This window comes from Gasterosteus aculeatus, chromosome 9 (genome assembly GCF_964276395.1).
Source record: "Gasterosteus aculeatus chromosome 9, fGasAcu3.hap1.1, whole genome shotgun sequence".
NCBI lineage: Eukaryota > Metazoa > Chordata > Actinopteri > Perciformes > Gasterosteidae > Gasterosteus > Gasterosteus aculeatus.
Window position 1 is genome coordinate 17,115,164 of NC_135696.1, and position 266,072 is coordinate 17,381,235.

Below are 266,072 nucleotides of genomic sequence, written 5' to 3' on the forward strand. Positions count from 1 at the left end.
GGAGAGGGAAAAGGGAGGTTTACGAGAGCGAAGGAAGGGGGTCAAACTAAAAGCTCCAATGTGTTAAATGGCTTTCAGCAACAATGTTGTGATTCCTGCGGATAATATACAGATATCACTGTGAATAACTCCTTGGAGGAATAGATGTTGCCGTTGAATGCACTGCTGCATGTACCAGACATATCTCAAAACCCCAAATATCATGTCTCCTTCTGGAGGAAAGTGCCTTTAAAATTTGCCATTTTGCCATTTGTGCAAAGCTGGATTCGGTGGCAATACTCCCTCGAACGGTGGCATCGCTTGTGATTATGGAAAACCTCATTCAAAATGCGTAAGTTAATATTTCCAACACTAACCCGAAGCTTCCAACAAGGTTTCAGGGCCAAAACTGGGATGGACAGATATATGAAATGAGCAACAGATGGCTTGGATTGATGAGTGAGTGGAGCCGAAGAGGCGTTTGGGCTGATTTCAGTCCTCGTGTCCCCATCACAGCAAACCATTCATTTCGCCAGTCGGAGGAGAGCGCTACTTTAAAAACGCATCCAATATCTTCTGATCGCAGAGAGATTCACTGCAGGTTACATGTTCTTTTACAGAAACATACTGACATCCACTTCAAAGGCATTCAAATCGTCTATTCTATTGACCAGTAGCAGGCTTTAACCTGTCTTTATTGTATTTTCAAACCAGATTTCAACGCTTGAACCAATCACTATTTTGAACATTGAATGAGATGATCATGTCTAATGTCAAAGGTGTCCAGCTTCCATCTCACATCTCATCCTCCTCTTGTTTGTCGACAGGAACCTCATCACAATTAGCGCTGAGGCCGTTTGGAGCTCGGTAAACGAGGCGGCGCTGCGTTGACCTGCGGACATGAAATACATCGCCCACCCCTGACTTTAAATAATGAACCGCTGTACGTTCTTTTTTCATTTAATGTCATAAATGTGGTTGCAGGGATTTATTCAGAGTAACGTGTAGGTTTTCGTCTTACTTTGTTTTGGTTTGACTAAGGGATTCCTTAAGCAAAAGGTCAAGATGAGGAGAAAAAGGGTTTTGTTCAAGCGAACGTTTTGAGGAAATTTCATTAAGGGTGTTTTCATTTCAAGAAAACCTTAACTCTGACTTTACAGAGAACCTTAATTTAACCCGCTCAGCTTTGTATATTCAGTGTTGTTGGAGACCAAAACCGGGATAAAAAGACTTAACTTTTGAATGCTAGGTATGTAAATAGGAAACTGTTTTACTGTTGTTTCATTTAATATGAATTCAAAAGTATGAAAATAACAGGTTTATCTTAAAGGGAGCTGTGACAATAAGCCAACAGGCACAATAGTGGCACCCTGAAAGGAAGCCTTTTACTTTATTATCCATGGACACACACACACATTTCCTACAATACAGTAGGTGTAGGGACTGATTCAGTGAGCAAAGCTCCCCGGTTCCCCGGAAGCTCACAGCAGAGGCCGCGAGGAGACCCGTTACCTAGCAACCACTGTGGTTGTTTCACGGTTCCAGGTGTAACTTGAAGGCGAAGAAGGTAGCCACATGTAGACCAAGCGCTGCTTGAAGACCCAGTTATTGCTCTCATACGAGAAAGCGGCGAGGAACAAAAGGATGCTGAACACACGCTGTGTTTGTGCACAGAAAACCCCCGAAAGAAAAGCAGCTGGTGAGCTCTAAGCTTCCAGGGAGAATAGCATGAGTCCAAACCCGTTTCACCTGGTATCACGTCGAGCTTCACTCTTACTCTCTCCCCACGCTTTCACATTCAGTGATCCGTGTTGTTATTAATCAAACAGAACCACGCAGCTCGCTAATCAATGTTATTGCTTACTGTAAGTTTGAAGCCAGGCATCTTTGCAACAGTCATTCACATGCAGGTAGGTCGACGTTGCAGAAAGGCAGAATACAATATTTAATAGAGGCCTTGAATAACACACACGTCAAAAGACCTTTAATACATGTGACAACGACAAAGATCAATAGAATGCACATACTTATACAATATATATAAAACAATAGTTGAAATTGACTTTTGCTTGTAAGGACCATATTTTGCCAACGTAGCACTCTAAAGTAGTCCAAGCCAACGGCAATGCTGCTTTTCTCTGTAACCTCTGTGAGAAGTAAAACAAACATTAAAAACAGCCTTGGAAACTATTTATTCAAATCAGTCAAAACTCAGTTAATCTCTTTGTCAAGACGTTGTGGCCGCTGAGTGATCCGCTGATTGATCCGCTTTGATTTACGGGCACCTCGAAATATGAACAGACAACCTCCCACTCATCTATTTCTCTATTATTACAAAAAAATATGACTGTCCAGCTTACGTTTGAGGGAATCCAATGATGAGAAGTCTGCCTTATTATCTGCACAGGGAATTCTTGCTTGGTTTACATTCCTCGTGATGCAGATCAGAAATAATGCATAACAGCAGGGCACCACTGCTTTTGTTTTCATATTTTTCTGATGTTGAAAATGAGTTACAACTGTATGTTGTTGAACTATGTCAATAAATTACTATTTATATAAAAGCCAAATTAACGAATGCAAAAATCAAACAAAGATTAAAGCTAAAGCAGTTATGGTTTGGGTTAAGGTATTGTATAGTAAGTAAAGTAATGACGAAAAAAATATCAGTGTATATAACTACGCTATACAGGTGTATATGTTTACATTAATGTCGACGCATGCGTTGAAAGCGGTTTTCATATTTCTTATCCCCGAAATACAAAATCCCACATATAACTGCAGACATACCTGCCGCTGAGCTTGCATTGAGTTCTCGTATTGTGACCAAACCCTCTGTCCCATCACAACAGTTCTCTGCAGCTATATTGTGATACAGTAAGAGCAACTGTGCTGGATTCCCTGGAGAATTGTGCTTCCAAAGGCTCCAGGTACCGAGAGTTACTTCAACATTTCTGTGAAGTGGGATCTAGACAGAACAACCGTAGGCTCCCGGGAGGGAAAGCGAGGAGAGAGAGGGTACTGACTGAAGTAGAGGGCCAAGGCCTGGGAAACAGTGCCATCTATTGATTCTGCTTCTTGCGTGCTGCGTTATTGCAGCGATGCATACGTGTGGGTTTTAACATACACGCATCAGTCGGCAAAGGAAATGTACTTTGCTCTGCATGTTATTCCTCCCAGACACAAGCATTGCTCTACTATAATGCAGGTTTGCTAATCACTGGGGGGATATTGCAGAATAACTAAAGTTAATCATATACAATGTTATGGGAGATTATTGCTGTTTTATTACGGTAGTGGGGGTTTTTTTTACCTTTAAGCTTGCCTTGCTAAACTGCATACAATTTCTAAACCATGTGTACTTTTTTTTCTCTTCCATACAGGCAAAAGGTGTGTAGTGTGTCCATTCCATAGTCGCATGTGGCATGTGTCTGTTAGGGATTAGGGTGGTCGGGTGCTTCTGGTAAAGGGGAAGCTGTTTAGAGAGGTTTTCTTTGCCTTCGTTATGTTTATTTCATAACTACATATATGTATAATTTCTAAAAACGATATAAACACTTTACAATGTATTTATTACACACTTAAGTCTAGGTGTGGTGATATAAACCACATATAGGTGTTCATTCCTGTTGGATCTTATGATTTTGTCATCCATCATCTGAATTACACATCAACCTCCAAAGGTAGTTTCCATTATCTGCTTACAACTGAAATGGAGTGTGTCATAAATTATGTAGTACATGTTTGTATATTTTGTGCACATAAATAAATAGTCTTTAAAGTAAAGTCTTACCATTTATGTATTGAGAGTATGATGTATGGAGGATCATATCAGAAAACCGGCTTCTCCCTTTTAAAAACCTTGACGCACAGATGATGTGGGATCACAGCCACCTCACACCGCTCGCTGACTGGACCTTAAAGATCATCATTGTGACGATTCACCCATCGACAGCTACTACGAGGACTACCGGCAGCCTCTAGTCCAGTGAATTCAACAGCAGACACCAACCACGGGAGCATCAACTCGCAGAGTCTGTAGGAGTTTGTGTCAAGATTAGATGAGAGTGGACGCGTTCGCCAGAGCCGTGGTTGTTATTCACAGTGAAAGACGGCCGTCAATGCCCAACTGCTCACAGCGCTGATTTCTGACACATCTCTGTCAATTTCATGCCAGATCCGTGGTGAACATGCAGTGACCGGTGTAGCTGTGCATCATAGTTCACATTTGGTAGTCGTTGTCTAGAAGGTGGTGAGAACGCAGTTAATATTTGAGTCATCCACATGTGAAAACACAGTCCTCTCCACACGGGCAAATATACAGTGTAGAGGAACACGGGATAGTTTGGTACCTTTCTATTAGCGGTCCATTGCCAACAAAGCTACTTTTTACGCTACATTTGATCTAAATCGGCCTAATTATTCACTTAAATAAATAAAAACAAGTCATTCAAACCATTATTTTAATGATCAGTCACGCTCTAAGCTCACTACACCAATCACATGTTTAGCGTGGATATCGGTACCCCCTCCCATTGGCATAATCATGGGCACTCCTTTACGGTAAGCGGTAAGTGACAGCATGTATGTTACATGTGCCTTTGAGGGGCGGGTGTGCATGTTACTTTTTGGTGCCACGGGGTCGGTGATTTCAAGGTCAGGAGCACGATGTCTCGGATGCCATCGGGCCCGAGGAAATGCCTCGACCCGACGCGCGTCAGCCTCCATTAGCTGTGACCTCTTCAACTGTAGTCGACCAATACCAGCTCTGACGGATTACCAGTGTCTGCTTTTTTTGAAAGGGGGGGAGTGGGGGGTTAGGGGGAGTTGTCTCTGGACATGACTTGCAGATTATACGCGAACATTCATACGAGAGAGGTTTGTTTCCGGGTCGAAAGGTGCACATAGACACATGTGATACATGCCTTGATGTTTTAAATTAATGGCAAAATAAGTCACTGACGTAAATAAAGTGGCCTGTTTTTAATTTGTCATTCAACTTGCTCTTTCCCTGCGGTGGGCTTATCGCCCCCTATTCAAGCTCCACCGCGCTCCATTCTGCTTTTTCCCCTGATGGTGGAGAGATTATTCTTCCCCTCCAGTTGTTCCCCACTTTCCTTCGGAGTCTGAAAACTCATCTCTTCACGAAATACCTCATCGTCGTCCTCGCCTCACGGAATCATCTCTCCCCATCCACCGTCTCCCTGCTGCACTGTCTGAAAACAACAAAAAGCTTCCTCTTCTCCGCTGTTGTTGTTTTTATTTCTATTCCCCTTAGCTCCTCGCCCACATGTATATTATATTGAGGTCAACGAATGGAAAGTATGGCACTAAATAGAGCTCTCGGTGTCGACGGAAAAGAAGGTGCTTTGGGGTTTGCACATCATTACACTCACTGCACCACTTTAAAATCGATTGCAAAAAAAACACAGGAAAAATCTATTGTATATTTCACCTTAAATATATAATAGAATTTTTAAATAACATGGATATTAAAGACACAAAATGAAGCACTACATTTTCTTTTGTGAGCAGTACAGCTGCAGAGAACAGGCGTAAGAGCCCCATCTAGCTGTCAAACATGCAGCGTGCAAAGCTTGTTGTATGATATACCATCTATTTATGCATTAATTCATCAATTGTCAATTTCAGTACACCAAATACTGTTCATTTGAATATTTTTAGAAATATTCAAATGAAAAATTTTATTGGCTCAACTTTTAATGGAGTGTAAATTAGAGCAGTACAATTAATTTATAATTCATATATATTATATAGTGTACCGGTAAATATAAATTATACGGTTATGGCAATAGTGACATTTCGACTGTGTTGCAACAACATACTGCAATCGTATTTCCACAATTGCGTATATATTATCCTAAAAAAATGACATTAAATGAACCTGGTAAAATATGAGCCCCGCATTTAAAAAAAAAGACAATATCACAATAAAATACATATTCTTCAATCGTGACAATCGTGTCAATAGTGAGAAGACTGAGACACATTCTAAAGTCCTAACATTTGCAAAAAGGAATGAGGTAATACTATAAAACTAAATAGGCTACATGATGCTACTTAGGCCAGACAGGGTGTTGCAGCATGTGCCCACATGTAGCATCGTGCCAGCTGACCTGGCAGCAGCAACAGCTACTCCTCCTTTAACAAAGTGTGAGGGAACGAGGTCATTGTGGAAAAACACGCCCGTCAGAGTCGCCGCTGCCAAATGGTGTAAAGCCGGAGGTGACCTGCTGTAATTTGATTTGTCCGGAACGGAGTCGTAGGTTTGTGACCGTCTGAATCCCTGCTGTGTGTGTTTCTTTTGCAGGAGTCAGACTACCTGTTGGATTACAAAGGTAGAAATAATTCCTGTTGTGGAGAACACGTTGCTTTTCAAATGCAGAGAGAATTACTACTACAGTTGCAGTTTTTGACTCATTCTCATAAAAGTTGGACAGGGATTGTATTGTTGTTGTTGTTGTGGCATGCATTGGTACATATAAATATTTATCTACATGTATCTTCATCAAAATGATGATAAACCAGAAACATGTAGCTGAATATGACCTTGTGCAGCATGGGAGCCTGACAACTTTGAAGCCCCAGCGGGATTTTGATTTAATTTTTAATTGCATTTCATGCTTTGGAGTTTTTTTTGTGCTGCTCATACATGCTCGTAGAACAGAAGTATAAATGGTCTGAATTATGTAAAAAATACTTGAAAGTGCTGCTAATTGGCTTTTATCCTCCGGGTTCTTCCCACCCGTATTATAATGATGGATTCCCAGGCCCCCGTGATCCTGGGAGGCAGCAGCTCTTTGGCTATGCAGACAAATTGGTGGCTTTGTTTGGACTAAGAACACCAGAGATACCTCACCGAGGCAGGCGAAGGTGGGAGGGTACTCATGTGGGTGACGAGTTGGTAAAGAACCACCTTTTAATATACGGTTAGAACCTATTTGAGTTTATGAACACTAGAGGGCGCTGGAGTGTATTCTTTTATTTTCCATTCACACTGCAGCTCATCTAGAAGACGCTGGGTGCTCTCGGTCATGAAGTAGGTAAATCCAATGAACACAACGTGCCCTCGAAGCTAAAATAATCATCTGACGACAGAGGGAGGAACTGAAGGCTCATTAACTTCTTTAAGTTAAAAGGCCTTCAGTTCAGGAATCAGGAATCAGAAATCAGGGAACATTTATTGCCATAATATGTCAGACATACAAAGAATTTGACTTGGCGGTCGGTTGTTTAGGTACACAACAAAGAAAGAAAAACAGGACGATGCGGAGCGCTTTTCAACCACAATACACGTTGGCCTTAATTTCTGTGGAATGTTTTAGAAACTCTCCCACTGCTGTCTTGTCTCACTCACGACCTTTGACCCCAAAGCCATAAACTCATCTTCACTGAGACATTGAACATAAGATATGGTCATGTCTCCCATGACCATAATGCACTCGCCACACATGCTGCCTGTTAAAATCTCCATATGCCTTTTATCTACTTTCTATTTCTTATATGTTCTGTCTTTTGTGATGTATCAAATAGTTTTTTTTCACTTAAATATATAATGATATAAACATTGTAAAATGAAGAAGCACTTCATATTTGAGTTACATTGCTGTGAAGTAGCCCAAATCCTCATCATAAGTAGCCTGTAGTACATTCGTAATGTTTGGGATTTTAGCTCTGCACCCAGCGGGGCTTTGAAACTGATCACAGACTTTGCATTGTTCCCTCAAGAGTGGCTTGTTTGGCTAAGTGATTTCCCTATAAATGCCTGAGGATCTTTATTTGCTTAAATCCCTCATAAATTGCATTACATTATGAGCTTACCGATTTAACAGTAGAACCAGTCAGAGGAGGCTTAAGCCCTATCACCAACCTGATTGTTGTTCTTAATTCAGGGAGCAGGGTTCTGAGCACCGAGGGATTTTCTGCTTTGTCATCCTGTACAGGATTTCCCTCTGCCGGGGGAAGAGTATTTCCTATTTTCTTTGCGCTACGCGACGTCCTCCCTTAAAGGCTGCTCAAACAATACATGCAACACAGCTGGCTTTCAGTTTGAAGAATACTGTTGCTCAAGACCCATCAGGGATATTTCTATAGATTTTAATGTAATGTAATCTGCAAAAATATTGATATTAATAAATACTTGACATTGGACAGATGAGGTCTCTTATCTCACCCAATTTTGTTCATCAAATAAAAGATATGTCATAATGTATAAAATACAAGAATGACCTCTTGCGTCTCTCCTACATTGACTCCCCATGTTTAAAGTTTCAAAAGAAATATCTTATTAGTTATTTAGACTCTCGTGTTCTATAGGGGCTTACATTGCTAATTTCCATTATTGTTGGTTTTGATGGACACCGGGAGGAACAACGGACACTTTTTGGAATCAAATTGGGATTCAAATGAAGATTAAACAGATCAAACCGCATCTAGTAAGTCTAAACGTTACAATAGTTTATTTTCTGATGTTGTTCAAGGGGTCTTTGAGTTAGTCATGTTTGTAAAAGAAAGTTTTGCTTTGTCCCAAATGCAATGTGGGTTGACTCCTCCCCAGTGCACCCGGTACTCTTTGGCCTGCTTTTTGACCAGCTGCAGTGACAGCGTGGCTCAGGTGCATGCTGAGCTGCACCAGGTGGCGACGCAGGTAGCTCCATGCAACAACTTGCCAAAAAAATGGGAACGGTGATGAGTTATCAACTTGGAATTGGTATTTTCCTGCATAATCCTGCCTCAGTATTTACACAGCTATAATGAATTAATACTTTATTTTAAGACACAAACATAACTCTCTATGTATGTAGAAATGGTTCTTGTTGTATTCATGTTCCGTGGGTGACGTCTTTGCATACATGTATAGATCAATACATCCTTAAATGTAGCAAATTATCAATCATTGAGCACAAATACAACAAAATACAAAGGAATAAAAATCATTAAAAACCACTGACTGATATAAGCGCCTTCGTTTTTTTCAAAATCCTTGTGATTTATAAAGAACACAAAAAATCGGATGCAATCTCTTAAAGGGCTCGTATGTGGTGATGGTCTGCGGCTAAGAGAAAACTGTTTTGTGAGCCGATGTTTGGTTTGATCCATTTTTGGTTACTGTAGAAACATTGTGGCCGCCAAGGGGACTTTAAATGTAGACACAAAAGGCTCAACAGCGGCTGTACTTCCTGAGGAGGCTGAGGAAGTTTGGGATGTCTCCGAAGATCCTCAGCAACTTCTACAGCTGCATCATCGAGAGCATATTGAGCAGCTGCATCACCGTGTGGTACGGCAGCACATCCACCATGGACCGCAAACGCCTGCAGAGAGCGGTGAGGACAGCAGAAAAGATCACCAAGACCCCACTGCCCTCTCTGCAGAGCATCTACCACCGCAGGGTTCACAGGAGAGCTGCCTCCATTCTCAAAGACCCCACCCACCCCCAACATGGACTGTTCACGCTGTTATAGACTGTGACTGTACTGTTACGGTTGTCTTTCAGTTAAACTCAAAAAGGCCAATTAGTGGATATGAAAAATTCTATAAATGCATTTGGGTGCGTTTGGCTTGCTGTAAATCTTTGGCATTCATTTGTATGTTTAAATAATTTAAATAATGAATAGGAATGATGAGACATTCATTTTGCGCAGCGCTTGGATTCAAGATTCTTCTTCTTCGAGTAAATGTTATAGGCTACTATCATTCCTACAATAGCATTTTTCATTGTAAATTAGTGCACTTGTGATATTTCTAAAATCTGTATTTAGTGGCTGTGTATCATATCGATGTACGTCGATATGATACACAGCCCACTACATTTGGATCATTGCAGATGAGGGTAAACTTTATGTTTCCGTCCTGAATACATCTGACATCTGATAACAACTTCAGAACCCGGAAGAGGGGGCACTAGGACCCGGAGGCGGCGAGGCGTCCCCCGTCTCTGCATCCATTGAGCTCACGCTGTGCGGGACCGAGCCGCCCGTCAGAGGAAGGACGTGAGCTGCAGGAGGAGGAGGCTCCAAGGGGTCTGCTGCAAGTTTTGTAAAAAGGAAAAAAAAGAAGAAAAAAAAAGAAAGGAACTGCTTCGTGGTTTGAAAAGCACCCGGTTGCCCCCATGCAACGTCTGTCAGCTGCTCTTCAACAGTATCCTCCCGAGCTGGAGTGTGAGTGAATGCGCCTGCTGCGTTATTGCGGGTAGACAACCACGAGATTGTTTTCTCGACGTTATCGATTTGTTTATTTTGTTTTTATCTGCGTGGTTTGGACTTTCCACGATCCGGGACTTGGAAGTTGCGACAGGAGACGCACGCGCGGCGTCCTTCATCCCCCCACCGGCACTCTGGATAAAAGTTGCTTGTTTGTTGTTTGTTTGTTTTTTGGGGAATTCCGTTCAAAATAGCAGGAAAAAACAAAATAAGGGAGACGACATGTCGCTGAGCAGAAGTATTGAATTTGAACACTTTGAGGAACGAGAGAAGCCGCACCGGACGCCGAAACCCAGCTCCGGCTCCGGGTCCCAGTCGGGCTCCAGAGGCAACGGGCTGGTGCCGAGCCCCGCGCACAGTGCGCACTGTAGTTTCTACCGCACGCGCACCCTGCAGTCTCTCACCTCCGAGAAGAAAGCCAAAAAAGTGCGGTTCTATCGCAACGGAGACCGGTATTTTAAAGGATTGGTGTACGCGGTGTCCGGCGACCGGTTCAGGTCTCTGGATGCCTTGCTCATGGAGCTCACCAGGTCCCTGTCCGACAACGTCAACCTCCCACAAGGAGTCCGGGCGTTATACGCGTTGGATGGGGGCAGGAGGGTCACCAGCCTGGAGGAGTTGGTGGAAGGTGAGGCTGATCTTTGACGACCACGAATCATTTCACCAGGCTCAATACTTCACGTTGATTCAGTATAAAATGTTCCTTTTTTTTATAATGACGATGTCAACGATGGATGCTGTTTACTTTAAAGGGGAAAGTTATCTTTTGCCAGACAAATTGTTTTAGGTCAGCGCTCCTTCGTGGATGTGCCTAAATCCAATCGTCCCTTGAGGACATAACAGGATAATGGATGCCTTGTCCTGCATCATTTGCATCATTGACATAACCGTTGTGACATGTTTGACCCAGTGCCACGAATGCAGACAGGCCGATCGCTCCTCGGTGCAGCTTTAGCTCTGCTCAGTCTCCATTGATCTCAGCTTGACTCCCCACCGATCATTATTTGTGAGCTGAGTTTATGAGGGCTTCAAAGTGCATTGTGTGGCTCTAAGTGCGATCCTGCCTGGGGATGAATGTGTTATGAATGCGTAAAGGGCGCACGGCTCTTTGAAATTCATCTCACTCTCGGGGGCTTAAGAGAAATGGAAGTGTCCCTCCCCCATCCAGTATCAGTCCATCGGGAACTTAAGTTTTAATATACTTTTTTAAAACACTATGTTAAAGTAAGTCACCCAGTCCTCTACGCAGCCTTTTGGTTTCTGCAGTGTTATTCATCCTAGAAAGAAACCTCCCCATAATAAGGTTAATCTTCTTGTTCAGCCCCTCGTGTGTGCGCGTGTGTGTCTGTGTGCACCAAGACCTGCCTGCGATCCTCTCTTAACACTAAAGGTTATGGTTCCACACAACACACACACACACACACACACACACACGGATCCTGACCTCTTATTGAAGTCAATATTCTCGCACACTGGTCTATTTTCATCTCACACCCTCCTAAACCTTTGCACTGTGTGTCACACTCATTTCCTATGCACCGTCCCCCGAGTGACCGGGAGGATTTAGGCCAACGTCTGATCTGAATCCTGTAGCATCACTAGTTTGGCAAAAGTTGTTTTGGTGCATTGGATGTGAACCGCAGCACTTTAAATGCGAGCCGTTCCGCCGCGTGAACTAGTTTTGCCAAGAGTACCACTGTATTTTTTTTTAATTGTCTAATGATATTGAAGGGACTGAGATATTTTCTTTTTTTATTAATTATCACTACAAACTACTGCTGTTTGATCTAATGATTAACCAGGACAGTTTCTGGAAAGTTCATAATTAATGTTATATCCTTTAGAATTAAATGTGTTTCAACACATCAAGCACCTTAATCACAAATGCATTATGACGGTGACAGAAGTTTCAAAGGCAGAAATCCCCAAAACTTCAACAAATCAGCCAAACTATCTTTGACAAACGTGATGAGTAAGTGAGTAAGTGTTTTCGTGGGTAAGCTCAGACTGCATGTGGGCGAAGCATCACAGGCTCGTCCTTGTTTACTCACCGGTGTGACGGGCAGAGAGAGGGAACATCGCTGCAGAGCTCAGCAGCTCTGCCTCCATTGATTGAGGCCTGCCGGGGCTCTTTTGTGTGGAAATCCAATAAGCACCACTCGCATGTGTGTCCCTTATGGTTGGATGGGATTACTTGGCCAACCAGTCAACGCGTAGGGTTTTTTCCAATTGGGGGAGGTGGTAGCGCCGAGCTGACGGCCGTAAGGTGCAAGACCAGTGCCGTTCCAGTGCACAGCAGGAGGATGTTGTTTACCCAGTTCGCTAGTCCCAAAATACAGTTAGAGGAAATGCATATCATGGACTCGTGGAATAATTGAACTCCTGTAGTAGTGGAAACAACCCGGTGTTAAGAGATACTGAACTGGGCTTTGAGAAAGAGCTTTGTAGTTGTCCATGTGGACATGTGGGATTACGTGACGTGCTGACACAGAGACTCTAGTTGGACAATGTGTGCCAATGTCGTGTAATTTATCGTTGAGTTCATGAACTTATTCCAAAAAAATGTGAGACTTAAAAACCGCAAAACAAATGTGTCTGTGCACTAAACTCCAATCAGGGGAGAACAATCTAAACTAATGCATTGCCTTAATATTGAGACAGATGTACAGATGTGCGTCGGCTGCAGTAAAAGCCGCTGGACCGGTCAGACGGCCCCGTGGAAGGCTGTCCTCGCCTGTCGTCCACACGAAGACAGCAGCTGGTGGCGGCTGGTTGGGCCTCACCTCGCGTCACCGAGGGATGCGGCACCTGAGCTCCCTGCACCTCGGGGGGATACACTTGTCACCAGTCGCCATCTGGGGGTCTTTTTAGTATTCTGTCAGTACCGGTTGTATTTTGTTTGAGTTTTCAGCTATAACTCAGTCCCCCCCAGCTGTGGCCTCGTCTCTCATTTAGACTTTGGTTAATTGCAAGCTTAATAAAACCCGGTATCATGGGACGCTCCGTTTCATCTGGCCTTCTTTCACTGCAGCACAGGTCGTTCTTCACACATATCGGACAGCTGCTATTTTAGAGATTGTATTCAAATTCAGTGTTTAACAAAATATACTGAAACTTTACTGTATATTTAGTTGTACTATTGAACTAGAGATGCAGACGTCCAAGCTTTGCATGCCATATGTCCACGCACTTGTCCTATAAATAGAGGAAAAAGTTGATTCTGAGAGACAGCCAGTTGTTGGTGGACACGAATCCTTTCGTGAAGGGAACGAACAGAAAGTATCTGTCCCTTTTATCTCTCTTTCTCTGCACCGAGTTCCTCACTCGGCCTCCACAACGATCACCAGACATTCCTGCCGTGGTTTCCGTTTATCGGCCGAGCCCCTGCACATGACTTCATTCCTCCGGGAACGGAATGCCGTCGGATAAAACCAAACGCTCCGCTTCGGAGGAGGGCCGACGCAGCAGCTGGACAGCTGAAAGGGGGGCGAGAGGACGGCGTGTCACTGGCCTTGCCTCTCAATGTGCCTTTTTGTTTCCGACGGAGGAATGTTAACTCTTTGTTGTTCCGCTGATTCGCCTAAATCCGAGGGGACTGATCTATTTCCCTTCTTTAAAGTATTCTTTCAGAGTGCTGTTCGGGGACGTGGATGCCGTTTGCTGATGGTGGTCCGGTTGCATTGACCTGCAGCCACGCCCAACTTATTTGTCTCCCCCCCCCCCCCTCCCCCGCCAGGCGAGAGTTACGTGTGCGCCTCCAACGAGCCGTTCCGCCGCGTGGACTACGCCAAGAACGTCAACCCCAACTGGTCGGTGGGCTGCAAGACCGGCACGTCCCGCTCCCTGTCCTCTCTCAACCCGCTGAAGGGTGAGCTGCAGCACGAGGCCAAGGACTTCATCAAGCCCAAGCTGGTCACCGTCATCCGCAGCGGCGTCAAACCGCGCAAGGCCGTGCGCATCCTGCTCAACAAGAAGACGGCACACTCCTTCGAGCAGGTGCTCACCGACATCACCGACGCCATCAAGCTGGACTCCGGAGCCGTGAGGAGGCTGTACACCTTGGAGGGCCGGCAGGTGAGTCCGCTGACTGTTATTACCCGGCATCCTGGTGCAAAACCAGTTGGCTAAAAGTGCAGTTGGAGTGAGGCAGCTGTGTATATAAATTTTTTTTTTTAAAACAGATGGAACTATTGGGCTTGTTAGTCAAAGTTTCAATCCCTTAAAAAAAAAGGCTGTGATTTATAGGCTTCAGCTGTGTTCGCAGTCTAGGTAATTACGCACCATTTAATCATCCATACATAATTACACGCCGAGATTATTTCAACAAGGCACCAATGAATACCATTAAGAGTTCAGGCCATTTGCCATATCCATCAATATAGTTCTCTCCCCGCTCTATACCCCTCTATTAAGCCATTTGAGACTGCTTTTGCTCTAATCCAATCCATCTGGGACACATATAAAGTAATATTTCAATCTGAAACGGCCATTGAGGGTCCCTGGTGCTATGAGATGAGGTGAACACATGGTGCTCCTAATCAAGGAGATTTATAGGACGTCTCATCTGGGATAATTCAGGTGAATCATATTGTTTTAACTCTCGTCTCACATGGTTATATAACTTTAAATGAAGTAACAAGAGTAGTCTCTAAACGTAAGAGAAATATAAAATTATGGTTAAAAAGAATGTTTTTACAAATATTTAAAACGTTTTTTGTGAAATTTGTGAAATGCAGTTCTTTAGGGAAGACAGAATTACGATTTAACTAAGTAAGCTAACTGGGACGCACTTCAAATCATGGGACAATTTCTTGTTGACTGTTATTTGTTCAGTAAACTGTGGCGACTGCACAAATACCGTAGTATTCTTTCATAAAATCAAGAAGAATCTTTTAGAGTGGATACCTTATCAGCATTTTGTTTGTACTTAAGAGCTTCAATATTAGCTTAATGATTTTGAATTAAACTATCAGTAATAACAATTTGGGCTTTAGGAGTCAAATATGTTTCAAACCACTAGATGATCATACTACATTAAAGTTGAAATGAGGCTTAAACCACAAGATGCCAGAAAGCGTAACTCACCTGCATCCAAATATCTGGCAACCAGACCAGCTGGTGTTTGCTTCCTGTGAGCCGACAGGAACCTTTGTCAGCCCGAACCTTTTGACCTCTGACGGGCCCAGGCGGCCATCCTTTCTATCCAGCCGCCACTGTATAGGAACACGGCGTCTCGTGACTTGTTGTTACCACTGTTTTATGATAGTCTTTATTTACAGGGTTGTGGTGTGAGCTCTTTGTGTCCGGTCATGAGGTGTGATGTGAAGGGGAGGTCAGATGAGCTTCCATGAGCCTTTTGCCTTTAGCGTCAGGGATTGATGTGTTCAAAAATACGGTCTTTAAATATGATACCTGCTGCACAGGTTAATGCTTCTGATGAGAAGCAGGCTAGATTCTCTTGTGTGATTAATTCAGGCCCATATTGGTCACATAAAGCATTCATGTGTCTCTATTTCCATCTCTTAGTAAATTCCTACTCGGTCAGCTGTGCAGACCAGCTGTTCTATCCAGAGCTTCTCGGCCTGTATTACCATGACGAATGCAACTTACAGCTAGGGACATATTTGTAGGATTCCAGTTTGGAGGGAGGAATGAGAGGATGGCAGGGAGCACGCTTTCTTTGACCTCAGTTTTATTTTGTTTTCTTCGTAATTGAGGAAGAGGAGGTAAGAGTCTGCCAGAGCAAACATGTCAATAACCTGACAGCTTCACTTACATCGGACCCGTGAACGCTGTCAAGCCTCTTTTCTCACACGGAGTGATGCAGCGACGTGCGGTCAGTGGGGGCAGAGGAGGCCACTTGTGTCATCATGACATTCTACGTTCCGCTGTTGTTTTTTTTCTTCACGTACAGACTGATAGCATCGTTAGCATGTGCTAGCCCCGTAATGCTGTTACTATGCAACAGACAAACAACATTGGGAACTTCACGTTTGTTAGCTTAGCACCAGAAGTTAGTTAATGATTAGCAAGGAGATCGGCATTAATTTGTGCGTCTCATTCATTCATTTAGCTCATGACGTCCACCTGAATGTTCCTCTTTGGCTAAAAAGTGCCCTACAAATTGCTACTTCGTTAGATTCATATATTTGTGAATGTGACTTCCACCTCCCAGCCACCAACCTCGCCGCGCGTCACTGGAGAGGCACGGAAACGGCGCATTGTGCTGCATAGATGGGCTAAGATGATAACAACCAATAGCCATAGCTCCTATTGCACCACCTCTATCATCATAATAATAGAAATCCCTCTGCAACTCTTATAATTTAACATTTTTGTACAGTAATTTGTAGTTTATCTAGTCGACTTAGCTAAAGCTAATGCAGTCTACTACAACAGCCCTGTAATAAAGTCTACCTTCATGGAGTCCAGCTGTTGAAGCTCTTCTAGAGAGGCCTTTATTTAGTACATTTGGAAGCTGTAATTCGTAAAGCTATTGTACTGTGTTATATTATGCTAACAGGTGTTTCATTTTTCACAAGGGGGACGGAGTGGATTTTGCAGCAACTAGATGCTGGGCTACTACATGTTCCTATGAGGACTGAAGGAATGAAAAACACATAGTAGCTTTAGTCATAAATGTTCACATATCCTGAAAAAATGCTACACGCTTTACTTTCCTCTCCTAGAAGTCACTAAGTCACACATAGACCAGTAAACACCCACGCACTCGCTGCAAGTGCCTTCCAGCAGGAGTCCACCATCTGCTCCTCCCAAAATCAAATCACAGGACCCGTCCACCAGGTCTGCAGGCGCAGCAACCCCCCTCCCGTTGATGCGCACACACACACACACACACACACACACACACACACACACACACACACAGAGGCCCCCCACTGAGGCCTGGCCACCACCAGATAATTAGACCTAGGAGCTGCAACGGAGGGTTAAAGTGCAGCTGTCAGGTGTCTGTGTGTGTGTGTGTGTATTTGTGCTTCCTCAATACTTCTCTGTCCGCTCTCCTTCCTCGATGAAAAGCTCTCTCTTCAGACTGAATGTTAATTCTAGATCTCGGTTATCGGCGCCAGCTGAATCAGCTGCGTTTTTTGAGAGACACGCCCCGTTTAACATCTCCAAACTGACTGGGCATGCGGGAAATTGGAAGAGATTGGCTATTGTCGTTTATTAAATGGGGGCACAGTTCTGAGGCCACAACTTGCTTAGTTGTCTATTTATTTTGTAGAAATCATGTAGAAGTGATTCTGGCCCAAACTTGACTTGTCATTTTGAATGTAAAAATGATATCTGTTATTCCTGAATAAAGGTTTTTTTTATTCCCCTAAATGAAAAGACGTAATGACAACAATTTCTAACAATCAGATACTTCTCTACTTCTCTTATTTGACCCTGAAATTGGTGCAATTAAAAACATCTGTCACTTATTACTTCATCATTCATGCTGTGTTTAAATACGAGCACTGAATTCATCCATGCGTGCCTTGGATGTATTACAGTTTTGTAACAATCGAGTATTACATCGGCATTGATGAGAGAAGTATTTTCTTTAAATACCTTGAATGTTTGCTGTTCACGGTCTAAAAGTAAACCAAAGTTAAACGTTGGCTTGTTCTCTCAAAAGCATCTGCCTAAAACCCTGAAATCTGTTTTCCTTTCGCAAGCCTTTTATATTGAGTGATATTTAGGATGAAATTCACTTTGCCCATTACTCAGCGGCTGGACGCAAATGATGAAATCATCAGCTCTCTAAAGTCTATGAAAGGCTTTTCAGTTCAGCGAGCTGAGGAATGAAAGAGGAAATGTGACTCGGCTCTGATAATAAGACTCAGATGTAATGAATTTGTCTGTTTACGACTTTGCAGTAGTTTGGGAGGTGCTCTGGATTCTTCATGATAAATTGGAGAAGGTTACAGAGTATTTTAGTTTATGAAAGAAATTCACACTTTTTCAATGATTTATTTTTATATGTTAACTCTTCGTCATGTCAACGTTTTTGTCTGAATTGGTTAGAGGGAAGGGCATTAAGAATTTGGCATGCAGTTTCTTGCATCATGAGAACATCTATAGATGTTTTCAAAGCTCCAACAACCCAATGCCCATTTCTTCCTCACATTTAGTTTATATCAGAGTGGAACTAACAACCTTAAGAAAAGCCCTTTGCTTGAAACATTTAGTACCACCTTCAGGAGAAGGAATCATAGCAGCGGTGGGATCAAATTCCCACCATAGTGAATAGAGTGAAAACGCATCTTTGACCTCCAGCACGTCATAAAGATGACCGATAGCTACTTCACGGTGGGTGGATTTCTGGGTTTCGAGGGCATCTCGTCAGAATAGGACGAAGGAGGATGTTGGTTAGCGCGGCTCTGACACACCGTGGCACAATTTCACATGACACGCTTCTAACGATGACGGCCTCCTGGCCTGGATACTGTACACCAGCACACATCTCACAGTACGCGTGTTAGCGGGGATGCTGCCGACGGTCAATGGATGTGAACCTGTTTGAGGTGTTGAAATCCCACTCACCACATTATGATGTTAAGGAACGTCATTGACAAGGTGGGGAAACACGCTGGAGGTGACAGACGGATTAGTGAGACTGTCTCCCTTTCTGGCTGACCGGGGTCACGGACACACAAGGGTTCCGTCTGATTATCAGGCATGAGCTGTTTTCGGGGGGGGCCGTGTCTGGATTAAACGCCACCATTTAGGTCAGCGGCCGTGGCATCGACACGCCCACCTATTGTCACATGCTGTCATTATCACACAGCACCATCTGACGCCGGTGCAGTGACACGACCCCGATCGTCCCGAGGGGATTCTGTGATGGGCTGCTGTTTATTCTGGACTCATTGATGAATGATTCATGCTTTTAGGTTGCTGGTTCCTGGTGGTGTTAAGCGCTGCTAAATTGAGAAGTATCATCTCACTTGTACCCCAGCGACTTCATCATTTCATCGATCATCAAGCTCATTTAAATCATTTTGGTCTTGCCTCTCAAACAATACAAGTTTCAGGGTTTAGGAATTTCATGTTTTTGTGTTGCCAAGCAACAACGAGCTAAACTGGTGGTTTTGTTTTTTGGTTGCCGTTAAAAAAATATAGAGTTCTAGGTGTTTAATCCGCATTCGTATTAGAATTCATACATTAATATTGTGAAGTTTTTATAGAGAAAATTAAGAGCATCGATGGAGCACCACAAATATTTTCATTAGAAAAATCTAACATCTATTACATTTTCCAAATACATTTGTGCAATGTTTTCCCCCCTTGAATTTCCTTTTTAAAGCAGCCAGTCGGATCCTGAATCAATGCGAGGGAAAAATAAGAAGCCTCGTCTCCAGTCCAGATCGCTTCTGTTTTTTACGCATCTCTTGTCCTGGCAGATGGCTGTCTCACACACACACACACACACACACACACACACACACACACTCTGTCTCAATCAACGCTTCCCCCCTGTCTTGGTGGGCATGTGAACATACTTCATTGTATTTAGCAAAAGTGCCTGACCAACGTTTCACACGCGCTGGCATGATACCCTGCATCAACAAACCGCCGGGAAACAAAAAGCCGGCAGACAACAGGAGAGGGGCGATCGGGGGGGGGGGGTGGATGCCACGGGGCTGTTGGCGGTGCGTGGAGGCCACAGATGGGGGGGCGGCTGGGGTGTATAAGGGGGCGTCCATTGTGTGTGACTCTCGTTTTGTTTTGTTCCTGTTAGCGGCGGCCTTTTCACTCTGCAAACAAGAGCGTCCTCGCCATGATATTCAGACCACGACTCAGTGTTCGTCAACTTGAGTTGAATCAGTCCAGCGAGCCGCGTGTGATGCTTGTTTTGTGTGAACTGTATTTCTAAGTGATCTCGACAACTGCAGCACGTCTCTGACGCCGATTTTAATTGTCTTGAGGTGTAATTCCTGGCAGAGGAGCGTTGAGGTTTATGTTAATAGGGAGTTTTCATTCTTTTATTATTTATTCTTCTCATTAGTGGAAACATTATATGCTAATTACCATTCTAAGATGTATTACTGTGGGCCTTTTGAGACTTCCTGGACTTCAGGATTGTATTTTGGGAATTTACTGCCAAGGAACCGCCTTTTATATGCAACGATATTGTTGTTTTTTAATTGGAAACTATTAAGTTTATTGGCATCAAAAACCAACATCTTATGCATCTCTTGTGCATCTCTTAGCTCCTCGGCAATCATGGAAGTTTCCATAATGAGCAGGCGAATCTACTGAGGCTCATTTTGGGGGCTAAAAGTTGTGTGTGCACGTTAAGATTGGTACTTTCTATCTATTCCTTCCTACTTTATCAGCTGTATTGGAGCATGAAGAGCTCGTCGCTCATCTAAATTGTGACGGCCTGCTGTTGCGTACATCACATGAATAGGACTTTGAGGAGAAGGAGAAAGCTCTTGGCTGTGAAATGGCCAGTGGCTGATGGGAGGGAGAGGAGTGAGTGAGTGAGTGAGTGAGTGAGTGAGTGAGTGAGTGAGTGCACCCCCGTGTCACTCCAAGGTTAATCTCGCATCCAGGTATGTCTGCATGCTTAAGAACCTTTGCAGTGACTTTGCCTGTTTCATACAACCTTTGCCTGCTCGCTGACTCCTCACACACTGACTTTGGCTCATCGGTCAGGCCGTTGAATTATTGAAATTGAAATGTACTCAATTTGTCGATGAATCAAAGCATTTATAGCTTGTGTTTCATGCAGCTAATGTTGTAAATCCAGAGTGAGTTAAGTGAGCTCAGTTTGCTCATTTATGTGCCTTGTCTTTGCTGCTGCACTCGTCTCCGCTCTGATCCAACGGACTCAAGCGGTCTCAGGAGGCAGCCTCTGTCCATTAGTGAGAGTTCAAACCGAGTTAATAACCCGCTTGCCTCCAGCTTAATAGCACCCTGGCAAACTTAATAGGCCGCCTGCATCTTCTCAAGTAAGTTACAGTTGAAGTGAGAGTTAAAGCTTATGTAATAAATGCAAATCTATTTCAGCATGACGGGTTATTCTCCTTCTCTGACTAAAGGAGTCTTTGTCTCCTCTTTCCCGTTTTTAATTCAGGGCCCCACCTTCTTTGCCCAATGAGAGATTTGGCGGTAAATGGTGTTGATGATGCCGCCATTTACCGCCCTAAATTCTTGCCACCTGCTGCTTGTGTGACATTTGTTTTCGGCACGTAGCCCTTATTCAAGAGTAAGACCAGGAATACACACATCTGTATATTTAGAGAATATTTGTTTTGTTTATATGCTTTTAAAATCTAAACCAGCCACTTATTACATTTTGTGAAACCATTATTTGGCGACGCTCATGTTCAATACACACTACGTTGACCTGCATCTCCTCTGTTACTAAGCTCAGCAGGGAAGAAAGCACATGGACATAGACTGGCGGGGAAAGCAGGAGAAGGTCAGGCACACTGGAGCGAAAGGGGGGGTTGTCGCACCTCGGGAGCCCCCCCCCCCCCCCCCCCGCAAACAGATCACTGATTGGCCTAGAGAAGCCCTAGTAGCACGGGGCTGGCCATGCAGCGCCAATGGCTGTTTATGAAGTTGACAAGAGCAACATGGACAATGCAGTCTGACATCCATACACTCCTTTTTTTATTTTTTTATTTCAGACATCTTCAAGGCGGGGGGCTGTTATGTGTCCATGGAGGCACCATTTGTCTCCAAACCTCTAGCTGCAGATGTCACCCTGGTCTGTGGTTTCCCTGCCAGGGGACACTGCTCACCTCAGCAGTCCTCAAACAAATGACGACTGCCCTCAGCCCGCTGAGTGGGTGGAAAAATCACAAGATACGTTTGGGGGCGTCTGCACAGCAGAGGAAGCAGTGTGTGAATATAGGAAAGCGTGGAAGCGTGAGAAGAGTCATCATTATTGAATATCGTTAGTACATTTTTGACACATAAATGGGGGATTCTTACCCGTGTGCCCTGACGTTATGGGGCGGCGACCAGTTGCCCAGTTCCAGAGTGAAAGCTGAGGAGGAGTGAAGTGCAAACATTTGATGATCTGCCACAGCTTAGTATGTACGCTTGCTACATGAACACTTCTCTACGGGGTCAGATCAGTCTCAATAATTGCAAATGCGCACAGAAAATTCACAAATGTATTCCATTTACAAATGCACACAAAAGGATTTGTACATACAGCGGACCACTTAAAGCACTGCTATGCTAAGCTCACTGCTGGGCTGCTTCCATCTCAACATCTAACATCTAAAAAATCGGACTTCGGACCGAGCCGCGGTTGGTGGGCCCCGCGTCGGTCGTAGCGTATGTTTGCACATACGTGGAATTTGTCTCCGGTTACATGTTGCTCTTCAGTCATACATAGATACACAAATGAACAACATAAATATAAAACAAATGGACCACAAAATAGAACACAAAAGCTAAGCACTAAGCACTTCTCTACAAGAGGAGCTGCATGAGCAGCAGGCCAACAACCACCAGTTGGAAGCAGAACACAAAATGCTAAAGATGAAGATAGAGTCTGGCTGAGATTATCAGGGAGAACGAGGGTTTATCTCTGAAGCTCACCGACGCCACAGCAACAACTTTCTGTCAAAAGTGCTGAACTCAAGCCGACCTGGCGGAGCTGTGATTGGTTGAAATGAGGGCGACATCTGATTGGCTACAGACAGGTCCATCTTGAAAAAAAGCGCATCTGTGGATCTGCGACGTCCCCAAAAAACCCCACACACAAATGTGAAGCGATACGAAAATATAAATCGTAATTTATTCATGTGAAAATTTTATTTGTAAATCCGTTTGTGTGCATTTGTAAATCCATACATGGATTTGAATACCTGAATACATTTGTGAATTGTTCAGTGCGCATTTGTGAATCTTCCGCTTTGCACTTGTGAGTCGTGCTGTGCGCATTCGCCAATTATTGAGACTGATCTGACCCCACACTTCTCCACTTTTTATTTGATGCCATGTGAACGGTTTAACGATGCGACAAAAGGGGCATATGAAGGTCCATCAAATGGTGTTATTGATTATTAATGAACATGTTTGGGATAATGCATCCTGCTGCATTGTTAATGGATGCTGTCTGAATGTAAAACACGTGAACAAGTGTCATGTGAAGTGTCTCGTGTATTATTGATCAACTGCGACCTACAGCGCTGATATTCATTCGTGGTTTTAAATACTCCTCCTTAACTATTTTGGTTCTCAGATGCCTCACTCCTACTCCGCTTCTGTCCACCTCTCTCTCAGCCGCCAACTCTTCTTTTTAATGTGCACATTGTTTGTTCTCTTGAGCTTTTCTGGACCACCAGTTCTTCTGATACCCATCTTACACACACACACACACACACACACAGACACACACACTTACCCCAACTGTGTCGGCCCCCAATCTCCCCTAGAGGATCCATCTGTCCACAATCTTATGCCATTTTGTGCTCCTCCCCCTGACTCTTGTTTCAAGAGAGTGTGTGTGTGTGTGTGTGTGTGTGTGTGTGTGAGAGAGGGTACACTGTACATATGCCCGGCTGTGTGTGGGTGCACTTGTGGGTGGTGGGATAATGAATGGATCTTTTGCTGCTTTGTCATCCTACTTGTCCACCTACAGCAATAGAGGGATGCATGTGTGTGTGGGTACAAGAAACCCTGTTTCCGTCTCCACGGGTGGGTGGTGGTGGTGGTGGTGGCGGTGGTGGGTGTAAATGGAAAAGTGCTCTGAGCTGCAGAGAAAATGTCGATCACAGTGTGAGTAAGGAAAGGAGAAGCAAACGCTAATCATACTGCTCTCCTATAACTCTGCAGTATTCCGGGTGTCAGCCGGTTTTGACCTCGTGCTGCTGTACGAGTCTCTCTGTGCTGTTCACTCAAACACGGTCACGATCTAATCTTAGGAAACAATTTTTGCACGTCTAAAAAGACTGCAGTCCACATATATGTGGCTTAAACATGCAAAGTAGAATGACTTAAAAGCTGTGGAATCTAAATATATCTATTATCTAATCTATCTAATCTATTATCTATCTAATGCAATTATTGCTGTTCCTAAAATTGTTGCAGTTTTTGGGAAACCACGGCTATTTACAAAAAGCGAGTGCACGCTTGAGTAGATACTGAAGATGTCTTAAGATGCACTGTGAAATAATAGGCTGCAAGCAACACCCGGGCCAATTTTCTCTTGCAGCACATTTTCCTAAAAATACTTAAAAGGAACCATTATGTAAAGTATCGTTAATTCTTACTAAATGTGATGACTTCACCCACTTCTGCCTCTGAACATCAAAACAAGTTAATTTTGACGTATTCCCTTCTGAATGTCATCATCTTTTTCATTTCTCCTTATTTTCTCCTCCTCCAGATTATCTGCCTGCAGGACTTCTTTGGGGACGACGACGTGTTTATAGCGTGCGGCCCAGAGAAGCACCGCTACGCTCAGGACGACTTTGTGTTGGATCACAGTGGTAAGGCTTCCACAGCCTTTATGACTGGTAGGCCTGACTAAGACTAACTAAACATCCGTGGTGTGTGTGTGTGTGTGTGTGTGTGTGTGTGTGTGGGTGGGTTCACCTCGCCGTCCTTCCGCACCATTCTTTCCTCTCTGGGACTCGCAATGTGCTTTTCCTTTAGGAAGTTGGCCACAGGATAAGTTTGTGTGTGTATACAATAATCTTTTCTTACATGATTCTCTTTCTGAGAATCTGAGATTGTCAGGAAAGAATCAGTGCTACACATTTACACACATTCGCACAGGCGCACACACACTCTGTACGGTGTGCACACGGGCAGGATGTGACCTCCTTAAACCCGCCCATCCATTCGCTGTTAAATCTAAGGGGAATATCGACCAACACCGCGGAAGGAAAAGCTACTTTATTATAGTAACAATCCGATTATTGGCGTCCTGTTTCATGTTTATTGTTGTGTCGGGTAAGATATAGTTTAATGCTCCAGATATAAAGTGGGCAACATTCCACTTCTAGCAATAAGTCCAAAGAAACTATGTTTGCAAAGGTCCCAGTCCGGCCCGCGGCCCCCGGTCACAGCCCACTGTGACATCCGGCACTGCTGGTTTGTCGGCCGCACAACTAGTCTGACGGTTTTCTTCCCGCCTGCCCCCCTTTCAGCAACGTGATCTTTTTGGGAAAATAATTAATACTTTTCTTTTCTGCCAATAAACAAACTATGAGAAGAACCCAGAACAGGCAGTTTCTTCATCCTCTGGACCGAGTGCCGGCTGTCATAAGACAGGCTGGAATGCTCATTTCAGTAGAGACACATCACATATCATCCACTCTAGTCTTCTGTGGACAATGTTAGCTCGTGTTTTGGATGTTGGTATTCCGTCCTATCTCACATATTGCACCTTTACCTGTTGCTGAGGATGAGCGCATAAGCGATAAGGTGCATCAGCCTCATTCAGAGATAGTTTGGAGTCTCCGTCCCACTTAGACTCCCGTGCTCCACTTTTGAGAAATAGGTCTTTTGAAAGAACAAAAAAAGACACACTGTAACTGAAGGTACCAAAGTGTATCCGATACACAGTGTACTGTTCAAAGTTGAATAAAATGGCATCAAGGCACAAAAAATGTATGTGGCAATAATGTATGAAGAAGAAGAAAATGTCTCTTTTAAATAGCTTCATAAAAGCTTTGTACACCGTACTCGTGTAATGTATTGCGCATCCCCCCTTTTAGTCCGTCAGTGAGAACATGTATGTGATTATGAGTGTGCTTCTGTGGCCGTGTTTCTTCTTTCATTACATTAAACCTCTCATCCCCTAAACGATACAATCCTGAGGAGTTAAACACATGCTTCACAACGCCTGCTCTCAGTGCACACGGCACGCAGCAAACACGCCACGCAGCAAACAACATAACAACTCAAGATGGGGGCTTTTTTTTCTTCACGTGTTCTTGGCGTGCAGTTGCGTTTAACCCTGATTGTTGTAAAATAGATCACTGGTGTGTACCAAATCTCTGCGTTACAGTCTCTGTATCCAACCTGTTTTTTTTTCTGACTTGTAGTGAAATGCAGCTGTAGTAATAAAGTGTCAAATTTAAAAAGTTGCCTGGTGATATATTGTTTATGTATCGTTTGTTATTCTGTTTAATAGTTGAGTATATAGCTGCATGGTTAAGACAACATCTCACATTGTAAACTTTGGGTTCTTTTTGTCAAATGAATGGGTCATCCAAGGTTACTTTATTTAATTATAGTGTTCGTATCAGTGCAGATAATTCAGGATACAATATCTAAAAGAGTATTGGTTTAGTCTTGCTGTGAAAACAAAAAAAGCACTAATGACACAGAATATTCCATTCTAAACTCTATATGCGACTACTTCCTTTGCTGCTTCTCTGCCTCCATAATCATGTGTGTGCGTCCATGAAGACGCCGCCTAACAAACGTCTTCGCGCTCGTATCCCCTGTACAGCAGCTTGTTTTAACTCAGACTGATAAGAACAAAACCGGCTGGTTTGTCTGAGAAGGTTAATATGTGCGATGGTGACCGACTAAGCGCGTTGTCCCCCCCCCACTTCCTTCCCCCCAGAATGCAGAGTGCTGAAGACGTCGCAAGCCCGCTCAGCCGCTCCGAAACGGGGCGCCAAGAGCCCCAGACTGTCGCGGCGCAGCAAGTCCCCGGGTGCAAGTAAGACACGTGACCCTCTGTGCTCGCACACACACACACACACACACACACACACACACACAGCGTTTAGCAGCCTCATCCTGACCTCTCATTGGTGACTTGGCAGTTTGTGCGCTGCGTTGAGAGGTGGTGGCACTGTGCTGAGCAATGAGTGTCCTGCAGGCCGTCGCGTCCCTTTACAGAAGAGGCATTTGAGCGGTTGCCAGTTTGCAGAGGCTGCAGTCTGAGTTCAGCCTTTAGAAGTTCTCAATGTTCAATGTTGTGACGTGATGTGATTACGCCCAATGACGTCTGCGTGACTGTTCTCCTTGTCCGCTTGTGGCGCTGCAGCGAGACGACCTGTCCACTACTCCACCAGCCAGTCTCCAATCAAATCCCCAGGTGAGGCTTGTGGTCCCGACACACAGTTTGCCTCACATCAGAAACCGGGCACGTGGTATTTTTTTTCCATTTGTGCAAAAATCGCAAGGTAGTTGCATTTTGATTCATTGGATTATTGTTATGTAACGTTTCACCTTTTCTATCCATCTCATTTGAAAACCAGCTGCTGCAGATCCTACGAATCAAAACCATTAGACTTAATTAAATCTCGCTGTCACCGAACCGCTGGATCGGCGTGACAGTTAAACTGTACTTCTGACACATTAAGAGCTGATGCTTTCTTTCAAATGTTCCCAGATAGTGCTTCAAAAACTTCTTTATAAAAACATGATAAATACCCAAAGGAATGTTACGTGAGAGAAAAAAAACCTCAAAGAATTATGAAACTCGTGTAAAGATGCAGCCTGTAGGCAGCATGAAGTTACTTTCCTCATAAGTGATGAAGAAGAAGACATTTTAAGTTAAAGTTTGAAGCATCATGTCTCTGTTTCGGTGCCAGAAACCAAGATAGATGTTGGCAGAAATAATCTCACTCAAACAAGAGAAGCTCTCATCTTTGCAGCGTGCCGGTGCTCCTTGTGTTCCACACTAAAGTATGCGAGGAATATGTGTTACTTGGTAACACAGAGGAAGCCCGTTAATATCGCCGTACAAACAGAACTAAATCCTTTAAGACATATATTATTTCACCATGTAAATCACACTTATTCAGCACAACAATTCCAAATGGGTCAGCAGTTTAGACCTGAAGTAATAGATCCCCTGGTTTGTTTTTGTGTTGAGCTGTTCCTCTTTTCTGAGGTTTTATATTGTAGTTTTGCAACAGATGGCAAAAAGGTGAATGTGTGAACACGAAGGAAACGTGTGAATCTGTGCTTAGTTAGAACCAGTCACTACACATCTATGTGTCCCTATGATGCATCGGCGACAGCCGTGGGGTCACGTTGTCGGGTTCTTTGTCTCTTCCCAATAATTCCTTCTACGTCCACTTTAAATGGAGGATGAACTCGTTCCATTGCTCTCTCTCTCTCTTGTGTCCTTCCGTTTCTCTCCACGTAGTCAACGGGGCCTCGAGCAGCCAGATCTCAACTCCGAAGTCCACCAAGTCCTCCACTCCGTCTCCCACGAGTCCCCGGACCGTCCCCGGTTTTAAGGTAACTCGCGGCTGAGTTCAAAGATATAATTTGACATGATCTCTTTTGGTGCCTTACCGCCACTTCTTGATCATTAGAAAAGTGTCAAATTCAGGGAAGACATTAATATTGCTTGTGTGCATATGCAAGATATGAACAAAATGTGGACTTTACGGCTGCACCAACATATCTACAGATGAAAGACCAGTCACGTCACAGACTGGCTGCCAGTTATGAGCCACAGGTCCTTGTACAGTGCATATGGCCTACGCTGTAGCTCCGTGGTGCATTTTTGGTGGAGATAGGGACACTAATCCTGTTTTATTGATGGATTCTTCTCTAATCTGCGCGTTAGTCCCAAACTACAGAGGTTCCAACAGCTGCAGCCAGCTGGCAAACCTCCGCCCGGGTGCCACCGTTCCTCCGTGAGCCCGGTCGAGGACTTATCCACCCACATTCATTTTGGCGGGACACTAGGTTTTTACGGTTTACTGACAGCTTTGGAATTCACTGGTAAGAGGCAGAAGAAATTAAAGAAGGGAGCACAAGGACGTCAATAACACAGCTGCTCACTCTCCAAAATGCTAAAAACAACCGTGACAATGTTCCACTTCTACTTTACTTTACCCTTTTAGACTTAATAATAGATCCTTACAGGAAGCTATAGTCCATTATGGTGCAGAACACTACTTTGTATAATGGAAAAGGTCACCGGTGGTATTTTAATGCTGCATTTATGGCCATAAAAGTTTGAAATTGCCACTGCTTTGCTGCAGAAGGAACGCTCTTAAGAAATGAATCATTGATTTGGAGCCATAATGGTTTTATGTGCAGTGATGAGAAAGGGTCAATGGGGGAGGACACTTATACCAGAGGCTCTGACCATGTGCACCTTCTGAAGGGCAGGTTCATGGAAACCTTGTTATAAGCTAATATTATTTTTGCCTATTACTTTGTACAATACCTTACCATACCGTATAGCCACAGTTTTTTCAGTTTAGGAATAAAAATGATGTTGAACCATCTGAAACATAATTATGCAACACAGTAGCATTTGTCAAAGTCACTAAAAAGTGACGCGTCAATGGCAAACCGTCGTTTTGTCCGTGCACAGCGAGTTCTGTGGGTTCTTTTGAATCCTAAGGTCACCACAGTTGACATGTCTCTGGGGTTAGTTTGAGGTCAGGCTCTCATCTCTATTTCCGTTTGTTTTTTTGCATCCTGCAGATCCCTCCGTCACATTGCATCTCGTCCTCCAATGCAAATGGGTCCTCAAACAGCCACCAGGAGCAAAGTGATCGCCTGAGTCCAGAGGGTACGTCCTCTCCTCCGCCCTGAATTCACCTCATCTGCCAACTAAAGCACTGTTACATGGACTCCCTCGCCCCCCCCCAAATGTTGGAAAGACATCGAGTCACGTCATCTCTTTTTTTTCCGGTCGGGACACATTTAACGTTTCGCTTACCCAACAAAAGTGACAAAGAGTCGTCCCAGTGTGGGTGATAAGGGTGGAACATCCTGGTGCTGTGTGAGCAGATACTATAAATGATTTGTGTGTGTGTGCTGACTTAATATTGCTGCGGTTTAATATTGCTGCAGCGCGGGACCGGAGGAGATTGCTGTGCATCTTGGTGCCCGCGTGTTACATTGTTGCGCAACGTGCGGCCCCTTATTTCAGTGTGAGAACTGTCACGGCTCACTTGGTGTTCACGAATAGCAAAGCTCGCCCGGCGCCTGTTGTGACTGCCGTTTTCTCCTCAGCAGTTAACGGAAACTGCTACACGCCCGCCGCAGCCGTCTTGGACAAATACGATATCGGCAAGGTCATCGGAGACGGAAACTTCGCCGTGGTCAAAGAGTGTGTGGATCGGTAGGTAAAACAACACATTCCCTCACGCTGAACAGGTTTAATGATCAGTTGGCAGCTGTGGGCAGTGATTGCATGACACTTGCACCACGTGCAGCAACTGCTCCATCTGGGTTTTTTAATATCCTGATGACAGGTATTGAAGGGACAGAATTATTAAACAGCACTTCGTTTAGCCTTTTTACCTCTGAGTCAACACACTGCCCGGGCAGACAGGGGAGATGATAATGAGAGGAAGTGTGCGTCCTCATAATCCGATGCACCTTCCTCGAAAGGACCAAGAGGGAAAGGTTTGCTTACGCAGGAGGAAGAAACAATACGTTTGTCCACTACTGGTGAAAAACTCCAACTGAGTTTTAGCCTGTTAATTATGGGTTTTTTTTGCAAGTAGAGACATAAGAAACAAAAAGCTCTTAACTTTAAACCCGGAGTTGTTTCTCCTCTCACCTTGCTGCAGTGGCGTAGCAGCACAGCGCCTCTAGAACACGATGACATCACCGTCGGGTGAAATTAAAGGGGCAACGCAGCTCACTTCTGTGACCACACTCAGCGTCCCTCTCCCCCTGACAGCTAAATGAAACGCTGTTCGTCATCCTGGGGGGGGGTTATCTGTATCTCTGCTCCTTGTATAAACATGACCAGCAAAGCTCACAGCTTTCCCAGTCGCTCTGCTGCTGCTCACTGTGACTCTTGTGAATGCAGCATTTGAATTACATTGTCGCAGCATCATTGCTCTTTTATTTTTTTTATTACCGGACCTAATTGCATTGTTTCCTCTTAGGTCCACGGGAAAAGAGTTTGCACTGAAGATTATCGACAAGGCCAAGTGCAGCGGAAAGGTTTCACTCTTTTCTTTTTTTCTTTTTTTTTCTCGTCGCCCTCACCTTCCCCTATTTCCTCAGACCTGTGCACTCTGAAGGAATGGTCGCATGCTCCACAGTTAATAATGTACACACACCAAAGTGTGGCCTCTGATCCCTCACCGTTGGATCTCTCTGCTAACTCTTCACACACATGCAATAACAGCCACTGACTCTCACGCGAGACTGTGTTGATTAGCATGAACGCATCCGTGTGAATTCCTGTGTAGCGGAGCGCACTGTGACCCCGTTCATCCGTCCCGCTGTGTTTCCAGGAGCACCTCATCGAGAATGAGGTCGCTGTGCTGCGGAAGGTGAAACACCCCAACATCATCATGCTGATAGAGGAGGTGGACACTCCCTCTGAGCTCTACCTGGTTATGGAGCTGGTCAAGGTACGGACGTGGCTAATGTGTGGGGGGCAATGAACATTCCTCCATCCGGTTTGATCTGTGACCTGTGACCTTGGGACGCAGGGAGGGGATCTATTTGATGCCATCACCTCCTCGGCCAAGTACACGGAGAGAGACGCCTGCGTCATGGTGTACAACCTCGCCGGAGCGCTGAAGTACCTGCACGGCGCCAGCATCGTCCACCGAGACATCAAACCAGAGAACTTGCTGGTACGCGTCTGCACTCACGCCGGCACCTTTCCTTCGAAGTCGCTCGGCGGGGGGCTTTAAATGAGCTGCGTGATGTTTCAGGTGTTTGAATATCCAGATGGCACCAAGTCGTTGAAACTGGGGGACTTTGGTCTGGCCACGGTGGTGGAAGGACCTCTGTACACCGTGTGTGGGACGCCCACTTACGTGGCTCCAGAAATCATCTCGGAGTCGGGGTAAGCTAGCTTTTGTCCTCTTAGAAAGAAAATACGTGTAATTGAGTGAGTAAGAATGTGGCTTTGCAATACCACTGTGATTATAAAGTGATGAAATGAGTATTTTACAAACGGTGTGTTCTTTATCCGGTCACGTAGCCGTCTGGTTTGCAGTAAGCTCTTTAGCTGGAGTTAATCCCTAACTGGTCCTTTCTGTCTCCATAGTTACGGTCTGAAGGTGGATGTCTGGGCTGCGGGTGTCATCACTTACATCCTTCTGTGTGGATTCCCTCCATTTAGAAGGTACTCATCCTCAGTTGGTTTTGGCCTATAAAGCTGTTAAAACTCACTCAAACCATGTCAGCATCATTAAATTGGACGACCCATGTATTAGATATGTGGATAGTATTGACGAGATCATGTGATAATATCAAAAAGGGTTCACTCACGTTTGTTTTTCATGCCATTTACCAGCTGGTACACAGACACTCGCTGTGATTACTCATCATTTGTCATCCTGCAGTCACAGCGTGGGAAGAATTGGACTTGACTCAATGCGATCCATGTTTAATCTAAAGTACTTCTCGGTTATTATAATAAGCACATAATTAGGATAAGTTACATGTGAGGCCATCTATTATCATTTAAAGTGCAGTGCTGCGGTTTTCTTTCGCACTGCGTGCCAAGTTATACGTTATGAAGTGTTTTTGTGTCTTTTTCTTCAGTGAGAACAACCTGCAGGAGGATCTGTTTGAACAGATCCTCCTCGGGCGACTGGACTTCCCCAGTCCTTACTGGGACAATGTCACTGACTCAGCCAAGGTAGGAACCGCACACACACACACACACACACACACACACACACACAGACACACACACAGATTTCCCTGAAGGATTTTACTAACCTCTATGTAATCGTAACGAGGCCTGAAACAATTCTCCATTTAACTCAATGGAGTTGTTGTAAAAAGTCTGTCAAACCTGTTTATACACACCCAAACCGTGTTTACCATGAAACCGCATGGTTCACTCTGCAGTGATGAATACCGTGTGCTAAACAGAAGCCCCTTCAGCCCCCTAGATTAGTGTCATGCATTAAGGTGACAGCCCACACTCAGCATGCAAACACAACCGCTGGTTAAACCCACTGTTATTACAGAGGCCGCGTCACTTTAAGCCTGCACAGTTATAGACGCCACAGCGTGGAACTGAAGCAGTTTTGTTGCTTTGTGCAGGTGTAAATTCCCAAAAAGTTGAATTTAACTTTGGGTTGGCAGGAAAAGCTGACAGTCGGTGTTAATATGCAGAATAGTGGTCTGAAACTTCACTGTTTTGGTTCTTCTTCACTGTGTTGTTTGGCTGCAGCAGGCGACTGCGTTCTCTAGTGCTTGCCGAAGAAGGAAGAATGCAAATACAGTTAGCAGCTAGCTCGTCTACATAGTGGATCCTCCATCAGCCAATGAGCTTTCTCCCTCAAAAGTTGGCAGAGATCAAAATTGAGCTAAAAGTAGAGAGAATGTCAGACTTATACCCACAGATTACTGAGAAACACGACTGAATGAATAACGTTGCCGCAGCAGCAGCAGCGGTCGTGTAAACGTAACCAGCATGTGGTGCGTTTGGCTGCAGGAGCTGATTGGAAAGATGCTGCAGGTCAACGCTGAGGCTCGATACACTGCACAGGACATCCTCCGCCACCCATGGGTCACGGTACGCCCCCGTCCTGTTTGTCTCTCTCTCTTTCGCATGCGTTTGCGCTCACGCAACTGCAAAGTACACGGAGACCGGGTTCTCTTTGCGATCGCACACACGGCGCCTCATCGCATGTTTGTGTGCGTGCAGGACGACGCGGTCACGGAGAACAACATGAAGATGGAGGTCACAGGTAAACTGAAGACGCACTTTAACACTGCACCTCAGTGCAACAGCACCACGGCTGGAGTGTCCGTCATCATGGTAAGCACCAAAAAAACACATTTCACAATTCAGTAAATAGCGCTGTTATTATTTTAGAGCGATCTTACAGCTTTATTTGGACCTCTTTAATCTGCTGTATTGATGTTTTTGACCTGTGGGTTTGATAGTCATTGAGAAGGTGTCTGAGGCACAGAAAATTGAGCTCCTTCTAATTCATTTTTATATGAATCTTACGCCCACTTAATCACCAGTCTAAGAATATCTGACCTCCATCATCGTCTGTGAGGATATTCAAGACAGCCTTGTAAACAGCTCGTACGACTGTAAACCCGTGAGACATGATTTTAGAGATGGGATGATGGAGAGAACTAGGACAGGGCAGAACGCATCGTCCCCGTGGCACGTCCCTCCTTCCTGCATCACTTGCATCATTTCCTCCTGCTCAGTTTGACCTCCTCCACCCCTCATCTCATCAGTTCACACCACCCATCAGCTGGCTCTCCTCAGCCGGCCCTCCTGATCTGAAAGCAGGAAAGGGGGCGTGAGAGAAAGTGTGTCGTTAGAAACTAGATGTCCTCCTGTCTGCAAAGAGCCTCATTTCTTGTTGTGAATTTCGTTTGACAGTTTGAGGTGTAAATGCAGAACCCGGCCTCGTCCCCCTCCTCCTCCTCCTCCTCCCCCTCCTCCCCCTCCTCCTCCTCCTCCTCCTCCTCCTCCTCCTCCTCTTCATCCTCTTCCTCCTACCGCCTCCTCACCCCTCCCTCACACCCCACCCAGGACCAACGGGGACGCCTGGAGCAGAGAGCTGGGTACACACTTCATACCCTTCCTCCTCCTGCTGCCTTCTTCCTTTCCAGCCATCCGCCCACTTCCCTCCAGCTATAATAACCCCCCCCCCGACCCCCCTCCGCCCACCCGTCGCTCTCCGCCTTCCTTCCTGCCCCCTGCCGCTCCTCCCCGACCGCCAGCTGAAGTCACTGCTCTGAATAACCGGCGGAATAATACTGTCCCAACATGCACTCTGTCCTAACACCCCTCCCCCCCCCTGACTGTTTCATACTTTTCATTCTGCTCCTTCGCTCACTTTAAATTTAATTTATATCAGTCACAAACTGTAGTGGGATGTGAAAATAACTGTCATTGGGATCATTTTAGTATGTTTACAGTGCTGATGCAAGATCCGTTTAATCCGCCTCCCACTCATTCAAAATTGCTCATTCAAATGGACAAATGTAATTGGTTGCTCAGCGGAGCTCAATGTTAGTGGAGCTCCGGCGCCACCTTGTGGAAAGAAATGGCACCATTTTGTAGTTTAAATTTGCAGAGATGGATGCAAACCAGACTGCATTGCTTTGGATACAATATTCATCTGCCAACAGGACGTTATTCTATATTCTTCTAGTTAAAACCTCCCGTCAAAAGAGGAGAACCAACTCGTAGCGGGTTCTGCTCTTTTCACAGGAGTCGTCGGTATCTTCTGTGACTCTCAGCCAAAAAGCCAGTCGGTTCTCGTGGAAGATGAGTTCATCTTTCTGATCTGTTAAAAGTGGGTCGCAAAAATTAAAGTGTTATGGTTAAAATAAGCTGCATTTCTGTGTTTAGTGGACATCCAGTGCAACGATGTGGCGTTATCTTTTTTTAATATCTTTGACAATGTTAGTGCTATATAAGCTTTCTGTGTTATTAACAATGAAGTCAGTCCTCGTGACAACCTTTAGCGCTATTGGTCACTTATAGAAAGTCCTACAGTTTGTTCCAACTCAGTCTTCTTGAGCGCAAAGCGCCATTTGTTCCAAACCAAATTGTGTTTCGATGATCTAAAACAGCAGCGCAGCATTGAGTTGGAAAGAAACTGTGCACAGGCCGTCATGCTTTTTGTGTTGCCTTTGTTTTGTGAAGCCGTGAGTAAGAGCCGTCTCTGTCCCTCTCTGCTTCTCCCCCCCGTCTCCCTGCATTGCGTCCCTCCGAATTAGCTCCACGGCCATGGTATGTACTAACGCCATGCAGCGTGTCCTGCTGGGACAAACCAGGGGCAAATGAGGAACATGCACACTGGTTTTCTGTCCTACACGAGGACACCTCATTGGCTTTGTTCCAGACGAAAGCACAACTTCAGTAAAAGTGAATTTTCTCATTTGCCCTTTCTCTGCACGGAGAATACATTTGTTTTCTCGCTGAAAAAACTACTCACCTTTTTTGATTAATCATCTTTCAGTTTTTTTTTTATGTCCATTTCCATCAGCTTGTTTCATTGTGCGTGTTGTTCAATCATAGAGGTCATTGAAAGGTCAGCAGTTCATGGTTGTAGCTTTACAGAGAAAAGATTAGTCGATTTTAATTCCATTTCCAACTGCTAGAGAAAGTCACACACGGAATAATCCTTTGATCCTAAATAAAAAGTTTCCTTAATTCACCCGCAGTATCTCCCTCTGTTCTGATTGGTGTTTTCATTGATCCAGTGGTTCGTATCGGGTACATCAAGCTGATGGTGTGTCCGTTTGTTTTGCTAGAGCACGGCTCTAGATAAGAAGACCCTCCCGCTTCGTCGTCCACACCCCCAAACAGTGCCGCCTCCCGCTGTGGAACCAGCCTCTCCAAGCGAACAGGCGCGACCCGCCACGCCGGCTTCTCCCCGTCTCAAGGAACCCAAGACTCTCGTAGCTGCTGTGCCTGATGCTGCATCCACCTCCGGCGCTCCCCGCCGCCATCGCCCCGCCGACCTCCCTGCTGCTGCTCCGATGAGTTTGCTTCCTTTCTCCCCTTCGCCGTCTGCTGAAAGTCTCCCAATCACCTCTTTGGCCGTTTCCGCCAGTCCTGAGGTCGGAAGCTCGCCGCTCTCTGCTCCTCGCTCGTCTCCCTCAGCGTCTGAACCTCCTGCTGCTTTCACCCGCAACACTTCCCCTCCATCTCCACCCCGACCCACCCTGACTGCCTCTACACCCACCCAACCTGCTTCTCCTTCTCCCACCCAACCTGCTTCTCCTCCTCCCTCTACATCCACCCAACCTGCTTCTCCTCCTCCCTCTACACCCACCCAACCTGCTTCTCCTTCTCCCACCCAACCTGCTTCTCCTCCTCCCTCTACATCCACCCAACCTGCTTCTCCTCCTCCCTCTACACCCACCCAACCTGCTTCTCCTTCTCCCACCCAACCTGCTTCTCCTCCTCCCTCTACATCCACCCAACCTGCTTCTCCTCCTCCCTCTACATCCACCCAACCTGCTTCTCCTTCTCCCCCTACACCCACCGAACCTGCTTCTCCTCCTCCCTCTACATCCACCCAACCTGCTTCTCCTTCTCCCCCTACACCCACCGAACCTCCTTCTCCCTCCAAACCAGCTTCTCCTTCTCCCTCCAAACCAGCTTCCCCCACCAATCAATACCCTCCCTCCTCTCCTACTGAAGAGGCATCATCCCTGACTTCCACTCCCACATATAAAGCCTCCCCTTGCCCCGTCTCCCCCTGCAAACCCGCCATGTTCTTCTTCCCCTTCTCTTCCCCAACCGAACAAGATCCTCCGTTTCCATCTCCCACTCATCCAGCCCTGTTTCCCTCCCCCCCCTCTACACCTCCCGGATCCAAAACCCCACCCTCTTCCTCTCAGCTGATGGAGAAGATTTCAATGTAGCCAATTTCACCCCCTTCTCTCATCTCTTTACATTTATGTATCAGAAAACGTTAGACGAGGAGGTTAAAAGACCATCTTAAGCTTTTCCTGCAGCTGTAAACTGAGCCAGTGACTCCTGCGTGAATACTTGTATCTCCCCCTCATCCAACTCCATTTCCAGAGACAGAGGACACCAGTCGTTTTCAGGTTGTTGATTGTATATATGCTTGTATTTATTTCTACATGACGTGTGGAAAGGGAGTGAATTGAATGCGGGAGGAGTATTTTGTCCTTAGTGGTCCCGCATTACTGTATCACGTTAATGTGAATTATATTATTTATGAATCCCTTTTTGTAAATACCATTGTGAACTTCTATCGTTTTAGCAGAGACAGAATCCATGAAAGTATTTCAGCACATCAAATATCTAAAGTTGAAAGTCTGGCTGCCTGTATCCAACTGTTACCACCATCCGTGTTAAACAGTGTTACTTCACAGCACAGTGGGTTGACAGAATGAAGGTGATGGATAACAAAGAAGCAAGCAGCTGATAACAAGGAGGACCCGGCTTTGTATGTTATACATTTTCATCCCTAGATTCCATGAGTTTGTTTGCCTTGAAATTATGCCTTTAAATGTAAGAAGCGGATTTTAAGTTACAAATAATGTGTCTTCAGTTACCTGCGCTGCAGCGGTTCCCGACCTCTTTGGCTTGAGTCCCCATAAAAAAAAAAGATGTTTTCCCCTTCAGAGCCCTTGTGAGGCCACTTAGACCAAAGATTCAAGTTGTTTTAGTTATTAAACTTTTAAGGGCCTAAAGATATAAAATTCATTCAGAAGCACAAAGCCATAATCAGGATGGTTTAAACACAATGTAGCAGGAGTTTGTCTTTCCTTCTTCGTTGTCCTGTTAATCATCTCGGATGTATTTATATTATCTTGTGACCCTCGGCCCCGCCAGGCCTGCAACCCCTGCTCTTGTTATTTAGCCAGAAAGCTTCGGGTTACTTTGCTGAGGTCATGAGACATGCAGATCTTTGTCACCACCACAATACAATGGAGAAATTGAGTTTTGTTTTATACAATATTCAAAACAAATTACAGCAGTGTATTTTCAGTTCGCTTCCAATGTATTTTTTGAAATGCATTGTATTTGGGCAGGAAAGGTTATTTCAGATCTCGTAGGTATTTTGGTAGATTTTATTGTGCACTCACTGAATATCCAAATACTGTTTGTATGTTTTCTTTGATGTCAACGCTGTAGTACGAGTGCATACACACACAAAAAACCTGAGGTTTATTTTTACCTTTGTGGGTCTGAGCGGTTTATTGGCCCTCAAGGTCTTACGTGACTGCTGCACCTGATCAATAGAGAAAATAGTTTGGACAGACATGAAAATTGCAGGTTTGTTTCAAAGTTGATATGGTTCCCACTGAAGTGGGACACTGACTACACTGCAAATGAGAGAAACGAATCAACGAAGCAGTATTTTATAGATCTGATGGAATTGTAAGAATGATTGTGTTGTCAAGGTAACGGGTCTGTGCCCGACCACCTCATGACTTAATGACGCCTTCATCAAAACCCACTCGGCTCCAAGTGGGACTCAAAGTTTTGCATCTGGTTAACAAATCAAATTTTTCTTTTTTTGTTTAGTGCAATTTATGTTGCAGACCTGCAGCGTTTTTCCCAACTTATAACTCAACGTAGACTTAGACAGTTTGCAAAGGGAAGTTTGTGTCAACTGGAGCAATGTTCTCTATTATGCATTGAGTGGCTGCTTTTATGTCCTGCTGCTTAGAAACCCAAAAGCAAAAATGCAATAAAGACTTTAAATGCATATTTGTGTGGGATTATTTCTGTCTGACATTGAATTGGCCACTAGAGGACGCTATGCAGTTGATGTGATGGTAAATGCATACATGCAATAGAGAAAAAAAGTATTATTAAAGTATTATAGTCTGGCGAAAGTTGTTTAAAAAGGTGTCGAAATAGAGTACACACTATATTATACTACGGAGAAAAATAGTAAAATAGTTTGTATGAAAAATGTTAGAGACCTATTTTGTCTAAAGTCATAGTTTTGTCTTTTGATTTTGAGACATAAAAGTCCATTGAGTAGACTGTAAACACATCAGTATATTGTGCTCTTCGGTTTTGAAAATATAGTATAGCATTTCACATAACATTAAAATGTATAAATGCAAAAAACAGTATTGAATATAAAAAAATCTCATGTATAAGAATGACGAAGAATGATGAAAGAAATTGTAGAGTTTCAGAGTTTTGAGACAGAATTAAATGTAGAAATACCTGTCTGCTGGCCACTAGAGAACGCTATTGAGTCAGTTATTTCTTAGTATGATATTCACTCATTAAAAAGAGCAATTCAAGTTATAAAATTCCATTTTATTGTCAGACCTCAGCACACAAACACTCAAATGATTGCAAATAAAACACTGGTTGATAGATAGAAACTCAAACCACATTAAAGCACAAACTACAAATGAACATTTACCCCGAAATCAAGAGATACAAGTGGACATTTATTTGAGCGAGTGATAAAAGGAAAAGGTGTCGTTGCACTTGATGACTAAGTCGCACCGGAACATAATCACTCATCCGGTGAGCAAAAGAAGAGACGGGTGGAATCGGGAAAGTCCTTCCTGTCATTGCACATCTCACTTTGCTGCTAGAGAGACAGGACTCAAAGAGGACTTTCGACATAAATTAGGCCGGTTTGGGCACTTGGAACGACGTCACCCTGTTAGCGATGTATGATGTCATACATTCAGTCTTTTCCTCACAGACATCAATAAAGATTTCCCCCTTTGACATCCGACTCGACATGAAGCTCATCTCTAGGATCACTGAGTGGGAGGTTTTGTCTTTATTGATGTTTGAAGCATTAAATCATGAAGCAATACTTCACTGATATGTTTCGTATGAGTCGTGAGCCATGCACAGAAAACTCTTAGCAAGCACAGAAGTACAGAGGGAATGGAAATCTTAAATATGGAAGAGTACAATTTAATAGAATACATAGGTATTTATATATTTATATTCCCTCTGTCGATCCTTCTGTCCAATACACTTTATTATTTTTTCAAATAATTCCTATATACCAACTGTGTTGTCAAAAAGCATGTTAAAAGTGAATGATAGCTTAATAAATCCCCACACACACCTACGGGAAAGAAAAATCACTCACCCTAAAATACACAAATATTTGGATTTTTATGTCGAGAGTAAAGGTTCTCACCAGCTGCTCACAAATCCAGTGTTTCTTTTCCAGAGGAGATGAAAATAGACTCTCACAGCTAAAAATAGATCTGTTTTTAACTGCACAGTAACACAACCCACCCCCTGTGATTTATATGAAAGATTCCTATCTCATCTACAAAATATAGCAAGGCCCTTTTTAAAAATAGTTCAGATTCTTTTACTACAACAGGACAGGAGTTGTTTCTTTCACTGAGATACATTCAGGATATGGACAGAATGGTGCCTTCGCCGAGAGCTCACACACCGCTTGGATCCGGGTCCGCCGGCTCAGTACCGGGTCTGGTACTCGTGGTGCCATCTGTTGAAGTCGTTGTAGAAGAGCACGATACTCCCGGACGCCATGCCGGTTATGATGCACCTTAGTTAGGAGGCAACACGGTGAGGGTTAGTTGGTCTGCACACTTCATTTTGTGATGGCAGCGGCTGTTCGGTGTGTAGTGCGCTGTTACCTTTGGTCATGCGACATGGTCATGGAGCGGATTCCCGCGTCACAGCCCGGGTAGGTGAACAGCTGCTTGAGGTTGTGGACCTGCCAGACGGACACCACCCCTCCATCGCCGCCGGTCAGCAGGTACTGGCCGTCCCGACTGACATACATGGCCTAGCAAAGACAGGGATCGTGTTCACTCTCTGGTTTTGGGATGTTCCAATCTTTCCAGCTTTCACAGTCATATGTCGGGTGAATGGTAATGGCCTCACACACTATACTAGATACGGATGGCAGAAGCTGCACATCAGGATCTCATCCATCGCACATTGAACCACAGCCTTTGGCAGCGCTTTTAGGTTTTCCCCATCTGTTTTCTTCCGAGCAGAAAACCACTCGCTCTCCTTCGGAGGCAGTCGACCCAACCAGATGCAGCATCATTTTCCCAAAACGCACAACGCGAGTGACTCTCCTTTTGATCCTCTTTGAAGCATCCTTCAGCGCTCAAAAAAAAGACAATAGCGACCCCTAGCATTAAAGCTATTCAGGCACTACTACGCGTAAATAATCTGAGTGGGGTTGGTGATCTGGGACCACTTTGTCTCTTACGTCAAGGTCACGTGATCTGACGAAAGATCCCGGGCCAGCAAACGTCATCCTTCGGGGCGTTCTGTCCACGGACCCTGACCGGCTCCCCAAAGTGAAGCCTCCTAGATTTACTCGTCTCATCTGCTTTTCCTGCAAACTGTAGCGGCTGAACGGTCCCCACGGGACTCGGGCGTGCACGAATCAGGTCTCGCGTTGGGGTCTATTGCGGGCTCGGCGCAGAGTGGAAGCTCAAACTGAAACAGTCCGGGAGCATCAATCAGCAGGCAGCCGTAGCCGATGAAATGACGAGGCGGAATTTGAGTTCTAAAAAGGAGCAAATGACACTAATTTAGAGCTTTTCTCTTTTGTGGTTTTAAGACACCGAATCGGTCCGCCGCTCCGCAGTTATTCAGCCAGAGACGCTTTAATCATCGGGCGACATGTGTGTTGAATCATACGCACATTAAATGGAAAATCTTCAAGATCTGAATTTGGAGCAAGTGATTTTTAGGAACTTGACGGGGTAGGGAAAACATAAATAACAAGAGCGGCACAGAGCGGATGAAAGCAGAAAGATTACAGCCTAAATTAGGCAAGTGTTATGTGTAAGAAGCCGTTGTGGAATTTTTTACCACAATGGGAGTTAAATGAGCCCTGTTTCTCATCACACGCGCACTTAAGACCGACACGAGACTCGCATGTGAAGGCGCTCACACACACACAGGCACACGATGACGCCCCTGCGTGCCGCATGCTGGAGGATCCTTCCAGCCCAATTGCCACGTTAGATCATCGTCCAGGATGGCTGGCAAGGGAGCACGGCTGAGTGCGGCGCTGGTTCGATTAGTGTGGTCTGGACCGGTTTTGTGTGGATAGTAATTTTCGGTTGGGTATCAACAGTTTTGAGTTAATCTCACGAGCAACGACAAAGCTTCATTTCTGTGAACCGTCATCGACACACAAAGGGAAAAAATTGTGATCGATGAAGTGAATTTAAAAGCAGCATTGATTACATTTTTTGCCACTTGGGTGCAATAGACAACGAGTGACAACGTGTTCACAAGTGTTCCCACAACCAGCTAACATAAGATTTAGTGGGAGCTGTATATAACTTTTTTTCTAAAAACATTTTCTGACTTAATGTGCTTTGGCTTTTTTTCGAAATATTTCTTTTATAATATTTTTAGACTTCAACATAAATTTATTTTTCTCTTATATTTTCCGTGACATTTTTTGACATTTTGACATATTTTTACTTTCTTTCTAAAAACATTTCCAACACATGGGTGTCTTTTTTCATTTGCTAAAAACATTTTTTTTCAAACATTCTTTGACCTAATATTTGATGTTTTTCTTTTTTTTTTACACTACATATTTTTACCTTTTTTTTTTTCCAAAACTCATTTTGTACTTTTTTTTGTCATGACATTTTCCAACACAATATTTTGACTTTTTTCTTAAAAACATTTTTTTTTTACCTAAATTGTTTCTATTTTCTCTCCATGACATTTTTCGACACTACATATTTTTTGACCCAATATTTTTTTTTACTTTTTTTTGACCTGATAAACTTTTTTTTCCAGAACATTTTTCGACGGAATGTGTTTTTTCAAAACATTTACCTAATTTTTCACTTTCCTTTAGTTTTTTTAAAGACATTTTGACCTAACACATTTAGCCTTTTCTTCTAAACCTAATTTTTTTTAAACTTTTATCTCCGTGACATTGCGTTGCTGGAAAGAAGGTTGATAAGAGCACAGAGTGAACAGAATGAGTAAAGTTAAATAAAACATTAAGCTGAAAGTCATAAAAAAAAATAGAGCTGAGGGGAACTATAGACTCCATCACTTAATAGAAAAAATCTACCAGTTACAGTGCTCCATTAATGTACCTGTGTATCTACTAATGGAGTCCATGACCTTAGTGAAACTCAGCAGGAGGCAGCAGAGCTGGCAGACATGTCAGCCAGGCCAGGTAGGAGGCTGCAGACAGACGTTATAAATCAGTCCTTTGCAACCGGGCGGCCAAACAAGATGGCCGATGGCTCTGTGGGAGCTAAGATGTCTACCCTGGCTCAAATAACTAAAAAATGACTCCAGCAGAAACACATGCACCTTTAATGCCCATATTTCCTACTTCTTTCGAGGGAACAGTGGGCGGCTTTTGAGGCAGGGGAAGGTAAAAAGTTAAATTTATGGTGCTGTTAACCCCCCCCCGTTACACTGAGTTATACTAGTACTTAAGAGACTGTAATCCATTCAGTATGGCCTCTGTCACTCGATTCTGCTATTAGACTAGGATGCCTACTGTTAGCCTGTCATCCAACATTCTCTCTCTTTCTCAGCCTTTCTAAGTGGATACTGCAGGCCAGGACAAACACTTATTTCTCCTGGAGTCACACCGCGCTGAGAAGATTGATTCTGGTATGTAAGCGGACTAAATAATGTTCTCCAACCAGGGGGTGGAGCTACGGGGGAGGTGGGGGGGGGGGGGGGGGGGGTGTTGAGACTCTCGAAGCCTCGCTCCAAGATGTTAGGAATTTGCTAATGCAATCGGACGTGGCTGGAATTTACAGCGGCATAAGAGAGCGGACGAGGCCCGGCAGTGGCCCACGCTGCTCCCCAGCCACAGCTTCACCGCTCTGAGAGGAACTCTGGGAAAGCATTTAAAACCCCATCGCTTTTCCCTCAAAGACACAATTAAGTATTCTGCAATCCAAGCGATTACAACTCTGCCTGTGATTTTAATGCAATCAATCCGCGTTTGTCTGCAGTTGCTCATTAATCACATCTTCTACCAGTTACACTTCTGGCTTTGTGTAGGAGCGAGCTGGTCGGGGGGGGGGGGGAGAGAGAGAGAGAGAGAGAGAGACCCCTTAATGGGAAACAGGCGTGCGGCTGTCTGTCAGAGCTAGCTTACATTTCCCAGGCCAAACCGGAAACAAAGGGTCGGGGAACCAAAGGCAGTAGCCGCTATCTTGTGTCACTCTAACCACCAGGGAGGAAATGTGGGAAACGGGGAATGTGTCGCCTTGCGCCCGGAGGGTAGTTAATGGTGTCGGTGTCCGAAGCCGACCACTCCTCTGGAATGTTCTGTACCGCTGACGCAACTTGACCCGACAACAGGGCCGCGGATCAAAAGGACCATTTCCTCTGCGGCGTTGCGTGCGAAAAGGGAATGAAAAAAGGGGACGCGAAGCCGCGGTTGGCCCCCGAGGCGTGCGGACCCTTACCTTTCTCACATCTCGAGCCCCACAGAAAGCCTTTAATCAGTAAGAGGGCTTTCTAGGCCTGAACTTTCACACGCGCGTCCCACCAGATGTGAAGCGCCCCTCACCTTGATGCTGTCTTCCACCTCCATGTGGCCGAGCAGCTTGCCGTTGACACTGAAGTGGCAGAACTGTCCCTTGTCGTAGTAGATCACGCAGTGGCCCTCGGTGGAGGCCTGGATGAGACGGGGCCGCAGGCATCGTTCGGGGCCCTCCAGGGTCCGCAGCAGGTCCCCATTCATGGAATGGATCAGACAAGGACCCTCTGAACCACACGGAAGGCAACACAAAAAACTCCAGTCAGAAAAGGGAGAGACAATCCTGGAAATGTGGCTCTTTGTTTTAATTCATTTGGATGTAAAAAGGACAGGAATTCCCACCTTTGCAGCCACTGATGACGAGACCGAGCTCTGCACACACACTCGCACACGTCACTTCACAGTCGTGGCCCGTCAAGATGGCCCGAGGTGTAGTGAACTCCGCTGGAACACACAAACAGAACAGCATTACAATAAAATTATAGTAACACTTTTGGTCACTGGATGAAGCAACGTGAAAGTACTATTACCAGTAATAGTACGTTCACTACATGAAAGCCAAGACAAACAACCACGTATAGAACTAAGCTAACTATAAGAACCTAGAGATAATGAATTGTTCCGGCAGACAGCAGATATGTTTTGTATGTGAATGTGGTGTAATTCGTTGCACAGACTTGGAGCCCGTTGTCGTACACACACACACACACACACACACACACACACACTCCCTTTCTAGCACTTGTCACCCGCTGCCTCTCCCCATCTTTTAAACCCTCACTCCCTGACTGCCTTCACTGGATCCAGATGTTTCTGCTCTACTAAGGTGGGGGGGACGGGGAGGGAAATATAGAAATAGATAGAAGATAGATATATTGATATAGAGAGAGACATGTTCTAAGTCACAAAGTATGTGTGATTTGTTTGAGCTTTCAGGAACAAAATAAAAAATTACCTTTTCACCTAATCTGGATTAATTGCGATCAGGTGCTGCATTTTTATTTGGTCATTGCTTTAAAGTTTCCGCGTGTGTGTGTGTGTGTGTGTGTGTGTGTGTGTGTGTGTGTCCACACATAGTGACCAATAAGAGTATTAGGGCAGAAAACCTGAACTTGAGTGAAGAGTTCATGAAGGTTTCATGACTCGGGGGGGGGGGGGGGTCCTCAATATGACCCCATTCACTTTGCTGTCACCAGTCTAGTTCAGCCCATAACAAGGAATACGGTCAGTATAGGATCATGTTTAAATGCTTTGTGACACTATTTTTCATAAAACGTGTGCTCCACAGCGCAACAGTGGTGTACAAAGCTTTAAAATGTAATGTACGTCCTTGCTGACTTGCTGAGCACAAACTGTTTGTTAGCAGGGACATAAAACTCAATACAGGTTCACTAATAAGGCGGATAGGTTCTCTCTCAAAAGCCACAGCTACTGTTAAACTTAATTAGATTAAACTAACGGGAGGAAACGCTAAAATCGCTAAAAAAGTTACTTAAAAGAACGGTTTGATAGAACTATTCAGTATTTATGTTATTCAGCTACTATTGAGGAAAAAATGTCAAATGTATAACAACTAACACCAAACACCACAACTTGGTGACAATAAGTGACCTCCCATTCTTTAACGGCAGTTGATTAATAAACTTTAAACCTTCTGCCCAAATACACATCAGAGGGCTGAACTCTGGCTCAGGTCGAAGCCTAAACATCTACATTTCATTTAGCTGACTGGGCAACATCCTTATCGGCACTGAAAGCAAACGTATGACCTACAAGCCTGTGGATTAAAGCACGATGTTGGATTTTGCTCAGAGTAGATCAATAAAGCTGATATATTGGTGTATCAGTTAACCTTCTCAGCCTCTACCCGCCATTTGTTTTGGATTAGCGCCACATCTGATTACAATCTTATACCTGTAATATTGCTAAAGCTGGGACACTTGAGGTGGGTATCAGATATCTAGACATGTGTGGACAAGGTGTGCGCGTGTGTGTGTGTATTTTTGTCATTCAAAATTGGCCCAAATAGCAGGATATCTCCACTTCTTTTTTTTAGTTAGCAAAGAGAGACGTACAAAGCATTTCGGTATCCTTTGAGCTCCGAAGCAGATGTATTAGAAACAAGACAATTCCATTAAACATATGGCCTATGATGTTGAACAATTCACACGCGCGTTAGGAAATTTGGTGTGTCTGATAATTATTTAGACCAATCCGATAATTTAGTTATTTACAGAACATTGTCATCTTCAGACTGTCCACTTTAAATAAATTCAGTGAAATTATTAAACTGATAAATAAGCGGTTTCCCAGCAGATGGCGCTGGCGTCTGTGGAATCTCTGCCGCTGTGCGCGGTGACAACATCTGTCTGCAGCGGGAACGCAACGTCCGCAACGTGTGCGTGTGCACATTAGCCACTCGGAGGCATTTGTGTGTGCAGCTTATGAAGTGCGTGGGATGTTCACAGGGCTTTACGCGTGACAAGCAATGTGTGCGTATGCGCGTGCTCTCGTTCCCGCGTATAGAGAGACTTTAGCTTGAAAGGGTTTTGTTTTGTTGGAAAAGGAATAAAGAAAAGGGGTCCGTCTACGTATTTTGAGTGAGTGTGTGTGTGTGTGTGTGTGTGTGTGTGTCTGTGCAGTTAAGGCTTCCTGTCTGGGAGAGCCTCCTGCGGTCTGGGCCAATGGAGCATCACATTGTGGTGGCCGGAGGCCGGGATGACGACTGCTTTGTCTGCTCCTCCAGTGTGCTAACTGCAAAGCGCCGACTGAGGTTGTGCCGGAAAATGCTCACAAGAACATGTGGAGCTCATGCCTTTGCATGTACACACAACCCCCATTCATGCATACCAATGACTCCCCAAATCAATTTAAACGCAATCTATTCTGCTAAAATACAAGTTTGATTGTGAAAGGTGACGACAGGAATTACAGTACAGATATCACAATTTGTTAATTAAAATCCTAAAGTAACCTTGCAACAAGCGTTGTGCCACAAAAGGAAATGCAAATGATCTGCTTTTAGGATGAATCCAATATGAAACACCGGCTAGAATAGAATCTAATGTAAGCGGTATGTCCTTTATTTAAAATGACCCAACATTTTATGATGATGTCGTAGCTGTAGAGTTTTCGGTTGAGGGAAATTAAAGTGGGCGCAGAGAAAACAAATTTGAATCGGAATATATTTTCTGGAATAGGAAAATATTTTTCTGGCTTCCAACATCAACGTAACTGAGGTAAGTGACAAACAATCTACGCTGTGCCCCCAAATCTAAAACCAACGTGGCTTATTAACCAAATCACAATTACTCATAAATTTCAGCCCATTTGTAAAGGATCACTTAACAACATGTACGGCAATCCAAGCTGACCAAATTAGCACGGAGCTGACTAAGGCCTGAGCAATGTGTGTGCAATGCTTTGATCATGGCTAATGCCATATGTTATGGTAACATAAGAGAGGCCCATGACATTTTTCACTTTTATCGACTGGCGTGACCCCGCGACCCTCAGATGGTGGTGAACTTTCATCTGCAGGCGGACGACCCCCAACATCACATTTAACGTCTCTAAGTGGCCCACACTTTCACTCACATTAAAGACAGATTCTCTCGCTCTCCCACACACACACACACACACACACGCACGCACACGCACACAATCTCAAGCACATTATCGAAAGCTGTTCCCTCTGCATCAGTGCTGCGAAATCCAATCTGTACGCAGGAGGCCTGGCCCGGTCACACGAAACTAGTTGTTACTTTACAGAGGGAGGCCGTAAATCACACAGTCACAACTGTCTGCGAGAGAGAGAGAGCACTCAGAGAATAGACCAGCGTGTGTGTGTGTGTGTGTGTGTGCGCTCACACATCGCGGTGGGCGTGACTGTGTACTTACTGCCTGGACTTTCTCCAATGCTGTTGAGCTTTCCGTTCCAGTACCACAGCAGCAGGGTGGCATCTCTGGAGCCCGACAGCACATAGCAGTCTCCTCCGATGTAGGACTCGGAGCGAGCGAGGGACGTCACCACGTCGCGATGCCCAAACACGATCTGAGTCAGTTTGCCTGCAGACGAGAATGAGCGTTCAGCCATCGGTCGCTCAAAAACAGAGTGCTACATTTAGAATGGATACAATTTGGAAAATATGAGAGTGGGTTGTCCTGTTTCACATAATTTCATGTTGCACTTAAAAACTGAGGGTGAATTTATTGCTGGTTCTTTGTTTGTTGTTGATCTGTCTGCTTGGATAGTGGATCCACACAAGATATGACATCTACTAATTCCCAGACGAAAATAAATATTTGTTTCACCTCTGTGTGTGTGCGTGTCTGTGTACGTGCAGCGCGCTGCATGTGTGTGTATATATAAAGACGCTAATGGCTGTCAGATTTCCAGACCGCAGCTCCACTGTCTCGCTGTCTAACACTCATTACGCTGCTGATACGATGACCTCTGCGGTCTTCAGGGGACGGTTCGCAACACATGACATTTCTGCCCGGGTGTCAAACATCACCGTGCATCAGATAATGAAGCTGCATGCCGCCGCAAAAGACGAGCGGCGCTGTGAAACTGGGCGTTTTGGACCGAACTTCAGAAGAAGAACGGAGACATCAAAGACGTAAAATGTTTGACGTCTTCATAAACACCGGGAATAAGTAATGATGGCTGCAGCAATAATAGCTGCCATGCAGTTCATAGTGAACACACACTCAAGCCGCTCACACACACACACAGACAAAAGACTGATTCAATTGAATGTGTGTGCATGCAGGCGTATGGGTTTAGTGCACGTGTACCAATCAAGTCTTGTAATTGATAAAATCCCCCAGTTCTTTAACCCGGGGGGCTTCAGAGACCTCGGTGGCAGCTGTTGAGCGTGTGCGATTAAACCGTGTTCACGTTCCAGTCGCACACCTCGCTGGCAGTCACACAATAGAGCCGTCTCTGTGCTCGCGTCCCTCCTTCCCACCCTCCTCTGTTGAAGACAGGGAGGCCCTGGCCTACAGAAATTGAATCAGAGTCTGTTGTATAGACGTGTGTTAGATTCTGAAGGGGTTACGGGGAGAAGAGTCGAGGCGCACGGATGAAGCGTCGGACGGTTTCATTTATTTCCCCTGACCCGATGGCTCCCGTGTGTGTGAAAACGTCTGCATTGCACGTGAGCGTGCGAGTATATGAGCAAGATACAATGAAACAAGATACGCTGGGAGTAACTGCGTGATTACTTGCAAACGCACATGCAATGCATGCATATGTTGGAATGAGGTAAGCATTATTTATGCAATAGATTCAATTCATTTATCATAACTGTGTGAGGGGACTTTACAAAACCAAAACCTTTTTGATGCAGTCCAGATATTAATAGCAATTGACAACAAAAATGCTCTGAACAGGCACGAAAAAAAGGAAAAGTGATACTGCTGCAAATAAATGAGCACATTAGTGGTTATTCCACTGGTACAGCTGCACTACGAGTACAGAAATCAGAGCACACTGTCTGGTCACGGCAAACCGCTGAGACTGTTGTTTACGGCATTGAGACTCTTCAGTCTACTAGTGGCTGCAATGTTTATTGCTCTCCATAATACGAGACAAAAGGAAAAAACACACTGGTGTGGTTTTTTGTGTCTTACAGGAGTAGTGGAGCTAAACCGGTTTGTCCTGAGGAGGGTGCTAGAGGAAAGGCGATGAGGTCCACTACCATCCAGAACTTTGTTCATTCAAAAGATTGAACGTGTTGATCAGATTTCATGGCAGTATTTGCTTGGGAGACAACTTATGTTATGACATCAAAGCTAATTGAATTGTACAAAAATACACCTTTTTTTCAGTTAAATGTATCCGGTTCCAACTAAATTGCAAAATTATTTCCACTCTACGCAGACGTTGAGGCGTTTCGACTTTCGTCTGCTGTGAGACTGAAGCAAAGATCGCATGCCAAGAGTTTGGTGGTAGAGAAAATGTGCATGTTAAGACTCCAAATATGGTTTACCCAAATTATACAAAAGATACATGGTTGACAAAATGGTTTCCTCATGATGACGAATATGTCCAACATGAAGCAACAACGTCACAGCATGTAAATCTCTTTTGAGGCGGATGCACGCGTGATGAGAAATTCCGTGTTCTCACAGAAACCACGCAGAGCTTCGGGCGGAGGGGGAGAAAGGTACCACGCTTATACGTTACCCGAGTCGGTGGAATAAACCCTGAAGCTCTTGTCCCAAAAACCGCACAGAAGGATGAAGCGGTTGTCGGCCGTGATGACGAAACACTGCGAGCTGATCTGAATGCTTTGATCCAGCAGGTCTGAGATCTGACGACGATGGCTGCCCACGTTGCTGGCTGAGGAGGAAGAAAAAACCAAAGGCGCATGTTAAAAATATTCCAACACAGTTAACGGTTTACGTATTTCAGCGACGGGAGCTCGCACTCCGCCGCCACTTGGGCTGCGAGGCGAACAGTGCAAAGACGATTTGTGAGAGAAAACATAAAACATCTCGGATGTTGAGTTTACGGGACTTCACATTCTCCGGGAGAGTCAAACAGTAATGATAGAGGGAGCCCGGCACACACTCAAGCCAGAACACACACAGTAAATTCATCGCCAGTGTGTAATTTAGTCAATGGCAAATTTATCGACGTTCTCTCTTTCGTAAGTGGCATCTTTTTCTTTTTTTTTTCTCTTAGAGGATGTTTCCATTGTTAAGTATTCCTCGTGTGTTGGGGTCACAAGCACTGGAGAACAGGTGTAGCAGAAGGTGGTGGAGCACGGAAACCAGCATAGCTGCTACAAGCGATATTTCAACCCATTTTTAACATTTCCCAAAGCCAACAATCCGCTCAGCACTCATCCTCAATTTACTGTGTTTGGGTCTGACTGCGCCTGGAATGCAAACAGTGTAAATATTTTACTGACAAGCACGAAAACCCCTTCTACCTCCCCCGAAACGCACACGAGCATTATTTATGCTTTAGTATTATAAATGTTGACGTGTAAGATGGGAGAAAACAATGTCAAAGAAAATATTAAAGATGTATTGGATAAAATGAACCGGAAAATAAGTTTAAACACACACACACAAGCTTTCATAGAAATGAGCATTACAGATACTAAGGGACAACTATTGATTGTATTCTGCCTGCACAGAGGGGAAGCCATGCAGAGACTTTATGTACATGCAGAAAAGCTGAACGTGTGACCAAATTGAGACAAAACCTTGTTTGTCAGTACTCGAGTATTTGAAAAAAATTAAATAAAAAAGGACGTGTTTAAATGCTCTGGTGAGACCAACATGTCAATGAAAGAACCGCCGCCCCGCCCGTAGATGTGCGTAAGATTCTGAGGGTCTGCAGCAAAGCGACGGAGGCGGGTGCAGATAGAAGGGGGGCTCGTCTCTCCCTGCTGCGCCTGTGCATCCCATACATCACGGCGGCTCGCCACTCTTCTCCCCGCTCATCAACAAGTCGTGAAGGATGAGAGGCGCCCGTATTGTCCTGACAGCCGTCCGCCGTGCATTCTCAATCACACATTATTACCGCATTCATATTCATTTCCATTGACACGCGTCCTTTCCCTCCGCTCAAATTAAACCAAAGAGGATGCGGGAAAGGGAGGGCGGGCAGGGCCGATGGAGAGGGGAGAAAGAGGGGGAGTTGATGATGAAATGCCGGCCCAGGCCACAGCTCATTGCATTCCAATTTGCATGCAAATGGTTTAGTGAGCGAGCAGGGCCTATATCATGAGGAGTGAACCGGGGCAGGGCTGAGAAACAACTCTAATCTAGCGTCCAGGGACACGCCGCTGCCGACTGCCATGAGTCACCGCGATGCCAGCAGGATTCATACACAGAAAAAAATAATTCCATGCATACATCAGCTCACGTTTTGTAAAGGAGGCGCATGTGCGTGGACTCGTCTACAGTCGAGAATGACAGCGTACCTATCAGAGGGTCAATTTCCACAGGAAGTTGGTACTGCTGGTCCTGCGTCGTTGAGCTCTGATGACCTGACAAGAAGAAGAAGACAGATTGGATTAATATTGTAATCATGTGGCCTTGTGAGGTAGATGTTCATTATTACCTAAGTCTCCGTGTCACCCGAGTTGTCGTGCAAAATAGATATCAATTGTGTCATAGAGCTACCAAGGCCACAGATGTTCTGTATGCTACAATACACATTTATTTGGTCAACCTGATGCCTTTCAACTGATATCTACACATAACCAGAACCTGTAGGCAATGTGACAAGAGTTTGGTTTCTAAAGTGTAGTTAGAAGTCCGTGTAGAAAATGAACGAAATACAAAGGTCGACTAACACTTCTCTATTAACTGCATCTAGTCTTGAGGCCACATACAAAATGGGAATAACGTCTGCAGACGCGCTCATGGACGCATTTCCAGGTTAATCGTTGGCGTGCTTCCTCTACGGGAAAATTAGCATTTGTTATCTGCTTCGACAGCCACGGGAAGACTCCGGTAGATCCACGCAATTTATGAACCACCTCTGACCAGCGCACATCATATTTATTATGCCAGCTCACTAAACCAATTAGGTTAATCAGCCTGGTCTTCGGTGCGCATGGATGAGAGACTACTGAAAACCGATCATGTCTCATATATTCAAAAGACATCAAATGTATCGTTTCTCCCGAGGGCCGGATGGACGGTGAGTAAATAAGGTTCTGCGAAGTGAGAGGCTGATGTATGGAGGTGGACGTGCGACCTAATGCTGGCTGCTGCACGTGTCACATTTGATACTGCTGTTCAGAAGACGCAGTCAGCCGTCTCCCGAATCAACGTCCATCCCGTCGAGACAGGGACGGGTCCATTCTTGACTTGCGTAAATTAGACAAAAGAGGAGAGAGATGAACCGGAGGAAAAGATTGTTTTAACCTACCTGAAATACCCTAGAGGTCAACTCGACGTCACCGAGTCACGCAGTCATTCAATTAAATGCATCTTCTAGGTGGAGCAAGTGGGATGCACTCACCAGTCAAGCCGTGCCACTTGTTGACGGCAAAGATGCGGTTGGCGGTGACGGTGATGATTGCAGGGGACGTTAGACCGGGCTGAGTGTTGGCCGCTATGTGGGTCACGGGAGAGTTGGACGGGAACTTCAGCACCATGATAACATCCTGCTGCATCTGCTCCGTGAACATCAGCGGGGTCTGCAGGAGAAGATACTGTTCAGGCCCCCGGGGACAGACAAACGAGACGCAGGGGAGACGGGGAACAGAGGCGAGAGGCGGCGCGGCAGAGGAAAACACAAACGGCGGGAGAAGCAGCCGGCGTTAGCGGGGGGGGGGGGAGGGGAAAAGAAGAGGGAGGAGAAAGAAGGACAGAGAGAAAGTTAGGAAGCCCCAGCGGGAAAGCAGCAAGCAGAAAGTCCTATAGTCAAAAACAAAGTCCTCGGGAAACTGAAGCAGGAATTAGGAACGGAAAGAACCAGCTGAAATGTTTTTTTTTTTTTTTAAGTACCCCCTTGTTATTCAGAATCACGGCATCAATCTGCAGAATGACGCATGTTTGAGGTTTCACTCTAGAAACTCACCTTTATTCTGGGGGCAAAACATGTTTAGAAGCCAATAGTGGTTCAATATTTTATGTAATACACTGAGAAGACTTTTCTGTGCAGTAGACTCGTTCTTTGGAAGCCCAAAACATTTTCATATACAAAAAATGTGGGGGTTTTTTCAATGCAGGGGAATGAGTAGTTATTAGTTATTTATAGTTATGTTTAGAGGCAATTAAACGTATATAACGTGTCACTGAAGTGCAAGTGATGTCACATGTTTATTGTTCTGTCAGACCAAATAAATGACCCAACTACTTATGAATTATGAATTCTGTGTCAGCTAACTACTATTAATATCAAGTATGTATGAATTACATTTGCATGAGATTCAACGGGTTACGTATAAATATAGAGCAAAAGAGACTGAATACATTGCACTGAAAAAAAAAAAAAAGTAATTTCATTGAATTATCAGACAGTTTGACAGGAGCTCATATTAGAGGCATTTACAAAATGTTTGTACTAAGCGGCTCTTTCAACGAGCCACTTTCCCTCCTCGCGTGTGAAGCAGAAGAGGAACATCAGTGTTAACATGGGGAACAGACCTGAGTAGATCCGGTGTGTCTGACAGCTAACCAGATGCACTGACAGTATCATTACCACTAGCACGGGCCGATGCAGACACACTGACAACACACTCACACGAGAGGCAAAGTAGAGAGAGCGTGTGAAAGCAAAAAAAGGGAACGGGCACGTTTGAAGGAATATGGACGGGTGGGGACTGTAGGTAATGTGTTTGAATAATTGCCCTTATGAAAATACATGTAGTGGAGTAAAAAAACAAAAACATTGACGAGTTTGGGTATGAGGGTTCAAAGCTCCGGTCTGAGTTTGTGTCTGTGGGCGCATGTGTGCGCTGGGTGGTGGTCTACAGCCGGCTGTCAGCGCCACAGGGACACCACACTAATAGGGACTCGTGGGGCCTCGGCCCATCACAGGCAGGCACGCTGACTGCATTCCTTGGCCCTTAAAAAGCCGTCACTTCACTGCCGCTGTTCATTGCTCTCTTCCGTTGATCTCCGCTGCTTTTAGCTCAGGTAGAGAACCTGGCTCGGGCCCAGGTTTCCAGCTCAAAGCCGTGCCTTTCCCCCCGCGTGCCTCCTACTAAACACACATGCGCACAAATGCTTGTGATCTTTTCCTTTCACACACACCTCTCTAATGATGAGAGAGGATATGCTTTCAAACCCGGGGTTTCGTTTTCCCACAGTTGTAGGTGGATAAAGAGAAAAAGTAGGAGGCAAAGCAGAGTTCTGATATCAGAGCACACCAGAAGTCAGAGACGGGATTAAGCGGGAGGCACGATGGTCGACGCCGTAGCTCAGTTGGCTACTGACCCGTGTCACATTGTAGTATTTTCAGACTGAAGGAATGCAGGTTTAGCTGTGTGTGTGTGTGTGTGTGTGTGTGTGTGTGTGTGTGTGTGTGTGTGTGTGTGTGTGTGTGTGTGTGCGCCTTAAAGTTTCTGTTTTTATGGACTGCGTGGGCAGCACTCACCACTTGCATGGCTGAGCTTCTGGGTGGGTGTGGTTCGATGAGCAGCTGGCAGGGGGTCTGTCCAAAACTCCTAATTTGAGACTCCACAGCCTAGAGGGGAAGAAGAAAGAGGAGGGAATGGTAACGAAAATGGAAAAGGGAGTTATTATTGAGTTGTTGTGCCTCAGAATTTCAGAGTCAAAAAAGCAAATTGTATGATGTAACAACAAGGCCTCAGTAAAGGGCCATAAAATGATCATATCGTCTTTCATACTAGGGCTGGGCAATTTGGAGGAGCATTTCTATCACTTAGTCATTGCTAGAGGATGTGACATAACACATGTGAGGATCCATTTACAGTAAAAGATCAACAAATAGAGTCTTTTTGGATAATTAACACATTTCTGTTCCAGAAGAACTAAAGCGCTAAATCACATTGATGAAAAAAACCTGTAAAGAGAGAAAAACTCTGAGATAAATACCTTGCAAACAATCAAATAGAAATATGGTTGATCAATTTCTCCTGTCTCCATGCAGTCAAATCTGTCTATAATATCTTATCATATTATAATACAGCAAAATCTAAGACACCTGAATCACAACAAAACAACAAAGATGAATATAAATGCAAAATGGGAAAAACACATCCACTTGTGTTCAAGAACATATAAACACACTCTCTCACTCTTGACACTCATTCACACATTCACACGCACGCACACACACACACACACACACACACACAGAGCAATTTATCCTCCACAACCACACACAAAATCAGAGGAGGGCCGGGACAGGCGGGCTCGTAGGCTGGTTAGGTGGTGTTAATGAAGAGGTATAGGACCATAAATGTCAGAGCAGACGCCGGGCGAGCGGGCTCTGGACATCATCACACAGCTCACTGTCAGGCCCACTATATGTGTGTAGCTACACCAGCGTATCGCAATATTATCACATACGACTGCTACGAATTATTTCCATTATTGATTCATCGGAAGCTTGACCCATTACGTTTTTTTACTAAACAGATATTGAATTAAATACAGACAAGAAATGTTCTGAACAAAATATTAAAAAAAAGAAGAAAAAAAATATATGAAACATTTAAACAACACAGCGAATTTATATAACATCAAAATAAAGTCAAAAAGATTTTTTGTTTGTTATAAAAAAGTACAGCCAAGGAAAAAAATGGCAAAAAACAAAATGATGACAGAGCTGTCAGTTCGTTGGTGTGCACTTTGACTGGCTGCGTGGGAGTGACCGCTTGTGTGTGTGTGTGTGTGTGTGTGTGTGTGTGTGTGTGTGTGGAGGCTGAAACGTTTGAGTCTGACTTGGCGACGCCTGCCAGAATGAGCTCATGCTCGAGGCCTGCATATGATATTTCCATGAGAAAAAGCTTGGGAAGTTAGTCTGCTCATTCCCATTGTCTGAAACTAACCAGAGAGCAGAGCGAGGCGGAGAGAAGGAGTAAAGTCAACTGTCTATTACTGACGGACGCCAATACTCTACAGCAGATACAAACTTTATACACTTTATTCACTGTGGTGGATTTGCTCGTGGTTCTGTGTTCAAACCCAAAATGAATTCACAGTATGTCGACCCGTGCAAGCGTACAAGTCCATCCATGATCCACGGCGTATTATATTAAGACTGGTGAGCTACATAAATGAAAATGTTCTGAATTAAAGGCCTTTCTGTTTATCTACGGCGTCTAAAGATCAACTTTACCTCATGGTTGATCATGACGGAGCACGTCAACATTTTACATGTCAGCCACACTCAGTCCGTTAGTGAGAGGACATCAGTGCATCACTCAAGGTCAAAGTGCCTCCCCTTCCCTCTGCCTATAGAGCCGAGCATTTTGCTTAAGCTAATGTGAGGAAGAGACTCTGTAAAGCCACTCAACCGATCTTCATTAAGTTCAGCGGTGACATTTATGAGGCGGCGGAACGTTGGAAAGTGGCCGAGTCTAGGTCAGCACGTCCTCTCCCTGTGTGCCAGTGCACTGCTCAGGTGATTATATGGGGGGCCATCCACAAGGCCAATCTCTTTTAGGGGCGTTGGCCCGTGTCTGATGAAGGTTTTCTATATTCTATACATTTAAATGGCTGAGACGCCCTCGGCTCAGATGTCCCAACATGCCCATTGATTTACTCAGCCACTTGAGAAGACGGATCTCCATGTAAAACATAATGCTCTCATGCAAATCGGCTCTATGAATAGAATGAAAAATAATATGTGCAATGGCCTTGTGTTGTTGACGAGCAGCGTGGCGGCAGGATCCTCTGCCTTTGGCTTTAGATATTCGTAACAATGTGAAAAAAAGGGACATTGAGCACGGTTGTTTGGTGAATGTCAAAGCAGGTTCAGGCGAGCGGGTATATTTCTCTGCCGAATTACGCAAATGCCGCACCATCAGACGGGGCTCTGGGTTTTGTCGCTGGAGTGAGTGGCTGCGGGATTTTCCGTAATCACATCTGAAAGAGGGAGGGGAACCCTGCAGAACGACCAGAAGGCAGCACAGGATGTGTTTCTCTTTATACACTGAGAGGCAACACAGATGTGCATGCGTGCCATGCACACGGGTGCACTTACGCACACATGAATGCATCTGCAGACACACAGCAGCTCTCAGAGAGAGGGGGGCGGGCAGGGTGGGGGGGGTACGTTCTGACTTGCGGCGGAGGCAGGACAGGAAGTAATCATGGTTTTGAAAAACACAGCAGTGGTCTCCACACCACATTCCCCAATCTGTGCTGAGATATTCCAAACTCTCTCCCAGTGGGCAGAACAACAGAGTGCATTTATGCTGATGAGCACGGATAAATATACAAAGGTATACACATATCAAATCGGTGCATGTATACATGCATGTCAAGGTATGGTCTATACAAAGCGTGTGTGTGTGTGTGTGTGTGTGTGTGGTTGGGTTGTGTCGGGTTGGATTTAGAGGTTGCCAAACAGCATGACAGGAGTACACAATCTCTCCCCAATCTACTACCTTTTTTGACCCAGAAATAAGCGCACACGTCTGTGAGCCCTCCCCCTGACGATGAACGGCCCCCCGGCGGCCCGTCCGACTGCAGCCCTGTTTCCACAATCCACACGGACACGACACGCCTCCGTCCGTACAAACACAGAACAAAACTAAAGCGCATACATTCAGATGATTGCATATCCCTAAATCTGCATTCCTGCAGTCATTGGGCAGAGGGGCTATTTGGATCGCATGCAGCTGGGCCGAAGGCGTCCTTTTGGTGCCGCATTATCCATCTCATTGTCACTTATCAGAAACAGCGGTCTACAAGGGTTCCTATTTTTGTATGCAGTTTCAAAATAATGGATAATAGGCTTAATGTGTGAAGGACCAGAGCCCGCTGGTAATGAATCTGTATGCAGGTGTGTTGGTGTGTAAGGCCAAAGCACATCTGGATGGGAATTGGGGTGAATGGGATGATAAATCAGGGATGTACCCATGGTGTCCGTGATGCTGCAGTCACTGAGCATGAAGGGCAGCAGAACAGTGGAGAGAAAAGGCTGCTCAGCCGCTTGATATACTGAACTCATCTCCATTTAGACCTCAGTGCTATGAGGACCTCTGCTTAAAGGATAAATCTGGTTTATTATGACTTGCTTTTTATGTTCTGTCCATCATTCCCTATTGGAAGGCCACAAAAGACAAGCAGTGGGACAATCAGACCCCCGTTGATTACTTTCAACTTTGGATAATAAATTGATGAAGATAGCAACGTCAGCTCGTTTCCAGATCTCTGCATCTACCTTGATGCCTCAACTGTTTTCATTACCAATGGAAATTATGGCTAAAACTGGAAGAATAAGAAGGGAGCTGTAATTAAACGGAATAATCCTTTAGGAGAACGCCTTCGTGAAGCCCGGCGACTACTCTGATGCCAGTAAAAATACGCCGTGTGCTACATTGGCAACACAGCCTAAACGTCAAAGAGGCTGATGGGAGCCGGGTCAATTGGCCGACCGCTGGCGCGCCGCCTATTGCAGCAGATCGGCGAAGTTGTCAGGTCGGTGTTTAGCTGTGGGCGAGCTGGCTTTGTTTACCTTCTCAGCGCTGTGTTTTGTGTGGCTTCTTTTCCGGCAGGTCGGTGTAACTCGTGTAGTCAAATTGAGGGGGATGAATAATGAATGAAAGCCAAGCAGGAGGCTTTAAGGCGTTAAAGTGGAACACTCGCTGGAGTGCAGGGGAAATGCTTTGCTCAGCAAGACCTGCCAGTACATTGTTAGCTAACCTCTCCCATGCCAGTCCACAACCAATAACACGGCTGATGGCATCAAAAATCCCTCTGAAATACAGATTGACTGAATGGACGGATGCTTTTGTAATGTAGTTAGATTAAGCTTCCATTTGGTGTACTTACTGTAACCAATATTTCCCCTTACTCAGCATTATCTGTCAAGGGACTTAAGGCAGCCAAGTAGCACACAGTAAATGTGTATTAAAATGTGCGTGCCAAGGCCCGTCTTTGAGACTTCTCAAATTTCACTATTTTAGTTCAGCCTTGTTTGACCACGTTGCATGTCATATTCTTTTAGGAAAAGACTAAAGCTGTTGCTCTTATAGTCTTTTTCATAAACACTCCGTTATTACTGCTTTGTGCATAAGCCTCACCTCTCTGAGCATGGGGTCGTTGATTGAGCTGAGGTTGACTGCGCCCTCGTAGGTCAGATAGTAGAAGACGTTGAGGGCTCTGGTGGCTTCGGGTCCCTGCTGCTTGTAGCCGAAGATGAGATCGATCCACTGGTGCAGTTGGCAGGACACAAACTCGCTCTCCAGAGCCTGCAAGTGAATGAGAGGACAGAGGATTGTAAATGGCAACAGCTGCAGGACATACTTCAACCAAATGCTACATGCTCCTCATCCCATTACTGCGCAGCAGTTACTACTAATGCCCTTCAAAGACGAATTCCTCTGAGAAAGCAGAATATCATTGGAATTGCTCCGGTGACACAATCTGCCAATGATTTCTTTAATGGGCAAAAAGCAGAGTAAATCCATATCTGATCATATGGGAACATCAAAACATTAGAGAACTCTTGCAGTTCATTAGGGATCCATTCCAGCCGCCGTCTTTGTTCTTTTCTCTGCTGCTGCGCGTGAGGATAAGAGCACCATGTTGCTCTTCTGCAGACGTCCGTGCGTTGCCATAACGCTGAGATACCGGCCGTTTCTCTCCTCATTAGCCAAAAGGAAAGGAGGGAAAAAAACATTTATGGTTTCCTCATAAAAACGGGCAATTGTGTTAATTTGTGTAAAGCTGTCGCCTCACAAAAGGCCTCTAAACACGACCAAATTAGAATGAGGCAGCTCTTGATTGTCATTGCTGCCTTGTGTCACATTAATTTGTGACAAAACATTAGCCCTCGCTACACTTAAATGGCAATTTATATCATTTAAATTTTTACTGCAGAGACCGACGCATCCCTCACTTAAATGTGACTTTCTGACAGCTCATTCTGCATCCAATTCCTCCAGACTCGCTTAATTAAGACTCCCAATCAGGGAGGAAACCACGGGTGAAAAGACGAGGAGATGTGATGGCGGTTTTACGGCAACTTGAGAAAGGACGGCATTTTTTTTTGAGGCCTTCACAAATTTCATAATCCGAGAGACTTCACATCAGGTGCTTTGTGCGAATAATGCAATAATGGGATAACATTAGTTCCAACAGACAGATATAAAAAGGTTTTCAGAGATAGATCGGAGACTGAGAGAGATCAGTCTACTCTTTTTACGGTAAAACAGAAAACACCCGTAGAGTCTGAGACAGAGTATAGAAAGAGTGTTGAAAGACTTGTGCTATGAAGAACTCTTTTTTCTTAATGTTACATTATAAGCTAGGAAACAATCCTTATTCAAAGTCATGTTAATAGCAGGCAGAGCAGGGTTCAATTATTTGTGAGTGTGTGTGTGTGTGTGTGAGGGAGAAAGGGCGCTAGATCGGTTCATTATGCGCTAGGATTGACCTTTGACGGGCCCTGCTCCCGTTTCTAAAACCAAAGCTGGGCCTGATGGGCATTTAATGTGCACTGCAATTGACTGTCAATCAGCACGGAGAAACAAAGAGCAGCCATGTTATTGCAGCTCCCTCTCAAGAGGCCTTTATGGAAATCCCTTGCATGCACCATTTGGAGAGGGAGAGGCAGAATAAAAGAGGGCATGCATTGGTAGGTGTGCTGCGGTGGCATTGGAAGGGTATCGCTAGATGTTCTTCTCTCAGACTAAAGCCTCAGCAGTAGCGTACTCTTATACTGAAGGTTACCGGCCTCTGCCTGTGCGGTTACAGTAGACTGACTCCATCTCTCAGACAACAATCAGGTTGGGATGTAAAGAGGAGATATAAACACGGATTCGACGTGTGCTGCTCACTTATTATTCAAGAATAAATCTGGTTAGAGTTTACATATTTAAAATGGTGGACAAATCCAACAAAAACCAACGTGAAAAACCAACAACAAATTGATTCAACAAACTGTGCCTTCTTGTTTCCCTGCTTCATTTGATTCCCATCATGTAAAATGGAAGCATTCAGTTGCTCATAATGCAGCCTCCAACACCACATTTTATCTTGTTTATTAAAAAACTGTGTTTTGGAATGCAGAGAATATGACACTCCCACACCGGGTGTATCATGACGAAAGCTGGTCGACTTTCTTTTACCGAGAAGCCGGCATGAGAGGAACTGATGCTACTTGATGGACAAGCAGAGCGTAAAGCCCAGAGCGACGACCCATTAACAACGCTTCAGGTGAGCAGGTGTGGAAATGTCTCTTTCTGTTGGGCCACACGGTGGAAATAGTGTGGCAGAAGGTCGGGGCAGATAGCAGATTCCTCCGGTGCCACTGCAGGGGAACCAGGCGGGATTATTGATGGGCCAATTAGCGGCCAGTGTACGTGTCATCCTCGTCCACAGGGGACTCTCTGATAATTAATGAATAATTTAGCATTCCTTTATGTAAATGCTGATAGGGGGTAGAAGTTGCTGGAAAGGATTTGACAAAGTACACCTTTGAAGCATATGGGAGGCCCTTTGTTGTGTGCCGTGACCTGTTTCCAATGGCAACAATACATTTGTAATATTTTCCTATGTAACAAATTGTACTCCTCTACCTTGAATCGTTTTCTTTGCTCTTCAAAGAACCCCGCCATATTCAAATGGATCTCCAATTTCTCTTCTAGAATGTAAAGTTTATTTTTACTCGCCCGCCAGTTTGCAGGGCTATGATAATCTAACATGCCTTTAATGTGTGCAAGTCTCGCATTACTGAAGTTCTCCACTTTCTGAAACATCTGTGGCAGAGTGGGGAGTTAAAGCCTAGAAAAAAAACCTCCAACAACAACACACGAGGAACGCCAGTTTGCCCATGTGTCTATCAGCGTTACTCTCCGTAGCGAGACTCGCTTCTGGCCGACGACTTCGGTCATTTGAGACGTCAGACCGGAGACACCAAACGACTGCAATTAACCGGCCACTGGACATTAAACCGGGATTACTTCGGAGTTCCTTTCTGCTGGCAAGTGGCAGCAATTTATTTCCATCCCCTTTTAACTTTTCACTCAGGACTTCTTGCCTTCAAAAGTAAAAGTGTGCACGCCACAGGTCCGCGGGAGGTTCTGCGCCTCGCTGTGGTTTGCGGTGAGCTTTATGGTCTGGATTGAGCCGGGTTTCACTCCGGGCTTTAACGAGGTGACACTGAATGCTCTCCTCCTTCCCTCATTGGCCCTAAAAAACCCTTTTAAGGACTTAAAGAGAGCTGTCCGTAAGGATGTTAAAATGTCACTTAACAAATCAATCCCCTCATTTGCATGCCGACGGGGATCCGAGCGTGCACGCGCTGCACACTCATGCACGTGTGTGTGTGTGTGTGTGTCAGTGATGGTGTGGGGGTGTAATCGAATGCACATGTTGTACGCAGAGTGTTGTCAGCGGCTGACTGTTTTCTTTTGTATCGATTACGGATGAAAAAGGCAAACACTTGTCAGGTTTGTATACAGGAAAATTATTGTTTAGGAACAAGCTGATCAAAACATCCTGAAGACCAGATTCAGTGTGTGTGTGTGACAGTGAAACAAATTCCCCGCAGAACCACAGAATCAGTCCCGTTTATTGAGTTGTATTGCGTTCTTATTTTGCGTGTCATTAAATCCCATCAAATTTGTGTGTTTCCAAGTACAACAAACGGCATCAACCCGAGTGGAAGCGATCTACTCTTCTCACCGGAACACAAGTTTACGACCGCTTGTTTCGACTCTCTTTTCTCCCTCCAAGTTCAACGGCGCCCTTTCATTTCCCCCCTCCTGCTCATTCTTCCACTCTAAGTGCTGCTCCCTTTTTTTTGTTGTTTTTTTCTTCCCTGCGAGCTCTTTCTTCCCGTCATCTGATCCTTTGGATCAACTCCTCTGGAGTTGCTTTGCCCCGAGGTTGACAAGCACTCTGATTAAAGGGCTTATTAGCTTGTTGTAAATGAGAAGCCGATTGTCATTTTGAAGCGGGCAGAGGAAGCCTGTTGCCAGCCAGGGGAGAGGGGGCCCCCACAACATGGAAGAGGTGGGGGGGGGCAATGGGTGACGTAAGGAACGAGAGCCTTGGAGCAGCCGCACAGCCGAAAAAACGTTTCCTTTATTGCCATATTCACACACATCGGAGGACCCCAGATGGGTTGTGTGCGTTACTCTAGTGCCCCCCCCCCACACAACCCCTTTCTGCTCTACTAATTAGATAGGTCGCAACTGTGAGAGTTCTGGCTATGGGTCAACGGAGGCACTCGCTGTCAAGTGGAAACTGAAACTAACTCTCCCTCTCCTCCACCCACGTGAAAAGCAGCAATATCATGTCACGGGGTGACAAGAAGCAGAATGAGCGTGATTGGGGAAGTATCTCCCCAAAACAAACATGTCATGGGGGATTTGGGTTTAGTCAGACAGTCGGTGTAGTGTTTTACAGCGCCGACAAAGGAGTAAACAACACTGATTGGGACATAGATGGATGAAACGGGGCCGAAGGCCACAATAGTGTGGTGGTCTTCTTCACGTGGTAATGCTTGATCGCAAAAAGTAAAAAGCCTATTTAAAAAAAAAAAAAAAAAGGTTTGGTGGATAATGTTTTCACACCTCAACAGCGGCTAACAAGAGCAACCAAATGTCCGCCTCCATACGCAGAGGCTAACAAGCTGGCAAATACACAATAGGGTGAAGCGGATTAAACACGGGGCCCCGGAGGAAGGGTTTCGGAGCGTGCCGGATGAGGGGACGTTTGGACAGCCGCCCGAGAGGAGCGCGTTCGTCTCAGACGATTGAAGAGGACTGGACGGTCTCTCTGCGTCCGTCTGGAGGTGTGGAGGCCTCTCAGAGCAGACTATTAGGACGAATGGCTCGGCTGATCAACTCGAGGGGAGAAACCCTTCAAGGGGAGGTGGTTTGGTTGTTTTGGTGGTTTTGTTGAGTTGCAGTGCGTCTGACCCCGAAAGGCCAATGCATCCCAAATCAATATGCAATATAACAGAAAAGACAACAAGCAATAAATGAAAATGCTCTTGGCCGATTGTCAAATTGAGAAATCTCCACTTTCCTTGTTCTGAAATTGCAGTAAATTAAATATTTGGGATTTTGGACTTTTCGCCATAAGCAAAACATTTTTTTGTTGGGTAAAAAAAATTATTAATGGTGATTGCATTATTATTAAATAATAATAATGATTATTATTATAAAATAAATATAGAAAAGATATAAAATCCTTAACTGTAGTCCTCCCCTGTGTCTGACTGCAAAAAATATACATTTATATAATATTTGTTGTAAAATGCTGGACTGAGCCCATTAGCCTCGGCCACAGTAAAGAGCAAAAGACATTATGGAATAACTGGAATAGCGTAAAAAAAAAAAAAACATCTCAGCAGACTTTGGGAAAAGTGAGTGGAGGAGTACAGGAAAAGGGAGAAGGACAACATTAGCGAGTGAGTGTGTCAGCAGCAGTAGATCATCCCATTTCTCAGGCTCTCATAGGCCTCCTCCATTACGTCATTGAAGGGGAGGACGAGGAGGAGCGGGAGACAGACAGGGAAGAGGGGGAGGCAGAGAAGCAGGGGGGAGACAACTCGTAAACTACTGAGCACACAGCAAACATGTCTGCCCTTACGCATGACAATACCCCTACAGTGAGCGCTGTCTGACATTAGCCAGATACGCCCCCCCCTCCCTCACCCCCCATGCTAGTTCCCATCCAACAACAAGGCTTCCACAGGAGACACCGGGGGAATAGATTAGCGCTAGGCTAACATGGTAAAGTGTGCTCTGTTACACGGGGCCATACGGGGGGAGACTAGACGACATTGGCGTTCTCACCCACTCAGTCATCCGCGAGTGCCTGAGTGCGTCTTAGTGGTTGGTGACTGGTCCTCGCAGCGGTTCACCTCAGCTCACACGTGGATCCCCCGTGGGGTCCCGGTGAGCCGATGTGGTGCACGGATGAGGGGCGGACGTACGCGGCGGTGGTCTTTGACTTGTGGGTAGCCGGTGGTCCGAGGCCGGGAGCCATCGCGTCTGGCTGCGTGTCTCGTAGGGAGACCGGAGGAGGGGCTCAATGACGCCTCTCCCTGGGATTTCATACAGCCGCTGGACATTTGTGCATAAATACGTACAGCCTTCAATTCCAATAGCGCCTAAAGTGCCCCTTCACATCGCAGATAATGGACCTGATGACATAGTTTCTGTGAGTGCGGATGCCTGTCAGCATATAAAACTGACAAAGTTCAGAAAAGAGCTTTCAAAGACGCTAATAGTGTGAGATTATTGTGTTTGGGGGGGTAAAGGCGATTCGGCTCATATTGATATGACATTCGTCTGTTAGCGGCGAGCAGGAGATGTTTACCTCTGCAGGCGGGATTGCCGTGGGGCGACACATTAACATCTGTAAGTCCATGAAACAGATTGCCGCCATTGTTCAACGTCGCAATTAGCAAACTGAATTCAGAGGGTAACCTTGGGGTTAAAAGTGACAACAATAAAAATGTATTGAAATAAATATCCCATGTCGGGTTTACCACACATCAACTTCTGACCCGTCACTCAACTGGCTGTGCCCGTTCAACAAGAGTCTCACTCGTTCTGTGAGGGCAGTTTAGCTGACGTCCCTGTCCTCGCCCCGGAGTGAGCAGTTAAGCTTCATAAAAGGGAAAAAAAAAAAGCCCCAGAGTAGTGTAGTGGTTTGCAGGACTAGCAGCGGCACTGCAAGAGAGAAGATGACAGAAGGGAACTACGGACCGACGCCGGAGAGTTTGAATGGGTTAGATGGTGATTGCACCATAGAAAAGAAAAACATATCCGATGCTTTGAAAATAGAGTGGCTGTAGCGGGACACTTAAAACCTGCTTTAAATGTTCATACCGGCACATGCCTACTGGTAAAAGACAGACATAAAAACAAATATTTAAACTTGTCATTACAAATATTTACTTATTTTTTTTACTTAGAAGAATAATTAGATCAAGTTAATGTAAAATCTAATTTTCTTATTTCAATTCTGTTTTTATGGAGAAAAAAAAAGTAAAATAACTATAACGAACGTTGGTGAAGGCTGCTCCACATCAGTAGCCACAGCACATGTAAACATTGATGTGCAGACAAATACACATACAAGCATGTACGCGCGGTCACCTGCCAGGCCCTAATGGTTAGCAGACCTCAGAAGTGAGACGTGGTCATATATAGTGGAATGTCAGACGGGCTGACAGAGCCCAGAGACGTGTAGTTATCTGGCGGAGGAGGGATCAAGTTCTTAACCTCTCCTTCGACCTACTGGTAAAAACAACAAGAAGCCCCTGATCTCCGCGGCATGCCGCCTCAAGACCCGACGTCTCCACGCGTGTGTGTGTGAAAAAAAAGGGAGTGTGCCCTTACAAGCAGGCGTTTAAGTATACTGTAGACACGTCAGATGCATGCTCGACTTAACGCGCAAAGGGAGCTTTGTCTCCAGGGTGTCCATCTAAAACCCAAAACCCCGACCCTGAAACTCGTCCAACTCTCGGTTTTGGAGCCTCCAGTGTTGCGTGAACTGAAGGTCAAACAACAATCTGCGTGGGCGCACACCGATAGCTTTTACTAAAACATTAGTGATGAACTATGACACTTCCAGAAGTACCCTCTGCTGGATTTCCTTTTCCTTTTTTGTTTCTTCATTACCAACCGGGGAACTCTGGCTCATAACAACAAAAACGAGCTGGCGATTTGCAAAGCAGCACAATCCTTTACTGTGAGAGCCTTTTAATGGCCTTTCCAGATTGGGCCCTAATTAGCTGTTAATCATCAAAGGCTCATAACCAAGAGTGGCGACAGCAGGCCTGTGTGTGTTTGTAAGCGCGCGTGCATCGTTTGCGTGTGTTTGCGTGTTCCCTCCCGCCCGCCCGCCTGCCCGTGTGTTGCGAAGGCCATTAGCGGCAGACAAGCTAAAGGGAGCCAAACAGCCCATTAACTCCTTCGGTCGTCCTCGCTCTCCTCCGCCACGCTCATCTCTCTCCCAACAGTACCACAGTTGCCAGCTGACACCCTCTAATGCCAGCTATCTGTCACCAGCGGAGACCTGTCCGCCCACACACACACCCCCCTCCCCCGGCCGCCCGTTTTATCCTTCGCTCTTCCTGTCCACCCCTCCTGTACTCAGTCTGTCGGATTCTGCCCGCGAATGTTTCCGCGTGCGCTACGGGCGGATCTTTAAAAAGACCAACGCAGTCCTGAACCCGACAATGTACAGTTGTGTAGCGACCAACCTGATTTGCATGACAAATTCAAAATGTATCAATGCACAAGTGGAGCAAACATCTTGCAGGAATGGATCAGTGGGATCTAATACCACCCCATGTTAATTGAGGAGTCATTTTATGAACTAACAGTGCTTATGTGGAACATATTAACAGATCCCCCCCCTTTTTTTAATCTTTTAACAGAGCTTGTTGTTTCTGTGCACCACCTACACCTGCCTCCAGGGCTTGGCTGCACGTTGGACCAACATCTCAATCCGCACACAGAGGAAGGAAACCGCAGACTGAAAGTGTATCAGCCCCGGGAGCAGTAACTGGCGGGGGCGGGGGGGGCCTGTACGTGACTGGACCAGTGGACCATTTGGATAAGTCTAAATTGCCTCTGCAGTGCTAAATTGGACACAAAGGAACAGAGCGGAGGAAACGGAGGGAGCAGAGGTAGATGAGACTGCAGCACTTGAGCTGGCAATGAAGAGCCGCTTGCGGGAGCACAAAGCGCATTAACACGCGGATGCGTTCGAGTCGACCGATTTCCAGTGTGTTCCATAAAGTATAAAGTCACTAAAATGCAAGACGTCAAAAAATGGTATGCAGTACCACAATAAAAACATGATCCACAACCATTAGTCTGTTAATCAGGGTACTAACTAATGTACTCATTTAGTGTATTAAATGCTGAAAAAAGGCTGATATCATCTATGTCCTTCAGACAGTCCAAAACTCAAATTAAAATGCAGTATAGTAAGTATTTTCCTTCTTCACTGCAAATTAAGTTCAAACATCAGTGGTAAAACAACGTGCCACCTCCACATCCAGCTTCCCCTGATGCGTCCACCTCGGCCCAGACCACGCTGACAGCCCAAGAGGGAGAAGTGTGTGATTAATGACAGGGGCCTGGTCATATCAGCAGGCTGGTTAACAGACCCAACCACAGGACGACACAGGTCACAGAGCACACCCAGCCTCATCAGCACCCATTACTACCGTGGGCACACATCACACAGGAAGCCGCTTCCACCCCAGATATTCTCTTTTAGGGGAACGCGGCCCCAGAACGAGGTCAAAATTCAATGAGGACTTTTTAAACCAACATGAATGCAGGCATCATTCCTCTTGTGTTATACCCTATTATTTGTTTTTGTAGATTATCATTTTCCAGAGAGCCGATTCTGATGAAAATGAATGAAGATATGGCAGCAAGTCCGACGACATCGGAGATGCGCGTAAACTCAACGTTTCTGCTTTCAGGTTGAAGGGGCGGAAAGGCAAGATTAGAAACGGGATACCGCATCATCTCTCTGCACACAATTGCAATCACCCACACATAAACGTGCACCAGATGTGCGTGTGTGGACGGAGGGAGCGCGGAGAGAGAGAGAGAGATGGTGAGGCAGATTGGGACAGGAGGTGAGGTGATGTTGGATCACTTCGCCAACACGGCAATCTGAGAGCCGGGGCATGTCGGAGGAGCGGGAGGCTCAGGTAACAGGAGGAACTGTGAGACAATCAGGAAATAACACTGTCTCTTTGAATTAGCGTTTGCAGCTAAAACAGGAGGGACAGAAACCTCTGGAAAGACTTCAGCTGGTCGGGGTTGTGTGACGTGTGTGTGTGTGTTTACAATGTGTATTAGCAGCGTATAGATAACATAAAAGAAACATAGTGACCATCTCCACTATGACAACAATCATTATTGGCGGCCCATAGATGCGTGAATGTGAAGCTTTCTGTCAGTGTGTCTTACCAGGCGATTGATGCGTACAAACTCCTCTGGGCTCTTGGCCCAAGGTGGCAGCTCCACATCAGAAACCACGGCGCTGTCCTCCATCACTCCCAGGTTGTAATCGTTGGCGTTGACAAACATCTCGGGGAGGTAGTAGAACTCTGGGATCAGCTCCTGCACGGACAAAGCAGAGGTACATCGAGGCTTACAAACTGGCTCATTATAACTACAAATATGCCGAAAACCGAAATTTTAAATATCAACCGTGTTGCCATTTTAAAAGGTTCCCTATAACAGCTGACACTTAGTAGGGTGGGCTTAGTTATGGGATAATGCTGACTGAATGATTCTTCTGCAGCATACAAATACTAAAACTCCCCAGTAGCCCATTTAAGCATTTTTTTTGAAGAACATGGTCTCATGCAACTTGATCTCTACAAATACACTCCGACAAAAACATCACCCTCTTTGAGATTAGCGGCACAATACACCAGCCTCTCATCAATGGGGCGAAAACCTCTAATCAAATGAGCAAGCAAACACGCAGGTCTAAAACAACACGGCACTTCCTCACTTCTGAAACCTCTTTACTTCACAAAACCTGACCTAGAGCGAAAGGTCAACGCCTTAACGAGGCCTCCAGCTCACCAAGGTTCACTGGCTGCAGCCTGCTGTAAATTTGAGCAGGAGGTGGCAAGACAGACAGACAGACGGACACACACACACACACACACACACACACACACACACACACACACACACAGTCAACTACAAAACCTCCAGGGCTTCGCTCCCCAACACTCGAGCTTGCCTTGCATGGACCATTATGTGCAGTGGCCCCTTTGCTCTGGCCTGGTCAGAGGCCAGCCCCTCTGATCCCCAATCCTGTCCTGTCATGGGTCACTGGAAGGGGCTCTGGCCTCTGGGCTGCTCGGCTACACTTCCACTGTTGCTACCTCTAACCCCTCTGATGCCTTCAGGCTGAAGCTAGGGGTCAGGGGATTGGGGACCGGAGGTCACGCTAGCGTCACCCAGGCTAGAGACACATTGAATCTGGGTGTTGTAACCTATTATCACTCCTTCTTTACCAGCGGGGTATGAAAACACTGGGGCTTTTTGCCCCCTGGCAGGGACAGAGGGTTGCTATCAATGGCCCAAATGCTAAAGCTAAATGGTGTGCTTAGCATTCCAAATTGATACATCTCGCGGCTAATTCCTCTTTTGCCTGGAAGTGAATGAGTGCGTCCGAGTGAATAAAGTCGACGGACTCTCATTCAAAATATGCTAATAATCCAAACGGGACATGGAAACAAAGTGATGCGGTCCAGATTTCCCCTTTGTTTTGTTTGGAGCTCTCAGTGTGATCCACACCGACAGGTCTAGACAGAGCGCAAACGACAGCTCTTGCCGGGCTTTCGTAATCAAGCATCGGGCGAGCTACGTAGTAACACAATCCATATGTTTTATTGGCGGGGTGGGAGGGGGGTGGTAAACGCAATCAAGCGTCAAAACACCCTACACCGCCGCTGCCCCCCCCCCGTGCCCTTCAGTGACCCACTGCCAGGAGACGCAGCAAAACAGAGCTTTGACATAGAATGTCTGACTGTAGTCGTAAATGTTTTAGAGGTGCAGTTAAAGTGCGCGCTGGGGGTATGAAGGCCTTCGGCACGAGAATGACCCGAGCTGCAGCAGGGGAAGATCCAACAGCTCAGTAGCGTTTGGGGGCCCGGTGGGCAGGGATTCAAGTCCAGGTTATAGCTGGCTGAATGGGAGACGGACGGCCGGGACAGAGGAGGATTAGTCCAAAGCTTTGATCAGAAGACCAAGGAGCTTCCATTGCATCGGGACAGTGATTGGTAGTGACTGGACATCAGCCTTTTGAATCGGTTTCTTTCTTTGTCCGTTAAGATGCTGGATGAGGATTTATTCTCCCAGAGTGTTCAGTCCTTTGTCTCCTCACTTCTGACCTCCTTACAAGTCAACCAGTCGAAGTATTTTCACATCATGGGAGCGCACGTACCTTGACATCAGATGTGTCCCTCTGGCAGTTCCTCCAGGCGCGGGACACTGAGGAGAAAGTGCGGTCGGCGTGGTCAAACTTCCCTCCTTGGAAGTTCAGAAAAAACGTGGTGTAGGGTTCCTGTTGATGAGAAGAAACATGTTTTAAATCTGAGCCCTGCCGCTTTAAACGGAGAAACCCGTAACGGTGGTTAGAATTTAATTCCTTGTTGTGCAAAATAAGCAATAAAAGTGTGTTTCTGCCTGTAACCCCAAAATGACCTCGCAAAATAATCCCAAAGAGCTACTAAAAACAATGCACTCAACTGCAACGGATGCATTTCCAATCAGGTGTAATCTTAAAGGACGGACCAATAGCCGTCTCTCCGACGCATAAATCACATGGACACAATATGCTGGGCCACAGCTACAAACTAACATGGAAGCTAACGAGGTTCATTCACAAATGACCTGCGTCTCATCTGTATAAAAAGTTTAAGAGGTTAACCGCATTGTATCGTAGTTTAAACAACCGAATAGGATCATGGGAACGGTGGAATCGCACAAATAAACACAACCCCCCCCCCGCAGAAAATGGTTCACAGATCTTGCCGGAGTAGTTTTCAGTTACTCTGATGAGAGTCATAAGCGGGGGCTTCTGGTAAAGTGGCTTTAGAGTAAGCCTGCTAATGATGTGCGGGGATCAATGTGGTAACCCTGCTGGGAGTCACCGAGACAGTGAGCTACTGGGACAATAAGGGGAGAAAACTGCATGTTGGAGAAACTTAGTAACCTCCCTGTCCCTCGGGTGCAGTAATGAAAGATTGATGGCAGCCATTCAACAAAAAGGCACAGAACGAGAGCACTCGTACACAATGTATGTGCACTGCTTATACTCAAATTGATCTAATCATATTGGAACTTTTATTCCTCAAATATTTACACTGCTATATATATATATATATATATATATATATATATATATATATATATGCAACAATAAATGAGGAACAATATGCATGTGTTGTAATATTTGCCATACATACACTATATTGCTTGATAAATACATCTGTTTCTAGATGTAGTAGGAGCCTAATTAGAATTAAATTACTGACTATATTAAACTCAAAAGGGAAACAATGATGTCACATGAAAATCATATCGTACACTGGGTTCCTGATGATCAGCGCAACACAATTCAGTTGGGAAGAGTACCGGTGAGGATATGACGAGCATCTACCGGGGACGCATGTGCTTTAGAATTAAAGCAAAGTAGATATTTTCCACAAAATGATTCAACCATTATTTTATCAACAGAGGCTCAGAGGTGTCATTGGCAGCGGCTAAACTCAAACAGCATTTTCTAAAGGGCTGCATATCACCATTTTGTTTTAGTTTCATAACATTAATCCAAAGCCTTTAAAATCCACAATAATCTTTATGTAATGCGTCTTTCTGTATACGTTGCACTTACGATACGCAGCAGCCACATCATGGTGAAGCTGGAGGTGGAGTAGTGGGTTCCATAGTGGAACTTCGGCACCTGATCGTCCTCCCAGGACTCGTATCGGTCTGAAAAGAATGCTGCCCTCTTGGGGTTCAGAGCACCAATGGGCTACGGAGAAATGCAAACATATTTCACATATTTCAAAAAGTGAAAAATGTTTCACTTTAAAAAACAGAAAAAAAGAGTTAGACAGAAAATGACAAACGGATCCTTGCAGCATTACTGGATTTACGTGCGAACACATTCACAGACCACTCTTTGAACTAAAACAAGGCAAATGAAGCTGGTAACCTTTGTGCAAATTCAAATGAATATTAGATGATGTTTCCCTTCAGATACAGATCAATCCTTTCCCACAGAGTGCTTTTTAGAGGCTGTGAAACAGAGCCCCCGCAGCTGTAGTCTGTCAGAGAAAACTAATGCGCTCCAATGAAAGAGTGCCTACTAGGAATATCAATAGCAGGGCTGTGGGTTGCTTCAGTTTCTACATTTATTAATCTGTAACTAATACACTGGTCACCGGCTCCTATTTGTAGCATAGAAAAATGGTTAAGTTGCATTAATTTTCCATCGCTCTACAAAACCAATAACGCTGCACTGCTGGGCTATTATTTAAATACTCATTTATAGAAATCACTTTCAGGCTGCTTCAATTTTTATTAGCCTTCTGCCGGCTCGCACGCGCACACGCACACACTAGATCGATGGTAATGGAATGATGGCCTTTTGAGGATGAGGGCCTCGTAGGGTGTGGATCAATTGGATCTCTTTCATATCACAGGGTGCCTGTCAGAGCAGGACCAGGGCCAGGCATCGATATTGATCTGCGCTATGGCTACTGTTTTGTTGCCGGTGTAATGGGCCGTGCTTGTGTTCATGTAACGGTGTGTAGTGGGAGTGACGCGCACGGCATTCTGGGCAGAATTGGTTGCTTTTTTCGGCCCGGCGTGTGCCTGTGTGTAGTCACGTTTTGTGACAGTGATGCACTGTGGGCTTCCTCAGGGCCACTGGGGGAGGGAGGGGGGGGGAGTGGGGTGAGTACACACAGTGAATTATACATCAGGCCCATTGGTCTGATTTATAGCCCTAATAACAGTCGTCTCATTAAAAAAAGAAAAGGGAGAGGAGGCATATGAAATAAAAAAAGAGGCTGAAAGTGCCACAGTGACGGAGCGAGAGGGAGAATTGTGTGTGAGAGTGCTTGGGAGGGGGGAGGGTGGGGGCTTGGGCGAGCCCGACGTTGTTTACTGCTGTAAATGACTGAGGGGCTCTCAGCTTACAGTAGATACAGCAGAACGCCCGGAACCGTGCTGATGGAACGCCCGCCGCCGCCCCAACACGGATCGGGCTAATATGTCGTGGCGAAGAGTAGCGCCGATGAGGACTCTGATAAATTAACCAATCTCAGGGTTTTAATTAGACGAGCGAGAGAGCTACAGAACGAAGCTGTGCGGCCGCTTTTAAGGGGAATACATCTTGGATCAGTCCTAATCACTTTTTAAGTCAACAGAGGAGGTGATGGCACTGGAGCGTTAAACATATTCACAAGAAATAATTACAGGTGCAAAAAAGGAGGGAGGGAAACTCCATCGGAACAGATCGACCTGTTTGCCACCACGTTCACGATCAGATTCATATCAAGACAAGAGAGGAGAAGTCACCTGACTAATCCAAGTCTGCATCCCAAACCAACAGCGTGTCACGGAAACATTAAACTGATGAGATTATACACAATGCTTCCTGTGGGCTAATCTACCTGAAATGTCCTTCACGCTGAACGTGTTCAGTTAATTAACCTTCAGATATCAAAACCCCTAATAAAATGTCTACTTGGCGAGTAGTAGTCCCCGAGAGCTATTAGAAGAACATTCTCCATGCTACCTTCCTTTTATAACAATTATGGGTCACCGGTGATGACGTCTAATGGCTCACCGGCGATCCGAGCGTCACTTGGCCTTTAAGTCATAAATCAAAGGAGCCTTTTGAAAGGAGTGTTTATGTATAATGTCCTATTTAAACAGTGAAAATGGTGCGCAGAGCCTGGGGGATAAACATATCGGGCGCGTATGGTGAAATCAATACACCATTAAGCTCATGTGGCTGTGAGTGGTAGGCTATAGCACAAAAGGTACAGGGAACGCTCAATAAATCCTCACAATTTCTGTTGCTATGTAAATGTAGACTGCCTAATCTTCGGCTAGATGTAAACGTATTAAAGTATTTTGATCGTCTGTTGTGCTCCATAACAACACCAACGACATCTCTCTTCAGTGCAGTTCTATATGCAGCCGACCAATTAAAAACATCCTACGGCTTTCTATATGTGGGACAGGTGCCTCGTTTTGGGGAAATGTGTGCAGAAACGGGGTGCGACGAGCGGTAGAGGGGAGTTACAACACTTGCAGTCATTTGAGGTGTGTGCTTATCGCCACTACAATGTTATCTCGAGGGTGGACGTTTGATGTCAGGTCGAGGTTAGAGTTTATGATAAGAAAGTCCCTGGGGTCAGAATGGCTCTGGCAACAGGGAACATAAATTCTGTGTGGCCTCTGTGGTGCCGAGGATGATGACAATGTTTGACGCGCGCGCACACACACACACACACACACACACACACACACACACACACACACACACACACACACACACAGCAATTTGGCTCCTCAATGTCACTGGGGGCTTCGCAGATGACCTGTTTCTATATGAGGCGACCAACCAACGTGACATACAGTAAGGCGACGGGGGGGGATAAGAGATGTGGAGAACGAGGGAGGAAGATAACTGGAAGAATACAGAGGAAACAAAGCAGGAAGAAGGGGAGAAACCCTGCGAGGTGGTGAACGATGCACACACAGACGTACAGCCGCTACGGTCAGAAAATCATCAGGATGCAATGAAAAGAAACGCGATTGCGGGTGCAGAATTGGGAGGGATGGGGGCTGTACGGTGCTTGCCCCTTTTCCAGACACTGCAGTCTGCCACGGTCCAGTGGTCATGCACTGATATCACGCGTGTGTCGACAACATGAATAAAACAGATGTAATAAAAGATCGGCCCCTCCCCTCCCTTTCGCTCTGCTCTCTGAGGAGAGGAGAATCCGCCAGGATGGGAATGATGATATTCTTCTTTCTCTCACACGCTCTCTCCACCTTCCTCGTATGCTCTCGGGGTGTCTCGTTGTTTCTCCTCCTTTTCATCCAATCTCCCCGTCATTCACTTAGTCCCCGGGGGGCCCCGAGGCTCGACCGTGCACAGCGGCTGAGCTGCAGAAACTCCGAGGCGGTGCAGAGGAGAAGAGCGGGAGGCGGAATGCAGCGTGTTCGTGTGAGCGTGGGCGCGTGTGCGGTTTGTGGGGCAAGTACAACTGTCACATTTCAGCCTACTGGGCAACATGAAGCCAAATAAACAGAGGAATTATGCAGCTGCTTGCAGTGGGGCGGGCTACACTGGGAGGGATACAAACACAGCGGAGCAGATGAGAAGTGAAGGCAGGACCCGGGACAAAGCTAAGGGACGAGGTGTTTTTCTGTGGAGGTTCTTGAATCTTTATGACAAGGAGGTGTGAAGACGTGTGAGCGGTTGGTTCATGTGCTTGAGGTAAATGCGCAGGGCTGCTGTATTGCATGAAAGTGTGCAGGTTTAATGCATTTAGTGGCATCCAAATCAACACCATTGACCAATAGCAAACTCTTGTAATCTCTGACTTTTGGAGTACCGAGTCGGCGAGTCCAAAATGGAGGTGGCTTTCATGTTGGCTCTGTGACAGAGGGCTATGATCATTGTCCATGATCACGCTGAAACACGCCATGAAACAACTGCAACAGTCTATCTCACTAGATGAACACATTCACCTCTTTCTCACCGTGCATGAACAAGGGGATGCTCTCAGGACACAAACAAATGCCTTCAACTGTAACTGAACGTCTCCACTGTCCATTAGCACATGCCTTCTCTTTGTTTCCATGGCTGATTTATTCAGTCATTTTGGTTCCAGCGGCGAGACAGTCGCTCAATCATCTCACTGTAAAACTAATCCCCTGTCCTCCCATCGCTGGACAACATTAGGCGCAAGGGGCGGAGGGGGAGGGGATGGGTGGAAAAGACAGGGAGTTCATGCAAGTAAATAATTGTATGTCTACTTAGAACATGGGGGAGAATCTTTTAGGTAGTTTCAGCGGTGTGAGTGAATGTATTTATGTGCCAGGGAGCATCTCGGGGCAGGTCCCACTGTTTTAAACCCAGTCACCTGCAGCTACCAGGCAGTATTTCTCCACTTCCTGGTGTGTTGCAGAAGGTCAAACTTCGAAGAATTCAATTATGAAGTTTGAAATAGTGATATGATGTGCCATTTTAGGATGTCTGTCGTAGTATTACACCAATTTCTCTGGATACAGTACATACATACAGATACATACAGTAGATGATCCCAAACATACACAGACCGTGTACAAAAACTACTCCTAGTGTGGGTTCTTATAAATTTGCAGATACTTTAGTATTCTAACAACAACAAAAAGTCTTGAGTGTCCTATACCTTGGACAGATCTCTGAAGTTGCTGGGCAGAGTCAGGTCAAGCTCCTCTGAGTCGTAGTTGGTGATAACCCAGGGGAAGACCGGGTACTGGTTCAGGTCATTATAGGTCCGACCTGGTGGGGAAAAAAAAGAATGAGAGACGGGAAAAAAGATTGCACACAGGGACCAAGTATTGGCGGGTTTAAGCCACAATCTGCAGGTGTCGGTCAGTGTCCTCACCAGAGATGGTGTTGAGAAAGATGAGGTAATCAAAGTTGGATATCTCGCGGCGCTGCCAGCGCTGGGTCATGTTGGAGGCCTTGAATAGCTGCTTTGGTGTGGCCAGCGATATGCGTCTACAAAGAGAAAAAGTGATATTAAAACACTATCCGTTGACAACGCATAGGGTGAAGTAGTAAAGTCAGTCACCACATTAGGTAGCAAGGATAGCAATTAGCAAACTGGAAGAAAAAAAAGCCGTGGGCTTATTAGACGTTTACAAAACATGTTATTATATGAAAAATCTTTTCGTACAGTCCTGCTAATTAAGACGACAAATTTGCAATAAATTGGTTTGAATGCACATATTTCCGTGCATGTGCGCACACACGGAGCCGAAGGTACGATGTATGCAGAAGGACAAAAACAAATGACCCCCAATCCAATTAAAACAAAAGAAAATGATGGAATTAATCACTGTCATGGTGTGAGATTATAGTCATTAGGCTGCTCAAAGGTGAAAATACGAGTGTACTACAAGACACATTATTCTTCATTTTGTGTCGTGTCACCAAGCGATGATGTGCATTAACATACTTTTAAGTAGGTTTCTATATTTTCTTTTCATCTCCAGTAGATCAAATGATCACCAAATGTAAAGGCATGAAGAAGAGAAAAGACACAAGGGGCTTGATAACGGCAACATGCTTTAAAAGAAGTAGGGTCCTTTCTAATTATGACCAACAATATTACATGGATAATGAAGTGTGGCTGTGCAATCATTGTTCTGGCACTCTGCAAGCTTGTGTGTGTGTGTGTGTGTCCACTGAGCTGTTCTGTCCAGCTGTCCTCGGGTCAAAGAGGCTAGGTGTAACCTGGCCTGCAGACTAGCTTGATAAATGAGCCAAACACTAATACACACAAATTATCTCACCCTGTGTGTGTGTGTGTGTGTTGTACATTACACACACGGTGTTCATGCATTTCCTTCCTATTCCTTCCTTATACAGATAATTATATAGCCTGTATGTGGAAATCGTTTCTCATGGACCTTAAATCTCCCTCTCTAAGATCACCTCCCCAAATACTTATGCACCCCACCAGACAACAACTGCCAAGTCTCAGAGTTGGAACAACAGAGAATGAAAATAGGAAAACTGAAACAAATCCCAATGGGAGGAAGATTTTTGGTTTAACATACGTTTGGGTTAAAGCTCTTCCATGTTTGCTGTTATTTGCATGAAATGTATTTGCACTCTCAAAAAAGTCAAAAATATTACAGGAAACTGCAGTTATGTGTACTTTTACCCCAAACACTGGGAAATGATTTACTCCTCATATATTATTTTTCTTCCTTCTAAATAAAGTCTCTGAGTATAGAAGGTTCCATCTGCTTTACATTATTGTAAACTCCATTGATTTGGGGTTATATAAATAAAACTGACTTGACAATTATTTTTTACAACCATTTTGCTTTAGTAAAGTTCAAACTTTGCATAAGTTAATTATAATGTTCCATAAAAGGCATTGTAAAGCAAGACTTCGCTTCTCTTGATTTATCACAGGGCCTCATGCTGGAACGAGCCGGGTGGGGCTTGGCTTCTCGGACACAGAGGAGATGATGTGAGGGAGGGAGAGAGAGGGAGGGCGAGGGTGGGGCGAGGGTGGGGCGAGGGGTTCGCCCTGCAGGCTTACAAGCAACTATTTACTTCACACTGATGGAAATAAATAAATGAACTGAACTCTGTGTGAAGCCAATTATGTTTTGAGAGGAGAGGGGGCTGAGGGGGGGGGGCGAGAGTAGGGAGGGATGGACAAGTTAGTGACCCTGTGTGCATGTGACAGCGGGAAAGGGGGCGGAGAACATTCGGATGGAGGTCTGCGGCGTAGAAGTATCAGCGTGCTGAACGTTCTCTCTCTCCCCACCACCGTCTTTGATATTTTCCGACCGGTTCGGTCGTGGTGCCGTCTACAAAGAGGAATTCAGAATCCCGAAAGCCGTGCGCCTCACCTGGTCTGCGGGAGGCCAAAGTTCGTCCCCACGCCGACACGGGGAAGACTGTGGACCACCTTCTTTACAGTGGCTGCGTCTGGGAAGTTGAATATGACTGCGGCTGGAGACAAGCACGGACAAATATCTATTAGAACAGGAATTATTGTCATCTTGCTTGTACGGCATAAAATCCCCACATACTAAACACTAATTATTACACTACAAAAGGTGTAGGTAAATCCATCGGGGGAGGGGGGGTGAAATGTTTGCAGGTGTCGTCTTACTTCTGTTGGCCAGGAAGATTTCCAGAGCGGTGTTTTGCAGCAGGTAGCGCCTGGAAAAGACTGCGCGGATCTCTGTGAACAGCCACTTCCCATGGAGGCCTTCGGTGTAGGCCAGAATCTGAACGGCAGGACGGGAGAGCAGAGGGTGGAAAGGGAAGGGGAGAAGGGACATTTAAAAAGAAAGGAGCAGAGAAGGACACAACAGATGAGACAAAAGGGAAGAGAAGCAGAAAGGAGGCCGGGTTAGTTCATTTCTCACACGAGGCGGCGCGACGGCCTGAGCAGCACGATTAATGTCTTATATTGATCAGCCTCAATGAAATAGAGATCCCTTCAGCAGGAGAATGGGCGCTCCTCAGAGGAACAGCGTGGAGGAAATGTTTAGTTCACTAAAGGATAATCCATTTTACAGCATGCAGCCGACTAGTAGCACCTGGAGATCATATATGGAAAAGGGTTTCTTGCGACTAGTATGAGGATAATTTCACGCTCAACGCCTAATTAGACTATTCCCATGGAGGCAGCTGACTGGTCAAACAATATTATGCCAGCTAGCTCCTGATTTAATCTGTCCCCGTGGAGACGGCAGTAGCTGTCAGAGTGACCCGGGCGCCCGACAGACCCAGATGCTTGGCCCTGCCTCTGTCATCGGCGCTCCTACTAATCCGCCATTTAGGTTTGCTACTAACCTACGTGGCGCTGCTTTGTTAACCAGGCCTTGGTTTCAACCTCCGCTTTAGGTTTCAAAGGCGTCCGCTGACAGGGGGGGGCGTACAGGGGTACGTGGTGGGCAGGTAGAAAAGGGGGCTCAGCATGGTTCAGAGGATGCGTTATTAATCGGAAATATTCAAATGTGAGCAAGCAAGCTAGGACTGGTGTGGAGTTAAAGGGGCTCATTAAAGGCCGGGGACAGCACAGGGGACCAGCTGAGGCGTTTGCCAGCCAGCTGAGGAGAGCCTGTCCCTCGCCGTCCCTGTGAGGAATAAGACCCGCCTGCATCACAGACTCACTTCAAAGTCTCTGGAGTTCAATTAAATGGGGATTAGTGGCTTGGAGGAGCTGGGGCCACAACCACCAGCCTCCCATCTTCCCTAACGGGGCCTGTAGCCAACTCCGCACAAAGATGCTGTGCAGCGCTCACAAGAGTAAACAGCACGTTTTTTCCTCCTTTGCTTTAACGCCTATGCAGATTTTTTTTCATCCACTTTAATTTACACCTCAAGTGTGTATAGCAAATATAAACCAACAGCCAGCAACCTCTGTTGGCTTCACACATTTCTTTACAAATGAACCAACAAAATAACTGGTTAATTATAAAAAAAGATGAGAAAGCTACAGAAGCAAGAGGGTTTTTTGTGAGAGCACCAAAACCATACTTGATTTAAAAAAAATAAAAGCCTGTACGAAGGCTAACAACACATTTACACTATTGTATAAATATGGGGCTGCACAGCGGCTCAATCCTCATAAATGATAAAGTTAGATATAAATTCAAGTAAAGGACAACATTTTATTTTAATCAGCGTCTCTTCCTCTCGCTGATCAGAAATGAAATTCCGTTTTTTTTCAGGTGTATGATGAGTAAATGTTTAGAAAGTAACCTCTAACCTCCAAAAAGGGAGTGATTGACTCACTCCATCCCCAGGAGTGCGCACATAGACCTCATGGATGTCGAGAAGACGTCCCGTGCTGAAGTAATAAAGTCGCCGTGTCTGATTCCACGGATAGATATGACAGCAGCGGAGGCAGACAGATATCATATTTGTCCCCCGGCCGATGAATCTCTCGCAACGCTGCAAACAGCACTCAGTTCCCAAGATCAATGTCCCCGTCGAGGGCGCCCTTTCCCTTGCAGATGAAAAGGCCGAGGTGGTGACAAGGAGCGTGACAAACTATCGGCGCTGTAATGCTCCCGCGCGCTCGGACCACGTCCGGACAAATTACGAGGGTGTGGAAGTTATTGTCCGGGCTGGAATTATGGCCGCACCGGCTTCCTGGGTGATAAATAGTGATGGTGGAAGGGGATCAGTCGGGTTCAAAGACATGAGAAAGCTACAGAAGCAGGAGGATTTGTTTTTTCAGCACCAAAAGCATACTTTGCTGGGATTTTCATCCCATTTAAATTTCTACTATTAAAAAAAAAAAAAAAGATTAAATAAAGGAGGTTTAAAAGAGGACATAAGATTCCATAAGCAGAACATGAAGACCGAGAGCTTGTATGTCAACATGATTGGTTGAGAATAAAGCAGAGTTTTATTGATGTTTCATTTCAAGTGGAACATATACCCATGGATTCCGGTCTGGTTCGTCCCGAGATCAATTTCAAGGCGTCACGCGAGAGGACACAGCCAAACAGAAAACAAAGGAACGAGCCTTGATTGTGTTGCTTTCTCTCCTCTGCCGCCTCCTCCTCCTCCTCCTCCTCCTCCTCTCCCTCCTCCTCCTCCTCCTTCAACCTGTTTGTGCGCCGGGCTGCTGCTGCTCATTTCTCGAGCACTGTCGTTTGTCTTTGTCAGATGCCCAAAAGACTGCGGAATGAAGAGGGACACATGAAGAGGGGCCGAGTGACTGCGGCTGCCGTGTGTAACCGCACACACACGCGCGCACACACACACAAACTGTCACCACGAACTTGAATCTCGCAGACAGCCCTCCGCCGCTGAACCCCCTTCGTCGGCCTTTCCTCTGCAAAGCCCGTCTCCTTTTAACAACCACTGCCTCGTCAGAAACAGGGTGTGGGGAGGTGGAGGTGGGCAGGGGGGGTCAAGTGCAGGAACAAGGCGACGCCACGGACAAAATATAAATTTGAAAGCGCAGCCCAACGCGGGGGAAGTGTTGGAGGCGCACCGGAGCGACCGTCAGCCGCGTGGTTCAAGATGGATGGATGAGGCTCCCGGCTGCGTTTGTGTGTTTCGGGGCTGATAAGACACCTGAGTTGAAGCGGACAGAAGCAGCTGCCAATTACCAATAAACTAAATCCATAGATGTCGTAAAATGAAGGGGGGTGGGGGGGGTTTCACCATCAAGAGTTAAACATAAAGAGCCTTTGATAAGTGGTAGATGCATATTTGCTCCTTGGGTTTAGTGTGTCGTGCATCCTTGAAGGAAAACGAGGTGATTGAAGTTCAATTTGTTGCCTGTTATTAAGTATTTCCGCATGGCTGCCTCGGTTAAAGGATAATGGATGAGGGATTTATTATTGCCTTTTGGTCAAATGAAGTGGCGTGGGAGATAAGGTGATGAAATTAATGAGCGGGAGGAAGAGAGGTGATCAATCAACATCAAAACGGAGACGAGGGAGAAGCGGTATGGGGAGAACTTGATAGAATTCATAAAGAAAAAATAATAATAAACTGCAGACTTATCAGCTTTTCATTTTAAAAAGCTGTCCACGTTCCACACTCCTCGCTAGTCACTACTCCGCACTCCACAAAATGACTGTTACGAGGTTGCAGATTCAACGTTATTTACACGAGACTTCATCTAAAGCCACCAAGTAAATAAAATTGGCTCATGTAGCAACATCACATCCAGGCTGTTTGTGACTCTTTGCCACAGAATCACACCAGATACAATTAACCAGTGTCAGTGGACCGAGACACTGTCGTTTCATTTATTATATTCACTGGGTTTAAAGGGTGCATCCACCAACATACTTCGAATCCTACTCTCACTATTCCTTATATTCCCGTTTGCCTCGTCCCACTTCTCCTCAGCCCCCCACCACCCTCTGCTCCACACTGGTAAACGAGGCCTTGTCACTCCCCATCAGTAAATGAGTTCATCGGACTAACGAGCAAGCAAAGGGCCCCGACTCACTAACAAGGGTCTGTTTGCTGCCTGTGCCTCTGGACCAATCAGGACTCTCATCACCGTTGACACAAAGCCTCCAAGAGCCCTCTGGAGCCAATTAAGGCGGATTTTGCTTTTGAGATTGAGTGATAGCCAGAAAAAAATAAGAAAAAAAAAGATGGGAGGAAGAAATACTGTACTGGAAACGGGGACAGAGAGATGTGCAGATTGACTGTTGGAGGCGTGTTTCGTTAGGTGTCGGCGCAGCTTGGGGTGAAATAGGAGTCATTCAGGAGGAAAAGAATGCCCCCTCACCGTGAGGAAGAATCATATGACTAAGGAGACAGTGCAGCCACATGACTCTGCTTTTACACTCCAGTAGTTCTTCTGTCGACTTTTTTGCTTCATCAAGAGTACGATTCAACCAACCAGTCATGTGCTCCGTGACTGTTGACCTATGGGACAAGTGCAGCTCGTGGGATGTACCTCAGTGGAGACCAATACAGCTAAACCCCCAAAATACTTCTGCTGCTGCTGGTGAGAACAGAACTTCAGAAAGTCCCTGCACCCCGCCAAAATAAAGCCTTTGGTTTGGTATGGATTTAAGAAAATATGTAGCGTGTTAATCATTGAGTTTTGTTCCCTTTGAATAGAGCCAAGTTAGCGGTGTTGGCAGTCTTAACGCTAATCTATGCAAACTGGCTTATTGATTAGTTTTTTTTGAACGGGTATAATTATAATAATTATAGGGATTTTTCTTGATTAACATCGGGGGCTTGGTACCTAGTTTAAGGGCACCTCCGCAGAAAATGGTAAAAGGACTTGTACGCCGCTTTTCTAGTCTTCCGACCACCGAAAGTGCTTTAACACTATCATCATTCACCCATTCATTATACGATACCACGCGAGGAACAAACTGCCCATCGGGGCTCTAACTAACCAGCCATAAGCAATTTTTGGAAATGAAGAGTGGCCCTGCTCTACCGCTGAGCCGCAGTCCTGGGGGGTGAAGTGGCACCGGTCCACACCCGGTAACTTGCTGAGAGCAGGACTTGAACCGGATATTCCGGACTGTCAAGCTATCGCTATTTTAACAATAACAGGCAGAGATTTTTATCTTGTCCATATACCTAAAATATTTGTATACCTGAGAGTAGATAATGCTAAAAGGTGGATGCATCGTAGTCAAAGCCATTTGTGTGCACGGATGACTGATGGGACTATTGTTCTACCAGCATGTAACTAATTCACAATCTAACCACTGGACACACACAAAGGCCTATTTGCCTAGAGGGCTGTAAAACAAAAAATAAAACAAAACTAAGGAGCTGCGCTGGAGTGAGAGAGAATTAAAGCAAAATAAACAAGCCCAGCTTGGAACAAGTGTAGGTTATGACGCCTAAAGGCTCAAAGCATTCATCCCAAACGTCACCCAGTAAGGGTTTGCAATCCCCGAAGAAAGTCCCTTTTGAAAGGATCTGTGGGGGCACTTAGTCTAAATTTAGCCTAATAAGGATTAAACCCCTTTTCGGCCCTTTTCACTGTTTGCTAACAGGTTAGCCTTTTCTCCTTTCCTTAGCTGCTTAGCCTTTTTAAGGAGGGAACAAAAAAGAATGGTCTTGTGTGGATTTAGGGAAATGCTGCAGTGATCTTGGGGTTAATTGGTAGTGAAGTCTTCAGCGCATTAACTCATTAAACATTCAGCCTTTGGGCTTCAGCTATAAGGACGAAAGTCTCAGAAGACCCCCAACACATGAGACACTAGAGCGGCAAAACTAAACAGCAATGGTGTCAGGGATACCCATAAACGTGCAATCCATAAAGGAAAACCGGTCATAACCTCGGTAAATAAAAACAACGTGTGTGAATTACCACAATACTTTTGTGTTGGAAAGGCTCAGAGTTCGCTTCGGGGATGACAAAGTGCATACAATCCACGTGTTTTGGTTTTTCTTATATTCAATAACAGAGCTTCCCTCTTTTTTTGCCCTCTGCAGCTTAGACTGGGGCCGCAAAGGGCAGCGTTAGTGGCTCAAAGGTGATGGGGAACAAAAGATGGATAAGGCCACAGAAGTGAAAGGAAGAGGGGTGTGAAATGCAGCGCAAATTCAGAAGATCCTCTGTTGTCTTTGCATGATGCGCAACACTAAAACGTTCAACTAGGCAACAGTGCATTTTTAAATGAATTTCTATGCTGCAAAGCAGCTACATACAGTACAGGGCCGTCACGGCCGTGCTGGGCACCTGTTGAGAGTGTGCTGAAAGGGTTTGAGTATACGTTTCTTGATTCGTCACGCTCATAAGTAAACAATTGCACTTCAGGAAACGGAGTAAAGGAATGTTTATGCTTTTCACCGATATTCAGAAAATCGGGCAGACAGCACAGAGCCGCCGCTGAAGCGAAGGAGGTGTTTTAGCCTCAATGCATTTGGCACTCTGCTCCCCGTTAAGCCGCCATAGGCAAACATCAGACAGGTTAAGATCGCTGACCGGGTCCTATCGCATTCTCCCCGCTTTCCTTCAATCTCTCATTTGGCCATTTAGTGACGGATAGGCTTTTTTTGAGGGTTGGTGCGAGGCTTCGCTGGAGTAAATTCTTTTCTAATCCGGCTTTTGTCACAAGCTTAAGTGGGTGTGGGGTGAAAAGTACACCCCTGTTGGGGAATTTGGGGTCGGTTGTCCAAAGCAAAAGGGGAGAGAGAGGGAGGGAGAGAGAGAAAATGGGACTTTTATAAAAGAGTAGCTGTGGAGACTTAAGAATTCAAAGGTGACTCAATTGAAGCTACAGGTTCATCAGTGACAAACATTTTGAGATACAACTGTAAAAGAGCAAATTTAATTAGTCACCACCTTCGACACTCCAGATGCAGATAGATTAAAGTTATTTAAATACAAAGGAAGTACGACAAGATTCACTTGGATGTCCTTGTGGTAAAAGTTTGCGTTGCAGAGTTAATGCAGAACATTAATTTCTTTCCTGTTTGAGTGTTTTTTGGGGGTCAGAGGACAGAGAGCAACACAGCTAACATATAATATTATAAAGTTGTTACAACATTTTAGTAAAAGCCATTTTACAACTAACACAGATCACCATTACCTTTATTTGGAGCTGTGCTTTGTGCTAAATGTGACACGAACTCCACCAGCTGTGGTCTGCTATATGGAGTCCAGATGTGAACTGTGTGCAAGATAACCATTTGTGGAGATCGCCTGCCTGCTGCATTGCATCATAGTATTTGAAATACCATTATGATTGATAGTGTCTAAATATTGCACAATATTTGATGATGACGGTAAAGTTATTTAAAGAAGGTGCCACAAGAAAAAACATACCCACCCTTTGATTTGTTCGCAAAATTGTCTTGTTTATTCCAGTCTAATTTTACTGCATGTAATTCCACAGTGTTTCTTCTACGGGGCAAAAGTAAAGCTTGCTGGTGCTGATTTCTGCTGGAAATTAGTCTCGGATGAGTCCGTGATCAGCAGAATGTCCCTATGGATGTGCCATTTCAACCAGACTGGATGGGTCGTTAACCATAATGGCAACGGAGGCCCCAGAATTCAGCAGAAGTCACATTCTCCTCTCCGGCACACGAGATATCTTTACACAACAGTGCTCAGCTCACGTTGGAAAAAACAAATACATCTGGTTATAAATACCTTTGCTTTCTTTTAGGAATTAACCGCTGTGATAAACATTATGTCGTAGTCTTGTCATTTTGTCTGCTATTGGAATAACTGATAAGACAAAGCCCAACAATACGGGTATTTACTCAAACACACAGATATTGTTTTATCATCGGAAATGCACCACAGACCTTTTTGACAAAACAAGACCACATTTACAATTCCAATTTCAAAGATGCCGGGCTGGGCATCGATTTTTTTTTTTCAATTGGAGCTGGGTGTCTCTCTTTGACCTCGGCTGAATAACCGAGGCCTGTGTGAACAGCAGGTACACAGGTGCCGATTGTAATATCAGTAGCCCACCAGGCGGACTGGCATCCATAAACAGGTCTATCCATCAGGCTGGCGTGTTGCCTTTGACACGCGTGTCAGAGGCAGACGGCGGGAATAAATGATGGAGAGAGGGGATCAATCAAAAGGACGGGAGGGGAGGCACCTGCCCCCCCCCCCCCGACTGGCCCAGTCAAGCCCAGAGATGGAGCATGATGGAGGGGCTGGGCTCAGGTGCAAAGAGGGGGTGGCAGCTCTTTGTCTGGAGGTGCTTGGTTAAGTGTGAGCCGGGGGTCTCGGCCACAGTGATCTGTGGTTTGTGTTAAGGTCCAAAGTCAGGTCACAAACCGAGGGATGGAGAGAGCCGAGCGGGTTGGGAGGGGAGTAGTTGTTTGTGTGGGGTGTTTTTCGGTGAGAAGAGCAACTGGAACAGAGACATTAGTCATCATTAGGTGGCCAGAGGACAGTGTGTAATGGTTCTTTATGTGACTGCCAATGTGGCGATCGCCTTTCCCCGAGCCGTCCGACCTGGTTACCACTCACTGTAGAGATCCATTTGAAAGAACTAAACAAAGATGGTGCAACAAAGAGTTAAGGGATCACTAAAGATACCACAATTCACTCTGCATAGTATACGATGGTCTTTATTGATGCATCCAATAGCATCCAATAATCCATTTACAACCTCAAATGTGAAACTTAATTTTGGCAGAAGGGGAAAATCAGGATCGCTACAGTTAATTAGGATTCCTCACTTGGAAACCATGAATAACTGGGCCACAGTTGGTACCCAATTCATATGACAAAGGTTAATCGACACAACTGGATAAGCAAAACCTTTGAGTTTGGGGTGGCCCTAGAGAAATAATTGGGGGATTCTCAAAGACAGAGGGACGACTCTTATGGGACCATTAAGATCTGTGGAGAAATGCATGGTCATCTCACCCATAAGTCGAGGAACAAGCAACCGACTTACTAAAGCCTGACTGACCGAGATTCAGCTTCTTAAAGATGCTCTACTGGTTCAACTCTCAAAACATGTCTCTCCGTTTAACTCAAAGTCTGTCAATTCACAAATTCCAGAGGATATCTGACAAATACAAGTAGAAAGACCAATGCGCCAAACGAAAGAAAGTATTTTGGCTTCTTCAAAGCTTTGGGGTCCATCAGTAACAAGTCTTCCTCCATCACTTAAACAGCCAACATGTGGCCAGGGGGCGGCTGACCTCATCCCTACAGAATGAGTTAAGCATTGCTGATACCGCCTCACTCAAACAACTGGACCGTAACACGAGAGACGAAATCCCAAACATCAATGTGGTTTGAGACTAAGAAGGAAGGGGAGTGGTTTACATATTCACTTTGTGTTAGGGAGACACAGATAAAGACAGTGAAAAAAAAAAAGTTAACAAGACTTTACTGCTCTACTCGGAAACAAAAACTCACATCAGGAAGCTTTAAACCTTTATTTGGACTTACCTCCTCTAATAGGCTTAAATCATTCGTAATTGTTTGCACATGTCTTTATGTTGAGCAGCTCCCAAAAGCTCGGACTGGGACTTGACATAAGCAGTGAGGCAAATCGAGAGGAGCAGCTTGATAATAATTGGGTTTCCTGATGACTGGATGAGCCAAACTGGGCTGCGGGGAACGATGCTGGTGATTAAACTGACCCAGGCTGTTAGGATTCGCGGAAAGAGGAACTCGGAGAGGAATACGGGACAGCTGTGGCGCTAACGAGTCTGTCTCGGGCAAGGAAACGTTTCATGTCTCACAGGTGCTGTAATTACTGTACCTGGAAAGCACGGTGGGGCCGGCTGAAGGAAAGAGGGGAAAGAACGGGAAAGAAGGTCATCCCGACCCATCACTCCGCCGGTTGCTGTCGCGGTGTGGCTGAGCGATTTATTGACCATCCCAGGACGCAGTCTGTCAGAGCCCGGGGAAGACAGCGGAGGGGGTGGATGGTAGAGCAGCATGAAGGAGGGATAGTGGAAGGGAGCGAGGCCCAATATGAATGAGTGAGGAGAGAGAGGATCCGTTTCCTCGGCCTCATTGATAATGACATACCTGCTCGGGCTGTCCGTTAGTCCTATAGCACACACTACTTAGGCTCTAACTGGAAAATCAATAGGCTCCTCTCTCAGAGACCTTTGGCTGCCATGGCTCTTTGTGATTGGCAGCTGCAGCCGAAGGTCGTCCCTGGTGACCATGAGAGTTTGGCGGAGCGAGCAGGGGGAGGGTGGGACGGTGCAGTCCCAGCAGTTTGACACTTTAGGGAGAGCTTAATGACGTGGGACTGGTTGCTACATTACAACGCGGCGGTTTCCTTTGACAGAGAACCTCCATTCTGCCACTCCAGCTAACCCCGAGAAGCCGTCACCGCCCCACTAATTAGAGTAACCAATGTCTTCTCAGCGGGGGTTTTATCATTGCATAGTCCAAAGTTGAACACAGACCTTTAGGGACAATTTATTAATGTTCTTTGCAAAATATTTTCCCATCTGACCTTTGGCTAAAACTTTTTGGAAACAGTGTGGACCTTCACATGATTCAGATAAATCTGCTGGGATTCATTTTTTGGCCACGTTTTACAGTTTATTACTGTGAAATTACGTCATATGAGGCAAAATAACTAAAAGTGAGGATTGTGTTTTAAAGTCTGTACATATACCGGTTTCTTTGATTGTCACATCAATGAATTGCTCCCTAAAGGTGTTCCACTAGCATACTAAACAGGTATCTGCAATGTATTAAAAGGTAACAATACAATCATTTTAATTTCTTTTCATACTGACATGGGCATACAAGTCAGGGCCCGACTTCCCCATCTGCAACTTTATTTGTTTTTTCAAAATATATTTCCAACTTCGTCAGAATGAGTTAATAGTTTACTCTCTGGACGCAACAGCTTTTAATACACTCAGAGCTCAATGTGGATCTAAGGGAGGCATCCTCCAATCAGGTTTTTGCTGCTATTTCCTTGGACCAATCAGCTGGAAGTAGAGCAAATTTCACTTCCTCATTCATGCTATATTAGTAGTCTCCAGGAGTGGCTCTGCAACAATAACTCTACATGCAATATTGATGTCTTGAGTCTAAACACAGAGAGGGAGCTGCTAAACACAAACACACGTACCAACACACATCTGCTCCGTGACTTTGTCAGTTCTGCTCTCTGCCGAGCAGATGCGGAGGCCTGCCAGGCAATTAGTTGCCTGCGATGATTTTCTTTGAGCCCTCTATGGCGGGAGCAGCTGGGTCCACCCGGGTTTAGGAGACAGCAACAGAAACGTGCATCAAAATGTACTCGCTCCGCTCACACGTGTGCCGATGTCGGCTCGTGCGCGCGTGTTGTTAAAAAATGAGCCACTTTCCCAGCACCTCTCGTGTTTCCAGAGAGCGGAAGAAGGAGAAAAGGCATCCACCGAAGGAATACCAAGCCTCAACACCGCCATCTCTCACAAAGCACGCTAACCCAAAACGACAGGAGGGAGGAAACGTTGGTTATTCCAATCTGAAGAAGGCGATACAAAGTCATTGTATATATATATCTGCCTGCCTTTCTGCTGTAAATGACTTAAGCCTGCTTTTGCTTCGTATTTGTCACATGTAGAGTCAACAAGTAGATGAACAGGACTGGTCAAATGACCACATGTGTTTGTTTTTTTACATCTATGAGAGAGAAGCATATTACAAAAAGGGAACAAATACGTTTGAAAGCCAAACGAGGTCTTTGAGGTCATTTTACTAATTGCAAACCATGTCAAGAATCCAGTGTAGTACTCAAGGTAATGAGTCACCTGGCTGTACTCAGTGTAATCGGAGCGAGAGGGGAAAAGGAGAATAAAGCAGAGACAGTACAGGAGAAGAGAAAAAGAAACAAAAAGATGAGAGAGGCAATGAGGTCACTCATCAGCTGGCAGAGATTTGCACTGCATGGACACTGTTTTGTGCTCGGGAGGGGATCACCGTGGAGTCGTCACACTGACTCAGATCAAAGAGCTCTCTGACAGGCCCCTGATCTTTTATCCCATCAATATTAACCAGGGGGGAACTCTTTAGGAACCACAGATAAGTCTCCACGTTTTCAGTAGATAAAAAGCACAATGAAGCAGCGGGAATAGATGAATGAGTGAGGTAGCCTTTGTCAATATATATATATATATATATATATATATATATATATATTACACACCTACTATTAAAAAGGGGTATAATCTGAAAGAAGAAAATATTTGAATAGAAGCTAAAACACTACCCCAAATGCCCCCAAAGTTTCTCCTATTTCTGTTTTCCACCTGCAACGTGCAGAGCGGCGCATTTATAGGATTTATAGTGTCTTTTGCCGGGCGCCGTAGATTTCATTAAAACATGTCCTTCATAATATTTGGACACTTGCTCTCCAAGTCGATTAATCTATCTGGAGCGGTGAGCTTGATAATAAAGAGTCATCCAGAAATCTAACATCCAGACGTTTTTTTCCTTTTGGGTTCCATCTTTTTCCTCACTTGTACATAGTGAGATACCTCTTGTTTTTACTTGAAGATATGGAGGGGAGAAATGCCAAATCCTAGTTTAACTATGAGTAAGTTGTTCTTAAGTTGTTGATTGAAAAATGTCACAATAAGTCAACTGTTGCTTTTTTTTTGCATTTTCTTTAGATGTTACGGTCTTTAAAAAAATAAAATAAAAAATATGATGCAACCCAGTATAAATAATATTGAATGTGTTTTATGTTTTGAATTTACAGCAGATTTGTTGACATGAAGTAAAATATTCAGCAGTTCTTTAAACACATTTTTTAATCATAACATGCAAAAAGGCTACATGATAAAGTCCAGAAGATGTGTAACTATGATAGGGGGGGGGGGGGGGGGGTTCCTTAATCATTGCCTTTACTGAAATGTTTGTGGCTAACTTGCATAGTTGGCCAGATCATATATCAGTAAATGGATTTATGGAAATCAAAGCTCAATCAATATCCCGGTGCAAGGATACTGTAGGACGTGTTTGCATACAGGCATATTTTATTTGTATTTACTTTGAACAAAAATAGCAGTTGAGTTTTATGGCCTCTGGTTTGCAGATTCAACAGGAAGCATGAGAGAAAATGTGAAGACATTTTTCCATAATTTAGCTGTTTGTAGGTATTCAGTCAAGCTTTCTGTCTCTGAGCAAGACATTCAACATCCCTCAGACTAACTGGAATGTCTGTTTAATAATGTAGGTCTGATATATATTTTTTTAAGCAATCCCTTGCAATTAAAACAAGTTTTAAACCGAAGTCATGACGCAAAAGCAGCATAGAAAACTCCTTGTTTACGCTTTATTGTGCACGTGACCTCGTTAACTGGGATAGCGGACACGCGGTAAGATAACAGGGAGCAACACTCGTGCGCCTAAACATTTCACAAGACTGTCACTTTTTTATATTCCACGCGTGCGAAATAGGTCTCGCGCCGCAGCCGCTTGTCTGCGGGAGAATGTAATGACTTCTTCATCAAGTCATGGTGACAAGGGGACGTCAAATACAACGTTGGTTCAATTACTCTGCATGGACAAGGCTCGGGGCGATACACCTCACGGGCGAATTGTCGCGCGCACGCTCATGTGTGTGCGCTCGAGGGATCTTGTTTTCAATTTCTTTCAATTTTTTAAATAACACTAAATGTTCAAAACTATTTAATCAATTGATTAGTTTTTTTTTAAACGTGCATCTGGTGGATTGATGAGATCATCCCAGTTTATAATATTCGATAATTCTATTCAAGGGTATTTGAATCTAAGCAGCAGGTGCACACGAGACAATTACTATTTGAAACTTCAAAAAATAAAGCGGCCAAACAAATATTCAACAGCTGGAAATATTAAGTTGATTAGTAAAACACAATTCTGTATTTTAAATTAATGCAATGCAAAATACACTAAATGACTCAATGAAAGATATTTAGAACTTACCTTAAATGAAGAATATAAAAATACAAGGCATGAATTGACTTTTATTTTTCAAGTTTTGATTAAATTTGCAAATAGCTGACCATGTCTGCACAACGTGTCTAAATAGACACACGTAAATCACACATTAAATAATTGTATAGACGCTATTCATTTTCAGATCCGTGATGAAAAAGTATGTGCTACTGGATGAGAAGAAGCAATGCTTGCTTTCAATAAAAGAAAAAACACCCGTTATGGAGCCTTCCCAATAAGAGAAAAGCGCCAGAAAAAAACACGCTCGATTAAAACCAAACAGCAAAAGACTCTTAGAATAGTGTAAAGTTACAGCTGTCACTCATACTTTGACGCACACTCATACTCCTCACAACGTAGCGGGCGAAATTACGCACAAAGAGCAACGATGAAAAAGACGTTTTTACTGCTGCATGTCCGAACCAGCACGCACTTCAACGTGCCCGCGCGGACCGTTTGGTCTCTGCGTCCCGGTTGCCGGCTCACGAGCTGTGGACACCCGCTCCGCGCACTCCCGATGCCGCCGAGGCGGACCGCAGCTCTGCGCCACTCCGATTGGCTGCCTGCACTGACAGCTCCGCACGTGATTGCAGGAGGGAGAAGCCCGACCCCCTTTCACTCTTGCTAAAGGAACCATTCATAAACTACACCAGTCCAGCTCACAGCTGAGTGTGGACGACAAAGTGAGCGGAGACGCAGTGGAGAGAATATAAGATGCTGGTCAGCGGGCGACGGTAGCCTTCAGCGTGCGCGGCCCAGGACACGGATGCTCGACCCAGAAGCCCAAACGCGAATCTGCTGGAAGTGCTGTTGAGGTTCGGACTGTATCTCGCGGGGGCGAATACCGTCGCATCCCTATCCGTTTCCTCCTCCTCACGCTGACGTCCATCCGCTGCACACACACACACAAAAAAAGCCAAACAACTTTTTTCTTCTTCTTTTTTTTTTTTTTTTTGATTACACACTGTTCCTGCGCGGGGAAGCGTTTGCCTCGGGCTTTACCGGTCAGCGTTGGATCCGTCAACTTACTGCGACTCCCCGGTGTACGGCCCGGACCTCTGCCCAAACATGATCGCGACGCAGGCGAAGCTGGTCTACCAGCTCAACAAATACCACAACGAGCGATGCCAAGCTCGCAAAGCGGCCATCGCGAAGACCATACGGGAGGTTTGCAAAGTGGTGTCGGACGTTCTGAAGGAGGTGGAGGTGCAGGAGCCGCGCTTCATCAGCTCCCTCAGCGAGATCGACGCGCGCTACGAGGGGATGGAGGTCATCTCCCCCAATGAGTTCGAGGTGGTGCTTTACCTCAACCAGATGGGGGTGTTCAACTTCGTGGACGACGGCTCCCTGCCCGGCTGCGCGGTGCTGAAGCTGAGCGACGGCCGCAAAAGGAGCATGTCGCTGTGGGTCGAGTTCATCACCGCCTCGGGCTACCTGTCGGCCAGAAAGATCCGCTCCAGGTTCCAGACGCTGGTGGCGCAGGCCGTGGATAAGTGCAGCTACCGCGACGTGGTGAAGATGGTGGCGGACACCAGCGAGGTCAGGCTACGGATCAGGGAGAGGTACGTGGTGCAGATCACGCCCGCGTTCAAGTGCACCGGGATTTGGCCCAGGAGCGCGGCCCAGTGGCCCATGCCCCACATCCCCTGGCCGGGTCCCAACCGCGTGGCGGAAGTCAAGGCCGAGGGCTTCAACCTGCTCTCCAAAGAGTGCTACTCGTTGACGGGGAAGCAGAGCTCCGCGGAGAGCGACGCCTGGGTGCTGCAGTTCAGCGAGGCCGAGAACCGGCTGCTGATGGCCGGCTGCAGGAAGAAGTGCCTGTCCGTCCTGAAGACTCTGCGCGACCGTCACCTGGAGCTCCCGGGACAGCCGCTGCACAACTACCACATGAAGACCCTGCTGCTGTACGAGTGCGAGAAGCACCCGAGGGAGACCGACTGGGACGAGTCTTGCCTCGGAGACCGACTGAACGGCATCCTGCTGCAGCTCATTTCCTGTCTGCAGTGCCGCAGATGTCCCCACTACTTCTTGCCAAACTTGGACTTGTTTCAGGGGAAGCCGCACTCGGCCCTGGAGGCTGCTGCGAAGCAGACGTGGAGACTAGCGAGGGAAATCCTCACCAACGCGAAGAGTTTGGACAAACTATAAAGCGGTTGTCGAGAAAGAGCCGAAGAGACATTTTGGGGGGTGATAAAACGTCAGAGAAGGACAAATACGATTCTGCAGCTGATTCTCCAAGCAATGTGAAAAGAAAGAAATAATAATGCAGCGAGGAAAACGCAAAACCCTTTTTAAATGGAGCAATCGGGCCACTGGCAGAGATAAAGTGAAGGTACATTTTCAGATAAATGTAATGACTTTTAGTTGTCCTCTTTAAATGTTTTCACAAAGTGAAGACACTTATTTAAATATATGCACAAAATCGTTAAGTGAAAAAATGTAGCGTGCCAAGTTCAATTTTTTTCATTATGTGACCTTAAAAGAAATGTTAATAAAATGTTGCAAATTAAATTACAACTCGGCCTCGTGTCCTGGCGTGTTTTGACAGCTGATATGACAGGCACATCTGTTGCATTTTATTTTTGCTATTGTCCGATGAAGAGATTCATTTTGACGAGAGGCATCGGACTTGCGATCAACACCGGGAAAAGGAAAAAGGAAGCGTTTGCTAAATTCAAAAGAAGTAATGTGCACCGCCGACTTTAGGCCACGCGTTATTCTTTACAGTGACAGCTTCTAAAAGGATCTTCGAATGAATGTAAATCAACGGACTCGCGTTAATAAACAGGCCCGGGAGCGTCTCAGAGGCCCCACGGCAAAACTGAAGCCTTCATCTGATCAATGCAGTGGGTTTTAGAAAAACGCCTTTATTGTAAAGTTTTTTTCATTAATGCATTTAATTAAAACAGCAAATTCCAATGAATGCCGATGTTATTAAAATAAATATATTTCAATCGGGAACTACACATGTCTAAAAACCAATCCGATCATGCGTTAAACAGAACACAAACAACTACCTGTGGGTCAGCAGTTTCCCATGGCCAACACCGTGCAGGATTATCGATGTTAGTCCAAATTTTACCGTGTTTAAAAAAAAAGACTGTTTATTAACCAGGGCCCTTTTTGCGTGTCTTTTTTTTTAAAAAGCTGATTATTTTTTCCAAAGCCTATAATAACTAATGGGACAACCTGATCCACGTGTTATGTTTTACCCACGGATACAGTTCGACCGTCTGTTAAGTATCTCCTGTCCCAACGTAACATTACAAATATTAGGTTAAATTTTCATCAGTAAATAGTAATGTGGAAAAAACACAAATATTCCAAATACAGTTCCTCCCCATTTTATTTAAAATGGTCACATTGTAACTTCAGACGCACTGACACTCAACGTGTCGTATTGACAACATTATCACTCGGATCTTCTTTTTACACGCAGGTGAATAACACACGCGTGAGCTAGAATATGAACCATACTCACGCGATCATTTGAAAAGGCCGCACACGTGATCAAGGCAGCTGCGGTCTCTTACCTTTGGGTCGATGGCCTTGAAGCCCGGCTCGTCCTCGTCCACCTCGAAGTAGAGCTCGGAGGCGGTGATGGACAGAGTGCCTCTCACCGCCGCGGCCGGAGCCACCAGCTGGGCGCCGGTGCTCAGGTTCACCGGGCCTGGGGGGGGGGACACACGCATGGGGGGGCGGTCAGAGAGACGCGCAGGCCGACATGTCCTCCTCTCCGGAGTGCAAAGGTAAACGCATCAGAAACGCGGCGCGGGCCCGCAATCCTGCACGTGGCTGGTTGATGGAGAACAATCGTTGGTGTGTAATGTTGGATGTTTGCAACTATCTGCGTTCGTTGCATTATATTCAAACTGCTACAGACAAAACACCGCCTGCAGTTTTCCTACGGGAATTGATCGTCTACAGTGAAACCAAGATAAACTAATACAACTGTAGAGCTGCTCACTGTGGGAAACACAGCTATCCAAACGAAATATTCCAGGCCTGTCTCTCAAAAACCCGCCGAAATAAACGAGCAGCGGGGTCCAACGTGGCGAAATGAATGTCAGAAAATCGACTGTCAGTCAGGACGCATCGATTCCGGGCGGCTGAATGAGGGCTCTGTTTAATCTCCCATCCATCTTAATTTATGCCCGTATGACAATGAGAGGCCGGCTCGGGGGAGATGCGGCTCGGAGCGCCGGCCGGCTTTGCGCATATGAGCCATTGTATCTGCAGATGTGCGCTGCGGAGAAACGGCGCTCGGAGCCCGGCTTGATTTCCCTGAGCACCCGCACACGCACACTCGCGCAGGCGGATGGGATAAACGCACGCGTGGAAATATATAAATATGTGTCCCTCTTGGGTACTGACATGGTATCGGTGCGTTGAAATAACCATTTGTTTTTTTTGTTTGGTTCCATTCGGTCAAAGACATTCGAACACACCTGAAGCAGACAGCTGCTTCGGAGAAGCTAAAGCTCTCACAGGACACATCACTTTATTGTTAGACAGGATTCAACATTTAATCCTGTTGTCCTCCAGTCGCGTTATTTTAATAGCACTCTGAACGCCATTAATGCAGCTTAGTCTGGTCGAGGCTGTCACAGCACATCGCACACACACAGAAAAAAAAAATGCGGATTACACTGCAATCCGATTAGAGGACTAAATTATATTTAATTAGGAATCTTTAAATATGAGACGGATCAAAAGCAACAAAGGACACATTTAAGGTGGACGTCGTCTCGTGAGGGGAGGTTTTATTTAGGCTCTGCTGCAGATGTTGTCCCATAGAAGAAAAACAAAAACATGTTCAGAGTGCTGCTCTTGTGTGTTTGTGAAGCAGACAGAAGACTGAGCACACTGTGCTTTCACAGTACTCTGGTGGTGCAATAGTGAGAGGCATCCAGAGGTGTTGTGTTCGGTAAGGCTTTTTTATTTTGATTTTTTTGGATTCTCATCTAAAACAAGACACTGTGAAATTAAAGCAAAACTATAACATCATATGGTCAAAATAGTAGATCCTGGTGGACAAGACAAATTGCATGAATAACTCACTATTCTCAACAGTGGAACTGCACATGAAAGGTTCAGAGCTCCATGAAAGTGACAACGGGGGCACGTTTCTTTATTTCGTTTGGGCCGTGGGGCAAAGCGGCGAGAGGTGAAGACAGCGAGATGTTTCTTTACCTGTTAAGTTGTCGAGGTCCTTCTCCTCTAAGGACGACACAGTGTCATCGTCTCCGTCGAGCAATGTCTCACTCTCGGAGTTTTGATTTCCCAGAGCTTGGCCCCTGATGGACTGCTTGCCTTTGAGAACATCCTCCTCGGACGCTGGGGGGGGAAAGGGGGGCTTCAATACATCACATGTCCATTGCAGTGTTAAGCATATAGCGTTAACAGGACAAAACAAACATTGTTAACTTTGTAAAAGTGAGCAGTTTGATGGCTTCCAAAAGTTTTAATGGTCGAATTAGATTTTTAACTGACTTAACTTTTCTCTGGGAAAAGCAGCAAATCACAGCGAACATTACAAAATAAACCATGGCGGCAGAAAATGTATATTTAGATTTACTAATAAAAAGTGGATGTGCTCCAATATGAGCCGTCAGTTTAACGGTGGTGGTGTGGTAAATAAAGAGAAGGATGTCCGTTCAAAATCGGTTACAGCGTAACATCCTCACGTCAAATACAAATTTTGAAGCTAATCTGCGTTTTCAGAATTATATCCTTTCACTAAAAACAATTGATTCGCGACCAATGAGTTATTTTATGAATTTAGTGACCTGAGCAACCTATTTTGTTGCTTTTCAAAAGATTTTCAAAAAAGGGTCAGCGTTCTTATTAGTGAAGTCTAGCCTCCCCTAAGCACCGCTGTTTAACCTACATTCAGCAGTGAGGAGGCAATTCAGACAGAGCGGAAAAAACAACGAGCAACACGGGCCGACCCCGAAAAAGGCCGACGTGATGCAAACCCCCTCCAATGAATCAAAACAAAACACCATTGCACACAAAGAGCGTTCCAGCGCGTCTTAAAACCAGCCCAGGGCATCACACGCTGCCCGTTTTGATCTCAACTCGACGTGACTTGAGGTTCCGAACGGATTGTTTAAGAAAAATGTTAATCTGCAAACATTTACAGAGCCCCGCATTCCCCAGTGGCGCATGCTGAGGATCCGCAGACGCGAGTCCACGACGGCACGAAGACGGGCTGGCACGTCCTCCCTCTCTCTAAACATCGCTGTCAATACGTGCTTCTGTGCATGTGTTCTAATCCGGCATTCCGGTAAAAGTTTGTTTAAACAGACTTTGTGGACTTATTGTCTTGATCACCATACAGGAGAGCAATTGCACTTCCTAAAAAACGGACGGCCACGTCATGTGGCTACGGAGTTTGAAACTGCTAGAGGAGCCGGGGACAAAAAAAAAAAAAAAAAAATCTCTTTGTGGAAAATGTGCAGCTTGCTGATATTTAGAACGGTCTTCCTGTAATTAAGCCTCCCAGGAGGATTCTTTAGTTAGCAGCACTGAAATTACTACCAGCTCCCCTAATACGTACCACATGCCAGTGTATTCACACCGAGCAAGTGGACAGGGGACTTATCGCGGGATTAAAATACAGAGATGGAGCTCAACTTTTTATGCATTTCACCGGCAACGTGCCCGGCAGTTCTCCACCCAGAGTACTGACGAGCAACACACACACAGTCTGATGCAACCAGCTGGGCTGATCCATGCTCCCGCTATCCCCCTCAAGCACAAGATATTAATAGCTCCTCAGTATAATGCACACTAGTGCTACAAAAATACTAGAAGCAGTCAGCCCGTGTAGCAAGGAACGCGATTCTGACCAGTCACGTCACACATAAAGGAAACGTGCAGATAAGTGACAAGCTTTGCGCTAACTTCTCTCCCTCTGTGCCTAAAATGGACGGTGTTTATTTTTTTCTTCTTTTAATTTGACAACTCTGAGGTTGTGGTTGGGTTGTAAGTGTGTGTGTGCGCGTATTAAGGGAGTGATGATGGTAAACTTTGGAGTACCAGCTTTTAACAGCTGGATTGAAAAGCATAATATACAAGTGTAATGTAGAATAAATAGTGCTTTAAATAATAATAGAAAGGGAAAGAAGGTGGGGGGGGGGGGCAAACAACAAACCCAGGTTTGCCTTGATTCACCTTATCAAAATGTCTTTGAAATCAAATAAGAATTTTAAAAGATCAACAACACAGAATTCATGTAAATAGTAAACGTGCCACATTGACAAAAGAAGCCGAGGCCCTTTGACTTCATCCCTCATCACAGGCCAGACACTCGCATAAATCCAAACAGGTTACACTTTTCTGGGACCCCATTTCCCCGAGTGAGAGGTTCAACTACCTGCTTATACAACTCAAGGCATGCATGGTCACAGCAATTAAATTGTCAAAATGAACAAATTTGTTTTTAACGGGAGCGTAGCCAGCAGTGTGGTCATGAGGCGAGTATTGATTACCAGAACAGAGACATTAGTCTTCAGGTATTTACTCTGCCACCTCTGGTGCGCCGGCCCGGGCCAGACCAAATCAATCCCCAGAAAAAAGACGGTTCTTTCCAGGCGTAAATGCATAACGGCCTACTCGAGCCCCGCTGGCGAGTCACGCGCTCTCCTGTGGAAATCCTCTTGGCGCTGCATGAATGACAACGGTTGTCCCGGCACTCAACACAGAAATGCACATTTCTCCATGTTCAAGTGCAAAGACTCTTTTTAAAAAAGAAGAAAAAAAAAAACACTCAGTAAAAAATGGCAAGTATTTTCCATCGCATCCAATTCTGTGATCACGCGTGAGATTTGAAAAGTGCAGCCACAAGTAGCAAGAAAATTAGGCTAAATTCAGGCTTGATCTCATACTAAATATTTTCTTTGGGGGAAGGACTGCCTTTGCCCCTCTGCATCTGATGAATATAATTACAGCCAGATATGACCTTTGTGCTCTGTTTGAAAAGTCAGCCCTGCGTTCTCATCTTGAGCTGCACTTCCTCAACAAATGTCGGGTCGACTAGAAACAAGACGAAAGGTTACATCAGAAAATGGATGCCGGCGGGCGTCCGTGTCAAAGAGTTATTTTAATGATATATCCCCGTACTTCTGCGGGGCAGCGCGCTCTCTCCCGAGGTTCCGTACCCTTGCCACAACCAGCTGCTGGCTATTTTTACACAGACTTTGGCTTCAAAAGCAAATGGGTTTTTTTGAGGAATTTGTCTTTCGACCACCCGAGTGACGAGCAAACCCAGCACGCGATCTGAAACAGAATAAAAATGCAACACACCAGACTAAATACCGGAATGGCTCAACATCAACGGTTCTAATCGGCTAAAAGAAGTCAACGGGAGAGCATAGGGGGGCATGAGGAGTCTGTTCTCCGTCATGAACTAGCAGAAGGGAGAACGGGGCCGAATCAAGGAGACAAAAGTCAAAATCAGAGGCTCGCGGCTCCCAGCTGGCCTCGGCCATTACCGCCGGCCAGAAGCCTTTAGATCACATTCATATTGACTCCTGTCACACCTGCCATTTGTCTTTGGGAACGGCGTCACGTTTAAAAAGGGGACTATTGCAGGTGACACATTGAGGACGTTTTTGGTCCATAAACGGCCATTTACCGGGGAGAGTAATTGATCGGGGTCCAGCGTGACGATGGCTGTATCCCCCCCCCCCGGTTGCTGGACTCCTCTGGAGAAATGAGGGAGCACTCTGAAGGAGACTCCTGATGCCAACGCGCAGACACGTGTCATTCAGAACTGTGGTTCTGATTTTTTTTAAAAGGCACCCGTCTTTACAGGGAGGAGCACAGAAACAATGACAAATACATGGGCTTTATTTAAATACTAGAGGGAAAAGTAATCAGTGCTGTTGGTTTAAAGGAGAACTTTGTACTTTGGGTAAAAGCAGAGTAGTGACAAAGCTTTGCTCCATATCACTTTCTTTGTGTTTACTAGAGTAACATTTGAACTGGAGGACCAATTCAATATATCACTCTCAACCAATGAATTTGTCATAATCATACACATTTAATTGGGACTATTCTGATATTTTTACCTGCGATCTAACAAACTACGCTGTAAAGGAACGCATGAAAAGGCATAAATCCCCATATCATCCCTCAGTCAAACGTAAAAACATAGGAGCATGAAAGCTACTTACCACTGATATAAGCCACTGTTATGCAGCAAAGAAAAAGGAATAGAAAAAGAATTTCATTTAAGTCACAGCCACTTCACTCAAAAGGTAATTCCTGAGCAAGGCATGCTACAGAAACACAGTTGATTATGAGTGTGAGAAATGACCGTTGAGATCTATTTTACCATCTTGTTTTACACTAAATCCAAAGGGAAGACTCATTTCTATCACCCCTGTAGCTGATGCGAACACCAAGTGTGCGCCACCGACAGGAGGCGTCTGGGTGGACGGGACTGACCGTGCTCGGCGGCGCCTTTGAGCGTGGCCTCTGAGTGAGTGGATCCGAAGGGGTTCCTGATGAAGCGGCGTCGCCGCCTTAAATCGTCCTCCCAGTAGTCCAGGCGCCAGAACTCCCTCGGCCGGCTGCAACGAGACAGAGGTAGCACATGTGTTAGCAATTACCAGCCAGCGTGGTGTAGCAGCCCGGCATTAGCGCTCGGTCCGAGCAAAGCGCACATAAAGACAGCATTGTGTTTTTGCCGTTTCTTTATTCATTTATTTTTAAGCTCCAGAATAACTCTGGAAAAAAATAAAATAAATAAAAAAACATTCATTGAGACAAAAGCTTGCGGCCCAAATCAATGGAGGGAGTCGACAATGACAGTATCTTCAATCTCGAGAATTGGGTGCTTCCCTTTTCATTTATTTTCCCTCCTCTCTGGAGGTGAATTGAGCACCGAGTGCATCACTGTGCAAGGAGCCGATGCCAGCGTGATCATTTTCCACACACTCCTTTGGCACATGCCTCCATTCCAGGCTCATTTCAAGCTCAGCAGGACACCTCTTGTCAGGTCTCCTGGCTAGCGGGATAAGGAGAAGGCCATTATAAACAGAGGAGGGGGGGGTAGAAGGCATTACCAATATTAATCAATGTCTACAGCACCCATTTCCCTTTCCGGTCTTCCTCTCACTTTAACGGTCTGTAAATCAGTCTGATCCGTGTTGACTTTCAAAGAGTCATTGCCACATCGCATTGTACATGTACAACGAGTACCTGTCTGAAATGAAAGATCGCTTCTATTTTTGAAGGAGGTTTAATTAAAACACAGTCTGAAGTATTCATTGAAAGAGGCCCGGAGGCACCGCGAGGTGTAATAAAAATAATTTCTGTCATTACATGAGCAACGTGTTCTTTTTTGGAAATTCAACAAACCCTTTTGGAGCAAAAACAAGATGTTTATGTGGCATCAGGCGGCACAAACGTCCACTCTTTTAAACTGTAAAAACAGCTCATGCGTTAATGATTAACAACTCAGTTGGGAGGAAAGAACAACATGCACTTGGGTCCTTCGTGAGACTAAACCCTGACTCGAGCCAAATAGCCGTTTTACTGGTGCTGAACCTTCTCGTGAGGAGAATCCTGGGCCAGGTTTGTCCAGGAGTTAATTTTGGTGGCATTTGTTTATCGCAAATATTTCTAAAATACACTATTACAGTTTGCCACCGTTTCATAAAATACTGGAAATCTTTAATTCTGCTTGGCTGCACGAAAAGCTCCCATGAATCATATAGTAGATGACTGATATGCACCTAAATGTCAGTGCAAAATGGTTTTAAATTCTTCAGCGTAACCCTTTATTTCATATTAAAAGTCAAATTTAAAAAAGGCACAAAAATAACCAAGATTTAATTGATTTAAAATGTTTGAGTAATAAAAAGCAAACCATGACCTGGTTTTTAATAACTAGCTGCAGTGTATCATGTGAAGGTGTAAAAGACACAGTTTATGGTTTCAGTAGCATAAACTATGACGGGAGAACCCCTCCATACTCTATGTGATCTACTCTTGAACGCAGCTCTGGCCGGGGGGCTCCTCACAAATCTTCAGCCCAGCACCAATGATCACACAGGGGCCTCTAAAAAGGGGAAAGGAGCTTTACGCAAGAAAATAAATACAATTTCCAAGCGGGTCCTTTAAAACCTGGCATGCCCATGGCTAATGAAAACCATTGATTATTTGATTTATCTGGACAGAAGTAATATATGCCCGTCTCAAAAAGCGCTATGACGAGCTGCGGGTTGCTGCTGCTCTTATCATCTCGAGTCGGGATGTAAACTCGGTGCATAGAAACAAACCGGCGAGGCAAAGATATGGGGACGGTTTTGGGAAGCATAGATGGGAATGCAGATTCTGTATATTCAGAGCAGCGAATGTGTGTGTGTGTGTGTGTGTGTGTGTGTGTGTGCAAGATGCAAGTTGGAAAGACGCTGGGGATGCAGGTCTGCGCGACACCAGATTTCTCACCAGTGACAAAGACGCCGCTCCGTGTTTGCGTGTGATAGCCTCCGAACGCGAGTGGCCACTTCATCATCCTGCCTGCGGCGGTATTCATCTACGAAAATAATTATCACGGTTGTGCACGGCTCCGAATCAGAACGCACTCGCCTCTCATGGAAGAGGAGGGGGGGGGGGGGGTCTGATTCACACAATACACATTAATCCATCAGGAGGGGAAGCATTGGCTGGAGTAATTAGTCAAAGCGCTGGGTGGGTGGGGAGGACGGGGAGGACGGGGAGGGGGGGGACAAACCTCTGCCAGTCATATTCACCCGGCGCACGATGAACGGGCGACAATAGGAGCCCTAATGACGGGGTGCTAGAAGAGGTGGACACGCAAAGATGAAAGATACCTCGTCATCAATCGCCGACGACGAGGAGCGCTCGCCGTAACAAGAACAGAGCCCCCCCTCCACCCCCCCCCCCCCCACACACACACAGCACGCCGAGCAGGTTTCCACAAACATGATAAATTATTCAGAGCTCATCCATCCTCCCGGGGCATCCTTGGCAGAATTTACTGGAGCACCCTTCTTCAAAATAACAATTATAATAACAAAAGGGCCAGCGTGGTGGCGCGGCTCACGCCGAACACTTTTGTAATTAGTGATTAGTTTGGTCATGAAAAGGTGGCTGTCGTATGATGATTAAAGGGGGGATCTGACAGACAGCGTCTAATACACACCACTGCGAGCGCTGAGTTTGTGTGTATTACAGAGTCGTTGTGACGTGGATCCCGTTGGCTACTGATGAAACAGAGGACGGAGGAGTTTTATGTGAGGTAGTAAATAGTAATCCATCCACGTGGCCCTGCAGCGTTTTCCCCCGAATCAGGTAAGAAAACAGTTACGCCGCCAATTCAATAAAGCAAGGAGATGCTTTTCTGGGGGGGCTCTTTTGAGATTTTAATTGCGCTACTACACATGTCTATTTACATTGAACTGAGCAGGCAACCAGAGACACAAACAGATGTGAGAGGTGTTCGGTATGAGAGCTGGTTCAGGATTAGTACAACGCTCATTTGGAAAAAGGAGCATTTAGAAAAGCGGTATGATTTTTCATATAATACTAATAGAATGCTATGGTTACTATTAAATACAAGCATTGCAAATAAATACCTTTCCGTGTTATACATTCATCTTAAACAAGAGTCTGTCAATAGATACATTTTCTTTCCTTTGTTGACTATTATAGTAAACTGCTGCACTGAAATACCGCATTACTGAATTTGTCCTAAAAAAAATACTAATCCGGCAATTTAAGAAACCCCTAAATAAACAATCCCAATCCACTTTCAAGTCACCACTATTAATCATCACGTTATCACACCACTCAAACATGGTAATAGATCCTCTCTGCAGGTCCTTTCATAGCGCTGCTATTAATATTTGTTTGTTAGCTGGCGAGGACAAACGACTGGCGCCATCGTCATGGATCGCATGTTTATTTTTGGGCATCCTTTTGGCCATTTTGTATTGTGTCATTTGAATTTACCTTTTTAAAGAAGGTACGGTGAACACAGAGAGGTAGAGACGATATTACTTGTTGGTGCAGGTTCCCCTTCGAAGCATTTGCCGTTATGTAAATAATAAAATGACCTTTATCCCAGCAAGCAGCGCCAGCGGCGTGCACGTGCTTCCATATATCACCACAAGCGACTGCACTTGGGCACAAACAGTCATTCATAACCTTTCCCGCTAAATTAATTTGGGTACAGTGAATGAGGCCCGCATATGCAGAGGACATTTCTCTCCTTCCTTACTTTATATTAATGCCAGTTCCCATCGGCGGCCCTCAAATTGCTCAAACATCGCCGCTATCCCAAAGATCATTTTGCTTTGATTTGCATAAACCATGTGTTTAGAAGAAACGGCGGCGCGGCGGCAGATTGAGGATTTGTCATGTTGAGGACTGGTTGCCGGAGCACCGGCCCTTTGTCAAACGCTGGCAGCGATCACATAGATGGAATCTCCGGACTGAAATTAAAATGAAAACGGGACCAAATACCTTTCCCGCTGAAATTGTTCGACATGATTAAGTCTTGCCGAAGTGATTTTCTACACGTGCATTACTGCCGTGCCTTCCCACTTCCCAGCCGATGAGGTTTAGACGAGACATTCTCCGCGTGTGTATGTTAATTCACCTCAGCTAATGTTGTTTACGACACTTACCGGAGGTAATGTCGGGGTCACAGACCCGGAGACGTTTCCATCTTATCACAGCAGGGGTCATTTTGCTCGTCCTTACTATTAATCCCGGGGAGTTAATCATCTAATCAGTCTATTTGAAATATTAAGATATTTTAAATAATGTGACCAGCAACTATAAAAGGATTGTAAAAGGATATTTAGTAAAAGAGTATGTGCCTGACTTAAAGAGAACAAACATACCAACTGAGGAACTGTGAAACAAAGTCCCTCTACATTTACATCCCTCGCCTTCATTTCCCACCCATCTCACTGTATTTGTTCCAAACACACACACACACACACACACACACACACACACACACACATTACTGCGAAAGCACAGGCACCTACCACTCCTCCCAATTAACTCCAATTTATCCAAGAGCTTTCAAAAAGCGATCTGGGGAAGAGCAGAGAGCGACTGATGCGGCGTCTCTGCAACTTCTCCGGCTTGCGAGGATCAAAGCACTCCCATGGGTGGCAGGCGGAAGGCTTCAGACTCCCCAGAATGCAGTGCAGCCAAATGGAATAATGCAAATCGAGCCCTAATTACCACCAGCTTAGTGTGCAGCTTCCAATTAGCAGCAATTACACTCAGTGTAAAATCTCCAACAAAAAGCCAGACGATTACACACTAATTATATCAGATTTCATGGGAGGTAAAAGAGAAAGCATTGTGTTTGGTAAGTTAGCAAATATTGACCAAAGACCAGAATGTGTAATATGCAGTAAAGAAATTAAGCTTTTTCCACTTGAATGAAAAAAAACTGTTGCAGATGATTTCAAAGTTGAATGTTAAAATAGCTTCCAGGATTGTCTTAATTATCTAAGCATCACTACATAATAAATAGTGTATACAGACGCTCCATGCTACACCGCTCAAGTGGTACCATCTGTATTTTTGATAAAGGGTCACATTTCCTGTGATTTTGACAACATGCATTTAAGGCCATTTATCACCAGTGCTGCGAGGTAATGAGGGCGTCCACTGGACCAGCGTTGCATAATTCTGCCATTACTGGCCCATTGTAATAATCATCTGACCTCTAGCTTTCAGACCTGAACTTGAATGCTGTGACAAATCAGCACACACACACACACACACATCAGACGTCTCCAACACACGGCAAAAGAAAAACATAGTGGAGAAGCTCAAGGTCAGCAGAGATTGGGAGGAGGAGGAGGACTTTGGGAGGGGGGGGGGGGGCTTAAATCTAACGACACACATTAGCCCATGTTTAACCTTCATCACCTCACATGCCGAACAGTTACACTTGTTTTGAAATATACCATTTTCAACTCGCTTCAGGAGCAACACATTCCAGCTGGGATTAAACTACAAGGAGAATTGTCAAAATCCAACAGATTTTTGTTGTACTTTATTGAACTCCTCACTAGTCTGTTGGGAGTCCTGCTTCGGGACTGCGAGGCTCGACAAGCTCATCTAGCGAGCATGTCTGCTATTCATGAGCACCTCCTCCCCTCTCCATCACACGGCTGAGCCCATTATACCGCACTTACATCGCAGTCTGGGGGGTGGTGGGGGGTTGTGTGTGTGTGTGTCTCAAGTGCAGCAATTCCTTTGCAAGGTGATTGAGACGATCATATAAACAGAGGTCTGACTAACTATAATGGCCGTGTACTTATCTCTTCATTCGAGAAAATGATCCAAAGGAGAAAAAAACACAAGCGCAAAGTCTCCGTCTGGAATTTTAAATAATACATTTCTTTCAGTGATTTATTATGTTGTTGGTATTGTGTGTTTTTTTTGTACATATAACATTGCCCCATGACCATCAGACATTGTTCTCTCCCTCAGTCTGAATATGAGCCCGATCTCAGTTTGTTCTAAAATGCGGATCATTTCATTGACTTTGTAAAGCTTTAATCGTCCATTCCTCTAGTGAGTGTTTCTTTACAAACTGTACACAACACGGTTCTAGCACCCATCAGCAACGTTATTTCCCAAACATCACAGAACTTACACATTAAACTGGCCTGGTCTGACCCGCTACGGGTCCTGCCGATCTTGATAAATCTACAGCTGAAGATCTATAAGGAAAGGATTATCCGGCGTCTTCTGCTCTCTTCGCTGCGCATGTTGATATTTTATGTGGCCTTTTTTTTCCCCCTGCGTTAGTTGGCAAAAGAAAGAACTGGCTTCTAAAGATAAAAGGCCATTTCTTTTTTGGCAAATGGTGAAAGTAGAAAAATAGATGACCTTCTGGTACCGGGTATAATTACAGCAGCTGGAAGAATACCAATCTATCACCAGGAGGAGGAGAGGGGGGCTGACACGCTGCAAAGGGGTTAGTCAAAGGAGATAGCCTTTGACTAACTACTGGCCCTGGACAATCGATACTCTGCAGATATTGCATTCAGGGAGAAAGGCGAGAAGAAGGGGGGAAAAAAGCCCTAAAAACTTCCCAAATGGCTTTTCATTCAGATATTGATCAGCACCTTTTATCATGACCTTGCTCCACCGAGGCCATATACTTCTTTAGGGTATATGGAACTCATAAATCTGAGAGTTGCTACAGTCACAGTGGGCCTGTGAGCAGCGAGCTGGGATGCTGTAATTGGCCTTTCAGGGATGGCGGCGCTCTCCCGTGCTTCGTAACAAGGATTCCGTTCCCGTTCCGAGCTGCTGGGGAGACGTCGAACGATGCGGACGCCGGTAAAACGAAGAAGCAGGTCTATGGAAGGATGTAAAGAGGTTTTTGTGAATTGGTCAAAGGGAAAAACCTTCTCCCCTCCTTCCTGATCCACACAAGAGCAAAGTGTCCTATTGAGACCGGGTACCTTAACCGCAGACGGAGAGGACACGCTCCATGATGAAATAATTCACTGTTATAAATGACTGTTCACAATGAACATATTTGGAAAATCAATGGAGCCAAAAATAAATCTAACTACAATTACCGCCCCCCTGCTTGTATAGTTCACACGCATGTCGGTCTAAAATACCAACGCTTCACAATTACATCCCATAAGAAAATAATAAGACATTTTCATTATCAGCTTGTCAATTCTTGAGTTGTGATCATTCGTTCTTTTGGGAGGTCACAGTGACCTTTGACCGCCACATTTTAATCAATTCATCCTCGACGTTTGTGCTGGAGGTTTTGAAGAGATTCCCCGTATGGCCGTGAGAGGAACGAGGCAGACACTCGCGGACTTAACTGGAAAAAAAACGTTCACTTATTTCAACGCAAATTTAAAAAAACACCAGTTTCAACCCAACCACTCGGCTTTTTTTTCTTTCTCTTATCGGCTCTAAATTTCCCTGTGACCTGCAACACTTAAACCGTGCGAACATGTGGACATCATCGGCTGTTAATGTGTTCCACCGTGACACTTTGTTACTGTACTGTGTATACAGAGGAGGTAAATGTTATCATTACGGCTGTATTCTATTCCATATCCACGAGCCCGACTGCACGGTAGGGCCTCCGTGGCACGTTATTTTATGTAACTGATGGAACGCAAGTCTGTCAAACTGGAACAGCCCCCCCCCTCCCCCAGAGACTCGGGGAACGTCCTTTTTGTCCCCTTTTTCTGTCCCAGACACACGTCGCTGTGCGTGATTAACGAGGTGTAAGTGGTTTTCGCGTCGAGCCCGTTTAAGGGCTTTACGGTCGGAGCTCCCTGTACTCGATGCAAAAGATGCGCGCGACCGCAGTGTGTTTATGCGGCATGTTTACGCCCGTAACAAGGCAGACGGCTGAACGCAACTCGAGCCGGCGGCTAATTGGTTCTGAAGTGGTGGCGGGCTTGGACCAGAGGAAACGAGCGTCTCCGCCTGGAGGAGACGGGTGCCGAGGGCCGCTGCAGCTGCCACTGCTCAGTGCATGTTTGTGTTTGGATGGGAAGCATTTACAACAAACCAAAAGCTATTATTGATTATAAATGGTCCGGACAAACTTGGGGACTGTTTGAATGTGAAGGGCTCATTTCTTCATTTAGCTAAACTTTATTTTGGTGAAATATTTAACAGTATCGATGTGTTCGAAGGAGTCAAAGTGGAAGAGTGATCGGTGTGTGGAAGTGAACCAATTAGATAATCTGGTGTGTAAATCTGTAAAGGTCGGCGATCCAACAGTGTTTATTCTGTTTGCAAATACAACAAAAGGGAAATGAGACGGTCAGATAAGTGAGCAGCTGCAGAGTTTTCCATCGAGCCAACAAGACACGCTCCCAACCTTCTACGTACACATTTGTGCCATCGCTCACCGGCGCGGTTTAGTGTACACGACAGCGAAAGGATGTGGAAAAAAAAAAGGTCCTTCTTGTCTGTGTCTCCATCTTAACTTTTGATGCTTCAGTAACAAACATTCCTATCCTTCTTCCATCCGCCCGTCTTCCTGCTCCTCACGTGTCGCGCATTTCCGAGAGTCGGTGCACTCTAAACAGTTATGTTCTTGTTTCCTACGATCATAATCTCCACTGACGTGCCGGAGTCCCATTTCTCTTTTCAGCTGTGCGTGCACACTGTCGGCGCGGCCATAATGCACCAGGTGTCCAGCGGACACGCACGCCACGCAGCGCCGACGTTGAGCAGACCTTCGCTTTAACGCATGCATTACATTTCAGTATTATGTATCATAATTGTGATTTAAGTGTGGAATAAAAAGCACACGAGTAGGAGATGAATCGTGCTGCCGCGGGTTTCTCATGCGATCATTTATTTTTAAAAAAGGAAAATGCAATGTCCCGACTGTAGGGAGCACAACGGCGCATGTTCAGAGCAGAATGAATTGATTCCTTGGGAGCATGACGCAGTCGCAGCCCAGGAGGAGGCTCAACGAAGCAGAAGAAGTGGGGCTGCAATTATATGGTTTATTGACGGATTAGTTAATAAAAGGACATAAAACCTTTGAATCGGTAAAATAAATATGTTAATAGTTATTTGAAGTACTTGTTTGGAGGAAGCCTTGGTACATATATTTCAGAGCAACAAATGCGAAATTTGGGCAAAATGTATTACGTTGCCATGGAGATGTCACCGTCAACAAAGCCAGACCGAATAACAAACAGTTTTGACCAAGCAGAACAGCCAGAATAACTGACTAGGATTATTTAGTTGGGAATAATTCATTTCAAAGAGAAACACCTTAAATTTGAAACAAAATCTTTAGGGGCCCTTAAACCAAAAGGTATCAATTAATTATTTTAATAAACCAGACTAGATAAACTAATGTCATTGCACTTTAGTACTGAGACAATGAAATGTAGTTAAGCATCTAACAGGAACAAAAGCACAAAATAATAAAATATAGCATGTAGAACAAACACTAAGTAGTATGAGGACACCAGATACACTATAGGTAGTACTAATATTGTTATAATTATGTAATAAGGGATTACAGTTATAATTTGTTTGTCACTTTCAAGCGTAAATACCAAACACTAGTGTTCATACCGACTTTTCGTTTTTTGTCACTGCTTATTAACCACTTCAGATTGTTGGTGGGACAGAAAGAGCAATTTTAAGATATTGCACTGGGCGAAGGAATATTGTTCAAATAAATTCAAATAATTGTAAGAAGAACATTCCAGGTATGAATTCGTAAAGATAGCAATAGTTATACAATAACTAATTCTATTGATTATTACGTCTATTAAGTATTTCCTCTACTCATGCATCCGTGTTTATCTGATGTGGACATTGTGTCCATTGTGAACATTTTCTTCTTCACTAAAAAGAAAACCTCCTCGGTCCATTGTGTGTCTTCCGTGTCATTACCGGATGAAAAGCAAAAGCCTTTTCCAACAGTGAACGTTCTGCTCCGGCTTCTTTCCCTCAATAGTGTGCTGCTAAAATGACACAGCACAAGATAAAATAGTAATGCTAATATCAATAGTTTGTCCATTACAGGTCAGATAACTGTCCAGCAGAACTGTTACAAAGCTGTTCTTTTTCGATCCCACAAGGCCGATCAATACGGGGGCATACTGTTTCAATTTTGCCGGCATTGATTTTCTCTATAACACTCCAACCCTAAAGCATTCGTCTTTCTGAAGGAAGGAAGATTTGATTTACTGAAGAAAAATTGGAGTGCACATCAAAGATTTTTTTTTTTTTCGCGGGCGGGAGGGTGACACGCAGAAAGATGGATGTCCCTTGGCTGGGGAGCCTCTAGCCTAAGGGCGTCCATTAGAGCAGTGGTGCTGCAGAAAATGAGCTGCTTATACGAGGGACGAGGAGCGCAGGGGGAGGGAGGGGGGAGTCGGGGGACGGAGGTGAGTGGGACTCGCGGTAGGTGAGCATCGTTGGAATGAACCGCCGACACAAAGGCTGCTGATGCAGGCTTAAAAGGGGAGGAAGACAGAATAGGGAAAAGGGGGCGAGCCCCGGGGAGAACAGCGACACCTCTTCCCTCTGAACAGCGTTTCCATTTGCCTCCGACGGACCGGCTGCGTCAGCCGATTGTCACCCGAGGCTTCCGGGTTCAGAAAACGTGCACGTCACAATTTTTCAGCCCCAGCCTCCTTCCATTTTTTTTATTTTTTTATTTTTTAAACTCCCCTCGTCTCCTGCATCCAGAGTGAATTTCCATGGTACATTAGTCAGCCTATTACAATGCAATAAAAAGAAGGTATGAGAGGGGAAGGAGGGGAGAGTAGTGCGGCTCCCCAGAGGCCGTGGAGTTGGCGTTCTCCATCATCTGCCCTCGTCTACCCTCTCTGTCCGTCGACTTTGTCCAGGTGTCATATACATGAAAGATGATTCCTGACCCAAATAAACACCGCAGCGGTCTGGATGCTCGGTGGGCCCGAGCTCAATGAAGGGGGAGAAAAAGAATAAAGAAGAAGCTGCGATGAGTGATGAGGAGAGGCAAAAAAAAAAAACCTCAGACATCTGCCAGTTTACTTCATTTGTGGCCGTCTTGCTAGGTGTTCATTTGCTTCAAAGCAGGCTGGCGTGTTGAACACCTGAGTCTCAAGGCACCCGGACAGAAACGTATGGATGAAACAGGTAGTCAGTCGCCTGTCTGCCTGCCTGCGGATCCGTCGACGTCTTGACACCAGGTGACAGACAAGGGCACAAAAGCGATTGTCTGGTGGAAGAAATTCTCCCTGGAAGGCCGGTGATACAACAAGAAAGAGCAAATGACGGGGAGGAGGAGATGTTGTGAGCAAGAGAGAGAGAGAACCGCAGACAAAGCAGAGATGGAAAACGGAAAATCACCTAACACCTCTTTTCTCCAGAGGCCGAGGCCGCTGTAAGCTGGATATTAAGACACAAATTGCATTCAGGCGGGTCACGCCGTGTCAGAAGATATTAGACGCCCGCCGTGAGGAAACAACAATTCCCATCAGCTCGTGAGAAAATAATATTTTCATTTTCAGACTCTTTATTGAATGGAAACTTTGGGGAATACGCTTTTATGGCACGCGAGCAGCCAGGCAACAAAAGGTCGTAATCATCGCCCGCGTATTGTCTTTGTGTTCCCGGGATTTCAATCTCACAGCTGGAGAAAGCATTGTGTGCGCCCGCTCCCTTCCCCCATCTGTACTCACAGGCAGCGGCGTTGCTGCATCACACGTTGTGCTGTCGTATTTGGGGAATTAGGGAACAAACATCTCTTATTTTAGAGCGCCTGAAGGCACGCAGGTGTGCCGGTGTATTTTTTATTTTTTTCCCTTCACTTTTTACTTGTTCTTTTTTTTTTCGGCACCAGATGTTTCTCCAATGCCCGCATACCACGGGCTCTGGTGCGTAGCTGCACCACCTGACCTTCACAGTAATTGACCAAAAGTATTGATGTAACGGCACAGGACTGATTGTGATTTATTAAAAGAACGCAGCACTCCAGGGCCCGGTGCCAACGGCTCCCTGCGCCCATCGGCAGCCATTAGGAAAACCATCAATAGCGCGGCGGCATAAAGGGCGCGTAATGGGGGGACTTTTTCTGGCCAGGGCTCGTAGAATAACAATCTCCATAGTAAATAGTGCAAAGAGAAGAGAGGGAAGTAGCAAAAGGAGCTAGATGGTACCAAAGGAAGCACAAATCGGACAAATAATCCACCGCGTCCTATGAGAGGAAAACAAAACAAAAGGCAGGCAGAGATCGACGCCTGATCCAACAGCAAACTAACCCTCCAACCCAAACGAGTCTCCGGAGAGTTGCTTCAGCCTAACGAGCGCGAGCCGGCGGCCGTCTCTCCGGCTCACCATTACCCGCTACCTGCACAAACAGCCGTCATTAGGGAATAGCTGCTTTGGATTCCGCCGCCTATTCGGCGAAACAAACACGGAGGATCGGGTTCCCTCCGGTCTTAATGGGAGCCGGGCTGTTTAAATGGCTTTCATGTCTCTCTCCAGTCAATGCATCATTCAGCCCACAGCTGGCGATTTCACCTTTGCAAATCTAATTGCATCAAAGCCGGGAGCATTGGGGGACGAGAAAGATTATGATGAGATTAAAAACATTACAGGAGGTTTGAATCATTTCAAGGCTGAGGGAAACGACGCGGTTAATGAAAGAAACTAAACAGGTGCCTCCTCTCGATTAAAGCTTTCTCAGGGAGGCCAACTTGGGGTCTCTAAAGTGTCCTAGCATGTGGACAACAAAACATAATTGTGATAAAATACGGAATTAAATGATTTGTCATGTACAAGGATTAAATAAAAAATGTAAATAAAATGCATTGTGTGTGTGTGTGTGTCTGTGAATGAAGCCAACAGAAAACCTACAGCAGTTTTTCTCACCTTAACACAAAATTTCATAATATTTCAGTAAAAAATGTAAAACCTGAAGAGATGACGACAATGTAACAACTCCCAGAATGCTTCAGCTGTCTCACGTGTTCTCACCTCTTGGAAGAGCTGCCCCAGGCGCCATGTTTGTCGGTCAGGATGTTGACTATCTTCTGGATGAGCTGTGTGGCGGTCATGTGATCGCGGTACTTGGCCGCTCGGATCAAGTGGTCGCACATTTTCTCCTCGTCTCGCTTCTCCGCCGCGTACTGAGCACAGGCCGACTGAGAACCAAAGAGAAGAAGAGGTGCATTACACATTCTGCAAGAGAAGGGATCACGAGCGTGTCAAGAGACAAAATTATACAACAATTAGGATTTGTGAGAGTATCTGGTGGAACGCATGTGGCGAAAACACAGGTTCTACAGGAAAGTAGAAGACGGACGCGCATAGAAACTCCACTCTGAGTGGAACCAAATGAAAAGCACGGGGGTCATTTCTGTCCCCGTGTCATGTTGATTAATAACAGTGGACACGTAGTCACTAATGCCCCCGCGGCACACCGAATCACACCATACCCACAATGCACAGGGAGGACATTTTTCTCTGTCGGAATTTGTTATCAGAACGGGCCTTTGAACTCGGCGGCGACGGAAAAAGTAAAACAAAAGTGAGCATTAGAAAATGGGGGAAAAGGCAAAACATGTTGTATTCCCAGCTAGCCACGCCCATCATCAGGCTTATATTTCCCTCTTCGTGTTCCCATAACGGCCACTGAAGCTGCGGCATCAAGAACAGAAGCCCGTTATTAATGCACCTTTGGGTTTTTACTCATTGCCTTATCAAATTAACCTTTGACTAAGTCATCGGCATCAGCCCAGATGCATTACTGAACAACGGCAACCTGCTTGCCCAAAGTTACCAAAGCGCTTTATAATGGGTCCTCCTCTTCAATTTGAACGACAACATTTCATATCCGACAGAAAATCTATAGGTATAAATCAAATTAGAGGGGCCTTCCTGCAGGCCACTGGGCCTTAATTATCAATCTGTGTCTCTTTGTGTGGCATTAATGTGGGCCTTGACCTTCCAGCACGATGACCCGGGAAACGGAAAAATAAAGGCAGAACGGCAAATTTCAGTAAAAGGTTTCAAATTTTCAACCAGAGAAAGCTTGGCTTTGCTTTCCTAGTGTGTGTGTGTGTGTGTGTGTGTGTGTGTGTGTGTGTGTGTGTGTGTGCGCGTGTTGCATGTCCATTAATCTTGATCAGTGCTACTGAAGGCAAGCAGGAACTGGGACAAGGGGAAAGCTGGACCAGAGGAAGGGAATAAGAACCGGGTTTAAAATACTGTGAACCGGGTTAGGCCGAGCATTTAAATATTGTTATACTTTAAAAGAAATTGTTAATCTAGAAAAAGAGAAACAATTTGTATAAAGTATAAAATTATAAAAAAGGATCAAATTGGCCAAACTAAATGGTATTGTGGATTTCCGTCCTTTAAACAGATATTAATAAGCCCATAAAGTGCATTTCCATCTGCCCCCGTCTGAGACATGCTGTAAAGTCTGCAGCACTAATCCACAGCGCTGCGTTCAGACTCGTAACCATAAACAAACACTTCATCACCTGTGTGTCGAGCCTGCCCAAACACCCAAACCCTCCATGCCGTAATGGGATTTTCTCACAAGCGAAGCCAAAGTCGACTCCAGCAGAAAAGGCCCAAATTCACAGACTCGCCTCTGAAACAACAACCGAAAGCGCCATTAAAAGCCGACGCCGCGTTCGCTCTCGAGAGGCAAAGACGAGTCACTGTTAATGCCCGGGGTCATGCCGTAGATGTGAGGTCAGCGAGTACGCAGGCGTATTATGGAGGACTTATTATGTTATGTTATTACAAGGGTTGGAGCGAATAACCCAATCTACCAGTTGGCACCGTCCTACAAAGCACATAAAGGAGCACATAAACTAGAAAGCAGCTTTTTGGGGTATTTTCAAACAAACTGCTTTTTCTTTCTTCTCGTGGAATATTGAAGAAACATATGAAGTAAATTAAAAGAATCTGTTCCTATAAGTCTTTTTTTTCTTTTTTTCTAGTCTGAGTGACTAAAGCGGTCAGTGTGCATATTTTGACAAGAAAATCACCATCAAAAGACCCACTGGGAGACAAGCGCTTCCATTTACCCAGTTAAGAGTGCAGCTGAGGAAAAGGGGGATGGCTGACTTCCTACCCAGACAGCCACCGGGGCACCGGGGCACGACTCGCCGGCACGGAGACCGTTATGACTTGCGACACCGTAATCACGGGCGGTGCCTTCCATTACACGGCCCGGCTGACAGGGTCGCCCGGCGCGAGGGAAGACAGCTCGCTGAGGACGAGGATGATAATGGCTGGCATTAATCGAGTCAATTACACTGAGCCGTGTCTCGCGCAATTCATCAACGGTCCAAGTGAATAACATGTGGATGCGCGTCGGAGGAAGCGGGCCCGTGGCGGGGAAGGTTACAGCGATCCTCCGGGAAAATTGAAGGAGACGGCGACGCGCGCAGACGGAGAACGAGGCGCATTTGGTGCGTTATTTTGAAAGTTGTCATTGCGGTTATCACTGCCAATGGTGATGATTCTACAAATGGCCGGCGTGGAGGAGCCGGGTGGTGTCGGCCTCATCTAAATGCTGTAGTTGTTGTCAGATGATGCCTCGGCTCGCCCCCGCCCCCCCTTCCTCTCCCTCCCCGGGTTGCGAGGGTTAAATAGTATAACAGGCTGGCGAACGGAGGCTCATTACAAGATATCAGCGCCGGGTTTATCAATTAGGCTGACAGAAAAGGTTACGTGCCGTTTTCTGACAGAACCGGGCTCTCTGGGTTCTGCCGGGGAAACGGGAAGAAGAAACACCAGCAGAGGCGTTATTAAAGCGCTTGATTTGCAATCTCTTGACACCGGTGGCACTTGGGCGCTACGCACTCTCTGAGGCTGAGCCATCGCTCTGCAAGAAGCTCCAATTTCTCACATCCGTCGACAAGCCCTCCCGGAGGGTTTCATTTACAAACGGGCCGAGAAACTGTCCAGAGGAAGGCGAGACATCGGGGCTTGTCCTTGTCTTGCATCAAAGAATGCAAATATACTACAAATAAATTCCTCCTGGATCACAATGGAGGTCCAGGGAGACAAGGCGGGGATATGAGAAAGCAGGACGGGGGTCGGGAAAAAAACAAAGTAGATGCTGAACAAGCCCACCAATTGGTTTCAAAGAGATTCCCTCGCACTTGATCTCTTGGCCTCTAGTTTTCGAATTGCAACATAAAACGTCGCCGGGGGGAATTCAGACAATGGGCTCGGCAAGAACGAGTGAAAGGGGAAGGAGGGGGAGAAAAATGAGGGCTTAAAAGTACAATGGCGAACAAAAGTCACCAAATGACAATGCCTGACAGCCACTTCAATTCTGAAATGATGCTGCTGTCGTGCCGCGCTGCAAAGTATTGATTTTTTTTTCCCCCTCTTCTCTTGGAACACGGGGGGGGGGAATAATCTAATCCGGTTGAAACAGATCCCTCTCTGCTGGCACCGGCGCATTGCTAGCAGCCATCAAGGTTAACGCCGGCGCAACACTTATCAAAGTATCTCTCTCCTCCTCCTCCTCCTCCTCCTCCTCCTCCCCTCAGTCTGTGGCAGATGTTTAATGGACTGGTCACCACGCTCAACTGGCAGCCTCTTCATCTCCGCTGCTCAGAAACCTCTTGTCTCTGCAAAACAGCGCCTTCCTCACGCCACATCAGTCTGCGTTGCCGCCATCTTTTCACGATGACTCCAGCTCGGCCTTCAAGGTCACGCCGCAAGAAAAATCGCACTGTCGTCTGGAGGTGAAAAATACTCAAATGAAGAGAGGACGCGACCAGATGAGAAATACAAGCTCTCTCTCTCTCTCCAGCTTCCCTGAAAACACGATTACAGCAAATGGCTGTACGCTGAACGCAGATTGAATTTAAAATGTTTCTTTTATCAACAATATGAAACCAAAGCAGCAAACACACTTGAAAGTGTCTCCTTAAATAGTAAAAGCCACAACGGCTCGGCTCTGCGCCATTGAAACCGACTTTTACTCAGAGATCAACCTTCAGCTGTTGATGAGAACATTTGCTGCTGAAAAGAAGAGCGTGAGTCATAATTCGGTGAGGTAGCTGGAAGCTGCTGAGGAGGTACCGGAGGACACATGGTGAAGTCAGTGGGACTGAGACTACTCTCATACCCAGAACTCCTTCTATCACCTGGTGGCTTCAGTGAAACGGTAAAAAAATAATAATAATTAAGGAATCTACCGAGAAAGCAGACGGCCACGCTGAATGAACCAACGCGCTACGCGTTTAGCCGACAAAGTCTGAGTTGTGTTTTACGAGAGCGACCGATGTCCGGTCCGGACGATTTTTTCCGCTTTCATCCATATTCTAGTGGCAAAAACACCATCACAATTCATTCTCTCCACAGAAGTTTTGCCCATAATGGGGTTTCCCGGGCTTCCGGCCCTGCTGACATGCTACATTACAGTTGCGACAACTACATGACAGCCGGCTGCAGCTGGTGGCAGCTATCAGTCAGACTGCTGTGAATGATGTGGTGTAACACACAGCCTGCGGGCTCTTTGTGTGTGTGTGTGTGTGTGTGTGTGTGTGTGTGTGTGTGTGTGTGTGTGTGTGTGTGTGTGTGTGTGTGTGTCTGAGAAACATTTGATGGGCAGATTGCTTTTGTAGCAGTAACTTAAATCTCAGGTTTTTGTGCAACCAACATTGTAATCCGTCTGCTGGTTTCATTTATTTATTTATGAATATATAGATTTCGATGCACCGTAATAAGTCAGCGCCGGGCTGGATCTAACAAAAGCACATGGCAATTACATTACGACGCACGATTAGAGTGCGTCCTCGCCCGGCCCCTCCCTGCTATGATGACACAACATAACGAGCGTCAGCTCAATGCTAATGCCATCAATGTGGGGAAAGGCACCAGATCGCTCACACGCTCAGCAGAGGAAGGAGAATGACGGCGAGCACTAATTAGCTGCTATCGTCTGGCTTTCACAGTATCTCCCCCACAGTCAATTCGATCACTCCACATAAACAGCAGAGGATGAATCAAGGGGGGGGGGGGGGGGGGATGTATGAAAAAAGACTGAGCAGAAAGGGAACGGTAAGACGGAATAGAAACGACTCGAGTCTTGCTCACGCTTCCCTATCTGGACCTTCTTATCTGCCCTTGTGCCCCTGAGCCCACCACATTTCATCCCTAATGAACAACCCCATAAAAAGAGGGAGTTCGATTTCTCTCCCTCCTTTCTATCTCCTTCGTGCTCCTCTGCAAGATATCAGAGTCTATCATTTACTGTGCCGGGCGGCAGCATCCGATCCGTGGATCTCCTCCACATTAAGGATCCTTTTAGATAGAGAACCCTAAAAGGTAATTGGATTTCCCCCCTAGTTATCTTCATCTGTTTCACCCCACGCCCACTGTAATAACTTACTCCCAGGGACAAAGATAACTCAATTGTGTCCCACAGAGAGGCCGTGCGAGTGAGAAAGAGAGAGAGAGAAAGCATATGTTATGTCTCTGAGGCAAACGGGTATCTAAACCCTCAATCGCCGCCCTCTAAAGGATATGAACTCTGACAAGGAGCAAACATAAATTTGTTTTTATGTATTTAATCATTCTCCTCTCTGGGGCTCTTGGTATTGCTGTGGAACTAAAGCGCCAGCTCTTAAAATGCACAACGGCTCGGCGAGGCGGATCATGTTCTGGCAATGACTCGGCAAACCTGCACACTTCCAGCGTAACGCAATGATATCACAGGCGGGTCGTTGTGGAAGTCTGCTTTGAGGGTTTATTTCTCACAAAATAATAACCAGGCTTTAGTGTCACCGCAACACAATACGAAAGGGGACATCGTTTAAAAAAAAAAAAAAAACGTGAAATAGCTGAAAATGATTTCAAAATCCGCCGCCCCCGCTCTCAGGGGGGGGATGTTTCATTGGCCTGTTATTTTTATTGTGGCAGTGCAAAATGAAACCCTCGGCTCTGGCAGGCTCAGGCAGAGCTTGTGTGGAGGCGAAAATCAATACGGCAATATCAGAGCAAGACTTATCAGGGCTTCACTTCTTCCCAGAGGTCACAGAGGAGCAACTGCATTTAAACGGGGGAATTCAATTGTGAAAGCGAGTTTGGGACGAGCTGCGCCGGCTATCTGATTAAGGACGGCGGGGAGACTGCGGGGGGAGAGGGTGAGTTCCCAATAGCGACGCCAAAATAGAACTAAACTAAAGTTAGAGCTTTGCGTTTGTTGTGTGTGCGCGCCGGCAATCGGGTGATGTTTAGTGGAAGTGATAGCGGCGCTTCATTCGGATTCGACCGTCCCTGAGCCCTTGATGCTTCACACGGTATTGAACCCCTATAAGACCAGTCTCTTCAATAGATTTTAAACATGGCACTAGAAAGCAAGATCTTGCATACTCGATTCCCGTGTTAACAAATAAGCCTCAAAGACGTTTCATGTCATGTTTTCATTCATATTGGTAATCAGATAAATAAGTGTACATTTATTCAAGGCTCATGGAATTATCAGACTGTAATTCAGACAGTGAAACAGCTTATTGTCACGTGTTAACGTGTCGCTTTCTTTTAGTAACACTTGCACGGAAGATTCAGCGAGGAGAAATCCGCTAAAGCACAAAAAAATAAAAAAATAAAAAGGCCTACACTGTCGGTTTTCACGCTGGACAGCGTAATGCGTGCGGCATGCTGGGAGTCTGGGACCAATGCCTGGGAGTTTGACAAATCGAGAAGCGTACGAGGCAGAGCAGGGATCATTTGTATCGTGCAGACTTGCTGCCAAGTCTGCCTGCCAGTCAGGCAACGCACTCCGGAGCCACGTTTCACTCGTGCTGCCGCTGCATGCTGTACGCACGCATGCTTATGCAGGACCACAAACGCCGCGGCCCTTTTCCACGGAGCGCGCATTATTGATGAAACGACCTGCTGGAATCAAATCATGCTCCACCGGGTCGGTGTTGGTAGTGCCGAGTTGAGATCACGTCAGATCGTGTGTGAAAATGGCCGACAGCCAAGACAAGACTTTGTTCTGCAGGAGTTGTGCCCCCACCCCACGGATTGACTTTCAGCACACTTGAGGGATTTCACTTTACCCCCTTTATGTCACAGAGATGTGTCTTTGGTTTATTGGCGGCGGGTTTACACACAGTCAGCCCTTCAGGTCAGCACCTCTCGGGTCTGTCTGCAGATTTTAGTGCTGCCGGGTTCTTGAGAAACGAGTGAGGGAAGGGGGAGGATTCCTGTCACGCCCAGCGGGAGAATAGTGGGCAGGGTTTCATCAGGAAATGATTTTGGTGAGATCTAGAAAGCAGGAGTGCAAGGAGGGGTGTGTGTGTGGGGGGGGGGGGGGGGGGAGGGTTTCAGAGCTGGACTGGGAGACCACTAACGGTGCCCATGGGTCAGAATGGAGTTGGCACGGCAGCTGAATGGCAACGTTTGTGCTGAGAAGGGGCGGGGCTTTGTGGGGAAAACCTGCAGTTAACGGTGAGACACGAGGACGAATCAACTAGCTTTCATTGAATGTATTCACTGACAAAGCGTTCAGTAGGAGTTTCAAACTATCAAACATTTCGATCAATCAGGCTTAGTCTTTGTGCAACGGGCTTAAAGCTACAACGGGACTTCGTTGTCCGAGCTTAGAAAGCCTCGTGTTCTCTTCCATGAGATCTCACAGGAGGAAATGTGGTATGACGGATAGTGTTTGTTCAACATTTCTTTCTTGGTAGAGAAAAAAAAAAAGAAAGAAAAAAAGTCTGTACTGTAATCCGTCACCCGCCTTATCATCATTCATTCTTCCAACCTACAATTAAAGTTTAAATCTGTCATTTTTCTTTATTGATACATCTTTGAAACTCTCCGTATGAGAGAGTGTGGCAAAACAGGTCTTAGACACTTTGGTTGAAAAACACTGAACAGATCTGTCAGCTGGCACACGCAGCCCTACTTGTTTGGGTCACAACGTGCTCCAGCAGTCTGCAATCCAACATATCAAATGCCATTTGGTTTTGGGTGGACCTCAAAATGTGTCCACACCTAAAGACAATTTAGTTTGCGTGCATGATGAGAAATGATGAGAAATGATGAGAAATTGACTACCAGCGCAGTGCATCTTCTTACCTCAAACTCTGCATGTTTATGGATGTCTTCGGCTCTCTGTCGGCTGAGGATGAACTCGGCTTCATTGGCCACACGGACCAAGTGGTCCTTCATGGTGTGGCTCAGCAGCCTAGGGGGAGCAGAACATTATGGATTTAGAATTGTTACTGTAAAAAATAAATGATCAGGTATTCGCAAGTTTCTTCATAGAAGGGAAAAATGCCAGATTGTGGGTTTCGGAATATTTAAAACATCTGTTTAACACTATGATATCTGGTAACCGAGAGAAAGGACAGGCATGTAATAGCCATAAAACGCCTTAAGGAGCCGTGCAAAGTAAGCAGAAAATCTAATTTGGAAACAAAAACCAAACCAGATAGACCCCTTTAACTGTGGAGCAGGTGCTAATTGATTTGTTAATGATATGCATCTGACAAGAGGGAGGCTCTCTCCTCGTGTTGCAACATATGTAGTCCACCTCCCTCTTCTTATCAGTGTGGGTGAAACACGCACGTTGCGTGTGTGTGTGTCTAGGTCTAAGAAACCTCTCTGCAGCCCTAAAGGTCACGATTGTGCAAAGTGGAACAATAACAGACCAGAGGGGGAGGGGGAGAGTGGGGGGGGGGGGGGTTTATGGACATGGGGATGGCTGTAACCTAAGCCTGCTGTTTCAGCACAGGGCAGCAGGGGAGCGGAGGTGCCGGGGCCTCTGCGGCCTCTCTGGCCCTGTCGAGGCCCCGCTATCAATAACCCCGCTACTGCCCTTCTTTATGGCGCGCTGTGCAGTACATGTGGACAGAGAAGACCGCTCCGAGGACGTTATGGAAATAAAACAGTCGCAGACTACCACATATGATAACATTTAATACCTCTTTGAAAAACAGACTTACCAAAGAGTAAAGAAAAACTATAAACACCTATAATTATACATTGTGATATACATGTTGAACTCATAATGATATAATCAATTGAACTAACGACAGCCAGTTTTCACTTCCATATGATGCTGATCGTGTTTAATGAATCACCACAAAAAACAAAAAACATTTTGTGGTGATTCATTAAACATGTTTTTTTTTAAATTGGCTTTCAATGCTTTTTTTGGGAAAAGACCATTCCATGTTTTTAGCCCCAAAACCCTGTTTTATCCAGCGGATATCACGTTGGAAGAACTTTCCACAGAAAAACCCAGTCAGGGTGTACATAACATCTGGATTTAATCATCATATAAAATGATGACCAGTTGGAAATGGTAGTATTTCAACTAACCATGTTGTGGTCATGTATAAACGGCCGTTTGAGTCCCACAAAAAGACCAGAAACACATTTGCATACAGAACTTTCACTAATGAGCCAGACTTGAGTTACGGCTGTAAAAGTGTGCGTGCCAATAGAACTTATCATCAGGTATTACCAGGGATTAGCCTCTGCCGATTCTAAAAGGACAGCACCAATAATGGAAGTGTGGCCCTCTAAGTGTGAAATGGATGAGTTTAAGACTAAGAAGAGGAACTCATGTGGGAACGAGAGAGTCTTGATGGGAAGAGATGAGGCGGCTCATTCGTCAGGATAATTGAAAAAAAACAGACAAACCCCCCCCCCCCCAAAAAGTAGCAGCAGATAGAAGAGATGATTCCGGGCAGATAAAGGCCCAACCAGAAAGGCATAAACCGACTAATCAAGAGCAATTTCCTAAGCGTCACCGAGGTACCAGCGATCAGGGCCCCCGTCACCTTTTACCTCCCTCCTTTCCCCAAATCCCTGAGGGATGAGCTCGTATCGAATGGAGCTTTGAACTCAAGGGCCGTCCATCCTCTCCCAATCTCTTCTAACAACCCCCCCGTTCATTGATTGTTGTCCGGGAGCTTGAATAGCCACCCTATCACATGGGCCTCAGGGATCTTGGGAAGAGAAGGTGCGGGGGGGCTTGAGGGGCTGTGACGTGATGCAGGAATGGTGAAATTGGAAAGTGGCTGGTGGGTAGCGGTTGGTGAGATAGTGGAGGAGAGAGGACAGCACTTAGCGTGTCAGAGTTACCCACCTGCCTTCGTTGACCAACTCGATGAAGGCGAGGCCTGCGTTCTTCTGGATGGAGTTCTGCCATTCCTGCAAAAGAATCCCAAAATATCACCGACAGCACTGAAACAACATTAGCGGTTTACACAGACTACACTTTGCACACGGTCAAGTGAATCTCTGATCACAGAGATGCAGATTACATTAATGTGGAGTCAAAACATGGTAGATTTCAGGTAGATATCTTAAGAAAACCACTCTGACATGTGATGGGAGCCTAGTTTCAAAGCTGCCAGTTATTTTCTGCCAGAGTCAGATTGCCGTCCCATAGTTTCAGAAAATGATCATTTCCTTGTATTGAACAACAGTCTAAACCCCAAAGATGTTCTGCTTACAATTTCATAAAACAGACTAAAGCATGTTTTGCATTCCGCTTGAATATTGACTTACAAGATTTATAATTGGTGCAGAATATTTAATGATTCATCAATTAGTTGGTTAAACTCTATTCAAAACCTCTTCAAACTATAAAACAGATGTAACTGGACTCTGTAGAAACACAATTATGGAGGTACATCTTGGTGACTCAGTGGTTTACGCTCCGTCTGTAAGCTTTCCTGCCACTAAAGGTCCCGAATGTCAAACGAAACATCATCCAAAAAGGCCTCACTGACTGATTTTGTCAGCATAATCAGCTGGCGATCTAGTGGAAAGCAGTGAAGGAGCAGTGTTGAGATTCCATTCATCACGAGTAAATACACAAATTTCCTCCTCTTTGACTTGCGTTATGGTTCCAGGTGTCAGTCTAAACAATCCAACCGCCGCCGCATGCGACTTTGAATCCTCCATTCTGAAGGGACACCGATGGAAGGCAAACTCAGCGGTCACAGTCTCTCAAGTTCTGTTCAATACTTCAACACCTTCGACACAACCGTCAAAAGAATAATAAAGCAACAAGGTCATGAGGCCTGTCTGAACCTTACAGCGCTTTCCCCCCCCGCTTCCTCTCTGGGGAGATGGGAGAAAATATGCGTGAAAAACCTCAGGTTAAAGCCCTAAACTACCCAACTAATCTAAAAAATAAAATGTTCATACAATCCACATTATTCAGCTTTTATTAAAAGCCTTCTTGATGCAGAAAAACAAATCTACATTAAGGGAATTGAATTCAGTTGCAAAACCCCGTATGGTGAAAGCCACGCTAAGCGTACGTGTATCCAAGCAAAAACTTTGCTGTCATCATCTGCCGGGCTGATCGAGGAAACGGCGTGTTTACGCAGCGACTGGCCTTTCAGTAAACCGAGAGCGCCCACGGGGACACCAGCGCGACCGAGGAGGAAGGAAGGATCGACTTACCGAGACTTCTACGACACATTCTACGGATTTTGTGCGCACACACACACAAACACACACACACGTGATGATTTTCGGAAGCCATGCCGTTGTTCTCTTTTAGCACAACGCATCGGAACCAATCACGCGGCGGGCCGAGAGGGACCGCGCTGCGGAACGTCACCCGGTTGTCGCACGCAGCAGCAACAACAACAACAACAGCGAGCCGACATTTGACCTTGTTTCAAAACCGCTTTACGTCCTGAAGGACCAGATTGTCGCTGACCGTGTTTACGATACATTCCAAATAAAAGAGGTGGAATAAAAGTCGGGGCGCGGGGAGTGGAAACAGGGCTGCGCAGCTCGAGGCCTGGCAGAGGGCCTCGCGGCTGAGGCTTGCCGGAGAGGAAGTGTGCGAGAGGCGGCCTTGGGGCCTTCTGGTTGAGGCCACGGACTGCAGTTGAAGGACATTAACCATGAGCGCCGCGGGGATATACCAGACCGGGCCAGACTGCGCTTTCTGGGTTTCAAATAAACATGACGACAGGAAGCGAGGCTGTAAATAGAGTCGTCCTCTCTGGGAGAACCAGAGCGCAAAGTGACAGAATGTCCTTCATTGGATTTCTTGAAAATACATGGGAATTTAACATTGGGGTCCTACAATTTCAAGCAAAACTTAAAATTGGAATGGCAAAACTGCAGCTCGGTTCTAAATTGGGTTTGACGAACAGCGTAGAGGCCAACGGCCTTTAGTGGACACAGACAAAAGGTGATAGCAAGACTAATGGCGTCATTAAGGGCTAAGAAATAGCTCCTCTAGTTGAATTAAAAAGGCAATGACCCTGATCTGAGGGACATCTCACGGTGACAAAAAGGAAACTGAGACAGCTCAGTGATAGAATATTGGATTTTGGATGCCCTGGTCAGCGGTGTCACAGCTTTTATGACCACAGCGCTCCTGATGAGAGGATACAAGCAGCCATTTGTGACCTCTCCCCTTTAACCCGACCTCCTAACGGATGGTAGGAAGGAGAGACGGAGGCTGGCGCTTTGATCCTGATCGGAAAATGTTGACTGCGTTTAATACAGCCGGGAGGGGCTACGTTGCCCCCGTCTCAATGTGAAGCCCATGAGACGGCCCTGTTTGGTCTGTAGTTCCACGACGACGGCGCTGAGTCTAAACACGCGCGCCATGCGCTTCAGTCATTACAGCTGATTATCCATAATCAACATCTAAATATACCGTTACCACTAGTGAGGAAACGCAGACCTCCAGAGCAAAGAAACATCAGGCCCGCCACAACACAAGGAAAACACTTTCCACCGCTGAAGAAAGAAACGCCTCGACTCTCCCGGAATAATAAATACCTCGGTCGGGCTTTTTGGTGGCATCACTCATAATCACCAGTATTTGCTGACGGGAACATAACTTAAGACCAGAGCGTGAACACTAATGTCAAACTAAAAGAGGCTGACAGCTACCGGTTTTCTTCTTATTTTAATATATAGCAGAAATGTATAAAAATACCTATATAAATAAAAAGGCAAATTAGAATAATTCTGTGGTCATTAACTACCATAAATTTCAAGTTCATACGACCACTGACATATCTTGACATTTTTCAAATCAAATGTTGGAGAAGAAAAAAACAAAAACAAAAGATTTCTTTCCGCTGCGAGCTTATTCATTACTGTCCTTCTGGCTGATTAGAGCAGAAGTTGAGTAGTGTGCTGTTTGTTCATGCTGCTCTGTGTGCATGAACCACTGCGACCCGGTGCGTCTACTCCCGCTCTCAACAGTCCACACGTGTGCGTTCAGACGCCATCTGCCTAAAGAAAAACACACACTCACATCGGTGTTTGCGTGAGCGATCCCACGACTGAGGGAACCTGTGCTGATGTCAAAATATTTATGCTGCAGCGTCTCAAAGACCTTATTAAACTCACACTTTTACAGTCAAGCGGAGTGAAAAACAAGATCCTGCGCAGCTGCTTCACTTCCGAGTGGGACCGATTTTAAGGTCCCAAAGGCCCAAAAAAAAAAAAAAAAAAAACACAGGGCGGAGCCATTTGGCATCGAGCCGCCGGGTCGCGTCGGTGTGACATGGTGACCTCTGTTACAAAGAACTTCCTTCCCCCCTGAAATAGTGTGGACATGGAACCGTTGTGGCGAGCCGCAGTCGATACCTCATTTTGCCGTCCATTTTTTCCCGGTTTTGCTCAACAACTGTGGGTCTTCACTTTAAAGTACACGCTATAGTATTTTGCATAACTTTGCAACAAGACAAACAGCGTAGTTCTGCCGTACAGACTGGTTCCCAATATGCCAGTAGAAAGCTAGCCTCGTGAATTCCGCTTTCATTCCAGATTATCGTTTTATTGGTGCCAAAACAAAATGGCTAGAAATTGATCCTGATGTTTCCTCGTCATCTCAAAGGCTAAGATGAGACCAACGAAGAAAAGATCGATCCTGCTCTCACCAATGGCTCACAAATCAACAGAATCAACGCATTTATGTAGAACTGGTTTTTACTTAAACCATTTTCTAAAGTAACTCCATATATAGAGCCATATGCCAGCTGCTGCACTGGCAATATGAATGCAGCGTGCACGGGTCGAGAAGCTAAGTGCACACGGGCAAATTGATTGAAAATCTGCATCCCGTTTGCAGGAGTGAGGATACGGTGAATAAAGACAGAGTGGGCCAACTCTAACAATTATCATTAGATAATCTTTTTTTTCCCCCCTTAGTCATATAGTTTTTATGCAGCCACATATTCAATCAGAAAGTAGCAGTCCATTGTGGTCAGGGATCTCGACCCCCCCCCCCGGAAAATATGTTGAAGCCAACCTATGCCAGATGTCTCCATATGGTATGAATCCAACACTATCTTGCTTTGGCTATTTACCCGTACCTGAAATGACTTGAGGGGAGACCGCGAGTGCCCTAATTGTAAACGTCAATGGAACCCTAAAGGATCATATTCACATAGAACAACATGTCAAATATGAACGTGTCCATCAACAAACCTGGTGTGACGATGCCAACTAGCCGCCATCTTAACACCCAAAAGATATGGAATGTAAATGGTTGTTATAGTAGGACTTTGTCCCAGAGGTACGAGGATGAATGACAGTAAATCACGAGCTGCGATTTGAGCTTCGGCTCCACCGGGTCAAAAATGCAGGGAGGTGTATTTCCACTCCAGATCCGAGCAAAAGGAGCCAGGGTACAACTGTATCAGCGGGACGGCTGAGAGGGGCTAGCGGGGGGAGAAACATAAGAATACATTCCAAGGCCTTAGAACTTGGGAACTGTCAGGTAAGAAAACATTACATTAACGGTGCCTGTCAGACGCAGAGGGGCTCCGTCAGGGATACTCGTTTATTGGAGGAGGGGGGGCGATTATACGTTGGGTATAAATAACCAGCCGGGTCGTGCCACTCGGGGCCCTCCGGTCCCGAGCCGGCTCAGTCAAACCGGCCGGGAGCCAAATTAAAAGCCACTCCATTTTTTAAGGAGTCTCCTGTCTGATTTCCCCCCTCCCCTCTCAGCTAGACTTCACTTCCTGTCAGGAAGTCCCCCTCGACCTCCAACCTCCTCCAACACAACACACCCCGCCGCCTGCTCCTCCTCCTCTCTGGCTGCATAGTTGGCAGCAATAGGGAGAAGCAGAATTAAGTGCCAGTTGGTGTTGCAGTGTTTTCTCTACGTCTCACAGGATAGTAACTTTTCAAAGAACATACAGCGTGATATTGTCCTCTGAACTGGAGCGCGTTGGCGGGGACGTAAAGGGCCACTGGAGGGGAAGCAAAACACTTTGATTTGGACTGATCTTGAACCTTGCGTGCCTGTTTAACTGCACGGCAGGGTGTGCGTCCGACTGTGAGGAGAACGATGGGGAAAGGGTTCTTGTCCTCCTGGTTGCATCGCATTCCTCGGCAGTTCTCCCACCTCCCTCTCATGCTACGCGGCCTGCGTCCGATCCATCAAAGCGTCACCGGCGGTGGCAGAGAAGAAACCCGCAGACGGATATAAACCACTTTTTAGCAATTCAAACATCAGACTCTACTTTCCCCCGACAATGTATATGCGAAAACAAAACATACACAAGTAACCGATCAATTTGCTGTTTTTTCCCCCCTTCCCATCTCCAGAGCAACAAAGCGTCCAACTGGTTCCCTCGTTTCTCAGATTATGTTATTGATTGTGTGGAGCCTGATGAGCGGGCGCTCCCGACCTGTTCCCCGACGGCAGGGGGTTAAACTTCTATGCCTCCGCCACTCTTACTTCTAACCTGGGGGTCAGAGGGTCAAGGGTCAGGAGGAACCAAGTGTTTGGGGAAGTCAATGTCCTTCTCCCCGCTGACTGTGGGAGAGAAGAGCCCATCTGTTAAATAGGTTAACTTTGGTGAGGCTGGCTGGGAATATACGATAATGTGTGTTTATCGGGTTAGCGGGTTTAGGATTAATGTTATTGAATTACTATTAAAGGATTATCTGCATCCGTGGTTTCATCAAAATAAGTTTGTTTAGAACAGAGACTTGTATTCACCAGCTAAGTCCCAACTAAACCCCTTAAAAATACCTTTGAAACTCAACAACAATAATAAATGGGTAATTCTTGACTACGGGAAATTAAAAGGCGAAAATAATCTAAATTGCAAAAAGATATTCTCACTTTGACATCATTTTATAAAACCACCCAGATATTAGTGATTGCTCGGGTTTTGACAGACCTCATGAAATAACAATTAGTGTCTGTAGTTAAATAATTATTCCAATAATGCACGTTATAAATGCAGCTTTCTCTTAACATTACAACTCAAACTTTAATCTTGTTGGGGGGAACGATGCCACATCTGGTTGGAAATTCCATCGCAGTGGATGCCGAAAAACGTATATATTTCAACTTCAGACCACACCACTATCTGCAATAACTCGTAATCTCTGGCAGCCGTATCTCATTTTAAGATGCCAATTTGACCTGCGTTCCTCCATTAAAATAATATCTGGTTTATGGGCTTCCGTCTGGTTCGACATGAAAGCAGCATAAGACTCCACAGCGATCATGAACGTCTGTGTGCAATGTGCTTATTTGTGTTACTATAGTTTGAGGTATTTTTATGGTATTTGATTAAGACACTGCATAGAATGTATTTGTTCAGGTGAGTGGAAGAGCAGCCTTTCCTATCTGGGATTGACCATCATGAGACCAGAGACACTCCACCCCCCCCCTCCCCCCCCTCCCCCCTTGCACTCCATGTACAGGATGCATTTCTGATAAATGGCAGAAGGATGGATGGGCTGACAGAGGGGCCGGACAATAATGGCTGATCTACAGGACACAAATGCAGCTACTGAGGAGATTTATGGGCCTCTGCTCATCGGAGACTGTCCAGTAACCCAGGAGATGATTTCTCAAAGCTCCGGATCGACGGCAGCGAGCGCCAGGGAGAAGCCCTTTCTCTTGTCCTACTGCATTATTTATTTATTTATCGGATGTTTACGCTGGAAGCCACCTCAAGAAGAGCAACCAGGAAACGACGCCCACAAACACGACGAAGAGTGAAACTGTCGAGGCGAATCAGCACGTGAGGAGTCGAAATTTACATACAAGACAGAAAAAACGTAATAAGCATAAACTCCTTTGAGGAAGGCAGGATGACATCTTCATATAAACCGTAGAAAAATATCTTGTTATGAATTTAAATTGTCCAATAATCACCAAAGAATTGCATATTATAAACAAATAGAACATTGTTTTACTCATCATGGTAGCCGTTTATAGCAACAGAAATGTTTGCAATCAGATTGAAGTAAAGCTGTAACAATTTGTCAATTAGTGAAAATATAGAAAATATATCTGCATCATCTCTGATGAAGAATTAATCGTTTTTATCTCACATTTTTAAAAGCTAGAATTAGTATCTTTTATTTTTTTATTTGCTTTGTCTTGTATGATAGTAAACAGAATTTTCGGTTGTTTGAACAAAATAAAACCTCTTCATAAGGCAGCTAAAAGCAAATGACATTTGCCTCTATTTTCTGACATGTAATTGACCAAATAATTCATTTAAAAACAGATCTGGACATTAATAAAAAAACAATAAAAAAAGAATTGATTTTAAACATGGCACATGTTAAAATCTCAACAAAGCCATGCACAGATCCAGTACGTTCTGTCTACAGTATATGACCATTAATCCTCATCTTGTATATTCATCAGTGCTCAAAGATCGATATTAGAGAGTAGAACAAGGCAGCGCACCACCCCAACAGTTAATGTCTGATCAAAATGGTCCTTTAATTGGGAGCACAGTTGTAGTTGTTTAGAAATGGGGCCCAATCAAACGGCGGTTTACAATCCCCTCCTCAATGCCAAGCTGATGTGGCCGCCAATGGAACTTTCATAGGATCCCTGATTAAAAACTGCTCTGCGGTCCCCAGACTCCCGACCCTTCACCCTGGCTCCACTCCATCTCGAAGCTCGGGAAATTAATTAAAATTTCACAGAGATAGCATCGCATCTCCTATGAAGGAGTGGGGCGGGGTGGGGGGAGGGGGGGGGGGGGGGGAAATCAATCAAAATCATCTCAGTCCACTCAGTCCACCGGTTGCGATGAAGGCTGGGAGGAGTTTCACAAGACGGCCACGCAGGCACTTCCTGTGAGAGGATCGACTGCTTCCTGTGCCAGAGGGCCCGACAAACTTTGCTAAATAGTGTCATCAATCACGGCACCGTCTCCCTCCGTTCGCCCCACAAGGAGAACAAACACACAAATAATTACACGTAGTAATTTAGCCCGGAGGAAAGTCTGTCCCAGTTTCCCTCTTTTCCCCCCCGGTGGAAAGCAGCACATCGCCTCAGCCTCCCCCCCCGTCATCCCTTACACAACAATAAAATTACATTTGCATTAGCTGTGAGAGAATTTGGTTGGATGATTTATGGAAGCAATCAACACTACGCCGGCCAATCCCTGCTCCTCTCCCAGATAGAGTGTGTGTGTGTGTGTGTGTGTGTAGATTGGGTGGGGTAGCTTGGCGCTTTGAGAAAGGAAGAAATAAGCTTGGGCTTGGGACCAAAGGGGGAAGCGAGCCATGAGCTGTGCAGCGGAGCAATCACCAAGATTCTTCCTTTGATTAGATTAGCATTAAACAACACCCTGACAGATATGACAAATAGGTGCATTAGAGCCTGTCATTCTCCGCTCTACGCTTTTCTGCCTCGCGCTCGCTCCTGCTACTCCTTCGTCTCTGGACATTACAGGGCTCGCATTCCCGCCGCGCGTCCCACTAGCACAAATCTATGCGTGGCCCCTGACATCCAAACAGATGTGTAATCTGACTGTATTACCTTTTTAGAGGAGACGGCAAAGTGAATAATGGGAAGCAAACAGAGTAGGGGGCTAAAAGGGGGGAGAAGGTGGAGGAAAGAAAGTCAGATGACAGGTGGTATTTCTTAAGGAAAATAGAGCCGATAAAAAAAAGCAGAGCACAGGCGGTGAGAGAGGGGTCATTAATCAGATGGGTTTTTTGTATTTGGTGGATATCTTTGTTTTTTCACGAGGTGCTTTAAATGGAAACGATGCAAACAAACCGGGCCAGAGGAGATTTATTATCCGTTGTCTTTGTCCCTGGATGAGTCCATGCGAGGGCAAATAAGTAGGTTCTACAGCGTTTTATAAAATGCATTTACACATAAATATAAACAACACTGTGTATTGTGTCTCGGTCCTAAACAGCCTTCAGTAGCTTTGGGTGTCTCTGTGCTAATCAGGCATCCTGGAGTGATCTATCGACGTCCGCGGTCATTGATCGGCCCACGCCTGCTTATGATCCCCAAATTAGTATTCATGAATCCGGCAGCAGCTAAATAAACCCAGCAAGAAAACACCCACAAGACAACAGAGAAGAGAGGGATAATCAATGCAAAGCACCATCAAATCTACATTATCCCTCCTCATCAGTTGGGCCAGGCCACAGGGGGGCCGGCGCTCGGGTCAGAGGTGGCGCGGGCGGGTCGGCCACCCTTGACCCTCAAACCGATATTGGCGGCCAAAGACGTCTTCTCTCCGGTTTCTCCGCCCTCGCTCGGGGCAACTGCGGGAAGGTGAACAGGCCGGCGTGGAGGGGGAAGATAAGGGCGGATGGACGGCTCACTGTCTCCGCTCCGTGCTGTGGATTTACTGCACTCGAGGTGAGGCCGATAAATCAGAGCGGTGGAAAAGCGGCCCGGCGCGGGCCGAGGAAAGATAAAGACGCAGGACTTGCCTGTGAACACAGCAGCATGACGAGCTCCACCACTGAGCTGCTGGACTTCATGCACACCAGGCCTGGAGAGAGTTAGAAGAGAGGGCAGTCAGAAATGTCCACGTGACAATTAGCTATTATTTCTGTGAGCGCTCATTTCATCAACCTTCCTCTGTGCTTGTGGGAACACACACACACACACACACACACACACACACACACACACACACACACACAACTTTGTGCCATCTGCAAGAGAGCAGATAGTATTGATGGGCCTAATGAGCCGACATGATGTTACTGTAAACTAATACATATTTGGGCCTTGTATTACAGGCCCGACTTGGCCGGCATATGTCCCATTGATCCCTAATGGCGAGCCCTGGGCTTTCAGAGGGCAGGGGTGGACTTTAGTGTCCAGAGTCACATGCACAGACGGGAAGAGCAACCTTCTTTTGGTCGCTCTTCACATGAAACACACACACACACACACACCTCCCCCTGTCTTCCCTGAAGGCCCCCCTGTAGCTATCAATCAACTTTCCATTTTGTTTGGTGGCAGCAGACACCCCAAACACTGCTATTAGTGGCCTGGCCTATGACCCCGGCCCCCTAGAAACCTTCAGCGCAGCTACCAGCTCTTGGCCCAACGCGAGCTCATCACACTCAGATTAACCACGGCCTGGATATGCAATGGGATTTAAATGATAACACACACTGTGACGTTGTACTCACTTGTGCCCTCAATAAGGAGTTCTTGTCCGTGGCTGCCCAGCAAAGTCCGAGAGAGGAAGGGAGCAAAGTCCACAAAGATCTCCCTGAGCAGAGGAGCTGCCTTCTCCAGAGCGTTCTCCAGACGTTCTGAGATGCTAGAGAGGTTGGGATCCCAACAGCACATCGTGAGTACAATGAACTTGGCATGCATCTCCAAAAAATCTATCCAGGAAATCCAATTTAAATACATAACACAAGTCAAATATCAGTCTTTATTGTGAAGGAAACGATTGGATTTAGGACAAAGAAAACTATCAGTGGAGATGTATTAAGAACTGATGCTCATGTGTGCATAAAAAGCATATAGTGCATGCGCTTGTGTGTATGTGAGAAAGGGAGAGAAGATGATGAATCACCTCATATTGGGGGCTGTGTTCTGGGTCACAGGGGACAGCGGGGGGACAGATGGCAGGCTAGCGCTGGCTGGAACCTGGCCGCCTGCTGCAGGGAGAAACCAAAGAACTCTGTTATTAGTCTGGATGTTGTACAAGAAAAAGGCGCTACGCACACACGCACACACACACTCCGTGGAGCAACATAAACCTGTGTGGAAACGTGCACCTTATGAAATAATACCTCCATTTAAATGTGTAGAGCAGGGGATTTATGGTCAAATAGGGCAAGTGGGGGTACAAGTATAGCTTTATGGCCAGATAGCAGATGATGTACTCCAAGGACAATACGTCTTCCTTATCAATTCACAATTCAGAGGTTTTCATGAGGAAAACCTCTCAATAGAGCATTAAAAGGTTGGGTAATGTTTCACTGTCAGTCATACTTTTGTTTGTTTAATATGACAACTATACATCAAACTAATGCGTGATATTAAGTGTTTGTTATAAATATGAACTACTTTCACTGTTACACCTGTGCTGGAATGTGAGATGTTTTCCCCCAGTTGCTTTTTCACTCATTAAGTCATTACATACCAATTTACCCCTCCAGCCTGTTTTTGTGACGGTTTCATTATACAACTAAAAGGTGCTTTACGACTTCATTCTGGAGACAGAGGCACACAAGGTACAAAGTCTATGTTTGATTGATCTGGCAGTAAATTCACTTCCCTGTGGCTCATAAATAAGCTAATGCCCAACAGAATATGGAGGAGGGGGATTCCTGGTGTTGCAGCGCGCTTGTTTTTCCAGCCAGGACGGTCTCAGAGCAGGGATAACTCTTAAGGAATGACAGACAGTGTAACGTGGACTGGAATGTGTGTGTGTGTGTGTAAGGTGTTAAGCAGCGCCATGTGGGCCTGGTAAAAGTATCTCTCTCCAGCTGAAGTAGCTCCTTCAAACAAAGGGGAGTAAATGAATGTCTCCATTAGTCCTCCCACTGCCCCACTAAAATTCACTCACAAAGCGTATTTACTCAACGCGGCTCACTGACACAAAGCCCTCTTTGCATACAGCTTCAACAATTATCATTATTCACAGGCGCACACGCCGCTGAGTGCACATCCCATAAAAACGAAAAGTCACCCCCTCATCTTAAACAAACAGATTCAGCAGTGAAAAAACATTATGCTTTAATACACATTAGTTGATGCAGAAAAGGTGACCAAAACCAAAAAGATAAATGCTGGCCGTCGGATCGTTATTAATTGTCACTGCTGAATCAGTGAATATTGTAGAGTTAGTGAGGTCATAAAGTTGCAATAAAAGAAGTGCGTATTTATTATTTTAGTGATTGACCTTAATTCACTCCTGCAGCAGAAATCACTGTAGCATTACAGTTCAAATTAGATTTATCTAACCAGTATTTATTATTTACATTTAATAAAAAATGCTTTATGCGTGTATGGCTCCTTTCATTTTTTTATATTAACTTTTATACAATAAAAGCAGCTGAACAAGTGGAACCTTTTTGTTTCACATTACGTTCTCCGCCACAAACAGGGCAACATTATTCTGCCAGACAGACACATAGACACTCGCCAATAAATATAGATTTTTCCAAAACGCTCATCCAGGTTACGACTCCTCAGCCCTTACAGAAACACTGCCATTAAAATATAATGTGAGCGTGTGTGCGTGTGTATATACGTGTGTGTGTGTGTGTGTGTGTGTGTGTATACTTACTGGCTGCCGGGTCTGCGGAGGCGCTCTGTGACGCGTCGCCAGAGGAAACCACGGCGACGCTGTCGATGGGCGTCCCACCAGACACAGAAGCAGCAGTGGCTGCTGGGACGGAGGTGGAAGCGCCCGGAGACGGTGCTGCGCCCGCTTTCTTAGGTGCAACGACGACACTTCTGTGTGGAGAAGAGAGGGTTTTTAATATTTTGTATTTAGCGGTTGTGTGCAAAAGGGGGAAAGTGCCGGCTCACAGCTCGCCGAATGGGACTTTGATGTAACCGCCGTGAGCGGAACAAAACCAGCCATGTCACAAATCCATTACACCAGAAGACTCATCACTGGACTAATTACTGCACATACGATTGTTTACTTGGTTGTACCCAAAAGAACTAAACCGGCCTGTCAAGAAAAATGTATTTCGCCAGTGTGTAGTGTGTAGGGCTTTGTGTGTGTATGTACAAACAACCTAAACTAAAATGTTTGGCAATCGAATGTAATCCTTCTGTAGAAAAAAGTATGCCCGTCATTATTTACCACGAGCGCCTGGATTATGAGGTTTTGTTTTTCCCATAACGACGCAGCACGAGTGGAGCTAAATCCGCAAACAGCGAACAGCAGATGGGAGGAGAGCGGCATGCAGATAAGCTGTCAGTTCAGAGCGTAGGGCTCTGACAGACCACTGGCCGTATCAAAGAGCGCCTGGCCCTGCTTATCAGTGCTGACACAAGGGAAGCAGGGTCTAATCACTGGCTACTGCTCCCCCTCAGAAACACAGACCGATGCAGGCTTCAATAACGGCGGCCCGGCGGGAGACAACAGCGAGCATGCGTGCATTCCTGCAGATGTCCGCGGTTAGTGTTTACGCGCACACGGGAGGGCGGTTGGCGGTGGCTCCCCGTGGTGCGGACAGATACCTGGCTGCAGTATCAAACGCTGTTCTCACTTGATTTAGGGCAGGTGATCAGATATAACAAAAGTTGCTGTGAAGCCCTGACAGCTGAACTCTGCTTCAAGTGATCTATGATTTAAGAATAATACAGCTGGCAAAGAAGGCCGGAGGATTCAGAGCTGAGGGTTTAAAAACAAAAAACGGAAAAGGGACGGCCGGGAGCGACGGAGGAGATAAAGAGTTTCTGGTTACTTGCTCGCTGCCCTGATAGAGAGCGGGCTGGATGTTGGTATCAGGGAACAAGGGCGGCGCTGACGTGAAGCACCCCAAGTGTCAACAGCCGGGGAGGGAGACAGCGGCCCCCCTGCTGTGTGCAGGGAGGGTGTGTATCAACCGGTCCAATATATTTGAATATATGCATATGGCTGTGCAAATAAGTGCACAAGTGTGCGCGCGGGTCTGCCGGGGAACATCCCTCCACGTACGTGTTCGGCCTTCCATCTGCTCGGCAAAGGCCCAGTGAATTATTCAGCAGGTCATTAGCCACACTTATCATGAGTGGGTCGCCCCAGTCGATTAATCAGCCGTCAGCGGCCCCACTCAACCCACAAACAGGAGCCCAGGGCAGCGAGTGTCTGCGCCTGTGTGTGTACCGAGGCTGCATTATTTAAAGGCTTTAACGTACGCTGGATAAGTGCAGTAAACACTGTGATTCCAGTAATCTGTGCTATTTCAGGTAAAACAAGTGCGAGAATCGGTAAGGAAGCATAGCTGGTGTGTATCTGTGTGTGTGCGCGTGTGTCTTAAAATACCATTCCCTAGTCTAGGGTGTAGACGAGTGTGTATCCATGAGCATATTAATGTTCGAACTTTTATCTCTTAAAATTCCCACCAAAACATTTGCATGTTCACGCATTCAAATCGTGACATCCCAGGCTGTGATTGGATGATGATGGCTGGTGTGGGAGGGGCATTAACTTGACGACATGAGTGATTAATGAGTGGAGCAACTGGGAGCCGATCGTATGAGAAAAGCAGAATCTCAACGTTTTTTGTGCGATGTAAAGATTCTGTGTGTATTTCTTGTGATTCTGACAAACAAATAATTTCCAAAAGGGAATGTGGTACAGGGTCAAATATCCAATAATGTACATGTGATAAAGAATGCTGATATATCAGCTGGGCTCTACCAACGTATCAACATCACTTGTTGGATATGTAAATTACTTGTTTGCATTTTGAGTGTACAACCATTTTTCTTCTCAGCTCTACTTTAGGTGTTGTCGGCCCTTCTACAACACTGGTGTCCACTCCCGCTCGCTTACCCTGAAAAAGGATTGCGGTAAAAAAAATAATTGGCTCAGGTAATATGTAGCTATTGGATTTTCTTCTTCTCAAAAATCAATATTTCAAACAGCAACCTGCCAAACAGATTGATTAGGCTTCAAAGGAAGTGTCAAAATCTAGAAGTAGTGAAATGTCTTTAAGCAACCTATAAATCTTCTATAGATTACTTTAATTAATTGTCGCTAGTAAGTTTGTTTCAGTTGTATCAGGAAAAATTAAATTGCAGAACAAAAAAATAGGTGAGATTCTGAGGTTGAAAACAAAGCAAAACAGCTTTCACTCTTTCAGTTGCGTTTGTGTCCTGCATGCTTACGCTCATCCCTAAGCGGTACATTAACAACACTTCAGCGTCAACACGACTCATCTGCCCGTTCGACTCTCACATGCATGCAGGAATGCAAACAATCGCTCCATGTATATCCCCACGTCCAACACTCGCGTCTTCGGCTCAACCATGAAGGCTAAATCATCGGCTCGTACAATGACACTGTTTAGTTCTGGTTTGTGTCAGCAAATATTTGCAGACTGGCTGTCATAACAGGGGCATGGCTGAGAAATGGATGGGAGAAACCCAGCAGGTCTCCACTTGTAAATGAATCAGTAAGGATACTTCACCCCCCCCACCCCCCCCCCAGGTTTCATCTGGGAGATCCCAGCTCCTTTCATACATTGACCTCGTAAATCCTTCGCTCTGGGCAAGTGTAAAGTTTGCCACGCTCAGGCAGGGAGACGTCGGCGCGGAATATCAGCCATAGCTTGTACTGGTGTCAGTGGGAGGCTTACTGGTTGGTGGGAGATGCTGAGCAGTGATAGAGTCATTACGACAAGATAATAAACACAGAGCATGTCTGCATGTGTGGTAAGTAGAAATGGTCAGGGCAAAGACTAGAGACAGCGGGCTGATAAAGGGCGGCTACCTCAGGAGATAACGAAATAAATAAATGAATAATAAATAAATGCATACGTTACAAACTGACTAGTCAATACATTTAGTTATGATTATTAACTTTCATTAAAAAAAACACCATATAGTCGCTGGTTGAGAATATTGAAATGTGAATGTGCAGATCTCAGATTTTATAGATCGGAAATAGATCATCTAGATTTTTCTCATGTAATCCCCTATAAAAGAGAAACTTCTGATGAATTAACCTCCTCACAGGTTTTCTGTGTATCCAAAGTCTCATAAATCCATAAGGCAATAATCAAAATAATTCAGTACGTTTCTGACCCCTTTTTTAAAGATTTTTCATGCCAAGTAGGAACCAATGAGGTTGGGCAAAAAGTCGGAGGAAATTAAAAAAGAAATATACTGTTGGTTTTGCTGTATTTAAGGAAATGAACAGAACATTTATTTTTCGCTACCTTATGCTTTACCTTAACACTAATTAGTTACAGGCCCGCTCTGCGTTCATGCGTCGACACGCTCTATCCTGTCTTAAAAAGTCAGCCTGGGCCGTCTACCCGGCATGAAGAGGCTCCCATCGGCAACGAGCGAGCTGTTACTCTATGTTCTCCAGCTCTCCCGACGTCCTCTCTTCCTACTGAGTGTGCTCAGCGGACAGGAGCCAGTCTAATCCCCCAGATATGAGGAGCGCCCTGAGACCTGACAAAGCATTCCTCAGATAAAGACACGCGATCACAGAGATGCCGTGGAATTCCCACAGTTGGGGGTCGGCGGACTGAGTGTGTTTGTGAGAGAGAGAGCGACGGAGAAATGTTTTCTTCAGTACATGAGAACCTTGACTTGACATCACCCCCACAGAGACTTTTCTCCCCCCTCCTCCACGCATCTCTCTCCGTCTCCGCCTCCCCCCCTGCCGTTTTTGGATGTCTGTCTCGGAATCAACGCTCCAAATGCAAACCAGACCACTGACCGTCTTCTCTCACCTGGGCCCGTCTGTGGCTCCTGTACCAGGCTCCGCTTTTGAAGCCCTTGCCCCGGGTCTGTTTACCAGTGCACCTCCGGGGGTGACGCAAATGACGCATTTATGCCAGAGACGGGACAACGGTTCACATGTTAGACAGGGGGAGACGAGCAGCCGGAGAGATGAAAAAGAAAGTCGTTAAATATCAGTGTCAGGGTGAAAAGAAGCAGCTTCCTGCCAGCTTCGTTCCTCCGTCTCTTCATTCCAGACAGGCCTCCCGTTTTCCACAAGACAGTCTCTTTGTACGGCAGTTAGCTTGAGATGAGCACCTACATCAACAGCTAAAAGAAACAACAATGGGAGTAAGGAGGAAAGTCGGGGACTAAGATTCCCCTCCGGTTCAAAGGGGTTTCTGTTACAGAATGTTTTTTCATGATCCACCTCCTCTGAGGGTACCAAGCTGAGATGTCTTCAAGGGCTGACTTTCAAAAGTCCCCTGTAGCTATGTTGGGATAAACGGTAGGAAACTGTCAACGTTGAAGCTTGAGGATCACGTGTGTAGTTGCACCATATGGGCTCTTGGGAAACTGACAAAGCTGTCAGGTTTGCCCCGGAGGAAACTGTGCCCCAGATCTCTTTCCCACAATCCCCGATGCGCACGGGCAGAAAAATAGGATTCTTGGAGAATGGTATGCTAGTGAATGTGACATGTCTGAACGGGAGCCCTCACCGATCAAAGGAGCGGAACCGTTGTGACGATTCTCTGGCCGCGTCGCCGACACCTCCCAGAAACGCTGGCTGCAGCAGACCCGGATCCACCGCGGCGTCGGGCGGAGCGCTCACCAGGCTGCGCAGGATGTCCTTCACATTCTTGCCCTTTGAATCGGCGGGCAGCGACGGTCTGACCTCGGAAGACAGCGTGGACAGAGCCTCTGAAATGGCGTCCGGGCCGTGGGTCGCGCCGGAGGAGGACAGGTCGGCCTCGCTCGCGGCGGTCGAGGTGTGGTCGTCGCCGATGCCGGAATCATACCGACGGAGGGAGACGCCGTTCTCCACTTCTAGCCCGCCAGAAACGGCACCGCTATCTATGAAAACACAAGCGAGAAGGAGGAGATGTGAGCAATAAGGCAACGTCGTCGGAGGGTTTAACTGTAGTGGTTCCCAATCTTCTAGTTTGGTCAAGATGTGAATATCAGGGAAAACATTTCTCTTATTCTACTGTTTATTAATGTAAAACAAGGGTTCGTAAGTACTTGAGACAAAACTTTATAGAAATAAAACATTACAGCATCATCTACCAATAAAGATAAACACTTCAGATTTGTTTCCTTTGGAGCCGCCGTGTACCTGTGCTCCTGGCCGACTGGGATCGCTGAGGGCGCCGCTTGTCGTTGTGAGGCTCCAGGATGTCGCGGTACTTTGACACCATGAGGACCGAGATGAAGTAGACGACAGCGAGCGCCAGAAACTGGGCCTGCTTACTGTCCTCCTGAAACAAAACAAAATACACTAAACGATCTGTGTCGTCTGCTAAAAAAAAAAAAAAGCCGCCGCGCGTGCTTTCTGAACGACTCACGATATCTCTGAAGACGACAGCCCTGAGGCGGTTGATGTCCATCTCCTGTAGAAGCCGGTCCAGCTCCGTGACAGGAGACACTCCGCCGGTCACGGCATCAACAGGGCTCTGCGTGCGTGCATGAGAAACGAAACCATTAGCCAGGAAATCAATCATAATCTCAAAGCTAAGTGCGAGCAGCACATGCACGTTCACACCCATTCGGGATGTTTATTAATCCACGTGCACTTCATGAGGCAGGGTAAGGTTTCGCAGTTGAGGGGAGCCGTCCCCTCCTGGGATCATGTCCTTAACATAATGGCCTTTCTGTAGAGCCACTGCATTATAAATGAGCTTTAACACCCGGTTCAGGGAAGAGCAACAGGACTTTACTGGAAGTCTCTGTATCAAATCAAAGGGCCGATGACCAAAGGCCTCGTCTGGTGTCAGAAATAGCAACAAGTTTGGTAATTCAATAGTATATGAGCGAATGCATTTGCACTTGGTTGTTGTTGCAGAGCAGGACAACGGACAAACAATCCTTCTGGTTTACTATTGATTATAGGAAGAGGGCAAAGGAAGCTATTTTAGAGTGTAAAAAAAAAAAAAAGTCCAGTAGACAGTAGATGATGATGTTGTGTTTTAAGGGAAACGATTGCACTCATCCAATAACAAGCCGTGAACACAATGTGCTAAGATAATGGGGTGAGTGGTTGATGGTTTGGTTACTCGCCTGCGCTGCGGCAGACATGGAAGGTCCAGTCGCAGCGCCGGGCGCGGCCGCGTGGCCACATGCAGGCGCCTCGGCGCCCTGCTGGGACTGCGCTTGCTGACACTCCAGGCAGTTTCTCACTGCCATTGCGCACACTGAGGAGAGATGCAGAAAGAGATATTACGGGATAGCATATAAATAAAGTGATTTTCAGAGTGATATGTGGAGGGATATATCCGGAGAAAACAACAACAGGAGCAGCGGAGAGATTTAAAAAAAGAAAGAAAAAGGAGAGAAGGTGGGGCCACTACAAGGTCAGTGCTCTGGCCAACTCTGGCAGCATCGTTCACTCTTCCCTGCTCCACCTCTCCTCCCAAGGTCACAGTGCAGGGGTGTGCTCTTGAATCACATCCACTGTGTGCAGGTCCCATAACAAATGACACTGCTGCGAGGGCGTGCACATGCTGACGAGGCGGCAAAACAGGATGCGATGTCGCAAAAAAACACATCTCGTGGTCGGACAACTTTATGCGGGTTCACAACTGGCACGTTTACCATTTGCAATCTAATGTGCCGCTCTCTCTGCTGGAGCCCCTCCCAGCCCCCGCCATTCTGTACTTGACAACTGACAAATGTTAACTCTGAGCCATTTAGATTACCAAGGAGGAAATTATTCCGTCTGGAAATGGGCTCGCTTTTTCCATTAGGACTACTCTTTCATACAACCATTCGTAAGGGGAGGCTGGAGGGGGGGGTGGAGATGCTAAAACCTTGTTAGTCCCCCAAAATCAGATTAGGTGCCAGCAATGGGGAGCGCATACCTCATCAAATATTCATTTCATAACGGCTGCTTTCTAAAACTGGACCTGTAGTACGTTGGCATCACTTTCCAGGAACCCCCCACCCCTCCCCAACAGCTCCAACGATAGCTGGATCTTTTCCGAGCTGAGTGGGGCTCTTTGTAAAAAAACAGTTTGAATTTTTAAAAGCCTTTTTGTTTGTATGCTTCACTTTAACACAAATCTAAAAGTAAAACGGCTTTGCCACATATTATGCACCATTACGTATGTTGAACAAAGCACAAAGAAATGATTGAAATCAGTGAAGAAAGCATTGCAACACTTCTGAGTCGTGTGTGTGTGTGTGTTCATGTGATGAACTGTGTTTGCTGAAAAGGTGCACCGCGTGAAATGAATAATGTAAGAATTGCAATATATTTTATTCAACTAGAGCGTGGCTTGGCTTCTGATGCTGTCAGAGGAAACTGTAATAGCCTGGGACAGAAGGCAGAAAAAGGCCTCGGGCTGCGCTGCAGCACACTGCAGCCAAGGCCATTATGTAGAACTCTACTATATCACGATAGCAGCCATTTTAGAGTGTTGCCATGCAGTGGGGTTATAATAACAAGATAAGAGAGCGCTGATACGAGCAGAGTGAAGGAGGGGAGGGAAGGAGAGCGGCGGCTGGAGACAGAGAGGAAGAGGAGAAAGACAATACAGGGAGGTTCAAAAGGGCTACAGGGAGCCATGACTGAGGCGAATACAAGAAGCTACTGCCGGCTGGCATGAGGCGGATCGATGAACGGGGAGGACAGAGGGCTCGGTAAAAGGGGAGATAGAAGACGGAAAATTCTGATGAAAGAAAAAGAAATAAATAAACAGGACAAGGATAAGATTGCATGAGCCTATTAAAATAAAACAAAAAAATAAAGTGAGTGACGAGAAAAAAAAGGGACAATGCAAAGACATCAGTGTGCGTACCGAGGCGGAGGCACTGTCTGAGGATGCCCCCCGAAGACATGTTTTTCTCAGCTTCGATCTCGGTGAAGTTGAGGGAGCTGGCGAAGATGAGAACGTCCACCAGGTTGATGAGGCGCTGTAAGAAGGTGACGGAAGCCTCCACCGACAAGCCTTGGGATGGTTCGATGTTCTCCAGCTCATGCTGGTAGGAGGAGGAGGAGCATTCACAAGGAAATTAACAGATGAGTAAAAAAAAAAAAGAATTAAAAAAAAGTGTTCTCTTTACTCAAATGTTCATTTAGTATGCAGGTTGATTTCAAAAGTATTTAATTAAAAATATGTATTTTTTTTATCTTTGATTATAAAGAAAATTGTAAAAAACAAATTAATGTTCTAAATAACACATTCTGAAATAAAAACCTTTAAAAATATAATTTGTTAGAGGCAGTCTTTATTTTGTTCTAAGAAATTGAATGATTTTGAGCTTCAACCCGTTTCTTTCAACCGGGAAACAAAGCCATCGAGGCAAAGAATCATGGAAGAGAAGCACTGAGATGAGACAACACAAAAACAGACTAACAATGTTAGGAGGCAGCCAACTGTGGGCTAATGTGGTTGGAAAAGGTCAATGTGGATGGATAACTTCCTGCTACTGAAGCCACCAACATACACACCGACGTGGTTAAACACGCACAGAGACTCACAGAGGAAGAGGTGGCGGCAGAGAGCAGAGGTAAAATGCCTCCACAAGCCATGATGAGGTTGTCCACCACCTGGGAGATGAGGTGAATGCTGTTGTGGACAAACACAACGTTCTCGCTGCTGTTCACAAAGTCCAGAACCGTCTTTGTGGAGTGACTGAGAGGGAGACAACAGAGGGATCGCGTTGATAACAACACACAAAGTAGAATATGGACCAAGTAGAAGAAACACAAACGCTTTGATTTTTTGGTCAAGTAGATTTAAACATAGTTGAAAATTGCTTTGTTGTATTGATAAATGAAACAAACATAGCAAAATAAATTCAAATAAAAGCAAGAACTAAAAACATCCAGAATATATAAAATAGAAGAAAATAGTTAAATATAAGTGTTATCATAGGATTTGTCTCTACACGAGGGCTTGCCAACATATCAGATTGTTCTTAAGGTTAAATGGTAATATTCAGGGTAAAAATATGCTACATTTCACATGTTTATTGGAAACATCTGTGCTTTAGTCTACACCACATGAATGTCCTCAATGCGACATGCATTTCAAAGGATCCCTAGAGACTTCCTCTTCAGTTTGTGGGAAAGTGGAAAAGTATATATTTGTCTGTAAGAAATATAAATATGCATAAAGACATTCTTGAAATTCCTGAAGTAAATGCCAAACAATTTACATTGAGATGATAATATCGGGAGTGAAATTTCCATAGTAACACCACAAAAGATTTTTTCAGGCACCACTTGCTTATTAGAAGGCTTGTGAGATGGGATCTCCTGTCTGCTCATCAGAGGCACCCAATGCCAATAAATCTATATTCCATTAATCAATTAGGAAAACAAGCGTAGGCTAAAGCATCAGCAAAGTCAGCGTCGGCGTCAGCGGATCGTTACCCTACCTCCTCCACATCTGGACATCTGTCTCAATAGAGAAGAGCAGGTCAGCGAGGAGCCGTTGGTGCATGTGGGACCAGCGGAACTCTGGGATGCGAAACATTGTGGAGCGGGGGGCCGACGTGCTGCTGCCCTCTCTCTGCTGACCTGAAGACCCTCCTGCTGCTGCTGCTTGCTGGTCTTGGCCTGTTTCCTTCAGAGAGGCACCACACAATTAGCGTTAACATGAGTAACTGAAACTGATCAGTTCTAAAGAACATAATTTATGGATCAGAAGTAGAGAGACAGACTCTTACTGTTGTGGAGGCCTCCTTTAATTCAAGTCTCTCCGTGTCTAAGGCCACGTTGGACACATCTAGTCGGGCGATTTTGATCTCTTTGGTCTTGCTGACGGGGTCTGCACTCTTGGTCCCGGAGGTGGAGGCAGCGGTGGAGCCGTCCGTGGGAGGGGGCAGAGTGTCCTCCTTAGGGGTGTTTGTGGTCTCTGGATGCTGGCTGGGTGAGGTGCGGTCCGGTGTGGCGTCGGAGGAGGAAGCCTCTTGGGCTGGTTCTGTCAAACTGTGTCCCGTTGGAGGAGTCGGACTCTCCTGTTCCTCTGCAGTTTCTTGTGTTCCAACCTCCTGCTTCTCATCGTTTTCCTCCGCCGTCTTCGTCTCGAGACCTTGATCTTCTTCATCACCCTCTTCCTCTCCTACGTCCCTTTCCTCTCCGGCTGCAGCGGAGGCGTAAGAAGACTCCCCTTGGCTGTCCTCGGCGTCACTGGTGTGGACGTGGTCGCTGACTGTGGACACAGTAGCAGCATCAGAGGACGTCTGGTCAACCTCGCCTTGTTCCGGGACCGACGGCGGTTCAATCTCCGCTTCGTTCAAAGAGCTCGATGACTCACCCCCGATAGGTTCAGATCTTCCGTCATCTTTTACGGGCGTTTCGTTGGCCTCAGATGTTGCGTCTGAGTCTCTGACCTCCTCCGTTGCTTTGGAGTCATCCGCTGGGGCCTGGCTGCTAACTGAGGTTTGTCTACCGTCCGTGTTCTCGTCAGTGGAAGCCGCCGTCGCCGGTTCCTGCTGGTCGGTCTCTTCACTCTGTTCCTTCACGTCGTCTTTCTGTGGGACAGCAGCTTCAGTCTCTCTTCCATCGTCGCCCAAGTCGTTCTTGGGAGTCTCCTGAACCAACTTCTGCTCTTCTTCTTCCTCCGCGCCGGCCAGGATGTTGCCCATGGCGATGGGTGCGTGTTCCCTCCCCCCGGCAGCCTGCGGCGGGCTGGAGGCGGCGGTGGAGCTGGGTGCAGAGTCATGGAACTTGTGGCTCAGCTCGTCCACCGTGAGCTCGATGACGGTGGAGGGGGCCGCCTCCTCGGCGGGGGGCCCGTTGGTCTCCGAGCTGTGGCTGACTCCGGAGATGGTGCGCAGGGTGCTCACAGAGCCCGCGGACTCCTGACTCTGGTACTGCCGAAACATACGGGACAGATTCTCCTTGTGCTGCTCGAAGGTGACCTGCAAACAGAAAAAGACGATGGGTTCAGATTTTTTTAATCATCTTGACAAGAATCTACTCTTAGATCAGGAGGAAAATCCAGATTCATTATAACTCAGGTCTTACGTTTGTATTCTGGCCGCCATTTGAATGGCTTACGACACCACATTTAAGTAAACAAAATAAAAGCGAAAGCATAAGAAAGGTCATTAATTGTCAAAACTACGTGCTCAACTACAACCACTACAGAAGGCGCTCGTTTAAACAGCTTGTGTTTTTTCAAAATGCCCTTTAGTTATGAGCCTCAAACCACTGGGACCCTTTGTGGTGAAAATGTGCCATATTTAAGACTTTTGCCTCTGTCCTGCGTTGCGTTGCCCACGGCCTATTAACCCCCATCAGTCTTCTTACATCTGATATGGGGAGACTAGTCCATATCGACGACGGTCTGCAGTGGCATTTTAGGAAGAGCCCATCCATGTAAGCAGTCATAGATTAGCAGTAGATACTATTAGTGTGTGTCTGCGAGCTGTGCTGAGTGCGTGTCCGGCATCGGCAAATCCTCCCACGCCTAATTTAAGACCCCGCATTAATCACTGGGCTCGGAAGACAGAAAGTCAAAGATGGGTTGTTGGTGGAAAAGAGGGAGGGGAGGGGCGGGGGGGGGTTGAACTAGAACCCACTTCTTCACCTGAGGCTATTTGGACAGTAGGAGCGAGGGAGAGAGAAAAAGAAAACGCCAGGGATCAAAAGGAAGAGGAAGAATAAATAAGAGATGGCCGAGGAGGAGGAATAAAGTGAGTCAGAGGGGAAGAAAGGGAAGGGAGAGAAAGAAGCTGATTATTTGTAATTAATTAGGCGTTATTGTTCTAAATTAGCCTGCTACAAGGGTGCTCATTAATCTTGTGTAGTGGGAGGCAGTGATTGGTAATCCATAGCTGCTTTCAGGGTGCACAGCCTGTTCTAAATGCGCCAGTAGTCAGTCTCGTCCTCTCTGCCTCCCTCCTTCCCAGTGATCACACAGCAAGACCTTCTACCCCATTAGTTTGAGCTTAATTTGACATTTAGCATTTTGGCAATTAAAAGGCTGCATTCAGAGGCTGCTGCTGCTGCTGTGGAGATTAGGCGGGAGAGCGGTGCAGAAGCATGCCGTCATAGAGCCAGGATGCAGTCTGTGCATTAAGATGATGTATGTTGGCCTTAAATGGGGCTCTGTAACCGATCCAGTTACCATTAGACAGAGACAGTATGCGTCTCTGTGGTTTTTAAAAGAGCGGTTAGCCTTTTCTACAATATGTAGAAACTGCCTTGGGTGGCTAAAACATCAGCGCTGATCTAATCTAATTTCTTTCTACTCCGTGACTGGGCCTGGCCTCAGTGGGGTATGGGAAAATGTTATGGTAATGTACAAAAACATGGTGGGCTCCTCTAATGTGACAGGTAACATGGTATTAACTGGGCATGGCGCGGCCGGATCAGACAGAAGACTCGACGGAATACATCGTCATCATCGTGGTTTCTCTGGTTTCACACAATTAAAAAAAAAATAAGATTAAAAAAAAAAAAATGTATGCATGTTTTGGTCCTTCAAAGAGCAGCTACGATCACATTTACACAACAAATCCGAACAGAGCTGAGACCTGTATAACTGATCTGGAATAAGCACGAGGGCCCCGCGCCACAACCTGCCTGCTGAGGGTCGGCGTGGCTGAGCGCTGATCTCGGGAGACCCCCGCAGTCGGAGCCCCGGAGTCCCCATTTAGATAAATAGATAGGGAGCAACCACAAAACAAAGGGGCAACGGGGAGGGCAGCACGGCTCTAATCCGATTAGCTAAATGCAATTCCTCCTCCAAAATCAATGTCGTCTGCTGCTGCGATGCTGGCTGGGTGGTTTTCGCTGTGGCTCAGAATACTTTCCTTTCTCACTCGGTGTAGAAAAATATTTTACTTTTGGGTTTTCTATAATCTGATCCACTGATGTGAAAACAGACTTTATTCAGACTTTCTATCACAACAATACAAAGACAAGACTGCACTAAAGCTCATCCAGGATACTGTACAGTAATAGTTTTAATAAAAGAAGCCGATTGTTTTACTTGGAGATGAACATGTTGTTAGATCAAAGATAAAGGAACAAATTGATGTACTGGGGATTGGCTACTGGATAGTATAGACAACTCTTGATGCATGGCTATTATCTGGAATTGGCTTTTCATTCTCATTCTCTCCTTCCTTTGTCCACTTTGTCAATGCGTCTCTGTGAAACTCTTCCCCAAGAACCACAGCCTGAGTGGAATGTCTCAATAACCACACGGGGCGAAAGCATCCACACATCAACAGAAAAAACAGCGATTAGCTCCTTTTAAAGCAAACTATGTTGGCTCATTTCAGCTCATATTTACTTTTGAGGTGAAATAACTGGCAGGTTTAACAAGCCGACCGTGAGATTCGGAAGGACGGAGGAACCTTCACGCTCCGATCTCTTTCTTTTGGAGATCTCCTCGCTCTCAAAGCGATTTGTGTGCAGAGATGGACGAGGGGCACCTTGGGTGGGTGTGTGTGCGCCGAGGGGGGGAGGGCTGTTGTGTCAGCGTGCACACCTGCAGGAACATCTGTCTATCCAGAGGGACGCTTATGCAGATATACTTGCCTTGTAATGACTGACATAGAAGGATTTACACACGCACACTGTATTTTTTCATATTTTTACACTAATCCTCAACAACCAGGTTCTTAGTACCACTCGTTGGTCTATGTTTTAAATAAAATACATAAGAGCCAACTGGATTCAATCCCAATGCACAAATCAAACCTCTCCAGTTTCCACACAGGCTAAAATAACTATTTGTACACCTACAAATTGCTATGACTGTACAAAAACACAGCAGAACAGGAAAGAAATACAGTTCTTATGGTCCCAGTTCACTGTTGCACACAACATATTTCCAGGTGGCATAAAATTGTTCCACTGTCAAGGCATTGTACGGGATGAAAGGTGTGCCTAAATACAAATAAAAAAAAACTATAAAAAGGCACGAACTCCCACCAACGGAGGTTTACATTTCCATAATTCCCATCAAGTTAAAAATAATGGTTGTATCTGCCACAGGACTCGGGGAAACTGGCAAACAAACCAAACCTCATTACCTCCTTAATAACGCAATAATAGGAAATGCAGTACAAAGATACAAAGATAGCCTCCAACAGTGAGGTGCAGCACATTATCGCTACACATGTCAAACAGAGCTTTACCACATTGGACACGAGGCAAACTAATTCACAAAGTCTAGTAGAGGAGAAGTGGGGAAATATGCATTTGTGAATGCATATATGCGTTTATCAAGAGGCTCCCAGTGGGCTGGTTGTGTTTATGAGGCCTTGTTTCTCTGATTGTTCTCGCACGGTTCCGATGAATATTCAATGGGCTCGCAAAGGAGGGCTTCCTCGAGCCCAAGAGAATAGGAGGGCGAAGGGAAAATGTGCCTTGTAACTCATATTCACACACACACACACACACACACACACACAGGCGCGCAATCATGGGCGCACACACACAGCCCTGAAGCAGTGGGAGGAGAGAGCAACAGTGACAAACAGCTTTGGTGCTACAAAGGTGGCAGGAAATCTATCACACGGGACAATAAAATTGCAATTGAGTTTCTTTAGCTTTTTTTATAGCAGATGCATGTATCTTGGTGGCTGGCTCCCGCCGCAGCGATCAGAGTCCCAGGCGGGGGCCCTGCACTGCACTGAGCCTGCGTTTGTGTATCTTGCATTGTGCAGGAGCAAAGGGTTTACTCACAAAACACTGAAAAGTGTGAACCTCGGTTGTCGGAAGAGTGCGAGGCATTGTAACTAGAGCCTAAAGGAAAGATCATTAATCTTGTGTGATTATAGGGAGAACGGGGGCAATTATATCACGTTGTGCACAAAGAACAAGAAGCAATTTCTGCACAACAACAAACTGCTACGTTGCAAAGTGAGACACCAACACCCTGAAGCCAGATGAACAAATGAAACTGGGACAACCTGGGGTGAGGCAAAATCCTTATTTGTAAAAAATAATAATACGGTACTTAAAAATACTCATATCAAAGAATGATATTCAATTAACACCAATATTAGTTATGAATCAATCTTCTGTTGCTTTCCACGATGCAACTTAAGACACATATTAAACATAAAGATGGGGAAAATGCTTAACTCCACCTCAATGTGCCCCCATCTCTCTGACCCATGAAAACACAGCACTTGACTGCCAATGTGTTTCATTGTCATTGCCGCCTCGTCCCACAGTGTTCAGGGGCGTGAGGAGACATTGGGCGTCCAGGCCGTCACGCGGGCAGTCTGCCTGTGCCCCCTGCTGGACGCCGACGCACACAGCGCGCTGCGGCGGAGCGTCTCAAATCACAAGTACGTACTTAACTCAGCCTTCAATCTGACAATCTTTGGTAGGAAGGAAAAAAAAAAAAAAAAAAAAGGAACCACACCACAATCTGACACCAACCTCAATTACTGCACGGCTTTGGGAAGAGAGTAGCGTAATACGATATCAACAGGGAATTTCTTAAGCAGTATTTAGAATTCGGCTTTTGGAAACAAGAAGTGCCAGAAGTTTATTTTTTATCTGTGCGACGTGAAAGAGAGAGACTCTCTATATAAATAAAGAGTGCACTCATTGTGCTGGTGGACTCATTTCCATTGGTTTACACTGCACCTAGCTTTTAAATTCTAATCACCGCGCAGTTCCACAGCTTAATCCGATGGGCACCGAGAGGCCAGGTCCAATTACCACGCTACAATGCGAGCCTACGCTGCGCGCTGGAGGGTCAGACGATAATGCTCTCTAATTTATTATTTGATGAATCAAACTATGTCGGATTCAAGCTAAACATACGACGGCTGCTGTCCGACCGGCTGCAATCAAACTGAGGAGGGCGGCTACGGTTACAGTGACGTGGTGGAGGCTTGGGGTGAAAATACTCAAGCAAGATGTGAGTGTGCAAGTGTGTGTGTGTGTGTGTGTGTGTGTTCACTGGAGAGATAAAGAGCGTGTGAGTTAAAACAAAGAGAACCTAAACTAAAAAATTATGGGGAGATAGAAGAAGATCCACAGAGGAGGATAAACAAAGCTTTGTCTGATCCGTGTGTGCACACGTGTGTGTGTGTGTGTGTGTGTATATATAGGACGTGTGGCTATAATGAGTGCTCTGACCTTGGAGTGGGTGATGGACAGGGTGTCCACCCAGACCCGCCAGCCGCCCCACTCGTACTTGATGGCGTGGTAGAGCAGGATGCGGAAGATGGCGTACACCATCTCTGTGATTTTCTGCTCCTCGCTGTTTTGAGGGCTGATGAAGCACAGAGAGAGCATCCACTCTTGCCACACCGAGCACTGCAGCAGGCTCCTGGAAACAAAAAAAGGGGGACGGGCAATGTGTGGCGCGGACCGGGGAGGGTTGTGGTTCTCCGACCCGCAAGGTGGAGGGGTTCTTACCTGCGGTTCTCTCTGCTGTTATTGAACAGTTTGATCATGTCGGACAGGAAGACTTTGCGCACCTCCATGCTCTCGGGGGAGGAGGGGGAGGTCTTCAGCAGAGCGGCTATTATCTTCAGAATTTCTAGAAAATATTAGAAACATACCAGTCCGTTTAACATTTGTTTGTTTTTTTTACACTAAATGCTGTAATGAAAATATGAAAATAATTCTGTTCAGATCAAATAAAAGCATCAGTGTACAAGTTTTATTTTTAAAGAAAACAATTTAAAACAATTGGTTTCGGGAACAAATCAACAACTAAATGGTACATTGTGTCAGAAACCATCTCCACTACCAGCCGTGCACACCTGAAAAGCTTTGTCTGTGGTAAGAAAAACAACAGCGCAGCATAAAAAGAAAGAAAGAAAGAAAGGTCCAGGCCATTGATCTTTATCTTACAGTAATGGTTTTGGTGTCGTTTCAAACAGAGTCGCGGGCCCTACTGGAAGACTCGGCTTCGGTTAAACCGAAGAGACGGACTGTTTGGACGAATTATCTAGACAATGTCAGTGTCCATTTACTTTGAGTGGAGAGACGACGGGGGCTTGGATTTCACTCGTCCTTGGCGCTAACCGATGCCCCTTTGCCCCGACAGACGGTTGTGTTGTTTCTACGCCTTAGTCACTCAAATTATGAGTCGCTGAACCTTTACCGCCAGAAAATTACCCCAGCATGTAGCGGGAATGAGGACGGAGGGATGGCGTATTCCCTTCTTTTTTCCATTTGCTCTTGGTTCCCTTCCCTCGAGTTAATTTGTGGGAAACGGTACTTCCTCGGTTTGTTTGATTGGCTCTGACGTTACTAAAGACTGCAATCAGGGGGCCATTTTGGGAGTTTGTCGCAGATTAAATCAAGGGAATGCACGGCAAAGGGGAAACAGACCGCCGCTCTGTTCCATAGACTGTGCTCGCACGTAGAACCCCATACAAGGTTTCTATGATATACACCGCCTGTCTGGGACGGCTGAGTAGGAGAGTTTTTAACACAACAAAGGCCGAAGATAATCAATGTGTGACTTCAGCAGGACCTTGTCCGATTAAGGCTGGTTGGAAGTAAACCTTGGTTGTGATTATACCGAGTGCTTGGATTTCAAGCTGATTAAAGTTGTGTGTCCAAGAAAAAAGTGCACGTATGTATCGGTAGAAAGGAGAATGGGATACGTTTTCTTTTCTTAGCTGAAATGAATATGAACATTTTAACATAAGAAAAGAGTTGACGTGAAATTGGAGGGAAGTAATGGCCTGTAAATATAAGATGGGAGCAGAGATCAAAGCCTACAGTCGCTCTCTCGGCTTATTAAGTTGCCGCATATGAAAAAAGCCCCTTCGACTGTCTCCTAGTAATGATGCACTGCACAAAAAAAGAATTATAAAGCTATGCCATGAAGTCATAAATAACATTACTAAAACTATGTCTAATTACATGTTATGATAGAACAAATATTTAAATATGTCTTATTTAAGTTTTACGGGCAGGTTTCTTTAATTAACTATTAAAATATTACAACAACTATTAAACAATTCAATATTTTAAGTACATACAAATATTGAATTAATGTATGATTAAAGAAAATGCATTGCAAAGAATAACCTCCAGATTTTATTCAATGCAATTTAATAGTTGATTAAATGTATTAAATGCATACCCAAAACATATTTTTTTCACACACTGAATAAAACTAGCAGATGTGTATATTTGTCACACAAAGCGCACCAATCCTCATCCTCGGGAAATGCATGACATCAGAGCTTCAGTTGTGTGAAAATACCCTTCTGGCTGCGAAATTGATGTTGTTCATTTGTTTGGCTGTATATAGCGATCGCACAGCTCCATGGGGGATTTCCTCTCGGCGAGCATGGAGCAGTAGGTATGTGGAGGGGAGGCTGAGGGGATGATTTAGGAGAGTAGTGTGGCGCAGAGGAGGCACTTACGTGGGTTGAGAATCTTCACAGTGGAGTCGGGGTCCGGATGTTGTTTATGGATCACTTGAGTGCAGATCTGCTCTGTAAGAATCTAGCGGCAGGGAGGGGGGTTGGTGGAGGGGGGAGAATTCAAGTCATAAACATCCACATGGGCCTCAACAATAACAGAGACACAAACCACACTATGGATGCACAAAGCTTTGTATGTGTTTCAGCATCACATAGTCAACAACCGAATAACATTCAAATTAGGTTTCTGCAGCCGGGCGGCCACAAAATATCCGTTTCAACTCACTAATTAAGCTGTCAGGTTGAATAGTGAAATTTAAAAAAATGAAAAATAAAAAAAGACCATTGTTCAAAAGGTTACACAATACATGGTGGCATGCAGTTGAAGACAGGGTTTTTATTTTTTTTTATTAGTTTTATTATTTCAGCTGTGCGTGCCGAGGCCTGGAGCATTTGATGAAGACTGACCTCGAAGAGCACGTTGTAGGTCGTCATGGTGAACTGGCCCGAGTGGAGCATCAGGCGTTCAGTCAGCAGCGAGAACAGGCCGTGACTCAGCATGACCTCGGGTTTCCTCCTAATCAGGACATTAGGAGGTCCAAGGTAAGTCAGTAAACATGTATGTTTGCGAGAGCACAGCCTTTTTCCCTTAAAATGTAAATTATATTGAAAATGTCACAAGATACCAAACTTTTTTGGTAGAAATTACACAAAACAAATGTGGAGTTTCTGATTAGTCAGATTATTGCAGCGGTTGACATCTGTAGCCGACATGGAAGAATGAAAGAAAAAATCTCTTCTCACTAAGTCAGAGCGGTTCTTCACAGAAAACTCCTTTCATCTCTGGTGAAGATCATAGATCAGCTCTTAATCTTAGCTGCAAATCAGCTGAAAAGCTGTGGACTGTTTGCAGATAGTCTCACTGTCAATCTTGCATCTGGATCGCAAGACTAAAAAACGGATCCCAAGACTGTGCTTGTTTTTTTCTGTTCCTTCGACTTGAGGGTTGTTGGAAAAATAATAATTGGTGGTGGCCATTTTGGCTTTGTCATAGCAAATACTGTAAAGGGGAGAGCTAATGGACGCCTTAAGGCATTAAGCTATGGGCCGGATTCAAACCTGCACTGCTGCAGCTACTAAACTACACACAGGCGATTTCAGTTTGTGGCTGTACTTACTTTGGTGGCAAGTATTTGAGAAAGTAGCCCATCACTTTGAGGGTCTGCACTCTTATTCCTTCACTGTTTGAGGCCAGAAGCTTGTAAATCACACTGTGGAGAAAGAAAATTAAAATACTTTATTTATTTATTGATATGTAGAAATATAGAAGCCAAAAATTGTTTAAATTTATCAGGGTTTTTTTAATTAAAGAATATTAAAGAAAACCATCATTACCGGATCCCATTGCGCTGGTCGAAGGCATGGACCATCGGGCCCGGATGTTCGGACATGAGAGCCACCAACAATTGCAGTACGTCCATGATGTTGTCATCCTGAGCGAGAGAGAAGGGGAGACTTGGGGCATTTGTACTGCAGACGAAGAGCAAAGTTAAAAATACAGCACCTTGTGGAACTCAAGTGAGTGGGCTTTTAAGGGGGTGTCTTTATTTATAGGGGATGGTTATTCAGCTACAAATGTAAATACAAAACAAAAGCTAACAAATGTGCCTCATTCCCTGCATGGCGTCCTCGTGATGTTTAGTGATGTCAGCGGCAGCAACAATGTCCGAAGGAAAGGCCCGGTGGAAACACTGCATTACATCACAAGCATCTGAACTAAAGAATTACAATATGCGCTCTATAAAACGAAGGGCTGCTACATGTCGGTGGCTTTTCCAGGCAACGTTGTAATCACCGCGCATTCGTACACGGTCCACTGCATTGCTGACGGATTCATTTGTTATGCATCACTCCACTGTAAACAAAACCCCTTCTGTCAGGATGTCTAACTGACAGACTTGGAAAACTAACAAGGAGCACAGAGGCTGCCTCTGGCCGCAGCCATAAGTCTGCTTTTGCTCTGTATTTCGTTGGCCGAGAGGACTCATTGCAGTAGAGTGGGGCTTTGTTGCCATCTGCTGGTCGCTGCTGTATGAACAAGGACGCACATGCCTACCTCATGCATGGTAAGGAGGTAGTTGAGGATACTCTGCAGCTCGTCTTCCTTCACGCCATGATCCTAGAAAAATAATTGCACTGATCACAATTGTCGGTGTTTTACTCCACTATAACAGATAGTACATCGAGACATCGGCGCAACTTCCATCACAGTATTTGTAAATTTGACCGAGATCGTATTTTAGGAGCGACTCAGTGCTTCGCAAAGACAAACAATCCAAACTAATGAGAACATGATGACCAAAGAAGGAAATCCATCCATTGAACATTTCTCTCTAAAATGATGAGATGAAGAATACATACAATAGCACTACACAGAAAAACCTCCTGCCAAAATCAATTATTTAATCCCAACATGATAATAGTTATAAAAATGCCAAGCAGAAATTTAGACTTTCTAAATATTACTTTATTAGTTCAAATTATATTTTGATTGAAATACAATAAGGTACCCTGATGCAATATTAACTGCAGCATTTTATCAATAAAATAGAATGTAATAAAAAATAGTAAATTTTTAAAAATTATTTTTAATAAAAAAAACTTTAATCACCCAGACGATATCTGCATAGCATTTCTGGTTGAATAGGAGTCAACCTACACTTGCTGTTGTTTAAAGCTGCAGCTGTTTTTTCATACATATTGAGTCTTGTTGGTGCTAATGACAAATCAAACTCCATCTCCGCCGTAATCAGAGGACAAAAAGATCAATGGACAAAAATCTGCCACCAATACCATTATTACACATTGTGGGATTCAAATGTGCCAGATTCCTGAAGTGACTCAATAATAGAAGTCTATTTTGGTTGTTTGTGCTGGGTTTTTGGAACGTACCTTCATTATGAGCTGCTTGACAAATAACAACAGAAAGGCTCTCAAAGAAAGGATCTCCCTCTGGTTCGGCCGTGGACCATCTGAAAACCCAAATGGCGAACAATGGCTGTTGAAAGTTGCTGGTTAATGAGCAACGATTCAGGAGGATAAAGCAAGACATCATAAAATGATCAATCTAGGGCTTCTTTTGAAAGCAAAGGGTGTGCGTCCTTAATCATGTACATGTGAAATCTACCGTGGCCTGCATGATCTGTACATGTATTTGAAAGGAAGCCAGAAGTGAGAACACAGAACTGTATTTTATTGCATCAGTGTATATTTTTGCTCACCTAAGCCTTTGGGCACGACTCCACTGCGGTCCTGGGGGTTGACGACCCAGTAGTAGAATTTCATTGTGTGCATGACTTGAAGTACCGTGCCCACCCTGCGAATGGTGTTGTAGATGGTCACCGTGCTGATGAACTCTGTGGCCAAGTAGGTGTAGAGAGTTTGTTGCACCTGCAAAAGATACAAGCTCGTAAGAAAACAGACTCAATAGGCTCAATAGTTCGAGTGGAATCATCGTTTTTTTAGAATGTGATACCCAGAGGGTTCTAGACAAGCCATTCTCATTTAAATAGCAATCACTGGCCTACAGGTCGAGGGAAAACCTTGACATCTGAGAGGAACTCTGAAACACTAAAAATAAAAATGTAGGGCGAGGCCACACAGCGGGAGAGGGTGATGATGACTGTGCCGGTCTGGGTGTTGTAACCAATTTGTGTGTCTGTGTGTGTATGTCCATCCTTACAAATGCAACCAAATGCAGAAGAAGGTGCCGCTGTGTACATTCACACATGTATTCATCTTACCTTGGCAGGGGCATGGATCCAGATGGCGGGGTTGAACAGAATGTGGTCACACAGCTGCTTGAGCAGCAAGATGCCATTCTGCAAGTTGCTAAGGTATCTGGAAAAGGCCAGCACAATGTCCAGGACGGGCCGCGTCACATGGACCTTGGAGGACTGCAGAGGAGGGAGGGGGGGGATGATATGTCAGTTAGGAGTCAAAGACGTAGAGAGCAGAAAGGAGTAAATGAGGTACAACACGAAAAGGGGAGGGAGAGGACACATGCAGAGAAAGCTGAGGAGGAGCTCCCTTCTGCCTAACAAGCACACGAGCCAGCTGTGACCTCTAAATACAGCTGAGGAAAAACAAGTCCGTCTCATATTAAGCGTTGGTATTGGTGTGCGCCTGTGGCGTTGAGGGAATCCAGATCAGCCTCATTACTGCACTGGGTTCATTACGTGCAGCTACTGGCACTGGAGGGTGGCTCTCTCGTGGATTTCTCTGCCAGCTGAGCCTCTTTGTGTTTTGTCTCACCTTCTCCAGAGTGTAGCCGATGACATGAAAGCCCTTGCAGGCGAGGACCTGCTCTTGCATAGCCACTGAGTTCTTCAAGAGCTCCATCACAAAGGATAGCAGAGTGCAGCTAAGAGGCCAACAGGGAGACAGAGGCAAAAAGAGCGCGAGAGAGAGAGAGAGATTAGACAGTGACAATAATCTATGGGAGCTGCTGACAAAGCCCCGAGTGTGAGGGGCATATCCTGCATGGAACGTGATTGAATGAGGGTGCCGTGTCCAGAATGCGTTAGGACAGATTCTAGTTGGCATCACCTTGAGGGCAGCGTGAACAACAACGTAGCAAATTCATAAGCGAGATGGCCTCACGTCTTTCAAGATCGGCATTATATCAAAATCTGATACTGCTGGACTTGGACAAAGCTCCTCTCGAGGCAAAGAAGACAACATACTAAATATAATAATGTGTTTTGTGTTCCCCCCCGATTAGTATAGTCAAGAAATATTGAAGTGGGAAGTTAGTATATTTAAAATTGACAATTATATATAAAAATTGACAGATTGGGGAAATTCAGGACAAGCCTCAATATTCATACTTCTTTTAATACATCACATTGTTCAATGCACAGTGTAAAATACTGATACATTGAAGGACAAAATAAAAAACATCACACAATGTATTTGAGTGTATTTGTGTGTAGTTACCAGACAGAGGTGTCCAGCTCCTGGCTGGAAGGCTGGCAAAAATCCAGCTGTGCAAACAGAGGGAAGAGCACCTGCACGCCCCCGATTGAGTGTATGCCACTCTGGACTGAGTGAGTCACTACGGCCTTCACATCCTACAGAAACAAACACACCAGTGGGTCCGATGTCCCATGATAACAGTTGCACTAAATTAGTTCCATGTGATGACATATTTGTTTAGTGTTTGCAAGCAGTTGCACAATCAAAATGAAATAAAACAGATTTTTTTTTACAACGCTGTAGTGTACTTTCTGTCATCACAGGCACAAATTGCAAAGGACTTTACGGATCTTTGACTAAGAGTAAGTACTAAAACCAAACGAGGTCATCAATGTGTGAAAGGGTAAATACAATCCACGACCTCGATACGGTTTGTTTTCATTTGGGGGGAGGATTTTCTTTTCTTTAAATGTTTCTAAAAACAGTCTGCTGCGTTCGTTGGTGTTGTTTTATGTTGTAACATCAACAGAGGCCGGGCAAAATATCCTCCTCTCTATAGGATTGGAATGTTGGAGCATAGCAGAGCTGAAAATATAGGTCACATATTCATTCATATTTCACACTGTGTGAACTGCGTGTGTGAACTGCGTGTGTGAACTGCGTGTGTGAACTGCGTGTGTGAACTGCGTGTGTGTGTGTGTGTGTGTGTGGAATTGTCCGGCTATCTCTGTGAGGACCAATTTGAGCTTTAAACATTTAGACTGAGGACATTTCTGTAAAAGCGGGGATATTTTGGCCAGTCCTCCCTTTGGAGGCCTTCAAAAGCCTCTTGGAGCGTTTAGACTTTGTTTTAATGTTCGGGTAAGAAAAGGGCTTCGGTTACTGTTAGGGTCCCGCTCTTATTTGTGTGTCTGTTTGCTTGCACGTTTGTGTGGTGGAGAAAGCATATGGTTGTGCGTGGCAGCAAAAGCCCCCACCCCCCATCCAAGGCACACCAATGATGTTCTTTGATGAGAGGGCATGAGAGAAAACGCAATTAGTGCGAAAGGAAAGCAATACTTGTATGTGTGGTGTTGGGACGTGTGTGGCAGCAAATGGAAAATCTCCTCAAAGTTCACCACCTACATCTACCAGGAGAATCGCATGACTAGTTGTAAACTAAATAAACTAAACCCTCTGTCTCCTACTCCCCAGTTAGGATACCTGGAAGGCATTTTTCAGCAGGTAGTGAGTCTAGCTCAGCACTTTTGCACCTCTGCCCTAATGAGACTACTAAAATAAAAAGATGCCAACTGGGCTTCTTTCATTATCACATAGGTGGAAGAACAAAGAGTACATACATATATGAACAATGTGAGGGAAGGAGCAGGCGTACAGGTGGGGAATTCATTTGCACCAACATTGCTTCGCATCATGGTGACTTAAGGTTAATTATTAAAAAATGACAATCAAAGTCATATCTACTCCAACTCCGAGGGGAATGAACTCAACTGCTGTACGGCGAGTGTTGCATCAGGTTGGTATAATTACCTGCAGCATGAGTGCGTGGGGTGAGTGGACGAAAATGGAGGCGTTGTCCTTAGGGGAGGACTCGAGGCAGAGCTGGGCATCTGTGGCTCGAGGGTTGTAAGCGAATGAAATAGAGGAAGACAGCTTGCCGTCATACAGTAAGGTCTTGTGATGCTCGGCAAACAGTAAGTCACTCTCTGCTTTGTACTTGAATGTGCCCTGAAGACAAGGAAGCAGAAAAACGCAGAAAGTAGGAGACATTTAGTGGAAGACAACGTCATGGAGTCATTATACATTAAGGACACAGACAAATGAATGTCTTAATATCCAAGAAACTAGTATCAAATTCAGAAAATGCTACTGCGTGTTTTGTGTCTTTATTGTATGCCAGCCTGTGATTATTTTTATGTAGTTGCTCTAAAAGATCAAAATGACATGAAAAAGTTAAGGTTACGTTTAACATATGCTTGCAGGACTTTCCGTAAGTTCTTGCCCTTAAACCAAAAACCATTAAAATAAGGAAGAGCATATTTCTTCATTGCTGATGGATTTTGCCAAGAAGCACTTCATGGACTCAACCATCTAAATCAAACGTAAATCATCTGTGGCCGTGTTTAATTAAGGTAATTTTAATCTCTATCAAGCATCAATTGACTGTAAAGTAAATGTAGGTCCACGTGTCTTTGTGGCTTCCGACCTGGTAACCAGGTCCCAGCTGATAGATCGCCAGGATCTGAGCAGCGCTGAGCGCCTCTCCGAACAAGTAGACCGCTCCCATCTGTCCGCAGAACACACGGTTGGCGTCTGCTGTCTCAGACGATCCCAGGAAACACTTATCAAACGTCTGCAGCAGGAGGGATGTTGGAAGGAAATGGGGGAGGGCGGGGGGGGGGACACAGATAGACAATTAAAGAAGAAGCGAGGGAGGGCTGTAAGGAATTAAGAGAGGAGGTAAAGATTTTTAAAAAAGACCAAAAGTAGACAGAAAGATCAGAGGGATGATTGGCGACACACAGCCTCACACTGTGAGCATACTGTGGCTTCGGGTTATGGTCAGTGTCATATGAGCAAAAGCTCAATCAAGAGGATAATTTGCTTTCAGACACACCTCGAGGAGTCGAGGCATTTTCATTTACCAACTAAATTTGATTAAAGAATGACACTTGACAGAGAGCAATCCCAGAGACAGAGTTCCTATGCTGATGTGGGAGTGCAGCAGGGTGCGTGTACATCGTCATCTTCCACTGCACTATTCGGCGTAAAATATGATAAGAATGGTAACCCCCCACCAGCCCGATGAGAAAAAAAAGACAGTTGATACTCTCCCAAAGCAATATCTGGTTCTTAAATTGATATGATATAAAGTGACTGAAAAATCTGTACTTTTTCACCCACAGGATGAACACTGATCCAACAGCCGGTGGATTAGTAAAATTAGATCGGGCCAGAGGTTCCATGCATGCATTTTGGGGGTTTTTAAGCAATCACAGATCACACTCCGCTAGACGTGAAGAACGATACCACCATGTGAGTGGGTTTATTTTAGCCAGAATATTTTAAAGCTAATAAATTAATCTGCTGCAGCTTAATATTAATTTGACAAACACGAGAGCGGTATCAACTTTCTCATCCAAATCTCTGCAAGAAAAGCCAATAAGACTCATCTGAAAAAACGTCTAAGATTTGTTTTTATCCATTATCCATGAGGATTTATTCAGATATTCATATAGTGGTCTTGTGGTAGTTCTTACGGTGCGCTTATCAATCCGCGAAAGATGTTTCAGAGGTGCTACTTACATCACTGGTGTTGACAAACCAGGCGATGTCTCCAAAGGAAGCCAGTTCCCCGTTCACAAAGCAGCTAATCTCACTGTTTTTCCAGCGGTTGTAGACGTGAACGAGGGTCACCATGTACCACTGCAAAGACAAAAATAAGCAAAACTCTCACAGGTGCAAACTGCTGCTGAATATCTGGGCTCTCATCACACACACAACAAGATATCAATAAGTCAGCATGTTGTATTCACTTGGCCTGCTCCCATCACGTTTCAAGATCCCGCCCACGTCCTCAGCCTTACTACCAGTAAAATAGGTTATTATGATGGTTTCTTCCAGACGTGAAAAAAGGCATTAAAAATAGAGTGAAAAATAAACTAAAATGAGTTATAGGTCCTCATGGAGGTTTATCGGTTTCTAATTGCATCCACAGCGATGGTCTTCTGTCCCTGCAAGGGACTGGGAGTGTCGGGTAATCCTTCGCTCCCGTCGCCCTCATTCCTCCTCTTTCTTGTCTGGCTTCTCCAAAGAGCCAGGTAAGATGTGACAGTTGGGTCTTACAGCATGTCCAGATTTATGTGTGCCCCGATGCCCGTGTGCTATCGACTGACATGTGTGCCGACATATGGTGCCATTGAATCTACAACAACGACATTTCCAGGCTTCCCCTTTGTCGCGTGTGAGAATGCTTCGCGTCACGTTCCTTTCGTACCTTCTGGGGTTTGAAGTCGTACTTTACACAGTGCTGGAATCCTTTCCCCTTCGTTTTTAACGAGGTCACTATCAAACATCCACCCACAAAGTGTGCAGAGTAACCCATGCCTTTACTGGTGCGAAAACTGAAAAGAAAATTTAAAAAAACACAGTTTTAGTGAGGTTGCATGATTTCATGCAGACAACCTACCGGGCAACGCGGGATAGAGGGTGCAATATCGTATCAACGACTCAACAAACAATCATTTCTCAACCTCAGAGACTCATCATTCCACATGTCCGGGGGAGTTGCAGCCCCTGCGTGTGATTTAGTGGATTAATCTATTTTTCTTTTTTTAAAAGGGGACAGGGCTGAAGAGAAGCTCTTATTACACAATCTCTCAAGCAGCTCTTTGGCCATCAAGCTCGCTTAGAATTTTAGCAGACGCCTTAACAGATCCCTGTTGTATAAATTAGATTTTTGACAGAAATTAATTATTGGTTGAAAAGAAGATAACTGAGCCTCTGCTCCTCAGGGAGGAAGCAAAGGACGAAGAGAGCGTTTTTCTGTGAGGCTGGAGGCTGCACATTTTTGGTATTAAAATTAATTTATAAAGAGGACATGCATATGTTGACACTTTCGCATGCATCCATGTAGCATGCAATTCCCTTATCAGTTTGTTACAAAGGTGCAGGTTGACCTACCAGTACAGGTAAGGCTTGTCTTTGTCTACATTGATGTTGTTGAGAGGATCCATGCGCAGCCATGTGTGGAACGTAAACCCATTCTGGTACGGCCATTTTGCTATTGGAGGCAGAGCTATAGCCTGTGAGAAAAAAATCAACAAAAACTGTTGGCACAATTATGGACATTATACTGCTGACAAAAAGTACCAATAGCGTTTAGACGCCCCACCATGGCAATAGAGGTGGCTACATAGTATTAATAAAACTATAAAAAGATGCAATGCATTAAAGGGAGAGGATACTTGACTTCTGAATGAACAAACTGCTACTTGCTACCCTGCGGCAGGAAGAGGGAAGAAAAATTGCAGAACACCCTTTCGCTGTAAGTGGTGAACAATTCATGTGCATGTGAGAGAAAAGCTTCTGTAAACTTCCAGTGTAATAAACATTACAACTGGAGAGCAATTTAACATTTTAATTGAAAGGAATGAACAATGCTTTTGAACGTATTATCCTATTATGTGTATTTCATTGTGTTTTGGTCACCAAAACAACTAGAGCAGGTTGTTTGGTTCTTCAATGAAAACATTGTGCATCTACAGGAGGGACAGGAAAAGGACACAGCTTGTGTTTGCAGCTTAGATTTCGACGACAAAGAACAGGGCAGAAGTTTTAAATAAACAACATGCAGGCGAGGTGCAACTGTAATTCTCAAAGCAGGATTTGAATAGTCCAAAGCTGAACAGCCAAGACAGAATACATTTGGATATACTTTATAGGATTGCCCTTCAGGGCCGAGAAGGGTCTGTGTTGTAGTAGCACACTAGATAATAAGAGAATGTGCAATGTTTATCAATTAGAGAAAAACTGCACGGTCAGTGAATGGCTGTTTAACAGGAAAACAGCTTAGGACGCATTTACAATAAAAAGGATTCAGGAGAGATTATCACTGAATGTCCAATCTTTCTCCTCATTAATGTATAATAGAAGTCTTTACAATGTACTTTTTGGGAGTCTGTTGTGGCAGGGTTCCATATTCTGTGCACATTTCTTCTACTCTTTTATCTTTCATCTTTCATCTACTAGGAAATCAAAAGAGCAGCACAGCTGATTTCCCGGCGGTCGGCTCATCGTCATCTGTGCAAATACGTTGCACGGATGCAATTCTGCCACCATGTTGTGTACTCACAGCTGCATTCTTCCCTGGAAAGCTGAAGAATGAGTCGGGGCCGTTCCTGTGCGCCATGTACTTCAGAACTGACAAAAGCTTCACTGCGTGACGAGGCTGCAAACAGAAGATCACAAAAACACACAAGGATTATTTTAGATGGGCACACACATGCAGACGGAAGCATATGGACCCTTGCTACACACCTACTGTTCATGCACAAAGCCACGAATTATTAAAAGCCAGTGCAGCTTTGGCTCTGCATGTTCTAAATTTACCTCTTAAGACTCATCAGACTTTGACATCCAGCTAGTTTTACTCAGCAGCACACCAAGAACTCAGCAGCATCTTCATTTAGTACATGTTATATCGCATACGTGTTATTGTGTACAAGCATTGTCTACTGGAGGGGGAAAGCTTTTAAAAACACACAGAAATTAATAATCACGGCTGAATCTGTGGGAGCGGTAAAAGTGATCAAATAATCCTGGATAATTGTACGATTTTCAACGAGTGCCTCGTTGTTAGAAGTTCCTGCACATCCATAACGTCTCCCCAGACACTTCACAAAAAACAAAATGGAGACGAGTGTTCGAAAGTGAGGTGAAATGTAAAAGCAACCCGCCGCATTTCCTTGAGAACTTGATTAGTGATTGATTGAGTTTCCCCTCTTGTGCGTCTCTCTCTCTGCATGTAGCGGCTTATCTTCTGTACAACGTTCATGCATCTAGAAAGCCAATGTTGTTGGCTGTGAAACAGCATTGTTTTAACATTACGGCTGCAAAATAAATCAAATTCAATTTTGGGGGAGGGTGGGTAAACTCCCAAACGAGCGCACGCCGAGGAGCAGGATTTCGGGTTGACGTGATTTATCTCGCCACTGTGACGAGGACATCGGCCCGTGGGACGGCAGTGGTTGGCGTGTTGCTCGCACATTCCTCATGCTGGTCCCAGACAACAGAGACAAGATCACAGTGGCATAAGTCTGACTCACCCACTGGCCTTTCTCCCCTTGCAGCTTACTGAAGAAAAGCTTCAGCTCCTTAACTGTGATGCTGTAGCTGGCGAGGACGCCCAACATGTCCACCAGTAGGTCTGCAAGACACACACACACGTTAGAATAAAACTCAGTGGTTTGCTAAACACTTTGCCGATATAAGCGTTGATATTACATGTATAACAATCCTTATTTGCATTTTACTCATCTAATCATCAGTGAGCGACACCGCTATAAAGAAGCAAAGACCTTTTCTAAAGAAAAGTAGGAGCAAGACCAAAAAGTAAAACGAAAAACACAAAAAAACACGATGGAGGACAAAAAACTAAAATGAAGTCGCCACCAGTCTCTTTCATCGGTTATTACTGGCTAACGATGAGGCTTGATGTGACAGATCTATGACGAGTTTGCACGTACACAACCACTGGTTCAAATCTCCAAATGTAAATCATGAGTGACAGTTCTATCCAGCGGGTCTTTTTTGTTAATGTTAACTATTCATACTGATGCTCAGCTGTTGAGTTTGGTGCTAACGACTGGAGAGCAGCTGATTTATGCCATTAGAGAGGAAGTAAAGCAACCAAATTACTTTAAGTGCATTTCAAAAGATCCTTTTCCACATGCACAGCTTCCTACGGTCAATAAAAGTACATAAAGTGTGCAAAAATATTGAAAAACAAACAGTATATAATTGTAATACATAATATAAGAGGCATTTCAGTTGTAAATGTATATTAATACAAAAACTGCATGAGTCCTACTGTAGGTAGAGGACGTTGCATTTGTGCTGTGTGAAATATCCTCATGAACATTACTTCCTACTATGGCCGCATAGTTACTGCTGGGCTGCACTACCCTCGCTTGACTGCACCAACGCTCGAGGCCAGCACTGTTCTAGCTAGCAAAAGTTCACTGAGCCGAATGGTGGAGGATTAATTCAGACTAATTTGCAGATGGGCAACAGACTAGGTCGACACTCTGGGGAGGAGGCTGTGCAACAGCGTCACTGTTGATGCAAAAACGAAGGACGGATAGGAAAGTTTAGACCAAAACAACAACAAAAACACAATTCAGGAGTAACCAAATAACAAGAAAGTGTTTCAGATGAGTCGGATGACACTGAGAATGTGGCAGGAAACGTTGTGCCCCAAGCCTCAAATGAAAAAAAAGAAAAAAGGAGACATCTTCCACTCCGTGGCGAGTACCTGCGATCATGCTGTCCGTGGTTTGTACGCGCCGGAGCACCTGCTGGATGAGTCCTACGTCGGTGCACGCCTGCAGGTTGCGGACGCTCTTCTTGAGGATGGCGGTGAAGATGCTCCAGACCTCGGCCTGACAGGTGGGCTCACATTGGTCCAGCAGCTCCACCATGCACACGATGCTGTCGGGTTCTTGGATGATGAAGTTCATCTCGAGGTCAAACTGGCCACCGACCAGCTGCAAGAGCGGTGCAAAGATGTCATGAGGGAGAGAAAAGAAACATTTTTAAAAAGGCATATAGATACTATGTGTGTGCACACTCGCAAGCAGATGATCAGTTGTGCTCAGAGCAGAAAATGTGATCCAATAAGCCACGTCAGTGAAACCATGTGAGACATCCAGACAGACACAAACGGGCAGAACCATATTTAGAGGTCTTTTGTCCCTGAAGGGCCCTCAGATACAAATGGCATGTGACGCAGCCTCGCAGTCACAGACTAAATTAATTCTTCCTTATGACATACGAGGGAAATACACAGCGATGAGGCACAGTAATGTGGACGGTCGCACTATAACCGCAGTTACAACCAGCATTTGTACATCTTGCAGGAATGCATCTTATGTGTGCCGAGCGGAGAGAATTAACAGTTCCTTCCACAGCCAATCAAACAAGTTTGTATGGTGAATGACAAACAGAAAATCATCATTCACGGCAGGAAGCAAGGAAGTAAATGCATCCGTCCCACCGCGTTCGTCAGCCTCAACAGTCATCGTGGGCTGAAGCTCGCTCAGGAGCCGCCCGGATACACTGCTGGGAGTGATGCTCGGATATAAATTGCAGGAGCCATAAATGTCTTAATTTGTCACTTCTTAATAGTTTTGATGACATATTTATTATTGGACCCTGGCTAATAGAAAAAAGATAAGGTGAATAACAACGTTGGGTGTCCAATTAATATTGCGAGCGAGGCGGTCGTGTTAAGAATCAAGGAGGTGTGACTGCACAAAAAATAAAAGAAAAAAAACGAACATGAAAGTCGTACTCGGCCATTAAGCAGGGTGGATGTGAAAACAATATGATTTGGAGCAGGGAATGAAAACTGTCCCATTAAAATGAGTGAGGTCGGATTAACGCAGCAAGTGTGTGGTGAATACAAGATAGGGAGGCAGGGAGGGAGGACGCTGCTGCCACAACATCCTTAAAGACGAGGCACAAAGTGATGATAACGATGACACACACGTCACATTATGTCCATTCACCCCCCCCTCTAATAAATATCTATGGATTCATGTCAGCATTAACAATAACATGGATGACCTTGCTCAAGGACCATTTCCTTTGTCTAAACATCATAAAGCCTTGTTTTTAACATTGACATCATTGTATATCTGTATGTACATGTAAATATCACCAGAATCTAAAGTGCCAACTCAGATTTAGCATTAATATTTAGCTTTAACTTATGGTTTAGTGAACAATGCAGAGCCTAATGAGACGTTTGCTTTCATCGACCGGCCAATAAATGTTGAATGCAAAGATAATCCCTTTCCAAATAACCATACATACGTGTATTTTGATGTAGATATAAAAGAAGCAAAAAAATCAAATTAAAGATGATAAAAACACACATTTGAAAAGAAATCTACTTAAATCGACTGATTGCCAATCACATCCTTTGTTCACTTTTTTATGTTTTAGTCCTTGGAATCGGGTGCAAGTCAAGAGTTGTAACTTCATATGACTAAACACAAAATAACGCAGTAACACTTGAACCGACTAGTGCCCGCACAGCAGCCTGTATTCTCCCCTTTTTGTCACTTTGCAAGTAGACGATAAATCATGCATTCTTTATCGGAGTATCATTTATCAATTTTGGGTGAGGATTGCAGCCAGGTCTGCCGTTAATGGATGTCGGCTGCCATTTTGCCTCCGTAACAGTTGATTTATGAGCGTGACACTCGGCGCGAGTCATCCATCCATCAGTCAGCCGACCAAGGAGACTGAGAACAAATACGAGGACGGACACACATGCAGAACCAGGAACTTTACTACAACAAAAACGTATTGTGTGTGTGTGTGTGTGTGTGTGCGGTCCCCTGTTTTGTTTGGTGTTATAATATGAAATAAAAATGCCTGACGTTTGTTGGTTTGATTCTCGCGGAATGCTTGTGCCGTGTTTGTTAGTTTTGATTAATTCAGCTATTAGTTCAACTTAACACACGCGTGCGCGTTATTTAATGACAAGACAAGTGAAGACCTGTGAATTAATTCTAAAATGAAGGAAATATAATGAGTCGGTTTGCATTGGCAGTATCATGTACATTTCTAGAGTAATATAAAACAGATAAAAGCAAGTAAAAATAAATACATTTAAAAAAAAAAAAAAGGTATAATCCAGAAAGTAAAGACCCCAAATCTCTTTCAAATCAAAAAGTTTCTTAAGTTGTGTATTTTAAAGTCTGTGGACATACATAATGAAATTCAAACATTCTTTATCTCAGGCAGCACACCGCTGGTGATCGTCTCCAGGTTGCTACTGGGACTTTATGTTTGACTGAATTATGCAACAATTAATCAACTGCGATACCCTGAACCCAAAAAAAACTGATCACATTGAATGCATCTACTGGGGCATGGCAAAGAGGTTTACCACATTTCACTGTACTACGTAGTTCAATTCAATCATTTACACTGCTCTATTTCAGGAACAGGCGTGAGGGTTTGCCAGCCGCGGCCGAGGAGCCGCCACAAAGCCGATGGCCTTCATGGCGGCCAGTCACCGGACCCCCGGCTGGGTAACCCGGCCCGGCCGGCCTGAATTAATCATGGCTGAGCAGCCGAGCGGCCACTGGGCCGAAGCACAAAGCACAAACGGGCTTCTATGGTCCCCATGGAGGACAACACCAGGGGGACGGCAGGGCAGAATGCTGCGCCAGAACGTGTATTCTATCTATGGGTGAGCAGGAGTTGTATTTCAGGAGGCCGATGCCGGGGGAGGGGGGGTTAGGATTCTTGGAAAGCGAAGAGGAGAAAACGAACGTCCACACAGTCTGGTAACATATTTACAACAAAAAAAAAAAAAATAGCTTGGCTGTGCTAAAAAAAGTAGACAAATTGAAAAAAGATGACAAAGAAAGAAGTGAAAATTAAGAATGAAGTAAAAAAAAAAATAGCATAAAAGCTATTTATGTGAAGGTGTAAACGAATAACATCTGACCAAAACACATGCAGCAGGCACTGATTCACACTTTATTTTGCCCAAACAGAACTATCCCAAAAGCACTGGTGGGTAAAACTGTGAAAAAGTTAACTGCTTTGGCCTTTTTATAAATAAAAAATCAAGGGAAACCAGAGTCAGATTCCACGTATGCGTGAGCAGCATACTTGGCCAATAAAGCCAAATTCTGATTCTGATAATGAGTCTGGTGTAAATTGCAAGCACACACGTTTTGGTAGTGAACAAGAAATGAGACGGAGAATAAAAGCAAGCACTAAAGAAGCGGCGCTAGAAGAAACATTAAAATGATTGCAGACGGCCGTGTGATGCTGAAGATGAGAGAGCGTAACAAATGAGGGCTGCTTTGCAATAAAGGGGGAGGAAATTACCCATCTTATGAGTAACAAGCAGAAACACTCCTCCTCCCAAGTTCCGGCCGAGGATGAGACCTACTAACACTGTGTGTGTGTGTGTGTGTGTGTGTGTGTATTCGTCCTTCAGTTTCCTCCCCAAAGAAACAGCAATTAACTGTAAGGGTGAAATCATTTGAACATGAAGTCATTTGCCTGCAGGAGACGACAGCGGACGGACAATGGAAGAACGCCCTGTGACGAGTTTGCACTCGCGGCTCGCCTCTTGCCGCTCACGTGGCGTGCGTCGGGCCTTTGAGTTGCTCTGCGCCGTCGGAGCGAGCTGCACGCATCCCCTGATGTCATCAGGGGAGGACAACAGGTCTCGGGGGACGCGTCTGACGCCGGTGATACCTCGGTGGTGAAAAGGGTACGTGGATGTCATTTACAGGCCCCGTCGGGCAAGAGGCCGGCTTACGCGTTGGCTCTGCACGGCGCGGCCGGGGTTTCACTGCCACTGGCCCACTTTTCCCAAAACGGCTCCCCCGACTGCATCTGCCAAAAGACGGCTGAGCAAAACTCCCAATCACAACACACAAACCGAAAAATGTACCACACCGACACGAAACAGGAACGCGTGAATGTGATATGACAACATTTTATAATCCGGCATTTCCAACACCGTTCAAATGGCTCCGGCAGATAATCTGTCCGACTCAAATCCCTCTGGTGCTGGTGCCGATGTGAGGGAATGAGCTTCTGGTGAAGATGAGGGGATATAGTGAGGCGAAACGCTTGTGTTATATCATGCTCGCGTTAGAAAATATTCAAGCAACATTCACAGCGGTACTACCGTTAAGGATGCATGACTTGATTTGGCCAAATCCTTCTAAATGTCATGTGATGTTGAACATCTGTTGGGCTCGCAAGGGGTCTGCCAAGTGCTTAATGCTCAATTTAACTAATCTATCGTTGCCAGTTTGAATAAATGATTTTTTGCAGATTACGGCGTTTTTACTTCAGGACTGTTGTTAATTCCTTAAGTCTCGCGATGGCCCAGAGATGCGCACGTTACACCATCTAACCGCATTCAGCTCAGAGAATCCATATGAAACTGTATGCTGTGCAGCTGATGCCCGGCGTCCATTGGAAGCAACGAGAGAGGACGCTCAGCTGCCCGGGAGCTTCCAAGGACTCCCCTTGTTTGATTAATTGAGGGACGGATTAATTCATTTTTGTATTCATATTGCTTTACTCATATGCAAACAATATCTTGAACCCACAATCCCCAGATAGAAATTCCTTAGCTTCTAATTCCTAGACCAGAAATCTGCGCGCAGGTCCAAAGGTTCCCGATCGCCATTGATTCGCTGGCTGAAGACGCAATAACACATTTGATTTTCTCTTGAGATATGTTGGGGGCCACACGCCATTGTGTGAAATTAGAAAAAGGCCCACAAATATCCAACACCTCCGGCAACCCCAGCTATTTGTGTGTCAGCAGGAAGTGGAAGTCCAGCAACATCCAGTGTGAGAAAAGAGACACACTAAATGCGGGATGACAACTGACCTGTAGAGTGGCGCAAATAATGGTACACCATGTTGGTGGTTTGGGGATATAACTACCATGCTATTTGTATCATAAAACGTAGCCAAGGAACAAAAACACACTGGTAAATTGGTATGACACAATACGAGAACTGTAATCGCAAAAAGTGTTTTTTTGAACATCAGAACTCCCAGAGATTAGTTTGCATATTTCCCTTTCCCAGTCGATTTTTTGTGTGTGTTGTTTTTGGTCAGATGAAAATGAATGAAAACTTATGAAAATAAGGTCTGTGGTTGAGAGATTTTAAAGTTTGGTTCTCCAGTATAAAGAACATCAGTGGACATGAGTTTAACATGAGTTTAGAAGCATCTGTGTCTTAAAAAGGTGGTTGCTACAGTAACAAGTGGCTAAATGACACCATTAAACATCACCCAGCTGCCAAGTCCACCTTTGTTTGAAGTCGGTTAGCTTTCAATAACTTTCGTGTTGTGAAAATGATCTGTCCGGGTAAAACATTCAAGCAAGAACCTTTTGTTATTTTCCAAAAACAATCACAAATCTGAGGAAAAGTTCCTACGCGAGATGCGGGTTGTTGTCCCTGCAGCACGATACATTAGAATAGTGGACGGCCGCTCTCCATCGGTCGGAGTAGAAGGTCGAGAGGAGACAATCATGCACGCGTTGACCGTGGAGTACAATCATTTCCCCGGACTCACCTTCTAAAGACTAATCTAAATCTAAAGACTGCCTGCCTCCCTTACACTAAGAAACAAAAGACCGGAGAGATATTTTAACAGCTGGATTTCTAAAAATATCTTCACTGGGGCTTTTGATTTAAACGGTGTCCGACATTTTTCACACAACATTAAGCGTGACAACGCACAAGCAATAGTCTGTTCAACACATCATTGGCTTTGTTGTTCTGTTCATTTGCTCGATGACAGTAGATAACTCACATGGATACATGTGTACAATAAGGGCACGCTGTTTTTTTAGATTACATTAAACTGAACGTTTATACAATCCCACAATTTACCCCGTAAAATGCCATAAACACATTGCGACGGGAGAAAGAAATTCACTAAAAACCAGAAAAGGACGACCGACCATCCTCCGATTTCACTCATTGAAACATACGTACATGCACCTGGTCGACTTGAAGTGCAAAACTGCTTTTTGACCCTTTTAAACATCCGGCCGACGGGGAAGCGTTACACAAGTAAGTGTATAACAGAACACTTTTACGGTCTATCCGGCAATCTGCCTTAAATTGCTGAGTGGCTGCGATTGTCAACATCAGGAAAAGGCTGGTCAGGAAATGGTCCTCATTACACATCCCAGACCAGGCTTCAGGGGAATCAGTTTTCCCTGAGCAACTTTGACCCACTTAAGTCGTCTGCCGATAGAATGAGATGTTGAAAATGAAGGCTTCACGACTAGAATACGACTTATTGGCTGCATGGATTTCTACTTTGTGTGCTCTCCGTCTGGAGCGAGATGTGCGGTTTTAACTAAATTCAGGCTGAAGCTTCCCTGTTAATGCCGACTGGCAGATAACATGGAAAGTAGTGATTGGGAGTTTGCAAAGTGGTAGAAAAATACAAAGGTTTGCTCTGGTGTAACATGTTGGATGCTGGATCAAGGAAGTGAAAAAGAAAGAGCCAAACATCCAATTTGAGTTTGTCAACTTAAAAAGTATGTCAACTTTGTTCAATGTGAACAGAACAGAATTGCAATTTGTAGAATAATGAAATAAAAGCTTCATTCACTTTCAATGCAAGTAAAGATCCAGGATAGGAATCTATCAAGGAGGCGAGACGTGACAGGATTTGAGCAGTTTAGCTCCCCGGCCAACCAACTTCCTGAAGGAAACACAGAATCAGAAACCAGTAAACTTCCTGTAGTTTGCACCTAACTTTGTCATCATAGCTCCCGATCTCGTCCTGTGAACACAAAGCTGTCAAAAAGCATCGAATGAGAGAAAGCGTCAGAGCCAGAAACAAACAGCACAGTAGAGAGAAGTCAAACATTCGCTTACACAATATTCTCATCAAAACAACAAAAACTTGCATTTGGAGACAAAAGGCAATGTCTTTGCATGACAGTTGCCTCTGGGGTTTCCAAATTTACTGTTGACCCTTGATGACTTGGGTATAATTCAATGCAACATCCGTGATGTAAACTGCCAAGCCGATGACCGCGGAGATGTTCCAGCACGAACACATGCGACCTCTTAACATTTACTTTGCGAGGCCTCTGTGACCAGGTGCCGCCTGTCTGCTGGTCCTGTAGATCTATGATGGCGTCGCCTGACGTGTCGTGGGTTACTGCATCATTCTTCTCAGACATCTCAAAAACACCCCCTTGACGTGCATTGTGGCGGAACAACATGCAAATAACATATACAAATTCAATCCTCTAAAACGGGGTTGGATTATCGGCCAGTCAGTTTAATATTAACATTGTGTGAATCATTTTCCACCAAAGTCAGCTATGTTTTCTTTACCTCATAACACACATTTAAAAAGGGGTGGGGTCTAACAGAACACTAAACATGTCTTTTCAAACAATGTCAGACTAAATTCTCTGTGCAACATAAAACGCGCAGTTAAATGCAAATTGTAAGGGGACGAGATAATCAGATATGCGTTATAAAGTGTGTATAAGTAAGTTTAAATAGAACAGCGTGCACTCATTATGTCAACTGATAAACAAACGGCACCAATTTCATCAAGAGTACAGAGAGACACCATCGTCCACCTCAGCCACTACTTCACAGTCAACACCTCTGCCATGACTGTTACATGACACAGGCGTGATGAGTCATGGAAGGTTTCGCTGCACGTATCCCAGGTAACCTGCCTATCTTCAGCTGTATGACAACCCGATACGTCGCTGACTAAATCATGTCAACAATGCTGCATCGTGAGAGAAAACAGAGGTTTGATAGTTTAAACATGTATGTCCTGTCCAATGCTTTTTCTTTAAGGGGAGAAGGAAATGGATCTGTCTTTTCAACAAAAGCAAATGTCTACTCAGTGTTACAGCAGGTGGTTTAATATCTGGGTGTGAATCAAACGGCATTCAATTCACCAAAAATAAGCTGGTATCTCAAGCAAATAAACAACCAAGCACCTCATAACAAATTTGATTTAGGTAAACACCACACAACCACTTTACTTAATTTTGAACAAGCATCATTCTTCCAACAGGAGACACGTCTGTGAGAATAGTAAAAGAGGCATTTATGGTTAGTCACCCGTGATGGTTGTTTGCCAAAGGAATCCTAAATGTCATGCTCTAAAACACAGTGTGAATGTTCATGGTAAAAAGCCCGCCTATCACACGCTCTGCTTTTCTTGGTCTGCGAGAAGGAGCTACGGATGCAAGGCACCGATATTTAACAGAGCTTCACTTCACCAACGGCCTCTGGTACGCGTCGCCCGTATTCCCTGCAGTCAGCGCTTGGTAACCGAGGAGTTTGCCGATGCAGAGTGAGAAAGCAGGTCGAGGCCGGAGGAAAGCGACTGCGTGGCACCACTAACCTCATCCATCAAACCTTGGAGTCGCACGGTACCAGTCAACGGTTTGCACACACTTTCTCCTTCAATGGCTTTTCTTTATTTTTATTTGTTTAATTGAACAGCTGATCAGCGACCCGGAGAACGAGCTGCGTCAAGAGAAAGCTCTTCTCACCAAACAGGGCTGAAACGATTACTTTCCTCACTCCCACACTGACGGCCGGGTAAACACAAGCAAAGGGAATGTACTCCTATCGTCATGCCAACGTGAGTTTATTTAAACGGCATTCATTGAAAGACGGTGACCGAGAATCAATCTTGTAACTCTTACTCAAACTGAACTCTGACCTTGACCTGATGCTACTAAATGCAGATTTTGTAGAAAAAAAAAAAAAACGTCTTTCCTTTTCATAGATGGATGCTTGTGTTTGCCCTGATCTTGAGATCTGACCCCGGGTCATCTTCCTGAATCATAATCATTCACTTTTAAATGATTCGGTTTCTCTGAATAATCAAAATAGCTTTTAGTCAAATAGAGTTTACTAGTTACTGAATGGAAGTTTTAAATGTATCCCAGCTATTCTACGAATAGTACAGTATTACATAATAACAAGCATTCTGTTAAAATGCCTTTAAGAACTTGCCCTGTTTATAGACAAACCAAAGAGGATAGATTTAGGCCAAGACGTCGACTACTTTATGGCCCCATTTCCTGAAAATACGCAGCAACAGACAAAGAGAAATAATTTGTGGGTGGTTAATCTTTCACTTTAATCATTAACAGCAAGCATGAATTTCTATGCTTTGAATGTAAAACGGAGTCTGACAAACACTGCTCACTTGGGAAATATGGCTTCATCGATTTAATGAAAGCCAATTATGAAGAATGTCAAGCGGCAGTTGAGAAAAAAAGACAAGAATAATACAGACACAATTTCTATTCTTCCAAAAGCATTCAAACAACAGATGAGTTATTGACTAATATGTCTTCTCTCCACCAGAGACACAACTTTACACGAGACTTGGGAGCTCATCTCCAGCAGACGATGCATTGCACCTCCATGTGTATCAGATGCCTACAAATAACTGCATAAACAAATTAGTTTACAACCGTAGTTACAACCGCGGCTCATCGGGCTGAAACGTGAACATTGAAACTTATGGATTATTGCGCACTGTGTCGCAATAACCCTAAACCCGCCACTCCAGAGTCCACAGTCGGTCTTACTGCAATCAGAACAAAAAGACAAAACCCCCCCAGGAGCTGGGTGAGCACCAAATTGCCGTGTGGTAAGTTTGCATAACCGTAGAGTAGAAAATGAATATACGTCAGACTTCCACAAAGCCCCCTATTGCAAGTGTGTTCAATCGCTATTGAATCCAGAGGCCGTCCGGCTGTTTGTCAGCCGGTGAGGAGGAGGCCTGACGGCGGTCTTATCTGATCTGCTCGGGGTCTAAATGAGGTCTAACCACACTGACATCCAGGTAGAGCTGAAGTGCAAGCTGTCCAACCTGTGTGCCCCCCCCCCCTCCTCAAACTGCTCGCTGCGTGGATTTTACTGCTTTAACCGGCAACAACAGTTCAGCTGTCTCGGTGTCGGTGGAATGAAAATACTGAGAATTTAAAAAAGGTAACACAAACAGAACTATAAACTGCGGCTGTTTGTTTAGACAACAGCCCCGCACTCTTCGCCCCTCTCCCCGATGGCTTTTTAGCCGCAGTGGAGACGGAGGGGAAAGGTGTGACCGTGGAACGGGGCTGAAGAGACACAGATAGTGTTTCATTCATGTGTCAGACTAGAGGGCTCTTTGTTGCTTCCGGAGGACAAGGATCGCCCTTCGGCCGCCTTCCCCTTGTGTCATTGTGCGCCGCTGAAGGGACGCTCTGTGGGTGTCGTTGCATTCCGGGCTGCGTCATGTGCGTGCACACGGTGGGGCCCGGGGGGGGGGGGGGGGGGGGGGGGGAAGGAGCAGGAAAATATTCACGTTGCTGAGAACTAAGTTCTCAGCAACGTGTTCCGGTGTAGTTCCGGTGAATTACAATAAAAAAGCATGTCACATAAAACCCAAACCCTCTCAATGCTACATAAGTGGAACAAATCGATGATATGGTCTTTAAAAAAAAGGTCCTGCAGGAATGACTTTTGTATTAAAACCTTATCTCGCCATTAAACGGCAGCCATTCTTAGTTGTTTTAGTTAGTGAAGGCAAAAATAGCCTCTGCAGATCTGCAGATACCAAAAGCAAAGCTAGTAAAATCAATTTCACGATTTCAAAACCTGATCCAACAGGAATTCAAGTCACGGCTACTTTGCATGATTCTCCCCTGCAGTGGTTGTGTAAGAAAAAAGGTTTAATAAAACAAAAACACTATTTTAAGAAAACACAGGAACGGTGCAGTTTTAGAACAATTAATTTCAGTTATGACAGCAAGAGTCTCTGAAGGAGGATCCTCTGTGGCAACATCAGTGGAAGAAAGAACCATCAAGGAGAGACGGCGCCGGTCACGACAAAGAACAACACCTGACGACAATTCAGATTTTAAAATAAAGCAGATTTTCTCTTTGACGCTTGGAAGTAAAATGTTACAGAAGGTGGCTACTTTTTCTTCAGTTTGCAAAGTCCAAATGAAACTAAATACAGGTCCGTAGCATGAAATATTTACGGACCTGAAACATAAGAGGACCTTCAGTCTGATGTAGATTTATGGGCTGCCATGATAATCCCATTGATTTGTGGATATTGAGAAAAAAGAATGCTACGTCCCAAAGATGGACATTAAACATGAAATCAATATTTACAATCGTTTTGTAATCGCATTGCTCTTCATGTGCATTTCATTTCCACAACTAGCGGCCGACCATGTGACCTTGACTTCAGGTGGGGGGGGTTACATTCCACACAACAAAGTCCCCCATCTCCTGTGTCACCTGCCGGGCGAGCCGTGAGCACGTCGGTCAATGGTTTACAAAGCGACTTCTCGGATAATCGGAGGAAGGCGGCGTTGGGATGTGAGTGAGCTGAGATTGGAACAGGTGTTGCATCCCGATGTTATTGACATGTTTTGATTCATGAACTGAATTACCGGGGGGCACGAGCGTGTGAGCCCATATGGACCTTAAGGAACACATCCGCGAGCTTAGCCCGCCCCCTGGATGTCGACTGAAGATGACATCACAGTCGTGGGACACACGCCTCAGAAGTCTATTTTTCGCAAACCCGGAGGGAGAATCGACGCGACACTTTGCAGCTTTCGTTGTCTCGTTTCAGTTAGCGAGGACGAGAAAACCAAAGCACGGCTGCTTCCTGTAAAAACTGCGGCCTGCCGCTAACAGGAAAGGAGCTCACGCAGAACGACTGTACCAGTCACCAACCTGCCATACAAGAAGAAAAAGAAAAAAAAAAGGTAAAGAAAACCAATCAGTGGGAAAGAAAGTCAAACATTAACAAACAGCACAGCTGTGAACCCAGATGTTTTTTCTCAGAAGCCGGCAGCGAAACTCAGGCTACAACAACAGGGACCATTGGACCATTTGGAATGTTGGGATCCTGCGTGATAAGTTTGAGTGGCAGCCGCTGCGAAGTGTTTTGTCCAAAACTGGTGTGGTTTGGATTTGGGTGTGTGGAGGGGGGGGGGGCATTGGTGCAACCACTTAAACAATTAGACGGCAGAAATCCTCATAGGGTTTAGAAATAGGGCGTTGATTCTCAGTGGAATGGGAGCAGCCCTTTCTCATCATTATAATTAGGTTTTTTTTAATCATTGTAGAATATTGCTCCTTGATATACTATAATAATGATCTAACATATGTATATTATTACACCTATACCGGTCCCTGAAAAGTGGAAATACTGTACTTATGCTTGGTATTTAATGCAGGAAAATGAAGCAAAGACAAACATGTGAAATCCACTGCCTCCTGCGCCTCACCCCCTCTTTTAAAAAGACTTTGATATTGTCAACCAAGACGGGTACGAGCCAGCCAGCCGTGACAAGGCAAACAATTCTCAGTAGCAGAATTTGAGAGAAAACCGTAAATGAGTGGCTGTGTGAAAGATACTCCACCACACAGAGTTACAACCGTACCAGCTTAAACCTTAACAGTTAGGCTTTAAAAAAAAAAGGTTCAACTCCTCGTACATCCCTCAACAAGCGTTGATCACCCACCCACCCACCCACCCACACACCCACACACCCACACAGCTTATTTGACTAAAGATTTGACGCAAAAACAATGCCAGCATGAAGAGCTTATTTTTTTTTTTCCTCCTTTCTGACGTTTATAACTCCGGTCGCAAGTCACCACATCCACGGTTTCAGTCACGCTAGAATATTGAGACAAACCCTCCGGAGGACGGAGTGTAGCCACAAACCAAATACAGCGGAGGACTCGTGCGCCGAGGAGGCTGCAAAGGAGATGGCGCTAAAGAGAAGAGCGTGGCCTCTGGCAAATCAGATTATCGCAGAGCGAAGGAGCCGAGGGTGCAGGGGGTGGTGAGCATAATGGAATGCACGGAGATCTCGCTCAAAGCCCCGAAATGACACAGACGATGTTAAACACGAGGGTCCGGGGGGCTCAGACAAGAGCTGCACACAGATACTTCTGTCAAAAGAAACGCCTGGCTGACTCTGGGGGGCTAAAAAAAGGAAATCAAGAAGTAATTAGGGGCTCTCCTTTTCTCTTCAGATGGGCGGCTGAAAACAATTCCTCCTTGTGATATCCGTTATACATTCCGTCTCACCAATCTAAAGCCACGAGGCAGTCGGGGGGGGGGGGGGGGGGTTCTGATTGTCGTTAGAAATAAGGAGCAAAAAAAGAAAAAAGGCTGTGAGCAAGGACGTGATCTATTTGAGGCTTCTCTATCAAACTAATCCAGTCATTTCTTTAGTGCTTATAATTACAAATTCTATATTTTCACCACCAAAGAACAACACAAATGTCACTTCAGCCCGCGTGAGCCACTCAAAGTTAAAATCTTATGCCTTAGTTTTAAACAAACATCAGTAGAAAATAAAGGAATACATGTTCCACTAAAGCTCTCCTGCCTCATTGAGAAACAGCTCAGCGCAGGAGCTGAAAAGCAGAGTTGATAAACCAATTCAATATTTGCTATTTCCAGCTTCTCAAACGTGAGGATTTACTGCTGCTCTGACAACTTCTGAGTGACATTTTCCTCATCTTCCCTGTAAGAAACCAAAATATTAATCAAATTGCTGCATTATAGAATACAATCCGTCAGTCTGCATCTTGGGTTTTACATGCAAATGGTGGAATGTTGTCACTGCGGCTGGAGGAGGATTAGCAGTGATACGGCCTCCTGAGGAGAAGCGTCCTCGCAGTGGGTTTGCATGGGAGCAAAACTTGACAAAGGACAAGATGAGCCTGCATGCCTTTTTCTAAAAAAAAAGGACTCCATTGTTTTGCCACAGCGATAAAGCGGTTTTGCCGGTTCCAGCTCCACCTCTCTTCCTCACCTAACCAGCAAAAATCTACACAGGCCTCTCGCTCTCTCTCTCCCTCGTTCATGCTGAACTTCCCTGTCAGCCACAGTGTCATTCATTCGCATGCAGGTGCAAAGAAACCATCTCTGGCAGCCAAAGGGCCATCAGTGCTGCAGACATTCAAAGCTGGATGAGGAATATAGGGTGGCAAACAGGTATTAGATAGATAAAACACACACGCGCTGACCTGGATGTGTCACAAAAAGCACGGTGGCTTTGTGCTATATGCTCACTTCTCCTGACGTTGCATCCTGTCTTATTTCATTAAGGACGTCATAACTGCACACTATGTGTGTGTCTGATACACAGATAGGCCCCTCGTTTAGAAACAGCGCACCATTGCATGAGGCATATGAAAGTAGACAAACATTAAGACAATTTAGGCAAACACCAATATAAAAGGAATTCTCAATTTCAACAGAGACTACAAGTAACCATCTTTTATACGCAGACGAGGATGACGTCAGACAAAACACATTGGGATCTCACAGTTGCCCTCCGCAACGTGACACCGCGCCGTCCGAGGCCCGCGCTGAGCCCTCCTAATCAGCTTACCAGGTTGAACACCGTCTCCACGATGTCTCGGTTGGAAACTTCGCCAACTTCCACCAGGCCGGCGAGCACGGCGAACTTCATCTTGATCCCCCTGATGGGCACCGCGGGGTTGAGCGCCATGGCGCCGGGTCTCCCGTCCGGTCCGGCGGCGCCCGGCGTCTCCTCGCTAGCCATTTGCTAAAAGGGAGGAAGCGGGGGAAGGGGGGGAGAGACACAGGTAAGGCACCTGTTCACCTCCGGTGAGTGGGGAGGGGGCGGTGCAGCCGATCGTCGCAGGAGCTTCGAGGGGTTTATGTCCCCTTCAACGTGTTTCTCCCCATCTAAAAAAAAAAAACTGTTTCGCCGAAGTGGGGCAAAAAAAAAAATATATATATATATATATATATAAAAAGGTGCAGAGACCGCGTGTTGGCCGTTGACACTGCGGGACTGGATATATAAACGTGTCCCCCGCGTCGCTCCTCGGTGAACTGCTCCTGTCCTCCGGTCCGGAACTTGATCCCAGGCGGATTAATGTCGGTAAAAGCCGCGAGGAAGTGTGCAGCAGGTAAGAGGGGAAGCGAGGGGGGGCGAAGCAGGTGAAGAGGAGAGCTCGCCCTTAACCTCTCGTCCCCTCGGCGTGTTCCAGTGGCAGCGGAGGGGACTTTAGTCTCTCCGTCGCGGCGGTGGAAGTTGCTTTTTGTCGCTGAGTCCACACACTTCACAGGTATCGCGGCTCGGCAGAAGCAAAAAAAAAAAACTCACAAACTGGAAAAAGGGGGTGTGTAGTGGGGGAGGAGGGGGTGTAAGTCCGTCAGCAGCTCGGGCAGAAGTCGACAAAAGGACGGGCTGTCCGCTCGGTCCCTCCCCGGCGAAAGTCTTCAGACGTCAACGTTCACCCAGCTGCGCTGCATTCTCTTCCTGATTCACCCCCGGTAGCTTCAGCTCGTCACCGCCATGACAGTGTAGCCCTTCAGTGGGACGCATGCGCAGTGGGACGCGGTCCAGTCAGCCCACTGGGCAGGTGTGTGTTTTGTGTGTGTGTGTGTGTGTGTGTGTGTGTGTGTGTGTGTGTGTGTTTGCGCGCGCGGCTCAGGTGGTTCTCCCGCACCACGCGCCGCTCCCGTGTTGATTAAATAACGGCGGTTTACGTTTCATCATCGTGATGCATTAAGTTTAAACAAGGAGGCCACTGTACTTGAGTAAAAACGTGCACTTAACTTCTCCAGTTGTACCTTTCAGGGGGAAACATTGCACAGCATTTTGACACAGTGTCATCATTGTCTATACTTATACCGTTGATACTTTGTTGACACCTTGCTTAAAATTACTATTTTTACCTTAGTCAACATTTAAATACAATATTTTTAAACCACAATATTAACTTTCCGAAAGCACGTGGTACCTCTTCCACTCAATACTAATCTACATTGCAACTCCATTAGATATAAAATATTGTACTTTTTACTGTGCCGCATTTGTCTGACTGCTGTGGCTGTTTTGCAAAGGAGTTCACATTGAAAGGATCATGAATTCATAAAATCTGATAATGTTTTAAACCCCAACTGTGTTCGAGAACAGATCAGCGTCATTGATCCACCGCAGGAAGATATGGCATCATCGCTGCAGCACCACAGCCGCATGCTGCTCTAAGTAATTCAAACCAAAATACAGATGAATGCCGTGTACACGAATGCACTGTGGCTATTTTGACCAAAAGTTCAGTTAAAGATTTCCTCTGACAAACACGTTTTTACGATAAGAGAACTGATGCTGCCACAAACTACATAAAATGAATCTTTTATACTAGTTAATAACTTTAAAAAGTCATGGCAGCACAATAAAAACATGTTTTCAAGCATTGGTTTTATATTTTTGTGTGTTTGTTTCTTGACTCTCACTGTGTTACTCATTATTCACCAAATCACACTGGTTGTGCAACACATGGCATAAAACTGTTTATAATTCCGATTCTAAAGAAGATAATTATCTGTGACTATGAATAAAATTCCCACCTCAGAATAGGAGAGATAATAAAATGACACAAATAATACGTAAATACATTACTGTAATGTACTGCACACCCTTTGAAGGAAACTTCTATTTTTAGCTTGTCTAATATGTCGAGCAGCAGCTAACAAAATATAAAGAAGGTGTTGAGATGTAGTTAGAACTTGTTTTTCTGCAGCACAACAGAACATTGACAGATGTCTGCCTCTCCGGGCAGTTTGAATCCAAAATTAAAGCGAAGTGACAGCTCTGCTTTGCTTGCCTTTTCAAATCACCTCCATCAGCCCGTGCCGTCTGAGACGTCTACATGGCTGCATGGACGGGAGGCCCTCAGTCTCCCGTTTCTCTGCACTCATTCCTGTGACTTTGAGTTTGCCCTGAAGAATCGTTGTGTAAATATGCGTGTTGTTGCCACAGAGGCAGCTGGCGTCACTGTCACCACTAACCTCCCGTAAGCGTATATCGCTGAGCTCTCGGGTGCCCTTGGGTGTCATGGAACCCAGCAGCAGCAGCACCACCACCCAAGAGACGCAGACCTCGTCTCTCATGTAATGACCTGAAATCAGCAGACTTGTTCACTGCAGCCCAAAGGACGACCTCCTTAAATACGGCCTTCAAAGGCTTTTATTGACCTTTAGAGAGGGACACAGATAATGAGATCCCGAGATTGAGTCAGTGGCAGTTTCACTGCAGTCATCTTCTTCTTTCTTTTTGCCGTTTTGTAATTCTCCCTGTTTTCATTTCTGCAAACTAATTAGTGTCAAAGCAGAATACTAGGAAATTGTCAAGTTTTATTGCAATATAGTGTCGGACTAAAGCGATACACTCTAAACAAACTGAAAGCAGAGGAAAGCATAATGATGACGAGAGGCCATTAAGCCCTCAATATAATCTTGATGCTTGTTCCAACAGTACAGCAGACATTTCAAATAAAAGAAAAGAACAAAACTGCAAACATAGATGGGTGTAAGAAGAAGAGGAAGAAGACCTCAGCTGGCTAAAAGAAGTAGCCTTATGATATCAGATGATGTTTTTTGTAAAGTCTCAAATTAAGATATTTTGGTGATTTAAGATATATTGTTCAAATATTGGTTAGCACCAACCGCTGCTTTGGGAGAGTAATGAACTTGATGGATAAGTTAGGGTGTCTCTGCTGCACTGTCTCCACCTCTGTTGAATGACACATTTTCACTGGAATTTACATTTAAAAAAACATTCCTGAATGCACAGAGGCACTTCCTTTTCTTGTATAAATCTTGTAGACTACCTTTGTTTTTGTTATACATATACACCTCACCAATGAGTGTGATCAACAGTCGGCCTTTGGAATAATACAGACAATATCAACGCTATGAGTAAGTATGCAACATTCTCTTTTTTACTTAATTTCACCAACAGTCCAAATTCTTCCCTTTGTTACAATAACAGTGTGGGTGGATAACAAGCTACACGCCCTAATGATGTATTTACACACAAAGAGACTGGTTCTGCCTGCTTACTGGTCGCAATGTTTGCGTTTTTAATAATTGAAGCAATCATACCATCGTTACCACGGTCACTCTAATTACAAATGTCCCGTTTTAAAAGTACAAATGAATCGCAATACATTGCATGACATGTATTAAAACAAATATTTGATTTGTTTTTTTCAGTTCAAGAAACTTGATGTAGGCCTACGTACTTAGAGATATTCATAAACCGAGAGCCAATGGGGGGGGGGTTCTTTTTCTGTATCAATTGATTTCCAAATTCAACTCTATAGCATTGATCAAATATAAGTTTGTTTTTTATTCATTTCAAATCTATATTCCAGCTGGTTTGCTTGTTTAAAAATAAATCACAATATAGTTATTCAGCTGCTTACGAGATCAAAAATGCATTTATTTGCTTCAAGTCAATTACTCGGTTAAAGGTTCATTCATGAGCTCCGTGTCCTCAGGTTTACTATTTTGTTACCAGGAGAGGGCGCTTAAAGAAATCCACAGGACTCGCGAGAGAAGACAAGTCTCACGGACGAGGCCGGTCTCCTTAAGTCTCGCGGTATTTCGTCCTTCCTCCTCTTTCACTCCCTGTAGCCAACATGGCAGTCGGCAAGAATAAGAGACTGACCAAAGGCGGCAAAAAAGGTGCCAAAAAGAAGATGTAAGTAGAAAATTCTTACATTGTTATACGAGACGTTCTTCGCCCTTCTCACTAGTGTCAAGTTGGTACCAAAAATATGAAGGATGAAGCCGATTTCAAGTAGATGCCATCGGGTCAGCGTTACTCTTCGTCCCCGGCCTCTGTGGCGCTGTATGGAGTCGAAACATGCTGCGTCCCGTTTACGCTAAACCGTTGTGTTTATTCGTAATTCGGTTAATCTATACTTCTACCGTCGGGCTTTAAAATTAAATCGCGCATGACTGGGGCAGTTTGACTGTTCACTTCTTACCTTAACACCATCAGCCATATTATTAGCTACCAACGCTACATTGCTAGCACGGCTTTAGCCGAGCATTCCTACCAACATGGCAGCGGAATGCCACAATCAATTTGGATAGTTGCTCATCAGTGGCGTTTTACTCCAAATTTAACGTGTGTGTGTAAAATCCACGGCCACGTTAAGGCCGCTGCCGAATCGATCAGCTGAAAGTTAACCCACCAAAATGCCTGCTAACCCTCTGCGTGCTGCTCACCCGGTTTGCTAGCTAACGTTAGCTAGTCTGCTCCAAATATATCTGCACATCCCCGTGTCTGTTTTATATCTGCTCAACGAGTCGTGTCTGAGGTGCGTGTCTCTCTCCTGCAGTGTCGACCCCTTTTCCAAGAAGGACTGGTATGATGTCAAGGCACCAGCCATGTTCAACATTCGCAATCTTGGCAAGACCTTGGTCTCCAGGACTCAGGGAACCAGTAAGTACTCATATTGTGCATCTACTCTCTGTATTTATATTCAGCCGTCAACGTGCATATGCAAGTTTGCGTGCCAATGACCGACCAAAACTAATTTATAGTATAGAAAATCTAGGTGAACTTGCCTAGATGCTCTTTGAAATATACTGCATAAGGCCCCCATTAGCCCCACCAGATGCTTTTTTTTGGTTTTCCTAACGTGTCTGTTTTTTACCACCACCTAGGAATCGCCTCTGATGGTCTTAAGGGACGTGTGTTCGAGGTGAGCCTCGCCGACCTGCAGAATGATGAGGTGGCCTTCCGCAAGTTCAAGCTCATCACCGAGGATGTTCAGGGCAAGAACTGCCTGACTAACTTCCACGGCATGGACCTGACTCGTGACAAGATGTGCTCCATGGTCAAGAAATGGCAGGTAATGATGGCGGCTTTTACTTTAATACCGCATGCCCCCCTTGAATCAGGAAACATTTATTACCAAAATATGCCAAACATACAAGGAATTTGTCTTTAAGGGTAGTGCGCGACAGTAATTGGAAGTAGTGGCATGTAATTGGAGCCATTTTGAGTTTGGTGACGGCACTACCTGTACTTCTCAAATGTTATGGGATTCACACGTCCAACATTATTTTTTAACTGTATGCCTTTGAAAATTATGGTTATTACTTGTACAACAACGTATTACTGTAGTCCTTGCTGGGTTTTTACTGCAGGGTCAGTTGGACAGGAAAGGCAGGTTTGATGGCTACATTTAGGTCCTTCACCAACTCTTAAATCCATTCCTTGTAATGGTTACAAACTGGTACCGAGGTCTTTGAGCCCTAAGCATTCACAATGGTTTAGTACTAATATCAGTTTGGTGTATTACAAGGATGCTGTAGCCAATGAAACTGTATTGTTACACCAAAAGAACCTGAACTGTCAATGTAAATTTCAGTTTCTGTGCAGTAATTCTCTATAGAATACCTGTGATCATTGTTCAAGTGATGGCAGTTATATTTAGGCATATTATGTTTTTTATAAAGGGGACAGTTACTGAAATTGATGCAGGTTGGTTTTAACGTATATCCTTATTTGCTACTGAGATTTGTTTTTGTTCTTAAATTGTGCTTTCTAAAACACCAAGGAAACAAAACTATGGCTGTAAAATCTACCTTGTTTAGAGAAGGGAAAGTTGTGAGATACACATTTAAGGGTAGCAAAGCAGACAAAACACTGCAAACCGACAGTCAGGATTTTGGTGGTGCAGTGAAGTCTAACCACAATGTATCGTCTCTTCTCAGACTATGATTGAAGCCCATGTGGATGTCAAGACCACAGACGGCTACCTTCTGCGTCTGTTCTGCGTGGGTTTCACAAAGAAGCGCACCAATCAGATCAGGAAGACGTCGTACGCGCAGCACCAGCAGGTCCGTCAGATTCGCAAGAAGATGATGGAGATCATGACCCGCGAGGTTCAGACCAACGACTTGAAGGAAGTTGTCAACAAGCTGTAAGTACTTTGTCAATAATTTTGGTAATTGATGTTTCATTTAGTTTTTTTTATGTAAATGTTTTTCTACAAAAGAATCTCACAAGCTGATTGTAACAGTCTTGAAATTCAGTATGAATAAAAGCAGACCAATGATGCTTTGTAAATTGGGACTAAAACAACCAATTAGTCAACTTGGACACGTGGGGGGAAATGTTTAAAACGTGTGCAGCAAGTGAATTTGAGATCGGGCTTTCACTCATTAACGTGATTTCATGCTTTGTTTCAGGATCCCCGACAGTGTCGGTAAGGACATTGAGAAGGCTTGCCAGTCCATCTACCCTCTTCACGACGTCTTTGTGCGCAAGGTCAAGATGCTGAAGAAGCCCAAGTTTGAGTGTAAGTGAATCTCAGCTTTAACACCGGCTATTTTTAATTTTCCACCATCCGTGGGAAACTCATGACCAGCATCCGGTCCCAGATGATCGCCTGATTACTGCCCATTGAAATCACCTGACGTTCCCGTGATAGAAAACCAGTGTTTTCATTGATTGTGTGGAGGGGTGAAGTAGATTTGCTCAGGCTGGTTCCAGGTAGAATCTTGACTGGGCTTTGAGGCGTGAATTCATTAAAGCATCATTGCAGTTTTCGCTTCTTGATATTGCCACTATCCTCTTCACAACCTTTTAAGTTAAACTCTGTTAATGTTCTGTTGCAGTGGGTAAACTGATGGAGCTCCATGGTGAGGGCGGTACCACCACCACCGCTGCAAAGCCAGCAGGTGATGACACTGGAGCCAAGGTGGAGAGGGCCGATGGCTATGAGCCCCCCATCCAGGAGACTGTCTAAACCACCTAACAGATTTAATAAAAAATGTAAATGACCAACAAACTGGCTCATATTTTTGTGCATAGACGGCCGTACAAGCTGGAAGCTATAAAAGAATCCCGCTTTAAAGCCTAGTTTATGCTTCTGCGATTTCAGACCGACGCAGACGCAAGACCCCCTTGGGTGCCTTTTCACACCTCCTTGCGTGTGTTGACCCATTTTTCTAGGCTTGAGTGGCTTTCGGCGCAAGCCTCCCGCAGCGCACAAGGCTGCGATTGGTCTAACTACATCCTTTACGGAGTCTCGCATTTCAGCTTTCATAGCCCGATACCACCATTATTAAAACAAAGAATGTTTACGGGAGATGGGATCCGATTGAAGAGCTTTTGTCGTAATAAATGCGTAACTTTGGCCGCGTATAGAACCAGTCATTGGGTTGGGTTCACAGAGATCTCTGCAAATGTCAGTTTGCCGGTTGAGGAAAATATGGGACGTGTCCGATGAAAAGCAGCAGTCTGAAACCAACTTCCACAATGACGTGACTCGTCAACAGAAACTTCTTACTCCACCTGTTCTGGAGGTGAATTGCTCTGCAACACACCCAAGACTTAGAACCATGAATTGAAACGTGTGAGTCGACTCATGCGCCAGCCATAACATGAAGCTGTCGTGATCAACCAATGATTAAATTCTGTATGTAAAATCATTTTTTCGGTATTGGATTATGCTGAAGGCTTTAATAACTTACCCAGGTTAAAATGATCGCATGTAGACATTTACTTATCCTGACCTGTTGGCCACAATGTATTCCATTCAAGCTTCCTACCGCTTTCCAATAATGAAACCACTAGATGGCACAAATATACTGAATACTTTTTCAATTGCAAACCAGCTTTACTTTATTCGTTTAGTCATGAAAAGCCCTCATGTATAAGTTAAGACATCAAGTGGAGAGGAAATAACTCATTCCCTGTACAGTTCAGGCTCCCGCTGCTGGAAACCTGCTTAGTTCAGTTGTCGTCCAGTGTGACGTCTCCCTACTCCAGTACTTGCACGTAGTTTCTAGGGACCAGAGCACGTTTCCCCCTCAAGTTTCCCAGGAACCACTCTTCATCAACCGTCTCCAGACCAGTGATTATATCCCCAGCCTACGGAAGAAGGCAGATCAGAATGCTGATGCTTTCTACGGATGAGCTGGAATGGGTCTATTGGAGACGATCAGCGTACCTGCAGACTGAGCTCCTCGTCACATTCTGGCGTGAAGTCAAACATGGCCCTTCCTCTACTTCCAGCAGCCGCTCCACTCTGCTGACCTGCTGACAAAATCACATACCTCTGGAATGAATGATTAACAATAATACTGGTTTGACAAATCTTCCTTTTGAGCTTATGCAGTCAATAGCGCCCGGTTATTGCTACCTAACTTTAGTCAATTTCCGATTTTATAAGTCAAACTAGTTGAGCCATGAAGCAACCGTCAATTCATTGACAGTACAGCTTTTGTCAGTGGGGGAAGAAATCGTTACATCTTTAGTAAAACTAGTCACTTCAAAAGGTATGCATAACTGAATAAAAAGGAAGTGCAGTAAAAGGTTGATATGTAGCCACCCTTTCCAGTGAAAAAAAGGAAAGCAAAAAACGTTTTCAGCTTTGTGATCCAAGAGGAGAGAAGTTTCTCAGTTCCTAAATTAACACTTCAGTTTATACAGTAGTCACATTGAGAGAATAACTAGTTTATTTGGACAGTAAAGCTGTCGGACACAATATTCCCTCGGATGTAGTCCAGAGGAATTAAGTTTCCTTATACTAGCATGTATTCACGCTACATGTCATTTGTGGAAAGTGTCCTCTAAAGTTAAACACATAATTAACTGAACAAAGTGCAACAAGGTAGTTTGCAATTTAGACATAATTCATCACCCATTTCTCATCTCCATTAACGCCTCTTTATTGCCTCCGATGAGAACTCCTCTGAGGATGCCCTGCCGGTACCGAGGAACAGACTCGCGTGGGACCTTCTCTCCGTACCTGCGTCGCTCTCGACGAAGGCCCGGGGAAACACGCCCTCTCTGCCGCCCACCCGCCCGAAGCTCCACTCGGCGTCCACGTGGCGGCTGATCAGAATCCGGTCGCCCTGTTTGAACGACAGGTCGCCGTCGGAGTCCTCGGCGTAGTCGTACAGGGCCGTGGCCCACTCCACGCCGGGCCGGGCCGGTTCGGCCACCCGAGCGCGCGTGCTCGCAGAGGACGCCATGCCTGCTGGAGGACATGTCAAAAGGTCACAGGCCCCGTGTTGATGTATCACTTTAGTGATGCAGTATTATTTACCTCCACTGTGTTTTCTTTGTGGATTTTGACACAGTGGTTATTCAATATTTAAGTATGTAAATGTTTTGTTTAAAAATTCCTGTATTTTGTATAAAATACATCCAAAAGTGTAATTTGTATTTCTTATGCCACTCAGTATTTCTCCACCATATTGTATCTCAAAAGCTCTGTGAAAAACAGGACCTTCATGAAGGGAGTTCAAACTCACTCCCTTCAACTAATCTAATTTATTTCCCTGTTCATTTTAAAGCAGGGTTTCTGAATATAATCCACTATCGGGCCAATAGAGACAAAGCAATGTCAAAGTTACAAACCCTACAGACGTTACACTTCTGAATAAATCAAATATTATTGGAGCACTTTGTAAGGAGGGACCGCCCCACTTGACCTCAGTAGTTTTAAACTCCTGGCTGAGTGAGTCCAGGCCTTCTTGTAAACAGCTATTTAATGAAATAGAAACAAGCATAAATTCCTGACATGCCACCACAAGGCCCACGTGATGGATAAAGGCTCTCCCTCGGTGCACAAAGTTTACAAGAGGATAACATGTCCCTGGCGTATGAACGTTGCCATCTTTAGAACAGCGTGTATCACGAGCTCAGTCAGCTTTTGACCGTCAAATCAACACGTTGGGAAACAAAGGAAATTGTTTTAAAATCATGTAATCTCACCGGGCATTGGTATTCCGATAGAATGTCTCTTCTGCAGACTCGTGGGTGGGGGCAGATCTTCGATGATCTCCACAAAGTTGAGAGGGACGAGGCCGGTCGAGGCGCCGATCTGTCCCCGGGCCCACTCCTCTCCGATGTACGCCTTCAGCTGGATCACGTCTCCCTCAGAGAACGACAGCTCGTCCTCGCTGGTGTTGCCCTCAAAGTCGAACTTCGCCACGCATCTCGGACCGCTGTAGCATTTTCAACCATCAGGATCAATCAGTCGGACAGCTTTAGGTCATCGGCGTAGTTTGCGTGCGTGTCACATGACAAGTGGATGGTGTGAAATCCGTACCTGACTGTTGTAGACGATGGTCTTGCTTTCTGTTCACGGGGCGGTTTTGGGGAATTTGTCTAGTTGGAGAAAAAAAAATGATGCTTTTTTTTCTTGCATCCTTAATCATTCAAAGTATTTAAGCAACGCAGTGAAGGAATGGATTTCACTGGTTCAGACTTACCAGGACTTTGACATAATTGATGGGAAAGAAACCGGTAGATCCCCTGCAAGTGCCTCTGTACCACTGACTGTCCAGCTGCTCCACCATGGTCACTACATCGCCTGCTCGTAGGCCCAGCTCTCCTGGACCCTCTGTGTGTGTGTGTGTGTGTGTGTGTGTGTGTGTGTGTGTGTGTGTGTGTGTGTGTGTGTGTGTGTGTGTGTGTGAAAAAAGCAACAGCTGTTACATGGCCTCGTAATCATTATCTCAACATGTTCCTTCAAATGTGAAACAACATCATTTGTACATCTGAGCAATAAGACGGGATGCAGGGAGAAACCTCCAGTCGGCTCCCTTTCTCTCAATTCTGAAAAAATATTAGGTTTTGGTTTGCTTTAAATAAATGATTCGTTGGATGTTAATTTGTAAGCTTGCAGGTGTTGGTAAAGGCATATTTCTTTAACCATGGGCAGGGCCCGGACAGCCATTTCCTCCTGCTTTTGGTTTTGGTCTTGATGCTAAATGAAGCTAAGCTGATGCTTTACGCTAATCGCCTCCTGGGTCTAGTTGCAGAAATACAGAACTTTCAACAAGAAAGCTGAACTCCCAAAGAGTTAAACTATTCTTTGCATACATTGAATCATGTTTTCCTATTCTAGACCCAAATAGCTGCAAAGTGATGAGTCACCTGGATTGAAGTCATGTGTGGCCTGCACTTTGAGCTCAGAACCAGCGTCACCTGAACCGGCATCCTACAGGGAGAGAGGTTAAAAAGGTATAGCAGAGCCCACTGGGCAAGATATACTCAAGTATCAAAGACGGGCTTCTCTCATGAACATCACCTGTGGTGGGGCTGCGTCTGAGGAGGAGGAGGAGGAGGAGGAAAGAGGAGTTATGACCATCATGTGAGACTTTTGTACTCCGCCTCTGGTTTCCCCGACTTGGCACTGGAACGTATTGTGGTCAATCTCGTCTAGCAGCAGGAGCACCTCATTTTTCTATTGAAAAACAACAACAGACAACAAAAGCTTGTTCACGATTGCAGAATCAACTACGTCGATGCCTTAGAACGGTCTTGCATACAGCATGTGAGCCAGAGAACGTGGTTCAGACACCTGAAACGACAGTTCTCCCGCGTTATTCCCATTGTAGTCGAAGGCAGCGATCCCATGAGGAAGTTGAAGCTGTTGAATGGAAGCAAAAAATGAAACCTGTGCAGACGGAGGCGGTATTTAAAAACAGGAACATCTGTCGTGCATCTGGGGGAGATGTCTCACCGTGTATTTGTTGTAGAGGCTGTGGCCGGGGTTGGGCCTTGGGGGCACAACACTTCTTTTCCTTTGTGTCTGTTGTATCTGCGGTTTTGGGGGAGTTTCCGAGTACAGCGACTGGGATCGACCTATGGCCTGGGTGATGGGCGGGGCCGGTCTTCCTGGGCCCGTTTTGGCCAGAGGTGGGCGGGGGGGGAGGGTTTTGCTCGTAGTCAGCCTCCTGAAGTGCAGCAGGAGAATCAAGTTGAGTTGCATGTTTACACAGTGTAACATTTCATTCTGAATTCTTTCCACTTACCGAGGTGGTAATGATGGTTCCTGCCCAAACGTGAAAGACTCCTGCAGACAAATCCAAAACGAAGCATTACCGTATTTTCCGCACTATAAGCCGCACTTAAAAGCCTTTCATTTTCTCAAAAAACAACAGTGCGCATTATAATCCGGAGCGCCTTATATATGGATCAATTGGTTAACTGGTTGATCCATACTGGTTGTGCAGGGCGCTCAAGGCGCTCTGCCAAACATGCCAAAGCTCGGTCTACGACGGCGAGATGCTGAGCGGCGCTCAACCGCGTGAGATATGGAGCTTGTTTCAGGGCGCGTCGGAGAAACAAAGCTGTCGTTCTTGCCGAGCACTTAATGAGATTAAAGAGCGAGAGACGCCGCCCTTTTCTTTATAGTAGCTGAACCATCTTAACGGGGAAAATAAGTTATTCTAAAAGCAGCCGAAGATTTAAGGCGTGGATGGCGAGGGGGGCGGCAGGAGCGGGCGCCCCTCTCAGCATCGATCGGACCCTGAAAGCACCGTCTCCACCTTCCCACATCCTCCCCCATCCACCTGTCCCGACGTCAAACGTTTGACTGTAGTATCTTATGCGCCTTATAATCCAGTGCGCCTTATATATGAAAAATGTTCTAAAATAGGTCATTCATTGAAGGTGCGCCTCATAATCCGGTGCACCTGATAGTGCAGAAAGTACGGTAATATTGGACCTAAGAAAACACACACTCGCTCCCTACAGCCCTGGAGACCAAAGAAACACGGCTACAAGGACATAACATGCAGCCAGAGCGAGCTTCAGATCAGCAGGAGGATACTAACACGTGTACTAATAATAGCACTAAACCCTGCGTATCAGACGACAGGCGGAACAATGTGAAAGCAAACAGAAAATCCCTCACAGGTGCACAAAGAATAACCTGTTCTGTGGCGATCAGAGTTCATAGGTCAGCGGTGGCTCAGTGAGATGATACGCTTACCTGCCGTGGGAAGGCGGGGGTCTGGCTTGGTTTGTTGATCCTTTGGGGGTTTGGGGAGCCTTTGGGCTTCTGAGCAGGAAGAGGAGGGGAGCTGTCCTCAGAGTAAGCTGACAATGAGAAGACAACTCTCTTTACACCACCCTTCTGAGAACTTGTGCTCCATCATGTCACGTGGAACGAAAGTATTTGAACTCCAGCGTATTTCTGACGGTTATCACACGAGGTTAACTTCGGCAGAGTGACTCACGTGACCCGGTTTGGCTGGGGACCCTGATAGTGGTCGGCCTCCGTGTTAGACTTTGTCTGGTTGAAGAGCCTCCGTTGATGTCCACACTGTGCTGAGGTTTGAAGGGGATGTGATCTGAACAAAGAACAAAATAACAAGATTTGTAAATTGATTTGTTATTGCTAAATAGTTTAGCATCTTTTTTCCATCATCATCTTCTTTGATCTTAAATCACACCGTTTATCATTAGATGAATCTATGATGAAGTCAGTAGCTGTATTTGGTCTCCCACAACATACAACCCATGAAGGAAAAACACTACTCACTTGATGAAATGTCCGAATACAGATCCTCTGTGGCCATAGAGGTGGAGTTATGGTTATTTATGTTGAAGTTGGGTTTCAGGGCTTCCTTAAAAGACTTCACTGCAGGGGAAGGGGGGACCGGTGCTACGCCCTCTCCATGGATGCTGTTTTCTCTGGTCAACACAGAAGGACGCGACCTGTTGTTGAATAAAGTCTCCAGTTCCTCCTTCACCGGTCCGGGGGACGGAACGGGGACTTTGGGGGCATTTCTGAACGATGCGTTTCGATAGTCTACATTGTTGTTTAATTGCGGCTTAAGCGAGACGGAAGGTTTGGCGGCAACTGGAGGTTTGCTGGGCGCCTTCCTGGGGGCGGATTCCGGTTGGGCCAACTCCGCGGCGTTTCCCTCCTCGGTGGTAGCCTGGGTCTCAAAGGCTTGGATCCTGGCCCGGATATTGCGTTGACTAAGGTTGCCGTTCATCTTGACACCTGCGTCCTCCCCCTGCGAGGCCTCCTCTGACTGGTTGGCGTCGCCGCTGTTCTCCTCACACTCGTTAGCAGCGAAGACCTCCAATAAGTCCTTTAAATACTTGCAGGAGGTGACCTCCTCTGGATCCGATCGAACGCTGGCACAAGGTTCATTGAGCTCGACCAAAGTCTGGACCTTCACCTCGTGCACGTCCCCCTGCTTTCGGGATTTGGTGCGAGGCAGTGGAACGGGTCGACGAGGGGGTTCTGGGCCCAGGGAAGAGGGAGCAGTTTCAGAGGCGGCGAAGGGGGGAGGAAAGTCCCAGTGTACAGTGACAGATCCACCGCGGGTGGAACCGGACCGGTGCGGTTGCTTTACATCCGACTGGGCGTCACTTGGTTCCTCAGCGTTTGCCGGTAGTCTGGTATTGGTACCCACTGGTCCTCTGTCCACGGGTTTTGGTGGTGACGGCCTCGGCGGTTTCTGTGGCTTTTTACCTGGAAGGAGACGCAATCATTGTGAAATAGTCACCACGTAGAGCAGAAATAGATGGCGGGCAAGTTTACACACTCCCTCGTATGTCTCACCTGCAGGTCTTTTTCTTAAGGACTGTGGAGCAGCAGCGCAGGTGTCCTCCCATACAGGGTCGGTCTGCGTGGCACTTGTGGCGGTGCAGGCGGTCCGACGGGGGGCCGCAGTGGGCTTGACAACGTGCTCCTCCTGGGTCTTCTCTCGGATCACCTGGTCATAGGGTGGTGGGGGCTAAGTCACGAGAAAGACACACCGGCACACTCAATACTAAAACAAAACGTTTGTTGAGCTTGAATTGAGCTTTGTTCACCGATTGAAAACAGTCTCCGATGAGGACTACCTGGGGACCTGCCTGGATGCCGGCAGACCAGCCTGGCTGAGGGGGACGAGGGAAAACCGTGGGGTTCCCTGAGAACCACTTGTTACTGGCCAGAGGTTGTGCTGAGAGGATGGTGATCTCTGGCCGACTGGAAAATGCCAATCACAAATACATAAAACATACATTCAGTAAACTAAAGTGCCCGTCACCATTACAAATGATTTATTTCTCATTGATAATTTGATTCCTTTATTAGCCTAACTGGAAAAGCAACATCACAACATGAGATGACTCCAGTTGTCTATTTCAACTGATGTCTATATCAGTGAGAAGCAAAATATCTGGTCCCAAATTCAACACCAATGGTTATTATGCTGTGTACTCTAAAATGACTCTTTGCATTACCTTCTTTCTCTGGTTCCGTCGCTCTGAGACTTTGTGCTTGCTGAAGAAAGGAAGATTTGATTGTTTTTACTTGTATTTGTCACATAAAAGAGGTTTCATTTTACACAAACAACAGCTTTAAGTCTCATCAAAACGGCAGCTTACTTCGTTTGATAGCAGCTCGTATCGAGTTCAGAGGCCCTCGGCTGGAAAAGAGTGAATAGGAGAAACGATTTTAAAGGTGTGGAGAGCTGCGTCATTCCTCTGTGGTGACTCAACTGTGAAAAAGAAATGTCTTTCCTTGTCCCAGAAGAAAGTCACACTCTACGCTCAATCTACACTGCTTCTTTATACGGTCGCTGACAAGTCATGCAAAGATGAAAGGACTTGAAGTGACTTGGAACTAAAAAGAAAAGACACTAAACATAAACAGAGACAAATAGAGTGTTTAAAGAAGGCTCAAAGCTGTAGAGGTGGGTGAAGGAAGACCAATCTAAACATGAAGAATGATTTTAAAAGGCCTTTTATGGTTGACATTTAAAAATACATCAAGATCAGCTTCATACTCCATTCTAGTTTACGGTGTACCTGCTCTGTGGACAAACGACACCCGACTCCCTCCCTCCTCACAGTTTGACTCGGTTTCGTATCGTCAGGCCCTTCGCCTCTCTGAGATCCTGCGTCTTTGTGATTAAACCGACGCTGTCAGTGGAGGCGGGTGCATCATTAACACGTCCTGCTCATTAAGGACCGGCTGCAGGACGATGATGCAAACCTTCTGGGGGGGGGGGGCGGGGACCAACAATCCTCGCTCTCTTTGCGATAACACAGGGTTTGTTTAATTAATTAGCTAAGCTGTAAAGACAACCGCGTTGATTACTTATTGTCTCAAAACAAGGTCAACAACAACAACAAAACTGCTGCTTGACGTAATTGTCCCTGCGTTGACCTTCTGATGTTCGGTGAGGATGATCAGTGCATTGTTTTGGTCCATTCACAACCTCACGGGCATCAGCAGATCTGGCCGTTAAAGTGACGGTGACCCGTTTCAGCAACAGATACGCGTTTTGGTGAAACTTGATGGTGAAAAATAAAAAGGCATACCTTGAATGATCTGCCTTGGTTCTTTCAGGATGAGCTGTAGAAAAAAAAAAAGGGACAAAAAGGGGGCAGGTTGTGAATGTGATGTGAGACAAAGATAACATCCTGGCCCCTTTCATCAACAATCAACATTCATTTATTCTATTATATATATATATATATATATATATATATATATATATATATATATAAAATGAAAACAGCAAGAAGTGAGGAGCCAAAGCATCAGCAGGGACAATGTCAAATGTTTGTTGTTGTAGGTTTGGAATTTAAAAAAGGATTTTCAAGCAAATATTAAACATGATTGAAAGTTCTAAGCTGTTATAATCTAATGTTGATAAAAAAAACCTTACGAGTGAAGGTGCCGAACATAACAGACAAACGCCATCCGTGATGTCATGTATTTTTATAGTTTGCCAACAATATCAGTCACAAGCTTCCAAGCCAAGCAAGACATTTAAAACAGAAACAATGATATGTAGTCTTCCATAAAAGCTTCACAGTTTCACTTTGAGACGTAGTTGTGGTTTTGTTCAAATCACCACCTGCTAATAGCCGTGACTCTTTGGACTAGAAATACAAGAACCATAACTTAACCGGCCGGATTAACAAAACATCTGGATGAACCAGTCAGTCTAAAGTTGCTCAGCGGCTAAATTTACAAAGAAGAGATGGTTATGGCAGATGAGATGTCTTCTATCAACACCGTTAGTTGTTTCCAATGTTTTTAAGAGTAAACCTCTTTAAAAGAAAGAGAAAAAACAGGCAGTGGTTGAAGTCAGCATTGTTGTTAGTGCCTCCAAGCATGAAACCGGGACCTCGTTGGCAGTCTAGTCCACCTGTCGCACCTGTTGCTTGTTACCTGTCGCTGTCACCGAGCTGCTGCCTCCAGTTACACTTTAACAACACGGGGGGAAGAGACTTTTCTGCACTTTCACTTCACGGCAAAAAAAGCACACGAGCATTTCCTCGTAAACATGCAGCCCAAAAGACGTGACACAACAGCACAGGTGGTCAACTTTACCTTCATTTATTTAAGTGAATCTGCCTCTCTCGTGATTAAAAAAGGTGTGATCCTACCTCCGAGGAGTTAAAGGAACAAATACCGAATCCTCGGCATCAGGAGAGTATTCCCCACCAGGGTCCTCCCTCCATGGCGTGTCTGAGAGTGACGAGCGACCTGAAGGCAGCCGTCGCGCGCCTTCAGACAACAGGAGAGAAAGGGAGGGCCCTGTGATCTGTGGGCCCTGCTGTGTTCACCTGGGCCAATCTGATTCACCGGAATGTGGTCATGCAGGAAGTTCCGTTTGCGCCACGCAACACCGCCACATTGTCTTGTCCCTTCCCTTAAACAGTAAAAGGGTACATCCCTTTAAAAAGTTTAAAATAATTTGAAGGATTTGGATCCATAGCTCTGGTTATGCCTCTACTGTAAGTTGCGAAGCTGTGATTTGGCAGCAAATTGAAGTGATATGTTTCAATAAAACCAATATAACAACCTTTCAAACAGGTTAGTGTGAAAAAAAGAGCAACAAGAGAAGTATGTATGTATATGTGTGTATGATACCTAATACCTAGACAAAGCAGGCTTTCCTTTCTTTGGGTGACATTGATGAAAATATAATATCCAAATAGAAAATGCTAAAAAATGCCACATATCTTATATTGCTGTTCAATGCCTTTTAGTTGCCATCAACACAAGTGTCGCGGCCCAGTTAGGCTGCGAATGTCATCTCAGTTATTTACTTTCATTTCGGTGAACAACGCCAACAAACACACCCAAAAGCTGCTGAGCTCAGCGAGAAAGGATTCCCTCCATCCACAGCTGCATTCTCACTTGAACACGTGCTGACATCACTACGTCACAGGGCAGCTGGTGAAACGGCCCCGGGGACAAAGGGAAAGAAAGAACGATAGACTTTAAGCCTCTAATTCAGAGCCGGGGGGTTGGGGGGTGGCCTGCAACACCTCCATTATGGCGAAAGGCCCGGCGATGGCGGAATGAATCCTATCAGAACGTTACCCTGAAAAGGACGGGGGAAAAGTGCATCGCGTTACAGAGAAGGACAGCGTGTTTGTGGACACGGACAGAATGTCAGCATCCAGACAGCTGGTGGGGGGGTTAGGGTGTGGTTGGGGAGGGTTAAGCCTGAGCTGATCCACTGGCTGCGGATAGCAGGCCGCCGCAGGGGGGGAGGGGGGGTCAGGAGTGTTTGCACAGCAGGTGTTGCAACAAAAAACAAAAGAGCACTCGGAGGGGAAATTCAAACTGAGACACAAGTTTCAGTGCTCGTGAGGCAGCTGACTAAAAAAACAAACGGTGATGTTTCTAAATCACATCCATCAGTGGTGGGAATCAATGACATCAACCTCAATATTCAGGCTGTCAAGTCTTACTTCATAATTTCAACCAAATGAAAAAAAAAGTTACTTTAGTATTTGGCCTAAAAAGTAAAAAAAAAAGTAAAAAACAGCCAAATTGTTTCTTATTGTTTAAGAGTTTTGAGTAAACTGGGGGAGTACCAAGGGTATCTATATAAAACTATTAACCTTCTGGTGAACATATTTAAAGATGAATCGATCCAGACATAAGGGCATAAAATCACGCATTCATACAGTAGGCAGCCGGCCATGAGGTTTCAACAGCTTCTGATAACCACTAAAATGACTATATATAAATGTTCACCTTTGTTTTTGTTATTGGTGCCATATCTACAAATCAAGCAGATTTAGCACTTTACAGTAAATTGAGTGTTTAATGTGTTTCCCAACTCTCCTTTAGCTTCCATTCATTTACTCTTTTCCGAAAGTGACTCAAAGCAAATGCAGCTGTGAGGATCCACTTTGGTGGTGTCTGAAGAGTTTTATTCTATTTAGTACATACATGCCTGATTTAAACAGGGGCTGCTTGGAAATACAGCCCATCCATTTCTATTCTACGATCAGCTGGAATGCAAAAACACATTTTTATTACAAATTGGTAAATTTGTAACGCCGTGCATCAAACTAAATCATACGCAGCATTTCAACAACGACACCAACCACCGACGACATATTTTAAGTGCCCGTTAGAGGATTGATGAAACCGTTTTTGTCGACCTGTTACGATCACAAACCAAACAAACCTGTTGCCTGCTTCCTGTACGGGACGCCTCGCAGATCCGTGCGCTCCCCCTCTTCCTCTTCCTCATCCTCACGACGGGCTTCGGCCATAACGGATTGAAAATCAATGTGAAAAAAAAAAAAACGCCAAAAAAAACCCACACACTCACAAAACACCCCAGAAATCCTTTATTAGAAGTTTTCCCAGGTGTCACGTGTGCGCGTGAAGCGTTGGCTTCCTGGTCACCGGGGTGCTCGGTGCGTCTGTGGCCGCAGCGTGCGGCTCGTCGGGACCCCCGACGGACACGGTGCGTGGGAACGTGCACGGCCAGAGCGGGATGTAAAACCCACTCTGTGTCCCTGTCACAGAGGGAGGATGTCTGTGTAACGCGTTATCTATGCAAAGCGTGCATGTTTGTGCGTACATGCATTCATGTAGTGAATATGTAACAACAATAAGTCAGTGTTCCCTGACAACTTCTCCACAAAGGAACAACGTGTTTTGCTGATGTTTGTGTTGTTTTATTTTGTTCCTTAATGCAACTTTATTATCTCTGCACTCTAAAAGGCTCTGGAAGGCCTTTTGAATCTGATGCTGCCATCTGTAATACTAACTAAGTATTGAAGTAATATAGTAACATTTGGGAAACTGAGAGAATTTCTGTATTGTGGCATCTAAATACTTCTTGAAAGCTGCATTTCAACGGCATATCCACTAGATGTCCCTGTAGACTTTGACATCTTCATGATCTGGTGCAATTCCAACTTAAAACATAAACGTCTCTTTCACTTGAACCAGTGCCAAAATTTCCAGCAATGGAAATCATCACGGAAAAGTACAGAGAAATTGTGTTCGTGAATTGCTTCTAACTGATTATATAGCGACTTGGGCTTAACGTGTCCATCAGTCAAGCATAAACACACGGTTCTGCCTTCATCACAACTTTACCATATCATTTTGTGCTGGAAATCCAAATGATGTTCACACTGGAACTGCAGATGAGAACATTGGGTGGATTTGGGGACATGAAAGCCTACAAGTGAATGATGTGAGCACGTGTGGCAAAATACTTTAGTTTGAAGATGTGAGTCTCTGTGGTCCTGGTGTCTTCAGAAATTGCTTTGACTAAATTGTCGGCTGATCTTTAAATTATGTTTTCAAGCATCGTTATGTTTCTTTCTTTGCTCATTGATGGACTGTTTGTTGTGTGCAGAGATATATCGCTGTCAACAGTACTGAGCACAGTTTCTAGGCCTGCTGTCTTTTTGTGGTTGGAAATAAAATCAATAAAATCAATAATAAAGTCAAATTTGGCTCGACAGAAACAAGACCAACAAGCAGCAGATTCTGTTTCTGTACATTTATTCCTTGATTTGTAAACAGTAGCCACATGCTGTTGTTATTTTGCAGCCTTTCAGAGGCTACTATGTTGTATGTGATGCTGTGGAAACAATATATCCTACCCTGTTGTCCTTCTGTGTTACTGTGTCCCACTCCGGACTGAAGACGTGGAAAGAATGGCTGTATGTATGTATGTATGTATGTATGTATGTATGTATGTATGTATGTATGTATGTATGTATGTATGTATGTATGTGTGTGTATGTGTGTGTGTGTGTGTGTGTGTGTGTGTGTGTGTGTGTGTGTGTGTGTGTGTGTGTGTCTGTGTGTGTGTGTCTGTGTGTGTGTGTGTGTGTGTGTGTGTATGTATGTATGTATGTATGTATGTATGTATGTGTGTATGTATTGAATCGCTTTTAAAAGACAGTTATTGGAACTTGACTGAGAGTCATCTCACAGTATTGAGTTCATTAAACTTGTTGAAATTTACAGTTTGTTGAACTTGCTTAAAAACCTGAGTTGGAGGACCGAAAAAAATTAAGTTGTAATTATATATAACCCATCATGATAAGTCAAAGTAAATAACAAAAATAAGTTACTATGACTTATTGTTCAAATCATTTTGCAGTGATGCAGTCACTGCTGTTGCTAACACATCCCCTTGGACCAGGATTACTTATTTATAATAATGAATTAACTTTTCTCCTAATGTTACCCTGGTAACCGCTGGCATCGCAGGCGGATTTCTAGCACACACTCCATTGCGTTGACTCTTACTGTGAAAATCTGCGTACTTCCGGTTTAGCGGCTCCGCTTCGTATTTTCGTGTTATGGGCAAAACCCCAAAAGGGATTAACGGAGTAAAAAGTTGTGATTTTGTCTCGTTTTTTGGTTCTAAACGAAAAATGAGAAAACGACACGTTTTCTCGTTTTGGATTTAAAACAAGAAACGAGTGTTTTCGTTTTCTGTTTTTTTACGGTAAAAGCGACTATCAAAACGTACACGGACCACAGTGAATGGATCAAATTGGGTGGCAATGGGAGTTATTTCTATCAAATAAGACACAGAGGAAAATTAGAACTATTTGTTGAATATTTGAGTCTTCCTGTCATTGCACTTCACCCCTTTGTCCAGCAGGAGACGACATGCTGATGAACTGGGAAACTAGCTAATAATATATGTTATTTTAATCGCGTCTTGAAAAAAGTAACCAGGATTGCTTCGTGATCTGCATCTAGATCCGAAGCATCACACTCTACAGAACATCCATTCTGAAGCCAAATAAAGGTTTAAACTGCAATCGGGTATTAATCAAGAAGAGTTTCTGCATCGCATCGATTTAACCTCGTCCAAAGTTCTCACCCATAGTATTAATCACACTTTACAGTACATGGTTACTATCATTACTATTTATCGTTCATTTCTCACAAGGGAAACCAACGCTCCCGCAGGCCCGTTTCCCCGTTTAGTGGGAGGAGCGAGGGTTTAATGCGGGTTCAACCGTGTGTCCGTGCGTGTGCGTGAGCGCGCCGCGGACCGGGTTAAGCCGCTCGGTTACGCGGCGTGCTGGTGTGAAAAGGAGGACGTTCTGGAGGTGTGACAAGGAGCGACTCGGTACATTTCTTCCCTGAGCGGAAACTCCGCTTTGTGTGTTTGCGGCAAAACCTGCTCGAGCGCTCTTCGCTGCGGAGAAACCCGGAGTGGATCAACCCGACGGTAAGAAACAAAGACGAACACTATTGTTTACAGTCGTAGCTTTGTCTCACTTATTTTCCACCATGACGCGACGGCAATTGCCGCAGTTGGCGGAGCGCGTGTGCGCGTTTTTTCCCCCCTTGACAGTTGCGGAGTGTGTGATTGACGCGTGCGGGTGGGCGGACGGGTTTGGTTTCAGGGCAAACCAGCGGTCTCCGTTGGGTTAACTGGGGAGAGTTGCCACTCAAACAAACTTGACCACTTACTATAAAGTCCTCGCCTCCTCCGGAAGGGAAGTAAGTTTGTTTTTTCCCCCACCTGGGTGCGCGTCCTCGCCGTGGAGACAACGTGGACCCGCCCTGTCTCTAATCACGGCTCACCGTTCCCCTTAAAGACGTGTATCGTGGTTCCACAAGGAGCGTCATTGCTGATTCTATCCACGTGCTGTTGTTTATCCTCCACTGGCACACAGATGTTGTAGAGCCCACCTGTCCCGTCAGCCTCCCCGTGTCCACAGCTGGACATCCTGTCAGTGCTTTTAAAAGTGCTAAATCTATCAATCAATTCTGCTTGTTCTTCTGTTTGTGTTGTTTGTATACAAAGCTTGTTTACAGAAAGCTAAGGCTGCTATTTAAAGGATTGACTTATCAGTGAAAAACCTGCTGCGTATAGTCTTTTTAATATGGCCAAAAATGATATCACATTCACAATTACCCAAGACTACCAACGCAATCTTTTGAACGGGTGGAAATGTAAAGATCACTTTGGACGAGACTTTTCTCAAAGGAATCAATCAATTATCGAAAAGGTTTAATAATATTAATAGATGAACCGAGCGTTAATGCATCTATTAATTAGTCAGACCTTTTTTGACACCACAACAAATTGCATCTTTAGAATGAGGTTATTGCCGTTTATTATAAAAGAGGTACATTTTTAAAACCCGCGGATGGAGTTTGAACAGTTGCTATGGAGATGGTGGTCCGTTTCCCTGCCTCCCCCAACAAACAGCTTTGTGGTCAGAGTACCTGGGTCACATGATAACAACTGGGCCATCTTCTCCTGAAACTGTTTGTTCTTTTTGGCACGTCATCATCAGGTGTTTGGAGTCGGGTACTCTGCAGTTGCTCTTTCTGTCTGCGCTCTGAACCGACCTTCTTTCAGGGGGAAGTTGTTTTATAACAATTTTAAAGAATGTAAACTTGTGAGTTTTTAAGGATCGCAGTGAAGAAGGTAACTGTGATTTTGTAGTTGTAAGTTGCACTTATCGTTCAACAGCGAGATCTTAGTGACGTTATGTCTGATCTCTGTTGTATACATAGTCTGTCACATGCTGCAATTATGTGTGTGTGTGTGTATATATATAATCGGGTCTCTGGTTTCAAATCTCCTTTAGTGGTAATGCTGTTTTATTGACTTCAAGTTTTTGGACTGATCCCCAAAAAATATTGTTTTTACAAACAGGATGTGTGTGTCTCCATCACAGCTCGCTGGACTGTGAATAACAGTCCGTAGTAATGTGATTAGATTAAGGTCACAAGATGTGCTTCACCCTGCTGGCCTCTATACAAAACACAATGTCACTGATTGTAGTGTCAACAGAAGGCTTCTTAAAACAAAAAGAAGAGAAAAATAAGTTTTAAAATGCACAGTTCTTGTTTTTTTGTGAACCTGTGGGAAATTCAGATGGAACAGGTGCTGCCGTCACCATACCAGCAGGTGTGTGTGTGTGTGTGTGTGTGTGTGTGTGTGTTAACATTTCCCACCACAGACACAGCCAGCTCAGCTTTGCCCCGTGTTTGGGATTACCCCCACCATCCCTGCTTCTGGGCCCCCACTTGCCCAGAGAAGTCACAGACGGCATGAAAGCTGGTCGGCGAGGGGGGGCAATATTTCTCAACGGCTTTTTATTTAACCTATTTCTGTCTTTAAGAGGGTAGTTGAACAGGTTTATCGCCCGCATGTCTTTGTTGACGCTATGCAACTCCGGCTGCGAGGGAAAGAGCCCATCTTTGCATTAACACATAGACAAACAGTGAGCATGACTGTGCTACATTTGAAATTCAGAGCAACAACACTGCAGAAAACAACTATCTTTTTAAAGATATGGTTGAGCAATGTTTTCCTGAGCGAAGGATGAAGATACTTTGCTTTGTGGTATTGCAATTTCTAGTTAAAGTATATTGATTAGACAGAATTCTCTAGTAGTTTTCCGGCTAACTCTGTGTTTTTTCTTTTTAAAAGAGCAACTATTTGGTGTGAAAAGAATGGAAAATCCGGTTGAACCGCCCGGAATGACGGCACCAGCTAGTCCCTGACAGAGTAAAACATTGTTGTGCACAAAGTCCAGAAGGCCAGTGTCTTTGCAGAGCGCCGCCAGCACATAGTACATTAGTTTGCATCTCCTTTGCCATGAAAATATGTGACAAAAACAGGTCATCATACTGTAGAAGTTGCCTTGCAAGAAGGAAAATGGGTCCCCTAATTATCCACACCAAAGCTAATATTTGACCTAGATAAGCCCGGAAGGCTTTTTTTTCCGGGATGTTCTGAATTTCCTTTGAAAACCTGTTTTTTGTTAGCTGCGTATCAATGTTTGAGCCTCTTTTTATCCAGTTTGCTATTAGCATGTGGTCAGTTCTGATAAACATGTCTGAACCTCGCAGACATGCTGTATCTTCCATTGCATATGCAAACATGGCTTCTTTATATCATCAGCGAGTGAGACGTGATGCAAACGAGCTATAGAGGAAGCACCAGGAGCAGAGATGTGGCATTTTTCCCCACACAAAACACAGACCCCCCCCCTACTGTGGCCCCGGGGATGGGCTGAATTCTAACATGAAAGTAGGAAAGATGTCACACGACACGGCCATTTAGCCTACGAGGGTCAGAAAGTGAGAAACTTGTAATGACCTATTAAGTATCAGAAGGCTTTTCTAACATTTGGGTTGCTCATCATTTCCGGTGGCTAATTAGTACAAAGAGATGTTTTACATTTTACGAATACTCACATACAACACATGTTCGCAATGAGTGAGGTGGTTGTTCCACTTCTTCAGTACGGACTGAAATATCTCAACAAATGGCTGCCATGTGTCTTTGAGTAAGATGTTTTGACAACTGTTGGCTGGGTTGCCAAGAAATGTGATACACACGTTCACATACGGTAGGACTGATTGTTGTGCATTTATTATGATTCCGAGAATTTTTGACCTTTCGCCATCAACATTTCTAAATGTTTTTTGTTTAATTAATACCTGAAAAAACTAATTGCATTCCCATTGGCATAACCTTTACTTTGTACTCAATGCTAATTAGCTAATGTTTGCCACTGACACGCTAAACTAAGTGAACCAATTAAACGTAAACCTCGGTACGTTGGGAGGACGTTGCTATGATAATAATAATAAGGGATTATCTTTTCCTTTATTGAGATCGGTTTTTGCAACGGTGCATTTCCCCCCTCTGGGTGTTTGGTGCTGGTAATACCCCCGTCCCCCTCATTCTCCCAGTGTGTCCAAGCACCTGTGTATGAGCGTACCAGCAGCATGTTTGGAGACGAATAACAGCCAACTCCCTGTTAGGGTTCATGTGCTTGTGAGGATCTTCAGACATGCAGCACGAGCTGCTTACATAATCACATTGTTAGCTCATAAGTTATTTACAGTCATTACTCAGCACCTACATTCTTCAAATGTGGAAGAGTATGATTTATGTATCATGGAGGGAAGTGCACAGGAATATATTATATTATATATATTAATAACATCAGCTTCACGTGAAACTGTTTTTCACGTATAAAAGAATAATAATAATAACATTATTTGGACAAAAATTACAATTAAGTGTGTGGTTGTTCGTGATATCCATATGTGCCTTTATTGTGTTGAATGAATGAGTAAAGCGAACACTATAAATTATTCGAGCAGGCACTGGCTTTATCTGTGAAGCTCTTTAAATATTTCATTCGCCACTATCACTTTAATGGGCCTGTCTTTCACTGCGTTGCCATGGCGGCTATACCCCACCACTGTCAATTATGTAATAAGGCTGGTACAACTCGTAAAAGTCTGACTTTTCTTCTGTCTGCTGGAGCTTCCAGGTTCAAAAACGCCTCGGCTTGGACCAAACATCTCATTGCATATCTACCCTCTAATACAACTCGCTAGAAATGAGGTTGAAATTCCTGTTTAGCGAGCAATAGGATCTTTATTCTGAGTAAAGGGTGCGTCCGGCCATTAAGCTTTTTATCAAGACGACGCCTGGGTGTGTGTATGAAAACCTTAGTCGTCAGAAAGCTGACAATACCCGAAACCAGATCAGGAAAAACCAACAAAACCCCCCGAGGCGAGCATTTATCTCCTGTTTTATTCTTCCTTTGAGTGGACTATTATCTCATCTTTCGTTTCTTTGCAAAAGCATGAGGTTGCAACACCAATAGTCACTTTGTCATCATGTTTACCATGGGAGTGAGCAGACGAGAGCCTATTGCTCTGTTTGATGCATCACTCATGAAACCAGTCATCGTTTCCAGCTGTATATGTGTACTGAAAGAAAATAATGACTTGAACATTTGGAAAGGCAAGTCAGCTCCATGATAAAAATACATTTTGTGTCAATTCCTGGCTTATCTAGTCTCTTTTTCATAAGGATGAGCCAAAAAACGGTCTGTTAAGACCAGCTAAGACCGACAGGAATAAACGGAAGCATCAACCGGTACTTTAAAAAACAAAAAATAGCCGTAAAAAGACATGTTTCTAACTGTTTGTGTGACTGAGCTTTAAAGACCTTCACAACCTGACAGCTAAGAATAAAAAAACACACATTTATGTTTAGGAAAGAATTAGTCAATTCTTACTGAATTAAACAGACCGACATTGTGTGATGTCCAAATGTCCAATCACGTTGGACACAAACTTGTCTTTTTTACTCCCCTTGCACCGAGGGAATTAACGCCGCGGCCCGGATTCATACGGTCGTGTCTCTGGCTGCGGAGACGTGGAAGCGACGAACCCGTGTAATTACCAAATTGCCGTAATTGGGATAATTGGAAGTTGGGAGAATCCGGCGGAGTCTTGAGTCTCAATGAGACGGCTGTGCCGGCAGTTTGAGGCTGTAAACAGACAAACACGCAGCCGGGCGCCGCCGCACGCTCACGTCAACGTTCAGGTCTTCAACAACCGACTCGCACATGCACACACAATGTATTTTTAATAACCTATATTTTAGCGTGTGCTCCGTTTTGTCCCATTTCTGTCTCTACTGTATTTCAGGTTATTTTGAGCAAGTGGAGCAGTGGCTTCTGGGTAACTGTGGGTTCTATGTGGCAACATGAGAGCAGCTACTGTAAATGGGAGCACCATGTGGGTCATGGTTTTCATCAGCAGGCCCTCTGCCGGATTGGTCGTAAAGCATCTTTTATCTTTTGTGAGATGCCAATACTCTGCCCCGGCTGTGGTATGCGGACTTGCTAAATCCAAGTCTTTGCCTTTTTGGCCCAAATGAACTGTACCTTTTATGGAGCATTTTTTAGGGGAGGAAAGTCAGTTGAAGTATTCGGTAATCACTGATGATTAAACCAAGCTAAGCTTGCAAACAGTCTGACAAGGCTGTTGATGTACAGCGCTGCAGCAAATCAGGACAAAAGTCAAGACGTATGTTGACGTAAGTTATGATTGTTGTACGTATTTGCTTGCTAAAATATTATTATTATTATTATATTATTACAGATTATGGCTCATTCATTTAAACTAGTTGTTGTTTATCTGTAGTTGTTTATCTGTGTTCTCTACCAGTGACTTTGGCCCAAACAGTTTTTGGAGGGTAATATTAGTCTTTAATTCTTTTTGTACATATTACATGTCATTTAGCTGACGTGTTTATCCAAAGCAACTTGCATTGCATTGTTAATGGTTTTGCATTTTTGCCCGGGGACCAATTAGGAGTTGGGTGTCTTGCTCAGGGACACTTAAACATGGGACATGTTCAGCCAGAGTTCAAACCGCCAACCTTTGCGGTTCCCAGCGCACCCTCTCTACTCCATGGGCCACCGTCGCCCTATAAAATGGTTACACAAATATTATTATGTTAAAAAAGCAAAAATTGCAAAAAAACAAACACTTAATCAGTTATTACCTGAAACATAATTCCGTTCTGCAATTCTTCTCAGCAAATGTAAATGCAGTAAGACAATATCAGTCCTGTTGGTCTGGCTTGTCGTCTTTTTTTATTTCAAAGGGAAGCGTTCTACAAAAGTCCATTAATAACCAATAAAACACGAGCGAGCCACACCGACTACCCCGCAAAAGCAATAAGAACAAAAATGACAACAGGACAGAAAAAAGAGAAACAGAACATGATGGTTTATAGTTCTCAATATCAGTTTTCCACTGCTGACATACAGAATGAGGTATTCAGTTACACAGAATAGCTGCAATATTTCATCCTAACAAAAGGCTGCCCCAGTGGAGTTAGTGGAGCGGGTCTGTCTCTAAACACAAAGTCAGAGTTGCTGATCCGTCAAAGTGTCCGGAGCAAGAAGACAAACTTAAAACTCCACGTACGTTTGCCAAAAAGAACAGTGAGTCCCTGTGAGTTACATTAAATCGGCGGCTTTTATTCTGAGCTGCTCGCAGAAAAAGTTTGAGTCCATCGAGAGGCGCAAAACCCGCCTCTCCTTTTTTAACATACTCACACACACGCCTTCCGACACACACATCTCCATCTGTCTCCCTCTCTGTTTACACCACGTCACACTTTTTTGAAAAGATTGCATGTTTTCCAAGAAAGCCCACACTTCGATGGGCGGGGTGCAGAGCTTTTTGAATCTGCCCACCGAGTGCAACGAGTCGATTGTTCTGTGTGATGTCGTGCAAACGTTTTCAGGTCATTCGGCCAAACAAAACCACTTTTTTGCGGCCCTTGATGTCCCCCGATGGCTCGGTGTAATTGCTGCAGTGAGTGAGAGTTGGTTTGCTGGAACGCTAATTGGAAGAGACAATGTGGTTATTCGCCCACGGAGGACGGATCAGGAGGTTTTGATGTTAAAATCTGGCATAATATTGCAACACAATCGGTTCATTCTGAACTTTTATATTTCTGGGAACAATGTTGCTGTCATTTTTCTTGCCCCTCCTCCTTTTCCATACACTTTCTCTCCTCCTTTTTACATTTTTTTTGTTTTTAGCTCCCCCCTTGTAACCTCCTCCCTGTCCATCTCTGTCCAAGAAGCGTTCTGGAGAAGCTCGCTCACTTCCCGCCATGCCTTGCCTCTCGCTCTGTGCTCCTCTCGGCCATATCTTCATTTTCCCTCTTTGTTTTGTGACACCAGGACGAGAATGAGGTCTCGTGTGCGCAGGACGAGTCCCTTTTGACGATGGCTCAGCAAAGGTAAGAAACTCAAACAAACAAATGCGCGCGCACACACACACACACACACACACGTGCTGGCCAAGCAGCTTTTACATTCCTTCTCCACAATCCAACCACCTCTCTTCTAACTGAAAACAGATGGTGAAAGTTTCACTGTGGGCCTCAATGTTTCTACCAAAGTGGATCCAAAAGGCGGGGTTTAGCTGCGATTGGTTGGGAGGTAAATTTATTGTCCGGAGCGAGAGGCCCGGGCTCGGCTGTTGTGGCGTGCAGCTGCGCTGTGTTTTAAGGCTGACCCCCTGTGGTGTGATGTGCGAGTGTTTGACTGACACTCGCACATCACAGTAGTGTTGGTGTTCGGAGTCCTCAACGGCAATGCTGGCGGCACGGCTCCGGTGATGTTGGTACGATCCAGAATTTAAAATCTGTTCGGTGGATTTAGATTCAATTCCGCTTGGACATTCGTGATCCCCTGAGGATGAAGCCTACTGATCAAGCTGTGGCTCTCCAGCGCCACCTCGAGGTAGACGGTGTCTTTGTCAGTTAGTAGTTAGGCATGTTGACGTTGGCATTTAGCTGAAGAAACGTGGGCTGCGATTTTTATATTCATGTGATATCATTTGTAGTTCTGCTCATAGTCAATGCAAACATTCACTTTCTAAGCAGAGGAAACGCAAAGTGATAAAAAGTGAAGTGCAGGTGTGTTTACGGAAACATGGCAGTTTAACACAATTTTTTTTTTTCTTTTCCAACCTATACGCTTTGAAAAAGCACTATTCCCTCAGTGTTGCCAAAGAAAACGTCTGTTTTATTCGATCTTTGTCCTCTAGTTCTTCTAGTCTGTCAACTAGTTCCCTTTCTGGGATAAAAAGTGGAAAATCTTCTAAATTTTCACAGTGCCAATGTGAGTGTTGGAACTGATCTGCGCAGCCGCCATCTGTCTTTTTCAACTAAAATAATGTATATTTAATAGAGAACCTCACGTCTACACATGTCGACTCTTCCCACCTCTAGCTCGCCTCATTCCGCCAGAGATGTTCACACCCAGTCGTCCTTCGCCTTCCAATGTCAAAAATGTTTCTGCACTGAGGGCGATGTCAGGGGGCCCGCAGGAATCCACCACGGGCGTCTTGCGTAGTCCAAAAACAATTTGACATCTCCGTCCCAAAGTACAGCGCGCGCGGCCAAAGCCGAGTGGGACGCGTTCCTCCTCCGGTCATCTGACTTGGCCTTGTTATTGTTCTCCTGCATACCTGCCATAGCTGCCGTCTAGCCACACAAAAAATGCACTACAACCTCCAGACATATCAGTGCATCTGTGCTGCTGTTTTATGAATCAACTCACTGTGGCCTGGTGTCTAATCACATCTGCTTGTGTGTGTGTGTGTGTGTGTTCGTTCTTTTTCCTCAGGGCCCCTGTGAATATGCTACCGCCCGTGGTTATGGTTGCACCAGTAAGCTGTCAGGAATGTCCTCCTTCCGCCTATGACATGGTTTAACCCACGCACGACCCCGGTCACCGTGATGGCCTCCATGGTTGCCAACGGAAACCCCGATGGGCAGGCTCTGGTCTTAAAAGGGGTGGATCCAGAGACCTGCATGATTGTGTTCAGGAACCACTGGTCTCAGGTAAACGTCCCCCGCACTAAATCAATCAATCTGTTCCTCTCACCATCCGTCCGCCTAGTAGAACTTTTAGAGTCTACCCATCTGCATTAAATCACACAATGTGTGGGGCGAGGAGCAGTAGGGGCCTCGCGGGCTGCCAGGACCCACAGAGGTGAACAGGGACACATCTGAGAGGTCTGAGACACTCGACCCCCCCACCATCAAAAAGCTGTGGAGTCAGTTTCTGCTGTCTGTGAGGTAGAAGTGAAGAAGGATTTGTGCAGCAGAAGGCTGCTTTTGAGCTGAGGGAGGAAAGTTTATGTACAGATAAGGACATAATCTTGTATTGTCACAACTATCAATGGTGTGCTGTTGAAACTAAAAACATTCCGTAAACACTGAGAATAAACCATTCAAGGTATGATTTTAAGCGCAAAAGTAAAAATGATCCAGTAAGCAAATTTTCCATTTATCCATATTATGGATGAAGTTATTTTGGTCGGTGGATTCCGATTCATGTAGAACAATTGAAATTCAACCTGTGGTGGATAGTGGGTAACTTTTGCAGGCTCGGAGCTGATTCTTTACTCGGTCATAAAGCCCCTCCGGAGGGCCGTATATTTTGTCTATACGTTTACAGATACACATTTCTTCATTAGTCCTGACACTGCAACAGATAAAATGAGAACTCCCTGTTCAGATTAAAGCTTGTTTAGCTTTAGGCAAATCGGCAGCACAATTTCTCTCCTGCAGAGTCTCGTTTCCACGCTGCACTAATCAGCGGAGCGATAAGAGTGCTCTTGACTTTGGTTTCAGTTCGGAAAAACCTTGAAATGCGAGTAACGTGTCGCAAGTAGCATGGGCCTTGTCGCTCTGTCAGAAGCGCTGCGTGTTTTACAGGCAGATTAGGTTTATGTTCACTTGCCGCGTCTTATCTGCCGCCCTGCAGGCCTCGCTGAGCTCATTGTGTTTGTTGTGACATGCAAAGGGATCGTTCTGTTGCCCTGACTCCTTCCAATCGGGGCCGATGTCACGTGACGTCTTTTTAACCCAGTGTGTTTCTGTTTAGTGGCCTGCACCGTTCCATGTGGAAACACCGCCATGCAGTGTGCATTCAACAACGTGTTCAGATGTCAGAGTTCTGATAACTAAAGACTTTTTTTGCATTGCTTAAGTGGAATAACAGCACATATATAAGGTGAAAACTTTTTTGTTATTCAGTTGTTTCTTTGCAACTTTAAGATCAATATTTGTTATTACCTTTTGCAGTGTTGACACCTTTTTCAAAATTGGTAATTCAGAGCACTGCCTGAATCTGACACTGCATATGTCATCTTGTATTAATAATTCATAGGTAATGAGTCAAAACACTCACCTGGACCTGTACTGTATTTCTGAAAAACATTTTAGAACTCTAGCAGCTAGAAGGAAAGAAACCTGCATCAGCAAATTTAAGAGTGATCTCTTTTTGTTATATTTTTTATATATAAGTATATTTTAAAGTGCAGGTTAGGGTTGAAAACAGGACACGCGTTATGGTGCCGTCATTTTTCTAGCACTTTTCTAGCAAAACTGAACTTTTCATTTTACTATTTTCGGAATTCGGAAGAGTTTGACATCTTTACACCTGGAAACTCGGTACAAGTCTGCAAGGCTCCACTGAAGCGGAACGGGCTCAACAGAACCACTCTGGTGGTAATGAGCACGGAGTAAATACTACTCTTTCAATTTCATTATGCCGGTTGTGGCCTGTCGTGATTAAATTTTAAATGAATGAATAGTTCAATCCTAGCCTTTTTTTAAAAAAACGCTATTATTTTGAAGGTAATATCCCAAACCAGGTACACATATTCTACGCATCATAGGTTAAAACACCTTGAAGGTTCTCCATGCTGAATTAACAGTAAATCTATTGCCTCTCAATGCCTTTTATACGCTGACAGAGCGTGCACCACTGCTCTCGCTAGTGGTTACAGCTGTTTGCACTTTTTTGTGCTGTCAGCACAGGTAGAAACTTGCCGCCAGCTCAGGCGTCTCCATGTGGAGAGGCGATCAAAATGCTTCCAGGCTTGTGTGCACATTTTCGACCTTGTCTTCAACTCCCGTTTGTAGGGTCATTTATAAACCGACTCCTCCGCATGTCCAGTAAAAACAAATATTCCTTGAAATGGGCTGTTCCCACTGGCCCCGTTGGGCTCAGGCTGAGATTACAAACTCCGTTCTCTTGTTTCCATCGGCCGTGCCCAGCCCACTTGTGCACAACCAGTTATTGTCATGGCAGCAGTGTCAGGCCGGGGACACTGGACCCATTATTGTGACTCTGGTTTCTACGCAGCCGACACACAAGGGAGGGACTGGATACACAAAGGGACGTTTCACCGTGTGCTACCAAACTGAGTGTATCTGTACTGTGCGGCTGCTCTGTTTACACCCCATTATAGTTGTTAATTAACCTGTCAGGAAGCAGGGGACGGTTTTACCTGCATCGTATCCTTATGAATTAAATATGCCGTAAGCACGGCCTCCATGCAAATACAATGTTGAATCTGCTATTAAAAGAAGACACTAACTTGTACCATATTTTTCTTCATACAGTATGTATGCTTTGATTATGTGAGTGGTAATACTTCATGAAAGGAAAGTGATTCTATGTCTTTTGCACAGCCGAGCGATCAATTTCCTTCCTTCTTGGATTCAGTCGATTGACTTTCTGTCAACATCAGTGTTGAAATTATTTGGATAGTCAACCAATAAAGATTTGTCCCTTTTTTTTTTTAAGTCTCCAATATAAAGGTCAAATTAGCAAGGTGTTCTGCTCTCCTTGTATGAAAATCCAACAGTTTGTGGTTAGCAATATTCCTCTTGTCTCTAATTTTAGGTGGTGAAGATCCTAGAAAAGCATGACCCCCTGCGCAGCAGCTCCGCCCTGTCCTCCCTCAGTGTCATCAACCTCAGCTCCGGCGCGAGCGGGGCCCCTCGTTTCGGCCCCATCCCCGGAGACGAGGCGAGCGCCGTGCAGAACTACGTGGAGCACATGCTGTTCCTCCTGATGGAGGAGGAGAGCGGTCAGGTCGGCGCCATGGGCCCCATCCTGGAGTTTGTGGTGATGGAGAACGTGATGGAGCGTCTCTTCGTGTGGAGCCTCCGCCGGGAGTTCACGGACGACATGAAACTGGAGCAGCTCAAGATGTACGAGATGCTGGTGGGTCAGGCCCGCCAGCCCCTGCTGCACCACAAGCCCATCCTGCGGCCGCTCATGATGCTGCTGTCGTCCTGCTCGGGCGCCGCGGCGCCGCAGGTGGAAGCCCAGCTGGTGCTGCTGCTCAACCTGCTGTGCTGCGTTCTGGCGAAGGACCCCTCGATCCTGGAGCTGTTTTTCCACACCAGCGAGGATCAGGGAGCCACCAACTTCCTCATCTTCTCCCTGCTCATCCCCTTCATCCACAGGGAGGGCACGGTGGGCCAGCAAGCCAGGGACGCGCTGCTGCTCATAATGTCGCTGTCTGCTGAGAACGAGCGAGTGGCCAAACACGTCTCACAGAACACCTACTTCTGTCCGGTTAGTCCCTCCCACGGATATCTTTTACCTTTTTTTTTTTTTAATCTCGCTCTCATTCACCTGGCGGGTTTTAGTACATGTAAATCTCCTCAGATTGAGCCGCTCGGGTTTTCGATTTTCCTAATTGACTTAACCTTTACGTATGAGGAATCGTTCACATTCATTATTTCTTATCAAAAAATCCCGGACTGCGGTGACCTTCGGCGCTGGCAAAAAAAAAATATTCAGGCAAAGAATTTGCAGATGAATTCATGAAGCGATTTGAAGGGAGGTTAAACCCTCTCATGGAGTGTTACAAATGTCTGGCATTCATAAGATTAAGGCACGGTTGCAAGATAATCCCGTGATAATAATGCCATTTACCCAAAGCTGAAAACATCGCAATGAGAAATTGCTTTTGATGTGATGCCAGTTTAACAAGTGCAGCCTGAATTTAATTGGTTCCACTGGCAGGCAACAAGGATAATCCTACAGAGGATGTATACATCCATGCAACACTGATGATGTATCATTTTACAGTTTAATTACTCTGCTATAGACTGTTCGTTTCTGAAATCCTGCCCAGTAAATACTTGAAATAACACCTCCTAAGAAAGGACAGAAATCACGTTGATACTGACCGTTTGTTACATGGAAGGTCGGCTGACATCAAGGAATTAATTAGTGATCTAATTATCACACCGTGTTGATCTTGAAATGGAAATCATAGGCAATAAAACTGCTGCTCCATAAATATTCATAGAGCTAAACTGGAGGAGGAGCATGCTGGCTGATATGTCCTAAAGGCTGCTGCATTATAGACATTATTTTTTATTAAGTGTTTCGAAATCTGTTGTTTCTTTTGACAATATTCTCTTTAAAATAATTTTCCATTCAACTTTAGTGTTTCTTTTTATTTAGAAAAGTGTCGGCACACAATAGCAATGCCAGCTTGCTGATGTTTAGCAGCTGTAATGTTTACCCTCATCTTATTTAGCTTGCTAGCATGCTAATGCTAACGATGGGCTAATAAGCACTAAAGGAATGTTAATAGTTTTTTTTCATTTTAGCAGATATTTAGTCAAACTAAAAACTTGATGACTATATTTACAGAAAAGGTACATCATCCTGTGGGAGATCCAAACTAAATCACATCCAATAGTCATCAAGAATGATTCACCTAAATGAGGCATGTGAAGTCAAAAGATCACCAGAATTGACACTTTTCACATTTTTACAGATTAATTAAAGCTTTGACATGCAATTAAACTGACCGATAATCTGTAATAATCCCAAAGCAGGTATTGACCTAATGTGGAACTCGGAAACATTTCATTTGACCGCGTGTCCCTCCCTCCCTCTCCAGGTTCTGGCCACAGGGCTGAGCGGCCTGTACTCGTCCCTGCCCGCCAAGCTGGAGGTTCCCAGTGCAGAATGGCACTGCCTGTACAAACAGGACTGGCTCCAAATGCCGTCCCTCGTCCAGTTCCTCAACTCGCTGGAGTTCTGCAACGCTGTGATTCAGGTGAAAACGTGATGGCTCACGATGCTGCAAGCGCACAGACACACACACACACACAGGCACACACAGACACACACACAAGGCTCTCTGACACACTAAACGTCGACACGGTTGCACAGGTTTTATCCACACGTGGTAAATGGCGCCAACCTTCTGCTTGACTGCAGTCTTGACTAAATGTACGGTAATCGACTGTTCCCAGGTGGCCCACCCGGATATCAGAGACCAGCTGGTTAGCTACATCTACAAGGGGTTCCTCGTGCCTGTCCTTGCACCTGCTCTCCACAAGGTTGGTATTCTTCGTCCTTCTCCTCTTCGTCTCCATGTTTGGCTTAATTGAGACCACGGTGCAATAATGCCTTTTAGTGCCTAAACATATTATTGTGGCTGGTATTTAACGGTGACAAAATAGCGGAAGAGGTGGAAAATGATGTGACACACTTCAAAATAAATTATTCAGGAAATGTCCTAATCTAATGAATACTGTTAATGTTCTATTTGCTTTTATCTTTTCAAATCAATATCATAATAAGTGATTTGCTGTTTTGTATACTCAAAAAACAAACATACTATTACCGTGATTTAGTCTGTAGACACATTCAATAGATTCTTCTCTGGAATCTCTTAATCTGCACTTCTGACTAATGACTTGTTCCTCTGTGAAGTTCACCCTGGAAGAAGTGATGACCACCACAGCATACCTCGACCTCTTCCTCAGGACCGTGTCTGAGCCGGCGCTGCTGCAGACTTTCCTCTCTTTCATCCTGCTGCACCGACATGAGAGCGTCCACATTTTAGACACTCTGGTCAGCCGCATCAACACGCCGTTCCAGGTAGGCAGCGAACCTGCCGGTCTGCCGACAGCACCTGTGTGCGTGTTTAGTCACGCAACCACACACCGCGCGACTCATGTTTTAATTATTCCGGAAAACAACCCCAAAGGCCATTTTGGACCCATTTTGAAACTCCAAATGTAAGCCCCAAAGCTGGCAGAATGTTGCCATGGTGACGCTCAGCGATATCATCTAGCTACTGAAACAATAGATATTTTTGTTTTGAAGCAATCCTCTATTATGAGATCCATACACATGAACCAGTAGTGGTTCTTTTCCTCCAGTGTTTGCTAACAGTCGGCTTCGGCTCACCTGCACCTCAGCGGAAGATCTGATCATGTTTGATTTTCAAACATTTTGACTCGAGCCAAATTAAACTTCGCTTTTAAGTTTAACAACTCCAAAAAAGTCTCTCGATCCTCAACTTTCTTTTAGCTAATTATTGCAAATATTTACTGTTTCTTGGTTATTATTGTCATAGTTGTTGTCGTGTGTTTCAACTCTGCAGTTGGGCACCGTGTCTCTGGCCCTTTTTCGCACTCTCATTGGCTTATACTGTGAAGATGTGATGCTGCAGCTCGTGTTGAGGTGAGTGGCGCGCGCACACACACACACACACACACACACACATGCTTACTGTATGCCACTTGCGTGCTACGTCTAATGGGTTTAAGAAATTCTGAGCTTTTTCCTTGTACTTCCCACCGTGCAGATTTGTGTTTCCATATGCCCCCCCCCCCCCGCCGAACCCCTTTGTGCTTGCGATGGTTTTCCTAACAGGATCTGTTCCCTTTTGCCTCCCCAGGTACCTGATCCCCTGTAATCACATGATGTTGAGTCAGAGGCGCGTTGTCGGCGAGAGGGACTGCTACTCTGTGTCAGCGGCCAAGATCCTGGCATTAACGCCGTCCTGCTGCTCTCCCGATCACAGCCCCCCGCCTCTCCGACAGCTGGAATCCATCCTGTTCTCCAAAGGTTCAAAGACTCCCAACAGCACCAGCGCCTCGGGTAAGAAGTACGGGACATTAAAAGACCAATCTGGGTCTGTGAGGGCTTCATTCTCATTTTGCTTTGGACATAATGGCGATGGGTTATTATAACATTGGAATCATTGGAGACCTGCTCACTTTCCGGGAACATGGAGACATTTCTGTCCAATGAGACGAGGTTATGAAGGTTGAACCAAAAGAGCAAATGCAAGTTTTAACGTGTACATTATGGACAAAGAACTAGCTGAATTGCAAAAGTTAGCAGGGTGACATGTGTTGCCCTTTAACCCGTTGACGGTTGAGATTAAGCTCCTGCTATCAGCTGGGTGAGAGGGTGAGGTTGTCTAGTGTAAAGCCTTTAATACTTTGACCCAAATGAATACTTTTAATTTCTTACAAAGTACTGTACGTGTTACAGAAAAGCCCAAATGAAAGACCGCATTTCAGCAGCTTTAAGGATCAGCTTTTATGAACGTTTTCTTTGTTTTTGTTCCTTTTGAAATCTGCCGCAAAGCAAATTCCTTTGGCGCATCTTTACTATTCAGAACCACATTTGAGTGCATGTTACTAGTTAGTTATTAGTAATAGTGGCATGTGTACAAAATCAGAAGGACGGAAGGAGGAAAGCCGTAATAGGGCTAAAACTCAATAATAATAATAATAATAGTGTAATTTAGTAACATTACATGTTCTGTTTTTCAGTACAGGCCCAAGTGTTGATGTGTATTTTTCTGGGACATGAAAAAGATGTTCATGAGTATTCCATCAAATAGAGAGATCTCCTGCCTTTCGCTGTGTTACATCACTTTGCCGCCTGTAGCTACATGTCAACCTCATTAGTTCTGCTCCGCACGAACGCCGCGCTGCACGCCGGCTTTTATCCACATTTCACATTTCTTCTTCCTCTTCCAGAGGAAATGGAGAAGTTCTCGGAGGACGACGACGGCACGGGCCACTCCTGCACCATCGGCTCAGAACTCTTCCTTGACGTCAGTTATCTTCATTACCTCTACGACGCCCGTCAGAGCATCGGCAGCTGCTTGCAGGCCTGCCGGGTTTGGTCGGCTCCGTACGACGGCGAGGACCCGCCCCCCGAGAAGTACCAACCCGGCGTCCTGGAGGAGCCCGGCCTGAAGGGTCGGCAGAACCAGGCGGCCGTCAAGCGCGTTCCACAACCGCCGCCGCCGCCTCGGCCCTGCACTCCTTCGCTCAGGGCGGAGCCCTCCTCCGTCGGCCAGCAGGAGCTGGAGTGGGACGACAGCTACGACGCGTGCCCGGTGCAGACCGGCGGCGCCCCCGCGGAGGCCGAACGTCCGCGGCGGCCTCCCGACGAGCCCCCGGCGCACATCCAGGAGATGAGGAAGACGGCCACCATGCTCGTGCAAGGCGCGTACATCGAGGAAAACGAGTTCCTGGACGACGTCATGGTGTACGATCTCGTCGCCAAGAAGGACACCAGAGATGCCGAAGGCGGTGAACGGACCCATCCGGGGGCAGCGGAGGTCCGCCTGCAAAACGGACTCAGTTTAACACTCCCACCCTCCGCGATGGCGGATAAAGACCCCTTTGACGCAAAGTCCAAAGGTGAGACGGAATGTAATTCCCACCCCCAAAACAGCGCGGGCGGCGAGTCGGGCGACGACCTTTTGGCTCAGTATGAGGAGCTCATTCGTACGTTGGACACTAAAACCGGGGGAAAAGCGGTCAGAGCTGACGGAGAGCCAAAGAAGCCGGTCACACCCGTGGAGGAGGACGAGGAGGAGATGGACTTCACCTCTTTCTCTGCCGAGACACCGGAGCCGGAGAAAGTGCATTCACCATTTGGGGCCAGATTCGTCGGCGGAAGTGCGGCGAGAAAGCAGTCGGTGCCTTTTACCGGTAAGCCACGGGCAGCAGTCGGTCTCGGAACCCCCCCCCCCCCAAAAAAAACCCCCCCAGACAATTTCAAATGCTGCCTGCGACTGTTTTTCCCGCAGGTCCATTCGTCAGTGTGCTGCTGTCTCGCCTGGAGAACATGCAGAGCAACTCGCTCCACGTCAACCTGCTGTTGACGGGCATCCTGGCCCAGTTGGCGGCGTACCCTCAGCCCCTCCTGCGCTCCTTCCTCCTCAACACAAACTTGGTGTTTCAGCCCACCGTTCGCTCCCTTTACCAGGTAAAACAGCGGCCAGGAGTGAGGCTTTTATCTCCCTTCGTTTGCCTCGAGGCAAATCGAATGAAGGCGAGGGTTTGGGTTTGGTTGCATTGCTGCAAGATGTCGGCCTTTCGAAGGGGAGATTTGACTTTTGTAATCCGGGTGCAGTTCTGCAGCTGCTCCTCGGTAAAATGAAATTGTTTGTTTGCTTGTTTCTCCCCGCTGAACAACAGATTGCGATCAGGCAGCATGTTTTAATTAAAGCTTGGGGAGGTAACATCGGAAAAAACAAAACTGCAGGATAAAAAAACTCGAAAAACTCTGCGTTGCCGACTCTTCCAATGAAAGTAGCAAGCAGCACCAGCTCCTAAAGTCAACATCTGGCGAGTCAGTCGCCATGACAACTGTGGCCCCAAAAGGATGTATTTGATTGTTTTGCTTTAATGTCATCAGTTTAAACGGTGCAGATGTGAATGCACAGTAATCCTCTTGTTTTGTTTTTTCTTCACTTCAGGTTCTGGCCGTGGTGAAGAACCAGATAGAGGAGCAGGCTGCCAGCAGGAAAGACTTCCCAGAGCTGATCACCGCCGCACAGCACTGGCTGCTGGCCAGGGAGACGTCCTTTGTAACTGCAGGTGATGATACACCCACAATATTTGTTTTCTATGCTAGCTGTGGATAGTTTACTCACAATCTAAAACAGTATCTATAACAGAGTTATGCACAAAAAATGAAGTATTTAACACATTCTCTGAAATCCATGCAGGTTTTACTCCAACTCTCTGAAATGGGAAGAACCATAAAGTCATTTTTACACTCTAACTGTTTATTAGGGAACAAACTATGTATAAGACTTGGTTATTGTTTTCCGCTTTTGATGAAAAGAAAAAAAAAAACTATGCACTGTCATTGAGTTCCTCGATCGCAAAAATGTGCCGTCAAAAAATGGGTTGAGTTAAAAAAAACAAAAAAAAAACATCTGCATTCATTTTCAGTGGTGTCTGATGGGAGCCATAATAAATTCCACTTGATTTTCTTAACTGATGCAGCAGCTGAGAAACGGTCTCCGCTCAACGCTGGAGTGTCGCGGCGGTTTTTGAACTCGGTTCTTGGGTTTTTTATAAGCTACAAAAAACGAACTTAAGAGCCTGAATCTTCCCTGAGGGGAATTTCTAAGTAGGTTAAGATGGATACTGTTTTCTTCTATATGTTTTTTGCTTTAAAAAATGAATACTTTTTCAGGCTGAAATGCTTTATATATGGAGAAATTATTAACAGGAATATGTTTTTAAAATGTTTTAAAGTCATCCATGGCACAAAATGCCTCTACATTGATTTCTTTTTCTCCCTATTTGTCGTTGTTTCTTATTAAACCTTCACGTTCTCAGGCGAAAGCAGAAGCTCCACCCACGGCGAGGCGCGAGGCACGCTGAAGAGCTCGCCGCCACCCAAACACAAAGCCATCTCTCTGGACCGGACAGAAGTCTTCGGCACCGTCCTCTTCACGGAGTTCCTCAAGGAGCTGGCTGCTATTGCACAAGAGCACTCCGTCTTATCGTATATTCCTATGGAAGAGTGATCGCGTCCCAGCAGACACCAGTTTAACCCCGAGAGACTCATAGATTTTTTTTTTTTCAAGCAATGCATTTCTGGACTTTTTCAGGCAATATATAATGAGAAAATTGTAATGTATACAACTATATAAAAAAAAATACCAAGCAAAGATAATCAATTTTAATACTTTTTATTTAATCTTTCTAGTCCTTTAAAGTTCTCTTAGAGAGCCAAGAAGGAGGCAGCAAACTTCGAGCTGTTTTTTCGATGGAGAAAGCTTCAGGTCCACCAACCAAAGATTCAATCAATCCCATCAAGCCCTTATCTAAACCTCAGAATGTCGCTGCTCCGTGCGGCTCTGCTCAATACTCTGGTTCAGAGAGCTGTTGCCTCTTTGCTGTAGAATTAGAAACCATATCTGAGCCCCACGTGGAGCCCGTGCTGCTTTCAGGGGGCCTTTGAGTTAACAGAACTAAAATGCAACGCTGTAGTCAGCTGGCAGCGGCGTCGACGACATCATCGCACATCAGAACTTCTTATGCAAACCTCGTTTTTGTTTTTGGACTTTGGTGTTTCCACGCATTTGTGTGTGTTAGATTTGTTTTCACTCTCATTCATACCTCAGGAGTCGTTTTACGGCGCGTTCTCAATCAGCCTTTGGGTGAAGCGGTTTTTCTACAATGTACTAGTTTCTCTCATCAATGGGCTCCATATCTTCTCCGGACCGGACCTCCTGAACCAGAATTGTCTTCGCTTTATTATATCTGCCTTATTTTAGTAATGCTTTGTGATGTACATATTGAAAGTAAAAAAAAGGTCTAATGACACGGGACACTATGCAAATCAAGGATATTTTGGGTATAATTACATGTTTTCAGAAGGTGAAGGGCTATTTAAGAGTTTCTATCGCCATATATTTTTTCACGTGGTAACACTACAGACTAGTTTTTATGGTTAGTCATTTTCTATTTGGGGATTGTGTAGGGTTTTGTAGTTGTAACATGTCTCGTATCACTGCTAGAAGAGTCGTAGTTTTGCATCTGTTGAAATGTGTCTCTCATTGTAACGGTAACAGAGGGCGAAACTGTGGAGCATCGCCTTTATTTTAGTCCTGGTATTTCAGTGTCGTTAATGAGATAATACAAATTATGCCTCTGCTTTCCAAACTAATGTATTTCAATTAGTTCACATTAATGCCTGATTTCAAATGGGTTTTCACAGGAACGTATTTGTGCATTATTAAGTTAAGTGTAAAGGAAAGAGCGACATTCAACATATTTTGTTTTTTCTCATTATTCCGCCACAGAAGACTGATTGAAACAAAAATATAATTTCTTTTAAAACTACTTTTCTAGGGATAGAAAAAAAATCCAACTCCATCCACAACATGACCTAAATGAGTCTGGGAAATCTAATAATATTATAATTCAATTGAATGCAGAAACATATCAGAAATGATTAGAACAGTAAATTATTAAGACACGTGTTGGTTTTATAAAACATCATCTACGTCTTTTTAATAAGACAAAGAACTGAGTTCAACATGATTCTTCAATCTGGATAATGTGTTTTTTCCCATTTCAATCCATTCAATTTTACTTGGAATATTTCATGCAGTTACATTTTTTTCTGTACTCGTATTGTTTGTACAAAAAGGTCTTGGGATTGTATATTTATATCAATCACAGGCATTTTCAGGCTGGTTCAATAAGTATTTCTCTCTGGTAAGAGAATGTTGCTGAGCACTCAGCGCTTTTCATACCAGTGTCACTAAGAACTCGTCTACCAGCACAGATTCATTCAGCACATTGTGGAATAAAGACTGGAATCATTACCGAGATTATCGGTACAACTTTCTTTTTATCCCAAAGATTTGACCTTTTTCCACCCTCAGTTTTCTGTCCAAGACCCAAAGACATGCCTCTTAGAAACTAGATAGAAGAGACATGCCTTTGGGTATATTTTTTTTATATATATATATATATATATAAACTTGATGCACGTATTTTGTTGACTTTTACTTAAAAAAAAAAAAAGGTTTTTAAGACATAAATCCAACTGCTTCAACTTACACAATCAATACTTTTCGTCCTTTGTGCCAGAGGGAGTTTTTTTTGTTGTTCTGAGGTCGTCATTTGATACACCTTTTTTTCCCCTGAGTGATTTTTTCCTGCTGGGTGCTTTAAATTGGAACATACTTCCTTACAACACAGCACTTGAACTGTGACCCTGGTGCTCATATATCTGTTGTACAAAGGATTGAAGGTCAACGAGATAAAGCGACCTTTGTACAGCTGCTTAATATCCGCTTCATCATTCGAACACGAATGCACAAGTCAACATCTTTTTGCTAAAGGGTTAAGAGAGTAGAATGAAAGTATTTCCCCTGAGAAAACTGCAGGAAATTGATATACGAGGCCCTGGAGGCTGTCGGACTTTAACTTCCATCTAACTATCCATTATTTTTTAGTTTTACTAAAGACTTACTTCACAACATATGAGTAAACTGCAGGGATCAATGTTGAGGCTATTATTATTGTGATCATAGACGAGAAGCAACATATATATTATGTTTTTAAATAATTAAGTTGACACCAACACCAGAGAGAATCCAGATGTAATGCTCCACTATGTTACAGGTATAATTAAAAGGGAAGTTAGGTGCTTCGGCCACAAGAGGGAGCTCATTAATTGCTCTAAGTCTGGTTGTCTGAGCGGTCTCAGGTTTTCTCTTAATCATGTGTGATTTCCAGCCCTCACAAATTACCATAATTGGCAACATGGCAGTTGCCCAAAGCACATAAAGTTGTAATTAAATACTTCTATTGAATTATACGCAGGGCTGCTTGGATGATTGTTTTGTTGAAATCACAATCCTCTTTATTTCCTCACCCAACCATTTCAATTAAACATTTAATGAAGTGCTTCGTTTTTCAGGATATTTAACATGTTATAAGTTTGATTCCACTCTGCCGCAGAGAGCCTTAACCAGAAAATCTTTATTCATTTTTAAACACATAAACATGGAAGTCACTGGTTGTTGTTCTTCCCTATTTACAAAAAATGTCATCAATAGTCAATAGTTCATCAACCATCGTTGATCAACCATCGTGTCATACAGCGGTACCGTGTACTGCAGCGGTACCGCTGCATTGATCGGTGTCACGGCGCTCTTCTCGGCCACACCTGTCATGCTCCGGCTGTGTGTGTGTGTGTGTGTGTGTGTGTGTGTGTGTGTGTGTGTGTGTGTCTGTGACATGGCTCGGTCTTGCAGTGCATATCACAATGTCTTCTCTTGTAAAATTGCCCTCACCAGAACCGGGTCGGCTCGGCCTTTGGTCTCTTTCTGAACCAGGCCCATCAGCTTGTTCAGAACCTTCTTGTTTCCGTTTCTGATGGCGTGAACCTACGGAGAGCCACAACAAAACACAAGACCTCTAAGAACGTGCAAAACTAAACAATAGAATTACGGCAATTTGCATGTGCGAGCCCTCACCGCATCAGGGTGCGAGTCCACAACCTCCTGGCAGATGTTGTGCAGCTGTGTGGTGTCGCTGACAAGACCCAAGTCCCCCTCTCGGATGATCTGAGGGGCCGTCTTGCCCGGTGACCTCCACATGTCCTGGAACACCTGCGAGAAGAGGAAACCAGGATGACGCAGGTGAAACTAGAACACAAGCAGCCCCTGGCGGGGGTGTGTGTGTGTGTGTACACAGTGTGGAGTGACGGGGAGAAGCGGGTAATTGCACGCTCTGAGCAGCAGACTGACCTGCTTGGCAACCGGAGAGGAGATGTGTCCAGTTTCCTGGAGTTCCAGCAGCTCAGCCAGAGCAGACGGAGAGATTGGACTGAAATCAAATTGAAGGTTTTTTGGGGAAATTACTGCTTAATAGATGCAGAAAAACGGGAGAGCGGGAGAATCAGACTGAAAGGACAAAAGGGTCCATCGAAGTTTGCGACGTGACTATAATGCGTTTGACTTTCCAATTTCTGTGCAACTCACGTGGATAAAAAGATGAAAGTATCCATCTTTGCCCCTCGGTTTGAACAACAGTGGTACCAGGCGGCTCAAAATCTCAACTAATGCATTAAATAATAAAGTGAAATTTGATAAAAAGAAAAGAAGAAACAAATTGTGCAAAGGCAGAAAATAGATTGATGATGATTACCGTCATTACTGGTGTGATACGGATCCGTTCTGACACAAACACTTAGCGAACAAGCACAGGAATTGAAATAGTTTGGTAGATAAATGATCAGCATGTGAAATATAAAGTAAACTTTTGCTCATATTAGAGTTGTTTCCATGCCTCCACAGAGCATTAATGTAGGCCTGGTGATGTGTATATATATATAAATATATCATATATATTTGTATGCCGTCACCGGCCTGCCAAAAATCCCCCCAGGCAGTGATTTTTTTCCCTCATCGGCCCCCCCAGCATCCATCCCGAGGGGACACCCTGAAAGAGACGAGTGGCTTGTCTCACCTGCAGGAAGCTGAAACATGTCAGGTGAGTTTCCCCTCTCAGGTTACCTGCCCGAAATGCTTCAAAATTGCTTTTTTCATCTCTGCTACTCAGCGACCAGAGGGATAAAACAGTTGGGACGCATCATACAGGACAGGCGACGTAGAGACATTTTATATTCAAAGACCTTCGTATGGGCCAAAATGTCATGTTTAATGAAGACTGTTCATTCTGTTCACCCCAAAATGCCAATTAGTTTCTTCTCCGCCTGCAGCTCTTCACCGTCCTGCCGGCCGCTCTTTAATTTTCTTTGAGTCTCCGACTTTCAACCAAAGAGAATGCAACATCATGCACATACTGACGCCAGCTTCTCGGTGGTTTACTCACACGCAGACAGTCTGGGAAGAGGAAATAAATGAACCCTCAAAGCGTCTGTGCCCGTTACCTTTTTCAATTTAATGTACTCTGTAATGAAATTAAGAGAACAATTGAAAAAAATGAAAAATATCCATTATTTATATGTATTTCTAAATGTATTCTATATACATATATTTGTTTCAAGTTTAACAATTTGCAGTGAGGTTTCTAAAGTCTTAATCTGGCACAACAAAGATGCATCCCACCCAACGATATCCAGCGTCTCAGTGCGCCATACACGGTGGGACACCAGTGGCGTCATTCTTTCACTAGATAGCAACGTCTCTTTATATTAGAAATATCAAAATAGGATTTTGTTCAATTTTAGTTGAGTGTTGAGTGTAAGAAATAATGATTTCACCAACTGATGGTCATCTGGTCGAATTTACATTCATGAGCTCAAAGAATCCAATAATCTATGATGTCACTCGGACAACACCAGTTCATAACAGAATGCTGAGACCAGCAAGGTTGACATGCTGCCAGGGTCCAGACAGTTTAACTATATATGTATATACATACATATATATATTATATATTCTCAGCAATCTCAAAAAGGAAACGGTTCCATAACTAAATAAGGTCTTTCCTATTGAGCCAAGAAGAATTATGATTCTTGTTGGCCTGCAAAGTGGTTTGGTAAACTAAATATCAATACGACCCCCGGCTCTCGTTTTGATTCAAAAAGGATGAGAGACAAAATTGGCCTCCAGTTCGGAATTCGGGCCGCGTCCAATCGCATTGGAACGACAGACAAAATTGCGAGACTCCCTCCAACATCCAATACCCCTCCTAATGAGCAAAGTTTATTAGAGTTATTGCTTTAACTGGTGTTATAGATCTAATGTTCATGTTTATCAAGGGGGCGGGTGGGGGGGGATTAGTTCCCCCTGCACAGCCTTCCCCGCTAATGGGATTTTTTTTCTTTGTGTACCGGATCTATCTGTAAAACCATCTGCCATGAACGCTTAATTCCTTGAAGTGTCTCGGGCTTACGTTCAGTCATGAGTAAACGGATATGGAGCTCAACTTCTGACATCAGGTGAACTAAATCGTGTTTTTCACAAACAAGTTAAACCCCTCAGAGCAGCGGCTTGTGACCGAGGAGCCCGGCGGGCTCTTCTGTGCCGCCATTACAGACGGGGAGAGGTGACGGAGTGAAAGTTCACAGGCGGACCTGAACAGCGAGCGTCGTGAGGGTGTTCAGCTTCCTAACCAGCGAGTGGTTTCATCTTTAAGACACCCACACGCGAGCAGAACAGTTCTGCATTCATGAGCCGAGACCAATCCTGCACGGCAGAGGGACACGAAGGGACGTGGCTGGACGACTCACCTCTGGCTCACGCTCATGTCTCGCTGTTTGAGGTGACCCACCAGCTCCTTCGTCACCCAGCCGATCACCTTCCTCGGCTCCTTCGTGGTCCCCTCCAGCACGGCCTCAAAGAACTCCGTGAGCCCGTCCTCGTTCTGCAACGACAGCGCCGCGAACATGCTTTCACCACTTGCACCTGCACGTTTGCATCGCTCGGGCCGGGAATCAACCCAGCGGAGTCCGACTTGATCGGGTGGAGATTAACAGAAAGAGCAGATGCGGTGACGAGAATCACGTCTCCTCTCTCGCCCTCCTCACGGACTCACCACCAGGGTGAAGCTGTGCTCGGGCAGGATGCCGTGCGTTTGCACCAGCCGCTCTCTCTTGACGCCGGGTAGCTCCGGCAGCGCCGCCTTTATCTCCTGCACCACCACAACCTGCCGCGCGTCGACGCCAGCGGGCAGCGACGCGTTATCCTCGTACACGATCAAAGGGGGCAGGTTGGGCTCCGGCATGAACCTGGAGTGGAGGGAGGGGGGAGGGGGGGGATGCTTCATCACCACAATCTTTTTCTCTCCATCTACTTGCCACTCTTTCAGTCACTCAGAGCAGGATGTTCTTCCACATCATGAGTCGACATCAATAAAGCAAATAAACGTGCGCTTACCTGTAGTCCTGAAGACCCTCTTTGTCCCTCATAGGAATGGTCTCCCTAGAGAAAAAGATGATTATTAACGTAGCTAACTTAAATCAGAGATACCTGAACTCAAACAATTAGTTGCTCGATGAGTCAGTCGGAAGGAGGTTTGCCAAAACTTCACTGGTTGAAGGCTCTTAAATGGGACGATTTGCTGTTTGGACCGAATTTATCTCATAGAAATGACTTGCTATCATCAATACTGGGGCTGCCGTGTTCTCTGATGTTTTGAAATCATTGTATTCTCTGATATTTACATATTTAACGCTCTTCATGTTCCAGTGACCTCCGTTTGAACTTTTATATTTGACAAAGGGGGAAAAATAAGTCCTTCCACTCCCACGGCGCGATCGACAGGTACACAAAGGCGCAGAGTGGCGTTCACCAACCCAGACTGCCATTAGCGGAAGCATTTATAAAACTTTTAGAAGCTTGCTCACTCTAAGTGGAACATAACGCTCAGAACACGGGACGACGGCGCCACCCAAAGATGCCTCCATTCATCGTGATTACCACCATGGCCGGAGGGGGTGTCACACTGGCTCTTCCCTCCTCTTACCCTGACTTTGAATCGTATGCCCGGGTCTCGTTCTGCACCGTGCCGCCTCTCTGCAGGACTTCCATCTGTCTCCGGATCTCGTAGTCTGGGGACGCAAAAGGAGAGTAACTAACGAGAGCACAAGTACAGGCAGGACGTGGCGGTTGAATGGGACACTTAACGCGTCGCCGCTACGTTACGGCTGTGAGAGACGATGTTCTTCTGCAGGACTTTTGAATACAAACTTGTACAGTATGCAGTGGTGTAAATGTGCAGCATGTCCCCCGTGCACCAGACGCTTCCTGGCTGGAGGTCGTCTTTCTTGAGTGAATCTCAATCGACCGTGTGCGACGTTAAAGTTGACACAAAATCTACGCTTTCTTAAGTGAGCAGCCGCTTGAAGACGATTCGGAATCACACGCTGCAATCACAGCTAATTGCTTGTGACTGGTTAGTCCAAAAATGATTACTGTCAGTATAAACTATGCTTCCTTAATGTCTCTACATAAAATGAGCAATATTTTCTTATTTTGAAAACGTAATGTTTTTCCTGGCTACAGAAAATGCATGTTTTTCTCTTTGGCTTCCTTGAAGTTTGTGTTTGTGTGACAAAGTTCTCCTTTAAATTAAGTAAGAGCAGCAATGCCACAGCGTGATATTCCCTTTATAAGTCTTACATCGCAAATCCGACTTAATAAACGTACACATAATACAGAAATATGTAGTATTTTACTATTTAAATTGGTCAAGGTAAAGCTTATATTCTTATATACAGTTTAATCTATAACAACTGGTTCTGGACCTGTGTGTGTGTGGCCTCATGCAGCCAGTTGAGACCCGATCACATGAAACCGTGTTCAAAGATCCTCCCCGAATACCCGTCGCACCCTTAACCCAGACACGCTGGACATCTGGAACGTACCGATCGCCCTGGCCAGGTATCGGACGCTGTTGATGTTCTTCACCTCTGTCCTGACGCCCAGAGGCTCCCCCGTTTGGTGGACGGACACATTGGCGTCCACTCTCAGCTGTCCCTCTGCGGAGAGAGACGGACGACATGCACGCAAAGCGGGAAATAGGTTTGGAGTTTTCGAAGTTTCGGAAAACAAAAACAAAAAAACAAAAAACATAGTGAGGGGGACAGAGAGACACACAGACGGAGAGGGGTTTCCATACCGGACATGTTCCCCTGACAGGTGCCCAGGGCTTGCAGGATGAGCTGAAGCTCCCTGACGGCTGCGGCCGCCTCCTCTCCGCAGCTCATGTCGGGCTCCATCACCAGCTCCATTAGACCTACACCTGTCACACGTGAAGACAGCTCTGAAGGTGTCCGTCCCGTGGAACTCTGGAACAAACCTCGGCAGCAGTCCCCGCTTTGTTGAGCAATTTAAACCACGTCTGACTGAAAAAACAGTACCTCCCTCAAAACTTTCCGAAATCCTTACTATATTTTCGTGACTAATTGTTGTGTGTTGAATAGTTTCTATTGTTGAATAGCACGGCTACCTGCTCGGTTGAGGTCTATGAGCGTCTGGCTGCGGACGTCATCGTGGAGGCTCTTGCCGCTGTCCTGCTCCAGCTGAATCTGCTTGATGCTGACGGTTTTCTTGACGACCTGGCTCCGGTTCTTTCCTCCGAGGAGGCTGTAAGCGAGCACGCCGTCTACCGCGATGGGCCGCCGGAGCTGCGTGATCTGGTATCCAGCCTGAAATTTTGGATATACATTTTTCTAGATGATGTGCTTTAGATCATTCGAGCATCATTCTAAAGTCAGAACCGGAGCTCCTGGAGACAACACGTGGAAAGACCGCCGCCACCGCACCGTGCCGCCCTGCAGCAGCGGCTGTCCTGGGTTTGTGTAAAGATGCGGCAGGCACCGTCAATTAAAACCCCGTGAAGGCTGATTGGACCGAGCCGCCGCTATTAATGCAGCAGTTCAGTGCTGGCACTTCACTCAAGGTTCCTTTTTAGAAAAACATAAGAATGATCATTTCATCCGCTCCTCCACTCCTGAAAGAATCACCACCGAGTACGGATTCCCCGTGTTACTATGGCAACCACATCACAGGAACTACACGTTAATAACACTTATGCTAAGGAAAGTGGGGACGTGGGAGAGGACATGGGGGGGCAGTTAGTCACAGGCTCTCTATTCAATGTGCCTAATTGACACAATCAATAAGTTCCTCCTTTTGAATAGAATAAGAGATAAAAAAAACCTCAGGAGGGTTGTTTAACTACTGTTCTTCTTGGTGGATTCAATCACTAAATCTGCAGGACTTTTTGTGAATACCATTTCATAATGCCGCTTTTCAGAAATCCTCTGTTTCTTCCAACTTCCAACACATGGAAGGCTGAGGACAGTCTTCTCCCAATAAGACCCCCTGTTGCCACATTTATTGTTGTCCAATTACTCCCTAAGCCCCGGGAGATGCTCCAAACGCTCCCTGTAACTCTTTTTACATCACAGATGCACGCATTCTCACATAGTGTTTAGTGCATTGGACAAGTACACACACACTCCAAACCCCCCCACAAAAAAAGCTGTAAACCTAAGAGGAAACATTATTTTTATGGCTTGCCTGCCATTTCAATTGAAAGGAGGAGGAGGAATCATTTCATGAGCAACTGTGGTGATTCACAAAATGCAATCAGGGGTTTCTAGTGGAACATATCAATAATACACGACGCAAATTACAAATGTATTTTGCAAGGGCGGGATAATCCCCCCCCCCCTCGATCCTCCTCCTGGTTCAATTTTATGAGCATTGATTACACTCAAACTTTAGGTCGTATGTGGAAAGTATTATCTGCATAATTTAAAGCACTCTGACTCTTCAGGTTATCAAGCAATTTCAAGCCAGGTCTCTCTTTTTGAATAGTTGATGAGACTAAATAAACAATTATTTAAACGAGGCAACAGCAGCTATTGCGTGCAGAGACAACAGTAAACTTTATGCACAAATAGACGGTCCAGTATCGACCGGCCGGCATGAGTTGTTTGGGATATCTCAGAGAAAAATCCAGATTGCAATTGGGTGTTATTGTTCCTGCTGCGCGTGTGTCGGCTTCTTGAGAGTTATTCCAAAGGACGTGATGCAATCTTGGGCAAACACACAAAAGAGCAAGAGAAACCCAACAGTAATCCCTCTGCATCTGGGAGAATTTTGCTAGAATGTCGAGTTGCATGGCCTCTGGGGAGATAAGCATTGCCCAGCATTGTAATTCAAATATGTCCAGCTGCAACTGTGTGATAACCAGTAAAGTCTGTGAAATTTTAAATGGTGGTAAAACTCCATCTATCTACAGAAAGCTATCGTGCTCCATTAACCCGTAACAGTCATATTTTCACAATAAAGTCAAGTAATCAAAGAAATTAGAGCAGAAACCATTCAGATATATCAATGGAAGCAATCATTTAAATCAGTCCTATTACACTAGAAATTGTGCAATAAAAATACCAGCTGGTGCTCTGAGTCAGTGTATTTCTGCTTATTACCGCTACGTCACGGGGTTACAGCATTTTCATTTGAAGCCGCTTCTTTTGGGAAATTCACTTAAGCTCTTCGTTGCCCTCCTCATCACCTTCCCAGTGCAGTGTTAACATAATATCTTAGGAAGGGAACGACCGACCTCGAACACTCAGGACGCAAAATTCCCCAACAGCCGTCTTTGGAGAATTTCTCCATTTATTAGAAAAGGTCTTTGTAGGGCAAGTCTCGAGTTCCTGTGACATTTGGTCTTTTTCATCTAAGCTTTAAAATGTCACTCATAATAGAAGTCAAATTACCCTTTGGGCTCTGAGGGGTAGTGAAACTTTGCCATGCGAGCCCCACATTACAGAGAGCAAAGTGAGCATCTCTTGGGCAAAGCTGTTAAATGGATTTATCAGTGAGTGTCCTCTTCCTTACCAGGCGGCCATTTGACTCGTATGGCTTGTTGTCGGATATTCACATAAGTAGCCACATTCCCAAGTGATGACCGTGGGACTGATACGCTGCCCCCTTTAAATATCGTGCTGGTAAACGCGTTCTACCTCTTGGATTTGCTCTGCGTCGTCACTGTTTTCTTCATCACCGTAACTTCCAGTCCCAGCACGCAGCTATTTTTCGACAGAAAAGCTCTGAAAACCTTACTGCAAATGAGCCGGCACGCGAATGCCGACCGATCATTCAAATGATGTGAATAAAAGAACGCCATCTCCAAAATCATCAGCAAAGAGGGAAATGAGCTGTGGAAAATGTTCAAACAGAAGTGCACTAAGGGAAACGAGACCGTTAAAGAAAATGCCCAGAGTGTTTCTTTAACAGCTTTCGGTGCCATTCGTCCGTGCGTGTGGCAAACAGCCTTTTTGCTGCTTCAGCAGGACTTGCTCCCTATTTCAGTTAGTGCTCGTGGCCGGGAGAGTGCAGTGGGAAAGCGGTGAGGGAGAACTTGGGGGGGCGATTGAGCTTATATCAAAGCTAAATCAATGATGCAGCACGGTGTGCAGGACTGTAGTGTCTTTGCGATGCCGTTTGTCAGATAAAGTACCCCATTAACGTCTGTGCTACCACCTCTTAAAACCTAGGTGTTGCACGGAAAGCAACAATTGAGAGAAGCGCCCGTGAAGAACTCACGGGGAGGTCGGCGTAGAAGTAGTGTTTCCTGTCGAAAAGGGATTTCTTGTTTATGGTGCAGTTAAGAGCCAATCCCGTCATCACCGCCGCCTCGACACATCGCTTGTTCAGGACCTGGGGGGGGACGCACATTGCTGCGGCATTAACCGAAGAGCTCACAAGAAAAGGTTGACATGAAAATAAAAATAAAAGGTTGTCCGATTCCAGTTAAAACAACACTTACGGGTAATGTGCCTGGTAAGGATGCATCAAAGAGAGACACCAGGGAGTTGGGGGGGGCTGAGAAACCAACCGGCGAGCCGGAGAACAGCTTTGTGTTGGAGTTAATCTGGGCGTGCACTTCCAATCCCACCACGCCGACGAGGTGCTGGGAAACACTGGGGGGGGGGGGGGGGGGGGGGGGGAGATATTTGAATACAACTCAAAGTGATGCTGTGTCGTGGTTCCCTTATACACACTTACGATTTGAGTATGCAATGTGCTAAAGATGGAAAATGTACTAAAATGATAGTTGTAGTAGTAAAACATGTACTACTACTATTACCAGTAGTAGTACATTTGAATCCAATGCAGCAATACAGTAATCATCCCACAATGCAATGCAGAAAGGAAATAAAGGTAGGCAGAATGATTGAATCTTTGAAAAAACATTTGGTTTGCGAAGTTGAATCACAGTTAACTTGTCATTCAATGGCATTTCTTGTATATTTCCGCTAAAAATATTAAGATATGGTGGGCCTACGTAGTGTATGAACTCTTATAAAAACTAGTACATACTACTATAGTAAGTATACAGTCTCTTGTTCCCGGAGACAAATGATACATTCCTCCTCCTCTGCGCATGTGTTCAGTACTCTGGAAAAACATATGGTGGTGTGTGTGTGTGTATATATATATATATATATATATATATATATATATGTGTGTATAATGTATTTAACAAATACATGGGGAGAGCTTGTAACAAGAAATGGGTGAATTACAATAAAATGGGTTTATCAACGTTAAGTGAGTTACATCACTGAATAAAAGAAAATAATATGTCAACTGCAAATGTCCAAACTTTAAGAAAGTAAACATGCAGCGTAGCTGCAACTCTCAGAGAGATAATTAATTGACTATAAAGGGTGTAAACACAGCTTGTTTCTCTCCAGGTGAGAAGTGCAAGTATCCACGGAAGAAACCTGATGAATCTTGATAACAATTATCTTTTTTAAACAGGTCGACCGGGCGGAGGAATCTCATCCATTGGTTGTTGTTAAACCGCATTGTTTACGGCGGGCTGGTGGAGGGACACGTCAGGGGCACCATGGCGCATAAAGTATTCCGCTGTGAGTTTTACTGACATCGTCACTCACCTCTTCGCTCTCAGCTTCGGTTGACTCTCGCATCGCGAACTTGGTGCGCTTATCCTTCTAATGATACACGAAGCCTTTGGGTACAATAGTGAGATTCGTTTATTCATCTTATGCAGCAGCTCACTTACTGCTACGGAGGGGGCAGCCATGTTGTTACGTCACAGAACAAGGGAGTTGTAGTGCTTTAAACTGACAGTTTACGCCACAGCGGACGAAGCTCTTTCCGAGGTAAAAACTACAAATACCAGTCTCGGGTGACTTTGCGGTTTCCTACATATAATGCGTCATTTCCGCTTTAAAAACCGGCGGGACTTCTTCACATGTTTGCAGGCCGCTGTTAGATCACGTTGTTTACTGAATAAAACATTGCTTTTACAGACGATTAAAACAATAGAATCCTTCAACATGATGGCTACAAACGGAAAGGACGCCTGCGGACAAAACGGCGACGACCCCTCCGTGTCTCTTAACGGCGGCAACGACACGTCCCACTCGTCGGCGGTAAACGGGAAGAAAGCCCCGTCTCGGAACGGAGGAACCGGGGAGGAGAGGTTCTCCTTCAGCCCGCAGCCCACCATGGAGGACATCAGGCGGTTGCAGGCGGAGTTCACGGACGAGCGGGACTGGAACCAGTTCCACCAGCCCCGCAATCTGCTGCTGGCCCTGGTCGGCGAGGTGGGCGAAGTGTCGGAGCTCTTCCAGTGGCGGGGGGAGGTGGCCGAGGGCCTGCCCGGTTGGACCGACTCGGAGCGGGAGCACCTGGCGCACGAGCTCAGCGACGTGATGATCTACCTGGTGGAGCTCGCCGAGAAGTGTCGCGTCGACCTCCCGCGGGCGGTGCTTCGGAAGATGGCCCTCAACAGAGAGAAATACCCCGCGAGCAAAGTGCACGGATCGGCCAAGAAGTACACGGAGTACGAGGACTGAGTTCAAGTTGGGCGATCGGACTGTTTGCATGCTGCTGTTTGCCACGAGCTGCTGCTGCTGGACATTTTAAATGGCTTTTCTTCTGCGTTGACCTGTTGCATATCGATGTGAAAAGGTTCTTAACGTGTGCGTGTGTTGTGATCCACGTGTTTTATTTGGCATGTCACGTGGCAATAGTTAAGTTTAAGTTTTAGCTCCTCATTGATCTGCGTGTGTGAATTTAAGGCTCTGCTGTGGATAATTCTGTTGTGCAGTGACTTCTGGAGCGTATTGAAGAATATTATTTCTCACTGATCTTTTTTTTTTTTTTGGAAAACATGTTACCAAGTGAAATGGAAAGTTGGTGTCCCAAACACTGATAAAATAGTAATTTTGTTTTTGAATTGAGGTTTAATCAACATGTTTTATTCACATCGGTGTCCCAAACACTGATAAAATAGTAATTTTGTTTTTGAATTGAGGTTTAATCAACATGTTTTATTCACATCACAACAGAAGTAAAAGCTTGCTTTAAATTGTTTATCGTCTTCTCTGCCACTCATTTCTTCATGCAGGTTATGGGGTGTAGTGTTAGGTGAGAGTAAATAAGTGCCTTAAAATGTTTGACATTGGTTATTTATCTTTAAAGTGGTCTTAAATGTTTTACAGTAACAGTCGTGTTGCGAGGAGCAAACATTGCCCTCGGCGCCCATCGGTCGCTCAGAGGAGAAGCATCACTTGGACGCTGCTCTGTGTCCACGTCCAGCCTCGCTTCAAAGCAAACGGCTTTTATGTTCAGTGACTGTCTCTCTGCAGGCCACGTTAAGAATGAGTGATCGTCTGCTTTCTTGGTGTGTCCAGAGAAGTGGAAATGTAAAGCAGCCTCCTCCTTCTCCTCTGCTGGCACTGGGACATCGAAATACATTCTCCTTTTAAGCTCATCAGAGTGTTAAAGAGAGGACCAGAGCTTTGTTTCTTTCTTGAATTAATAGTAGATATTCACAGCAGCCATCCGAAAGTTGTTTTTCATAAATCTCTAACGCTGCCATAATTACCCATGTATTGTGCAGTGATCGCTCTCCAGTAAAGAAACCACACAATCTGTCCGTCACTCGAGTCTTGCAATTGCAGAGTGAACTGCAAAACTGCACACTAAATCACATGCAGGTCGCAACACAAGGGTTCTTTTCTTAATATCCGCTGGGTGGGTGTGTGCTGGTCAGCTGGCCAGAGGACTGTGGGCTGTTAATACTTCAGCCAGAGAGACACACATTGGCACTGCTACAAATTATGTATAAGATTTGGGGGGGAAAGTCCTCATTCATTACTCAAGATTGGGATGCAGCACATTGCTGCGATATAATGAAATTTGATAAGACTCTAAATCTGTCCCTGAATCCCGATCCAACCTCAATTAGGAAGGTAAACATTGAATCAATGTGTATTAGAGGTTCGCAGCATATACATGAATCAAATGTAGATGTCTTCCAAAACCATATTGTTCTATTCATGAACTGTACTTATTCTAACTCTTGAAACGTGCTGCTTTTGCCTCATCAACCGTCGCTACGTTTGAGACAAATGAGTTGCACAGTAAATTAAAAGGATTTATGTCATATCTGTGTTTGCACAAAACCTGCCTTGCTGTTCCGCTGTGCTGCTGTGACAGGGATGCTCTCAGAAATCCATGTATAAGTCTTTAATACTTTAAGCACAGTCAAAAAAACTAATATGTAAAACTGGATTTAATTGACTTGACGTAAGCTCTACCTGCAATTTCATGCAATACTGGGTAAAACATTCATCAAAGTTCCCTGAGAGTAGGAACCCGCTCTTAAATTGTCATAGCAAATTGTGTGTTTGCTTTAAACCAAACTACTAAAAGGGCCTAGAACTGTTGTGTGCATCACTAATAGATTTTCAAGCATTTAGTTCACTCAAAAAGGATGGAAACACATGTAGACCAGTTATTTTAAAGTAGGCGCTTAAGTCTCACTGTTTTATCCTATTTGACTTATGAACACTCGAATGCTTTGTAGTTGTTTAAAACGTTAGGAGGAGGAGACGTCCTGCGCCCTCATGTCTTCATATCTGCATCCTGTGAGCGAGAAGTTTAAAGGTCCCCGTGGTAAACGCCTTTGTGGGCGAAGTCGGGCTTTATCCGTCTGAAACTTTTAATGAGTTTTAATCTTTTACTTTCTTCTCCTTTATAGCGGTCAGCGCAGCGGACGCCACCAGGCCTCGTTGCTTCTGATGGGGTCCAGAAGAATGTGGGACGTCCAGCTTTCCAGATAAGCTTTCAGAGAGACGTTCACTCGAGTGAACGCATTTGTTATTGTGTGAATAAACTCTGGTTTCTCGCTTTCTTTAAGGCCACTTCCTGCTCCTATTCACTATCTTGAGTCACACACAGACATTCTTTTATCCTGCCGTAGAGTGGGAGCTGTCGGATTTCACACAGTGGGGTTACCCGCCAGCAGTCTGGCACATCAAATCGCATCCAAAACACACACAACCACACACACACACACACACACACACACAGATGCTGGACCATTGCTAATGGCAACACATGATGTCTTTCCCCTTTTGTGGAAAGCTGTCAGGGAGAAAGTCATCTTAAGTACCCCAAACTGATTCATTCTCAACATCAACCGCTTGGTAATCTTATTCCTTTTCATAAAAGTAAGGGCAGCGTCAACAGTGTTTCAAAGTCAAAATCCCCGCCAACAACCAAACATGTATTCGAGTGTCTCCATGTTTTTATGAATCTTTATTGTTTGCAAGCTGGGAATTCAGTTACAGGCCATTGCAGATCTTTTAAAGTGTGACGATGTATTTATTTCTATATTTTGTACTTTGCTGTTTTTTAATGATGAAATAGTTGATGCAATATGACAAATATAATTTTATTGTGACAAATATATGGATGCATGAATATATGTAGTGTATTTGAATATGATTCAAATTTCCTTTATACAATATTTATACAATACACAACTTGGTTACCCACGAGTCAAACTATCTGCTGAAAAAGGGACAAACATTGTTGTTTCCAAATCGATTCCAATTCCCTCGTGCAAATGGGGCCAGTACGCTGATGTTAAGAGCTAATCAAGATATTTCAACGGGGCCACATTCTGAGTAACTCTGCAAGAACAAAATAACAAAAAGTATTCATGAAAAGTCATTTATCTTGTTTGAAGCCCACCTGTGACCTCGTTCGGACACTACATTGTTAGACATTCCAACACCCGTCACCAAATCAACTCGCTTCAATTAAGTTACGTTTTCCTGCCTGAGTGAAATAATGTTATTTCCCTTGACCTCCTCCATGTGCTGGTTAATTTAGTATTTTTTGCTTTCGTCTGTTAGCAACAGTTTCACCTCAAAGCTGCGGTATTATTTCCTCTCAGACATGGAGAACAAGTCTAACCAAATAACAACTGTTGCCCAAAGACTGATTGTGTTCGGGTGTCCTGATCGACTCTTCTTTTCACCAGCCGCAGGTAAGGAACCTGACTCGTGCGTCACCATGGCTGCTACCGCGATATTATGTGCATATTATGTTTCTTCTTCTTTTGTTTGCTCTAATACTGCGATGCTGTGAAATGGTGTCTTTTCATTGTAAGAGTGAATTGTTTTCGCTGCTTATTTTGCCTCAGGATGTTAGTGTTGGTTTCCGCGTGCAGTTGCCAACAAGCTGACTGCAAAATGGGTCCCAAGGAAAGGAAATTCTATTATATATTCAAAGTGTAATTTATGGTAAAATGGCTTTAGAAATATGAGTCTGCACAGCAAATTCACATTAAAAAATGTACCTGTAATTATAGGCTTGCTTTACGCTTCTATTGTTTACTGTGCTGCTACTCCAAAACAGCTGCCAACCTCTGGGCTCTGATCCATAACCTGTTGTGATCGGCTGCTTCATAACAGTTAACAGGTCCAGTAAGATCGTGTTGCTGCTGCAACAATAATCGCCGTGCCTGTCGGAGCTGGGTAGTGGCCAGATGGCGGCAAGAACTCAGCCGACACGTAACCGCTGCAAAAACCACTTCAGCGTAACCACCGCTGCTCATTCAGCATTTTATAAACCCCCACCTCCTCCACCAGCATCCACCTGTTGGCTCCGACGGAGCAGTTCATCATTGTCACCGTGCAATCATCTCTGTGCTGAGCTCGGTGTTTGCTGGCAGGCGGGGGATCTTGAGATCGGCCCGTAGACACCCAACGCGCTCCACGTCCATTTAATGATGCAGCCGTTCAATGGAGCGAGCTTTCCTCTGCTTATGTGTTAAGCAGTGCGTGTGTGTTAAACAAGTTGAGTTAAGGACCGCAGGCCGGCGACTCCTGAGATCCACCACGGTCTCTTTCCACACCCCGGAGTCTTTGTGTGGCTACTGTGAAAACATCGAGAGCTCTCGGCCGTTGTTTAGCGTGGCGCATTGTGCTGTTTGCCTCGTGTGCTCTTCCATACAAACACGTTGCCTTCCTCTGACAAACAGTAGTGAAAGAGAGTTGAACTGAACTCGTTAAGCGTGAATGAATAAATAAATGAATGTGTGTCAAGTCCAGGCCGTTGCCAATTAGGGATCCTCAACAATAACTCTCTTGTTTTTTTCCTCCCCGGCAAATCGTATCAACGCGCTTCCTTTCTTTCTCTGAAGATCAAACGTCCCTCCAGAGATCCAAGCTGCTCTCATCCCCAACTAGTCCACTACCGACTGCTGATCAGCGTCCTCTTTCCGTCTGATACCGACTTGCGCCATTAGTTCACTGGTATGAAAAGCCATGATAGTCCACACAGGTTGGGGCGAGCGGAGGTGGACTGCTAATAATTATTGATATTTTTGTCACTCTACCCAAGTTGTTTAGTCAGTTTTGTCGCCTAAACCAGTCATGATGTGTTGAAAGTGTTTCTCTCTCCAGCAATGACGTCCGAACGCCGTTAAAGATGGCGGAGGTGTTTGAGGAAGGTCTTGTGGAAGCCTGCTGTCCACTTCAACGAGGCCCTGCATAGCTAGCGAAATGCTAAGTGTGAAACCGGCGTGCTAACGTGAGTGAGTGTGACTGTATAAACTTGGTGAGAAGAAGCGTAGCTGCCAATGCGGTGCCTTCAACAGACCTCCGTCATCATTGTCGACCCGGACCAGAGCGACCCGGCAGGCCGTTTCTCAGTAGCGGAGAATGGAAACAGCCTCAAAACAAACCAGTTCCTCTTTACAATCCTCTGCTACTATAAGTCCTCCGACTGTATTCGTTAAAAACCCACTCCGCATACTTTCCCGATTACACCTCGGCTCTCAGCGTGCAGTGCAGCGCTTAATCCCGCCGCCCTCTTGTGTCTTTATCTGGGGGCTTTCCGTCGGTTCATTTATTTTGCTAATATTCCTTACAGCATGTCATTGTGAGATTCACTTGTTGAAAGGAACATGTGCTGTGAAGGACAGAAGAGACCTTTCTTGTGAATGGCCCCAGCATTATACATTGAGCCGACCGTTGGACCAAAAAATCCTCCCGTATGGACGAGGCGCAGGCTGTTCCAATGGGTGCATTCACTCCCCATTTCATCAAGGAAAATGTTCTTCCTGCCTTTGACATGATAATTGTCATCAATTATTCTTCCAGTGCAGCCAAACACAGATAAGCATTTACTGTGGACGCTGATACTAAAATACTAACGTACACCGAAGGGAAATATGCCAAAAATGTGAGAAATGTGAGATATGTCCGCGGCGCGTATAACTATGTGGAGTACAGATTAACACATAGTATGCTGCATTGTTGCAGAGTGGAATGATATGTTATATTTGATATAAGCAACGATACAATGTATTCAGTTGAACATGCAACTAAAGTACTAAAGTACTGCAAAAAACATAGTCTTGTGTGTGTACATGTAAATGTGAAATAAAGATTAGTTAACATTTGCATATTGTACATGAATATCTTTTGTATTAAAACAGTATATTCAGCTGTAAATCGACCAGTATAACCAAAGCTTCACACCTTTCTTCATAAGTACTACCTTTTGTCATCAAAGGTCAGTCATTTCCATCAGCTTCAGAGAGTCAGAATCAATGATAGATTCAGCAGAATTTGACATTTCCAAATCATCACCTTGTTAGCTAATCATTGACTCATTTTAAATCTGAGACTGTAACAAATAAGAACTTTAACAGTTGGTGGGAAAAAAAATCAATACAGAGAGGACAAAGAGTCACACCTCAAAACAAAATGAGCAGATATTCTATGCTGTAGAATGTCCCTCGGGTGGTGGAGCCATCTTTCCGCTGACGGAGGCATTCACATCTCTCCTTGTGTCAGTGACGCCTGCAGCAAAACTGGAAATAAAGTGTCGGAGTGCAGGAGCAAAATGAGATGGTAAAGAGCACGACACCTAGACAAATGCTAAAGCATTTTACCTTTTTCTTTTTTCAAAAGAATCTTTTTTTTTTGTTTAGGTTATGCGAGGGGAAAAATAGATGATTTTATTTAGGCTGGCAACACAGTGCAGCCTCAGAAAGGAGCTCAAAGTGCAGCCATGTCTTTTGGTCGTTTTGAAGCATTGGTTGCAGCGCTTCGGCTCTAGATTGCATTAGATTGCGCAGGTGTGTCGCGTCCAACCCCTGTGGATACTTGACATTGTGATTTGCAGCAGCGCGGCTAAATTGTGTGAAAGCATAACTGTGAAGCACATCTGACAGGTGTTTCCGGCGACTGGTTAATAACGGGAATGATCAAAGTGTGACAGAGCAGGCAGCGGCCCCATTCACATAATGGCCTCGGGGAGCCGAGAGCAACAAAGCTAATATGTGCCGGCGAGAGGCCCGAGGATTGTCTTTTGATTGAGCAGTGCACCGTTAAAAAGCTTCACGACCAGCGGACACGCTGTGCTGAACAACGGGGAACCCTACTTTTTGCTGGGTAAAGGACATCAAACTATGATTGACAGATATTTATTGGAAAGGACATTATTCTATATGGTAAAATGCACGTTAAAGGTTTTTTTTCTGCAGCGTATTTTAGATCTTTAAAAATACGGCAAATGTATATACTTATAAAAGTAAATACTTCATCCGTTGGAGACTCTGCAATGGATTTGGATCTAGCGAGTATTTCCCCCACGAGAAAGGCGCATGTGGAAGTTTTTGGGGATCTTTGCCACAGATCCAGAGGCCACACCGAAGATAAATTCATCAAACAAATTGTGCTTTTCTTTTGGTGTAATTGTAGAATATTACCGGGCAAACTGTGTACAACCTCATGACCAAAACATCTCATGCACGGCTGACGGTGGTGCAGGGGAGGGCATTATTTTTGGCTTGACATTTGGTTTGGAAGTCAGCCACCGTCGAGTATCACCCCGCTCACGTTTTCCTGGCGTGTCCCAATCCCATCATGCTCAGCTCCACGGCCTCCTGGAGGGCGCTGCGTAGGAGTGATAGACGGTTAGCGGTGACATGCTAAATCAGCCGTACAGGCTGATCAAAGTGCTGCATTGTTGAGCTGAAATTGGACTTTGGGCCGGCTTCGGAAATCTCAATATGAGTTTCTGTCCCTGTCTGCTCTCATTTCAAGCTCCGGGTTGCTGAATGATTGAGTGTGGAAATGAAGAGAGGGAAAAGTTCAAATGGAGAGCGACAAATTCCTGGTTGGTCTGTTCCTACCGGAGGGGGCTGAGAGGTGTCGTGATTCAAATGCAGACCGCAAGCGTTTGAACGCTGCATACCAGATGTTTCTGTTCTCTGCTGAGCGTGAATTTCTAATTTCCCAGCCTGGAGTTGGAGTGAATCTCCCTCTTAACTTGTGCGACGTGGCGGCACGCCGTCCGTTGTATTTCACTTGAAGCAAAAAGAGCTGCAGGGCAGCGTGCATTTACAACGTCCCCCTTTCTCAGGGCTGATGATACAAGATACTTTCTGAATGGCGTCCAAGGCTATCTTTATTCACAGAGACTGTTGCTATGTAAGACTGTTGCTATGGAGGAGCTATGAAGATGGACAGCTGTAGCCTTGCCACAGGGAGGAGCCCTTTCTCTCCCTTCTTCCCGCGTGATGTTACCCGGAGAGTCCAAAACCACGGGAGTCGGCGGGGGTTCCTTCTTCTCTGCGATAAATATAAATCTGTGACTCACTCACACAGAAGGAAGGAAACTGACCAAGTTGAGGAGGGGACCGAAAGTGCGCAGTAATTTAGCCAATGTTTCCTGTGGCGCTCAACAGCTCGCCTCCCTCCTTTTTCATTCTGTGTGGCAGCTCTGTAAGTGCTGAAATTTGTGTATTTTGAACGACCCAAGGCAGGTGTACTGTAAGAATACGTGTTCAAGAATTGGAGCCTGGTCGGGGTTTATCAAAAATTCAGCTGAACAACTTCTCTCGTTCTGGGAGATTTATTTGTCAGATCACAGGTCAAGTATCAGCGCTGCGTTTGCAAAGGCAGGAGCAGTTCAGGCAGCACACAGGCCGGAAGAACAACTCACTACCACTATCAGCAAGAACATCATGTTTTATAACCCTTGAAAGACAGAGAAGGAAAGATTTCTATTGGCCCTAAACTGGCGTAGAGGAGGACCTTCCACCCCCCGCATCTAAAGATCTGCTCACATCCAATGTCCAGACTCCTGACTTAACGTAAACATCAACGAACAGAGTGTGTATGTTGAATAGTGTTGGTGTGTCTCTAACCCCCCTTTGGCTGGCAAATCTGCTAGTTGACCCGCAGATCTTGCATTCCTCAGCCAGGACAGAAACCGACTCCCCATCCTGTCAGACTTGTGTCTGCCAGCTCGGCACATCCTGCTTCCCCCCTTACCTTACCTTTTCATGTGATTAGATCTTGAGCCCTTGAGCACAAGGCAAAGTTTATAAAAGTCATTATTCAAGTGCCTCTTGACTTTTTAATTAACCAAAACCACAACTCTAACCGTAGCCAAATGATGGAGGGAAATTAGGAGGGAACACAAATACAAAACAGAATCCAGGAGCACTCTCTGTAATCAAATCAGAAGTGTGTAAAAATCTAACGTTAACGGGTCAGTGTGGACTGAGAGGAACTTTCACATTGGTTTTAAAAGATGGGTCAATTAGCTTTCGGCTAATTCAAATATTTCCCTCAAATGCACTGCGAGGCTTGCTTAGTGTACCGCCTCGCCATGTTCACTGTTGCCTCCGACCCGGCGTACACGTTCCACTAAATAAATATCGCATGGCCCCCGGAGGACTAACGTAATGAGGCCGGTGTTCTAGAGCAGCGCAGCAGAGCCGCTCCGCAGAAACCTGGAGGCAGAGCACCTCCCGGGCTGCGGACTCCCTCAGAACGCCCCGCTGTTGTGCTGTGTTCGGGGATCAGGCCCGGGAGGACTCATTCGGCATCCCGCGGTGCCAAAACCCGCGGCAGCTGTTTCTGACGGAGGCCGGTGCTCTGCTGCGCCAGCTGCTGCTGCTGCCGCTGCTGCTGCACCCTTCTGGAAGGGTAGCGATCCTCTTCTCCTCCAGCAGACGTCCGCACCTGACTCACTGTGGCTCGGCTGCCAATCCCCACCGCTGGCCCTGCCAGCCATCCAGCCATTGAGAAGATTTTCCCTATAGGCCAGCCAACTCTTTTTTTATTTTGCATGCATACGGTTTGAAACCGCAAATCCTTGTACCTGTATACTATGAGTTTTGCATTCTTGATCAGCAGCCGTAGGCTGATGCTCTCAGAAATACCGGCCCCGCGTGTTTCACGCAGCAGGGCCACAATACAGATCAGCCTCCCCATTAGATTCCCTGCCGTAATGTAGTAAAAGCAGCACCTGCTGGGGTCCATTTGTCTTTCAGTCTCCCGCTTCTCCACCTTGTTTTTTTCACAATTGTCTATTGTTCTCCAACCCCCTCCCGTCTCCCTCTTCTCTCACCCCGCTACTTGCCTATATCCTTTTGAGGGGCTTCTCCACCTCGGCTCCCAACGGGTCGTCGACTCTCTGCCCGCGTTTCCCCTCTGCACTGCACACCAACACAACAGCCACACGACAAGGTGCTAGAAGTTGTGTCAGAGCGGTGGACTTCAAATAGAATCCGCTCACTTGAGATGACGAGAACAGGGTTACGCTGCAAAGCAATGTTGTACTTGGAGAGGGGGTTTAAAAAGCCCCCTTTTTCGCCAGCTCAGTTGTGCCACACTCCAGAGAGAAGTACCAGCTTATCACCCACAAGTGTACATTACCCCCGCCTTCGTGGAATCAGCGTCAGGAACGTCCATTTTTCTTGTTTTTGATCTGAGTCTAAAACTAACAGTGGTACTGACAATTATATTTACCGAGCTGTGGATTCAACTTCTATCTGACGCATTTGAATAAAAGCTGTAGCTACTGATGCAACAGGTTCTTCACGCTATAAAGATGATGAGCTTCACAGTTGTAACTCAACTCCTGAATTCTCAAAAACCACTCAGGGTTAAAGAGTGATGTTTATTTGATGGACATCAGCAGGAGAGAGCAAACAACACACTCTGTCTTGGACCCCAGATTCAAACATTGAGAACTTGTATGTAGTCTATGTACGGCCCATGCGTTATGGCGCTACTTCCTCCCACGGATCATGGGCAGACAAGAGTACTGAAAACACACAGAGTGAGAACCTCCAATACCCTCAAATCACCGCCATTATTACTGCCCCCGGATATCTGCATCTCCCGGTGTACCGAGTGATTACAGGGGCCGACAAAGGCTGTATTTGCTACGGTTATTGGTTTTAAATGATGTTGTAATGGAGAAAATTATAAGGGAGGGTTTGACGGGTGTGCACTATAGTGCACGAGGCTTTGATGGTATTGTAATCACCGCTGCTGTAAATTGCTGTTGATATTCCGCACACGTGTTCCTGCACAATATCACACAAATTACTTCTGAGAATTTCAACCAGATTGTTCAAACGCCTCTGCTCAGGTCACGGATTTTGTTAGTATTAGGAGGTTCAATGCGTTTTGTTCATTTATTCATTCAACTAAGAAGAGCCCAGTGGCTCATTAGTTTATTTCCTGTTTAGAAAAGGGAGCTTTTGAAAGATAAAAAAGGCTCAGAAAAAAAGCATTTCAAGGCAATGATTTTTCACTCTTTTCACTCTGGCTTCATTACATCTCCACATTTGTTTTCTTAGATAACAAGACGTTTCAAGTTATGATCAGTGATTTGGTTTATTGGGCAAATGGATGAACCCGAGAACCGATTTCACACCAAAGCTTAAAAAAAGAAGACAACTTTATTGCAGGTGCCTCCATGCTAAAATACAGGCTCTGTGCCTAATGCCTGTGCACAAAGATGCTTTCTCTCTGCCACAGGCGCAGAATTATATTTAACCTGCATCCTTTTACTAGTCCATCTGCGTGTGAGGCTCTATTGTCCATTAATGGGTGCTGCATGGACCTCGCCTCCCTCTTCACTCCAGTCAACACCCCTATGGGAGGGGGGGGGGGGGGGGGGGCGGGTTAGCCAAAGTGAGGGGCCCCCCCACATCTCAATGGGTGGGGATAAATCAGGCCTCATTAGCAACTTAAATCATTATGCTTAATAGATTTAGTTTTTGTCGTTGTGATTGGGCCACCAGGGACGGTGGTGACACCCGTCCCCAACCGTCCCCACCCCTGCTCAAGGGCCTCGGAGAGGAATCTGGGCGAGCCCTCCAGGCCGGCTCCTACTGTCCAAGTCCAGCCCTCCACAATAGAGGTCCCGGCCAACGGAGGAGCCTCTTTGGAAAGCTGCTGGAGAGACGACTAATTATTACTCACAGGCCTCCACACATCGGAGGCTTCCTCTCGTCTTCCACTTCTCGGGTCATTCCTCTTTCTGTTGCCATGTTGGAGGGGGGAGGGAAGCGAGAGCAGCTGATACAAAGGCGAAATAGAGGAAAGTAAGCAAAAAGATGAAGCTAGTTAGGCTGGCGTAAGTGTGTCTTTGGATAGAATCAAATAACAAGATGAGGGTGAAGAGGATAAAGAGATGGGCCAAAGCCTATTTTTTGGCAGGCCCACTTAGGGTGCGCCAAAGGGGGCAGGCTTCCTATTCAGTACGTGCCACCAAGTGGCTTGTTCCCACAGCTCAACACAGGCACAGCCAGGGGCACCACTGAGGCCTTTTCTCCCACTGAAAAGATAATGTCCCCCCTGAGTACGAGGGCTTCTAGCTTCTTTTCTTTTTTTTCTTCTCCCTGCTCATTCCTCTCTGTCTCTCTGTCTCTTATGAGCTCTTGTTGGAATTATTACCATGGCTGCTTGTTCCTCACCTATGGAAAACTGTTTTCGCTTTCATCTGGTTGAGAAGATCTGGTTCATTTTCCCTCATCCACATCTAGCAAACTGCTCCACGAACAATTCGGTGATCAGAACGAGAAAAAAAACAGGAAACAAGTACTGAGTACTGAGGAAACAATCAGTACAATACAATAATCAGTACCACTCTAATGAAAAAGTTCATACCTACTTATTATTACTGAATTAGTCCATCCACGTGGGCCAGAAAGGGTCCTGATAGTGGAGTTCTTTTGTTTATTGTTTACAAATAAAGACAAATTTTAGGTTTAACCGACTGAATTCACTGATGGAAGGTGAGCAATCTGAAATATATCCTAACAAGCAATGAATGTAAAGATCCAGCCTACCTAGCCCTTCCATTCCCTGTCACTCCTCAAATGTAAAATGTATGTTGCGATGAAAGCAGTGAATAAAACATTCATCAACATTTTTAAATACAAAAGATCAAGTGAATACTTTTTATAAATGCCTTGACAAATTTAACAACGTGTATGATGAAGCCCCCAATGGGCAAAATCCCTTAGAGAAAATAATAATAATAATTCCTTCCACTAATGCCCCAAAATGACATAATAAGTAAGAATGCATTTAACACTCAGTCTGTCCAGGTCTTCTAAATCAGTAAGAGCTCACCTGACAGGGAGTCTGTGATTATTTTTACTTCAGCCTGTGAGCTCTGTAACATCTGCCGAATGTCTGACACCGTGTCTTTGTGTAAAAATGTGTGAGAGGCTATTTTTTCATCCTAAATAATTCCTCCCCAACGACTTAAGTGAGCCAGTTCTTTGACACCACATCATTTGAGGAGCGGGTGTGGATGTTTTCCTTCACCGCCTGAGAGGCGTGCAGGCCATTTACTAACAAGACCGTAAGATCTCCCCTTACCAGAGATGGGAGGAACCAGATACTGGTGTTTTCTGTGAGGCCCCCCCGGGCCGGGCTTTGTGCTGTGATGCTGACCGTCTGTGTTTTGGGACGTTATGCTATGATGTGCGTTTTCCCCAAAGGGACCCGGTCAAATGGAGAGGGGAGATGCAGACAGCAGGGTGGGACATACTGTACAGTAGTTGTTACTGAACAATGGAGCAGTTGGATTTTGTGTGTTCCAGAAAAGATAGCCCACACAATTTTTTGATAGCAAACAGCAGATGCCTCGGCAGCCTCCAGGCAGCATGACATCCGCGTTTGTACCAGCCCACGTGATCCATATCTCCAAGTTATTAATCAACTGGGAGTAAACTATGTGTTGGACTGCTCCCTTGTAACACTTTTCTTTGTTTTGTTGTTGTTTGTGTAGTTGTTAACTAAAAGTAAAAAAATATTTGGTAGAAAACCCTGATGGAAAAATGTCCAATATTTAGTCAGAAATTTCATGGAAAGAAAAGACAAATATTTGGTCATAAAATGTCATTTGGTCCGAAAATGTCAACAAAACGTAAATATGTAAATATGTTAGTTAGGTATAAAATGTCATGTAAAAGTCAAAAAATAATTTTCATGCAGATAGCTGTAACCCGATATGGGGGCTAATCAAAGGGGACGCCAGTGAGCCAATCTTCTGCAACTCGAAAGCCATCGCAGACTGCAATATTCGCAAAAACATCCTTACATGCACGATCACCACCGTACTAGTGTCCGTACTAGTGTTTTTGCAAATCTAGATAATTTTCTCCCTTATATTTTTTCTCAATTGATCTCACCTTCTCTATCTCCAATGCTGTATATCCCCCCACCTCCTTTCTCCCCTCATGTTCCAAAATAGTAATTAGTACAGAATCACACTGGCACCAGAAAACAAAAACACAAAAACATGGAATCTGAGGCTTCGGGGGCAGCTGCCTCCTCCACAGCAAGCATATGGCAGCACCCTTTTTGGAATGCAAAACACTGATTGATCCAGCCTACATCTATCTACCCCACCCCAATTCCTGCTTTAGTCTTCATCAAATTAGCTCATGTTTGCATTCATCCCCATAACTATTTGCTTTTATTCATAGATTCTCATTAGGTCCGAAAACATCAAAACCAGTCGCTCTGCTGTGTGTTTGTGTGTGTGTGTGTGTATGTCAAGCTGTTAAAGGGCAGCTACTGTATCAATACTGTAGATTCATTAATGTCTGCTGCTATGCAAGAGTGCTGACACGGCACAATTCTAGAGAAGCTCAGGACACACACAAACACACACACACACACACACACACACACACACACACACACACACACACACACACACACACACACACACACACAGAGTTTAGTTTGTGTATTCCTCCTGGTCTCTGTGATGGGGGAATGTTAATGAATGGAGCCTCCGAGATGAGCTCTGTGCCATATGCTGCTACGGCAGTGGCACTAATCCTGCTCACTAATTTAACTCAAAGCTACATGCACAACTTAGCTACACACACACACACACACACACACACACACACACACCTGCATCTGACTAATAGGAGAGAATCTGTGCTTCTCCTTGTGCAATTTTAGACATAGGTTGAAAGAAAGTTTAAAGTTTAACAAATTTGCAGTTGAATGGTATTTTGTGACAAACCTTCAATGCAGTTTTGTACAAATGCACAATAAACAGCGAGGCTCCATAGAATTTAGTACTGTTGTGTTTTTGGTTTCGAAAGTGTTTTTTTTATAAAAACAAATGTGGCCTATCTCTGGCAAGCAGATACATTGTCCCTGATAAATGATAGAGACTCTTACAGAACAGTGTTGTCTAAAGTTGGGTTTCTGCTCCTCCTCTTCTCTTGTCTCCTTCCCAGTTCCTCAGTCAAAGACTTTAAGGCCTAGCGCAGGTGGGGGGGGGTTCCCTCTCAGCGGAAGCCAAGCTCACACGCTCTGCAAACACTTGTTCACACTGAGCCTCTGTCTCAGTGAGGCGTCCACAGGCCTTAACGTGATATGTGCCATTGTGGTCTTGCTTGGCGTAAAGATACTTTGGTACAGATCCCAAAATGTTGTTCATGTTTAGAAGGGGATGTTTGCAGAGGAGACACAATGTACCAGTGTGTCTATTGCCGCGCTTGCTTTTTTTCACATATGTTTTTGATATTCATTGCATATTTGTGACACCATATCGTGTCTGCCGTGTCCTGGTTTCTTAAAGGTCACTCGATTTGTCTGTCGGTTTGTTCAATTAACCGCCAATGGACAGCAGTTTGTCCTAAAAAACTGACACAATAAATGACCAATTCCTGTGTTTTTATCTAACAGTCTCGGGCAAAATGGCATTGATGTGGGCTGGAAAAACTAATGCAGACTAATACAACAGCCCCGTAATGAATGCCACCTTTTTATGAAGGTTAAAATGTTTTCTATTTGTCAGAACTGTTTAGAGATTATTGATTTGAAATCGATGGCCGTTCTGCAGGCAGAAGTTTGTGGTGTTGTTGAATTTTAATCCATGCCGACATATTTTCAAAGCTCCATAAATGTAGGGATTCATTGGCTTGGCTTTTGTATTGAACCACATTTTTTTTAACGAGGCAGGCCAAATAAACTTCAAATTAACATTTATAGAATTTAATTCAATTCGGTTTTATTTGTGCCCGTGTCCGCCTTTGACCCTCTCATCGCATACGGAAAAAATCTCCCCAAGAAAAAACCTCTCAACCGGATTGGAATAATGATACAACAGACATAAGTCAAGCTAAATCCTCCCGCAAAGACATAAAATGCAATGCACATAAAAGCAACTGCATGAAACGATACGTGCGGTACATTCAATATATACCTAAAACATAACCACTATCACCAAACCCACAGCGGTTCACACCGACGACCCTGTCAGCCGGCCTGTGAGCCTTTTCAGGATTTGACGGCCTGGGAGATAAAGGAGTTTCTTCCCCTGTCAGACGGGCCTTTAGTGGTCTGTTCACAGGGGTGACACTAGATACAGAAAAGCAATAAGGCTCCTTTAAAAATGATTTAGGGCTTTTTGAAATTGCTCTCTTGGAAAGCCGAGAGACAGACCCGTCAGTTCAACACCAACAATCTTACCGGCTCCACCCACTGACTGATAAAGAACAGCCGCCGGGGTTTTTAGCGTCAGGTTAAGCTTCCCAAAAAAAAGGCAACCAATGATGTGTTGTTGCCTATTATTCCCTGTTGAATCTTGGTCCAGTTTGGTAAACATTTAGTGGAGCATTTTCTTCCAAAATACTTTAAACAAGGAACATTTAGTCAAATGAAAACTGAGTGCAGCAGAATACTCGTTAATACACGTTAATGCAATCAGCAGGAATAACGTTTATAGCTGATCATTAGGGGCCGCTGCTAGTGGAAACTGCTGAGTTCTAATCATTCATTCGTCCTGATGTAACAGGTTATACAGACCTTGGGAATACGCTGCAACATTTCTGCAAGTCAAATTTCTGCAAACTGCAAAAATATGCAAAACAGTGAGAGAGGATTTGGCCCCTTTGAGATTCCACAATTAATTCTACTTTTCTCTTTTCGGTTTCATGTTGTCAAGATGTTTTGTCACTTAATTACACAGCAAGATTACGTTCATCTTCCTCCAAAACTCTGGGGGGGTTAGAAAAAACTCATGTTATATATCTGTTAAATATCTTTGTTTCTCTTGTGTTCGGACCAAATGAACTGAACAGCAGGTGTGAAAGCACACAAAATTCTCCCGGTCGATTTTGCCCAAAAATCAATCCCAAAGTTGGCGCTGCAGCCGACCCGCTCCATCACACCCCCGAGGGGCTCAGAGCCCACTGAACTCTGTCCTGTTGGTGGCTATTAAACCAGCAAGGAGAGAACTACAGTGTTCCCGATGTAAAATATGGTCTCAGGGTGGAGTTGATTTAAGTGTTTTGTGTACTTCCTAGCAACCTTCGGCTGAGTGTGATGATGGTGTACTTCCAAAACCAAAGGTCTGACCCTGAGCTGCATTAAATGATTGACAGGCCTCGTTGAAGTCAGTCACCTTGTTTTCTTTTTGATCTCAATCAATCAGAGCACAAGTTTAGTATTATCCTAATCTTTTATTGATTAATCAGCTGATTATTGTCTTTATTATTCATTTGGCTTACATGTCGTTGGTTTTCCATCACAACGAGGTGAAATAAAGTTCAATCAATCAAATCGCTCCACCGACACAGTAATTACAGTCACCGTTTGATAAGGAAAAATGAGAGAAGTAAAAAATTTAAATTCAAAAAATGAATGAGAGAAGATTTAAAGCGAACGCAGATTGACTGTGATAAACGTACCGGCTCCTAACTTGAGAAACGGAGAGGAAGGAAGAAGCAGGACGAGGTTCTCCCCGCTGTCACACTGCCTGCCGGTGTTCAGTCTGATTTAGGGCCGGGGTAGAGCGCTCGGGGATAATAAGCAGTATAATTTGCAGAAAGGTGGGACCACACTCGATAAGTAGGATACCGGTGTTTGCAGCACGTCTCGTTCTCCCCTCGTTGTCTTTCTCAACTCAAAGTACTTAATTCAGCTCGGTTCATTTCACCTTTTAATGAGCATTTAATATCAGTCCAGTTTAGTTCAGATCTGTTGAGTTTAGGTAAGTTGCTGACTACATCAAGCTCAGATGGACACATCGACTGTGAGTTATGGGAAGTAAAGATGAGCTAAACTATTAAACATCCTTCTACACAAACTGTTACTTTGTATTTGAGGGACATTATGAAAATAGTTTCATCATTCCAGGAAGTACACAGCCCTAATATATATATATTCATTAAGATAAGATAACTTTCTTTATTAGGGGAAATTCACAATTCCTACACCAGACACCAAACCCATCACTTCCTAAAGTGATGGTTTTATTTCAAGACCCCCCCCCCCCCCCTCCCTTTCACCCCATGTGATAAACTTTCTTTGCCACGGCCGAACCCGACTATCAGAACTTGGCACGGTAATTGCCGCTCGTTCAAGGATGGGGACATGGCAATAAACTTGTCTGCACATATTACACTGTCAGAAGGATGATGAGGAAAGAGCGTTCTGCCTTCCTGCCCTCTCATCTTAATAGCAGCCATCTCCAGGCGCGGCGTGGACCCCCCCCCCCCCCCCAGACGGACATCTCATTTCATCTCGCCATTAGTTCACAACATCAAGGGTGACATTGGGTGCATCATGGCGGCTTTATGTAAAACAGGACCCTTTGGTGTAATACAGACGTCTATCCCGCCCGTCCCCGGCGGAGTCACTTGGGAGCCGCGGTCCCGTTAAAGGTGAAGCTCAGGTACGCGGTATTTGTCAGATCATTTCCCAAGTGGGTGCCATGAGATGTCGTAAAATCACCTGGCGGATATTGGTGCTGCGCCCAACCCTCCTGCTTTTTCAGAAGGGCTCCCTCTGCCTCCGGGTGAAACGGAACAAGCGTCGGGCCTCTGAGAATTCACGAGGGAGCTCCTCCATCACGCATGCGTGCCAAAGGGACGGGCGGCCAGGGACGGATTATTTTGAGGACATGCTGACATGCTGAAGGGCTGCCGGGCTATCGGCACATCCTGTCACGGGTCAAACCAGGTGTGTGTGTGTGTGGAGGGGGGATTGGGTGATTCTAGCAGGGGTCAGCGGATCGGAGGGCGAGCAGGCGACGTCCTGAGGGAGGAACTGAACTGCACTTCAACATGGGTGACGTGGTCCCGTTACCTGCACCTGTGGCTGCATGGCAGCCGCATCAAAGGCTGTGGGAGTCCAGCAGCAGCAGCAGTATTTGTTCATCATACCTCTTTGTGCTTCTCTACTTTCGACTAAGAACATCTTTCAAAAGAAAGTGAGTTGGTTCGCACACTCACGTGAGCGAGTTCTCTTCGTGTAACCCCCCCCGTTCGATCCCGGCCCGTGCGCTGGAAAACATGTCACACTGTGTCACAAAGACTTTGGCCGATTTTATAGTTGTTTTTAGCAGCAGAGTTTTTGAACTGCATTTACCTCATGACTTGTGTACTATTTTACTGCGTTTGTTTGACAGTTTTTGGTTTTCACGAGCAGAAAATTTGATCTCAGGATCAATAATTTCTTTGCTTTCTTTCTCCAGGTGACATTGAGAGATTGCTTCTAATCCATTTCTAATGACATTTATGACTAAAAACAAAAACCTGTGTACATGCGTGCACACGCACAGACACACACGTGGTGAGTTCAAACTGCGTTGGTTCACATATATCAGCCCCATCCGCTCCTCCGTGTCGTCCCCCTCGTGACTCTCAGCCTCCTCGGTGGCGTCGACTCCCCCACCCGGAGAGGGAGCGGGCGTTCGAAATGTCACTCCGAACGAGGTCTTAATTAACTCACTCCATCATGGTGAGATTGCGGCGGCCGGCACGTAGATCACCGGGGAACCGTTTTACTATTCAAATGAAATGCACGGCATGACACGAGCCGTTTAAAAAGATATCTCGTCATTCAAATTAGACGTGAGGTCTCCTATAAGGATCCGTGGAGAGAAATCACAGGGCACTTTGTGTGTGTTACCAAGGTGAACAGGGAATTTAGCCCCCCCCCTCCTCCTTTTCCCTACTTTTATATACTGTAGCTCCTGATACAGACTAATTTAAAATAAAAAATGGCGTTCCTCTCAGGCTGGCAGGGAAGATGCATCATTTGAAGACCATTAGGTCTCATTCATCCCAGACTTACCGAGCAAAAGTACTGGATTTATGGAGTATAAGGTGCCTTTTTATATATACGTATCAACTAAATAAAAGTGAAGATGAAAAAAAGTTCTCCTGTTCTGACTCTTTTTTTCTTCTTTTTTCTTCTTCCACGAGGCCGGGAAGACGGATGCTCCGCGTGGCTGCCTTTGTATCACTTCTTACAGAGCAAGACGACGGATGCAGCGTCACCGGCAGTCGTTTAGCATCAGGCCGCCCGCTGAGCCGATCCATCGCTCGTAATCAACCCACGAGCACGAGGTATGGATTCTGAATTATAATCTAAAGCCATTGTCATTAAGCATAGACCATTAGCGGCGGAAACAACTGGCAATCACTCCGTAGTGACGGTGTGTCACGCTGGCCTCTGCGTGCCTCACGCAGGATCACCGACTGGCGACCCCTCGACGTCTTATTCGTCACTCCGGTTCCCGGGAAGGAACTCATTAAATGTTTTATTCAGACATGCCAATTAGGGCACAACAACCGAGTGCTATATGGCAGAGTCTTCATCGACACTGTCTGCATCTCATATCAGAAAAGTTTGTTTGTGTCCCCTGAAACTCGTCGGGTTCCGCCCGTGTCTTAATGACATGGCGGGAGGACCGTGTCTTTTTGTTTTCGATTTGCAAAAAAGAAGCATGCAGGATTGCCCTTGTGGTTTCTTTTTGAGGGGCTTTAAGACGACTCCTAGGTGTTTTTCTCACGACGAGGGAGGAAGCATGGTTATCGTTCATGATTTGATTTTCGGAGGGTGCTGCATAGATTCCGCGGCTTTTAGAGCACGCTTCACAGTCTGAGAGAAAAAGTAATAAACGCCTAGCTTTATGTCCTGTAAAATGAAATTCAACTTATAGCCATATTATTTTTTTGTCCATTTGTCTCGCGGCCCTCCTTCGCTGTCCCGCCTCCTGGACTGAAAGACACACACATCACGACGCACCTTTATCTCCTCTGCATGTTGTGCCTGATGATGTCTTCAGTGGCCTGACAAGCGGAGAGCCGCTAATGTCACGGTCTGCTGGGGGTTTGTTGATTCATGGGCGCACAGCAGGCCCTTGTTGAGGTGCCGCGGATGCAAGATATTTGTTGTGCCCCCGCTGTGGTGAGAGTCGATGTTCGCCCAGAACGAAAGTAATCAGCCGGCTTGTCTGTGCGGTTTAACAAACGGCGCCCGGCAGCGCTCTCTATCCCTTTCTCTGTCTCTGACTGTGTGTCTCTCTCCCAGCTTCTGAGCCGGTCCGCATGGAGGGGCTGCTGGGGGTCCCGTCTGGGAGAGGGAAAAGCTGGACTGCGTTCATAGTCCCAAATACACCAGTCTCTCTCCATCACAACTACATTGACTTAAGAATCGGATGATAATGTATCCAATATTTGTTTTTTCCAACCCCTGTGATTTAGTTTGTTTACCGATACATTCGGTGCTCTGTTGGTAAAACGATGTAATGCAACAGTCCTTCTGATTTACCATAAAGAAATCTCAGGTATATCCAAAATTTAACCTTAAAAAGTTCTTTGTTCTCTGAGGAGATCTGATCCGTCTGGTGTCGGGGAAAGTTCAAATCAAGGTGCCTTCAGCCACTGCAGCTGCACCCAACACGTCGCGCTGGGCGGAAAATAGGTGGAGCTTTGTGGGATGATTATTTGATGTCAAACGTCAAAATGAAAAAACAAAAAGAAAAGACTGCTCTCTTTATCTTTCCTCCCTCTCAGCCCGGAGCTCTGCTCTGAAGTGTAATTCCTAAGACAACACCTTGTTAAGCTGCTCCTGGAGAGCAAATGCCTTTTCGGAGGGTCTCTGTGGTGGTAACACTTGAGAGGTGATACCTTACTGTTGCTTTGCATCTACCCTTTTTGAAGTGGACCAGATGTGATGAATAATGCAGCACAATGTCCTCGCTGCCTCTTCCAACGACAATATTACTTTTGGCAAACTACCGTCTTCCTCCCGGAGGACAGGCGGGGTAAGTGTCTTCTGCTTGCTTTTGGTGAGTAAAGCGGTGTTCGGCAAACACAATTATTCTTGCAAACTCTTGTCCTCGTCCTGTCTGACGATCGAAGTTTCTTACCTCTAATTTGGGCGGTTTTGACCCCCCCCCACCAGCCCCCCCGCTCTCCTCGCGCCCGAGCTAAGCCTCGCAAGCAACCCGTGAAACTTCTCTGATTACTTGATGGGACATCATCTGGGGAGCGAAGGGAACGCGGCGATCAAACACATCGTCGCGCTCCGGAAGTCTCAGGGCCCCTCTGGTGATATTTTTCCACAGTGTGAAAACAGCTAAAAAAAAAACGAAACAAAAAAGGGCTGATTCATCCTATCGCTGCTAATTACCGCTGAGCTTAGCGCGCCGGCGTGGAAATGTCGCGCCGTCGCCATCAATCACTCCTAAAGGCGCAAACAAGATTGAGAATGTGTTTATTTCTCTGGGCTCTTCCTGTTGTTCTGCATGAAAGTTGGACGGCTACTCTACATCGCTCCCTTCACACGATCACTACTTCCTTCACGCCTCTCCAGCGTTGTTAATATCTGGAAGTTCATCTGGACATCAACAGCTTGTGTCTGGGATGGAGAAATGTACTGTGGCTAATCCTCCTGCCTTTTAGATGGCATATACCATTAGCATAAGCATTATGGCCCCTCTCAGTGTGTGTGTGTGTGTGTGTGTGTGTGTGTGGTTACTGCCAGTCTGGCCATGCCTGTCTGCGATTACAGCCCCTCGGTGCAAACACTCAAATCTACTGCCATGGAAAGATGCCCTGGCGGGGACATTCATGCGCGTCCCCAGTCGCACAAAGGACCCAGGAGTGGGCTGGATCCACCGAATATGCATGTCCCATTCATTCGACTGAAAGGCGGAGCAGATTGCCAAGATGTGAATTACTGCTCCAACGGTAACAAGCGGGGCAAGAATTCCAGGGGCTGCGCTACAACTGGCTTACTGGGGATGGACGGCGGACAGCGGCAGTTAAAAAAAAAGAGAAGAAGAAGATTAGCTTTGAGATGCTAAAAGGCCGCTGATATTCAAACGTCGTTGTCAGTGAGCCACCGAGGGGCCGTTTTGGAGGCTTAATTCTGTATCGGTTTGAATTTCCATCCGCACGGATTTGTCAGATTTGATCAGAATATTTTTGGTCTGTTTGGTTTGTTTACTTTAGAGAGTGAACAGGCATAAATGAGGAATCTTTTAGAAGCTGCTCAACAAAATACCATTTTTTTTGTTCAAAGTACCTCAGTGTAGATGCATATTGTCAACGTATTTGGGCTGAATCGTTGGGTACGAGCCCTTCACTTAAATGCATTACAAACCCAACGATTTTACCAGAATTCAACAATTTGCTTTTTGGGAAAATAAAATGTGGTTTAAATCGTGTGAATCAAAAGCAGCGGGCGTTGG

General features: G+C 45.2%; 8 protein-coding genes across 38 annotated transcripts; 5 read left to right on the forward strand and 3 right to left on the reverse strand.

Annotated features, from left to right (window-relative positions):
- The first annotated feature begins 9,464 nt into the window (after positions 1 to 9,464).
- Positions 9,465 to 39,280, forward strand: dclk2a (doublecortin-like kinase 2a). 14 transcript variants are annotated; one of them, XM_078109161.1, is made up of 19 exons: positions 9,465 to 10,827; positions 13,936 to 14,273; positions 24,565 to 24,694; positions 26,758 to 26,856; positions 27,187 to 27,237; positions 28,297 to 28,391; positions 29,598 to 29,685; positions 30,132 to 30,240; positions 31,019 to 31,076; positions 31,373 to 31,492; positions 31,574 to 31,720; positions 31,802 to 31,935; positions 32,140 to 32,217; positions 32,640 to 32,736; positions 33,544 to 33,624; positions 33,757 to 33,870; positions 36,342 to 36,804; positions 36,871 to 36,894; positions 36,961 to 39,280. In XM_078109161.1, the coding sequence occupies exons 1-19, from the start codon at positions 10,422 to 10,424 to the stop codon at positions 37,458 to 37,460; spliced, it is 3,132 nt and encodes a 1,043-aa protein (XP_077965287.1). In that variant the 5' UTR covers positions 9,465 to 10,421; the 3' UTR covers positions 37,461 to 39,280. The 14 variants fall into 14 exon arrangements, with proteins under 14 accessions (XP_077965287.1, XP_077965282.1, XP_077965283.1 ...); XM_078109156.1 differs by having other exon boundaries at positions 36,342 to 37,017; positions 37,084 to 39,280; XM_078109157.1 differs by having other exon boundaries at positions 36,342 to 36,894.
- A 548-nt stretch (positions 39,281 to 39,828) lies between these two features.
- On the reverse strand, positions 39,829 to 187,232 carry lrba (LPS-responsive vesicle trafficking, beach and anchor containing). Of its 8 annotated transcripts, XM_040187221.2 has the most exons (58): positions 186,230 to 187,232; positions 171,539 to 171,770; positions 170,331 to 170,431; positions 169,358 to 169,453; positions 168,187 to 168,308; positions 167,501 to 167,627; positions 166,810 to 166,929; positions 165,710 to 165,856; positions 165,034 to 165,231; positions 163,525 to 163,658; positions 162,841 to 162,949; positions 162,330 to 162,482; positions 161,808 to 161,976; positions 161,479 to 161,558; positions 160,643 to 160,705; positions 159,922 to 160,019; positions 159,705 to 159,797; positions 158,995 to 159,103; positions 158,527 to 158,608; positions 156,554 to 156,677; positions 156,272 to 156,464; positions 150,468 to 151,074; positions 149,878 to 150,362; positions 149,587 to 149,774; positions 148,685 to 148,838; positions 148,002 to 148,182; positions 146,263 to 146,396; positions 145,551 to 145,658; positions 145,322 to 145,463; positions 144,705 to 145,059; positions 139,877 to 140,046; positions 138,155 to 138,239; positions 137,760 to 137,893; positions 137,046 to 137,107; positions 127,465 to 127,529; positions 125,445 to 125,553; positions 117,351 to 117,517; positions 104,301 to 104,425; positions 104,027 to 104,041; positions 100,038 to 100,181; positions 98,378 to 98,514; positions 81,126 to 81,243; positions 80,860 to 80,962; positions 78,870 to 78,985; positions 78,651 to 78,763; positions 74,084 to 74,224; positions 72,632 to 72,751; positions 70,633 to 70,785; positions 60,748 to 60,915; positions 56,124 to 56,213; positions 54,042 to 54,234; positions 52,993 to 53,058; positions 51,240 to 51,395; positions 48,947 to 49,114; positions 45,389 to 45,490; positions 45,077 to 45,273; positions 41,175 to 41,326; positions 39,829 to 41,083 (listed from the first exon to the last, which is right to left on the reverse strand). In XM_040187221.2, the coding sequence occupies exons 1-58, from the start codon at positions 186,401 to 186,403 to the stop codon at positions 40,993 to 40,995; spliced, it is 8,538 nt and encodes a 2,845-aa protein (XP_040043155.2). In that variant the 5' UTR covers positions 186,404 to 187,232; the 3' UTR covers positions 39,829 to 40,992. The 8 variants fall into 8 exon arrangements, with proteins under 8 accessions (XP_040043155.2, XP_077965269.1, XP_077965270.1 ...); XM_078109143.1 differs by having other exon boundaries at positions 145,322 to 145,460; positions 149,878 to 151,074; XM_078109144.1 differs by having other exon boundaries at positions 54,042 to 54,219; positions 149,878 to 151,074.
- mab21l2 (mab-21-like 2) lies at positions 93,379 to 97,361 on the forward strand. The gene has a single exon (XM_040187224.2). It carries the CDS (start codon positions 95,913 to 95,915, stop codon positions 96,990 to 96,992), a length of 1,080 nt encoding a protein of 359 aa, XP_040043158.1. The 5' UTR covers positions 93,379 to 95,912; the 3' UTR covers positions 96,993 to 97,361.
- A 2,673-nt stretch (positions 187,233 to 189,905) lies between the features above and the next one.
- Positions 189,906 to 193,469, forward strand: rps3a (ribosomal protein S3A). The gene is made up of 6 exons (XM_040187225.2): positions 189,906 to 190,360; positions 191,007 to 191,110; positions 191,335 to 191,522; positions 192,391 to 192,599; positions 192,868 to 192,977; positions 193,297 to 193,469. Exons 1-6 carry the CDS (start codon positions 190,299 to 190,301, stop codon positions 193,425 to 193,427), a joined length of 804 nt encoding a protein of 267 aa, XP_040043159.1. The 5' UTR covers positions 189,906 to 190,298; the 3' UTR covers positions 193,428 to 193,469.
- An 810-nt stretch (positions 193,470 to 194,279) lies between these two features.
- sh3d19 (SH3 domain containing 19) lies at positions 194,280 to 206,273 on the reverse strand. Of its 9 annotated transcripts, none has more exons than XM_078109165.1 (20): positions 205,876 to 206,273; positions 202,754 to 202,787; positions 201,815 to 201,855; positions 201,671 to 201,710; positions 201,287 to 201,413; positions 201,003 to 201,156; positions 199,968 to 200,912; positions 199,663 to 199,776; positions 199,416 to 199,522; positions 198,454 to 198,494; positions 198,162 to 198,375; positions 198,000 to 198,068; positions 197,727 to 197,882; positions 197,573 to 197,636; positions 196,906 to 197,036; positions 196,743 to 196,801; positions 196,406 to 196,638; positions 195,435 to 195,662; positions 194,634 to 194,719; positions 194,280 to 194,554 (listed from the first exon to the last, which is right to left on the reverse strand). In XM_078109165.1, exons 1-20 carry the CDS (start codon positions 205,961 to 205,963, stop codon positions 194,444 to 194,446), a joined length of 3,042 nt encoding a protein of 1,013 aa, XP_077965291.1. In that variant the 5' UTR covers positions 205,964 to 206,273; the 3' UTR covers positions 194,280 to 194,443. The 9 variants fall into 9 exon arrangements, with proteins under 9 accessions (XP_077965291.1, XP_040043167.2, XP_040043168.2 ...); XM_040187233.2 differs by having other exon boundaries at positions 194,634 to 194,722; positions 195,435 to 195,665; positions 205,876 to 206,211; XM_040187234.2 differs by having other exon boundaries at positions 201,003 to 201,177; positions 205,876 to 206,211.
- A 2,290-nt stretch (positions 206,274 to 208,563) lies between these two features.
- On the forward strand, positions 208,564 to 230,510 carry fhip1aa (FHF complex subunit HOOK interacting protein 1Aa). Of its 2 annotated transcripts, XM_040186531.2 has the most exons (13): positions 208,564 to 208,911; positions 216,224 to 216,282; positions 217,676 to 217,893; positions 220,751 to 221,431; positions 222,777 to 222,935; positions 223,135 to 223,221; positions 223,598 to 223,765; positions 224,274 to 224,353; positions 224,571 to 224,773; positions 225,667 to 226,632; positions 226,731 to 226,909; positions 227,403 to 227,523; positions 228,277 to 230,510. In XM_040186531.2, the coding sequence occupies exons 3-13, from the start codon at positions 217,750 to 217,752 to the stop codon at positions 228,465 to 228,467; spliced, it is 2,979 nt and encodes a 992-aa protein (XP_040042465.2). In that variant the 5' UTR covers positions 208,564 to 208,911; positions 216,224 to 216,282; positions 217,676 to 217,749; the 3' UTR covers positions 228,468 to 230,510. The 2 variants fall into 2 exon arrangements, with proteins under 2 accessions (XP_040042465.2, XP_077965292.1); XM_078109166.1 differs by lacking the exon at positions 216,224 to 216,282 and having other exon boundaries at positions 208,705 to 208,911.
- Positions 230,511 to 231,293: 783 nt separating this feature from the next.
- gatb (glutamyl-tRNA(Gln) amidotransferase, subunit B) lies at positions 231,294 to 242,006 on the reverse strand. Of its 2 annotated transcripts, XM_078109168.1 has the most exons (14): positions 241,853 to 242,001; positions 240,718 to 240,871; positions 240,495 to 240,608; positions 237,382 to 237,580; positions 237,052 to 237,174; positions 236,798 to 236,911; positions 235,897 to 235,981; positions 235,308 to 235,352; positions 234,967 to 235,159; positions 234,662 to 234,795; positions 232,212 to 232,290; positions 231,939 to 232,073; positions 231,676 to 231,848; positions 231,559 to 231,643 (listed from the first exon to the last, which is right to left on the reverse strand). In XM_078109168.1, the coding sequence occupies exons 1-13, from the start codon at positions 241,999 to 242,001 to the stop codon at positions 231,723 to 231,725; spliced, it is 1,650 nt and encodes a 549-aa protein (XP_077965294.1). In that variant the 3' UTR covers positions 231,559 to 231,643; positions 231,676 to 231,722. The 2 variants fall into 2 exon arrangements, with proteins under 2 accessions (XP_040042466.2, XP_077965294.1); XM_040186532.2 differs by having other exon boundaries at positions 231,294 to 231,848; positions 241,853 to 242,006.
- A 125-nt stretch (positions 242,007 to 242,131) lies between these two features.
- Positions 242,132 to 243,299, forward strand: dctpp1 (dCTP pyrophosphatase 1). Its single transcript, XM_040186533.2, has one exon. The coding sequence runs from the start codon at positions 242,132 to 242,134 to the stop codon at positions 242,777 to 242,779; it is 648 nt and encodes a 215-aa protein (XP_040042467.2). The 3' UTR covers positions 242,780 to 243,299.
- Positions 243,300 to 266,072: the final 22,773 nt, after the last annotated feature.

Excerpts from the sequence above, each read along its gene's own strand:
- dclk2a (XM_078109149.1), top strand. The coding sequence starts at position 10,422 with ATGTCGCTGAGCAGAAGTATTGAATTTGAACACTTTGAGGAACGAGAG. Across the intron at positions 28,392-29,597 it reads GGACCGTCCCCGGTTTTAAG|ATCCCTCCGTCACATTGCAT; the intron begins GTAACTCGCGGC and ends TGCATCCTGCAG. Across the intron at positions 33,871-36,341 it reads CTGGAGTGTCCGTCATCATG|AGCACGGCTCTAGATAAGAA; the intron begins GTAAGCACCAAA and ends TTGTTTTGCTAG.
- mab21l2 (XM_040187224.2), top strand. The coding sequence starts at position 95,913 with ATGATCGCGACGCAGGCGAAGCTGGTCTACCAGCTCAACAAATACCAC.
- lrba (XM_078109142.1), bottom strand. The coding sequence starts at position 186,403 with ATGGCTAGCGAGGAGACGCCGGGCGCCGCCGGACCGGACGGGAGACCC. Across the intron at positions 159,798-159,921 it reads GACCAGCGCAATGGGATCCG|TGTGATTTACAAGCTTCTGG; the intron begins GTAATGATGGTT and ends CTTTCTCCACAG. Across the intron at positions 74,225-78,650 it reads ACTTCAGAGATCTGTCCAAG|CCCATTGGTGCTCTGAACCC; the intron begins GTATAGGACACT and ends ATTTCTCCGTAG.
- rps3a (XM_040187225.2), top strand. The coding sequence starts at position 190,299 with ATGGCAGTCGGCAAGAATAAGAGACTGACCAAAGGCGGCAAAAAAGGT. Across the intron at positions 191,523-192,390 it reads CCATGGTCAAGAAATGGCAG|ACTATGATTGAAGCCCATGT; the intron begins GTAATGATGGCG and ends GTCTCTTCTCAG. Across the intron at positions 192,978-193,296 it reads GAAGAAGCCCAAGTTTGAGT|TGGGTAAACTGATGGAGCTC; the intron begins GTAAGTGAATCT and ends GTTCTGTTGCAG.
- sh3d19 (XM_040187228.2), bottom strand. The coding sequence starts at position 205,963 with ATGGCCGAAGCCCGTCGTGAGGATGAGGAAGAGGAAGAGGGGGAGCGC. Across the intron at positions 197,883-197,999 it reads CGGGAGAACTGTCGTTTCAG|AAAAATGAGGTGCTCCTGCT; the intron begins GTGTCTGAACCA and ends GTTTTTCAATAG. Across the intron at positions 196,802-196,905 it reads TCAATTATGTCAAAGTCCTG|ACAAATTCCCCAAAACCGCC; the intron begins GTAAGTCTGAAC and ends TTCTCCAACTAG.
- fhip1aa (XM_040186531.2), top strand. The coding sequence starts at position 217,750 with ATGACATGGTTTAACCCACGCACGACCCCGGTCACCGTGATGGCCTCC. Across the intron at positions 217,894-220,750 it reads TCAGGAACCACTGGTCTCAG|GTGGTGAAGATCCTAGAAAA; the intron begins GTAAACGTCCCC and ends CTCTAATTTTAG. Across the intron at positions 222,936-223,134 it reads TCTGCAACGCTGTGATTCAG|GTGGCCCACCCGGATATCAG; the intron begins GTGAAAACGTGA and ends GACTGTTCCCAG.
- gatb (XM_040186532.2), bottom strand. The coding sequence starts at position 242,001 with ATGGCTGCCCCCTCCGTAGCAGTAAGTGAGCTGCTGCATAAGATGAAT. Across the intron at positions 236,912-237,051 it reads CTGTCAGGGGAACATGTCCG|AGGGACAGCTGAGAGTGGAC; the intron begins GTATGGAAACCC and ends CTCTCTCCGCAG. Across the intron at positions 234,796-234,966 it reads AGCACAGCTTCACCCTGGTG|AACGAGGACGGGCTCACGGA; the intron begins GTGAGTCCGTGA and ends CTGTCGTTGCAG.
- dctpp1 (XM_040186533.2), top strand. The coding sequence starts at position 242,132 with ATGCGTCATTTCCGCTTTAAAAACCGGCGGGACTTCTTCACATGTTTG.